General features: G+C 38.5%; 8 protein-coding genes across 9 annotated transcripts; 4 read left to right on the top strand and 4 right to left on the bottom strand.

The window, feature by feature from the left end:
* The first annotated feature begins 11112 nt into the window (after nt 1-11112).
* On the top strand, nt 11113-20536 carry LOC117299889 (cytochrome P450 2J6-like). Its single transcript, XM_033783482.1, has 3 exons — nt 11113-11692; nt 16504-17478; nt 18022-20536. The coding sequence occupies exons 1-3, from the start codon at nt 11272-11274 to the stop codon at nt 18198-18200; spliced, it is 1575 nt and encodes a 524-aa protein (XP_033639373.1). The 5' UTR covers nt 11113-11271; the 3' UTR covers nt 18201-20536.
* A 31989-nt stretch (nt 20537-52525) lies between these two features.
* Nucleotides 52526-101675, bottom strand: LOC117297416 (leucine-rich repeat-containing protein 57-like). The gene is made up of 5 exons (XM_033780450.1): nt 101473-101675; nt 85950-86085; nt 65675-65943; nt 56453-56638; nt 52526-55366 (listed from the first exon to the last, which is right to left on the bottom strand). Exons 1-5 carry the CDS (start codon nt 101554-101556, stop codon nt 55325-55327), a joined length of 717 nt encoding a protein of 238 aa, XP_033636341.1. The 5' UTR covers nt 101557-101675; the 3' UTR covers nt 52526-55324.
* A 60-nt stretch (nt 101676-101735) lies between these two features.
* On the top strand, nt 101736-106167 carry LOC117297538 (cancer-related nucleoside-triphosphatase homolog). Its single transcript, XM_033780634.1, has 6 exons — nt 101736-101813; nt 102914-103017; nt 103885-104050; nt 104503-104587; nt 104922-105125; nt 105762-106167. The coding sequence occupies exons 2-6, from the start codon at nt 102942-102944 to the stop codon at nt 105837-105839; spliced, it is 609 nt and encodes a 202-aa protein (XP_033636525.1). The 5' UTR covers nt 101736-101813; nt 102914-102941; the 3' UTR covers nt 105840-106167.
* An 874-nt stretch (nt 106168-107041) lies between these two features.
* On the bottom strand, nt 107042-124700 carry LOC117292601 (serine/threonine-protein phosphatase 5-like). The gene is made up of 11 exons (XM_033774716.1): nt 124550-124700; nt 121800-121969; nt 119257-119328; nt 117848-117995; nt 116777-116895; nt 115862-116026; nt 112896-113001; nt 111453-111683; nt 110677-110896; nt 109921-109999; nt 107042-109384 (listed from the first exon to the last, which is right to left on the bottom strand). The coding sequence occupies exons 1-11, from the start codon at nt 124689-124691 to the stop codon at nt 109328-109330; spliced, it is 1509 nt and encodes a 502-aa protein (XP_033630607.1). The 5' UTR covers nt 124692-124700; the 3' UTR covers nt 107042-109327.
* A 2188-nt stretch (nt 124701-126888) lies between these two features.
* Nucleotides 126889-136368, bottom strand: LOC117300900 (tryptophan--tRNA ligase, cytoplasmic-like). The gene is made up of 10 exons (XM_033784766.1): nt 136287-136368; nt 134430-134591; nt 133375-133483; nt 132344-132463; nt 131426-131608; nt 130094-130194; nt 129463-129575; nt 129106-129279; nt 128394-128534; nt 126889-127567 (listed from the first exon to the last, which is right to left on the bottom strand). Exons 2-10 carry the CDS (start codon nt 134581-134583, stop codon nt 127409-127411), a joined length of 1254 nt encoding a protein of 417 aa, XP_033640657.1. The 5' UTR covers nt 134584-134591; nt 136287-136368; the 3' UTR covers nt 126889-127408.
* A 21-nt stretch (nt 136369-136389) lies between these two features.
* Nucleotides 136390-145229, top strand: LOC117300886 (WD repeat-containing protein 25-like). Of its 2 annotated transcripts, none has more exons than XM_033784747.1 (6): nt 136390-136476; nt 137230-138298; nt 139228-139358; nt 140813-140983; nt 141898-142038; nt 144232-145229. In XM_033784747.1, exons 2-6 carry the CDS (start codon nt 137251-137253, stop codon nt 144451-144453), a joined length of 1713 nt encoding a protein of 570 aa, XP_033640638.1. In that variant the 5' UTR covers nt 136390-136476; nt 137230-137250; the 3' UTR covers nt 144454-145229. The 2 variants fall into 2 exon arrangements, with proteins under 2 accessions (XP_033640638.1, XP_033640645.1); XM_033784754.1 differs by having other exon boundaries at nt 143986-144294.
* A 7220-nt stretch (nt 145230-152449) lies between these two features.
* LOC117293710 lies at nt 152450-182532 on the bottom strand. Its single transcript, XM_033776129.1, has 6 exons — nt 182404-182532; nt 181485-181654; nt 164434-164500; nt 160778-160885; nt 156226-156312; nt 152450-154938 (listed from the first exon to the last, which is right to left on the bottom strand). The coding sequence occupies exons 1-6, from the start codon at nt 182530-182532 to the stop codon at nt 153442-153444; spliced, it is 2058 nt and encodes a 685-aa protein (XP_033632020.1). The 3' UTR covers nt 152450-153441.
* A 43958-nt stretch (nt 182533-226490) lies between these two features.
* LOC117293599 (protein argonaute-2-like) lies at nt 226491-227120 on the top strand. Its single transcript, XM_033775959.1, has one exon. The coding sequence runs from the start codon at nt 226491-226493 to the stop codon at nt 227118-227120; it is 630 nt and encodes a 209-aa protein (XP_033631850.1).
* Nucleotides 227121-246128: the final 19008 nt, after the last annotated feature.

Genomic DNA, 246128 nt, shown 5'->3' with positions numbered 1-246128 from the left:
CAAATTTAAATTGAAACAAAACCCCAAATCATTTTAGATACCGACCTCTTTGATCTTTCGGAGCTTTTCGGAAGATTCGTGAAAAGCCCTGTCATTAACCATGTTACATCATTAGTTTTATCATGGGAGCTTGATGCTGTCTAGTGCTGAATAGGCTTTGACAAGTAGCTGAATATGTAGATATAGAGCTCCGTTTTGTAAATTGTTTTGCAACATGGAGGTATAAGTACAAAGAAAACTTCCACAAAAACGTCAAAGTATTATATTGTTGACGCACAACACCACCGTCAACGGCGAAGTTCAGCCATAGTTTTTCAAAACCATGAGGTTGGGGACTAATGATTTTTTTGATCGAATAGCGACAAATTCAAAAGTGAAAAAGTATCAAAATTATGACGAACAAACACATTATTATAAACAAATGAAAAAGGCAGTGCCCTTGCAAACTTTTCGCTCAATAGCTGTTTAAGTAACATGCAAACTACAGATTTATATAGGTAATATTGTTTGTGAAATGGAAACACAAATTCATAGGTGGTAGAAGATTATGGCCTCCATGCCTGGGATTCGGTTGTTGCCCCTTTTGTGCAAACTTCTTCTGATATAGCGCCCTCTTTTGATACTACAGCCTTGATAATTTCACGTGAGTGGGACAGAATTCCCTGGGACACCCCCTACCACATGCAAAAAAACAATGTCTCAAAATATATTTTCGCATCTGCTTGAGATGATTTTTGTATAAGCTTACACACTGAAAAAAAATGATTGATTGTATTCATTATTTAGCAACATTGTTTAAAAAAAAAATGGTTTATTATAGATCATTATCCTGGTCGCATTTCATTATTGTCAACGTGCGCCTAGGCACTTCTATTCTTTCTGTCTTTCGACTAAAACAGGAGTTTGGACCTTTGTCACAACTTGTAAACAAGTTCTGCTGAGCGCACGTGCAACTATTGCCGTAGCTCCCTCCTCTTTACTAGTTAATGGTTGCGCAAGAAGCATCAAAGCTGCCATTAACCACGTCTCCCTCTGCGGAAAATGACTCACACGATGATCCCGAAATGTTGACAGACTCTCTCTGGAACCGTCATTTCTGAAATAGGATCCTCATTCTAATTACACAAGTTCGAGAGAAAACCCGGTTAATACGTTAGGCCTATGAGAATTCTTAAAAACTCTGTATTTGCAGCGAATTATTTAGAAATATTGAGTACATTTTCAACTTGACCGAATTGTTATTGAGAATTGATTGTGAAGTCAATATACCAGCGCATAAATAAAAATGCAATGTGCAAAAACAACTATTCATATCATAAGTTTCACTCGCAAGAAATATATATTTTGAATGGTCTAACTTACATACTTGAATTTGATTTGAATTTATAAAGGCACTGGTCACTATTGGTAATTTCTCAAAAGAAATGTCGGCATAAAAACGTACTTGGTAACGAGCATTGGAGAACTGCAACAAGTGTGTTTCTCCGTCTTTTTCTCTTGCAACGTCGATAACCATGAGTCAAAATGTTCACATATTTGCCATTAGGCATATTATGTAGGGATACACCAAGTGAGATTACTGATCTTTGACAATTACCAAAAAATTGATTTAATTTTAAACAGTGTGATTCACTCAACGCATTCTTGAAAGACACTGTATTGGTACTTTGTCAAAGAAAAAGTCTTCTCACTGCATAAAAATAAATAACAAACCTGTACAAAAAAAAAACACCATTTATTTTCAACGAAATTCCGGGTCAAACTGACCCACAAATTGGTCAAGCCCCCTGCACCCAGACTCCGGCTCAATTCTGACATGCTTTTTGTGAATCGTATATAAGAAATACAAACAAATTAAATAGCATATAATCATTTAACACGTAGTTAATCAATTTGCAGGACAACATTAGAAATCTAAGATGTTGATAATGTTCCCATCTAAATAGTGACGGGGTTAGAGTGTAGTTCTATCTGTTGAATCATGAAGGAGTGAACAAAAACCCGAGTTGATAATGTTTCCATCTAAATAGTGACGGGGTTAGAGTGTAGTTCATATCTGTTGAATCATAAAGGAGTAAACAAAAACCCGAGTTGATAATGTTTCCATCTAAATGACGGGATTAGAGTGTAGTTCTATCTGTTGAATCATAAAGGAGTAAACAAAAACCCGAGTTGATAATGTTTCCATCTAAATGACGGGGTTAGAGTGTAGTTCTATCTGTTGAATCATAAAGAAGTAAACAAAAACCCGAGTTTTGTTGTTTTTTAATTGAAGACAGCCGAGTATCATTGCATCCGTGGTTCAACGTGGTTTCCAATGTCAAGTTCGCGTTCAACAAACATCGTGTCATGACCACAAGCTCCTAGTGACTCACAAGGAATGAAGTTTCAATAATAAACTGGTCAGTCAAATTAATTTCTATCCTTTCGATCTCTGTAGACAGTCCCCTGAGGAAAGTTTGGAAGGAGCAGCAACTCATAGTGAACTGAGTAAAAGATTTGAAAAATAAGTAGGGGTATAGAAATGGTGTCGTCTTCCGCGGTGAACGAAAATAACGCAGGCGCCATCTAAGTTTACCTCGAGGATAAAAACAACAACCGTGAACCCACTTCCAATAGCCTTGGGTAAAAAACTAATAATACTTCATTCTTACGAAACTAAATGGTTCTGAGACCTTGGCAAGAACTGAAGAACGCTTCCGGTTTGTGTGTAGTGGGGGGGGGGGACCATGAGGGTATAGACCTAACTCAAGGGGTGCGGGTAGGATTGGGGACGAGGGACGGACCCTCATCACTCCGTACTTGTTCCGGTGTCAGATGCAATTGTGTCCGCCTTGCTATACTGTCCGCTCCGGACACTTTTGCATATGCAATCGTGTCCGGTCTGGGGCTTTGCAAAAACCGTCCGGCGGACATGTACATGACTGTACATCTGTACAATCATGTATGTGCGCGCCTGAGCGAGCGTGCATGCACTGAACCTATGATATGATTGCAGGGAATACCCAACGGCCGAACATTTCCCATGTAGCTTGTAAAAAAATGGCGAATGTATTCCGTATACCAAGGGCGTCTAATTTACTGCAAGGACGGTTTTGCACGGGGGCGGACACAACTGCATATGCAAATGTGTCCGGGCAGACACAATTGCATTATAAAGCAGCATCCGGGCGGGACACGATTGCATATGCAAAACCGTCCGGAGGATATTATTGCATATGCAATAATGTCCTCCGGATAGTATTGCATAGAGGACATAATTGCATGCGACACCGGCTGGGCTCACCGCTGAGGTTTTTTTAGGAACCGTGGTTACATGGCGGACGTTTCCCTTCTTCATGGGGGGCCCATAGTGACAATAATATCAAACTTGATCATTACACGACAGCCACTAAGGTATTGTATAAAATTTAAGATTTGAAAGGGTGTTTTCGTCAAAAATTAGCATCATTAAAAGAGTCTCGAATCATTTATTTATTTATTGAGAAGTAGAAAATAAATCGGCGGAAAAATAAACAAAAAATAAATAAATAAACAACTGCTCTGAATGTTGTTAGTAAAAAAAAAAAAAATCAACAACTGACGGGTCACGGTCAGACAAAAATTAAAAGGGGAAACTTGAGACAAACAAGTACAATAATATAAGCAAAGACAAGGTAGAACTCAGATGTTGTGTCCCATCCATGCATGCTGACCCGAAAACCGCTAACAGAATAGAAAGTTAACTCGGATTCTGCGTCAGTTTGACCCATTATGGGTCATTTGGACACATGCAGATTCCGGGTTAAGCCCGGTGCATACTTCCTGCGAATGCGACACGAATGTTGACGTCACAAGTTCGCAACGAATTATTCCCAGCAGTTCAACTTTGGGCAACTCACTTGCGAATATCGCTGCGAAAGGAGGGTTGTGACGTCAAATTCACGTCACTATCGCTTCGCATTCGCATTCGCAGGAAGTATGAACCGGGCTTTATACCATATAGCTAGGACCCAGCTATATGGTTATACTGACACAGAAATGGATCAGGTACCAGAGTCAATTATGACAAGAGAGTTTTATAGACTGGTAAAGTTGTGGCAGAATGAAGAAAATGCCAATCTAAAACACAAAGTGCACAAACTTTACGTTGAACTCTCGTAAACAATAAATTTTAATGCTACGATCATACAAATTAGCTGCGTGCATAGAGCAAGGACCAGCGTGTTTGTTCTGCATTCCACGGCTCATTTCCGCCACTATAAACACTTAGAATTAAACGCTGAAAATAGAAGAATATTATTCGACTTCCTTCTCTGTTCCAAGAAAATGCCAAAGTTCAATGGCCTATCCAGTAAGTTACTGGTAGCCCATGTCTTCAAAGAGTGAGTACACATCCCCATGGAGCAATGGTACACCAAAGAGAACCGGTACCCCCCAAACACTTAGGCTACGTAATGAAATAAACCGTTGTTTGGGAAAAAATGGCCAAAACATCGGTCATTAATGGCGAATATTGTATAGTAGCTGCGCTGTGGTAACACCATCGAGTGGCCCACTACAAAATACGGGGATTACGCAGCTTTCAGCTCTCGACATCGGTCTTGAAAGAACGTTTTTTTTTTAAGGAAATCGTATGTCATAAATTATGTCAATATCCGTAATTTTGTTGGAACTCGCGACAATAAAAGCCAAAAATAAATGCACCACAGCACATAGATTTGTATTTTTTTTGTATTTCTTTTTTTTGCGTATGTATAAACCAAGTGAGCATAGTGGAAGCCGCGTTCCCATTTAACTTCACAATACAAAATCAAAAATAGTTATTGGCGGTTTCGACTCAAGCAAAGTCTTTTTCGAGGGATAAGGAAGAATCTGCTAGCCTTCGAGAAAAACTCTGACATAGTAAAAGTAGGGTTGAAACGTCTGGCCATTAAAGCCATTGGACATTTTCGGTAAACAGTATTGTCCAAAGGCCCACACTTCAAGTATCACAACTTATATATAAAATAACAAACCTGTGAAAATTTAGGCTCAATTGGTCATCATAGTCGGGAGAAAATAACGGGAAACCCACCCTTGTTTCCGCACGGTTCGCCGTGTTACATGTGTTTACAATAAATCCGTAATTCTCGATATCGAGAATTGATAATTGTTTTAACGTTTTCTCAAAAAGTAAAACATTTCAATATTTCAAGAGAAGTCTTTCACCATTACCTTCTGTAAGCTCTGTAAGTTATTTGTAAATCTGTGAACTTTTTTTTTCTGTTCCAAAAGTGTATAATGGCTTTAACTATTTTATTTTTCATTTATACTGAGATTCTTTTGCTAAGCAGTTTGCAACATTTATAAATATTAAAGACACCGGACACTATTGGTAATTGTCAAAGACTAGCCTTCACAGTTGGTGTATCTCAACGTATGCATAAAATAACAAACCTGTGAAAATTTGAGCTCAATCGGTCATCGAAGTTGCGAGAGTAATAATGAAAGAAAAAACACCCATGTGACACGAAGTTGTGCACTTTCAGATGCTCGATTTCGAGACCTCAAATTCTAAATCTGATGTATCGAAATCAAATTCGTGAAAAATTTGTTGTACATTACTTCAGAGGAAGCCGTTTCTCACACAATGTTTCATACTATCAACAGCTCTCCATTACTCGTTACCAAGTATGGTTTTGTGCTATTAATTATTTTGAGTAATTACCAATAGTGTCCACTGCCTTTAGGCAGGGTCAATATTCAAATGACTGTAGCTCCTTTCTCATTGTCTAACCGTAAAGGGGCGAGTCTAACAGTTGGTAATTACTCAAAACATACGCACCTGCTGCCTGTTCGGATAAATGTATATACAATTTGAGAAAGATTGCACTCTGTGGACATTTGGTTTTAGATGAGGGGATCAAAACGATTGTCGATCTGAGAAACGTTTCTGCATGAAACGTTTCTCAGATTGTGTAATAAAGTTAAGGATATGTTCTTACATCCTGAACGAACATAACCATCAAGATGTTCGGCGATATCTCACAAACGCAACCGCATTTCAAAATGAAATGTTCACTGACAATAATGGTCTACATTCATATTGATTCGATATATAAAAACAACTGCAGTTACCGATGCAACAGTCTGCCAAGCCATCATGGTTTGACCTGACTTGGGAGGATGAAAATAACATCATTCGATGATACTTCCACCATCAAGTTGTTAATGTGAATATGAGCTCGTTTGAAAATAACAGGGAATCGAGTTTGACAATACCGGAGAATCTATAGTTTTATTACATATACCAAAGATATCAAGGCATTCGTAATGTGAGGTATTAGGTACAGGTGACCCCCCCCCCCACCCATTCTTAGCCACACACATACACCCCGCCCCCCACCATCCGGATCCGTCGAAAGTAGTTTATTTATGGCACGTTGTACGAAGGTCCATCCGTCGACCGGATCGTGACAGGTCTCCATGATTCATACATGTTGTTGTTGTTGTTGGGTTGTTGTCGCTTGTTATTGTTTAAAATAATGAATAGGCCTACCACTGTTTTGTTAGGGTTTTTTTTAAACGATGTTTTTTTTCAACAGTGTTTCACATTTTGTGAAAGGCACCCATATTGAGTCCAGATTCTTATTTCGTTCAAGTGAGGGAAAACACTAATGTAGCTGTCTTTTTGTAGAAGTAATTTATTGTTTCACTGCCTTTCTATACGTTCAATAGTAATTTAGAATGCATCGAAATCGTGAAACTAATGTTTAAATGTGTTTATTACCAAATTATTTATTTATACTAAACTAATTTCCCCCTTTTCTTTGTTTTATAGGCCCTATATATAAAATTAGTGGTACAACATCTGCTCCAACCGTAAAAAGGTCGTGGGTTCAAATCCCACTGAGTGACATGCCAATGGATTTTTTTAAAGAACTCGGGAAAGTACTGCAGTGTAGTGATAGGGAAAGATACGTATCACTCTAAAATTAATGGCAATACAAACCTTTGGTAAGAAGCCTACAGCAGCGTTTATAAAACGGCTTGATGTCACTTCTAAGTAAAAAGATAAATGTTTGTAAGCCCACAAATTTGAATCAGATAACGCTTCTAAGATGATTAATTCCTTAGGTCATTTATTCTTCCGACGTGGACTTTGTTTCGGATTTTCAAAAACGCTTTGTTATGTACAGCTAACAGGGTTGAACATTATTGAACGGTTCCAGAAAAAAATCGGCTTACTCTGACTTTCAAATAAATCTATATAAGGGTAACAAATTCTTTAACATTGATAAAAAAACATAAACACTTGAGATTGGAGGAAAAACACTTTCCTATAAGTAAATTAAAATGTTTGTTCCTTCCAAAAACTTCCGCCCGCTCCAGGCCCTTTCTCACCGGCACCGTAATGACGCGTCGCCACCCTCCTTCCCCCAGTCCGACGTGTTGATGACTACAGGGGACTATGGTGGCGGCAGACGGCGGGTCTTCACCGCGAATCCTCCGCTGCTGACAGACCGAGGTATCGAGGTGATTCACCGTCTATTCGTATTTGTCTCCGAAACCAAGTTCATTCCAAGAAATATCGCTTAAAAATATGAAAAATGTACACTCTGCTCTTAACATTTGTCCAATGGATAAAAAGCGGGGGTGGAGTTTAGTCAACGTCAAAGTCGTTTTATTTGTATGTCCAACGTGCATGTTCTTCTTTGTTTGTCATTTTCTCCTAATTGCTTTAAGTTAAAAAGCCCGATAGAGTTTTTTTAAGGGCATGTGCACCAATGCATCTTCTCCTTGGTAAAGGGCACCCAATATGAGGAAATTGTAAATTTATATTGGTCGAGCATTTCAGGGCACCAAGGCAATCGCCTTCGTTGTCTCCGTGAAGTATCAGGCTTTTCGGGGGATATTAATGTTCCCAATACAATACAGGATGTTTAGTTCGTTATGCTTACAAACCACATTTTGACTTTGAGGCAACATCGCTTTCAAAAGAACCTTCCCAATTATTTATGTAATTATAATACTGTATCTGGATACTTCCAAGGGAGCGATTGTCTCTGCATTATTGGGGAACATCCTCAGCGTTCATTGTTTTTTTAACCACAGGACCATTAGCATTTTCGAGACCATTTCACAGACAAGGGGGGGAGGGGGGTCGAGTAAAATAAAATATAAACATAAATATTACCCTAGAGAATAGAGAACAACAGGTTTGTTCTGAAAGTGTCAACTACTTATCCTGGTAGCAAGCCCCTCCCCTGTTTCATTTGGTGAAACAAAGGTGTTTTTCATTCACTAACCTCTTGCAACTTTGATGATCAATATTGAGTCAAAATGTTCACATAATTAGTCAATTTAGTATGTCAAATGTGTCCAGTACCTATATAAACAATGGCACTTTCAATGTTCCACCCAGTTAGATAAAGTTTCGAAAGTCCGGGTGATATTGAATTGTTTTGAGATGTCGAGATTTCTTTCGCAATGGGAAATGGTCAGTAACTTTAGCTGTCACATTTCGTCCGATCTGCCAAAATCAGAAGGACCGACGGTAAACCATGGGCCCTTTAGGCATAATAAGAACTCCCTTCCAAATGTATTTTCTATTGACACCGCACAGAGCCTTTCAACTTGTTTGTATCATCTAAACGAATGGAATTTTTGTGAATGCCTAAAAATTTAATTGAATAAAATAAGTTTGATAGAAAATTCGACACAATGAAATGACAAAATAAAATTGATGGCATTCAAAACGGAATACAAAAAGGCGGTTCAATCAGCGGTATTTTAAAATGCGTGATCTGGACAAAGACGCTTTAAAATTGGCAGGGAAAGCAAGTCACAATAAGTTTTGGTACAATCTATCTTCAAACAAAAAAGGAATTCTTAGATTATCTCTCTAACAGTTGAGTTCAATTCGGCACTTTAACAATACAAGTTCTGAAAGGAACTCTTTCGATTCGATTTTCACTCATCCATGACATGCAGAAGGCACGTTCGTGTTCTGAAACCACACCTGAACTTGTATTTACGGCAAATCAACGAGTAAAATTGATTAAAACTGGCATCCAGGAACTATCTGTATTGACGAAGTGTTAACCTCCCCTTCTGTGTAATCGACGGGAGGTCATGTGTGTTGCCGCACCAACAAACCACGAGCGTGCATCGAAAGGCGAGAAAAGGCACGCACGCCCTCCAGCGGTCGTCTGGTGTTAAGTTTTGGTGGCAGAGCAAAGGCAACCGCACTTCCCGTGTGTCATGTTTTTTGGTGAGTATTAAAACAAGCCCCCTTGGCAAACATAACCACTTAAACGAGAGAATCAAACCAACAACAAGTTGGGTGCACTTTTACGGCGGGAAAACACCAAGGCAAAACCAATATTCCTCAACCACTTTTTTGAAACTACAGGTAAAAAAAGAAAACAGTGCCTTTCGGCACTAAAAGTTTTCACAAAACTCAAAATAAAAAAAAACCCTCCAGAATACTGGTCCTTGCTCTTTAGACTGGCCCGGTAAGGGTCAGTCACCTGACCCAGTAAAAATTAGCTGACCCGGTAAGGGTAGAATTTACATGACTCCTCGTCTGGGTCGAAATAATTCTTCGTGAGGTTATCTTTAGTGCATCATCGCCTGACACATAGTTTTAACATAGCTTTATGAAACGTTTTTTTTCTTCTTACCGAAACATGTGTCGAGACAGCGTCTAGTGCAGGGGATGGCGCTTTTTGTACGTAGGCTTACTTAGTCAATCAATGTAAAGAAAAAACTTGACGATGTCTCAGGGCAGGAAACTATCATTCTATATTATTTACAGAATGATGACGACTGTTAAAGAAAGAACAAGGATGTTTGGATGTAACATCAAAGTTTTGTTCTACGTCACCCTTATTCACGAACTCAAATACCAGTTTGTTGTTATCTTAAGCGTCAAAGCTACGGAAAACTTGCCCTCCTCCCCCCCCCCCTCCCACACAAACAACACAACCTGACACCGCCGACACACAGTGAAATCCGTGGATATCCCTTTATACTCACAGCCAAAAATACTATTGAAATCATTCCTATTTTAAAATGGATGAATGGAGTTTGTTTTTTCCGTATGGATATCCGGGGTTTATTATGAGCTAGATACATCGCCGGTTTGAAATATCCCGTTTACTCATTCCGTACCCACGGCGGCCTGGCAGCCGGACGCAAGACCAGCCGGACGCAAGACCCCCCGCGTGCGGCGACGAGCGGCCCGTCTCGATTACCCCGCACGTACCGAACATAAAACACGAGCCTTACGGAAAGATATAAACACCACGAAGAAATATGCGGAAATTCTGTTCGCATATCCACACATTGGCAGTGTTGTTTACTGATGTTGATGTTGTTGTTGTCGTAGTTGCTGTTTTTTTTGACATCTTCCTTCCTATTCGTAATTTTCGCGGTTCCGTAAGATTGTCATAAAGATAAAGGATTAATCATTAATATTGGTCCATATAAAACATATACAAAATTGTCTTTACTGCTTTGGAAAGGTTAATGCCCTTCAAAAGTTCAAACCCCAGCTCCAAAAGTTCAAACCTTTCCATATTCCTGAAAGAACAGAAACATATTTTTAAAAAAGATCTTTTTGACTACTCTGGAAAATGTAATAATTATGGAAAATGTTTCGGTGCGCAGCATTTACGTGAAACATTGCAGAGCATGCACATTCTGTATACAGGTAGGTCTAGAATTACATGTGTTGCTACACAAGCGCATGTATCAAAATGTAGGCCTTTATACTCTACATAATGAGCATACAGTACATGTACATTTACATGGATGGTAATGCAAAATGTACATTATGAAATTGATGCATGGGGGACGTGACACTGTACTACCTGGGTTGCCAATGCATAATTCAACGAAACGTTAGTGACTTCGCACGTCACTTGAGATAACCGATCTTTGATTCGTCACAACGTGTTGCCATTGGCCAGCGACCAACAACGCCCACAATTCCATATAAGGAAACTAGGGTCAGTTTACAATTACAGGTTGTAAAAGGTGGCCGCGGCTCGTGTGTGTACCATGTACGCGTAACGTAAAAAAGTTTGATATAAATGCGATCCAATGTTGACAAGAGTTCAGTTGATAACTAGAGACACGTGCTTGGTGAGATGAGATTCATATTCTATTCTCACTTGACACTGATACACCAGTGAGCTTGAATACTGTCCAGCATCTTAACATCTTACTGAGGGAGTTAAGAATACACTGAAAGTACAAATCATTTTTTTTACTGTGTTCACAAACTCCGATTCAGCTGTTTGTATGTTATTTGAATCTATTGCTCGGCATTGCTGCTCTGTATTCCATTTCTTCGACCCATCATACCTGATCGCGATGGACGACAGCATCTCTGTGGGATTTCATACGCTTCTCCTCTTCGCAGTCACTTTCCTCCTTGTGCTGACCGCCGTACGACAGTACCGGAGGAGACCCAAGAATCTGCCTCCAGGCCCCTGGGGTCTGCCCATCATCGGCAGCCTCCTAAGTCTCGGCACGAATCCTCATCTCACCTTTCTCGAGATGACCAAAACGTACGGTAAAGTGTTCCGGATGAACTTGGCCGGACAACGAGTAGTGGTGGTCAACGGGTTCGAGGCGGTCCGGGAGGCACTGGTGAAGAACGCCTCAGCTTTCGCTGGTCGACCTAAGATGGCTCTGTTTCATGAACTCACAGAAGGGCAAGGTAAGAATAACCTTCAACTACATAAACAACCCTCATTATGCAAACTGTGCGCTGCTGTTTTCTACACGGGTCATTCACAAAATATTAAATGAAATTGGCTCATGCTACGTCTATTTTGCTAACATAACATATCTCTCCAGCTACGTAGTGTTGACTGGGGTTGTGGGCGTGTTTGTTTACTACAATGTATGTTAAGAAGGCCCACAGAATTATGATTGAAATTGGCTTTGGAACGCCGGCCCAATAAGTTTATGTTTTGCGTCGTTTTTCCCTTCTTATTACAAGACTTGCTGTAGTAAACTATATTGTTTTCTGATCAAGACTAAACGGAGCTCTAAAGTTGATCTTGATCGTGATTTTTGAGTTTTTAAGACGCAAAGGGCAGACCTATATGCGTATCGCAGTCCTCCTAGTATTATCAGACATTTTGTACTTGCTGACGCATGTGAGCACGTCGTGCATCTTCGTGTCAACCTTCGTATCAACCTTATGCACGGTCAATAATAAAACAATAGTAAACGCAATCAAGCGTAGTCTACAAACAAACTGTCACACTGCCGCCACGTGATATGGGCATATCGAATATATTTTCACCATACTCGTTTCTTGTGTGTAGGTTACTCATTAAGCAATCATTCTTTATTTATTGCATTGATTTGCTTACACAAACTGTTGTCAAGATAAGAAAACAACTCTTGTTTCTGGGAATTCGCAGAAGTCACGGCTTTATTCATGTTTGGAGTGGGCTTTCCTGTTGTTCACAAACATAAGATATCATTAAAACATGGGGGCTTTGATAAGAAATGTAGATATCGCAATCCTTTAAAAATAACTGGAAAAGATTGTCAATCATTTTTATTTTTTAAACCGAAACACGGATGTAAAATGTGTTATGCTTGTTGGTCGAATTCCAAAGTGCATGAGATGTCGAAATTACACAACCAAACACGTGTGTTTTCGGGTTGACACATTGATTGGCCTCGTTGCATTGGCTGAATAGTCCCAGTCCTAGTTTTAGCATTGCTCCATGGTTAGTAATCTTGGTCCACAGTGTTTACTTAGTGTATTGTTGTTTGTATTTACTCGCTTACTACTGTTACAACAAGAGCCGACGATGATCTATAGTTGACAATCGGCTAAGCAAACATGGGTGTCAATGGTCAGAAGATTAAAATGCCAACACTTCCGCTCTTCAACAAACAACTGTCTGACCTTAATTGTATCTTTTTTTAAAAGCCGGTTGGATTTTATGTTTCTTTCTCAGAAACAGGTCGTGTGCTAATTGTTATCTTATTTTAATTGTCTTGACGAATCACCAAGATGAAAGACAAACCGCTGATATTAATCCACCCTACTTTAAAAGTTGGAAAGAAATTTGTGGTAAATACGACTGGAGCCGCGTTTTATGGCTTTGCTTGTCTCTGGGTTCGATTTTGAGGGTGCCTTGCGGTGCAGTGTAAATCGAGATCTTGATATTGATTATACAACTGCACATCTTACAATGTTATAACAAGTGTTTTTGGACATGCCTGGGGTATAATGAACTATGAACCACACATCAATCTTAAAGGCACTGGACACATTTTGTAACGAATGTCAAAGACCAGGATTCTCACTTTGTGAGGGAGCCGTTTCTCACATTGTTTGATACTATCAAGAGCTCTCCTATAATATACATGTTTATGCTAACACATATTTTCAGTACTAACCATTAGTGTCCAGTGCCTTGAACTGCTTATGTCTCATGATTGTACTTAGCTTTTCCTCTTCTTCATTCTACTGCGCAGCAAACCACCAAATCGGTTGGGAAATGATTGCCCCCCATTGAAAACCAAAGGCAGCGGACACTATTGGTAATTACTTAAAATAATTATTAGCATAAAACATTACTTGGTGACAAGTATTGGGGTGAGGTTGATGGTATAAAACATTGTGAGAAACGGCTCCGAAGTGACATAGTTTTCGAGACAGAAGTAATTTTCCACGAATTTGATTTCGAGACCTCAGGTTTAGAATTTGAGGTCTCGAAATCAACCATCTAAACGCACACAACTTCGTGTGACAATGGTGTTTTTTTCTTTCATTATTATCTCGCAACTTCAACGACCAATTGAGCTAAAATGTTCACAGGTTATTTTATGCATATGTTGAGATACACCAAGTGAGAAGACTGGCATTTGACAATCACCAATAGTGTCCACTGTCTTTAACTGTTTTTAATGTGACTTTTTATACACACGGCTAAAATTCAAACTACCCTGTGAAATCAAATTAATTGTAAAATTCCTTTGCATATGAGTCGATCCAACCTATAAAACATGTAGATAATATCCCAATATAGAGAACTGCTCCAGTGCATTAAGTCATATCACGGTTACTCCCCAGTGGCGACGACTGCACTTCCAATCCAAGGGCATCTGCACTATTTTATAGATTCATAAAATCAGTTTTCCTTTCACTCCCGGCTGTCCTCTCCACGGCTCCACAATTCCTCCAAATCACAAGTGTCATATAAAGACATACAGAAAGAACTCGACCCCGGGCCAAAAAATCACTTACTTTGTAATTGTTCACGTTTGCCGCCAAAAAGGGTTCCTATCGTATGTCGACGTGTGACCATTGTGGAGCCCCATAACTGGGACCAATCTTCCAGCCATGATAGTGCGTGCCGAGGGAGCAGTTTCACGAGACAGGGGACAACTCTCAAATGGATTTGACCGGTGTCTTTTTCCCAATTTTCATATTTTAAAACCAGGGGCTATATTCTTGATGGTGCATGCCTGAGAATTCAAGTGCTTATTACGTGAGTCATAAGGCCACTGCATGACTTCACAGCTGCAAATGCAGGAATTTTTGTGCTAAAATTTGATCCATTTTTTTCGACACAGATTCAATTAGTTCATGGGTCCCCCTATGCTTTAATGCATGTTGCGATTGTATTTTCAATTTAAAGTTTGCACAAAATGGTAACCCTTGCAGTTGGAAGGCTGACCACTGCTAGTATTTAATAAATACATGTACTCTGCTTTGGTCGAAACGTCAGACCACTCGTTTTTTTTATTGAGTTGGTAGGCAGTTTGCAACAAATAAGTATCAATTTTCTGGCATTGAATACATACCTCAAAACGCAAATTTTGTATGATAGGCTCACAAGTGCCCTTTCTATATAAAATGCACTTTTTAGACGTATCCAGACAGACGGAGAACGTTTAATCAATTCCTCAGTTTCATTGTTCTCTTCAACTTACAATGTGACGATCAACCCTATAGTATATGCGGGATCATGCCTAGCCGCCTGTGACATCGCTGCGGTCAAACGGTTTACCGTTTTTCTCCCCCACCCGTTGGTTAACAGTTGACACACCTTGTTTCATTTACACGGACAATGACCAAATTAAGTACGAACAAACGCCACCAAAGTGCTTCATTGAAGCCCCCCCGGGACACGCTCCAAAAGATGGACAGCTTTTAAATCCTCAGATCAATACCTCGTCGGAAAATCCGGCGCCATTTTTTACTTCTTTTCACTGACCAGCCTCAGCGAGAATTCTCCCGCGTACAAGGGGTGAAAATGACCGGTGGTTTCTATTGTGTTTGCATTGAACCCTCACTGGTGAGGGTGCGTGCACTTTCCTGACTCCAACTTATCCGCTGTTTGCTAACAGTAAATCCGACAAGTAATTTGGGCACATTGTCTCGCACAATTGATCGGAAAATTGGGCTGCGATATTTATATAGAATCTACAGGTTACCAATTGTGTAAAGGAAGTTGCACTTCCAGAGGGGTCAGCTATAAATAAAATGCCTATACTGACCGTTGCCTACAAATAACGCATGGGTTACTGACAAACCCATTGTGCATGAATTTTTCTTTAAAATGTCGGCTGCGTACAGGAATTGTATATAACCAAAAAACTTATGACAGGATTTGAAATTTTAGAGACGTTGCCGATTCCAGGCAGAGGTCCGGCTCGTGACAAAATCGAACGACTGAAACAGTCGGTTTTCGACTTCTAGCGCGTCCAGACTGTTCCAGACTTCAAACTGTTCATGTCTTGTGAAATTCAATTGTTTGATTCGGCGCAGTTCTTTAGCGCGTTTTAGTTACTCACATTATAGTTATCATCGTACCAACATTTTCAGATTTTCCAGCATTTTAAGGTTTTAATTTGATAACGGCAATCACAGAAACTTCACCAGAAATAATAAATTGTAAAAACAGTCGGCTGCCCTACTATTATCAGAATTGCAAATGTATCATTCATAAGCCGTTATTGCGGTCGCTATTTCATTGTCCATCCGATGTCTACACTCCACAGCCATGGATCTGATTTAGTGGTCCACGCACGGGCAATTGCCCATCTATCAAAAGATTTCAATTATGCCCTTACCAAATAAAAGACCCCCTTGGAAACCCCACTTAAGTGGTTTGCAATGTTACTGACAATCGGAGTGTAAGTTATGCGATCAACCCTTTGAATGGCTCAGTTTTCAAGGGGTTATAATTATTTGTTGGGTTTAAGCCCTCCGGATGTCTCTCAATGGTCAGTAATCATATCATAGAGAAAGGACCTTTATATATGGTCATAATTAAACGAAATAGTGTTGAAACAAGAAATTTCCCACACAGCTAAGAAAACAAAATGAGAAGCAATAACAATGCAAAACGCACAAACAAACCACACACTAATACTTAGCAATATTTACACAAGCTTTATTGTTGTTGAAAACGTGGCCTGGAATATAATCATTAAAAAAAAAACCACAACATTGTGTCTTACGAGTTTGTGTCTTATTATTTGCCACTTCAGGAATTGTGACCTCGGATTATGGTCCAGTCTGGCGAGAGCAGCGACGCTTCACTCTTCAGACTCTCAGAAACTTTGGTTTTGGGAAGAGGAGCTTTGAGACCAAAATCACAGAGGAGATTCATCACATGCTGGCGGCCTTCCGAGAGAAGGGGAGCGAAGCCTTCCAAGCAGATCACATCCTTGAGATCAGTGCATCCAACGTGGTCAGCAGTCTCAACTTTGGTCGGAGGTTCGACTACAAAGATCCCCAATTTCAGCTCCTCGTGGACATGATTTACAGATTCTCTGAGATCGGCACCAACGCAGCCGCGGCAAACTTCTTCCCGTTTCTCATCAAGCTTCCTCTCCCAAACATCCGCGAGATGTTCCACATCAGCGACATTATTGAGAGCTTCTTGATGGGCATCATCAATCAGCACAAGGAGACCTATGACCCTAAAGCCAAGCGGGACTTCATAGATGCTTACCTTGGTGAGATCGCTCGTCGCCAGCAGGAGAGCCCCTCAGATGATGCCACCTCAGCATCCTTCACCGAGAAGTATCTCTACCACATCTTGAATGATCTCATCTTCGCAGGCACAGAGACAATGTCCTCCACACTCAGGTGGGCTCTTCTCTACATGATCGTCTTCCCAGATGTCCAGGAGAAGATTCAAGCAGAGTTAGACTCCGTACTCGAAAAGGACCAACTTCCAAGCATCGAAGACAGACAGAATCTGCCCTACACAGAAGCCACCTTGATGGAGGTACAGCGAATGGCCAACATCACAGCTCTACCATACCCACACAAAACAACAGAAGACACGGAGCTGTGTGGTTTCAGTATTCCCAAAGACACGCCCATCTACATCAATCTGTACTCGGTTCACATTGACCCCACCCAGTGGGTGGAGCCAGAGAAGTTCAGGCCAGAGAGGTTCTTGGGCGAGAATGGAAAAGTCCAGAACAGACCTGCACTTATGCCATTTTCAGCCGGTAAGTTTTTTGTTGTCTCTTGTCTGTCCATTTGTCCGTTGGTTGATTACCTATTATTGCAAGCAATCACAAAGAATCTGCACCGGACAACTTAGTAGAAATTGGTGATTCATCGATGATACAAGTTTCAGTTGATTTCATTACCTTGTATTACAGCAAAATTGAGCCTACAGTTTTGCAAATCCATAGAGTTGACTGTAATATATGACAGTACTGCATGCACTATGTGCATCTACCATTTCCACCATTTTCGGAGTCAATTGTTTAGTGTACACTAGCAGGTGGACATGGTAGGTGCATTTTTGTGCAGGGCCATTAGATTTCGGTTTCTTTGAGTAAAAGTTATAAATTGTTCAACTTGTAATAGTCTCAACAAAAAAAGAAAAATACAATTGTTTTTGTCTTCAACAAAACGCCTTAACTACACCTCATAAAAAAAGAAAACAAAAGATTAACAAATTCAGTTTTCCAAAAAAAAGAAGAAGCCCCACCACTCAATATTATCATTTTCTAAAATTCATTCAATTTGTCATCATTTCTCAGGTCGTCGTGCCTGTCCCGGGGAAAATCTTGCCAAGATGGAGTTATTCCTCTTCTTCTCCTCTATGCTTCATGCCTTCAAGATCAGCGCTGCTCCAGAGAATCCACAACCCAGCATTGAGAAACACTATGGGATCAGCCTGAATCCAAGCCCCTTCAAGATCTGCACCACACCCCGGTGATCACAAGCCATCCTGAGATCAGGGCCAAATTTCATGGCTCTGCTTACCGGCGAATTATGTGCTTACGATCACCATACTCCACTTACTTTTCAAGCGCCAAATTTCTGTGCTAGCTGTGTGGTGAGCAAAGAGCGCCTGGTAATGTCAAGTAGGCACGCACAAAAGTTGCCTGCTAACCAGTGAAATACGCTTGGTGTCAGCACGGAACTCCCTAAGCGCAGATTCTTCGCTTATGGTAAGCAGAGGAATGAAATTGGACTCTGGTCCACAACATGGCAGTCAGACATACATTTTAATTTTTATAACTTATTTTGTTTAGTAATATAATAATCACATGATATCTTTCAAAGTTTTGACCAAAGTCACATTTATACAGGACCAAATCATAACATTTTCTTTCGCAAAGAAAGAATTAAAATGTGGCAAAACATTATCAGCAAATTTTGGCAAGTCAAAGCTTAATAAGTACACACACAGGCCTGGAATTACCAGGGAGAACACCAAGGCCATGGCCCCTGGTCTTGACCTTCGTGCCACCTTGACAGTTTCCCATAGACTTTAAGCTTTGGCCAATGGAAGTGCCCTTAGCAAAATGAAAGTGGCCTTGTCCTTTAACAAAAATATGGAATTCCAGGCATGCTTGTAATGAGTGACTATACAATTGGCAGCAAATTTGAGGGGAAAAGACCAAAAGATCCGTCAGCTTTTTGCCAACTCTCAAGTAAAAAAGTATAGTGTGACTTCCCAACTCAAGACACATTTTTTAGCTCTCCGATTTTTATACAATGATTATTCTGCTACGAAATGTACTTTATAACAATTGTCTTCCATAATTCTTGTAGTCACCGAATTCAATAACATCAGCTTAGTTCATTAAAACCACAGTATTTTAATCTTAGTTGTATGGGTACATTTGCACATAATCAACAATAGGGTTTTGAAACAAATAATCCAGATAAAATGGTTAATAAATTAATTTATGTTTTGTAATAGTAGTTGTTCACATAATTATATGATCAACATTTTTAATACATTTTTGTTTCATTTTCAAAACGTCTTATTTAAAACTGACTCAGTTTCATATTTATATTGTACATATAAACTATTTTTCCATTTATATTTTAAAGCATTGTAATTGTTATCTTATTATTATTATCATTATTAAGTTATTTTCATTCGTGAAATGCTCAGATTGTACATGTTTTGTATTCAGATAGGTTTAAGGTCATCATCTAAAGTTAATAGACACTGGTACTAATCTCAGGAACAATATCTCAAGCCATAAAACCCCTTTTCTATGCACCGACTTCTTTCAAGCATAAATGTTTTCATTATGGTGATATGCATAATAAAGAAAACAAATATGGCTGATTTATTGACAACAATGTGATAGCTCAACATCAGAAAAACCGACCCAACTAGAATGTTGTGATGATTGGTCAGGTTGGCGGTCGAGCTGGTGTATTGGTGGTACATCTTTTCTCCCCTTCGGTCTCTGGGACCCTTGTTCGAATCCCTTAGGGTTCACTATCTGGATTGGTTTTCTGTAGGCCTTTCTACCTGATGTCGTGGGTTTCCCTGGAATACTGAGGTTTTCCTCCCACATCTAAAAATAAAACTTCCTTCTTTCTGGAGCTTCCTATTTTTTCTTCTACCAGTTGGATTCTTGGCTATGTACAGTGATTAAGTTTGCTTTCCTGAGAGTCCTTAGAATCAAAACGAGAACTAATGAATGAATGAACTGAAAGTGATACACACCCCAACCTGAAATATATATATAGTGTTGCACTTTTCATGTGCACTGTAAAAAGCATATACCTGTGAGAGTTGAACAAACTTTATGAACTTGTTTCTACATTGTTCTGGGTTTTAGGCACAGCAAATTATAATCTGAAACATTGACAGAATGTAGAGGCAGGACTTTGATGGAACAGAATGAAAGTGAACCAGTGATTTATTTTCCTGCAATCAATTAGTGAGATGTGAAAACTATAGGAACATTCAATCTTTGTGAATTGTTTTTGGAAATAACACCAATGTTGATACACCTTTCAGAAATATCTGATATGAATATGAATTCTATTGTATGAAAACAATGTACATATAATTATAACTATCTCTTGTATAGAATCGAATTACAAAACAGAAGTTAAATTTTTGGCTCAGATTTCAGCTTCTTGTTTGATTGAAGTTTGTATTCGTTTGTGGCGACATTCAATATACACAGTGTTTCAAGGTTGTTATTGTATTATAACAGACTGTAAGATTTTGTATTAAATGTATACTATCTATTGTGCCTTCAACAATGTAATAAATATTAAAAATGACAACTTCAATACTATTTGTCAATAAATCTGTATTAACGTGGTGTAATTGGAAAGCCTTTTTAAAGACAATCTACACAAGGGATTTTAGACAACAATGAAACAAATGCTTTTTTTGTAAGTTTACATTGGCCAGGCATAATAAGCATTGAAAACAGGTTGCACTCTTGGTGGTGCTGAATAATTTTTGGCTGATAAATTACATAAGTCATAGTTTTTTTGGCCAGTTTTTTTTCTTATCAGAACCACCCCAACTCAGTTAGAGATATCACCAGGTTACTGCAAACCTTACTACCAGTATATCAATCAAGAATTATGTATCAAACCCTTTGCATGAAATTAGGCTTCATTTTCAATCTCCTACGAGATGTAAAATTTTGTTTGAATGGGATCGAGATTCAGTACATGTATCAGGATGACAAGTTCTGACTTGTCTGTGATTAGTCTCATATAAGGAGATAAACCCTATTTGCATTTCCTACATCTAATTCAGCACTAAGACAGGTTACTTGGTTAGAAAGGATGACTGGGGACTAATAAAGCTAGTGGCAATCATGACATCATCAGTCCCTAGTCGCTGGTAACGCTGGTATCGACTGATCTAGACTTCATAGCAGTGGGATTACCGATTCCTCTGACGTGCTCCAACACACTTTTTTTCTCTCAGTTTGCAAACCCATTACCTGTCCCTCAGGCCAAGCGTGAGATCATCCGTCTGAAGCACCACTCCAATGCTATTATTAAACAACTCGATATAACGGAAGACCATTCATACCGAGCCAGGAACAAAAAAAGAGCCCCAAAGAGGAAATACTGTTCCCAGACACGGAAGGAATTAATATTGAAGTATCTACGAGAAAACATTAGTATTAATAGAGTGTACTGTTTATGGGCTAAATAGTACATATAGGTACAATACAAACATTGGATTCTTATCGGGACAAAAGTGCAAGCCTTGTTGCACTTGACATTTTGGATGTACATGTACTAATGTTATTCCGCACAAGATCCAAACATTGAATCTAAGGTTACACTGATTATTTTCAAAGGGTCTCGTAAAAGAGGTTACCAGGTCTCATATGAAATAAACATACACAACATGAATGACATCCTTTCAATTTGAACTTTTGGCTACGCCACTGTCATAATATTTAGATTTCATGGAGTTATGACAATCTGTGCGAACAAGAAGGTGATGAAACTGGTTGAGGGTATATGCAATCTTATTCCCCTAATCCCTGGGGGGGGGGGGTAACAACCCCCCACCCTTGCAGACATGAACATTCCTTGCCTTATTGTCACTGTTATTTGAGTTAATACAGCTTTTGTGAATTGTTGTCTGTCTCCCCCCCCCTCGAAGGCTTAACCACTCCCCCACTGGGGCTTACCCTCCAGATCCCTCAACCTTCTTAAAAATAGTGCATAACATTAAGACCTTAGACTAAAGAAAGGGGGGCGCGCCCACCCCCACATACATTCCTGTCTTTTCTTCTTTCAGAGCATGCAGCAAAGGGATCAAACAGTGATAAACAACTCATGACAAAACGGGAACATACTGAATGAATGACATCCAAGTTCTCATCTCCCAACCCCCCCCCCCTTCTCCACACCCTCCCACACATGACTGGTGACTATTCTTGGCTTCATTCCAGTGCCAGACAGACAGAAGTTTCTCACAAGACATCTTCAGCGACTCCTTTTTTACACAACAACTTCTGCCAAGCTCCAGGGGGCTCTGAAGGACAAGAGACGCTCCTTTGTGACAGATCCCGGAAAGATTTCCATAACGCCAATAATCCCCAATGACAACACCCATTCCATGGAGCCCTAGTGCAGAACCCATCAGTCAAAGTGCACTAATCAACCATTCAGTAGTGTCCAGTCATCCGATGTATGGAAGAACGAAGATGCTGATCTATTATTAATAAATACGTGGCTCTTTTAATTCAATTATTACACTGAAGACTCGGAAGTCTTGGTCGATTTTTGAAACCAGTGGAAAATGAAACCACTGGCTGAACAAAACAACTTTTTAAACGTAAGATTTTCTAATGAACAAATAGTTAGTGTATTATAATAAGTGTTCAATATACATCAGGGATAGTCCATGTACATGTGTATTTGGTTATGCTCCATGGTTTAACCCATACAAAATTGTGTGCAAAGCACTGTTTACTCAGTTCTAAGAAAAGTTAGTACATTTCTCACGTGAGGACACTATACAAACTTGGATGTACTCCACTTGCCAATACATGTTGTACTACCAAACTCAAAACTCCAATGCACTTTGTTTTGGGTCTGTGTAATTCTGATGAACTATAAAGTTTGTGGGAACTTTGAATGAGTGAATTCAACACTTACATCTGCTACAATGTGATCCTTATTTCATTACTTCCTTTTTATTTGATGTTTTATATGTTCTAATTGATTTTGCCCCTGAGTTTTTCCCCCTGGTGGGAACATTCAGCAGTGGCATAACCGAACACTTTTATAGGGGCAAGCAGTTGAAAAGACACAATTTGTTTGTTTGTTTATTTATTTATTTATTTGGGTTTTTAAAGTTTCATTTGGGGACTATTTCATGTATCTAACCACTTTATGTGTACATTTTTAACAATCTTATTTGTGGGTGCAGGAGGGATATAGTTTGCAAAAGTGGTTTCTCATAGTGGTTTCTCATATGTCTGAAGGTTGGTGTCAGTTCGCGAATGCTGCAGCCAGAAATTGTTTCTGTTGTTTCCTCCCTAGATATGAATGGATTTGAAACTCTTGTGAAAATACTGTGACAGCTTTTCACTGTTTTTCAGCGACTGTGTTCCGCTGAAACTTTCACTTGGACTTATATTGGATCTTTCTCTATACTTTTGCCTAGAAATCAGCATTGTGTTGAAAAAAACCAATCAATGTTGTTCTAAAAAGTATGGGAGGTGCAACAACTTACATTTTGTATTACTTTTGGGCTCTGATCATCTTTCGAAGAAAATATTATTTTGTTGATTGTATTTGCATTCTATGAACTCTTAAATCCTAGTTAGATCATCACATCTGTTGACCCCTTGCAAACGCATCTATTGACCCCTTGCAAAAAACAGAACGCACCTCTTCAAAATGCGAGTCTAAAATTTCTACTATTCTGGGGGTCAGTCACACTGCAGCGATACTCAAAAACGATAATGACTACATTCAAAATGCATGCCTTTGATTGGTGGAATAAGCGTGCGCGTATTCTGCATGGAGCAGTTCAACCAATAGAATGCATTCTCTTTGCGTCGTGAGCGTTATCGTTTTTGTTGCAGTGTGACTGGCCCTTTAGGTGCATTTTTACTCCTCTTTTTAGATGCCTGTAAGTGCACTGCGCTTCCTGAAATTGTCAATAGCGCAAGAGGCTCCAGAATACCATCAGAAGATCTTAGATGGTAATATGCAACATATAGAAGTGATTGTGAATTGATTATGTAACTGTCAAACATTTTGAAATAGATTGAACTGTCAACAAACCAAAATGGGGTATTATCAACAATGAGTCCATGCTGCATGGATAGATATTTATGTGTCATAACAGCTTGATGCTTATTCACAGATTTAACTAATAGCTTCTATCTCACATGGATTCCCCCTGTCTATTTTACCTGGAAGAAAAGAGTGCAACGGATTAAAGAGTATGGTCTCAATCTTAAGGGAACGTGGAGACTCCTGATACAGCCCTGACAAGGATGTTTCGCTTGGATTGATCGGTCCCTTTGAGAACAATTGCTGTATTGTTCCCAAATGTCTGGAGGACACCTCGGCACCTAGGCAAACTTTGATGTATTATTGATAACAGTTCAGGATGGTTATTTGAACTGACAGTTGGCAAGGGTTGTGGGAAGATGCCCAGCGAGAAGACAAGAGACGGTTACCAACACAGGGTGTTACAAGCGCAAACCACATTTAATGGGGGACAAATGAAGCATTATCTTCATTTCAATTTGCTTATTTAGTGCGGGGATCAGAATTGTTCCGGTGACACAAAAAACCTCATATCCTAGGCGGAGCAATAAGAGGCAATTGTGGTCACTAACATCTCAAATGTTTTGTTATTTGTCCACTTTGATACCCAAAGTGCCGTGATTTCCAACAGCGTCTTTTTATCAGTGAATCCTTACAATTTCACTGCCTCAAAGGAATCCTCAATCCCCCCTTAATTCCCAAACAAGGGCTGGCAACTTTATAAGTGTCATTATGGACACAAGTTTCTGTATCAACAACTCTTTACATGGGAGTGTTGTCCCTCATTCTGCAAGGTTACTTAATTTCCAGTGGGTGTTATGTGAGCTCAGTTCATGACCCCTGAGCCAAACTCACTTATTTAAGTTCAGAAGAAGAAGAAGATGCAGAAGATTCCACTCTCACAGAAACATATTTTGGGGATGAGCAAAGACTATAATTGACTAGAGCGGGATTTGAACCAACGACCTTCGGATTAACGTGCCAATGCTCTACCAACTTAGCTCTCTAGCCCTCTGTTAGCAGTCCCTATTTCGTCAACATCTTTGTTCCAATACACATTTTTTCCCTATGTGCACACTGTGAAAAAGATTCCACTCCCAGACAGAAACTTGTTTTGGGATTGAGCAAAGACTAATTGACTAGAGCAGGATTTGAACCAACGACCGCTGGATTACTGTGTCAATGATCTACTAACTTAGCTATCTAGTCCTATGTTGGCAGTCCCTTTTTTTTGTCAATATCTTTGTTTTGGTTCACACTTTTCCCCGTGTGCACACTGTAGAATAGATACAGGTGCGGATAGAGGGGTTGGTCTAGAACACTACCTGCTTTCAATAACATTTTATTTAAAAAAAAACAATTTTTAATGTGTTTTCTCCTTTTGTGAACTTTAAACTTGCAGATTGTAGCTCACGTATGGTGAACTGGTTAATGTCTAAGTCAAGCCTGGCTTACTGAACACCGGTTACTTTGCTGACACAAAAAAGAGATCCTTACTATTTTGAAATTTGAAACACACATTATGTCATAAACGTCCACGGGAAATTTCTGTAACTCAAATGAGCTATAAATCCAACATTGCCATGATTTTATATAATTGAACTGAAAAAAAAAAAAGATCCACCCATCCCACCTGCTCACTTTCTTAAGGACTCATCTATTGGAAAATGAGTGCCTTCAGAAATTTAAGAATTTACCTATAAAACTGCAATCTGCCAGAGTTCTTTGTTGTAACCCATTTATAACAAGATGGTGTTTAAAATAAACCTTCATGTTTCTCTTTCTGGATCACTACAATAAACGATGATGCAAATAAAGGAAACCTACTTATGACAGGAATTACTAACCTGTTTACTTCAGTGATGTTTGAAAATTCGAATGGTGATGTGGATCATAAGAACTAATAAAACTCTTTGGTTATCTTCATCAAGGACATTTAGTCACCATACTCAAGCCCATGCACCCTTCCAATAGCAGCTCACCACAGCATTAACACACCACCAGCACACACAGGCCCAGCCTGCAGACAACTCCCATGCATCACCTGTCAAAAGTAGCTTGGATTCTTCCTAGGGCCCAATTGTGTACCTCTCCAGCCCTTCCTAAACCTCAGCAGTCAAACATTCTCTCCAGCCCTTCTTAAACCTCAGCAGTCAAACATTCTCTCCAGCCCTTCTTAAACCTCAGCAGTCAAACATTCTTTCCAGCCCTTCTTAAACCTCAGCAGTCAAACATTCTCTCAATGGTGATCAGAGTTTACTTTTTGAAGTGTCAAGACCACACCTCTCCCAAAAGAGTTTTGCACTCGCAAGTTTACCAACTACAGTTTTTCCTACTTATTTTACTTATTTTGATGGGTATTAAATACTGAAGTGGAGTTTTTATCTTCAACCATACAGGGTGAAACAAATCTGTACAAATCAAATCACAAGAATGGTGTGATTACAATGCTAATTAAAGTCACAAAAATCGCTGTTGTCCACTTGTAATTCACACCTTAAGTTACGAGAAAACATTCCCTGGGATCATGGCAAAATAAAAACTTGTCATAATGTATTTCACACATGCTTTGATGATATTGAAGAAATGTTTGAGAAAAAGAGGTAACAATCATTGTTTAATGATTTCAAATGCGAGTGTTTTGTTGTCCGCAAACCAAGCTCTAGAGCTCAGTCAAGTGGACGGAATAGAGCCACAAATGCCAAACAAGTTTACCAAATGAAAAATAAATTTTATAAACAACCATCTCATCGACAAAAAATGCATTCGCAATAATGTTTTCATCACTAGTCTTTAAAGGTCACTATTTTAATTCCATCAAAATCAAATTTTTGAAATGTGCGCACCAATCAGGTGAAATTACTTTCAAAAGTGGGTTTTTATATCTAGCTAAAGTCATTGTATCCAACCAAAATTTGAAGTACCCAAATCCTTTAAACCAAACTCCACAATACAGCACCCCCCCCCCCCAAACAAATTCTGACCATGTTTTTCACTTTCTTGAATTACAAGTCCCTTGCACAACCTTTGTCATATTTCATGACAAACAAGAACAAAACACCCAAAGTTAAGCGACAAACACAGAATCACTAGTCTGCATTATATTCAGTGAGTCAACACCATCAACACACAGCCAAACAAAAGGCTCAAGCTTCCTCGAAAACACAAAGTCAGGGTGTAATTTTACACCCCATGTATCTAGCGACCAAAAAAGCGCACCTGGTGAAATTGCCTCCTTAGATACTAAACAGCCGGAAATAATAAACCGAAAGTTGTTGGAACCCTCAAACATGATTATCTCTGTATACTGTGAATGGTGACCTTTTGTTTTGATTTATTCCACAGTAGTCTTTTGGAATCACATGGCCCAGTTAACTGGCTGACCTAGATGTTCACCGAATTTAAGTGATGAAGGCCAGTGAGGTGGCAGGTTTTTATTGTTGTATTGTATGCTAATACTTACCTTTGTAATCACTCTTTTTACTCAAACTTTTGGTTTTATTGATTAATGGTCATTTTAAAAGAGAGGACAAATAAATACTGCCCTGGTTTCTCCCCCTTCCCCCTCCCCCAAGAAAAACTCCTCTATCCCAAGTAAACTTTAAACTAAAAACCTTTTTAACTTTTGTTATAATATATGTCAAATTTGCATCAGGGATAAAGAATATTAATTTTGGTTGTAACCCATACACCGATTTGTGTAAGCACTGTATTCTCAGTACTTTCACGAGTCCTGTTTACAAATATCACAGGCATTTTACTCGGGAGGGATTCAAACCCACAACCCCTGCAATTCTAAAGCAGTGTTTTACCAACTAGACTATCGAGATTGCCCGGTAGCTAGAGGCAGTTCGAATCCTATGTTTTGGCAGCGGGTACCGCACAGATAGATGTTATTTTTTTATGTTCCTAGTATATTTTTTATGTACATGACAAACATTTTGAGAAGATAGCACCGCCTAGCTGGAGTCTTTGAGTCCTAGCTACCAGCTGCATAAAAGCTTTTCATACCACTTCTCAGACTCCATGAACTGCACTAAGACAGCTATAATTAAAAAGATGAATGAAAATCACAACAGATTGGACAATGATGCAATCTTATTAAGCAATACTAGCACACTAAATGTATGAAACACAGTCAAACATGCAATTCATTGGCCATCACACATCCATTGTGTCCCCCTCCCCACACCCAAACAGTTCAGCCACTATGTTTCAGGTCCTAATGAATTCTTGGTCTTAATGAATGAAAGTATCTACTATAATGTATCAATCTTCCCTCATCTACATTCATCGTCTGTCAAAATGTCTTTACAAAAAATAACACTCCTCACATAATGCATTTATTTATCCAGTGGTAAGACATCTCAGGCTCTAGCAATGCAAAGTTCATGGGTTCGAATCCCACCCAGTGATTTGCCTGTGGATTTTGTTTTCTCTCAGAATTCAGTAAAGTATTGAGTATACAGTGCTTAAAAGCAGTGGATACTATTGGTAATTACTCAAAATAATTATTAGCATAAAACCTTACTTGGTAATGAGTAACGGGAAGAGGTTGACAGTATAAAAAAATGTGAGAAACGGCTCCCTCTGAAGTAACATAGTTTTCGAGAAAGAAGTAATTTTCCACACATTTGATTTCAAGACCTCAGATTTAGACTTTGAGGTCTCGAAATCAAGCATCAGAAAGCACACAACTTCGAGTGACAAGGGTGTTTTTTTCTTTCATTATTATCTCGCAACTACGATGACCAATTGAACTCAAATTTTCACAGGTTTGTTATTATTTGTGCATTATGTTTGGATACACCAAGTGAGAAGACTGGTCTTTGACAGTTACCAATGGTGTCCACTGTCTTTAAACATCGGTGTAACTATAACAAAAACACTGTAATATTTTTTCAGCAATCCTACTATTTGCCCTCTCTCCCACCCTGGATTTCTATGAAGTTAGACAATTCTTTGAATTGTTTACCACAGAAACATGAAAGTGTCATACACCCATCAATAATCACGGTGGTCACATGCTTTTGCCAAAATAAACAAGAATACAGTTGAATTGAATTGGAAGTGACAGGACAATGGGATTTTTCCTCCAGACACTCGAACTTCACCTTTAGTTTACTTATTAAATATATCTTTATTGGAATTATTTTATACATGGGGGTTAGGCAACGTGTTATATGTCCTAAACACATCTTCTAATTTGTACAGTTCATGTACATGTCAATGCAACAAAAACAACAAAAGCAGCAACAAAACTATGAAAAACTTGTGGTGTATTGATAAAAGTTTACATGTTGGTGTCTGTTCTTTATATAGATGGCATATCATGGCATATCATGGCCAAGCGATCAAGTGAACCAGACTCTGTTGTATCTGATCAGAAAAGCGTGGTTTGAGTCCCAGTCTTGACACTCGTGTCCTTTATAAGCAAGCTGCACTTAAAGACAGTGGACTCTAAATTGGTAATTGTCAAAGACCAGTCTTCTCACTTGGTGTATCTCAACATATGCATAAATTAACAATGCTGTGAAAATTTGAGCTCAAGTTGCGAGATAATAATGAAAGAAAAAACACACCCCTGTCACACAAAGTTGTGTGCTTTCAGATGCTTGTTTTCGAGACCTCAAATTCTAAACTTGAGGTCTCAAAATCAAATTCTTGGAAATATACTTCTTTCTCGAAAACTACATCACTTCAGAGGGAACTGTTTCTCACAATGTTTTATACTATCAACCTCTCCCCATTACTCGTTACCAAGTTATGCTAATAATTATTTTGTGTAATTACCAATAGTGTCCACTGCCTTTGGATGCTTTAACCATCATTGCATGCATTGCTTTGTCCTTCAGGTCCCATGCATTGTGTTTAATGCAGATAAAAGAACCCAGTTACACATGTTGTTAAACAAATGAATGCAACAATTTCCTTTTTGTAAATCAAAGGTATAGAATCTACACAATGGTTCCCTCTAGACCCCCCCCCAAACCCGCCCCCCCTCCTCCACCGAGGGGACTGGTTTGTCATCTTCCAATACTTTGAGGAAGTTAAGTTACCTACCAGTCCTCTGAGCATGTTGAATTTGTTTCCTATACACGTTGTACACAATATCGAAACTTGCCTCGCCCTCTCTGTTTCATATTGCTGATCCCAGGCAACAGAATGATACATTTTCCCCCAGGAACTCTCGATAATGTGCGATCAATTTTCAGTGGAGCGTTAACAGGTTGGCCCCCCTCCCCTCGCTTCCCTCCACAAACCTAAATTTAATCACTTTGACTTTGAGCAATAAAAAAAGGAAATTTTGCAGTCTCATCCTACCTTTTGCACATTGTACCGATTAAAGGTCCGCGTGTTGATTTATCTTAGAACTAATTACGCTTTTGTTGGACTCTGTTGATAGAAGCAGAAACCCTAAAACGTCGAACTGGAAGAAATCTTATTTTTTGCAAAATTAGTGAAATCAAAGACGTCAAATCCCTCTCTAGTAAATTTATCTTTATGCAACCCCAAGTTATTGAAATCATTTTGGAAACATAATTTTTAACCTTTTGAGGTAAGATCACCAGGTATGAGAATTATTTTTCAAAACATACAAACAAACAAACAAACAAACAAACAAACAAACAAACAAACAAACAAACAAACAAACAAACAAACAAACAAACAAACAAACAAACAAACAAACAAACAAACAAACAAACAAACAAACAAACAAACAAACAAACAAACAAACAAACAAACAAACAAACAAACAAACAAATAAACAAACAAACAATCAATTACAGACTTATTACATTTCTCAATTCTAAATTTCTGTATATGACTTTTGGCTAAAAGTGTTTTGTTCTGGCTTCACTTAAAAAATGTCAGTCTGGCCACAGATCATCCATAATCCAGGTAAGTAATTTCTACCTCCATGTTTCTACCCACCCAGTGAAATCCATCACAGTGGCATTTATTACTTAATCATTGGGTAGTAAAGTGCACATGACCTGTATTAAAGTAAAGTATCCTCTGAACTTGGCAGTAGAGTAGGGGGGGCACACACCCTCAAGCAAGTTCATCCTGATCAGCAAAAGGTAAACTAACACTTCTGATATTGAGCAATGACTTTTTAGATCCCATAACATCTTTGTTGTTTCCCCAGAGTGGCTCAACTTTAATTTCATCTTAAAGTGCATCTACCAGTGGTGCTGATGCTTTGCCTGCTGCTTAACAGCGATAGGCTACCAGCTAGAACACCACAGTTACCATTGCTGCCACTGGAACCCCGGTCATTTCTTGCTTACCAAAGAAATTTGCTACAAGCAGAATTGTTTTGCTTACCAGGTTTATGATACCTGTTCTTATTTTCAGAACCACAGCGAGAGCGTCTCCGCAAAGCCCGTTTCTAAACCCCCTTTAACATACCAAGGTCTCATTCAAATTAATGATTTAATCCTACATAATACCTTCTGCACATCCCTCCAACTGTGTCTATAAAAACTACATACAAAACTAACGAGCCCAGGTGAGTGTCATAATGAATTTACACAGTGATGAAAAACAGACATCTTGACTCGGACACGGAGGATAAGAAGACATAAAACCCACAGGTGACACTGCAAAACCATTAAGATGTGTTCTTGAAAGAAAAAAATAGTGCATCGACCCTCCTCAGCTGGCCAAACATAAACACGTATAATCCACTCTGAAAACCAGAAATCCTGTGTCATTTTCATATTAATAACTGTCATCTTTGATTTTCAATTTCACATTTAACTCGTTCTCCACTTGTTCAACGTCTTCAATCAACACTTGGTTACAATCTTGATGAAATCGGTTGATTATTGTTGCCGGATGTGCATTTTGAGGGTTTTTGTGTTTGTTTGTCTGTGTGTGTGTGTGTATGTGGAGTCTCTTTCAGCAGTTACGAGGAAGAAGGGGGATAAGATCTTGAGAAGCAATGTCATCATTTACCCCCCTAGCAGTCAAACGTTACTATTTATCACAGAATCCTGTACTCTACACAGTTTGATTCTAGTCTAGGATTTTAGACTTGAGTGAAAGGCTTGTGGACACATACAAGGAAGTTGATGTTAGAAATATGGGATTTGCATAGTGAGGTATCATTTAATAGGATATTTGGTTTGCAGTAGTAGAATATAAAGCAAGACAGGTTTTTCTTAAGAACAAAATCTAACCGGCAGGAAGATACACACATGGTGTTATCGCAAACCAAATTTGTATTGATATTAGCACACACAAAAAAAATAAAGAAACAAAATTATGTAAATACTTGCGCAGTCTGCTTTTTTAGTACAATATGCTTAATGTATGATAATGATTGATTCTTCAGTATTGGCAAATCCCACAACTAAAGCTGTCAAACTATCTTGCTGGCCACAGGTACATTTCTAAATTTAGCTAACACTCTCCCTATGTGTTATAAATATTGGCTCATATTGGCTCATCATAATGGCAGCATGGACCCTATGTACTCAAATCAGTTTAAATCCAAGATGGGGGAAAAGTACACTTCAACAAACTGTTTTCAAGAAGAAAGCAAGCTAGATAAAACATCATTTCTTCACAGAAGTAGCTCACAGGCTTTAAAAAACATCTCTTAATCTATTCTGATTTTTAAAGTTGCTTTGTTGGAAAACTTCACCTTTTCATATTCAGTCCTTATTTTCTGACAATTTCAAGCAGATATATTTCTAAGGCAGCACTGTGCCATATTAAATGGGGGTCACTAAAGAAGAGTGCAAGATGGTCATGGGATTACTTTGGCAGTATAATACTTAATTCTGTGACTTCGAGAAATGTCAATCCTCAGGTGGGGCATCTTTAGAACAGATCTATGGGAGGATGAGGCGACACTTGCATGCCTTGAAGGCTCCCAAAGGTACATCTCTCTTTGGTTAACCCCTCTATGGCATTTCAACTTCTCAAGAGTCACAGGAAATGGATGTCTAACATACTGCAGCATCATTTTTATAAGAAACTCATTTGCATTTGGCCGACTTAGTATGGTATGGAAAAAGATTTTGTTAAAGGGTTTTGATACCTTTTGTAGATCAAGTTGTTGGCCATGACATGAACCCATATAATCAGTCACTGTGAATGAAGATGTATACAAAATAATTACCCTGTAGAAGTTTTCAGGAGAGTCGTGTAAATCCATTGTACATGCTAACTTAAATTTCGGGAAATTGCTTTAATCATTCCTCAAAAACTACAGCACCTCAGCAAGTAATAAAGGAAGCTTCCTACCATCATGATCTGTGGACGTTTGTGTTTTTTTTTTCACACTTAAATAGTTCACTGTAATGGATGAAGAAACTTTTTACATTTGCAAAATATTCTCAAAAACACTTCAAACCCCAAATGAAACTCCCTTGAACAGAGAAGCAAATAGACCCATCTCCAAGACAGTCTTCATCTGAAGTCAATCTCAACCCCCCCCCCCAACCTTAAGTTCCTAGTGTTCCCCCCATAAATCGGCCACCTTGTTTTACTCAATCAGCAAAAGATCTAAGCATTTCCTCTGTATAGTCAAGTTTTTCCCCCTGTCTGCTAGCCTTGAACTGATTTGAGCTTTATCATCATGACTGACTGAGACCTAATAGGAACATGGTATAATACACCTACAGATCTTGCACACCCTGATTCTGCACTTTTCTCCAGTCCTATATCTTGTTTGTGATATTTAGGGGACAACTTTTTTTATTGAGCTCTTGGAGGCAGCAAATGTTTCTTGACAGATTTATTTGATAGAAATAATTGGCATGGAACCAGGCCCAATGAATATTTCCTCCATCATGGAGACAAGCTGTTTGTGCTAATTCTGGAGACTTTAATCACGGTTGCAGCCAATTTGTTTTTCATTCATTCAAACCAATGTGACCAAAGTGAGGCTGGAGGGAATACAGTCTGGCTCCTTTTAACAACTTGAAAATTCAAACTATTTGTGCCATTGTGTATACAGGGAATCTGACAAAGATGACTGCAGTGTGAGAGAGGCTCTATTACAACATTTGTTTGTGTTCAGAAAAGAAGTGTGCTAAGCAGCCTAAAGATTGCTTGGTTTAAACCTTTCAAGTTATGTGTTTCTTTGTTTCATATGAACTAATGGGGTTAAGGGCAAGTCAGAAAATAGATGTTTAACTATTTCTTTTTTTTCTCTCTCGAAATTGTGGGAGGTTGGGTCAAAAGAAAGAACTGAATATCAAATGTGCATTAAAATTGCGGCATTAAAATTGTATGAGCAATTTTACTTCTAAAATCTGAATAAAGTAGTACAAATCATAGCACATGACCCCAAAATAATTACCCATGTCAAAAAAAGTACAAATTCTCCTCCTAACCATTTTGTTACTTCTGAGGAAATCTGGACTCCATACCTACTCAAATTTTGATTTTGAGTGAAAGGATGGGGCTTAGAATTAATGCTTTCCTGACAGGAAAGCTTGCATCCGAATTGATTTGGCAGAAGTGCCAGAAGTACTCATTGCTTTCCATGTTTGAGACTCTCCTTGTAAGGTATCTAAGGAAGTCATTGGATGATCGGAGGCAAAGTTTTAAATAAGACATTACAGATTTCAGAATTAGATTTGGCTTGGTGATGCTTTTTTAAGCACATCTGTTCAGTTTTTTTGGAGCAATGTCTTTATGAGTGAGGAAACATCAACATTTTGGGGCGGGGGGGGGGGGGTGATTGGACCACTTTAAAAAACTACAGGTAGAGTCTGAAACTGCAAAGATTATGAAACACACACAGAAATTTGTTTTCAGGGAAATTTGCATCCGAATTGATTCAGCAGAAGTGCCAGAAGTACTCATTGCTTTTCCATATTTGATGCTCTCCATGGAAGGTATCTAAGGAAGTCTCAGGAGGATTGGAGGCAAAGTTTTAAATCAGACATTACAGGTTTGGGATTAGATTTGACTTGGTGATGCTTTATAAGCACATCTGTTCAGGTTTTTTTTGGAGCAATGTCTTCATCATCATTGAGGAAACATCATCATTTAGGGGGGGGGGTGTGATTGGACCACTTTAACAAACTACACGTAGTGTCTGAAAACCATGCAGATGCAATGCCAATCCAATACTGCAAATGAAACACATATAAATTTGTTTTAAGAGAGTTTGACCGTCTACTGTCGTACTGATCTCAAACTTGCATACAACTGTGAGACTGGTTCTTAAATCCATACTTTCTTCTATTTCTCAATTGTCAGACTTGGTTTGGTTCAGGATTTCCTGTTTTTGAAAATCTTAGAAAGACTGGTTCCTAAATCCACACTTTCTTCTATTTTCTTTTATTGTCAGACTTGGTTTGGTTAAGGATTTCCTGCTTTTGAAAATCTTATAAGTAACACAAAAAAGCAACATCTGACAAAGTCATGTGAAACAATTTTGTTCAGTCTTCTTTTATAAATGAAGTCTTTTGTATAAGTTTTGCATTGGAATTTGAAAGAAGGAAAAGAAACTAGTCCTGAACTGTATCTTAAAGCAATCTAGACCTTCGTTTTGTAAGACCTTGGCACTTAACTGCCACCAGGACACCACGTTTAAAGTACGAATTCACTTGTTTGTTGATGTAAAAATTAACAAAAGAAACACCGCTAGGCAGCAAAAGGCTTAAAGAATGAAAGTACAACCTCCATGTGTTAGGACAACATGTACAGATTTGTAATAATTTGTTGTACAAGTTTGACCTTGTTGAGTCTGATTGGGTTGTTGGCATTATAGCTTGTAAGTATTTAAACTACCAACTCAATACCACGACCCCGTGGCTATGATTTAGAAACATGTAAGCTGGCTTAACACTTTCCGTACCGCTTTTTCTCCCTTCTTCTTGTTTAAGATTTCTGATTAAGTGCTCGCAATATGAATTGAGCCTTCAAGAAAGGAAACATTGCTCAACTTTTGATGAGTCCCGGTCACGGGTTAAGTATGTGAGAATTTCTTTCCGTATCAGCCTAATTTTTTTTTTCTAATTTGGGGCTTTAATCTTGGTGGGTCCGTGCTCTTAATCTGCCCCCGAGAGTCAAGGACAAAATTGTTAATGTTATCAGCTGATCGTTCTTTGAAGAAGGAAAAAACTTGTAATTATCTTTTAGGTTAAAATTGCAAAAGAATTGGGGCTTTTAAGGTAGATTTGCTGGCCCGGAGGTGAAAACATGTAGAGTTATTGAAGGCTTTAAGTTCAAGGCACTATTAAACACTCAATCCTTTATTCACTGGAAAGCAGTTAATAAAATCTGTGTTTATCTTCCTCTTTTCAAATTAAATCTTGAGGAACGTGGAAAAAGTACTGAAGGTTTATGACAAGTTTTTGCATTTTCTGATTTAATCAGCCCTAGAGAAAGAAAAACCTCTGCGTGTGAGAACTAACTTAATCAGTCACAATTCAAATCAATTAAATTTACCACTAAGAAGGTCTATGATTCTTTTCTTGTTTTCATGTTGTAAGGACACTAATGTCATATCTGAAATATGTTGAAGTTTCACAAACTTTGCAAAAAAGACACTGATCTTGGTCCAATTTTGTAGCTCTGATAACCACCAAATTCTGAGTTTACAATCACTATTCTCCGTTAACTGTCCGCAAATTTATGCGCTAGCTGTGTAAGCAAAGAATGCCTAATAATGTGGAGTACGAATGCGCAAAAAAAGTGTCTAGATCCCAATTTCATATAGCTGTTGAGCCTAAATCTAATCATCAAATGTTAAGACATACTCATCAACAAACCAAACGAAATCTGTCAAGTCATTTCATAGCATTGAAACTATTAATTCATTTTAGGCAAACCTCCGAGCAGTTTGGGCAACAGATCTCACAAGTGAGTGACTCAAATATATGGTGTTGTTAAAGGCACTGGACACGTTTGGTAATTACTCTAAACAATATTGTTAACATAAAAACTTACTTGGTAGCAAGCAATGGAGAGCTGTTGATATTATAAAACATTGTGAGAAACGGCTCCCTCTGTAGTAACGTAGTTTTTGAGAAAGAGGTAGTTTCTCATTCAATAAAAGACTTCAGGCCTAAAGCCTTTTATTTGGCATCTGAAAGCACGCAAATTTGTGCTAAAAGGGTGTTTTTTCTTTTATTATCCTCTTGCCATTTTGATGACCAATTGAGCAAAAATTTTCACAGGTTGGTCATTTCATGCATATGTTAGGATACACCATGTGAAAATACTGGTCTTTGAAAATTAACAAACGTGTCCAGTGCCTTTAAGAGGCAGCTCGACTGGCGGGTTAACCACACTTAACAATCTCCAACCCTCTACAGTCGACTCTTGTTATAACATGAACACTTGGACAACCTTAACTACCTTTTTATAACAGGAATGTTGTGTAAGAGGACGGCACAACAAAGAAACACAAGGCAGAAATGAGATTCAGGACTTCAACATGTACTCTTTATAAGCTGAACCTTTAAAAAGCGCTATTCACACGACAGAAATTTATCAGGGGTCCCTTGCTTAATTTTAGCATGGTTGTAAAATGTAGCAAGTGTTTGACACGATTTTACTAGAGACCAATTGGACAGTACACAAATTGTTGTACTTTCACATGATGTACGTTTTGTAATATTGTTTAACCATGCTAAAACTTAGCAGCTAAATGGCTCTCATGTGAAAGGGACTTAAAACATTGCTCTTTATAACGAGGTTCGACTGTAGTTCAGTCAATCATGCCCAAGCGACTGCCCAAATGATAGTCTGTACTATCAGCTGGAGAAAATAAAAAATCATAAAGAGATAACAAGAGAAAGACCACCAGTACAAACACAAATGGTGTACGGACCAGGGGGACAAAAAATAATAATAACTTTTAAATATATTTGAAGGTTCAAAATCAGTTTATAATAGATGTTAAGTTTTTGTATTGAATAAAGAACATACCCCCGATGCAATTTTTCATCTAATAAACAATATAGACAATGTGACCTCTGACGTCACTCGAAAACCATAACATGATTCGCGCGCATACCGCCGGGCAAAACCTTTGTGTTTTGGCAGCCACCTAGAAAGTGTATGCAATCTTACCATGACTACGCGTCTTTTTGCCCGGGGAAACATGATGTGTACAGTGTTTTGTCAACAGAAGGTGGTTTGAATGTAAACATAGGTCACATCGTCTATAGTTTTTACCCTTTCACCGATGTGTATTAAGCACTGTATACTTCGTACTTTCCCTAAGGTCTGTGAAAAAACCACATACAATTCACTCAGGTGGGATTCAAACCCAGGACCTTTGCATTACTAGAGCATATGCGTAATGGTGTAAGGGTCAAAACAAAAACATATTCTTTATCTGATGCAAAACTTAACATCTATTAAACTTCAAATGTATCGACCGCAGAAAAAACCTGCTTGCATAAGATTCTTCCACAGGAAGCAACATTGAGAAAGGGTGCACTACAATACAATAAGATAGGGGCAAAACAGGTGACTTTACAATCTAACTTCTCTATTCTCTCGCCATACACAGCTTAAGACTAAGACGGAAATCATCTTGAAGGGACTGTAAAGAAAAGTCAATATTTCATCCGATAGTATCTCAAAAGATTTCACAACTGACTGAATTCAGCATATAAAGCAAGTACAGACATTGAAGATCACTCTTGATAAGTAAGACAGACAGCTAGGATTATTAAAGGCACTGCAGCCGATTTCACAAAGAGTTAGGACTAGTCCTAACTTAGGACTAGTTCTAGGAGATATACAAATTGCATGGATAGTCCTAAGTTAGGACGAGTAACTGGTCCTAACTAGAGATAAGACTAGTCTTAACTCTTTGTGAAATCCATTCCCTGGACACCTTTGGGAATTGTCAAAAAAACAGTATTCTCACTTGGTGTATTCCAATATAAAATGCATAAAATAACAAATCTGTGAAAATTTTTGACTCAATTGGTCATCAAAGTTGCAAGAGAATATTGAAAAAAAAAAACACCCTTGTTGCACAAATTTGTGTGCTTTCAGATGCCAATAAAAGGCTTCAGGCCTGAAGTCTTTAATTATTATTGAATGAGAAATTACCTCTTTCTCAAAAACTACATTACTTCAGAGGAAGCCGTTTCTCATAATGTTTACTATCCACAGCTCTCACTAAGCCTTTTTGAGATATGGCGGACACAATGCTACAACACTGTAAAGTTGTGGTAAATTTGTGCGTATTGATCATAAAATAGAACGTATGTTATTCAGTGAAGACGCGGCATTGACACGTAAACCTAATGACCACCAACATGGTGAGCGTGGCATCAGTCGCGGCGTGTGACGCGCGCGTATCACGTCAAAAAGGCTTATTGCTCATTACCAAGTTAGTTTGAGTAATTACCCAAAGTGTCCAGTGCCTTTAAAGAAGGTCCTCTCCATGAAATGTCCCATGATAGAAGACAGTTATATAAGTAGAAGGGGCAATTAATCTCATCTGGATGACAGCTTCATCCTCCTGTCTGATTATACTAGGATTAGTCAGAGGGATCAGTCTCTCAAACTAATCTCATTTTATAGAGAGGGTAACTATTGAAAACTTTCCCCAGGCCGGAAGTCAATAGAAAGTGGATGAGACGCCAGAACAATTCCGATTAATTGCTCATTCTTCAATGAAATTGACGGAGTGTGACATTAAGCCCTTTGGACTCCAAGAGGTCTAAAGAATTATGGATGAAGGAGAACAATAAACAAGAATCACCAGCAGCATTACATCATTGGTTACATAAGAAAATGATACTCTTTAAAGACACTGGACACTATTGGTAGTTGTCAAAGACTAGTCTTCACATCTGGGGTATCTCAACATGTATGCATAAAATAACAAACCTGTGAAAATTTGAGCTCAATTGTTCGTCGAAGTTACGAGATAACCATGACAGATTAAACACCCTTGTCACACGAAATTGTGTGCTTTCAGATGCTTGATTTCGAGACCTCAAATTCTAAATCTGAGGTTTCAAAATCAAATTTGAGGAAAACTACTTCTTTCTCAAAAACTACACTACTTCAGAGGGAGTGTTTCTCACAATGTTTAATACTTTCAATCTCTCCCATTACTCGTTACAAAGTAAGGTCTTATGCTAATAACTATTTTGAGTAAATACCAATAGTGTTCACTGCCTTTAAGCATCTGTTCTTCTTACTCTTTGCCGCAATAAGTGTGTAACGGAGTGGAATTTGGAGATAAAGATTTAAAACCATAAAACTTAGGCCAACTGGTAGGGCCTACATCAGAAAATAAAATACTTGCAAGTCAGAACTTAGTACATGCTGCTTACATGGTTAAAAAACAAAATTGTTTAGTAACACACATTTACAATAATTCTTGTGAAAACTGCTCTAACAGCAGGGTTGTAAATACTGAACAAACTATTAACTCAAACCACTGTTAACACGTTCAATGTCTTTTCTAACATGTTTCTTTAATTATTGTGTGTTGAACAGTAGAAAAAACCAACAGTGGTTTGACATTTTCAGAGCCAACACCCCTCCAAATGGTTGTAGCCGCAAGTTTACAATTACTTCTTAAGTCTATGTTACTTATGCAATTCACTATGACCATGAATTTCAAACCACTCATTTTACAAAAACCATCCAAAATGGAGGAAGGTGGATACAGAACAATTGAACACCTCCGATGTATAATGGTACTTCATGACCTGACATCACGCAGCTAAAAAGGCACAACTTTGAGCACATCATTGTAACTGTTGCTCTATAGTGTTTATGCAGGTGGTAAGTCAATGGTGGGCTTAAATTGTTAAACAAGTTCCTGTAAAGTGCCTGCACGCTTCACGATCACACGAGAGCTCGTTCAGAACACACAAGAGCTGTTTTAAAAAAAGAGGTTTTTGTACCTTGAGGGAAGATCAATGAGGTAAACAGTGGTGTTCACCTTCCAGCCCACAGGGAGAACACTCAAGGGCATCAATTTTTACAGCAACAAGAACATTGGATTTACAAACAACGTGGCTAGCGGGGAAAATTTATGGCTTCAGACTGGGACAGCTTGCCCTTGTTAATCGACCGTAAAATTTGACGACAGAATAATGAGTTGGTTAAGGTTGGACACAATAACATAACTTTTGAACAACTTACATTTTGTGTTTATCGTATGCAACTGGCCACTTAAAAATACATAGGCCTATAAAAGATGGTGATGTGATTTTTGTTACGTACGTGTGCTTTGTCTCCCACCATGGTGGATTCCTCCATGCTCCCACGTCCTGGAACTGGAACACTAATTATAACACTCTTGTTGTTTATTTTGCCGCTGGCAACCTTAAGCTTAACTTTATGTCAACCAAGGGTCAAATATTCTGTATATATAAACACTTGAGAGAGAAAAAATGCCATTTACGTCAAGATCTGTCCTAGATATTGAGGAAAATTACCAGCTCACCTAATGTGTCAAACACAGTCTTAAAGCGAAAACTCCTCTACCAAAGTATGATAGGATTGCAAAAGGTTGATATTTATAGATCTGGACAAAATACAAATATTTAGAGTGAGAGCTGCTAAGATTACTTGAAGTTTACATACTGAAATAATTTACAAGGTTTCCATAATAAACCTGTCTCATTTATGCATTCTTCTGCTATTTCTTCTGGAGTTAAATGCTTTTTGAATTTCAAAGTTTGTGCACGAGAGTTTTTACACGTCCAGCGGAGATTGCTTGAAACAATCAATCAAACACGATACCATTTATTATTTATAAACAAAATGATCACAAAATATGTCTGCTCTAGCTCACACCAAAGCGTTCTGATGGAAACGAGAAACAAAGCTATGCAAATCATCTGCACATCTGACAGCTAGATTACAAATTTGACTAAAAGGAATGCAAGAGGTCATAAATTTTTCACCATGCAGGGGGAGGGGGGATTTGTAAGACAGACATCCATTTCCAGAGTAGACACGTAAAATCTGGTAAAATTGAACTTGAATTTTTGAAAAATAACTCCTTTGAAAGATTTACCAGGTCAGGGTCCAACCACAGAGCAGGGACCAAATTCATTGAGCTGCTTTAAAGCACAACACGATTATGCTTACCAGAGTAAGGTTACCAGCCAAAACACCATGTCACATCTGAAATTCGTGACTGGTATCCTGCTTAGATTTGCTAAGCAAAGTTGTCTGCTTGAGTAGCTCTATGAAACTGGGCCCTCCTTATCCACAGTGGATAAAAAAGTGGATAAAAAAAAGGCGGGGATACAAATGGCAAGAGGGGGGGGGGGGTGGGACTAAGAAGGGGTGGAGGGGGGCTGAGAAGGAATAATTTATGTGCAACACTTGCTTCCTGTGGTAAGAGCAGTATTTCATTCAGAGCTTGCACAGATCTGTGAACCAATTCAACCCCACACAAGTCTTAGCCTAGTTTGTATCAAAGTGTGTATTCACCGTTCAAGACTTTTTATAAGGCTGGTAAACACTGAACATCTTTAAGAACAATATCTAACCAAAAAAAGTTAGCAAGTAACATATTGTATTTGTGATTCTGATGTGAAGCATATCTTTGATGGAAAAATCCAGGATATGCCTAAGCCACAATCATGGCCATTTCTTTTGTTACAAAAAACAGAATCAGAACTCCAAGATGTAACTTACTAACTACTTCTTCAAAATTTAACTACCAAACTAAAGCTGACTTCTTCAGTCATATAAAACTATTTTTGGGGGTTGAACAAAGAAAAAATGACTAGAGTGGGATTCGAACCAACGACCACCAGATTAACGTGCCAGCGCTCTACCAACTGAACTATCTAGCCCTATGTTGGCGGTCTCCCTATTTGGTCAATATCTTTGTTCTGGGGTGCCATATTAGCTTTCTCCAGAAGACGATCAGAGCATATTGATCCAAACGTCGAGCTGAAACCAACGGTTCTTTTCAGAACCACCCCAACTCATTAGAGAAAGTCATTACATGGTGTTATCGCAAACCTTTCTATAAAACTATTACAATTTTCTCTTCTCACAACTGTTTTATTTAGTTATAACTTCATAAAAAAAAAGCAATGCATATGCATAATTTTCATTCACCATCATGTACAGGCAAAAAAAAAGACCCATATTGGCAGAAGACTTACCAAGTAAATTTCAGTTGTTTACGTAGTTCTGAGCATGTCCACAGTACTGAGAACAGCCCCAAAAGCCCCCATTGACTCTATGATTGCTTGTTTCACAATGTGGTCTTTACCTCACTGTTTCCAGTTTCCTGACCTTATTATGGTTATCAATCCATGAGGACATAACAATCAAGTACTTTCCATTAGCGGCCATGATATTTGGTCCTTAAAAAGGTTTTATCAAGTAAAAGTGCTAAAAGTGAAGGCTTTATTTGACTTTTAAGGCTATTTATGTATAATTTTTCTGATTTTCCCCGAGTGAGCAACAAAACATTTGAATTCAGACTCAAGCCGAGGGGTCTAGGGTTAGGTCTGGTCTCTCCCTCTCGGCCAGAGGGGAGCCACCGGAGTCGAGGGGAGATTTTCCCATGAGCAACAACAATTTGAAATCAGACTCAAGTAGGAAGAATGTCTGCATTAGGGTACACTGAGAGCAAAGCGCAGGGCAAACGTGCAGGGCAAACGTGACAGCAAAGTGCTGTATCACAGCCGAGTGGTTAAGAGCATCGAATTCAAGTTCTGGTGCTAATTCACCGGAGTGTGGGTTCGAATCCTGGTCGTGACACTTGTGTCCTTGAGCAAGATACTTTACTATAATTGCTTCTCTTCACCCAGGGGTATAAATGGGTACCTGCGAGGGTAGAGGTTGATATTGTGAATGAAAAGCTTTCGGAGCGCCACGGCAGCTCGGGGCTGTATACTCTCTAATGGGAGCTGAGAAAGATTAAAGGAATGCTTATTGGCCCAATGACCAGGGGACTAATGTAAAGCGCATTGATACGATTTATTGTGAAATGCGCTATATAAGAATTTGTTATTATTATTATTATTATCATGATAACAAGGATTACAAGAGGGCTATGAAAAGTATTGATAATTTTACCTGTATAACTGCTCGATTGATTGATTGATTGAACCCTCATACTTAAGCGCATAAAAGGGGGGGGGGGGGTTACAATTTGTGAGTCTTCGCAGACCCCACCAGCACATCCGATTTCTCCAAACAGCATTACCCTATTTACCTGCGTGCCCAATTTACGGCATCCATGCAAATCATTTCTTCTTGTCTGTGCCGTGGCTAATAAAACTTTAACCAGATTGCAGGAATGGTGCTATCACAAGTCAAAATAAGCGTGTCTGAAAACATCCAATCTCCTTTGGCTGACTACGTCAATGGTCATGCTCACTTTAAAGCCTGGCAGGCAAAAAGCCTGGCAGGCAAGACCCTGTGACCAATTCAAGGTAAAACGCATTCAGGAACAGCTCTTAGCTGTGTGCATTGCAGACTCACTCGAAGATTCGTTCCATTGAGTTTTATTCATTACCCTTAACAATTGACCAATAACATTGCTTCGCCAACAACACTTCAGTGTTAAGTCATGTGTGAGAGTTTCCATTTAACAGTTGAACCCTGGTCTCCAAGAAACCGGATAAGAAAAAGAGGGCAATCAATTGATGTATCCCCCGTGTAATCAACAGATGAGAAGTTAAGAGGGTTTTCAAGTTCAAAAACAGAAGATGGAGAGATGAACTATGTACGTATAGGGGCATTGCTTGGCAACAGACAGCGCAGGATAGAGTAAAATGGAGAATTGGTGAAGAGGCTTTCCTCCTACAGTGGAGTGAAACAGGCTAGAAAGAAACATGGTTGGAGAGTTACAATATTCTGCTCTGTGCTTACACAAACTCACGACATAAGTGCATTGGGGCCAATTTCATAAATGCTTGTAACGCACTTAACAGATTACCAGCCAATAGACCGTTTATAATAACCTCTTTTTTTGCTATGAAAGTCGCCATCTTGTAGGGCAAACCGTATGTGCGTCCAAACGCGTACATCAACGAAGCACGCAGCACGCAGCATTCTTGGTTTGATTTCTACGGCACATGCACGCACACACACACGCACACGCACAGACGCCATCTTGTAGGGCAAATATTTGAACGGTGACGTCATATTCAATACAGTCTATACTTCATAAAGGTGAAGACTTTCAGAACAAGACAGGTTGATGTTGCCTATTATCTAGAGCCAAACCCTAAACCATGCTTAACCTGGTTTTGAAAAGTATTGGCAACAGTTTCCACACACATTATGTTTCAGAAAGAATTTTTCCCGAGACATTTGGTTCTGGCATTGGTACTGTTTTACAAAAAGTATGCTTTCTGAAGAAAACACATTAAAAAATTGTTCATTTTGGATTTTGGAGGATGTTGAAATGAAGTGATGTCATTAGTGATTTGTATCATGAATAAGCAGAGTTCAGTTATAAGGTCTGTCCGATATAAAATTGTCAGAAATAGGAAACAAACAAAAGAATTATGGTAAAACTTACTCTATGAATCACTTTAATTTTGTTATCACTTCGTACAACATGACTAATACTTGAAGCAAAACTGCTGATATGACCACACAGCTCAAAACCAGTCTCTACTTTTTACGATCAATGGAAATTGAGCTCATTGATGTTGACAGAGCGTTACGGTTAGTTAAACTCGGGTCCTGTAACGGTGGAAACACAAGAAACGTCAAATGTCTGCCTCCGGTAGTTGAAGAAGACAAATTTAGGAACCCAGTCATTGCCTGGGGGTATCTGGTCAAGCTATCAAGTGGGGATGAAAGAGTGAAAAGGAGGGGTAAGAAATAACTGACTATAGAAACCCATTTAAAAGTAGGGTACAGGTAAAGCAGGGTATGATGTGCGTAACGTTAAGGCCAGCTCTGTATATGCTTCGTTTTTTCGAAAGGGCAAGGGCACCAAGGCATTTTCTCCTTGGTAAAGGGCACCCTATGAGGAAATTGTAAATTTATACCGAAGCATTTCAAGTGCACCAAGGCATTGACCAGGGGGCATGTTAAGTGTCAGGCCTGTTATGAGGCTACCAATGCCCTGATAACTCCAAACTAACTGGCAGTTAAATACTGAGCAATTATTATTGTAGAATCATCTTCTCACAATGATATACATTTGCCACATTCTTTGTTGGGGGGGGGGGGGGGGGAAGGGAAATGAATTTGTGGCTTTGTTTAAGCTATATTTATTAAGCCACACATACAAAATTGTTTGATATAGCTGATTGATATTAACTTCAAGATTACAATAACAAAATTTGATTTGATTAATAAAACATGAAAACATTAGCCTCTCTGCTAATATGCATATTCAAACAAATTCTGACGCAAACCGTAGGCCTACCCCCAAAGGAGTTGAGTAGGGGGTCGAACCTCAGGTTAAGATCAACAGGTGATGATGGACATCATTCATAACAGGGTAGGAAGGAGGAAGACAAAAATGATAACTTAAAAATATGAAAGGAAATCTTGAAAGTAACACTTGCATTATTGACAAGGCCTGGAAACGGGCTGCATTATGGTTAGACAGGAGTCGAGTCCAGTGCTGGGGGCCATGTGTGACCTTTTTGGGGGATGAAAGAATCAAGGATGCACCCTTGATCTACATTTACTGCAGAGTATAGGTAAAGGGAAAAGCTGCAACAACCGTTAAAAACCGGGTGCAATCTTCCTGCGAATGCGATACAAATTTTTACGTCACAAATTCGTGACTTGTGAAACCAGCAAAACATCTGCTGTGAAAGCAGCAAAAATTCACTTCACATTCGCAGTCGCAGGAGGTTTGAACTGGGCTTAAAGCCATTGGACCCTTTGGAACAGTATTGTTCAAGGCTCACACTCCGTGTATCACAACTTCTATATAAAATAACAAACCTGTGAAAATTTAGGCTCAATCGGTCATCAGAGTCGGGAGAAAATAACGAGAAAACCCACCCTTGTATCCGCGCGTTTCGCCGTGTCATGACATGTGTTTAAAATAAATCCGTAATTCTCGCTAACGAGAATTGATATTGTTTTACTGTTTTCTCAAAAAGTAAAGCATTTCATGGAATAATATTTCAACAGAAGTCTTTCACCACTACCTTCTGTAAACCCTGTAAGTTATTTGTAAATCTGTGAACTTTTATTTGTTTTTGTGTACCGAAAGGGTCCAATGGCTTTAAGGGTAACAATAATAACTAGTTATTATATAGCGTATTTTACAATAAGGTTTCAACGCGCTTTACGTTGGTGTAATAACTAACTACAAATGTCACAGACTACCCCAACTGGTCCCAATTTCATGGCTCTGCTAACCGCCGAATTCCGCGCTTATGTTCATCATTCTCTGCTACCACTGCAAGCGCTGAATTTCTGTGCTAGCCTTGTAAAGCATAGAACATTGAGTATGCATGCACACGCACAACCAAATTTTCCGCCAACCCATAATTACGCTTGGCGTAAGCGCAGAATTCCCTGCTTCCACAAGCGCCAAGTATTTGCTTATGGTAAGTAGAGCCATGAAATTGGGGCCAGGTGACATTATGATCGATTGAGTGGGTGGGACCAGCTAGACAGGGAAACTCATAATCATCAAAACACTCTCTCACACTGGGTGGCAGTAGACTTCAATTAAAGGCACTGGACACTATTGGTAATTACTCAAAATAAATATTAGCATAAAAACTTACTTGGTAACAAGCAATGGAGAGCTGTTGATACTCTGAAGTAACATAGTTTTTGAGAAAGAGGTAATTTCTCGCTCAAATATTTTGAAGACTTCAGGCTTGAAATATATTTTTTAATCTTCTGAAAGTACACACATTTGAGCAACAAGGGTGTTTCTTCTTTCATTGTTCTCTTGCAACTTCGATGACCAATTGAGTCAAAATTTTCACAGATTTGTCATTTTATGCATATGTTGGGATACACCAAGTGAGAATACTGGTCTTTGAAAAATTACCAAACGTGTCCAGAGTATTTAGTGCAAAACACAGACAATGACCTTGATAATTAGCAGACTGTCAATGTACTATGATGAGGGTGGATGCAAATACAACCCACATGCAAAGATAGGAAATTGATCATTCATTAAGGGAACACGTTGCCTTGGATCGGACGAACTGGTCTATAAAAAGCGTTTGAAACCGTTTGTTATAAAATGTATATGGTTAGAAAGATGTTTTCAAAGTAGAATATAATGATCCACACAAGTATCACTCAAAATTGCACGGTTTTCTTTTTACGTCGCGAACTATCACGGTCGGCCATTTATGGGAGTCAAAATTTTGACTCCCATAAATGGCCGACCGTTTTATTGGACGAGGTAAACAGAAAACCACGCAATTTCGAGGCATATTTGTGTAGATCATTGTATTCTACTTTTACATCATCTTTCTAACCACATGCATTTTATAACATACGGTCACAAAACGCCTTTCAAAGACCAACTCGACCGATCCAAGGCAACCTGTTCCTTTAAATGCCACTGAAGCCACATTTACATTTCTTAAAATGGTTTTACAGCAAAAGTGTCTGCTGTAAAGTGGTTGGGTGTTTTAAACCACAAGTGCGACAAACTTATGTTTGCTTGTCAGGGAAAACAGCGGCTGGTTGAGTTATGACCAGGGAGGGGTACCTGTGACTGGGGACTAGTCTACATGCAATGTTAACCCATGTGATATTGACTAAATCAATGACTTAATATGGTGACTCCCAGACAGCTATAATCAATCCTTCAAAGCGTTTGCTTTCCTTTGATTTTTTGGCAGTATTTCAGGGCCTTCCAAATTGGTCGAAATTTTGTTAAAATATTGTATCAGAAAGTTTTTCGTAACTAGGCCAGCTAGGCTAGATTTCTCAAAGAGCTAATAAGACCAACATCCATCTTATATATGAAAACCAATAGTTTATTGCTACAAAATTTAGAGAGTTTTTGAACTAGAGAAGGATTTGAACCTTCGACCTACAGGCTTGACGTCCCGGTGCTCTCATGACAGCTATCTAGCCCTGTGTTGGATGTCACACAACTGTTAACTGCTGTAAAGCCAAGGATCAAGACCAGTTACAAGGTACAACCTGGGATGGTTAACGATGAAAACAATTCCAAGTTTGATGTTGATGTCCTTGAAACAAAACATTCAGAATTTTCAACAAAGTTTAGTGAAAATTTTGTTTTGGATGATCTTCAAGCCATGTCCCATTAGACTTTGTCTTTGCTGCAATGGGGAAAGTTACATTGACTGGCTTTGGTGTATTTGTACATTGCGTTCCCACTTGGACTTATTTTCTACGACGTATACATAGCGTTTATAACTTGGTTTACTGCGCTAATTGTTCCTATTGGACTTTTTAGCATCCCTGATAAGTTACTGTGGCTGCGCAGAAGTCTTCCGCGACCTCTTTCAGCCTGTTAGTTTTACATCACGGACACGGTAAGTTGACAGGGATGTCAGTCTACCATTCGTCCCCATTGAATTTAAATTTGTCAGTCTACAGAAAAATCGTGGTACTCTTAACAAAAGAAATCCAATGTCAACTTGAATCTAGTGTCTCCTCTTTTCACAAAAATAAACTGAAGTTGAACAGAGTACGGAGAATTATTTGAACATCAGGTTTGTGTCTCTGAGAGGTGTTACCAAATTCAATCAATTATGACTGAAATTTGTAGGTAACTCACACTTCCCTTTTCGCTTAACTTGTCTGGATGATACACAGTAATTTGAGTATAGAGGAACTGCATCTATGTGTTATGAGGTTCACCATACAGGTTCACAGTAAATTTATAGAGGCTTGTGAAGTAGACCACGGTTTTAGAGAACTTTGGCTTTACGATAATTCTCTTCTGCCTCTAGCTACCGGGCAATCTCAGTAGTCTAGTTGGTAAGACACTGCTCTAGAATTGCAAGGGTTGTGGGGTCGAATCCCACCCGAGTAACATGCCTGTGACATGCCTGTGATATTATTTTTTTTCACAGGACTCGGGAAAGTACTGAGTATACAGTGCTAACACACATCGGTGTGTGGATAAAAACTAAAAGTAATATTCTTTATCCCTGAAGCAAATTTAACATCTCTGATAACTTTTGTTAATCTAAAAGAGTGAAATGTTCATAATCTTGTCCGAGTGATGTCAGTTTTGCTCTTTTGAGAGTGAAAGTCAATTTGTGTCACTCTTTTTGAGTGAAACTGGAACGAACTTCACTCTAAATCAAGTTTAAAATACTTGTCTTTCACTTTAGAGAGAGCTGTCTGCCGAATGTCTCTTTGCAGGAGTGGTATATATATGCAGACAAATCAAGTGGTTTTTCACTCTTATACTTTAATCAAATATTCTGTGATTGAGTGGGTCACATGTAGTCTAGTGATCGCGCGCGCATGTTTTGCGGGAATAGCACCCGCGCAGGCACTGGTCTTTGAAAATAGTGCCTGGATACAGCTCCCTCTCTTGACTTGAACTGTGTACAGCAACTACAAAACTTCCTTTCTTTTCCAGATTTTTGTTCTTATTTCACATTTAAGACCGAGGTGTGTTATAAAACATAAATTGACTGGCATTCATTCGGTAACTGGTAACTAGTGTACGTCTTGGGCCTGTAAGTGACCAGAAGAGGGGCCTATTTCCCTCGGCCTTGGGAAGTCCTTCTTCAAGTCACTCAAATACCCTCAGGGGAATAGACGTATCTTACCTCATTGCCAGTCAATATGTGGTTACTATTGCTCTTTTAAAGACTCTGGACACTATTGGTAATTGTCAAAAACCAGTCTTCTCACTTGCTGTATCTCAAAATATGCATAAAATAACAAACTTGTGAAAATTTGAGCTCAATTGGTCGTCGAAGTTGCGAGATAATAATGAAAGAAAAAAACACCCTTGTCACACGAAGTTGTGTGCATTTAGATGGTTGATTTCGAGACATCAGATTCTAAATCTGAGGTCTCTAAATCAAATTCGTGGAAAATTTACTTCTTTCTCGAACACTATGTCACTTCGGAGGGAGCCGTTTCTCACAATGTTTTATACCACCAATCTCTCCCCATTACTCGTCACCAAGTAAGGTTTTATGCTAATCATTATTTTGAGTAATTACCAATAGTGTCCAATGCCTATGCAAAGTAAACATTCATAAATATTTTTACACCGAATTGATTATGATATCGTCACCAATTTCACGAAGGGCCAAAAACCTTAAAATTCGATAAAAAACTGATTTTGATTTTTTTGGTGGATTTGACTATTGTGATCGGGATCTAACTATTTACAAAGTTATAGGTCTCAAAATGGTGTAGTTTCTAATTACGCTAATTTGATGAATGACAAAAACCTCAAGAACCTGGAATTATGTTTTCACGAAGAGCCAAAAACCTTTTTGGAATTTTTTGTTATACCTTACCACGTTGATTGTAAAGCTGGCACAGTGCCAATCATGAGCGCGCCGGCTTTTGCGTTTTCACGACGAGCCAAAAACTTAAAAGGACAAAAAATAAGCACCTCCCGGAATTGCGTTTTCACGAAGTGCAGAAAAGTGTATTGCTCTAACACGTGTAATTATCCCTTGGCAAGGTGCCAAAAGTGGGTGCTCCGGCTTTTGCGTTTTCACGAACAGCCAAAAGGTTTATACACGACGTGCTGCACGCAGACCATGTTTTGTAACGTTTTCACGAAAAGAACATTTTGTTAATTAAATAATTACTCATTAATTAAACATGTTAGGGACAAAATTGAAACAGATTTGTATAATTTAGGATCTCTTCTTCCCTGACATGTAAAAAATTCCAAGATTAAATTTCGAATAGTCTACCAACTTGTAGTTTCAAAATTAGCTAAACTTAAAACGCGGTTTTCTCGAAACAGACATTTTTAGCGGCAGGGGACTTTTTAGCCCTTCGTGAATATGCTGACGATATGCAACCACATACTCATACTGAGATCTAAGCACACATTTATCCAAGCACACATTTTCATCTCTGATCATTGCAAAATTCTTGCAATATTTTATTCAGCAGAACGCAACCTCTTCCAATTACATCAATGCTAACATTAATCATTTTTCTCTGAGAACAACTAACCACAAAACAAAAAGTAGCATTAGTAGCTTTTTAATCTTACATTTTTTTATGTACAATATACATGAGTGATTAAATAAGAGTAGACATAATTTGCTAAATCCTTTTTAAATATTTCACGCACATCTCTCTGTCCAGCCTTGTATAAATAGATTTTTAAACTGACTTCAAAGGATTTGGGTACTTTTTGTAACACAAAACACAATGTCCACAGATATACGTTAAATTTACACCGTTTGAAGACAATGATAGTAGAAAGGTACCTTAAAATATGGTAGCTGAGGTGCAGTAGTTTTTGAGAAATGAGTAAAATAATGTCATGAAAGTACGTTTTTACATGCTAAAATAATTTTCGTCTCATGATCACTGAGACGAATTTTTTTTCATGACTTTGTTTTACCCATTTCAAAAAAAATAAAGCACCTCATCAAGTAATTTCTTTAGGGAAGCTTTCTACCATCATTATCTTCAAACTGTGTAAGTTTAATGAGAGTCTATGGACATTGTGTTTGTTGTCCTACAAGAAGTACATAGACCCTTTAAGGGTGGGTGAAAAAGGCAGGCACAATAAAAAGACAACAAATACAAAACAGGAACAAAATGCCTTCTGGCTTACTTTAAACATTCATTATACATAATGCAATCTTTGAAGTTAGAAAATGCCCTACAGTTTGTTTTGTTTTCAGTACAAATGTGCTTGATTCCCTTCAATTTTACTGTAAAATTACATTCACTTCCATAAGGATCAGAGTTACACACTTTGCCAAAGACGTCACCATCTTTCCAGGTCACAATCTTGGCATCCTCATTGTGCCATTACCCCTGAATTACCCCCGAATCTTCCATTACAACGTGTAACAACATAATAATACTTCAAAATAACCAAATGGAGGTCCCTATAACAAGGGCTGGAATTTGCATTTAATTTCTACTGTTTTTACAGTTGGCCTAAGTGGTGTGTAAATTAAAGCACGATTAAGTTTAGTCATGAATATAGCGTCGACTAATTTCAAGATGCTTTGTACTCAATGCAGACAATTTCTGTTTTATTTCTACATTACATAAATGCACAAATCCTTTTCCAGCTTCATGCATAAACATGCATAAACATGCATAGCATAGAAGCACAGGACAAGAGCACCATATCCCTTCAGTAAATTTCAGCGTAATTTGGAAAAAAGGTTGAACTCCCAAGTTGAGGTGTCATCAATATTCAAATATATCTCACTCCGTGGTGATGAAGATAATTAAGTCCCCCCCCCCCCGATTCACTAAGTGAAAGTAGAAGCCTGCCCCACCTCACCCTTCTCCCTTATATTTGGTGGTAAATAAATAGAAAGACAAGTTCTTATGTGAACGCTGTAGCCTCCAGGTTTTCCAAATCTACGGTTGCTCCAGCACTGTGACAGTTGATAAATAGAAGGACAAGTTCTTATCAGACCAAGGTAGCCTCCCAAAATTCACAGCAAACTAGAAAGTTCTTGTCTGAACTCCTTTAGCCTCCTTGGTTTTTCCAAACTATGGCTTTCCCAATATAGTTTGTTGATGAATCTGAACTAGTATTAGACAGTCTCAGACAGTTAATCAGCAGACCAAGGTAGTCTGGAGTTTTTATCAAATCTACGCCTCCGAAGTAGATAAACAGCAAATTAGAAAGTTATTGTCTGAACTAGTTTTAGACAGACTGATGATTTTCCCAGTCTACTCCACAGCAGTAGATAAATGGAGGGACAATGTCTTATCAGACCGAGGTAGTCTGGAGACATTCCAAATCTACTCCTCCGACGAAGATAAACAGCAAACCAGAATGTTCTTGTCTGAACCAGTTTTAGACAGTCTAATGGTTTTCCCACTCTACTCAAAATCAGTAGATAAATAGAAGGACAAGTTCCTATCACACAAAGGTAGTCTCCCAGTTTTCCAAATCTACCCCTCCGAAGAAGATAACGGCAAACTAGAAAGTTCTCATCTGAACTAGTTTTCAAGGCAGTCCAATGATTTTCCAACTCTACTCAAAAGCAGAAGATAAGCAGGACAAGCTCCTATACAAACAATTCTACCTAGCTAGTTGATATCATGTAAGACCAAACTGTTCCCATTCCATGGCAAAACAACTTGAGTTATTGAACATTTTTTTTTTTTCAGTGGACTTATCTTTCAATACAGATTTTTTATTTGAGTTCCCTGAAATATATTTTACATTATTTCTTAATTTTTGTTGATAATATTATAAGTTATCACACAAGCGCGAGTAGAACAAAATTGGAGGATTAGCGTGTACTTGAAGATAATAACCTATATAAGGAGTTGTCAAGATAAGATAATGTCATTATAAAAAGATGAATTTTTAAGCTAAGAAAGACTTTTTGTAATGAAAATTGCTCTGCCGTATAAACTTCTTGAACTTTTTTTTTAAAGATTTTAATTTCCTAATTAATTAAAATTACTTTAGAACAAGGAATACGAAGTTCAGATAAAGACAAGCATTACAGATAAGACTATGTTGAGACATCAGATTACATCACAAGATCTGGGCCCAGTTTCATAAAGCACAACGACTTGCTGAGCACAAAAAAACCTGTGCTCAGCAAAAAAGGGTTACCAGCCAGAATGCTGTACAGTTACCATTGCTGTTACTGGTACCCCGGTCATATGAGCAGTATTATCAGCTTAACAGCTTTATGAAATTGGGCCCTGGTGAATTTTTTCTATCCTTACAGGTCCAACGCTCCAACAAAGTGCAACCAAAACCGTGACGCAGATTTGTTTGCTCGATCCCAAAAAAAAACACATAACAGTCTCCTGGGAAATTAACCTCAGTTTACCCGGGACAGAAAAATGCATATTACACACACACATTCATCAGTTCGTCAATGAGGTCACTTTTTTCATAATTCCCTGACGCGGTAGGCAATATCAAATTCATAGTCTTGAAGTTTTTCAGATCCAGTTCGGATGGATATTTTCGTTTTCACTCATATGTATGCGTGCACAGTCAGTGAGCAAAATCCTTCAAACACGTTGCATATTCCAGGGTTGCAATCCTACAAACTCATCTCAGCAAAAAATCATCTTTTGGCACAGCAATGTACTTTGGCATAAAATCTGTCCGCGGCAACTGCGTCCATTTTGTCCGTTTATTTACCAGGTTTTATCATTGCAGCACTGTTGGGCCTTTACAATCACCAACAGACAAATTGTCCATAGAAGTTTGGAATCGACGAGGTAATCAGCGAGAAACTCTGTGAGAAATTCGGCGAGATTGCGGTATATTTCTCATCAAAACAGCTTTTTCTTAGCGGCCGTGTATCGTTCCATGTACTGAATTGAGTCAAGAGAATGAACAAAACTTTGTTATGTTCGTGATTCATGGTTAGAATATTACTACAAGTAGATTTTCTGTTTTGGCATAAGTAATTATTGGTTTCCTATTTATACAAAACATCCAAAGAAGTGGGAGCCGTATAAATGGTTCAATAAGCCTAGTGTACGTGGGCCTCTCAGAAAACACTCATGCAGTTAGCAAAAGACCTAGACCAAATATTTTTCACAAATAATTCAATTTAGGTTTAATGATTGCATACTCATATCTGTAAGCATCGAGGTCTAAAAACCTAGTTAAACAATAAATACACAGATGTGAGTTTACATGTGTTAATTTTAGACACCAGACCCCAGTTTCGTGGCTCTGCGTACCGCAGAAGTTACTGGGATAAAAAGGCACAGAATTCTATAGTTGGAAGTGCTTACTAAATACTACATAATTCTGTATTTACACAAAAAACCTGTAAACAAAAACACAAAAGCACAGAAAAATCTTTTTTAACAGAAACTGGTTACCAGCCAAAATTCCATTAAAGGAACACGTTGCCTTGGATCGGATGAGTTGGTCCTTGAAAAGCGTTTATAACCGTTTGTTATAAAATGCATATTATTACAAAAATATTTTAAAAGTAGAATATAATGATCCGCACAAGTGTCACTTGAAATTGCGTGGTTTTCCTTTTACCTCGTCGACTAACACGGTCGGCCATTTGTGGGAGTCAAATTTTTGACTCCCATAAATGGCTGACCGGGTTAGTTCGCAAAGTTAAAGGAAAACCACACATTTCGAGGCATGTCTGGTGGATCAATGTATTCTACTTTTAAAACATCTTTCCAACCATATGCATTTTATAACAAACGGTTACAAAACGCTTTTCAAAGACCAACTCGACCGATCCAAGGCAACGTGTTCTTTTAAGTATGCAACTGATGCAACTAGTGCATTAATTTTTGCCTAGATGGGAAAATCTCTTGGCCTTTGCAAGGTATGATAAGCACATAATAAAGTGGTAAGAAGTGTCATGAAACTGGGCCCTGGGGAATGAAAGAAACAAGAAACAAAATATCAATCTGTGATCTTACCTTTTCGTAGCCGGGAGCATCATGAAGTTGTTTCATATCAAAAAGATTCCCATCTGTGACCAACAGGGATATAGTTGAGTTTTCTAAGACCCTCTGAGTTAAAGCTGATATCTGAAGACAGTTTTCCTCCAAGCGTAAGACTTTAAGACGTGGACATTCTGATATAGTCTCAGAAATTGCGGAGAGCTGTAAAAAATAGTCAAAAGAAAATAAAGATTGTAGAGAAAAATGATTGGCTTAGACGTGATTTTCTGAATTTTATAACCGATTAATTTAACTATAATTTTATTTTAAAAAAAATTTAAATTATTGTGAAGCGAAGAATTCTCAGAAAAGTGAACTTAATCACTGTACTTAGCCAAGCACCACATAAAGAGAAAACAAGAAAGGAAGTTTCAGTTTTAGAAAACCCCAGAGAGTAATTCCAGGGAAAGCCCACACAATTACAATCAGCAATGTTATTTACCTTTTAAAAGAAAAATAAATTATCAGTACAGCCTTTTTTAACTAAAAGTAACCACAGATTTAATTTAAAAAAAATTAAACTTAAGACAAAATAACGACTTTTTAAAATTCATTGCTTCCTTCCCCAAACCTGAGCTCGGGAAAGTTTTACGCAAAAACAGTGATTCAGATTACTCACATAATTATGTTAAGATCTAATGACTCAGTAATATCAATTACACATCAATAGTTGACATTTTAGAAGAGAAGAGAAGAAAAAAAAAGTCAGCTCAATTGGTTGGAACGCTTCTGCGAAAAATTGAAACAAGTCATCGTCCACAAATCTCCACTGATGAATTATTCGTGGAATTGTGAGCTGAAACAAGAAACATTTGAGTAATTTCCCTGAAGTATGTCAACCAGAAAGATTTCAAGGGGTAATCTGATACTAGGGTTGTCAAGAAGGGCTCTAAAGGTAAAATTCAATTTCGTTATCCACTTCTTTAAAAATAGATAGAGTCCTGATGAAGATGAAAGCGAAAGTCTCCAAACCTTACGTTAAAGTGGTGCAAAATGCCACTTTGTTTGGTACCATGCAAGTGCAATTTTGTTGAAATCCCAAATCGTTCGATGATGTCACAATATCGAGCCCGCACAAGTACATGTACAAAACACCCTTAATAATCCAGACATGGGTAAGCAGCATTATGTAGCAATGTCTTTTAACTTAGGAACATCTAAACAGCAATGGGGACATAAAAAAAACGAGTCAAGTAATCCGAGTCTCTAGAGAACTCGTAGGTCTAACAATCCTCTGTCAAGCAATTCCGTCTACAAATGACAAGGCTTTCCCATAAGCAGAATATGGAAGGAAAAGGAGGTGCTTGAGTAATTGTTGAAAGAAACTGCGAGATTCATGATTTCCTGTGACTATAATAAACATGTAATGTGCCTCATTGGGGAAAATAGGGCTAGCGCAGCATGCCTTTCCCAACAGAAACTAAGTATCCGCTCTGCATTCACAGGACACCTTTGGTAATTGTCAAAGACCAATATTCTCACTTGGTGTACTCCAACATGCATAAAATAACAAGTCTGTGAAAAGATGAACTTAGTTAGTCATCGAAGTTGCAAGAGAATGATAAAAAAAGAAGAAAAAAAACCTTGTTTCACAAATTTGTGTGCTTTCAGATGCGTCTTTTAATATTTGAGTGAGAAATACTTTCTTTCTCAAAAACTAAGTTATTTTAGAGGGAGCCATTTCTCACGATGTTCTATACTATCAACAGCTCTCCAGTGGCGGCTATTTGGTGTGGAAAATAGCGCCCTCAGTTTGCCAAAGCTGGAGAACTGTGTTCAAACCCAATTAGGGGAATATCGTCACTGGTGTCAAGGGGTCATTATAATAGATAAGCCTTTTTTGACTCTTTCGACTGAAAAAAAACGCGCGGCGGGTGCATTTTTGACTCTAGTTGTTCATTACTAAATGCAAAATTTTAGAGTAAAATTGTTATTAACCGGTATCTACGATGTCTAGTCGGCCATAAAAAGGTAATAGTTGAAATATTGAGACCATCCTTTATTGGCTCTTTAATTACATATAAACTGAGCCAGTGGTGTAGCAATGCAAAAGTCTGATTAGTATTCTCTGATCATCTACAGAAGAAAGCAGGACGTCAGGACCTTCAGTATTGCACAATTTGAATATTCCCTTTCCAGCACTGGCGTAAACAGACATTCTCCTTTTTTTTTAAATCTCTTTTTTGGGAGTGAGGGTATGCGGGGGCAAAGATATAATTGTATTTATCTATTTTAGTTGTTTACTGATCTATTTTCAATTATTATTGTTGTTTTGTTTGTTGTTATTTGGGGGTGTTGTTGTTTTTTGTGGGGGGGGGTTCAAGTACATACAGTTAACCAAATGTTAGTGGGGGTTGAAAAGGGAAGTTGAACAGAAGAAGAACTTCAATTTGATAAGTATCCCAGAGAGTGAGGCAGCTCTCCTCTTGAGAATCTTGAACAATCTTGCCATCTTTGTATAGCCACACCACACCTACAAATTGATTGCCACTTCAATTCTACTCTCTAATCCATCAACACCCTCAAAGCTCCAAAATACACAAACCTCAAAAAATAAAAGAGAAAAAGAAGACTGTAAATTAACCCATGAGCGTGCGGAATTACATCAAACCTCCAGGTGAGCTAAAGTACAAGATGTAATTTGATTTCCTCCACGGAGCCTTGACCCTGTTTTCACAATCTGTCATTTTTTTTCTCTTTTGCAGCCTACACTTCTCGGGGATGTCACGTCGTCGTTGGTGGGTCCCTCTGGAGGAATCTCATCCTGTCCGGAATGGCAACATGAGAGGCATATGGAGAGAGTTTGCCGATGCCTGTGTTTAGGGAAGTGTTACCTGTATTGCAATGGCAACGTAATCTATTCTTTATACCTCAAAACAAAACAGAGCCTCACTAGGATGCTTCACGTAAACATTTCAACGACTTAACTTAGCAATAGGTTGCAACTATTTCCTTAGTAAACATCTCACAAGACACATGGGCAAAGAATGTAGTTTGTAACTACAACTAGCACAAATGTTTCACGTTATTGTACACTGCTGAAGCCAAAAGTTTGTTTCTGTTCATGTTCAGTTTTCTTTAAACTAAATTTTGCACATGCTTACCCCCTTACTAAAAGTAGAGGAAATAAAATAAAATGAGTTGTTGCAAACGATACCTGGACCTACGGTGTAAATGCAAAAAATAGTTTAATGGCCTGTCATTTTGACCCTCCCTTACAAAAAGTCCTATAGGAATCCTATAGGAAAAGTCCTATAGGATCCTATAGGACTTTTCCTATAGGATTCCTATAGGTTTTTCGTCACTTTCTATAGGATTTTTCTATAGGATTCCTATAGGATTCCTATAGGATTTCTGAGGGATTCCTATAGGATTTCTTTAGGATTCCAGTAAGAATCCTATAGGATTCTATAGGATTCCTATAGGATTTCTTTAGGATTCCTGTAAGAATCCTATAGGATTCTATAGAGTCCTATAGGATCCTATAAGATCTTATAGGCGTCCTATAGGACTTTTTTGTAAGGGCTCTAGCAGAGTCTTTGACGAAGTCTGACAGAAAAACCATCTTAAACTGATAAGCCGATTACAAGCCATCAAATGAAATTTCCAAACTGCACTTTACTTGTTGGGAAGTACAGGGTGTGGAGGCATCTGCTTGGACTCCGTTCTGTCTAGGTATGATGGAGTGAGTGGGAGGGGAGGCTTCCTACAGAAGCAGAAACAGCAACTCTCTCGTTAGTATGTCGTATATGATTACATCAGTACTGTACCTATTTGGAGATAAGCACTTCATCTGTGCAGATAACTTTTATAATGCCCCAATGATCCAAAAATGACAGAAGAATGATGTTAAGGTGGATACGATGTATAACTCTACCTCGTAATCCAGAGGTCATTGGTTCCAATCACACTCAAGTAAATATGTGTTTTTTTCAACCCAGAGTACCTAAAAATTACCCAGTCAGGTTTCCCTTGTGGTTGATAACTTGATACTTTTCTTTTACAGGCAGTGGACACTATTGGTAATTACTCAAAATAATTATTAGCATAAAACCTTACTTGGTAACGAGTAATGGGGAGAGGTTGATGGTATAACACATTGTGAGAATAGGCTCCCTCTGAAGTGCCATAGTTTTCGAGAAAGAAGTAATTTTCCACGAATTTGATTTCGAGACCTCAGATTTAGAACTTGAGGTCTCGAAATCAACCATCTAAACGCACACAACTTCGTGTGACAAGGGTGTTTTCTTCTTTCATTATTATCTCGCAACTTTGATGACCGATTGAGCTCAAATTTTTACAGGTTAGTTATTTTGTGCATATGTTTAGATACACCAACTGTGAAGGCTAGTCTTTGACAATTACCAATAGTGTCCACTGCCTTTAAAGCAATAAACCACAAGGTAAACTTACTGCATACATTTAAAAATAGTAATTTTGTGAAGAAGTATTTGCTGGAGCGGGATTCGCACCGGCAACCTCTGGATTAATGGCACTCTACCAACTGAGCTATCTAGCCCTTAAAAGTCTCCATATTTTGAAAATATCTCTGGTCAGGGTGCCAGTCAGAAGCCAATCAACCTATATGAATTTTGTACTGTCCTCTTTTTTTCTTCTTCTCTTATTTCCCCCTTTTTTTTGGGGGGGGGGGGGGCAACCACATGCCATTGCACCATTGAACTTCTGCTATAATCAAGCAGCTTAAAACATTAATTCAAGTGTACATTGTTTTTAGCAGACCCATTTGACATTGTCCATGAAGACCCTCTTCAGGCTTGCTCAGAGCGTTTCCTCTATTTTTGGTTTTCGCTAAACGGAAACACATTTTTCATGTATCTTGAGGTGATTATAAAAATCTGTCTTATACTTTTTAGAAGCATCCTCTCATAAAAGAATGTCTCGAAAAACAAAACATCTTCACTGGATTGTTAAGGTCTTCAAAACAGGTTTAGGTGGAAATGGACTCCACATTTGTTACAATTTGACATTGTATTTGATTGGTTTGGTGGAGAGCGCGTCACGTGGGTATGTATAAACCTTTGTTTATGACCGGTAAAAAGTGTTAATTCATGGGCGTGACACGCGAGCTTGCACCTGTTCTTATAAGACAGTTTCTTCATTCCTATTGGTCGAGAGCAACGGCTGAAACAGTTGTGCCACATCACGTGATCACTCCAAGTTGAGATACACCAAGTGAGAAGACTGGTCTTTGACAGTTACCAATAGTGTCCAGTGTCTTTAAGTGGGAGGGGCTTCATCTTCCAGATCAATATCAATGTAATGTTGCACCTTTCTATTTCTTATTTATACCAAAATATATATTTTTTTAAAGATCTCTTGGACTCCCCAACAGAATTTGCAACTAGCTCTTTTGCTTTTGCACAAACAATCAAAAATTGGCACTTGAAAAAGAAAAAGGATGAGGAAACCAGCTGATTCATGATCAGACTTCTGGCAATTCTTTCACCTGCAGCTTCTCAGGCTCGTATTGTTATAAGGCGGGCATACAACGCTACAAAATCTAAACAACCAGTTTGCAGAAATACACCCTCACTAGTAGCAGCACATTACTGTTAATAATATCAGCAAATGTGGTGTGTTTCCCATCACAAAATACGCCCTGACATCATTTGGCCTAATTCCTGACTAATTCTCGCTCTATACACAAACTCCCTTCTCATCTCACCCAGTGCCAGATACCTGTGGGTTGTCTGACAGTAATGTCTTTGCCAAAACAATTCATTTGGACTCGTTCCCCCCCCCCCCCTCGATCTTGGCCTCTGGCTCCCTTCACCTTGTTACGAGACCCTGGTAATTATTCTTCCAGAGTGATACCCATGGTATTAATTTACTTGGTAGTCCTGTGTCTTAGTTGCTTTTGTACTGTCAGATTCTGTCATTTATAGCAGAGGCAAAGCAGGTGCTGAGTTGTTTTAATAGGACAGGATAAAATGAGGACAGTGGGCTCCACTGTTTGTATATGTATTTCATACAATGGTGATTTTGACAATCAATATTTTTACTTGTGGCAAGTGGCTTCCATCAATTACAGTTTGGATAGAGTTACTTCTTTTAGATCACTTTAAAACCGCACACTTATACAGTAATCTTTGATGAAAGTCATCTTATAATTTAATAAGGGAATCAATGTGTGGTGAAGAGGTTTCCAACTAGTGGTTTAAACCCAACGAGGCCTGGTTCTTAATAATTTTACCGAGACGAAGTCAAATTTTCGCAGGTTTGTGTATACAGTGCTAAGACACATCGGTGTAAGAGTAAAAAACAAAGTTGATATTCATCTTATAATAACGGGTATGAAATTTGTTCATTGGGAAATGTAGGAACAAGGATTAGAGTACAAGAGCTGAACTACATGTACACATGGTGTAGGCTTTAAAGGCAGTGGACACTATTGGTAATTACTCAAAATAATTATTAGCATAAAAGCTTTCTGACGAGTAATGGGGAGAGGTTGAATGTATACAAATTTGTGAGAAACGGCTCCCTCTGAAGTAATGCAGTTTTCGAGAAAGAAGTTATTTTCCTTGAGTTTGATTTTGAGACCGCAGATTTAGAATTTGAGGTCTCAAAATCAAGCATCTGAAAATCACCCAACTTCAAGGGACAAGGGTGTTTTTTTTTCCCATTATTATCTCGCAACTTCGACAACCGATTGAGCTCAAATTTTCACAGGTTTGTTATTTTATGCACAGCACTGTTTATGCATAATGTTGAGATACACCAACTGTGAAGGCTAGTCTTTGACAATTACCAATAGTGTCTGGAGTCTTTAAGTAAAGGAAGAATATCATGCCTGTAATAATAAGCTGGCATTTACAGAGCGCCCTTTTCCATAAGTTGCAAAGCGCTAGGATGTGTCCGACACAAGTCAAATCTTATTTGCGAATCAAGTTTCAATGTGAACAACATTCAGCGGAATGTGCTCAGTTTATTGAATTAAGCAGAGAGGAGAAGGGTTAAATAACAAGATATTTGAATCGGGAAAAAGAAATCTTGGCTCAAACTTTTTTTTCTGATTAATTTGTTATAATTAAGATAAACAACAGGCCTAATAGTAGTCAAGGCTAGACGTGCAGCTGGATGGCTACATTATAAGGTAATTCTACATGGGAGTGGTAAAACATTGAACCATACAAGCTCTATGTTTAAACACAGCGTGCTATTTACACTAAGGGTTTAAGGAACTTTTATGCCAGATTTTTCACACTCTATCCTTTGGTTTTCCCCTGGTTTTGATGAACTCTTGACAAGTTGCCACAATTGTCATTACGCCATCTCCAAGGCCCAGTTTCATAGAGCTGCTTAACGGCCGTTTTTGTATTAATTGTGGTTTTGACCCATACACCGATGTGTGTTAGCACTGTATACTCAGTACTTCCCCGAGTCCTGTGAAAAAATATCACAGGCATGTTACTCGGGTGGGATTCGAACCCAGGACCCTTGCAATTCTAGAGCAGTGTCTTATCAACTAGACTACCGAGATTGCCCGGTAGCTAGAGGCATTTTGAGTCCTATGTTTTGGCAGCGGGTACCGCAACGATATAAGAGGTCATTTTTGTGCTTACTGCGCGAGTTTCCATTTCATAGAGGCGTAACCGTAAGCACATGAAAAAGGCGTGTTAACCTTTTGGTAGTTGCTGTGAGAAAATGAATGATGCAACAATGCAAATCCATTATGAACGTGCAAGCTGGACGCCTAATGTTCTTGCTATTATTTGTGAAATATGCTTGTTTAAAAGCAAGTTGTTCTGTTGTAGTTAGCAGAAATAATATGCTTACGGTTAAGCAGTGCTATGAAAATGGTCAGAGGTCAAAGCTGGTTCATGTTGGCTGCTACATACAAAAAATAGTTCTTGTATGAACTTCTTAACCAGAAAACAGAATTAGCTATTGCATACTGCTTACCAACCAAAAGGTCATTATACAGGCAAACAACAGTTAATGGCCTGCCCTCGATTTCACAAAGAGAGTTAAGAATCGTCTTATCTCAAGTTAGGACGAGTAACTCGTCCTAACTTAGGATTCATCTTAAGGTCTGCATGCTACAGTGCAGGGTTGGGACTCGTCCTAAGTCCTAAGATTAGTCTTAAGTTAGGAAGAGTTTTGTGAATTAGACGGCTGACATTTCAGCCCTAGAAGAGTCTTTCTCGAAGGCTAAACTACTTTAATCGATAAAGCTTTCAGACCGAACTTTAACAATGTTTTTTATCCTTACCAATCCTGTATGATACCTTTAAGTATAAATATGCTGTCATATGTCAGTTAATCAGCACACCAGTGACTATGAACATAAATATTTTGACACAATTTCTTAAAGTGAGGTTCTCATCAAAAACTGTTGCACACCCCTTGGCGTCTGACAGCAACGATGATTGAGGATTAAAGTATTTCCGAGTAAACCGCCAAATTTAGGATTGTCTTTTATTCCTTCTCGCCACAAAAATGTCCTCTACCCTGAAGCAGAGTACTAAGAGGTCAAGACAAAGAGGGTGAATTGCTTGTGATTTACAGATACTCAAATTCAAATCAAGTAGTCTAGTCAAGATTTCGTTTTATTGTCATCATTCAGTTTTTGTTTCTTTTTTTAGAAGTTAAAAGAAGGTCTCCTTTTACCTAAGTTTGGCTCGTCACTCCAGCAGGATATACGAGGGCCACTCAAGTCCATTTTTAAAATCCACACCTCGTCCAGATTTTGATCATGCTGCTCAAAAATCAAGCACTTTAGGCCAAGTAATAAGAACACATAGCAAAATTGACTAGAGTGGGATTTGAACCAAAGACCTCCAGAACCATGCCAGTGCTCTACTGCATGAGCTATCTAGCCCTATGTTGGCAGTCTCCCTATTTACCCAGTCAGTTTCCTTGTGGGTTTTTTACTTGATAGTTATGATGCCATAACAACAGGCTCTCATCCAGTGGTTAAACTTCAGAACAATTTTGACAATATTATATCCTTAAATAAGCCCAATCTCATGAATTTTGACTTAAAAAAAAAATTACAGCAACATCGTCACTGAGGTCTCATTGGTTGAGAATGTGCATGAGCTTTCCATTATTTGATATTACAGCATTGGAGCCGATGCAAGTGGGTTTGTTCATTTAAAGAAACCTGCTTATTTTCTCAATGAAAATGGTCCTTCATGTGAAAATGGTTCTCTATCTAAATAAACGCCTTACCTGATTCTGATTCATGTTCAGCTCTATCGTTTGAAGCTTCCCAACTCCGTCTGGAATGTTGTCGATTGAATTCCGGGAAAGATCCAAGAGGTCCAGGTGCCGGAGCTCGCAGACCTGCAGAGGGAATCGCTGCAGCTTGTTCCCGGAGAGGGTGAGAGTCTTTAAGGCAGATAACCTGGAGAGAGAAGCAGGGAGGGAGAGCAGCCTGTTGTGACTTAAGGAGAGGGTTTCTAGCTTCTTGAGTTTGCCGACGTCCTCGGGGAGAGATGCTGGAAAGATAAACCAAAGAAATTAGAAATGAAAATTAGAATAACTGTTTAAATATCATTCATTTCAAAAGAATCTTTAACTTAGTGAAATGGCTTACACAGATAATAAGATCAGGGCCCAATTTCATGGTTCTGCTTACCTTAAGCACAGAATCGGCACTTACGGAAGCAGGGAATTCGGTTACGGCAAGCCTATTTCATGGGTTAGCGGCGAATTTTGGTTTCTGCGCGTGCGTACTCCCTGTTACTAGGCATTCTAGGCTTACAAGGCCAGCGCAGAAATTCGGCACTTGCACGTTAGCGGGGAATCGCGATCGTAAGCGTAGAATTCGGCGGTAATCAACCACAAGGGAAACTAACTGTGTATTTTTTTTTATAATTTTGGGTTGAACAAGGATGAAACTGACTAGTGCAAGACTTAAACTCGTGACCTCCTGGTTAACATGCAACTGCGCTTTTTCAAAGAATTTTAGATTGACTGTAAGATAAACAAAACAATCTATAAAAATACTTCAAAAGAGACTGAATGGATGGAAGTCTCATGATCTAGCTGGCTTTCTTAATTTTCTCAATGACGATAGGAAAGTCATTGACACTACTAATTGAGCTATTAAATCTCACGTCAACAGTTTGGACCCTGGTCATTTCCTATGAGAGAAGGATTAGACCCTAGAGTATAGACTCATCCATTTGCAAACATCAGTGACCAAGTTGGTCTTGACCACATTGAGTTTGACATGTGTGCAGTTATGTTTCTTCAAATACTTTAGTTTTGAATTTAAAAATTCATCAAAGTCATTTTGGGGGGGAATAGTACATTTTAGCCATAAACATTTGTAACAAATCAACAAGGAAAATCCGAGAATACGTCTTGACCTCTGTTACTGGTTGATTAAACCAAGTTAAGACTGTTGCTCATCTGACGTTTATGTTGTCATTATACCTATGAGATGGTCACACACACTCTGGCATGAATGGCAAATGGATTTTGTCATAAAAATAACAGCTTCAACTAGTTCTCCTACAGACTAATTCTGCATGACCAAATGTGGATATTATCACACAGTGGTATTTAGAGCTGAATCAATACTGATTGCGTTTGATGCACTAATAAAGTAAGATTTGAAACTTTGCATGGTGGGAGTATAATTAGGAGATGTTTGCAGAAGCACCATGTGTAATACCTCTTTTGAGTAGTGTTGGTTCTTAAAAGAACCAGTGGTTGCATTCTTCTGAAGACGATCAGAGCATACTGATCGGAACAGTGAGTTGTCAACCACCAGTTATTTTCAGAACCAACACCACCTAAAAGAAATTTACACAAATTGCTACCACAAACATCACCTTAATATATTTAAGCAGGTCCTAGAGTGAACAGGTTTGCCCTTAATGGAAGATCTCCCCATAAGAAAGAACTTCAGGGGAGGACACCTACTGAGAATACTCTCTGAAAGACCATCAAAGCAGATCCATTACTCAAAACCCTCTCAAGGGTCAAGGAGACTAGGCTGGGCCTCAGCTTCAAGGATATACAATCACAAGCAGTCTGACACTGAGGGAACTGGACACAAAGTCATGGTCAACCCTGGCAACCCAGAGTGCCGGACTGGAGAGCAGCTGCCAAGAAATGGAAGCACTCATCGTTGCACTTTAAACGACTGACAGCATGATGTTGATGATGATGTGTGTTCGTGTGTGTGTTGCCATTCTAGCCTTTTCAGAAAAACTTGGTTAGAGTCGAAACTTGAGGCCGGAATTAACAATGTTTACGTTTATACCACAGGTAGTTTTTTGTTTTGTTTTAGGCTCACCTTTTTTTCTTCTATCTTTCAAGTATTGGAAGCACTCTTCGTCTACACTTTACGACTGAGGCTTTGCAGTAAAAGCTTGAGCTAGGGTCGAAACTTGAGGCCAGAATTATCAATGTTTACATTCATTCACAAGTCTTACATGTTCGTAAGCAGTTATTTAGTTCCCAATATTAGATCTTACCACAATCACTAAGAAATTATTTTGAAATGAATTAACTTAACATTTTCTGCAAACTCATTGTAAGTGACCATTCCCCATGAGTAAAAAAAAACAAAATTATTTTGTCAATTGCAAAGTTACTTGAAAACTTGCTGTACATGTACAAATAAAACTCACTGGATTCAACTGAACATGTATCTGGGTCACATCTCGCAGATAAAACCAAGTGCCTTAAGTATAGTTAATCTACAAGATACAAACTCTAAATGTACTCCTCAGATACATTGCGGCAAATGCAAAGACCCATTTTCCTTTTAGTGAACAGGCTTGATGCTTGATAAGAACACTCTCAGCAAGCCTCATCACTTTGGAGTCCAGATGGTCCTTGCTTCACGATAAGACAACAAACCTTTTCAAAGATCGAGATTCACATTTGACTGGAAGCGGCGCTATGTGGGGGTGACAGTTTATATTAAAAACTAGTATCATATTTTACTATACCTCATAAATATTCATGACCGAGAGTCGAGTTCTCATTGTTCCACACGTCCCAGGTGTTAATTTTGATAGTTACATGTACCAAGCGCGCACGTGAGTATTCACTTAAGTGGTAACTGCGCATGACAAGTAATAGCTCCCCAGGAGCTATTCTACTTGTCGTGTGCACTACCATTGTGTGGCGTCATCCCCGGGCGCTATTCTACTTGTCATGCACTTTACGATCGTGGTACTGTTTTACACACGCACGAACATTGCTCTAGCGACTACTACCGCATGAACAAACTTATCATGGTTGATTTTATTTCACAGTTTCCATTTGCCATTTTCAATAAAGCACATTTTCAGCACATTTTTCTATACATATGTAAATTACTGTTTTTCATAAGACAATCTCGCATAGTTATACAAATCAAGTACATGTCCTGCGTGTAAAAGGAAAATAGTTTTAAAACCAAGCGAATGCAAAAGCAAGATAATAATAACAGTTATTTTAAAGTCAAGAGCATCTTTGCACAAGAATGCCATAGTACACTATGATTGAAACCAGAGCTATACATCAAAGACGCCCCAACGAAACCTTGAAAAGAGTTCACAGGGTAACAAGAAACATTCGCATCAAGCGAGAAATGTAGTCATAAAGATACATGTACACTGTCACTAGTGTCAGTCATTCAATTTGCACAAGCTCTAACTCCAATCGAACTATCTACAAAAACAAACAGTATCTGAGAGTGCAACTTCGAGCCCAGAGTTCAGTGGAGTGATTGATGGCAGAGGCAAGGGGTTGGAACGCTTTTTTGGCAATCTGGGACAAAACACAGCGTGGTTATTAGCCTTTGAGGAGAGTTATCTGCCGCCTTTTGCTTCTAGTCATTAGAGGGACATCAAGAGGGAGGGGGGGGGGTTGATGTTTTAAAGCAATCATAAGTTTTATCTGGGTGTTTATATGAGTTGTCTGCTACGGACCAACGACATTGTTACATTTTAAAGACTAATACAACAACAATTTTTTAACAAAATTCCATCCACTTCAAAAAACATATAACAAAAACATGCCATGAAAAGTTTGTTAAATTGTTTTGTTTGAGAAAACTGCATACAGTTCTTTGCCAAGGCATTGAGAGGAAATAAGGTTTATTGATCTATCTATCTATAATTCTACAGATTTTTGTTTTCATGGAATTAGGTAGTTTGAGATTTAGACACTTTCCGTAACCCAATCTGACAGAATTTTCACAGACAAACAAAAATATACTGCATTTAATATCTATTTGCTTTCATAGCGAAGGCAAAGCAGCAGTAGGGTTGGCAGTGTTTGGCCCAAATATGCCAGAAAGCTCACGCACGGGGTGTAGAGGTGAACCACTATGCGAGTGGAAGGCATCACATGGGGGAGGGAGGGGGTGACGGGGAGGCTAATTCAATTTTTATAAGGGTGCTGGTGGTTCATGTCAATAGTTTAAGTGTGGTTGTAATTATTCTAAAATGAATGGCTATGGTTATAAACTCAATTACTGTATACAGAGTTACAACGTTTTTGAATTTGTTATTAATTTTGACAATGATGACGTGCTATTGGATTTGACACTTGAGCTTAATTACAGCTTCATTCAATAGTGTATAACCTAGTAGTAAGTACGTCAGGGCTTGAATTCTCAGGGGAAATCCAGTGAGAATAATAACAATAATTACAACATTTATAGAGTGCTAAATACACTGTTTCTAAGAGCTAAAACCAGATTGACAAAACAGATGGGTTTTAAGTTGAGATTTGAAAGTGTCCAATGAAGGAGCTGCTTGAATGTGGGTGGGTAGCTTGTTCCAAAGTGTTGGAGCTAGGACTGAAAAAGCATGATCGCCATAGCGTGTCATGGTGCGGGGTCCCGGGGAAAGCTGGAAATGAGCGAAGGCGTCGGGTAGCTGATGAAAGTGAAGAAGAACGAAGGGCTATTAGGTCTTGGAGACCAACTTTACACACAAGCAGAAGAATTTGGAAGTGGATGCGTTGGTAAATTGGAAGCCAATGAAGAGAGAGATCCAGAGACAACAATTTAACAAACTTTTACTGACTCGATGCTAAAAACACTGATCAGGGCCCAATTACTTTTCATGGCTCTTTTTACCACCAAATTATGTGATAATGATCACCATTCTCCGCTCACTGTGTAAGTGAAAAATGCCTAATAACGTGGAGTACACACACACACAAGCAAAAACTCTTTGAATTACGCTTGATGTAAGCACAAAATTCCCTGATTCCCATGATTCTTTGCTTACAGTAAGCAGAGCCATGAAATTGGGCCTAATTGGGCCAGAACTCTAGAATCTCTAATCAGTAAGCACATATTTCTTACAAGCAGTTTACGCATATTGGAAAAAAAACTGCAAATTCAATAATGCCCATCTGTGACCACCCAAACCACAGCCCCTTCTGTGTAACTCAATAGAACATGATGTAACCCTAACTCATCTATGACCAAACCATGACGTGAACGTGTTTATGAAATCTACACGGTGGGTTCATCATTGAGTGTGAATTTACCCTCTGGTCTTTTCATCTTCAATTACACTGGTTTATTACAAACAAACAGAACCTTAATTTCCACATCTTTGTTAAAGGTTGACCACAGAATTTAATTTTTCACTTAATTTCATTGAGATAGATAAATTGTACAAAAAGAATGTGAGATGTTCATTTATTTTCATTTTGGACTCTTGGTCATTTTGAAACAAAAGTGACAAATCTTAAATGATGATTTAATAATATTACATGTAATAACTAGTTTTTTTTATAGTGATTTATGTACGAGCATCTCAAATCACTTATCATTATCTATTTTCAGACAGGTTTTTGGGAAGTTTTTGAAATATGAGACAGATTTATGAAGCACTTTTTGGGGGAACAAAACAAGGTGCTGTGGCGCATTCAGCAGCCACTGCCAGAAACATCCGGGCAAACCTCTTCTCTTAGATATAAATGTAACTGGGTCTGTTATGCGCATAAAGTCAAACAACAAATTTTTATCAGAAAAAAAAGAAGAGCAAAGAAAAATGTAACAGTTGCAATGTCCCTTTAAAATGTCGCAGCCGCCTTTGAAAATTATTGCTGCCGTAAAACGCTTCATTGTCAGATGGCAAAAGAAGTGACAAGAAACAACCATTCCAGCGAGTCTGACTCAGATCATGGATCAATAGTCTCAGGCAATTAAATTTCAATTTGGGACTTGGATTTCAGCAGGATCAGTGGATCAGTGTTTACTTTTGGCTGCTCCTACTGTAACTTATACACAGGAGCTGTGAATCTTATTGACCGGGGCTTGTGTGTCAGAGGGGGGGATCGATGGCTTTGCTCACGGATACTGTTACCTTCCAACAATGCGCGCACGTGTCCTTAGTCACCTCATCACTGGTATTATTCAAAATATTAAAGGCACTGCAGCTGATTTCACAAAACACTAGGAGTTAGGACAAGTAACTCGTCCAAACTTAGGATGGGTTCACTGCGTCCTAGCGTCTATGGTTACGGAACTTAACTTTTCCTAAGTCCTAAAAGTTAGGAAGAGTTTGGTAAAGATATCAATGGCAGGACACTAAGCCTGGGTGACTAGTGCCACTAAGCCTGGGTGACTAGTGCCACTAAGCCTGGGTGACTAGTGCCACTAAGCCTGGGTGACTAGTGCCACTTAAGCCTGGGTGACTAGTGCACCTAGTAGTTGTGACTACCGTTTTTTCCCAACTACTCGGTTAATCGTGCAGCCACGACTATTACAAAAATAGTGGCTACTTCCTGCAAGGTGAACCAATTGTGTCGTTTTAACGACTATTTACAGCAACATATTTTACTTCCGAAACACAGTCAGACATCAGTGACACAATTCTTTCTGGGTGAATTTTACTATAATGCGCCTGGGGCAAACAATATGCCACAGTGCATCTTGGGAATAGACCGATCCATTAAGCTCTGCCCCATTGCGTATTGACCAAACACAACACAACGAATGTCAGACAAATAAGGTCCGACATGCATGCGCGTATGCTTGGCGCGCGCGACAGTTGTGCAGAAAGGCATTGGAGAGGCTCACGTGTTCTTGCTCACACATACGTGCGTCGTGGGCGGAGCCTACTGGATCGGTCTATTGAACATTAATAGTTGCAACTAGTGTCGAAGCTGCAACTATTTGAGGCACGGCTAATCAGGTAGTAAATTTCACTACCTGCCCATGGCTTGCAGTAGACTTGTTTAGTAATTGTCAAAGACCAGTATTCTCACTTGGTAGCACAACATGCATAAAGTAACAAACCTGTGAATATTTTGGGCTCAATTAGTCATGGAAGTTGCAAGAAAACATTTAAAGAAAAAAAAAATGTTTTTATGCTAACATATATTTTGAGTAATTACCAAACGTGTCCAAGTGCCTTTAAATAGGAAAGGCTCGCAGAGGAAACCAGTATCGCTTTTTATGTGGAAGATCTCCCCTATAGTTGGCGTGTGATCACCCGGTGCTTTTGGTATGAACTATAAAAATATCTGCTGGGTTTATGTACACGCACCTGGCTCACAGGGCCTCGGGAGAAGAAAGTAAGACTTTTGTTAACAGGTGGGCGGCGTTGTGGAAAAATAACTTAATTAATATTGACAATATAAAGCCCACCTTAACATTCCGTTAGTGCCTGTACACTAGTTGTTAATTTGTAAAAATAACATAATTGGCGCCTGTTCAAAAACAGGTGAAAGACAGTCTGAACCCCTACCCTCCTTTTCAGTGTAATTAGAACATTAAAGCAGGTATTTATGGACCTCTTGAGGGCAATAGGTCCAACCAATTGCCAACCCCTGAACCTGATCAAATTATAACATGTTCACCTCTAATTACAATGGTCAATTACCATTCAAGCCTCTGCTGATGACCAATGAAGGAACAATCATTTGACTGACTGGGATGTTTTCTTCTTCTGAAATTCAAGAACATATCCCCTTAGCCCCCGAAGGAGAATAACAATATCGGAAAGTTAATTAAACAGAATTCATAGGCCTAATGGCATCGTTTTAGTACATGAAAAACAAAACAAACATTATTAAAATTACCTTGAGAGGTCAGGAGGAAAAAAAACCGAAAAGACATTTAGTGATCGATACCACTCAAGGCATTGTGTAATTTGACAATTTTAATGAACATTGTACATTATCTTAAATGAGGATACAATGAGCAATGAGCAATCAATACGAGAGTGCACTCTCTATAATTTACCCAGGAGAAGTCAATCTAGACTGGTCCCCTAGAATAAAAACAGGCCACTGGTTTTACAGGCCTAATGATACAAATTGATACAATGATTTCATTGCATAAATTTAAAATTGTGCGGTGACGTAAGCTTTCCATATCAGTGCTGTGATTGGTCCAATGTGATTTAGTTTGTCAGCTTGCACTTCAGATTGTCTTCATGTAGCGTACGTATGTATGTATAATGCTGTGTACATCATGTAGTGTTGTTTTAATCACTCTGTAATGTGTACCTACCAGCATGGATCTAGTTTATGTTGCTCCATGGTAGGAGTGAACATGTGTAAATTGACTGCGAATCTCCTTAATATCAAAGTCTTAATATCAAAGTCTTATATAGCGCAGGTATCTACCAAACAAGGTACTCAAGGCGCTGAGTATTACAAACTTTCAGAAAGATGAATTTTGAGACCCAATTAGTTAGCACCTTATAAGGGTTTACAAGGTGCTACGGCGCATACAGCAGCCACAGCCAGGAACACCGGGGCAAACCCCTTCTCTTTTCGATAAGTGCACTGGGTTTTTTTACTTGCGTTACACAACACAGGGGACCAACGGCTTTATGTCCCATCCAAAGGACGAAGCAATGGTTATATGTCTTGCTTAAGGTCACAAGTGTCATGGCTTGGGATTCGAACCCACACTCTGCTGATCAGAAACACCAGAGTTTGAATTCGGTAATCTTAACCGCTCGGCCACGACACTTCCATGTGAAACTGAATGCGAGGTCAAAGGTACATCTGCAAACATCCCCGGTCTATGAGTTTTAATCTGAAAGCTCACTCATTAGAATAGTGTTGCTAAGCTGAATTAGATTACTACCAACAATTTCATACATTTACTGGTTCCAATCTCATTCTTTGCTCAGTAAAGATATTTGCTAAGCAGTATTTTCTGCTAAACAGCTTTATGAAATTGGGCCCCAGGTTTGTACATTAACTTGTGTGTGTGTGTAGTGCTTTTTTTTCAAGACTGAAGCAAGTTTTCTTATAGGCAAAAGGATTCAGATACCTTTGAACCTAGGCATTTATGCTTCCCCATTCTTGGTAGACTTGTGGACAAGTCATTAAATGTCTGTCCAGGTGATAGCTTCTGACTCTCTCCGTGATTCCTGCGACACTAGCGTATTCTCGCGAGACTGCTGGCCCCTGCGAGACTACTGCTCTCACGACTCTGGTCCCATTTAACAAGGGAGTAGTTGTCGGCAGCCAGCAGCTTCGCGAGAGCAGTGATCTCACGAGAGCAGTATTCGATCGCGGAAACCTGAATCATGACCCCACAACCACAAATCGATTATCTCACTGCGACAGACCATTGACGACTTGTCCAAAAGTCTATAGTCTTGGCAGTTCATGTATTCAATACACGTGCTAGCTACATTATGTATCACATGTGGCTTGAACTTCACTTCTTTAAACCATTGAGATCTGCTCTGGCCTCTCCCGAACAAAAACATAACATTTGGAGTTATCCCACGGTCTGCCTCTCCATCGCTTTGTACAAAATAGAGCGTCTAATTTGAAACAAATTTGATTAACGCACAACCGCCAGCGAGGCTTTCCACCACAAACGACTTAATATCGTTAATCTTTGAGAAATTCAGGATTAGAAACTTTCCACCAAAAGTACAGGCACCTACAAACGATACATAGCCCCAAGTGTCAGCAGTCAAAAGAAAAAAGCTAGTTACTAAAGAAATTTCTAAATATTGTTATATCTTAAAGGGATTATCCACCCTCTGCAGAGGATGTAATCCTCTTTTTTTTTTTAAATGCACTCAATTGTTGTTAAGAAGTCAAACCCAAGGGCTACAGAAAAAAAAGGTTAAATACTAAAGTGTAATAACTGTAATAACTGGGTAATAACGAAAGATATAAAAGTACATTCGCTTTAAAATGGTATCTTTGCGTGCTATAATTCAAATCTACAAATCCCTGTTCAGAACAATGGGAGCCTTTGTAAGCCCCTTTGTAAGCCCCTTTGTTACCCCTGGAGCTCAGCGGGATTGTTGTGTCCTGATGACGAGAACCCCATTGTAGGCAATAATTGCTTTTCTTGTGGCAGGAAAGTTCATGAAGCCTGATTTACGACACTAGTAACAAGTAAACAAAAAAATGAATAAATAAAAAGTACAGTGGGAGGCGGCACAGATCAACTTGGTCAATTCACTTGATCTTTAAGTATAATCAACTTCATTTTTAACATAAACCTATGTACAAGGGACACTGATGGTAATTTTAAACCATTTGGGGGTTGAAAAAAGAAAATATCGTACAATAATCCGTATCGACTAACCCCTTTGTTGCTATGAAAGTGGCCATTTTGTAGGGCAGGCCGTATGAACGTCTAAACACGTACATCAATGAAGTACGCAGCACGCACTATTCCCCGTTTGATTTCTTTGGCACACGTACACGCACACGCTCACAGACGCCCTGCTTCCGTAAGCGCTGATTCTTTGCTTACGGTAAGCAGAGCCATGAAATTGGGCCCTGCAGCCGATTTCACGAAAGGCTAGGATTAATCCTATCTCGACGAGTAACTCATCCTAACTTAGGATGGGCTCAATGCATCCTAACGTATGAATGCAGAACTTAACTTGTCCTATAAGTCCTAAAATTAATCCTAAGTAGGAAGAGTTTGGTGAAAGGGGGGGGGGGGGGGCACAAAAGAACAAGGACTTCCCATAATACAGAAGAATGGATATAGCCCTGAACGGTTATACATTATAATAGAAGACACCTATCGTGAAACAAACAAGGATGGAGGTCGGTAAACCAGACACTTTACGCAACAAATGTTGAGGCTACAATTGTTATCAAATCACATCCTGAAAGTGAGAGGAAAGATAAGTCCGTAGTACAATCAACTTGATGTACTTTAGGTCAGTCCGTTGGTACAATGGTCACTTGTCAGTCATGAGAAGGACTTTTGTAAAAGCCTATTTCTAACTTCCTGCTGTCCCCAAGGAACTCATCCTGCTGCTTTACCTAATAATATCTAACAGCATTGTTTTGTTATTTTTGTCAGCGGTGGTGAACAAATCTCTGAATTACCTCACAGTACCAAATCCTTATCAGGGCTTAAATTTTGTGGAAAATCCACAAAATCTCAGAATGTTTACAAGACCTGGGGGTCGTTATCACAAAGACAGTCCTAACTTAGTAAAATCAAAGTTAACAAACGATTGATGACATCACATTACTAGGGTCTGTGCATTTTAGCATACAGATAATTGTTTAGGTCATTCTGAATTTGTATTAAATTCATTCAAAACGGCATTGAATTTTGACCTTTTTACTGATGCAAAAAATTCTTTCAAATGTGCAGACTCAATTTGTTTCGATAGCCAATCCAATGCTTCAAGTTTCACTCTGAAGATGCAACAAATGATACCTTTTTTATTTAGTGCTCTTTAGGAGTCTAGTAATGTTTTCCCCACCTTCATGAGGGCTCTATCTATTGAAAAATCAGCACATCATAAAATTGAAGGCACTGGACGTTATTGGTAATAACTCAAAATATTTGTTGGCAAATTAACTTATTTTGTATAAAACAATGTGTGAAACAGCTTCCTCTGAAGGAACATATAATATTTGAGAAAAAGGTAAATTCTCACTCAAACATTTAAAGATTTCGAGCCTGAATGAATCTTTTTATAAGGCAGCACGAACGTGCACAAATTTATGCAACAGGGTGTTTAATCTTTCATTATTCTCTTGCAACTTCAACCACCATTTTAGTCAAAATTTTCACAGATTATTTTAATCCATGTTGGAACACTTGACAATTACCAAATCTGTCCAGTGCATTTGAGAAAGCATAGTTCAAATTGAAACATTTTTCTGCCTACTTATTCTGAACTCTGAAAATTAGCCAGGATCATTGTCACATAATACCTACCAGTTTACACCTAATACCTACATCAATCTAGAATTACCTTTCATTTCTACCACAACCACTATGTAGGAAATTACCATTTATAAGAATCACAGCTTGGGGTCCGAGGCAATTCAAAATTGAATTATCAAGTGAAAGTGTAAATGGTTTTATTTTTAAACCCGTCACCTTCCCTAAATAATTGCACACCCCGCTGATCGCACTGTTATAAAAAAAATATATAAAAAATTGCTAACAAAACTCAGCATTAAAACGATATGTCAATGGCTATTTGTCTTTTGGAATTGGCTGTTCGGGCTTCACAGCATGGTTGGTGCCATATCAAATCCCAAAGAGCATTCGGTAACACGTTACCAATTTTTTATTACAGCAGACACTCTAGAAAAGTAACTGGACGCTTTCTGTGTTTCATTCACTTTTTTTGTTTTGTCTGACGAGGACGACTGCCCGCCTGTATACTAATCCAAGTTCAAGGCTGCTGTGTGGCCGAACTCAAATCTGTACTTTTCTGCCTGAACGTGTCAAAATTACAATTAATGTTTCTTACAAAATGGAAAATAAGTGATCATCTGTCATTTAGGGACATTTTAATCCCGTCTGCATTCTAGCTCGTCTCCTTAGGGGATGATGGTGGAGATTGTGTAAACTGCATGGTACCTTTCATGAGCGCTGGACACTGTACTTTTAACGGCAGTAAATATGGTTACTTGATCATAGCAGTGTAAGATGAAGAAAGTAATGTTCTTTGTCAAAAAAACAAACTTGTTTAACGACAAAGCCTCCCTTCTCCACCTGCTCCCCTATTTGTGGAAGGTGTTCGCCCAAAAACATAAAAAAGCACAAAGCTTAGCTGTATAAAACTTCTCAGTTTCTCAGATATTTTGCTCAGAACTCCAATTCAATATATCTTGTTTTTTAAGATACTTGATTATCAAGTTTATGAATGCAACATCATCCTATACAATAGACAATATCCTCAATAAAAGTCGGTCTTTTTACATATATTTTTTAATGGGAAAAGCCAATCACAAGGCACTAACAGATTGGAATCCAAGAAAGACTTCAGGCCTGAAGCCTTTCTCAGGCATCTGAAAGCACACAAATGTGTGCAACAAGGGTGTTTTTTCTTTCTTTTTGACTGGTCTTTGACAACCAAAGGTGTCCAGTGCCTTTAACAATGTTTTACATTGCATCATGACAGTAGGATGAGATGGTGTTGCTGGTTACCGGTCGTTACACCTGTCCCCCCTGTGTAGGCATTTGTTGCACACCTGTTGAATCACCAGGTGTCTACCGATTCAGTCATGCCTTATGGATACACCTTCTGTCATAATTACATTGACTGGACCGGCTCTCTTAAACCATAGAGAAAGGACAACCAGTTAAGACTGGTTTGTCCCTGTATTATGTCCCCACTGTTTGAGGGAGGATGGGCAAAGTGGACAAACTTACATTTCGAAACAGAAAGTCAATTAAAGGCAAAGTATACCTTTGGTTTTTGGAACTATTTGATTGTTTTAATAAACAATGAAAATAATATGTGAAAATTTCACCTTAAATGGTGGCCGCGTTTTATAGATATCGCCGAAAATGCGTAGGGTAAATCCAAATGCAAGATGCAAGATTGATTTTAACTGTCATTTTCCAGAGTTTAAAAGAAGAAAAATCAAAGTCCACAAGTAAATCTATAAACTCCATTTACCAGGAGCTCCAGAATATGAAAAGGCAACTTTGTGAAGTCAATAGAAAATGCACTAATGACCCTATAGCCATATGGCGACTATTTTTTGTTTGATGTGTCATGCATGTCAAATCACTCACATCATACTTTAGCCTCATATCAGAAGGCAGGTTATTATCAAAGTAAATTAACAAGATTTCTCCATATTTGGTTTCAAATATAAAACAACCCCAAGCATTTCTCATACAGGACAGACCACGGCTTCTTGTGGTTGGGCATAGTTGTCCTTTTGATGCTAAACTTGTTCAACACCTTACTCATAAAAATGGTATTTCTTTGTACGCACTCAACACTGGCTGTTAAGTTTTCGTTGGGCTTTTTCCCCCTTGGTTTTTGTCTAAAATATGAATGGAATTTTTGTTGTCAAGCAAGATACGTTATTATGATAAGGACATACCAATGGAATGTGTTTTAACAAAGGAATAATTAGCTACATTGGGTTGGGTGCTCATTTCAATTATAGAAGGACCTAATAAGGATACAAAGTGATCGTCAACTTCAAACCACATTAGTCTTCCTGTGGTTGGTCTTATAGGTGAGACCAAATATTTACAAGACTTGACAGCTTTGCTATTTTCAAATATTTCTTGCGAATACTTTACACCCTTTTTTTGCACTTGCCAATTAATTAGATCAAACCACATTATGTTTGGGGCTGTTTAAACTGTTTCATGAAACGATTTCCACTATTGATACTAGTTAATATTATTGATATAATGGGGGTTTTTTTTAATTAAAAAAATAAGATATTGCCTAATTCCACAAGGCCACTTCAAGGTGAGGGCTACACAATTTATTTGGGCTGTCGTCCTAACTCAACTGCCACCAGGGGCATATTGCCACCTACATGTACTCCTGGGGGCTGAAACAGGGTTGCCCCCTTCACAGTCAGCAAGGATGTGGCCATGGGTATCATCCACTAGGAGCCACCTACTCCTGGGGGCTGAAACAGGGTTGCCCCCTTCACAGTCAGCAAGGATGTGGCCATGAGTATCAACCACATGCACTACTTTTCCAACTTTTTATGAAGCAATTATGGTTAGGTACCTTGCTCAAGGGCACAAGCCACAAGTATCATGACCGGGATTCGAACCCACACTCTGCTGCTGAACTCACAAGTCCAGTTAAAGTTTGTGTTTACTCTAAGTCTAGTCCCCAGCTTTTTCCCTATTATAAAGTGCATATTTATACAGACATCAGCCAGTCCGTTTGGAGAGAGTTTTTACTGGTCATCGGGCGTTTAAACTGTCATTTGGCCTGTGGGCTCGCTAACGGAAACTGCTGCTGTCACTATTTTGTACACTACATTTTATAATTAATTACGAGCTAAGTGCCAAGACCTTATCATTACAACAACACAAAGTGATGTAAAGCTTCCCAGTGTAACAGAGACATGGCCCTCACCCATCATGTACTAAAATAATGTTGAACTCTATTCAACACCTCATGATGCATTCATGTTTCCCATCATCCACCGTTCCCCAAATTGATCATGACGTTGAACATCTCCCATGTCTCCTACACGTACACTTTCTACAACAACCCTCAACGTTTACATCATCAGGTCTACTAAACACTGAGCCCTCCGGACTGATACTTCACGGAGGCAACGGAGGCGATTTCTTCCGTGCCCCATGGCCATTGCCTTGGTGCCCTTGAAATGATGCGGTAGAAATTTACAACTTGCTCTAGGTCATAGGGTGCCCTTTACCAATTAGAAGAAAATGCCTTGGTGCCCTTAACCTTTCAAAAACAAACCATCACAGGGCTGAACCCTGCTCTGTGTCCTTAAGGATGTAGGTGGGTGGCTATGTGTGTACATTCCCTGGGCGTTGGACTCAAGGTCTTGGCCAGGATTCAAGATGGAAGCACCCACTGAGAGATGCTGTGATAGGCCCCCAGGACTAACCTGGCTGGATGTCCCACTTCCCTGTTAGGTGATTTTGTAAGTCACCGGATATTAGTTGTTTCACTATTGGGGTTGTGTATGTTTGCTTCTTCTAGTTCCTATACAGGGGTGATCTATCCCAAATCTAATTCTAGAAGTCATTTGTGATGTGTTTTTGTCTTGAAGAAGGGCCGATTCTTAAAAATAACTACCTCATACTCCACTATAAATAAGTGTGTAAATCTTAAAGACCTTTGCCATGACCATCCAGATCAGCTTCTAGCCAAGGAGCAAGAAAATATTATTTAATCACCATAGTACAATCTCACCAGTTTAATAATAACTTTGGATACATCTGTTTCCAATTTACTTTGATTCTGTTTACTTTATAAATAAAAAGTTGCATCCCCTTAAAGGCCCTGTACACGTTTGGTAATTGTCAAAGACCACTGTTCTCACTTGGTGTAACCCATCAAAAGCATAAAATAACAAGCCTGTGAAAATCTGGGCTCAATCGGTCATCGTAGTTGCGAAGAAATGATGAAAGTAAGAACACCCTTGTTGGACAAATTGTTGTGGTTTCAGATAGGAATAAAAGACTTCTAGCTAGATGTCTTTTATTGTTTTAGTGAGAAATTACCTCTTTCTCAAAAACTACGTTACTTCAGAGGAAGCCGCTTCTCATAATGTTTTATGCTATCAACAGCTCTCCAATGTTTGTCACCAAGTCAGTTTTCAAGTTAATATTTGTTTTGAGTAATTACCAAATGGTACCATCCCTTTAAAATGTTTCCCCCTCCTGCTGCTGCTTCCCAGGTTGTTCCGTAAACTTGGGTGTGATTTCTGGCTAAAATTGGCTTCTGACTGGCACTCCCAAACACAGATTTTGACAAATAAGACCACCAACATTTAGTGTGAGATGACTCAGTCGGTAGGTCCGGCGGTAATAGGTTCAAACCCCGCTCCAGTCATTTTGTCTTAGTTCAACTCAAAATCACTTTGTATTTTCTGAGCATATTAGCCAAGCTGATCAGTCTTGTATACAAGATTTTCCTTGGTGCCCTGAACTAAGAGGATACTAATGTGCCCTTGGGCAACAAAGTTTTAGGTCTGAATGCTATAGATATAAAATGTCTTTATTAAATGTATGACAGGTTTGAAAGGGTTGCAATGTTGACTGTTTGCTATGAGTTATCACACAATGTTTCCATAAATGTGCTTACATATAAACTGATGATTTTTGACTATATATAATAATCATACACATCTCTCAGGTGCATGTAGTCTTTTACAGGCAGGCATGTTACTTTATGAAGGCAATTTCCTCCTTGCCCCTGGCCATTGCCTTGGTGCCCCTTTGAAATGTTTTAATTCACAAATTCCTCATATAGAGTTGCCCTTCACCAAGGAGAAACCTGGCCCTTTAAAAACAGAAGCATCGGGCCTACCCTGATATGGCAGATAACTAACGATTGTTTAAATGTGTTTTTTGGTTTTACCAAAAACCATTTGTAAAGCACCGTCCCTACTGCGTCCTGTGAAATAAAATCGACAGGCATATGTAACTCCCTGTTGCAAATTAAAATGTTTAAATGGTACTTTTGCATGCACACTGGGAGAAACTTTTTAATGCATTACAATTGCATGGCAGTTACATTCTTTGAACTTTGAAATTGCGAACTTTGAATGTTTTGTGCGTAGACCTGGAGCCTCAAATGAAGACATTTCAGAGTGTGTCCATTGATTGGCACACTTCCATGAATGTCTTTATTATCGTGATGGACTTGGCAAAGCTACTGAACTTTTTCTTGTGTGGATATTGCCCCTCTGGGGGCCATATTTCAAATTTGCACTTCATCCTATAAGTGCAAAGGAATCAGACTGTTAGGAATGAGCAGGAGCGCTCAGATGTTAACATGTTTTTAAACTGATTGAAGTGACAGAAACAGAACAGGATCACACAATGAATGAAGTTTATGAGGGTGTTTTTATTTTTTTATTTATTTTTTATTTTTAAAGAGAACATTTTAAGACCTGTGATGATATTTTCCTCTTATAAAATTGTTTTCTACTTGTATGTGAAAGAAGGGTGCACTTTTAGAGGTTTGTCCGTAATCAATATCAACCCCATGCATGCATGATGCACAGCGCACTTAGCCTTCAAGATGCCACTAAAGACTGTCCCCATTTAGGATTTACCCCCAAAATGATCAAAATTGTAGACTGGCATTTTACAAACAGAGGGCTGCACATGATAGTCAAATAAAAAATCACAAGAACATTGTTTTATATTAGGCACACTGACTGTTGATTAGGGGCCTATATCATTTTATTCTTAAAAGGGTCGTTACATACGACCAGCTTACAAGGTTAAACACCAAAAGTAAATAAAATAAAACATTCGATTTTAACTTAAGTCAACCAGCAAAATCAATATAAAAAAACCAAGATATAAAGATACCAAGAATTGGTACGCTTGGTCAAAAACCAAACTATGATCGGCGGAGGAGTCGTTAAGATATCTGCTCTAGAATGCAAGGGTCATGGGTTCGAATCCCACCCGGGTGGTAAGCCTGCGTCGGGGGGTGGGGGGGGGGGGGTCTGCAAGACCTAGGATGGAGTATTCAAGTGCGAAATCACACATCGTTGTAAGGTAAAACCACAAATATTATGTCAATGCTGAAAAACGAATTTTCAGCACCAACATAATTTCAAATTAATTCCAATAACTTTTTGAAGGCTAAGTGAATTTGTAACAAATAACTCATCATGTGCAACAATTTACTTGAAGTCAGCAACAAAACTTCTTACTTCCCACAAAGGTTATGATTTTTACCAAGGTTTCTTCAATTATACAAAACAGAAAGGTGTTGATCAAAAAATAATAGACAGCCCCCGTTTTGTTTGATCTTTAATTGATTAAATTTGATTTTTGCCAAGGACTCAATGTGATAATTTCTCCAGATGTCTTTACCATACAGTACTTTACGAAGGTTTAACCGTCCACAGCTGAGACCTGTCTTTTGTTTTGCTCACACTTTTGGAATGGACCGGTACCTACCCTCATGATGGATAACCAACAACCTGGCATTGAACTTATGGCAAAAGGGGACCAGCCAAACCCCAACAGGGAATAAAATCTTTCATGACTGAGGCATTGGAGAAAAAAATAATACGATATGACAGATGGAACGTCAATTGGTGGGAAATATGATTTGTAATTTGTACAAATCACTTATATGCACACTAAAAAAAACAGGTTGATTTTTGTATGTGTTTTTACCCTCCCCGTCTAAGGGAGGGACTCCCATGGGGGTATAAGTTGAATAATGGAGGTGTACGCTCACAAATCACTTTGCCTTCACTGCCCCTGTACTCAATCAAGGTACACATGTAGGGGTGTGTATAGCTGCCCGTCCCCACTGGACCCCGCATTGATCTCCCAATTCGAGAAAAGGGCTAACAAGACCCTGAAAGGGCGATCAAAGGGCAATCAACGAGAAACATGCTCCAGTGGGAGCGCGAGGGTGATCAGGATCTGACCGTGCGATTTTGATCCTCCTCAGGAGTAGGATTAAAGCGGGATCTGAATCGCCCTTGTGGATTAATGGGCAGTCAAAAGTCTAGTGGGAACGCAAAGGGCGATCAGACACTGCAATATGCTAGCAAAACAGTGTTCCTTTGAACCCACTTCTGTTCCCGAAAAGGGGGATCAATGCGCGATCATACTCAAGTGGGAACGCGACCGCGATTTCACACCTGCAACTAATCTTGTTGCGGAATACTAATATCGCAATTGTGGATCCAGTGGGAACGCGGTCCAAGTTGGATCAAAAAGGGGCTAGAATAAATAGGGAGTACACAATTTGTTCATGCAAACCATTTTAGGATAAAAGATAGCTAGATTTTCACTTTTGTATTATTTTTTTTATATATTTCTATTCAGTAAAGCACTTTCAGTCATGCAAGATTACAAATAGATTTCAAGGGATTAACATAAAACAACAAATTGTAAATCAAAAGATAGCTAGATTTGATCCAGAAAACACAGTACTCCGTGATGCCATTTTAAACTTCATGTAGATGGTCACATGCAAAATACAATGACAGAGAGTCAATCTGTAACCATGGCTACTATGTGATCAAATCGACTGATCTCCGATTCAAGACTTGAAAGTTAAAAAAATATTTGTCAAATAAACCTGTGTCTGCATCTGAGCTAGAAATCAGAAGTTGTGCTTGGTATTTAGGCTACTTGCTCAAACAACATTTTTAAAATAGTAATCTTGAAGGTACAGTTAGTGTCCTTTATCCTTTGCTACAGGTTTAATGACAATAATTGGGATAGGTCTATAAGTCTCACCTCCATGTCACAAAACCAGAGACTTTGTGAAAGCGGCAAATTGTCAAAGCAGTTACACGTCCATACTGTATATTTCTGCCTTTAAAGGTTGAGTAACAGATTATTTTTTAAAGTTAGCAAAAAAGATACCAATCTTTGACGTTTTATGTAAAGATTCTTTATATCTAAGTGTTGCTTTTTATGTTTGAACCAACAGGCTTATTTCATAGCAGAAGAATGACGGACACACATTTATGGTTATTGAAGTATAGGCTAGAAACAACCCAATTCCATTGAAGTACGAAAGCTGCATTGACAAAAAGCAGACAACAAACATTTTAACAACAAACCTAGTTCGCAACAAAGCTACAATCTACTTACTGAGTCTGTTGGCGTTCAAGTTGATACTCTTGAGCAGTTCAAACTGACCAATCAGGGCAGGCAGGGATGGGATCTTGTTTCCTGATAGGTCCAAGGTGCGTAAGTTCCGTATCAATCTCTGTAGCTCTGGCGGGAACTGAAACCAAAGATTAAAAAGAAATGACATTTGTGGACTTAAATTGCACTATTTTTCTTTATAAAACCATTGGTCGCAACTACCAGGGGCCAATTTCATAGCTCTGCTTATGCAACAAATTTGCATAAGCATGAAACTAGCTCGCTTATTTTTTACATGTTACTGGCAAAAATTTCATGCCATATATACATTGCTGCGACTGGTATTTAGCTGTTGTTTACTTAGCATAACAATTAAGTTGAGTCTTTGCTGGTAATCTGATTTTACTAAGCAAGGATTTTTTTGCTTTTTAAGCAAAATTTTGTGCTTAAGCAGCTCTATGAAATTGGGCCCAGGTGGAGTTTGGTCAATGAAATCAATGATAACCCAATCACTGTTGCTGGCAATCCTCAGGAAACCTTTAAAAGAGGGTGCTTGCTATGTGAATCAGAAATGCTGAGGTTAAACCCTACTTATCCTCCATAAGTGTTCTGGGTTCTTTAACATGCATTCCCAATCCTAGTACACGTTAACTACAGGTTACTGCTCATCTGAAAAACAAAGCCATTTGGTGGTGTCTTGTTTGAGGAAACAAGTTCCACAAAAGGGACTCGAACCCACACTCTGCTGATCTGCAACACTATGGCTCCAGTCTGGCATCGTCACCACTTGGCATCAACAAACCACTTGAAGAGTACTGGGGTGTGGGGTGTCGTGGCCTAGCGGATAAGAGCACCGATCTCAAGCTCTGGTGATTCTGTTCAGCAGAGTGTGGGTTCAAATCCCGGTCGTGACACTTAATTGTGTCCCTGAGCAAGACACTTCACTATAATTGCTTCTCTCCACCCAGGGGTAAATGGGTATCTGTAAGGGCAGAGATGGTTCTTGTGACTGATTTAGCCTAGCAGCGCATTTTTTGCACAATACCGTATACTCCCCAGGGAGCTGAGATGGTTTAAGGAATGATTTAAGGCCCAGTGACCAGGGGTAATAATGTTGAAGCGCCATGAGAATCACTGTTTGACGAACCTGAGCGCTATATAAGAAGCCATTATTATTACTGCAGGCCTATCATTTCATCTTTGAAAGGTCATCAAGGCCATTTTCATTATGCAAAGGGCACTTCCATTGGAAAAACTTTTGAAGGGGCACCAAGGCCAAGACCAGAGGCATCGAAGGTCATGACCTCTGTGGCCTGCGTGTAATTCCTGCGAAGGCCAGGTTGACCAAGATGCTATTGATGAGATTAGTGAGGTATAGAGAAGGGATTTGGAGACATTTTCATACAATGGTAAGAATCTTGAAATCGATGCGATGATGGACTGGGACTGGGACTGGAAGTCAATGAAGTTGATTGAGAAATGGGACAACATAACCACAAGAAGCTTGAATATTAAAGGAACACGTTGCCTTGGATCGGTCGAGTTGGTCTTTGAAAAGCGTTTGTAATCGTTTGTTACAAAATGCATATTATAAAGATGATTTAAATGTAGAATACAATGATCCACATAAATTGGCTTCGAAATTGTGTGGTTTTCCTTTTACTTTGCAAACTAACACAGTCGGCCATTTATGGGAGTAAAACATTTGACTCCCATAAATGGCCAACTGTGTTAGTCGACGAGGTAAAAGGAAAACCACGCAATTTCGAGTGATACTTGTGTGGATCATTATATTCTACTTTTAAAACATCTTTCCAATCATATGCATTTTATAACAAACGGTTACAAAGGCTTTTCAAAGACCAACTCGACCTGTCCAAGGCAATGTGTTCCTTTAACCTAGCTTATACCCATTGCAGGCAGCCTGGAATTACACAGTGCCCAAAGAGGCCAGCGCCTATGTTGCCCCTGGTCTTTGCTTTGCTGCTCCTTCACACACGTTTAACATAAAACTTAAGAATTTATCATGGAAGTGCCCTTTGCAAAACGAAATTGACCTTGCCCTCTCAAAGATGAAATTCCAGGCCTGCATTGAGGAGCACTTGATGGTGAGATTCATTGGAGCAGTGTTTAAGAGTCTCTAAAGAAAAATATGCAAGATTGTAAATCTGTGTTTTTCTACACAAAATATTTGTATGTATGTGTATAGGTCTATGAAGACAAAAACTCATAGTTTAATACTTCAGTGCTTGATTCCATTTTTTTTTTACACTATTGGTAATTGTCAAAGACCAGTCTTCTCACTTGGTGTATCTCAACATTTGCATAACAAAACAAACCTGTAAACATTTGAGCTTGATTGGTCGTTGGAGTGCGAGATAACCATGAAAGAAAAAAACACCCTTGTCACACGAAGTTGTGTGCTTTCAGATGCTTGATTTCAAGACTTCAAATTCTAAACTTGAGGTCTCGATATCAAATTCGTGGAAAAGTACTTCTTTCTCGAAAAATACGTCACTTCAGAGGGAGCCGTTCCTCACAATGTTTTATACTATCAACTTCTCCCCATTACTCGGTACCAAGCGAGGTTTAATATTGATAATTATTTTGAGCAGTTGCCAATAGTGTCCACTGCCTTTAAGTCTTTTTCACCAAAACATGGAACGGGAGAAATAGGGAAAGAAGAAAGCCCATACAGATACAGTTGCCAGGGACATCAGGGTGCTTCCAACTGACTCCTCAACTTAAAGGGTATATATAACTTTTGTAGGAAGAAAAAACACAATGTCCACAGATTTACACTAAACTTACACAGTTTGACGATAGTGATAGTAGAAAGCTTCCCTGACAATATTACGTGCTGAGGTGCTGTAGTTTTTTGGGAAATGAGTAAAACAATGTCATGAAAATAATTCTCATGAGACGAAAATTATTTTAATCATTTACAAACGTATTTTCATGACATTGTTTTACTCATTTCTCAAAAACTACAGCACCTCAGTAAGTAATATTTGAAGGGAAGCTTTCCACTATCATTATCTTCAAATCCTGTAAGTTTAGTGTAAATCTTTGGACATTTTGAAAATGTACCCAAATCCTTTAAAGAATGGGCAAATATCAACATGATTCCGACCTCGGTTGACTAGAAGAAAAGCGAGATTTCATTTGGACACGTCTCAAATTTTGCTTGGTTGTTATTTTCACAACACTTGATGTCCTAGAAAAAAACTCCCCATATAAATACAAAGGAGCTTGCCGCCAAGGAAATGCCCCTGTACTATTAAAGGTCATATCGCTAGTAAACAAGAATCAAATTCATAGGTAGTTTCAACCATGGAGCGAACAGCCTTGTCACTTGAAATTATTATTTTTGTTTGTAGTAATTCCTTCAGCACTCTGTCAGCTTATGCACACAACCTAGTACAAATATACACTTTTTGGAGGGAAAACTACTACAACCATAAAGGTATTGAGTTTCAGGTATTTCAATCAGCAAGTTGTGGGGCAGCTGAAATGGTGTTACTTGTCAGTAGACACTTCCAGGGGGATTATCCCAGGATGGAGACTTTATTTCCTGTGGTCATCACTCATACAGGTCATCATCAACAAGACAGGGAATAAGACCAGGAGTGAGGGGGGGGGGGGGGTACTCCTCCTTGTCTTGGCTACTATACTCCACCATCTTGCAGACAACAATCAAGATGCGATTTTTTACCAAAACATTTCCTTGAATTTGTTCGCCAAAACAGGCACTGCTGCAATTAGGCGGATTAAATCGTGTCACACGTGATTTAGCTCATGACTAGGGATAGAGTTAACGCATCAGTAGTGAGTACTCAGAGTGGGAGGGGGGCCTGTGGTTTTCCAAAAGCATGAGACTGATTGACACATGGTCTCACCACCTTACTAACTCACTCACCAATTTGTGGTTTATCAGGGAACAACCATGAGCAGTGATAAAACATCATGAAGTGGGAATTTATTGCTCCCTTATAAATCTATTTAAGGGTGGATAGAATTGCTAATTGGACGAATGATAAATGAAAGAATTTGTGACGCTTGGAAAATATGCAGAACTGGTGTTGAAAGATATGAGTGACCTTGGTTCAAGAACCAGATATAGGTCTGATATCAAACAGAAGTCCTCCCTTCAGGTTTGTCAATTTTTGTAACAAAAAATAAGAATAAAAAGTGAAAGGTAAGCAGGTCTGTAGTTAAATAAAAACACTTTCATTGGGGTTTTACATCTTTTTTGTACAGAGCCTCTGCAATTGCAAGCCTCCATGTCCCTGGTCACCAAGTACCCCCATGAAATGTTCAAAGAGAAAATTACAGCTGCCCTCAAAGAGAGAAAAACTGACTAGTCCCCGAGGAAAACTCAAGCCTGCGCAAGGCTATCTTTTTCCAAAAATATGTATCAAGATATATTTTTTATTAGGGTTGAACAATGAAAAATTAACTAGGGCGGGATTTGAACCAACACACTCCGGATTTATGTGCAGGCACTCTACCAACTGAACTATTCTATAGCCCTATGTTGGCGGTAATTGGGGGTCTCCCTATTTTGACAATATCTTTGTTCCAGGTGCCAGTCAGAAGCCACACAACCGTCAACTGTCGTGTATGTAGCCATACTCAAATTTACAATAAAATATGGGAATCAGCAGCCAGGGATCACCTTATTTCATCTTTATAAATCAAATAATAAACCAAAAGGTGGACTGACTCAGACTTGTTAAACAATTTTTGTTTGCATTTTCAAATGAATTTGATTCTAAGTCAGTGGGATTCTCTCCCTCAATATAATCTACACGAGTTTCAAAAAAAGATAACTATAAAAGAATAGAGACAATCATTTAAAAAAAACTTGTGACAACAAATCTTTTTGATACATCTCCATGCGGTATGTGGTATGTTGGATTTCAAAAGTTTTTACTGTCTCCTGTAGTTCTTCATAGCGTAATAGTTTGGTTGACCTCAATTCAGCACCCAACCACATCGCACACAAAGTATGAATTTTATACCTCGCCCCACGGACTGTGGTTAGCGTAAGTACACATAAATTGACACAATTGTTCAAGTTGGTGGAATTCCCTATCACAAAGCTGTCATAAACAAAGCAGGAGTGTCAATAGTGTAAACCGTACTAAACTGCGTTTTTGAGCCAATTGTGGTTGAGCAATTGGATCAGATAGAACCAAAGGGCTTGATGTAATGATGTTCACACGTGGTTGGCATTTTTATTATAAAGATATGGCGCAGTTCAGTAAATTTCTAAGAAAAAAAATAACTCTAGTGTTTTTTTAAAACCCACCTGGGTATTTCAGCATTTCTTTAACATTCATAACAACAAAAATTTCCTCATCTCTTTTTGTGCAAATAAAACTTTGTACTTTGTGTAACACATTTCACACATTGTTGAAATTTTTGTTCGAAAGATATAGAGCAGTTTTATAAGTTCCTTGGAAAAAACAACTGTAATGTTTGTTTTTTCAAAACCACCCCTTGTGTTTCAGTATGTCCTAATTTTATTGTCAACAACAACAATTTAAAATTTCCTCTCCTCCTTTTAAGCAAATAAAAAAAGGTAAACTTTGGACTTCACTGATGTAACAAGGTTCACTTCACACATATTTGACATTTTTCTTCCAAAGACGGTACAGTTCATTAAGTTTCTTGGGAAAAAATTACTGTAGTGTTTTTTTAAACCCACCTGGGTATTTCAGCATGTCTTTAACATTTATAACAACAACAAAAATGTCCTCATCTCTTTTTGTGCTAATAAAAAAGCAAACTTTGTTCTTGGTTTAACAAGTTTCAAACGTGGTTGAAATTTGTGTTCCAAAGATATGGTGCAGTTCAATAAGTTTCTTGGAAAAACAACTGTAGTGTTTTAAAGGTAGTGGACACAAGACACTATTGGTAATGGTAATTACTCAAAATAATTACAGCATAAAACCTCACTTGGTAACGAGTAATGTGGAGAAGTTGATTGTATAAAACATTGTGAGAAACGACTCCCTCTGAAGTCGACGTAGTTTTAGAGAAAGAAGTAATTTTCCACGAGTTTGATTTCGAGACCTCAAGTTTAGAACTTGAGGTCTCGAAATCAAGCATCTGAAAGCATACAACTTCGTGTGACAAGGGTGTTTTTTTAATTCATAGTTATCTCGCAACTCACAGGTTTGTTAATTTATATGTTGAGATACACCAAGTGAGAAGACTGGTCTTAGACAATTACCAATAGTGTCCATTGTCTTTAAGCCTACTTTGGTATTTCAGCAACATTCTTAGCAACAACTAAAACAAATAACAAAATTCCTCACCCCCTTTCGTGCAACTGCAAACACATGGTTGGAAATTTGAATTTTTTTTCTTCAAAAGATATGGTACAGTTCAATAAGTTTCTTTCTGTAGTGTATTATTTTAAGCCATTGGACACTTTCTGAACAGAACAAAAACTAAAAGTTCACAGATTTACAAATAACTTAAAGGGTTTACAGAAGGTAACGATGAAAGACTTCCCTTGAAATATTATTCCATGAAATGCTTTACTTTTTGAGAATACATTAAACCATTATCAATTCTCGATATCGAGAATAACAGATTTATTTTAAACACATGTCATGACACGGCGAAACGTGCGGAAACAAGGGTGGGTTTTCCCGTTACATTCTCCCGACTCCGATGACCGATTGAGCCTAAATTTTCACAGGTTTGATATTTTATATATATAAGTTGTGATACACGAAGTGTGGGCCTTTGGACAATACTGTTTACCGATGTTGTGCAATTGCTTTAAAACCCACATTCACAACAACAACAAAACAAACTCAATCCTCTCTTAAAAAAAAACCAGCATAACTTATTTCTCATCCCTGTCATAATTTAAATAGAACCCTCCCCCTCCCTCACTGCAACCATGCGCCATGCCAAAACCGCCCATTTCAAACTTGATAATCGCACTTGACTTGAAAAGCGCAGAGCGTGAAGTTACAAAGTCTACTTCAGAGTCAACAGCAACTGTGGATGACTTGCTGGAGACAGAGTCTATTTGTATGGTGGTCTGTGGTTTGACCACTTGTTGAACACCACCAATAGTAACGAAACAGTGTAAAGTATTGGCCGCCAATTATACTTTACCATGACTTTACTTGTCTGAGGTTCAACCAACTGATAACATTGTTAACATCTACCTCATTGATTGGCATTCCTCCAAGGCACTTCCAGCCATGGGGAAGTTTTATCTAATAGTATTTCAGTGTCTGTGGAATTTTAGGTGTTTTGTTTTACAACAGGTGGGCTGATAAGGCATAGCTGAAGTGTAAAGCAATCCTCCCTCATGATGTGGTGATAAGTGGTGTGATAATGGCATTGTTCAATAATTACAATTGTGTGTTGTGTGCAAGTGAGTCATCAAAAATACTTCAAAATATTTTGAAAATGAGGTTTTCACTGAAGGTGAAATACCTCCCCCCTGAACATTTCCTGTGGCTATTAATTTGTAAACACAAATTCAGTTTTTTTTATATATTTTTTTGTATGAGAGATTGCCACTTCAAGGTGATGGCTGGTTTGGGCTATCCACCAAATCAATTGTCACAAGGAGGAAAGTTGCCACCAACTCCTAGGGCTGAAACAGGGTTACCCCTTTCACAGTCCCTAAGGATGTAGGCATGGGTATCATCCATTTGGAGCCTGGCTGGTAGAGCAGAATGCACTACCTTCCCAATTTGTTACAAAGCAAGTGCCTTGCTCAAGGGTATCATCAGTGAGTTTACCAGGATTAGAACCCACACACTGCTGTTAAAACCACCAAATCTCTTGCCCTCTCTTGCCTTAATGTATTTTTAGGGTTTTAGGAGACATACGCCTTTTGGCGTCAGTTATTTTTTAAACTTTTATGCTCTCCTAGGCACCCCACTGTTGTTTTACTTTGTTTTCTTAAATATTTTTAATGTATGTACATGTGCTTGTAAATGTGATTGCCCGAATAAATATTATTATTATTATTATCTTTACCTATACTGCTTGGCCATGACAAGCCTGAGGAGTTATGTCACCACATAAATAGTGATCGAATATTTGTCTCTGTGAAGAGGCTGTAAATAATGTGAAAGTGGAACAAGTTTAAGTTTTCCTGCACAAAGCTCAACAAAATGAAAATTTTACAAATGATTATTTGCTTTTGGGTAAAAACTAAAAGCAAGAAGCGACCTTGTTATTAGAGAGTACAAAACAATAAATGTACACAGGTTCTCAAAAAGATACACGAGGATGGAACTAGTAATATCTTTAAAAAAAGTGTTTTGCATTTCAAACACTTTTTCTCTAAGTTTGACTTGCGACTTCCACCAATGTACTCTCATACCACAATGCTCAAATCAAAAGGTCACTAAACGAACTAGCACTTGACCAAAACCATAAGGACACGAAGGAAGTGGCAAGCAGGTATCAATAGCATGGGTGGACGCTGGTTATAGCTTTTTGATTCAATGCTGGCAAGATTGGACAAGAGAGGGGCAGAGAGGAGGGGGAGGAGGGAGGGATTAAAGGGTCTGTCCTTCCATCAGTTCCTGTCTAGTCTGAGAGAGACAGCGTGTCATGGGAACTTTAATCAATTCCTTCTGCGTACTTCAGGTGGCTACCTTGTGGTAAACTACTCTTTTGACTGTTAATTAATAATAGTCGGACCTGGGTGTATTTATAAACAACTTTTGACCATTGAAGTTAGTCATGGCATAATCTTAACTCTGGTTCTGACCTAGTGCAATTTTTGTATTTCCTTTAGTACATGTAAAGGGCACCTCTCCAGAGGAAAATAAGAAATAGTTGAGGAGCACAAAGGCGTTGGCTAGGGTAAAGAGGCAGCTACCTCTACTGCCTCCTAACATGATTAGGCATGAGGAAAATAAGAAATAGTTGAGGAGCACAAAGGTGTTGGCTAGGGTAAAGAGGCAGCTACCTCTACTGCCTCCTAACATGATTAGGCATGAGGAAAATAAGAAATAGTTGAGGAGCACAAAGGTGTTGGCTAGGGTAAAGAGGCAGCTACCTCTACTGCCTCCTAACATGATTAGGCATGAGGAAAATAAGAAATAGTTGAGGAGCACAAAGGTGTTGGCTAGGGTAAAGAGGCAGCTACCTCTACTGCCTCCTAACATGATTAGGCATGAGGAAAATAAGAAATAGTTGAGGAGCACAAAGGTGTTGGCTAGGGTATAGAGGCAGCTAGCACTACTACCTCTTTAACATGATGAGGCATGTAAGTGCACAGGCTCTCTCCTTAACACAAAAAGTGGGAAACAAAATAAAATCGCTTTCAATAACACCATCCCCCACATTGATGCTCATCATAATATGCATTCAATTCAATTTTCTTTTCCATTCTTGTATGTTGGTAAGTTGCTTACAAAATTAAACAAAATAAAATCGCTTTCAATAACACCATCCCCCACATTGATGCTCATCATAATATGCATTCAATTCAATTTCCTTTTACATTCTTGTATGTTGGTAAGTTGCTTACAAAATTAACCTAAGTCTGAGTTGGTCACATCATGGTACACAAAGAACAAACAAGTTTCAGTTTGACAATAAACATTTAAACAAACGGTAATTTCTTTTTTCAAACATTGAAATATTTTCTTCTCTCATAAGAATGACCACTGCACCTTCATCTATTTTTAACATCTTACATCTTAAAAGGGGATTTACAGGAAGTTGCTTTTCCAGAAGTAAGAAGTTTACCATCCCAAGGTTACGTTTATGTTCTGACTTAAAAAGCCTGAGCATTATTTTGCTAATCCACGTGTCGATTTCACAAAGGTAGTCCTAACTTAGGACTAGTCCTAAGCAATGCTAAGAGTTAGGACCAGTAACTCATCCTAACTTAGGACTGGTCCTATCTCTTAGCATTGCCTAGGACTAGTCCTAAGTTAGGACTACCATTGTGAAATCCACCCCTGCAATGCACTGGCACATTGCCAATGCCAAAACTCATATAATACCCTTCAGTATTGAAAGTACATGTATGCCTCCATTATCCAGGCTACCCCCAAACAACACAAATAAAAAGAAAAAAACAGGACTGCAGGGAGTAATTTGCAAAAAATGAAAACAACACGATGCTTTCTTAACAGGGGATAAAAACATCCACTTCCAACATCACAATAAATGTATCGCAACAACAAACATTGCAACGGTGGCCCGGAATCTGTTTTCATTTCTGTTCGTAAACAAAGTGAGCTAAAGATCTGATCCGGAGCCTGATCGAAGCACGATCCTTCAGAGACTCAGGGTGCCAATCCGTGATTGCCCACCATCATGGCTCCCTTCCAGTCATTATCTAGTATAGTGGTGTTGGTAAACCCTTCAAGGCAGAACATGCTGGGCTCCGGATCTCGGGTTGTTCAGAAGCAAAGTGGGTGGTTGGGATGTTTAGGAAGTGGAATTTAGTGGAAGGTGGCGCACAGGTGGGGATGCAAGGATATTGACAGAGGGATTCGGGTCAAACCTGACAAAACAACATCTTCTCTTCTTTTGTCATTGCTGGTGTTGTTAATTTCTATGCAGTGAGGTTCACAAAATTACAACAATGGATAAGAAAAGACATACAAAAGTAAGGGGGTTCGTCTTTATTCTCAGAAATAATACTGTATGAATTGCTGCTAATCATTGTTTTGTTCTAATCAGCATTGTTTTAGTGCTTCCCTTCTACGGATTTAATATGAGAAGTGTTCATACGGTGCACTAATTGCCCACGGTAGAGAGGCTGTCATACAAAACTGTGCTCTAATACTATTAGGGAAACTATACATTGCCCTACCAAAAGGAAAGTAACAGGCCTGGGCAAAATAGTAATACAAGAATGCCTTCAGTGAAGTGTTTTACAAAACCAGCCCTGGATGCACCTCACTCCATATGAATATCACAGTACAGATAAGAGAATAGGTCCAGCTTGAGCCAAGTAGAGTACAACTTGATTTGCTATAACACGGTAATAGTGAGTTATTTTGGTCGAGTTGCAAAGGGCACTTCCATTGGAAAATCTTAAAGTCTAAGGGAAACTTCCGAAGGGGCACCAAGACCAGGGGCCAACGGAGGCCATGTTCATGGCCGGCGTGTAATTCCAGGCCTGTAATGTGCTACAAAGAGGCATGTACATGGACGTGGCTCAGGGGTACTTTTACCTGATTGATCATGACACCTTGATACCTTGATGTTTGAACCACCTTTTAGAATGAGGCGTAACTATGATGGTACCAGGACAATTTATACATCCCTGCGTGATGTTCATAAGAAACACTTTTAATCTGTCAACGACCGCCATTGTTATTTACATTTCGTCATTGTTAATTATCTTTTTTTTCTTCAACTGTGCAAATTTTAATGCAATCATGTTGGAAGATGACACCGGATCGCTTTGAAAGAAGACGTTCATCTCTTGGTCCAGAGACAAGATAAGAAACTGGGTTTTGTTAACCTTCAGAGGCAAATGGAATCATCAATTTCGCCTCAGGTGCCCTTTGCCCCCTTAGTGGTTTACAAAACACCATTGACCCCCATCACAGCCGCAACATGGATGGTATTCATCTTATTTTAATAAAATAATAATGTAAGCTAAGCATTTAAGCAGAAAAGTGTTACAATGCTTGTAACTCCCCTATACATGCTCTAAGATGTCTCAACATTGAAACTGATCCTGTGAATTGCAGCATTACACAGGGTTTTCAAGAAATTGATGGTTTGCACATAACCTCACTCTGAAGTTTACATTAGTTTTCAATGTCCAAATACTATCAAAAGAGGGCAGCAAACATCAAAAAGCTTGTGTGAATTGGGAAACAGATGAGTTTTAAAGACAGAGGACATTATTGGTAATTGTCAAAGACTAGCCTTCACAGTTGGTGTATCTCCAGATAGGAAATAAAATAACAAACCTGTGAAAATTTGAGCTCAATCAATCATCGAACTTGCGAGATAATAATGAAGGAAGAAACACCCTTGTCACACAAAGTTCTGTGCGTTTTGATGGTTGATTTTGAGACCTCAAGTTCTAAATCTGAGGTCTCGAAATCAAATTCGTGGAAAACTAACTTCTTTCTTGAAAACTATGGCACTTCAGAGGGAGCCGTTTCTCACAATGTTTTACATGTATATCATCAACCTCTCCCCATTACTCATCACCAAGAAAGGTTTTATGCTAATAATTATTTTGAGTAATTACCAATAGTGTCCACTGCCTTTAATCTGAAAGTTCACTTTAATATAAAGTTTGTTAGGAGAAATATGTACAGCTGACAGTCTAACACTGTCAATGTTGAGGAAAGTGCCAATTGTATCTACTTTGCGATTGTAAAAGCTCTTAAAATTAAAGCAGCATCCAAAGCTTCGACCAGCATTCTGATCAAAAAGAAAACAGATAACCATCAATAAGGTAAGCTTTGATATTCTGAACTAGGCGTTTATCCCCCCCCCCCCCCATCCACGTCCAAGCAAGAAGCCCCTACCAAGAGAACGACATAAAGACACTAGTAACGGTACAAAAGAGAGCCACCAAACTGGTCCTAATTCCAGACACATGGAATAGACTCCCAAATTTTGTTGTAACAGCACCTAGTGTAAAATCCTTTGAGGCAAGACTAGACAAGATCTGGTCATCCTAACCCTTCAAATATGACATTGACTAACCAACCCCCACATGCATGCGCACAGGCAATGTTAACAGGAGGTTGTATGAAGATTTGATGAAAGAGGCCTGCAAAGGCCTACAATCAGAAGAGGACCTGTAAGTACCTGTAAGTAATCCTACGAGACAAACCCTACCAAGAAAGACAGGAAGAATTGAACCTGTACACCTAGAGGTTAGAAGAATGAATGGAGATCTGACAGAGGTCTTCAAGATTTATGGTGAACACTGGCCACCACTATGACACTGTTTGGGTTAACTTTACACCCAAACCAAACAGTATACTCCTGATTGTTCATCATACTTATCTCAAAAAGGCTAAATGCGAAGAAGTCTTCTCAACTGTTAGAAGAGAATGAAGAACTTATCTGACATTTTAAAGACTTTTTTAAGGTCTGTTAAAGGTCTGTTTTAAAACAAGAGCCTTTTGCATAAAGAGCCTAATGTCAAAAGGTGTGACTTGAAATTGTCTTTCACTATGCTTACAGGCCTGTATGCTTCGTTTTTAAAGGGCAATGGGCACCAAGGCATTTTCTCCTTGGTAAAGGGCACCCTTTGAGGAAATTGTAAATTTCTACTGAAGCATTTCAAGACGACCAAGGCAATGACCAGGGGGCATGGAGGCAATCGCCTTCGTTGCCTCCATGAAGTATCAGGTCTGTGCTTAAATTGAAAGTGCAATACCACAAAACTGAAGCCATGGTTTACAGATTCTCAAAAATATAACCTCTCCATTGACTAAAACTTATTTCTTTAAAATTGTTGTCGACATGTAATTGTCATTATAAGTAATAACTCAAAGATAGGTGTCTCTTTGTGAAACCCAAGTATAAGTGAGATGACACATAAATGCTTAACTGAATGTCGTGTTTTAACAACCACCGATATTAGTAACCGAAAAACATTTTGAGGATATGCAGGCCCTAGATGTAGTCCCAATGCATCAGGCATTTGTCATTTTAACCACGCAACATGTCACAATGCAGTGAGGGCGTTTGTCCAATCGCGCCTGGATCATTGCAATTCTCTGTTAAGTGGTCTCGGCCAGAAAGAACGCAGTCGACTTGTGTTAGTCCTTCCTGCTCACACTCATACCACTCCGTTGATACATTATCTCTACTGGCTTCCTGTACAAAATCTTATCACCTTTAAAAATATTCTACTTGCTTTCAAGTCACTCAACTCCAGGCTATATATTGCTGACTGTTTAGGGACGCCAAGTCCCACTTCGCACTACCCGTTCATCATCTGCCATATCATTCACCAGCCCAATAACTAAAAAGCAGGCTGGGGAGATGTCCTTTTTTTCATCAGCTCCAAAGCTCTAGAATGATCTGCCACAACATTTCAGGAACTTCATCTCCATTTCTCAGTTCAGAAAGAACTTAAACACTTTACCTATTCAACCATTAAGTTTCTTCTTTCTCATGCGCTTTGAATTTTGGAGAATAGGGGCTTTAGCAAATTCCTCATTGTTATTTTTATTAATGGAGTTAGTTATTGATTATGAGTGGTCTCTAAACTAATTGTTTCAGCAAATAGAAACATTCACTTTCTAATAACAACATGTGTTCAAGGCTCTGGACACTATTGGTAATTACTCAAAATAATTGTTAGCATAACAACTTACTTGGTAACGAGTAATGGAGAGCTGTTGATAGTATAAAATAGTATATTTTGAGACCTCAGAAGTAGATTTTGAGGTCTCGAAATCAAGCATCTGAAAGCACACAACTTCGTGTGACAAGGGTGTTTTTTCTTCCTCCCGGCTTCGACGACCAATTGAGTTCATTTTTTCACAGGGGTGTGCATATGTTTAGATACACCAAGTGACAATTACCAATAGTGTCCAGTGTCTTTAATCTTTTGCTTTTATTTCAAATTTATATACGCATTTTTCAGTCAACACCCTTTTCATCATTAAGTTAAGATGAAAAAGCAATTAAAAAATTTTTAAACAATGAACCAATGAAAATTTGTTTTGCAATGAACAATAAGAAAAAGATTTTTAATTTTGTAAGAGCGGGAAAATTTCTATATCTGACTGCCAATTTTTCATTTATTATGAAATAAAATATCTGATTTATTCCAATGAGATTTTAAGTAACAAAGAGTGAAAAGGTGGAAGTCAGATAGTTGCGATAACGTTAGTTGCGATAATCGTAACCCTCCATCCTCCCGACGGTCGGAGCCTCCGGTCTCCGACCGTCGGGAGGATGGAGGGTTACGATTATCGCAACTACGATAACGTAACCTTCATCCCTTCCGCCGTCGAGAGAAGGGTTACGTTATCGCAACTAGAAGTCAGACACAGCAATTTTTTCGTAACAGTTGACGAAACGAAGGAAAACGTTTTTTTTTTCTGGGGAATATAAAAAAATATAGGTCAGGTTCAATAAAATCATAATCATCTTGGGATAAATTTCCTCATCTTGGACTGGAGTTCACCCTTTCACTGGTTATTCATCTTTCCAAGAACTTTGGTTTTCTTTCCAAATGTCTTGACTAAAAATTTATGTGACACAGAACAGTTGAGTAAACAACTGGGAACTGATTCCAAGCATCCATTTTCCAAGTACTGATTGAAATATTTTGACAATGACATTAACACCTGCTGTGCTAGTGCTAGTATTTACAAAACCCTTTCCAACATGTTGTCACATCGAAGATGATTGATTTTAGATATAAGCTCTAGGGAGCGAGACTCATGCATTGTGTTTTTTTTTAACTTTCTTTACGACTTTAGTCATAAATAAAATGTTTCGTCTAGTCTTACACGCCCACACGGTATGTCGGAAATACACGGCATATCGCTGTTAATCAACGCATTCTTACCTCAGACAAGCTCATGTTTGCAAGTTGGCAAACGCCTGATTTTTCCGCTCTTTCGATGTGTGGCTTGATGGAATTTTGACCCATTGTGTCCCACTGATAAATTTATCAACTGCTCCAATTTCCAAATAGATGTTTCTGTCATGAAAAAGTGGGAAATGTCCTTTATTTCCTGCAACTCCGTAAATCCAGTTCGCGTTTGTTTATTATTTTTCGAAAGGTCATTCGCGGACAATAGCCCTGAGGTCATGCATGTCGGCACTTCCGCCACGTGTGTGCTTCAAAATCAAAACAACATCAACTGGTGATCTCGGTTGCGTTTGAAATCGTCTTTGACACAATGGGTAAAGTTGGGGGTTATTTTTCTTGGTTAAATGCTAAATCTGCCTCTCATGGATGGTTATGATTACTTTATTGCTATGCTTACATTTTTAACAAATGAATGAAGAGAAGAATTCAATTAGAAACTCGTGTGTGTGTGTGTGTGATGGGGGCTTCTAACATGTCTAATTTCTATTCTAATGGTTCTGATGTTCTATTTATTCTTATTCTTATTCTTGTTCTTTATTTGGCCAATAAACAATTACAAATACAAGCAGACAGTATGTCAAATAGATAATATAAGTACATGTACAAAAGTAAATACAAAGCAAGAAAAACAATAAGGGCACAGGAAATGATAAAACAACCCTAATGTGATGGCCAGGATCAACAAAAGTGTAATTAAACACTGTTGCTCGAAAGCCTGTTTTAAATCCAGTCACATAGGGAAGCAAACACACTATAAAAATACTCTCTTTGGAAAATAATAATAATTTGAAATATTATTCAAGGGAGTTGTGAACTTTTGTCTGACTCTGATATTGAGAATAAACAACAAATGAACATCAATACATTTATATGAAGAAAAAGGTCAGACTGGAGCCATATGTGGATGATTTTAGTAATATCTGATTTGGGGCTTTCCTGGCACATCTAAAAACTGAACATTTCTGTTCATTTTACTGGTGATTGTACTGTTGGATTACTCCTAGAACTATTTCGGTTTCCTCCGCTATCGTACGGGAGACGATAGCAGACGAAAACGAAAACGATCTAGGAGTACTGTTGGATGTGTCATGAAACAAAATAAAATCGTCCATCCTCCCAATGGTCGTAGAGGATGGAGGGTTACCGCATAGTTCTATAGGGGATTACGATCATCGCAACTACGGTTTTTCACTTTTTTAGTGACATTTTTGGACAAATTTACAACAAGTGTACTTGCCCTGTGTTGATGGGAGTTGTATTGGCATTTGGCAGGACCATGGACAAAATTAAGAGTCTCAATTTCTTTTAAGATGATCTAGGGCTATCTTATGTATCATAATTATTGTATTTAAACATTAACAGAAACAAAGGCAGTTTCAACTAAATTTTGTTTATATGTCAATTTCAATTTTAGGTTTTACAAAATAATTAAAACTAGATCGATGAGCACTGAATCTACTATGGCCACTTCATCATCAGTTCCTTGCATCCGTCATGTGTTTCTCACAGGTTCTCCAGGTAATTATAAGTGGGTTGTTTTGTAATATTTCATCTCATTTCATTTTTTCTGGTTTCTGAAGCCAACGACTCTCAGAAGAGCAAATGTAATCACTTTTTCTAGTCAAGAACCCAATCGGGAGAAGACAAAGAAAGAAGTTTCATTTTAGATGTGGGAGGGAACACCCTAGAAAAATATTTCAGGAAAAACCTACGCAGTCAGGTAGGAACACAGGCCTATATGCCCGTGTGATTGAAACCGGGCTCTAAGAGGTTGAAGACGACCTCTCCACCAACCTGACAAACCCATTATGTTGGCTCTTTAAAGAGCCTTCTGGAAAACAGCTCAACATTTTTCGAAGAACATGGACAGCTGAAGCATAATAACAACTTACAAGGTCTCTCTATAATGAAGATTTAGACTATCCAATGTTGTTCTGTGGACCCCTAAGCATGGGAGGAGGAAACCTGGTAGACCGGCAATAACCTACACTGACATTCTAAAAATGGACACGGGACTTGAATCAACAGATTTCAAGTCAGCAATGGGGGACAGGAAGACTTGGGGAACCACCGTATTGAGGACATCACTCGACTTAAGCAAAAAGCAAAGCAAACTTTTAAGATAAAGGGAGTTTCAATGCAACTCTTCCCGACAATGAAAGGGAATCAGCCATTTATTAGAATATTATTTGAGTTAATGAATCTCAATTTTTATAGTATTATTTGTCATTTTTTTTCACAATTGAACCTGAGTCTTCCATTTTCCATGCATCTGGTATATGAGTAAGTTTTTTAAATGGGGGGGGGGGGTCATTGGGGGATAAAGAAGAAGAACAGAAAAATGTATTTTAAAAGTAATTTGTTTATTGTCGCAATCTTGTGTAGGAGTTGGAAAGACCACATTGATTCGTAAGGCTGTAGAACAACTTCAACAGAGCTCTGCGACATTGCGAGGATTCTACACTGAGGAGGTGCGAGTTGGGGGTCGGAGGACTGGGTTTGATGTGGTTACATTGAGTGGAAAGAGAGGACCTCTGGCAAGGGCTGGAGGGTAAGTTTACACCAGTGCCTCCTGGATAGAAATCAGTAGCCTCTGCTTATTGCTGAGTACTGCCCTTGCAATCACCCATCTTCTCTTACTTTGTTATAACTCTTTGCACCATTTTGGGGGTCGGTTTTTCCGCGTGTAACTGTGGGCAGTGCGCATTTTTAGTGAAGCTCGTGCTTATTAAGGCGGGCTCTATATCTTCACATGCAATTTTACTCACAAATTGGGAATCCAAAATACTGGCAGACAGTAGCTGCGAAAGGTGTCAGTGCACTGAGTTCCACTTAATGTACCACTGTGCATTGTTATCTTTGGAAAACTTTTCTGAAATTCTAATGTTCGGAACAGAAAGACGAGCTGAAGGCTATAAAAGTACCATTCAATTTGTGGTTTCATTTTCAGAGTTTAACAATGTATTTCCTCAACACTAATATATATGCTTTGTCTTTATGCAGAGGGAGCAGAGGGCCAAGTGTGGGTCAATACACAGTGGATTTGAGCTCATTTGAAAGTCTTGCTTTTCCAGAACTGTCTGGCAAGGTTGGTCAAATTTTCCTCATCTTTTGTGAATTTAAAGGGACTTTATGTACTGGAGAAATAATCAGCAATAAATTGGTGTTTTTTAAGTGACTGGTTTGTACATCAGACATGAGCTAGGTCTGTAATGACCATATCCCTCTAATTCCTAGATCCAGTAACTGGGGTGATGTAGTCTTCTGTTTTAAACTTATACTTCGACATTGGTACTAGCACGCCAAGCAAACGTATGTGTTAAGACTTTGTTTCGGCAATTTGCAAAAAAAATAAATTCCTGAACATCCGCTTCTAAAAACACCCAAACAAACGCGACACTGGGCTTCTAAACAATTTTCAGGACCATGTTGTAGCTGCCACTTCCATGTTAGTCATCGATGAAATCGGAAAGATGGAGTTATTCAGCCAAACCTTTATCCAACTTGTGAGGAGACTTCTCAGCCAATCAAGCTGCCCGATACTTGGAACTATACCTGTGCCTAAAGGAAAACCTCTGGGATTGGTGGAGGAGATTCGGAGCAGAACAGATGTCAAAATATTTCTTGTAAGAAAAATGTTATTCCATGAACTCTGATCATTAATAGGAAGAAACTGTAAATTAATATAATAGTAAACTTGCAGGTACAACCTTAAGTAAATCTCTTTTGTGGGATGGTGGTTCTGAAAAAAAGCGGTGTGGTGTCACACTTTGCTTGTCTTCAGGAGAAGACTAGCAAAATACTGTTTGAAATGTCAAGACCACATTGCCTGTTTCAGATCCAACCATCCCACAAAAGATATTTACACATGGTTGTACCCTCAAGTTTACAATTTATTTTTAGTTTCTTCTTATGACACATCTTTATACAGACTGTTAATGTGTTTTACAGTGGCATGTTCACTGCAACACCTCTCTCATTCATCATTAAAGAAAGAAAATTGCATCACACTCTCATTGTGTCTTCTTGTATTTGACAAATGCTACAAAAGCCGTATCCGAATCAAGTGACTTCTGCTTCGGCTATGGATGTTGGCTGCGATGACAACAGCCATAGCCACCGCCAAAGCTATTAGTTTGGACACGCCCTTACCTGTAGGGAAAACAAGCGTAAATAAAAACTAATTATTGATTTCTCTGAGAAAGACTCTGCTAGGATCGAAACATCAGGCTACTAACAATTTTTTATTATTTCTCTTTTAGGTCACTAAAGAGAATCGAGGTGCTCTCCTTCCAGAAATAGTCCAAGCATTGATGCAAGCAAGAACCAATATCACATGACAAGTCACCTGACTAGTCATATGACAGTGTATGTTTGTACACTCCATAGCAGTCAAGGTTTCAGACCACTACCATCCAATTATGTACAGTGGATGCATGAAGCAGTTCAAATGAAGATAGGAGTTTTGGAGCCAACTCTGATTCAGTTTGGGAAATCGTCAAACTGCCCACTGCTGCTTACTTCTATGAGAACCAAAACAAAATTTGAAATTCCTTTATATTTAAAGGGGGAAGGAAGAGATCTGGGTTGGCTATTGGTGCGTTTGATTAGCTTTCCGGTGTGGCGGTTTCAACTTTCCGCCGTGTTCAGTTTTCCGAATGACCAAATACGGTAACATTACGTCATGCGATGCCTGCGCACAGCAAGCAAAAGTAGTCAATTTTTAGTGCTGTATTGAGTCATCCGTGTTACTCTCCGGTAGCTGTAGTCATGGCGGCGTCCACGAGTACAAACGAGCGGCGAACGCGTGGATCGTATGAGAGAATTTGGTGTGGCACAAGCAGTGTGACCTGCTTACAGCTGTACGCATGAATACGTGTAAAGATGGGGCAAGAGAATGTGACTAAACAGAAAAGAATCGTAATAATAAACAATTTGGGGTCACTGAGAGAACTACAGTACTCGCCAGGGTACTCGCGGCTGTATTTTTGTCTGGCTACGTCACCCGGAAAACTGAACACGCCGGAAAGCTTAAACCGTTCCAACGTGGTGAAATTTCCGGCTACGTCACCCGGAAAACTGAACACGGCGGAAGACTGAAACCGCCACACCGGGCGGACCTCGGTGTGCTCATCCGGGTGGCATATTTTTTTTGGTGACTATTGTGGGCAGATAATTACCCCTTGTTTGTCCTGGAAAAGTCACAATTTTTTTTCCCCAGGACGAACAAGTGCAGATAATTACCCACGTTCTTCCTGGAAAAAAAAAATACACACGATCACTCACCCTTCTCGTGGTGACGTTAGTGCACCTCGGGCCATACCCAAGTGTCCCCCAGATGAGCACACGGGGGTCGACCCGGGAAGCTAATCGAACGCACCCATTAATGTACCTTGTCTTTGTCAAAGCAGGAAGAAACTATTGATTGTAGAGTGTTGAGATGTGGAGGGGTTGTTATGAAAAGCGATTCATGTGTAAATAATGTATAATTAATCCATGCCTTCAAAGTGCATGGTAGAACACAACACAAGTATGGAAACAATTCACTTTTTACATAACTTAATTTATTGAATAAGTAGTAGTATAATATTGTCATCACATTTGATCAGTCGCCGCCAAACATTAAAGTGTCTAGTGTTTTTGAGTCGGTAAGTTTACAAATTACAAACATTGAACATTTTCTTTGTTATGACGAGCTCCCTCATTTTTTTTCACTTTTTTTTTAATAGAAAATAATACATAGTTTACAATGTTATCATTAACAACAATTCCGTGGGTCAAATTTTGAAATTGCAATTATTGATGAAAAAATAAAACAACTTTTTTTGTTAAATACATACACAGAGCAATATTTCACTTTAAAAAAAAGGTTTACCTGTAGTTGCATCAGCTGATATTACAATGTCATGTTACACGGTACAAAATATTATAATAAACATTTTGGGGATTTATATTAAAAATATTCTGTGAAAAGGAAGCAAGCTGCATCATTGGCTGGATGTGAAACTTTGCATGATTACCAACTAGACCACCGATAAAGAAAATAAATTTTGGTTTTACCCTGTGGTAGCACTGTATACTCGGTACTTTCCCCCGAGTTCTGTGATAAAACCACAGGCTAACACAGGAAGGATAAAACCAAAATAAATATTCTCTAACCCCCATACAAATTAAATCGTTGCAGTACCCCCCTGCTAAAACATAGGATTCGAACTGCCTCTAGCTACATGGGGCAAGTTCGGGCAGCGACCATTTGTCAACCACTAGTCAATATTCCATGGTTACCTATGCATGCAATACATCCTGGGTGCGAGGCAAAATCGCCCAAAGGTCAACAATTGCCAACTATAGTCCCTTGCTCAAACTTTCTCCTTGCAATCTTGTTTGGTCTAGTTGGTAAGACACTGCTCTAGAACTGCAAAGCTCATGGGTCCGAATCCAACTCGAGTCGTAGGCCTGTGATTTGTTTTCACAGAACTCAGGAAAGTACCAAGTATACACTGCTAACACACATTGGTGTATTAAAGATAAAACCAAAATTTATAGTAGCCTAGTTGCATCTTCAGTTTCAAACCAAGAGAGTACATTCAAGACAACTCCAGTCACATAAATTCTCTCCATGTCTTCTCCAACTCACTATGTATACAACACACTTTAGTGCATCCATACTTTTCATGAGAACCAAGACAGAACTTCAAATTTGTGTATATATTTATGTAGTTCCAACAGTGAGAGTGCCCTTTTGTAAAACTCCACTAGAACTTTCAATTTTCCTCATAGAAGCATCTTTTAAAACGGGGGAAAAATTGCTGTGCATCATCACGTTCAAGACGAAGACCAGTTGAAATAAGGTTTGTATAAATGCAGCTATAATTCAGCCTTGCACAAGAATTACATCAACTATCCATACATTTTTAACTGAACTGTGCCGTTTGTTACAGCCACTTGACTGTTGTGTTAGATGCATGTTCACTTGCCATCATGAGCAAAAGATTTTGTCATCGCTCACATGAGGGCTTTTCAGGATCAATAAATCGCTGGGACTTTATCCAATTAAGTCCAAAGCCATTAAGCCAAAGTAACCAGCTGTTACGAACAAGTAGCGCTGCACTCGCACATACAGAGCGACCTTCACGTGAAGTGATTACAGATCAATCTGAGCACTGTGTGAAACCACTGAACATAATAAAAATACAGGGGTGGTAATATTTTGTAAAATGGCTGCCAGTGAAGAGACGCTCTAGAAGGGAATAACTGCCAACCTGGTGAGGGAGAATGCTCAACTTGTCTTTCGACACATTCTTACTTTCAAAGGATCTTATACTGACCAGGAAGGATCCAAGTTCTCACTGGCTGACCTCTAACCTTTGACCTGTGTGTGACCACCACAATGAGCAAGTTCAAGGGAGCAAATTAACGTGACTACTGACCAGTAGCGTACATGCGCAGTGATGGTCTCACTCGTTTGAAAGCCTAGTCAACCACCGTTGCCTAGGTATAGTTAATGGCTCCCCTCTGCGCTTTATACATGTTAGCATGGAACATGCTATTTGGACCAGTGAAGAAAGCATGGTCATGAGACTGGTTCCAATTGATCGACCATAGTAGACAACAAAATGGTCGACCAGCCTGGGTTTGAGTCAAAATGGTCAACCTTTAATTAACCATGGTGCAAACCCGAACTTACTCTACGGGTAGCTGCTAGCCATTCTCTGTGAAGTCAACTGGTTGTTCTGTGAGAGGTTACTAAATGACCCCCCCCCCCCCATTGAGGGGTCAGGGGTCACTCCTTGACCTTTAACATTTCCACATTTTAGACAGTTCAGTACTACATGAATCCAAACATTGAGTTGGCGTATGCCATCGGCCGAACGTCAGGATGCGTCTGTTGGAACGAATATATATTGTAAATTTTAGTTTTGCAAAAGCTATTAGCATGTGGTAATAAGAATTTTAATGTTTAAAAGCGTGAAGAATTTGGAAAATGTAAACTTCTCTTGCCCAATTTGGTGTCATTTGCTTGCTTAGTGTAAGATACAATTTGGAAAAGCTGTTTTTTTTTACTCCTCAGAAAAACTGTCAACTCCGCTTTGAAATATTTTGGTATTTAAGTATCACCATTTAAACAAATTAGAAATAGTTAAGCTCGTTCCAGCCTACATGATGCTCTAATTACAATCAAATTTACATTTTTCAAAAGTACACAAAGACATGCTAAAAGGTCCTAATAAGAAATGATAACTAAATACTAAAACTAGGTTAACAAAAAAATTAATAAACAGATTATTTTTGTCTTCTGATTTTGTGAGCGTAGGTCAAATAAATAAACTGTCAGCATTTGAGCATGTACAGTGGAAGGTGTGTCTACCCATGCTCACACAAGTTGAACCCTGGATAAATCAAAACAAAATGGACACTTACAACAGCTTTGTAGGTGGTAAACTTTGGTTTTAGATCCGTTCCCATTGTGATGAAAGCACCTTTGTTTCCCATTGTGTCACTGAAACAGAAAAGACAAACAATTCCAGCATTTTACAACAAAAAATTACAATGAGTGACCCCAACCATCTTCTACACACCATCTGTTTGACAAACTTAACTGTAACCCCTTACAAAATTTAGTAGCAATCAAGTTACATTTAACAAACTGTTTTGTTTGGTGTTAGTCAATAATGTAAAGCAAGCGTTGATTAAAATAGATTTTCACAATTAAGCCCGGGTGTAAATTTGGCACTGAAGAAATACAGTCATATATTTGCGGTACAATAATGTGTTTCATAGTCTTATACAAGGTACTCAAGGCACTTGAACAAACAGAAACATTTCAAAACTTGTTTCTGAAAAAAGAAAATGATGGGAGTCATGAGACCAATTTTTGTTTCATTTCATTTCATCAATGGTTCATTATACAAATTTACAAATGGTGGCATCAGCCAAATTGCAAGTAAAATTACAATATCAGTATTTAAAAAAAAAAAATATAGAAAGCACAATTGCAATAGGAAAAAAATAATAAAACAAAAAATTTGAAATAATGTACAGAGAAAAATCTGTTGTCAAGCATAAAAGAAATACGTTAGAAAAGTATAATAAACAATTGTTAAAAGTTATGGACAATGTAAGACAGAACTGTTAGGGTTTTACAAGGCACATCCTAAATTCATCCCAGATACTTACCAGTAATTAGGAGCAGAGAACACTGTTATACATTTGCCGTCATGAGCGACTTCGTAGCCATCCGATTTGACCTCGTGACTTCGGATGATAAGGTCTAGGTCATTTGCTTCAAGAAACTTTTTCGTGATGTCGGGTCCGAATTGGATCCCGACTCCTCGTTTACTCGGTGCCCGCCCTTGCTGCGGCTGAGGGTCAGACCATAAAAGGTCGCACATTATGCCTGCAGTGAGAGATTAAAATAAAAAGTCATACATATTGTTTAAAGACTCTGGACACTATTGGTAATTGACAAAGACCAGTCTTCTCACTTGGTGTATATCAAAATATGCATAAAATAACAAACCTGTGAAAATTTGAACTCAATCGGTCGTCGAAGTTGCGAGATAATTATGAAAGAAAAAACACCCTTGACTCAAGAAGTTGTGTGCTTTCAGATGCTTAATTTCGAGACCTCCAAATCTAATTCTGAGGTCTCAAAATCAAATTAATGGAAAATTACTTCTTTCTCGAAAACAACATCAGCCATTTCTCACAATGTTTTATACTATCAACCTCTCCCCATTACTCGTTACCAAGATAAGGTTTTATGCTAATAATTATTTTGAGTAATTACCAATAGTGTCCACTGCCTTTAAAGTAGACACTTCAAATAGCCACATAAAGCAAATACCCACCGTAATACAATGTTTTTGCACCGAGCATTTTGTTGCAAAATCAAGGTACAGCGTTATTTGTGCACTTATGTTTGTACGAGAGGTAAAAATAAAACAGTTTACCCGAGTCTGGAGGCTGCCTGTTCCTTTCTACTTTCCTGATGTCGTCTAACGTCACGTTATCGTCGCTGAACAAACCACCATGCATGACCATGATCTTGTTGTTGATGACCTGAGCTAGTGGAAGCCAGTTATACACCTCTGTGAAGAGGTCTGCCATGTTGGCGGTGTACTTGGATTTCACCTCTCCGTAAAAACCGTACATCTGGTTCATCGTTTCACTCTCATGATTGCCTGCGAGGACAATTTCAGACAAAAAGTCAAGCAACACAAATGGATGAGAAGAAAGGATTTGGTAAGGGTTGGCGGTAGCACCTTTTGAGTAGTGTTGGTTCCGAGAAGAACAGATAGTTTCAGAACCAACACTACTCAAGAGAGATGTACACATGGTGCTACCGCCATGCAAAGTTTCAAATCCTACTTAAGAAAATATTCCATAATGATTTTTCAAACAGTTTGTCATTGTTCCATTTCCACAGTGACATATTCTTGCAAAATTAAAGGTACTTTTTGGGATTGGTTAGAGCTGACAAAATAGTTGCAGACAGTCAACCATTTACATGACAGGAGAAAATAGTGACAAACCATGTCTAGTTTTTTAGCTTATGAACCAACCAGGCTTAAATTTGGTTGAACAACCAAAACCAGATATTGAGCTTTTTGTATAGGTTTGAACACATCTTTAAACCTTGCAGTGGAATGTTCAGTTACACTGAAACAAACTGTTTTGTAAAAAGCCTTCATAAACCTTTCAGAAGCATGTAACTCCATATCACAACCCCTACTCCAATCCTTCAAATATCCCGTAAAGCAAAGCACACCCTTTTTCAACAAAACTTTGTTTGATAGCAAGTCGCACACATATATAAATTAAGTGTTTTAATAGGAAACATCTTAACTCTAACAAAATCCAACACCATATGGCAACTCAACACCCAAACTGTTGGACTCTGATTATGGTGGTATGCCCGAACTAAAGCATAATCAGTTTTCTAGTGCAGTCCTCGGTCCAACAGAATCAAATGAACAATGCGGTTGAAGTTTGATGGAGTAGGACGGTTGATCGAATGATTACCAAACGTATACATTGTGCCTTCCTTTTAACAATAAAATTAAACAATGTTTTTTTTGTTTTTTGTTAAATTACCAATCCTGGGGTGGATTTCACAAAGGTAGTCCTAACTTAGGACTAGTCCTAGGCAATGCTAAGAGATAGGACCAGTCCTAAGTTAGGATGAGTTACTGGTCCTAACTTAAGACTGGTCCTATCTCTTAGCATTGCTTAGGACTAGTCCTAAGTTAGGACTACCTTTGTGAAATCCACCCCTGTATAAACAGAGCTTTTTTTTTTTAGGTCATTATAAAAAAGGGCATTTTTTCAAACTTATCATTTAGTACAATATGGGTTGATGCATGTTGATGGATTTCCAGGGAGGCAGGACTTACCCCTTGATAAATGGAAGTGATCTGGATAGAGTAGCTTGAAACCAAACAATGTGAGGATGACTTCAACTGAAAAGGATCCCCTGTCTACAAAGTCACCGTTAAATAACTGACATTGAAGCGTTAAGGTCAACTCAAAGTTCAAACGTACACAGGTCAAAGGTTAACAAATGAGCCCAATTTCATAGAGCTGGTAAGCAGAAAACACTGGATAAATCTTTGCTAAGTGAAAAATGGGTTGGGCACCAGACCTAACAATGTTCAAAACGCGACTGAATATAACAATCAATATTTGTTGTCAACCAAGAAAGTTTCAAAGTATTTTAAAAACAGCTCATTAAAAGAATCCTTTTAAAGCCATTATACACTTGGCTCTATGAAGGCTTGGCTAAATTGACTGGAAAAAAATGTAATGCGACTGACCGTAATGCGACTGACCATGGTTTTGTCATATTAATACTTAAAAGTTCCAAGTTGCTGACCAATTATAAGTATCCAAGTATCCTGTTGGATACTCATGTATAAGAGTTGGGTGTTACATGTAGTAAAACTTTGCAAGTTTTTTAGTTTGAGGAAACTTTGAATTGTGACTAGTGTATTTAAGTTCTTTTTGTGTGATGTGACTAACCACTTTTAACGACCTTATACAAGCTTGGGCGGTTCCTTCGGTTACCCGGTTCTACCCGGTTCCAAATTGAAAACCGGACCGGCGGTTCCACTCTTCTGTGGAACCGGGTACCCGCTTTTGTCAGTTCCGATTTCAAAAGAACGAGTCCCAATTATAAAAGACTCTGTGGAGCCGATCCTGGGACGAACCGGCTCCAGAAATTGAGGCTTGATGTTGAAAACGGTGACCGCAGATACACTGTGCAAAGGCTTCAAGCCGACATGAGCATCAACTATCACATGTGGCTGCATTATTATACAACACACAGTGCACAGATGATGCATAGGCATATGCTGAGATATACAGAGTCCAAAGTCCAACCAGACAGCACGTTGTGATTGGCTGCCGATTATATCCATATTCATAAAAGCTTGTCCCATGCACAAAACACATGCACACAGTACTGTATGCGTGTACAGGCATGTACACTTCTATGTACAGAGACGGCACACTGCATGCACTACGGACGTACTGCACTACGGACATACTGCACACTACGGACGTACTGCACACTACGGACGTACTGCATTACGCACGTACTGCTGCCGGCTGGCTAAATCAAAGACTTGTATAAATGCATGGAGAATAGGTGCTCGGTGGCACGATGTCTGATTGACTTGGTGGGTATTCTGGTAATAATTTTTCTTTAAAAATAGATCGGCTCCAATTGTGTGTATGTGTGTGAGCTCCGGACCAATGTCTGATTAACTTGGTTATTTTCAGTTAAAATAGATCGGCTCAATGGTGTGTGTGTGAGCTCGGGACGAGCGGCTTATGTTTTATATAGAGTGGAACCGGGTATGTCTCAGAACCGAGCTTTTTTTTGGAACCGGAACCGAGTCCCAAATTTCTGGAACCGCCCAAGCTTAACCTTATAACATCCAGAGCACAAAAGCCACAACATTTATAATGTCATCACTTCAAAGCCTTGGGTGTCAAGTACAAATCAGTCTATAAACTTAGTGGAAATAATATCTCACATAGAGCTACCAGCACCAAGACCAAGAAATGATACAGAAAATTATAATTGCGACTGACCATGGAATTGCCCTAAAGGATGAGTGTTTCACCAGCATGGGAATGCAGTGAATACAATACAATACAATACAATACAATACAATACAATACAATACAATACAATACAATACAATACAATACAATACAATACAATACAATACACTACAACACAACACAACACAACACAACACAACACAACACAACACAACACAACACAACACAACACAACACAACACAACACAACACAACACAACACAACACAACACAACACAACACAACACAACACAACACAACACAACACAACACAACACAACACAACACAACACAACACAACACAACACAACACAACACAACACAACACAACACAACACAACACAACACAACACAACACAACACAACACAACACAACACAACACAACACAACACAACACAACACAACACAACACAACACAACACAACACAACACAACACAACACAACACAACACAACACAACACAACACAACACAACACAACACAACACAACACAACACAACACAACACAACACAACACAACACAACACAACACAACACAACACAACACAACACAACACAACACAACACAACACAACACAACACAACACAACACAACACAACACAACACAACACAACACAACACAACACAACACAACACAACACAACACAACACAACACAACACAACACAACACAACACAACACAACACAACACAACACAACACAACACAACACAACACAACACAATACAATACAATACAATACAATACAATACAAAACAATACAATACAAAACCATACAATACAATACAATACAATACAAAACCATACAATACAATACAATACAATACAAAACCATACAATACAATACAATACAATACAAAACCATACAATACAATACAATACAATACAATACAATACAATACAATACAATACAATACAATACAATACAATACAATACAATACAATACAATACAATACAATACAATACAATACAATACAATACAATACAATACAATACAATACAATACAATACAATACAATACAATACAATACAATTCAATGCAATGCAATACAATACAATGCAATGCAATACAATACAATACAATACAATACAAAAGGTTTTTATATAGCGCCATTTAATTTAGACAAACAATAGTAATGCAAATAATACAACGGATGAGCAATAAAGCAATAAACAGAGACTAAGGAAAAATATGTTTTTTATATAGATTAGCATAAAACCAGCAAATCAACTTGTTTCGGAAAGGATACATATGGATTGTCTTCTGAAGGAAGTCCATTAAGCTCGAAGATGTTTAAGAGATCGTAGAATTGCCCGTGGACGTCCCCGCATACTGTGAACTTACCTCCCTGTGGAATGGTGATGTCACATAACGACGGTAGCTTCCTAAACAATTCGTTGATTTGTACCAATATCTGAGAGAAAAAGGGAAAGTAATTTAAAGACAATTCAGAGAGATTCACCGAGGGTTGTAGTGGATGACACTTTGGAAAGTGGGAATTGACCAGTGTCAGCAAAATAAGTTTACACTGTCAAGAATTTATTTTTGTATAAATAAGCCAGACAGTTCTTTTCAGAAGGAGCATGCAAACAAGCAAAAATTCCCTGGTTACCGTGAAGTATGCTTTGCCGTGAAATTGGACCCTGCTCAAGAACGGCAAAGAAGGTGGGTTCAAATCCAACAGGAGAAATTTGCCTGTTGATTTTTGTTCACATAACTTGAGAACGTACTGAGCAAACAATGCTTACAGGGTCTACAAACTTTTTGTAGGACAAAAAACACGATGTCAACAGATTTATACTAAACTTACACCGTTTGAAGATAATGATGGTAGAAAGCTTCCCTGAAAATATTAGTTGCTGAGGTGCTGTAGTTGTTGAGAATTGAGTAAAATAATGTCATGAAAATGATTTTCGCATGTAAAAACGTATTTTCATGACATTGTTTTACTCATTTCTCAAAAACTACAGCACCTCAGCAACTAATATTTTAAGGTACGCTTTCTACTATCATTCTCTTTAAACGGTGTATCATGTAAATCTGTGGACATTGTGTTTTGTGTTACAAAAAGTACCCAAAATCCTTTAACACACACCAGTGTGTAAAGGTTAAAAACCTATTTGATTTGTTCAAACACTCGGGGAGTCACTCTACAGTTACCTACCGTGTATGCATATTTTCTGTGTAATTTCTCCTGTTTTTTCAGATGTTCTAGAAGCTCCACCATGAATTCCTTGGTTATGGTTGTTTCAAACGTCGGCCCCGTGTAATCCTCTTCTATGACTGAACGTAACAAGAACGAGATTCTTAGATTGAGAGACAAATGGGAAACATTTAAGCAACTTGGTTTCAGTTTAAAGGCACTGGACACGTTTGGTTATTTCTCAAAATATATATTGACATAAAAACTTTCTTGGTAATGGGCAACAGGGCAGAGAGTTGTTTGTGGAATGGGAGGAATATTATCGCAAGGTAAAATTTGGACTGTTCCATTTCACGAAGCGATAATATTCCTTCTATTCCACGAATTAAAGCCACTCAATATTTGTTTTATATAACTGACATATAGATCCTTGTCATTTGATGTATTTTAAAAGTATAACATTATGAAAAATCACACAAATTACTGACAACCAAAAATCATATAGCGCCGCGTAGCCGCAACAATGCACAAATCGGATCACAACCTTTTGCACAGGTGCTCCTTTGTTTTAACAGCGGCGCGGCGGCGATGTACAGCTCAAAAACATTGGGAACAAGGATGATCCTAACTGTTGAATGAGAAATGCTATTCCCCATGTGCGAATAGGTCTTTTTGATCGCCGGTGCGGATGGGAGTAATAGTGAATGTCACATGAAGTAAGTTCCACCAATCAAATGACAAGGATCTGTATGTCAGTTATATAATATAAAATATTGTGAGAAACGACTCTCTCTGAAGTAACATAGTTTTTGAGAAATTGAGGAAAGGTTAAATTCTCACTAAAATATTTGAATCTGATAAAGACTTCAAGCTTGAAGCCCTTTTTAGATTCACGTAAATCCGTTATACATGCTTTACAAGTAATTTATGTCGGACAAAAATAATTTTTGTGAAACTACAGCACCCCAGCAAGTAATACTTTCAGGTAAGCTTTCTATCATCAATTTGCCTTTTTGAGCACGAGATCCAAGGCAGTTTCTATTGTATATTTGTTCTTGATCTTGATCTCGTTACTACGCTTTGAAGTCTTACTCATATTCTCAATATCCAGGCTGTCCACGACGGACGTCTTAGCATCGTCCGTCCGTATTGCACGCTCAAAGGCTTGCCTCTTCACAATCTTGCTGCACTCTGTAAATTTTAATTTGGCGTCTTTATCGTTCGGCCTGTACTTTACAACCTGGTAAAAACACAAAATTATTATTTGTTTAGGTTAAAGGAACATAACAAAATTGGTTTTTGCTAACAAAACAGTTGCTGGCAGTGTAAGCACTTTATGTAATCCACAAAAACTGACAAACCAGTAGAAGTTTGAGATCGATTGAACAACTGGGTCACGAGAATAAAAATGAATAAAACGCTCACTGAGCGATAAACTCCATACGCGAAGTTAGATTATTTATTTCTCATCAAATATGACATTTCAGACAGATATATTATAAGGGATGTTTTCAACTATCATCATCATCATTACACTGTGTAAGTTTTATGTAAATCTGTGACCTTCACGATTTTTGTTTCTTACCAATTCTGTAACATTCCTTTAAATAATCACACTTACATGAAAAGTGTCATATGTAGTCCAATCTAAATGTAAAATTTTTCCCATGAGGGCTTAGCCAACTGGAAATAAACTGTCATTTTATATAATGTGATGCCATAAAAAAAAAACTATTGCAAATAAACAAATTGGGCTTCACGTGTCTCAAAATTCTTTTCCTTGATTAAAACTGCCAAACTTGAGCTACACAATGCAACTAGCAAACCCTTTCAGAGTTACAACTGTATGTAGAGAGAAACGATTTCATTTCAAACTCTTCAGTGTCATTTAACAAAGAATAATGGAATGTGAAGATCCAACCAGAGTAAATACAAATGATCATAAATTGACACCTTACATACACACAAAATTTATTCAAATTTACCCTGCCGCTTCCCAGGTTGTATCGTAAACTAGGGTGACTCCTTTGCACCCCAAACAAAGATATTGATAAAATAGGGAGACTCTAACATAGGGCTAGTTCAGTTGGTACAGTGACGGTGCCTCAGGGAATTCTGTCCGCCAGAGATTCGACCCCCCTAATGGGAAATTAACATGAACTGGAGGAGGATGATTCACAAGAGGGTGCTATCAGAAGTTTGTACACCGTTTGCCATATTGGGGGAACAAATCTCCGGGGGGGGGGGGTAATCCAGAGGTCAAGGGTTCAAATCCCGCTCAAGTCAATTAGTTCTTTCTTTCAACCCAAAAATAATATTTAAAACAAAATCACTAAATGACCAAGGATATTGGAGTTGAAGGCCTTCGGGCGTCAGTTTTTTGGTAAACTTGTTTAATTCCAGGCATATGTCCCTGGCTTTTGTTTTGTTTTGATTATGTTTGTATTTTGTATGTGTTTTTATGCCGAATAAATAATAGTAATAATAAAAGAAACACCTACTGTTTCATAATCCTTGACTGCCTTCTTGAATTTGCCAAGTGCCATGTTAGCTGTAGCTCGTCTGTAGTAACCCTATGGAGAAATGGTAACATACACATGTAATCCATGTAATCCAATGTAATCAACATTAAAGGCAGTGGACACTATTGGTAATTGCCAAAGACTAGCTTTCACAGTTGGCGTATCTCAACATATGCATAAAATAACAAACCTATGAAAATTTGAGCTCATATCGGTCATCGAACTTGCGAGATAATAATGAAAGAAAAAACACCCTTGTCACACGAAGTTGTGTGCGTTTAGTAGGTTGATTTCAAGACCTCAAGTTCTAAACCTGAGGTCTCGAAATCAAATTCACGGAAAATTAATGTTTTATACCATCAACCTCTCCCCATTACTCGTCACCAAGAAAGGTTTTATGCTAATAATTATTTTGAGTAATTACCAAAAGTGTCCACTGCCTTTAATCAATCTGGCCGTCTCTATCAACCCACAGCGTTCCTTTACCAATAAAGTCCACTGCCTTTAATCAATCTGGCCGTCTCTATCAACCCACAGCGTTCCTTTACCAATAAAGTCCACTGCCTTTAATCAATCTGGCCGTCTCTATCAACCCACAGCGTTCCTTTACCAATAAAGTCCACTGCCTTTAATCAATCTGGCCGTCTCTATCAACCCACAGCGTTCCTTTACCAATAAAGTCCACTGCCTTTAATCAATCTGGCCGTCTCTATCAACCCACAGCGTTCCTTTACCAATAAAGTCCACTGCCTTTAATCAATCTGGCCGTCTCTATCAACCCACAGCGTTCCTTTACCAATAAAGTCCACTGCCTTTAATCAATCTGGCCGTCTCTATCAACCCACAGCGTTCCTTTACCAATAAAGTCCACTGCCTTTAATCAATCTGGCCGTCTCTATCAACCCACAGCGTTCCTTTACCAATAAAGTCCACTGCCTTTAATCAATCTGGCCGTCTCTATCAACCCACAGCGTTCCTTTACCAATAAAGTCCACTGCCTTTAATCAATCTGGCCGTCTCTATCAACCCACAGCGTTCCTTTACCAATAAAGTCCACTGCCTTTAATCAATCTGGCCGTCTCTATCAACCCACAGCGTTCCTTTACCAATAAAGTCCACTGCCTTTAATCAATCTGGCCGTCTCTATCAACCCACAGCGTTCCTTTACCAATAAAGTCCACTGCCTTTAATCAATCTGGCCGTCTCTATCAACCCACAGCGTTCCTTTACCAATAAAGTCCACTGCCTTTAATCAATCTGGCCGTCTCTATCAACCCACAGCGTTCCTTTACCAATAAAGTCCACTGCCTTTAATCAATCTGGCCGTCTCTATCAACCCACAGCGTTCCTTTACCAATAAAGTCCACTGCCTTTGAAGTGTGCCAAAAGAAATGTTAGTTTCTTCAAAGAAGTGCCTTTCCCCAAGGAGATCACTTCTTGGTGCCTGCCCCCTTTCAAACACGACGCATTGGGCCTGTACATGAGGCACTATTCTTTGATTGGATGCTCAGGCTATTATATTACACTGGGGTGTCATGGCCGAGCGGATAAGAGCACCAAATTCTGGTGATTCTGTCCAGCGGAGTGTGGGTTCGAATCTCGGTCGTGACACTTGTGTCCCTGAGCAAGACACCTCACTATAATTGCTTCTATCCAGCCAGGGATAAATGGGTACCTGTGAGGGCAGAGTTGGTTATTGTGATTGATTAGCCTCGATTGCGCTACATATTTGGGCGGCACAGGCTGTATACTCCCCAGGGAGCTGAGATGGTTTAAGGAAGGATTTAAGGCCCAGTGACCAGGGGTAATAATGTTGAACATAAGCGCTATAATTAAGAAGACACTATTATTATTATTACACGTTTTCTGAATCTCCTGAATTTTCTGGGAAAACAAAATAGAAAATCAAGTTGGAAGAATTTTGTTCCTGTTTGCAGAAGTGCCCTTTACCTGGGAATATTGCATTTGCATTTGTGTTTTAACATTGAAATGCCTGAACCAGTGATAAGCAAAATTGTTACTTGGTAGGTTAAGACGCACATTGAAAACATTGTTTTCAACGTACGTAAATACTTTTATCCAGGACAACATTGGCGTACATTGAAAACGTAATAGTCTAGTTCAACGAACCCAAACTCTAGTGTTGTTAGAAGCAGAGTGTAGGTTCGCATCCTGGTCATAAAACTCGTGCCCTTGAGCAAATCACTTAACCATAATTGCTTTGTAAAAAGTTGGGAAGGTAGTGTATTCTGCTCTACCAGCCAGGCTCCTAGTGGATGATACCCATCATGCCTACATCCTTACCAGCTGTGAAGGGGGTAGCCCTGTTGCAGCCCAGGGGTATGTGGCACCCTGCCCTTGGTGGCTGTTGCTTTGGTTGACAGCTCAAATCAGTTGAGTAAGAGTAGCCTTCACCTTGAAGTGGCCATTTATCATTGTGATAATAGGCAACTTCTTTTAATATTTTTGTTAACCGGCACAATAAACCTTCTTTGGTTTTGATTTCTCACTTATCTTCTCACCTTGATGTAGGATCGATCAATAGCTAACGCTTCACTTGCATCTTCCAACGCCAAACCGAAGCATTCCGTCTTGAGGTACGCAAAGCTACGGTTGCCATAGTAAGCTGCCATTAACGGATTAGCCTCAATTGCTTGTGAGTAGTAGATAATAGCATTCTGGAAGTCTTGTGCTGTAAGTGCAAATATTTATAAAAACAAACGCTTTAGTTTCAGAAAGTTGGATGATGAAATACATTCAACAAAATGTTGGATTTCTTGACAATGAATGTTGAAAATTCGAATCTGAGTGGGGCGGAGCTTCAGCTGTTTGTGCACGTCACGGACTCCCCGCTGCATGTGGTGCATTCTGTATCCCTGCAACTGTGCAGCCGTAGTCTTGGTTCCAAGAGCATTGGTGTTGCGCAGTCACACAGAACCAACTAAACGCTCCGATCTATGCACGGCAAAAACTGTACACGCGGTGAGATGCGGAAATCAGAGATACAGAGCGCCCACAAACGTTTGTTTATTACAAGCGTGTACAATTTTGACATGCAAAGATCAACGTTGGTTGTGTGTGACCGCGCAACACCAATGGTCTTGGAACCAAGACTACGGCTGCAGTCGTTGACCCCGGTGACGTGCACACACAGCCGAAGCTCCGCCCCCCTCAGATTCGAATTTTCAACCTGGGAAATTTTTTACTCTTTCGCTCAGGGATCTGGTAAGTTTTTGTCCTTTTTCTTCAAATTATTTCCTCAATGGTGTTTTGAGTGATATGGTAGGATTCATTAGACATTGAGGATCAAGTACGTGTTCCTAGAATTTGTGTCATGATTTTCAAAAGTGGTAAAAATGGTGCAAATCTGCTGACTACCTGTCGAAATTGTACGTTTTTAACCATTTCGCCCTGCACAGATTGTGGAAGCTTCGTAACCCTCTGGCCTGGTGGCCGTTGGGAGGAGGGTTACGTTATCGCAACTATCTCATAACCCTCCGGTCTCTGGCCATCGGTAGGATGGAGGGTTACGATTATTGCAAATTTAGTACAGGGTTCTTAGTGCAGCAGCATCCACCAACGAGAAATGGAAAGAAAAAACAGGAAGAAGATTTAAGTTCCCCAGCGGAAGTTTCACTTTCAGGAGGAAAACCTACAAGTAGACCTTGATTTGAATTGAGCTGAAACTGAAAGATTTTTTGTAATTCGCAAATTATTAAAACAACTAGACAACAAACAAGTCAACGAAGTGTGCCTACCAGTGCAAAGTTGTGTGAGAAAAACTATTATGACATCAAATGAATTTGTGGACCCATGTATGACCATGCATCCAAAGACCATTGAATCGAAGATACAGTGCTAGGTCCAGGGACTTCATTCATCTTTGATGGCGATCAGATGGGTACCGGTCAACTCGGTCCCAAGCCAACTCGGTCCCAGTCAACTCGGTCCCAAGTCAACTCAGTCCCTAGTCAACTCGGTCCCAAGTCAACTCGGTCCCAAGTCAACTCGGTCCCAAGTCAACTTGGTCCCAAGTCAACTCAGTCGCAAGTCAACTCGGTCCCAAGTCAACTTGGTCCCAAGTCAACTCGGTCCCAAGTCAACTCGGTCCCAAGTCAACTCGGTCCCAAGTCAACTCGGTCCCAAGTCAACTCAGTCGCAAGTCAACTCGGTCCCAAGTCAACTTGGTCCCAAGTCAACTCGGTCCCAAGCCAACTCGGTCTCAAGTCAACTCGGTCCCAAGTCAACTCGGTCCCAAGTCAACTCGGTCCCAAGTCAACTCAGTGGCAAGTCAACTCGGTCCCAAGCCAACTCGGTCTCAAGTCAACTCGGTCCCAATCCAACTCGGTCCCAATCCAACTTGGTCCCAAGTCAACTCGGTCCCAAGTCAACTCGGTCCCAAGTCAACTTGGTCCCAATCCAACTCGGTCCCAAGTCAACTTTTATCCCAAGACAGGGAAGCTTGCACGGGCGGGAGGGAGGGCGGGGAGGGACCGCAACCCAAGTTATAGTTGAACAATATTATATTTGTTATTTTTTTTCGACCAAACACTAATTTCCTTAATAATAATGGTTTTAGTTTTTTAATTAGTAGGTTTTGGTTATTATTTGTTATTCTTATAATTATTAAAAAATAAAGAAAGAAAGAATTGTTTGTTCAAATTATAAAGAAAACTTTAAAGGAAATTAATGTTTGGTTAAACTAGTAAAAAAACTGTTGAAAGTTTTCTTTATAATTTAACCTGCATGGAGGTACAAATTCTACCTCCATGATTTAACCAAACATTAAGTTCCTTTCTTATAGGGCCTATTATTTAATTTTAAATGTAAGTTACTTGAAAAGAAATCAAAGAGGATTCAATTATTAAAGTTTGTCAATTAATGAATTGTTGAGAGCCATGCAGACTGGTTGAAAGCATAGAGACATTTTAAAGACATCAACAGCGTCTCTCTTTTGATATTTTGCTATTCGCGATAAACCTTATTGGTGCACACATCCCATTTCATGTACAAAATCAAAGGACATTAGGTTTTTTTCCAATTCAAAAAAAAACATACAATTACACATCCCGTCAACCATACTACCTTCATCATGACCATACGGACCGAGTTGACTTGGGACCGAGTTGACTGGGACTGAGTTGACTTGGGACCGAATTGACTCATAAGCAATCAGATTTGATAAGCTCGTCGTGTAATTTGTAAATAAACCGGTAAACGTTAACCGCACGGTCTAAAATTTCAATGAAACCCACTTTGCCGACGTACAAACCTTTAAAGAAATCATTTGCTTTATTCTTCAGCTCTTCTGCACTCGTCTTATCCTTCTCACTTATGATATCTTGGAGGGGCGTTTTCGTCTCAGAGTCGCCTTTCTCGGCACATCTCGTGTTCTCGTTCATGGTTTGCGCCATCTTGTTATTCGATAGATGGTTGCAAGACGTATGTATGTATGGTGCGCACATGTTTTATTCGAGTTATACGGGAACCAGTTTTGATGTTCTTTTTTTTTGCCAAGTGAGGGCGGTATTGCTTCTTTTACATAGAAATTTTCTATTTCTATGTTCTTTTACAACTTAAATTTCCTTCCTTTTGCAAACTTTTAATTTCAGTTTAATTTTCAAGTGTAATGTGATCCTTCTATAATTGTCAATCAATTTTACTTACAGTTAAAGACAGTGGACACTATTGGTAATTGTCAAAGACTAGTCTTCACAGTTGGTGTATCTCAACATATGCATAAAATAACAAACCTGTGAAAATTTGAGCTCAATTGGGCGTCGAAGTTGCGAGATAATAATGAAAGAAAAAAACACCCTTGTCACACGAAGTTGTGTGCTTTCTGATGCTTGATTTCGAGACCTCAAATTCTAAACTTGAGGTCTCAAAATAAAATTCGTGGAAAATTACTTCTTTCTCGAAAACTACGTCACTTCAGAGGGAGCTGTTTCTCACGACCTTTTTTACCATCTATCTCTCCCCATTACATGTAATCAAGAAAGATTTTATGATGATAAATAATAGTGTCCACTGCCTTTAAAATCTCTTACGCTCACATCTCTCCTACGATAAAGGATATGTGCAAGAAATGATACACCTTCCACAACCCGTTTTTGGCTTATTTTAGAAAACAATCACTCTTTAACAAGAAAAACACTAAAAAGTTTGAATACTTGTCAATGTAAAACCGCCTAGTGTACTTTGAATCATTCTTAACGCAAAACTTATTACTTCAAGACTAAAAATAAATTCTGAAACATTGAAACAGATTTTCCTTTTAAAATTTAATATTTTATTTTCAATATCATTTTAGTACATAACTTTGTCATGTTTATGTTGTCAGATGAGTACTCGCTCCCCCATTTTTTATTTCACAAAATTTTGTTTAACTTAATTTACAAACATCGAGCTGAGATAAAACATTTTTATTCACTTTTATTTAATTTCATAAAGCTGTTCGGGAGAAAATATTGCTTAGCAAGTTTTCTATATGCTAAGCAAAAAATGGGTGGGGCACCAGTCAAATCGGTGTAAACTTGATGGACTCTTGGCTGGTAACCAGTGTCCGCTAAGTAACATTTGTCCTTGCTTAGCAAGTTTACAAGCTTACAAGCTTTATGAAATTTGGCCCTGATGTAACACTTGGCTACATCTCTCTGGCAATGACTGCATGGTCTACAGGTATCGCCTAAAATGTGATTTGTAAACACATAACACATGGCCCAAACTGTCTTGGCTCAACCAAAATTTATTGTGGTTATGATGTCAGGGCCCAATTTCATAAACCCTGTAAGCATAAAAACTTGCTAAGCACAGGCAAATCTTACTTAGCAGAACCATCATACCAAACAACATTCCATAAAGTTGCAACTTGTACCCCATCATTTTCCACAAAGCAAAGAAATTTGCTAGGCAGTATATTTCTACTTAATATATAGCTTCATAAATTGGGCCAAGATGAGAATGTGGTCAATACTCCAATTCAGAACTTTCTAAAATTATTTGATCTAAATTTTATTTGAAAAATAAAAATAAAGAAAACAACTTGCTAACCTCATTTCCACAAAAGTACCTATTTTTTGTTTGTTTTAGAAATATGTTCAGTATTAAAAATTATCATGCATTATTTTCAGTTTTTGCATCACAATAACCACTCTCAGAAAAAACAAGTGATTTAGAAAAAAAGGAAAAAATGAGTATTTGTTTACGACAAGACAGCAACAGATTCATCATCATCTACTATAGGGCTCAATGTCATAGAGCTGCTTAAAAAAACAAAAAGTAGCTAAGCCCGACACAATTGTGCTTACCAGAATTAGGTCACCAGCCAAATACCATGAAACGTGTACAATTCGCAACAGGTTTCCTGCTCAATAATGCTCACTTAAGGAAAGCTTTAAGCATTGTTTTCTGCTTTACGCAGCTCTATGAAATTAGAGTGAGTTCTTACACAAACATGTGCTAAACTTTGCAATGTCAATATGGTGACAACAGTTTTTATCTTAAAGTACGCGCTTATCCTCCAATCAGATTGGCAGAATGGAGTGGTGATAAAAAGCTATATTGCACGGCTAATATCACTACCTGCGTCTTGTGTGTTTTATGTATCGCAACGTTGGATATGGGATGCAGAAGCGCTATATTTTGTCTGTATTCCACTCGCTCTTGTGTGATAACTTATATTGTGACTTTCACTTTTTCTTTTGGTTCATGTAAGTTGACAATAACAAATTCTTATATAGCGCTTTTCACAATAACCATATCGTTGCGCTTTACATTAGTGCCCATGTCATAGTAACCAGCCCGAGCTGCCATGGCGCTCCAATTGCTTTTTCAGACACAATATCAACCTCTACCCTCGCAGGTACCCATTTATACCCCTGGGTGAAGAGAAGCAACTATAGTAAAGTATCTTGTTCAAGGACACAAGTGTCACGACCGGGATTTAACATGACAATGATAAAACAGCTACAAGATGTGCTAAACTTTGTAATGTCAATATTAATGGTGACAACGTTTTTGTCTCTCATTTCGTAGGCAGTTGTCACATACATGGCAATGATAAAACACCTAAATATTTAAAATTTAAATATCCACAATTACAGTTCGCCTCCAACGAACACGTCCACGGTTAAAAGTCGTACTTTAGTTTCCGAGGTCTCATGAACTCTTTTAGGATATCGTCTGTGACCTGTTTCCGTCTGTCCTGGTGGTCAGCACAGACCTTCTGCAGTATTACGATTAGCTCTTTCTTCAGATCACCGGTGAGCAGCTGGCCACTGGTGTAGTCCTGCAATGACATAATCACAAAAAATGACAGGTCACACTAGTTGATTGTTGTTAGATAGGTTTGCCGTAACACCATGTGGACATCTCTATAACCATTGTTTTTTTTCAAAACCCAAACAATTGAAGAAACTGATATTCACATTCACATGGAAACATCTCTAAATTGTATACTTCAGCCATGAAAAGTTTCAAATCCTACTTGTTAGGTTGTCCAAAGTTTGGAACACTTTCCCCCTTTTTGGGTTTTGGTCCCCTCCTGCATGCTCCACCATCATTCATTAATTCCCCCTTGTTTACTTCTTTTTTTTTCTTTTAATTTTGGGTATAATTTTGTATGTATCCAAATGTGGCAATTTTTTCTCTCTTGTATTAATCTTTATGTGCCATCTCCCGGAGGTAAGTCTGAGCATACCATGGCAGATTATTGGCTGTGACACACGGCCGAGGTTCTGTGAATCACGGCGAGTGCCTACTCATATTTTCTAAACTTCAACACCAAATCCTGGTGCTACTTACGAGAACCGTTGTTGTCTTTCCTTTGTCAATTCAGTGTTTCATTGTGGCAACAATTTTTTCAGAGGAAAAACTACTCAAGAAGCTCCAAAAAAGTGCTGAAAAATAATACTGCAGGTTGTCATGGACAATTTTTCAAAGTACTTATGTAAAGTGGTTAAATCACAAGACTCATCTCGACAACCACAAAGAAATAAATTAAACACTTTCTCACCACCAAAACACAAGTCAAATACAAACTTGGCAACAACAACAAAAAGTACCTGAAAAGGTAAAAAAAACCAGATAATTCAACACAGAGCTGCCACACAAACCTTTCTGATCTGTTCCAACCGTTCGTCGTCCTCCATGAAAAATGTGAGGTACTGGTAAGCTATATCAATTTCACAGTTACCCCCTCTCTCACGGTGATCCTCTACAGAAGTTCCGCCCCCAGAGAAGGCATATTTGTTGATCTGTTGAAATAAGCATAAATCATGAAGTAATGATTGTTTTTGAAGTGGAAGGGAAATTACCAATACAATTTTGTGATAATTTTCCAATAGATAGCGTCCTCATATGTGAGTGGGGAAAAGGTTACAAGTCTCCAACTTCAAGTTAAACTGGTGTAGCTTGCCAGTGTACTTGATACCCTTCTAGTGCAACAATTTGTCAACATGCAAAACATCCGACGACATTATTCTGAGAAAAATAGGTCACTACATTTTTTTCCTGTCATAAATTGTTTTGGTCATTTCATCTTTAAATGCCAAATCCAGCACTAAATATTTTGAAGGAAACATAGAAAGAGAGCTATGAGCAAAACAAAAGCTTTTCAACATTTGGAAGTTCAATATTAAAGGAAACACAAATAAAGTTTGTATACCATTTTAAAGTACCAAGTGTTGAAAACAAAGATTGATGTAGTGTTTAATAACAACTTATTTTCAACACATTTGTTCCAATTTAGGCAATTATTGGTTGCCATATATTACAGTAAAAAAAACTACATGTATAATTGTTGTTTTTGTTTTGTTTTCCACTTACTTTTGTCTTGATTTGTTTGGCCGTGTCTGTCAGAAATATAGATGAGTTAGGCTCGCTGGCGCTCATCTTGGTCTTTGCTCCTTGCAGGGCAGGGAAGAATGTAGAATGAATAAGGGCAGGCTTGGGGTATCCTAGACGAGGCGCAACGTCACGTGTCATCCGGAAGTATGGATCCTATGGAGAATATGGAGGACAAAAATTTAGTTTTCATACATAGGTAAGATATGAGTATAAAGTGAGAATTTGGCTGCAAAGCAAGTTCTTTTGACCAAAGAGGTCACAACTTATATTGAGAATTGGCCCCACGCTTCAAACATTAACAAGATGCATACAGGAGTGACTGTATCCTTGACTTACTTGATCAATTGCACATGGGATGAGGCAGGGTATGTCTTTCTTACCACCAAAGATCTGTGGGAAGGAGGTTGAGAAGGAGGGAGCAGCCTGGATCGATGGAAAACTGATTTTACCTGTCAAATGTAAGCGCAACAACCGTAAACATCAAAACAGTTGGAAATTTTAAAGTAATAGGACCAGAAAAGCGAGCACTTATTTTAATGTAACACCATTTATTCCTAGCAGTGCCCGGTATTATTAATGGGGATCAGGTTGGCTCAGTGGTTTCTTTCCCAGCCCTTTAACCTCTGTTGACCCTGGTTCGAATCCCACCTCAGTCTTGCTTGTGGATTGGTTTTTCAGTGGTTTCCCCCTTTGGGGTTTTCCTCCCACATCTAAAACTTAAATATTCTTCTCATCTCCTATGTATCCTGTTATTGGCGATAATTGTGCTGTTGGATGTGCGATGAGGGGTTTTTCAAACACAATATCAACCTCTACCCTCACAGGTACCCATTCACATAAGAACCAATTATAGTGAAGTGGTTTGCTCAAGAAAATAAGAATCATGATCAGGATTCGAACCCACACTCTGACTTAACCACAAAACTTGAATTTGATGCTCTAAACCGTTCAGCCATGTAATACTTACCTATACAATCACTATCTGTGAAGCCAAATATCCCTTTGACTTGGTTGTATGTCACACACTTTTGGATCTTGATCATGTTCATGTAAAAAGCCGGGGAAGAACTACATAAAAGATGGACAAAAACAAAATACTCCTTTAATAAAGGCAGTGGACACTATTGGTAATTACTCAAAATAATTATTAGCATTAAACCTTACTTGGTAACAAGTAATGGGGGGAGGTTGATAGTATAAAACATTGTGAGAAACGGCTCCCTCTGAAGTAACATAGTTTTTGAGAAAGAAGTAATTTTCCACGAATTTGATTTAGAGACCTCAGAATTAGAATTTGAGGTCTCGAAATCAAGCATCTGAAAGCACACAAATTCGTGTGACAAGGGTGTTTTTTCCTTTCATTATTATCTTGCAACTTCGACGACCAACAGAGCTCAAATTTTCACAGGTTTGTTATTTGATGCATATGTTGAGATACATCAAGTGAGAAGACTGGTATTTGACAATTACCAATAGTGTCCAGTGTCTTTAAGATTCCTTACATTCCACCTCTAACTTAACTCATATGACCGCCATGCATTTTTAGTGCAATACTTCTATTATGGAACAGTCTCCCTATGGACATCAACACTTTGCCAAATGTGAACTCTTCCAAGATGAACCTGGAAGTGATGTTTAAAGCTTTGCGTGGTGTAGAAAATAAGAAGTGACTATCACTAGTAAACTTGTGATAGTACAACCCTTTAAAAGTGTAAAACTCTTTAAGGAGCGTTGGCTCTGAAAGCAGTCTGTGTGGTCCCGAAAGTTCTGTGCATAATTTTGAGGCCACACTGCCTGCTTTCAGAGCCTTCTCCCAAAAGAGATTTACATGGTTGCACCTGTGAGTTTGCTAGTTATAGTTACTTCTTAAGAGCCCTAAAATTGGTTTCACTTTCTATGTAGTATATTTTTTATCAAAGCGCCTTTGTACATAATTAGACGTTTATCACGGTGTGGCCATCTTGATTTTACTCCATTCCAACTCATCGTATCAAACTGAGGCTGGACGATATAATAGTCTGGTGCCATGTTTGCGCAATGAATGTTAGCATTCATCACTGTTACGGAAACAGGGAACATGACCAAGATGGTGACAGCGTGATAAAGGTCTATTCCTTTTGATGCCTGCGCTATTTAGATTGTCTTAATTGATTGACTAATTGATTGATTTATTGGTTTGGTGATTGATTGATTGATTGATTGAATGATTGATTGATGAATAAGAACTAAATCCTTAGTTGGAGTAATCCTTCCTCTACTGGACAGCTAACTCCAAGCCCTTCACAGTTCAGAAACTTACCCAATGTACTCCATATCTGAGAATATGAATGTCTTTTCAACATCAAAGCCGAGTGCAATAATATCTTTGGCATTTTCCTTGGCCAGACGAAACGCTTCCTCTGCTTTCAGATCCTTCCACAGAAACTTCTCGTCATCGGTGAGCTGGACCACCAGAGGGACATCGAAGACTTCCTGTAACCACCTGAGAGAAACGATGACAAGCTGTTTGGTTTATTCTACTTCTTATTTTAAATTTGCACCAAGCAGACAAAAAGAAAATCTAAAATCAGATAAAAGTTTCCATCCCTGGGAACATTTCCCGCTACAGCAGGGCCCAACTTCTAAGAGCTGTATAAAGGCAAAGTTATATACCTTTGGTTATACGAACTGTTCGATTGTTTTATTCATGTAAAAAAGTAAATGTATACAATAAAAATAACATGTAGAAAATATAATTTCAAAAAGTGTTTTTGAGATATTGCCTAGAGTCCAGGCAAGAAGAATTAACACTCATAGGAAAACACAATCTGTCTCAGATTCAAATTTTGGGGCATAAAAACTTAATCTTTTTACATAACCAAATTACTTCAAAGTGAAATGTTTCTCAAACTGCTTTATACTATCGAAAGATGCTGGAGGCTTCTAACCCAAAGTTTTTATTGCCATTAATTTCAAGAGTGATTGCCAAACATATACATTCCCTTTTAGCAGAAAATGGTGCTTAAAAATGTTCTGCTTAGCAAAGGAAGCAGGATACCAGTCACACATTGTACATGTGGAACAGTATATTGGCTAGTACCTGTATTCTGCTGGTAAGCATAATTTTGTTGTGCTTAGCTACCTTTGTGCTTAGTCTATGAAACTGGGCCCTGCTCTGTGAATTTGCCTCCTGATCTTGAACACATTCAAGAAAAAAATAGCAGCACTAAAAGCTTACTTTGTGAAGACGAATGGTATGAGATGGCCGGTATGCATTGATCCAGAAGATGGTCCTCGTCCAGTGTAGAGAAAGAACGGCTTCTTGGCTTCATAGCGGTCCAGTATCTTGTTTACTTCCCTGAATAAAACAACAATTAGTATACAGATTTATTTACTCATATATTTAATCTATTCCCTTATTTAACTGTTATATCTGTATATATATAATTGTAAAAAAGCTGGAGAAGCTCAGCTTTCTGGTTTAATGTTGTGTACAACTTATTTTTAAGGGAACATTACAGAATTGGTTTTGCTAGCAAAAAAGTTGCTGGCAGTGTAAGCACTTTATGTAATCCACCATACATAAACTGACTAACCTGTAGAAGTTTGTGATCGATCGGCCATCTGGGCCACAAGAAAATAGTGAAAACCGATTACAAATTTTGCATTGCATCGGTGCTAAGACAAAAATAGAGTAAAACGCTCACTGAGCGATAAACTCCAAACGCGAAATAAGATTATTTATTTCTCATCAAATATGACATTTCAGACAGAAAAATTTCAAGGGATGATTTCCACTATCATCATCATTAAACTGTGTAAGTTTTATGTAAATCTGTGATCTTCAGGATTTTTGTTTCAGACCAATGCGGTAACGTTCCTTTAAGTATTCATTTTTATGAGAGATCGCTTCATATCACATGGCCGGACGGCCAAATAAACTTCCACCAGGCGCATATACACACACTAACAAGTCCAAGAAAAATTTGACTCAATTGGTCATCGAAGTTGCAAAAACAAAATTGAAAGAAAAATCACCCTTGTTGCACAACTTTGTGTGCCTTCAGATGCATACTAAAAGGCTTCAGCTGAAGCCTTCCATTATTTGAGTGAGAACTTTCTCAAAAACTACGTTATTTCAGAGGGAGCCAATTCTCAGAATGTTTTATACTATCAACAGCTCTTCATTGCTCGTAACCAAGTAGGTTTTTATGCTGACAATCATTTTGAGTAATTACCAGTAGTGTCCAGATGATCTTACACACATACCTTTGAGAGAAGAATACGCCCCGCCTGAGTAAATGGTGTGGTGCATGACCTGTGACCTTCTCAAACCTGTCCAGTAATGCCTGGTCAATCTTTGTGCTTCCAAATCTCTCTGTTCAAAAAAAGATTGAAGTTTAATAAACAGTAAACATTCCTTAATTTTTCAAACAACCACTGCAAAAGGAACTATACAAAAATCTCCCAGACTAGAGCTTGCCAGTCAAAACATTGAGACCAATTAAAGGAACACGTTGCCTTGGATCGGTCGAGTTGGTCTTTGAAAAGCGTTTGTAATCGTTCGTTATAAGATTCATATGGTTAGAAAGATGTTTTAAACGTAGAATACAAAGATCCACACAAATCTGCCTTGAAATTGAGTGGTTTTCCTTTTAATTTGCAAACTAACACGGTCGGCCATTTATGGGAGTCAAAAATTCCATAAATGCCTGACCGTGTTGGTCGACAGGGTAAAAGGAAAACCACGCAATTTCTAGTGAACTGTGTGGATCATTATATTCTACTTTTAAAATATCTTTCTAACAATATGCATTTCGTAACAAACGGTTCAAACCCTTTCCAAAGACCAACTCGTCCGATCCAAGGCAACATTTTCTTTTAGAACTCACTCAGCGGTAGTGAAGTTAATAAGGAGAGGTCCACCTCAACCACCCACTAAAGTAACCCCGGCTGATTTTCTACCTTCAGCTCAGGTAGTAGTTAAAAAGGAGAACAGTTCTTTTCAGAACTGAGAAGTCAGTTCTTTTCCGAAAATCTACTCAGCAGTAGTAGAATATAAAGCAAGACAGTTTTCTAAAGAACAAAATCTAGCTAGTAGATACACACACATGGTATATTGATACCTCACCATGCAGTGCCTCATATCCCATACAAAGATCACTACACAAACAGAACACTTTCAACCAACCTTTAGGCGCATGGCACCAAGGGTGGATGCCCTTCTGTGTGCTCAGTTAAACAACCAAACGTACCAAAAACCACAGGTATGCTTTGCCTTTAAAAGAATATTAGACTAAACAGAATTTGAGTCTTGAACCTACTTATAAGTTTATCATAGTCAATGCCCTTTTCTGAAGACGTTGCTACTGTCCAAGGATCCACGATATCTTCCTCTGCAGCCGTAGCAGCCTCCTTGGCTGCTCCATCATTCAACTGCATTTCCTCCATCTTAGACTCTGTGGCGTTTTCAGCCATCACCAGTTCTTTATGAAAGCAAAGATATTGAACAATAAAGGTAGGATTATTGGGATCACTGTGGTCCAGTGGTTAGACTACAGAACTTGCAATCACAAGGTTGTGGGTTCGAATCCTACCAAGCTAATTGCTGATTTCACAATGACTAAATTAAGTGTTGGCCTCCAGTTACTGAATCACAATTTCTTGATTTGTGTAATTCATAATAATAGGCGTTTTAAAAAGGTATGAAAAAGATTTGCTCTTGCTAGCTTGGTGATCATAAACCCTTTGAGGGAAGATCATTAAGACAGACAGACAGACAGACAGACAATCTCCAGATTGTGCTGCTAATTTTTCAAAAGAAAGATTTGGGATGGGCACTCTTACAGTTCTCAAGTTATGATTATTTTGAACATTGGCTGCAAGGACAAAACCATAAAAGGTATGCATTGATGTTCATGTACAAAATGAACATACTAAGTGTAATGTGTAGTAATGTGTAGTACACATACATTAAAAACCATGTCACCCTGGTAATAAGTAGCCCAAAAGTCTTATTCATGAGCTTGTTTCTTACTTGTGATAGTAGGAGATACACCAATTGTCAAAGACTCATTGATAACGTTAATGTCAGGATTTTTTTTCAACTGTTGACAACTCGACTTAGGACCAAGACAAGTCGACGGATGGCCGTGACGGGGGCCTCAGCATGGGGTGCACACAGGGCCGGGAAAGGGAGGGGATGGGGTAAGGGTAGGGTTAGGGTTATGGTAAGGGTTGGGGTTAGAGTTGGGGTTAGGGTTAGAATTTACAGGAAATTTGTGTAAACATGTCAGCAACGGAGGTCCGTTCAACCGTCGACTTGTCTTGGCCATCCGTCGAGTTGTCTCAAAGTCGAGTTGTCTGAACCATCAAGTTGTCCGAACAGTCCAGCTGTCTCAACCGTCGACTTGTCTTGGCCATCCGTCGAGTTGTCTCAAAGTCGAGTTGTCTGAACCATCAAGTTGTCCGAACAGTCGAGCTGTCTCAACCGTCGAGTTGTCCGAACCGTCAAGTTGTCCGACGACGGACAAGTTGTCTGACATCCTGCAAATTCAGAGATCCCCTACTTGCTCCACTGGTACCCTGTATTCACAATTACCACTGTCCCAACTACAGTTAAAATGCTCCAACTTGAACACTCACAAGATGGGACCAATCTTCGACTCTTGCCGGCCGGCGCGTTACAGTTTTTACACATATTGTTACTAACTTTATATTACCAAGACTAAGAATCAGAATCAGATGGGTTAAAACACAATACAATTACAACGTATTGTTTAAATATTAAAATTAGGCTACAAATACAATACACTACATCATACATGGCAACAAATGTTTAAATTAAGTTTAAGATTAGGATAATCATGCAGTGGAAAATGCGGCAATGGAACTGGATAACTTTCCATGTTTCACTCATTTTTACAAAAAGGGAAGAACTCTCATTGAGGTAAATTAGATACTACACTATTTCATGTCGAATGAAAAAGTGGTGGCGCCATCATAACCATTCAAAATTTTTAACAAAATCAAAATGTTCATCAATTCAAGTAAACTTTCTTTCAAATTCAAAATCAAGTTCTTTTATTCTAGGATAACAATTTCCAACTGAACTACAGCCCTAGACCATGAGTCATCTCTATAAAACTATCACTAAATCATAATAGGAATGAAATTACTACCTTCAACAGATGTCACTTCGGTACTTTTATTCTATGCTGCACTTTCCTGCCTGTGCCATGTGTGTCACACAAACTTGCATCATCTTTAATAAGGGGCGCCCTCTTGTGTTGTAGTTTTGTATAATTTCAAGATGGCGGCGCCCGTGGTCAAACTTCAGAGAAAATAATGTGACTATTTTCTGTGTAATTGGTAAGTTTTCATCTCATCAGTGTAGATGACCAGACATGGTATGAAGCTCAGAGATCACCTGTGTCTGTCCTGAGGCTGGGCTATGGTGTGGGCCGGCCGGGTGGCTGGTAAAACTTTCTTAATCACAATCACATCACATCATCAGTCAGACAGATGTCAGATCAGTCACACAATGATAAATCACAGATACTGAGATTGTGATACTGAGAAAAATATATAAATGACCACCATAACCATTTGTTGACATTAAATTTACAACACTACATACACAATCACGCACTAGTTTATATACTATTAGTAAGTATTAATTTAGTCTGAAGCCTCTCAACTGTTGTTGTTGAAAACTTGAATGAATTTGTGAATTGTTATTAATATTATTATTGTCATGTATTAACTACACACAGAGTCAACAGGCCTGATGATAGTTAGCCCACCTTGTTGAGCTGTTAATGGCTAGATGATAGTGTAGTTGCGGTTTAACGATCTTGCAACCGTTGGCCGAGGGTTACGTCATTGCAGCTAGATGATAGGATACACCTATCTTCAATTTACACTTGTCTATTTCTAGGTATACGTATCTATATCTGTTCCAGGCAACATTAGCAATGAATTATAACTTATAGCACATAACCATGGATTCAAGAAGACTACAGTCGGGAAATTGAGGCCTTAAGTTAGGGTTGATAATTTGTTCGTTCCAGTAGCAATCCAAATTAAACTATCTCTTATTTTCTCTCTTTGAACTTTTCACAGATTTGTCAGAAGTTTGTCACAATGGATGCTCTCCAGGCATATCAAAGCTCAGACTCCGAAGATGAAGACGCACATCTCAAGAGAACTCTTTCAGACGGTGCGCCTAAATGTCAAAATTTAACGTCATCATCGACCTTGGGATCCATTCTTCCTAGACCAGATCTGAACTTCAGTACCTCAAGTTTGAAGCACGAGAGGATGACTGGGAAAGAAATGGTTATACATCCTGTTTTACCGTGGAGTAAGCCTGTTGAAAGAAGGGAAACTGTTACACGTAGGTTAGTTTCACAAACCCAGGGCGTGTCATTTGAAGAGAATGGACAGAGTGTTTCAGTTCGTCTTGACCCACTTCACACAAATAGAACTTCTAACAATAACCGTGTGTTTCACAATGGCAAACTTCTTCAGAAAACCAATAAACCGCATCCGTACCTTCATTCACAGCAGTTGGGTCCACTAGATCCGTTTGATGCTGAACATGGAGCTGCCCCATCTTATCCCTCCCTTCTCACATCTTCACGTCAATCAACACCTTTAGCTGTCTCGACGAAATCAGCATCGCAGACTAGCAGATCATCCTACCCACTAACATCCGATACTAAGATGTCTTTTAAGCGACCAGCAGTGCACGTAACTCAACCCTATATTCCTAAGAGGTTGCGCCAGTCTCACCAAAAATCTGTGGCCGGTGAGGGGAGTTGTTCATCTTCTTTGTCTTCACAGGGAAAGTCAAGAGAAAAAATGTATACAACATCGTCATTCATAGCTCATCAGATAGATAGAAAGTTAACGTCCAAACTTCCAAAAAGCAGAACGATACAATGCTGCTTGCACACTGGACCTGTAACTCACGTCCGTTGGTGTGCTCCTCAGTTCAGTCATCTGCTATTGTCCTCCTCGATGGATAAAACATTACGGATCTGGAATGGGATCGGCCAGGACGGGTGTTGCCTGCAGACGTTGAAATGCCATGGGGGTGCAATCAAGGATGCTCAGTGGGGGAGGGGAGGGTATACTGTGGTAAGCTGTGGATATGACAAGACAGCAAGGCTCTGTGATGTAGAGTCAGGTAGGATTCCAATGGTTTAAAGGGAAGGTACACGTTTGGTCATTGTCAAAGACCAGTCTTCTCACTTGGTGTATCCCATCATGTGCATAAAAAAACAAGCCTGTGAAAATTTGGGATCAATCGATCATCGAAGTTGCGAGAAAATGATGAAAGAAAAAACACCCTTGTCGGACGAATTTGTGTGCTTTCAGAGAGGAATAAAAGACTTCTAGCTAGAAGTCTTTTATTATTTTAGTGAGAAAAGACCTCTTTCTCAAAAACTACATTACTTGAGAGGGGGTCATTTCTCCAATGCTCATTATCAAGTCAGTTTTTAAGTTAATATTTGTTTTAAGTAATTACCAAACGTGTACCTTCCCTTTAATCTTGTCCATGTTTAGATCAAAGCCATCAGTCACCATAGAACTTTGAGACTTTGTTCGTGGGTTCACCTCTCTACGCATGGGCGTTTCCCACAAGTTATATTCAGCAGCCCTGCTAGCACACAGAGAAACACAAAGCGCGTAACGGCACTGAAAAGGAGACCCTTAAAATGCGTTTTTTTTTACATTACAAGCAGTAACCTGGCATGCGGCATATTCTTAGTTCCTTACACTGCATGCCGCAACACATGGCCCATGACAACGGAGAAAAAGGCCTGTATAACTAAGGATTTCTCTGTGTTTTTTGTGCATATCTTGTTAAAAGTTCTGAGCAGATTTTGTTCATTCATGGGTTATAACACATAATGGATCATCATCTATGCTAAAGATGCCTCAATGAAAAAAAAACAAAGGTTTTACAATGTGATTTTTAAACTTTACCTTCATGCATGAACACAATGAATGATATTGTGGAACTACATAACTAATCTTGTGTTATTCAGATTGCTAATTTAGTGGATAATATTACAAGTCTTTGAATTATTGTTTTGTCTGTTTTGCACTCAGGGAAGGAGCTTCAGGTCTTTGATCATTCATCGTACGCCACTTGCATCAAAACTAAACCAGACGATCCTGACGTCTTCATAACTGGCACATCTAACTCATCCATCTACTGTTGGGACATCAGAACTGGAAACGTAAATGGATTTGTCCCCTTTTGTTTTGTTTAAGCATTATTTGCTCTTTGCACTGATCAGTGTATGCGTGTACAGCCTTGACTTCATGCTTCATATGTATTGTATTATAATTCATCTGTTTATAAAAAGTCTCATTACATTACTGCAAGACACTTGCATTATTGCTGCGTCCTTTAGATGGTATGTACAGTCTTAGGTCTTATGTGTTGTTTAATGCTCACAAAAGAACCCAGTGCACTTAACGGAAAGAGGAGGCGCCACAGTACCTTGTAAAACCATTTCATAGTGCTACAAAGGAATAGGTCTCATACTTCAAAACATAGCCCCACATACCTTGCAGGAAAAAATACTGAGCGCTTTGTGACGCCCCGAGTGGTGTTATAAAGCGCTTTATAAGAACCCAGTAGTATTATTATTATTAATATTACTGTAACAATACAGATGTATTCACCATCTAAATAAATAGGAATTTTTGTTTTTTATTTCTGTCATCTCCTTTTCTCATTTAGAGGAAACTTTACCACTTTTCTGTGTTTTGCAATGTACTAATTCCTCACTTTGATTGTTCATTCATAAATACCCCAGACAGTTTCTGTACTCCTATTGGTGGAGAGCACGTCACGTGGGGGTATTTAAACGGTTGATAATGACCAGCTGGAGCTGTTTATAACCGGCTGGCTTCCCCGTGTCGGGCGCGCAAGATTATCACGCGGAACGCAATTCCTATAGCTATTAGTAACAGCGCGTAATCAATTTCTAAGCGCGCGCGCTGAATCTATTTCTAAGCGCGTACGCGTACACACAACCCACGAACAGATTCTTCACAAAGTTTTTGAGCAAAATATTTCAAACCTCGAATTTTCAATTGTCAAAGTGTCTATAATTGTATTTTTAAAACGTTTTTTTTAACAAAAGGGCATTTATGAATGGTGAATCGTTCTTAAACGTCCATTTAAAACCTTGCAGGGTCGTTGCCATGCGATCACATGGTGACGACCCTGCCAGGTTTTAAAGCCATTGGACACTTTCGGAACAGAAAAAAAAAAAAGTTCACAGATTAACAAATAACTTACAGGGTTTACAGAAGGTAATGGTGAAAGACTTCTCTTGAAATATTATTTCTTGTAATGCTTTACTTTTTGAGAAAACATTAAAACAATTATCAATTCTCGCATCAAGAATTACGGATTTATTTTAAACACATGTCATGACACGGCAAAACATGCGGATGCAAGGTGGTGTTTTCCGTTATTTTCTCCCGACTCCGATGACCAATTGAGCCTATATTTTCACAGGTTTGTTATTTTATATAAGTTGTGATACACGAAGTGTGGGCCTTTGGACAATACTGTTTACCGAAAGTGTCCAATGGCTTTAAAGAGCCGTTCAAGAACTTGTAGCTACCCTTTTATTCCCTTATTTAATGTTTAATTTCATGTCATTCCTTACTGCAGCAAGAACATGAATACAAAGGAAAGCTGGGTCAGATCTTAGATGTGGAGTTCCTCCCGGGCAGTGTAGAGTTTGCTTCGTCTTGTGACGTCGTGAGTCGTGATTCGGCCGACAAGACGATCATGGTGTGGGACCTTAGATCTACAGCTGTAGTATCCAACCAACTCTATCATGTAAGGATAAAGGGATGATATTGAAATTTCTTTTTTTTTAATAGATGTTAAATTTGCAACGAAGAGTAGTAATTTTGGTTTTTACCCTTTCACCAACATTGAAACTTCTTGTTTGCAGCTTCTTAAGAGTTTTAAAAGAAGTGCAAAATCAATGGATTGCATTGGGTGCAAGGGTTTTTGGTGTGTTCAGCTGGTATTATGTGGACCCCCCCCCCCCCCTGCTCCCCCACCATGGCTCGTTTGTTTAGATGATCTTCCCATCAAGGGAACATAGGGAACTCCAGCAGGGGTATATGAAGTCATTTCTCAAAAATTACAGCACTTCAGAATGTAAAATTTCCAGGGAGGCTTTCTACTATCATTACCTTCAAACTGTGTAGGTTTAAACGGTCTATGTACTTTTTCCTAACACAAAACACGATGTCCACAGATTTTTTATTAAACTTACAAAGTTTGAAGATTATGATAGTAGAAAGCTTCCCTTGAAATTTTACTTGCTGATGTGCTGTAGTTTTTGAGAAATGAGTAAAACAAATAATTTTCGTCTCGGTTTTAGCATGTAAAAATGTATTAACCAGTTATGCTATGGTTATGGTATAATATCATAACTGGTTAATGAGGTTTTACATACTAAAATAATTTTCGTCTTCCTGAGACGAAAATTATTGTGTGACTTGTTTTACTCATTTCTAAAAAACTACAGAACCTCAGTTCGCAATATTTGAAGGGAAGCTTTCCACTATCATTATCTTCAAACCCTGTAAGTTTAATGTAAATCTGTGGACATTTTGAAAAAGTACCCGAATCCTTCAATGTAAATCTGTGGGTTTTGTGTTAGGAAAAAGTACATAGACCCTTTAAAGTTATGTGTATAAGGAAATCAACTTGTATTCAATATTTGTTCTATCCTAAAGGAAAAATATACCTGTCCCTGTCTTCGACGACACCCCACCAAGAGTGTGTTTGCAGCTCAGTCTAATGCTAACTATGTAGCCTTGTTCTCAGCTATCAGACCCTACAAGCTCAATAAGTATAACAGATATGAAGGCCATCAGGTAAGGTAGTCATTCTTGGAAGATGTTCCTTTAAAGCCATTATACACTTTCGGAACAGAAGAAAAAATAAAAGTTCACAGACTTACAAATAACTTACAGGGTTTACAGAAGGTAATGGTGAAAGACTTCTCTTGGAATATTATTCCATGAAATGCTTTACTTTTTGAGAAAACATTAAAACAATTATCAATAGGAGACTTTCCAACGCTAGGCGGCAGCAGACATACCGGGTAAATTTCCATTGTTTACGTAGTTCTGAACATGCGCACAATTCTGAGAACAATGGATTTACCCGGTAAGTCTGCTGCCCTCTGTCGTCCCAGAAAGTCTCCCATTCGCGATAGCGAGAATTACGGATTTTTTTAAAACACATGTCATGACACGGCGAAACGTGCGGAAACAAGGGTGGGTTTTCCCGTTATTTTCTCGGCGACTCCGATGACCGGTTGAGCCTAAATGTTCACAGGTTTGTTATTTAATATATAAGTTGTGATACACGAAGTGTGGGCCTTTGGACAATACTGTTTCCCGGAAGTGTCCAATGGCTTTAACCCAGCCTCAAGGTCAAAATCAAAGTTGGGAGAAAGTAACAAGCCCTAACCTCACGTTAAAATGTTGCAAAATATCATTTGATAATCTTTCAGAACAAAGCAGTGTAAAATTCCACATAACCTTTCCTCTCTCGTCTTTTATACTTACCCTTTAAAGTGCATTTTTTGTCAAAATAAAAAAACATTTTATGACGATCGATTTCAAATATATATGGTCTGTACATTTTGTACAAAGAATATTTAGTTTCTTTATATTTAGATTCCTGAATGACAGCATTGCATTTGAACTGATGACTGGTGCAGAAATACCTCTTTTGAATGTACATACCAATTTGTTTTTCATATTCAATGACGTCATGTTTCAAATTTCACTATAAAAGTGTAAACAAAATTACAAACTACATTTTACACCATTTTACTGTGTGGTTAGAGACATATAACCTTTTCCCTACTTTAAAGCCATTGTACACTTTTGGTAAACAGTATTGTCCAAGTCCCACACTTCGTGTATCACAACTTATATATAAAATACCAAACCTGTGAAAATTTAGGCTCAATCGGTCAAATTTAGGCTCAATCGGGAGAAAATAACGGGAAAACCCACTCTTGTTTCCGCGCGTTTCGCCGTGTCATGAAATGTGTTTTAAAAAAATCCGTAATTCTCGCTATCGAGAATTGATATTGTTTTAATGTTTTCTAAAAAGTAAAGCATTTCAAGAGAAGTCTTTCACCATTTTTTTTTTTTTCTGTACCGAAAGTGTATAATGGCTTTAATGAAGACTCTATCTATTAGAAAATCAGTGCATCACAAAACTCATATTTGCTTTGGAGCACCTCTTTGAAGTAATAAAGTATAAATAAAATCCAATCCCAGATTGTTTCCCAGTGGCGGGAGAAACTCTGAAAGTTTGTTATCAATTCCTGACAAACAACCATATTGCATAGTAATCATCATCCACCCCCCTCCCCTCTCTCATCCCTGATTTGACTTCTCCTCCTCCCTGAGTCAATGTATATAAGAAGGAGTTGAAATAACCTATATACTACTTCCTATCAATTGATCAATGTCTACAGGCCTTCCTGAATCACCAGATCAAATCTTAGAGACGTGTCATTTGGGGGTTTCTTGACTTATATCTTCCTCCATTGTAATCAAACACGGTTAATTAATAGAGAGTCGCGTTGTGTACAGTGGGAATAGACAGGATACAATGACTAGGGAAGGTTTAATTATCTTGGAACCGGTAGCTTTGAATGCAAGGTGATGACATATCAAGATGTGGCACGAGCGGTTATTTCGATCAAGTTTTTTGTTTTTTTTACTCGGAGGTAGCAGGCAAAGAACGTCCCGAGATATCTATCGTTCTAGTTTTTGTGTTTGTATTGGAGAATATAGCTGGCTCTGAATTGATTATCGGCAACATCACTTCCAGGATAGGGTATTTCTATTTGATTGCTACCTGTAATCTTTTCCCATTAAGGTAAGCTCAAAGGTCACATTCAATGTTGTGATGTACCCGCACTCATCTCTTTGGTCTCACAAGATCAATAGTTATTGTTGTACTCAATTCTCAAAAACTGTTCAAGGCCTTATTTACAATCGAGTAATAGTTCTGTTTTTTTCCTTGTCATAATTTTTCAGCTGGAGGGGTACCACATTGGCTGCGATTTCTCTCCAGATGGCGCTCTTCTCGCGAGTGGCAGTTCTGACGGCATGGCGTATATTTACGATTTCCAAAGCACAGGAAAGCTGAAGACATTGCAATGTCATTCAGGACCTTGTACCGATGTTGCATGGCATCCAGTACTGCCTGGTGTCATGGCAACAGGTGGTTGGGATGGGAGAATCTGTGTTTGGCATTAAGGGTCAAGGGTCAATGTTTGATTTTAATGAGCACAGTGACATTCTAGTAGATTGTATGGTGAGTGAACACATTAAGGTTATAGCGTCCCATGTCAAGATGAATGCAGAAGGTGTTAATGCATTTCTAACATTATGCCAAATATGCTGTTTGCGAGTAAGATTTGGATAATGCCTGGTGTCCCAGGTTGTATCTTAAACTTGGGTGTGATCCCTGGCATGGGTACATGTAGGTTGAATGTCTTCTTACTGGAAAACCCCAAACAAAATTATCAACAACAAAGGGTGGCCACCAACATTGGGGCTAAATAGCACAGTTGGAAGAGAACCTGAACCTCAGTCAGAATTCAGCAAAAAGAGAAGTTTTTACTTGATACAGCAAGAGATTGGTTTATTCTGATTCCTCAATGTTTATTACATGTGCAATAAAAACATACAATGGATATTTTGTTTTAAAATTTTAACAATACATGGTGATCCTATGTTTACAAACTAGTACTTCACAACTTGTGCATTTTTCACAACGACAATTCTTTCTTGGGTGTTTTCTTAAAAGCTTTGCATTTTTCTTTTTTTTTCTGTACAATTCCTGTTATAAAAAACACACAGAAACATTCAACATACAACTCTTCGGTTGTTAGGACGAAATAAAATTGTCATGATTTCTGTGATTACATTGTTAATGCATTAATTGGATAGCATCTCACTCCATTTGAAAACTGCATTGATACACGATAGTACATCTTGAAAAACAAGTTAAAACTGCACAAACATGTTTACAGACATGTTGCAGCATTGGTTACAAAACTTTAACTTTACACATAATTAAAAGCCTACTTGATCTGTCTATCTATGATAATGTTGGGGTTGACTTGGCACATTATCTTTAAGGTGCTGGTGAACTAAGACCATGGCTCAAGCTTGGTCTTGGGCTTAGACTTAATTCAAGTCCCTTTCTCGTGCGAGGTCTCTAACACGCATGTAACTTGCCAGCATGCAGCCACAGTCCAGACTACCGGTGCGCCTGCCCTCACTGACACAATGTAGCTATTTCACGCGGAACAGGTTGCAGAGCACAAAACAATAGTTTTCAAACGATGAGGAAAGGTAGGACCTTGCACGAGACAGGGACTTAAGTCAAGTCTATCTTGGGCTAGGCTCCTTGGCCACCTGTTTGAAGCCATATAGGCATAGGAACACATGTTCTAACCAAGCCAAAGCCTGAGTTAAAACTGTGGATTCAAAAACAGCCTATGACTGCATCCATGGGTTAGACATAATGGATTATTTGCACCTCAGCCACACACTTCACATTCAAAACATTCGACCGCTTCAAACCATTTTCCTCAAAATGTTACATCCTGTCTACATGCACCAATTCTTATTTGTTACATTGGAATGATCAAGTAGTGTTGACAAATCAATAATGAACCATACCTTCAAAGATATATTGAGTATTTATTATAATGTAAGTACCACACTAAGTGCATTGAATTGTGAGTACAGATCTGCTATTTAGGCAGGAGACCATGGTGTCTTTCCATTTTAACAATTTTGATGGTGTAATATGTGTTATGTTTTCAAATACAGTTTTTGTACTGTGGGCCTCCATGGATAGCAGTGCTGGGTGCTGATCGGAGTTTACCTTCATTAAAGATGACGTAAATAAAATAGTCTTTTGTATTTATAACTGCTCATTTTTGTATGGATTTCATCAAAATGCGTTAGCATGTTTTGAAGCTCTTGGTAAATGAGGTTCATTGATAAAGAGTGGTCTTTATAGAATTGGGAGAAAAAAACACATTTGTTGTTATACATATTTTTCATTAATGACCTTTTGGCCATTCCAAGAATGAATATGAAATTAGTATAGCACTAAGCCTACAATAATCTAGTGGGAAAGATAACACAAATATTTTGAGGACTTGTGCCTAATGATGATACCAGCATGGACTTTGACACAGTCAAAGTATGTCATGAGAAAGATATTTGGCTATAGGGCCATCGCAGATATGAATTTGAAAAACAAATATCAGCAGAATAACAAAATAATGTTTAAACAAATTCAAATTGACTTACATTGCTTGTTATTTGTTTACACCATATAAAAACAATTCAAAGGAAATATCTGGGATGGCCCTATCGTCAAATATATTTTTAATGACAAACTCTGACTGTGCCAAATGACATGAAAGGCACAATTTCCCATCACCTACCTGCCGTACTCATGAGGAATAAGCTCAGAAAGACATTTATGAAATTGTGTGATAAACATCCTTCCCTTCATTACTAGTTCAAGGCTCTCTTTGCTCGACTTGATGCCAACAATAACGTGATTAAATTGACAGAGTTAATGATAAGACTGACCTTGCATTTGATTACAGTGTGTCATGATGGATCCTATCGATGCATGGTTTCCCCAACCACTAATCACAAAGTCTATGACAACGATTGCAAACAGATGGCTACCAGTCTCTGTCTAGTTTCAGAGCTTGTTTTGGGCAGTGTGCGTGATGCATATCGTGTGCTGAATACAAACAGTTCTGTGTTTTTTGTCAGATCTGTTTAAAGTTCTGTAGTACAAAATCTACGGCATGATGATGAATAAATTCACAAATAAAAATGTTTTTGTGTGTTATAAAGTAAAAAGAGTATTTCTCAAGATCAACTGATCGGGGATGACTTATGTTTCGATGATTGTGTCACACAGTTTTTCTATATTATTACGAATTATTTCCACGATTAGAATACGTCACAATGGTTTTGATTACATCAAGAAGTTCTCACATACATTGTTTTTTTTTCACAATTATTCATATGTTTGGCTCATATTTGAGCTGAATGTTTTGAATGAATACGGAATGAAAACGGAATGAAGGTGCATTGGAATGCAACACAGCGTGTTTTTGGGGTTTTGTTTTTCAAAAAATAGGGTTTGGTTGTTAGTACTTAACATTTATAATCACTGTAAAATTTAACCAGTATTCCATTTCCTAAATCACTGAATATAAAAAAAAACCTTACCAATGATTAAAGCTATAAAAATCTACAATGCAAATTATCCAGTACTTGATTTCTAGTCGACATTAAATAACAAATAATATAAATAATACGCTTAAGATTGACCTTTCTGACGATTCAAAATATATATACAAAATACAAACACTGATTAAGTAATACTTTTTGTTCTCTGATATGCAATCAAATTGGAGTATGCTTCAAATATAGTTTAAGGAAATAACGTGAAATTTGATGCCCAAAGTTTAGAAATGAGATAAAACAAACTGAAGTAACCATGCCTTGTGACTCTAAAGATAACCTCTCAATGTTTTTAGGATCACAGACCGTGCAATTTGAGCTGACATTGATCAGGTATGGCCTGGGGTCGATTTCACAAAGAGTAAGGACTAGTCCTAACTTAGGACTTGTCCTAGGAGATATTAAAAACTTTAGGCAAGTCCCAAGTTAGGACGAGTAACTTGTCCTAACTCAAGATAAGACTAGTCTTAACTCTTTGTGAAATCCACCTCATGATTGTAGATTGACAAACTTAAAATAGATTGGTTCAAATGGGTAAAGGATACATCAAACTAAATTTTTGCATGAAACAACTTTTAAAAGTGCTTTTGCCTTTAAAATTCTAACTTTAAACTCAGAGCTGAAATGTACAAATAATTGTCTAAAAATAATCGATCATAACAGAAATTTACATATACGTACGTCTCGAAAGCAAATCAAAAATATATCTAACATAAAAATAAATTTGAGTCACAAAAAAACCCAGGAATGATTTTACTTGAATTTTACAAAGACCAAAAGTGTACAAAATAAATGAATGGTAACAAGTCTTCAAACAATGGATGATATAAAGCAATGTGGAAAGTTCACGATAAGTAACAGTTACGTTCTTTTTGGCACTAGTGTAATAAGTATTGTACCAGGTATATTTTAGAGTAACAATCGCCGCGCACACACAATTTCAAAAGCACTTGTCACTGTAACTTATGACCCAGCATTTTTCTTGCAAACCCAATGATACATTTTTCTTTTCCTTGCTCAATTCTTTAACTACTGACCAGATCTACAATCCATAAACCATCAGCAGTTTCAGCACAACTGGGCCCAATTTCATGGCTCTGCCTACCGCTGAATTCTGCGCTTACGATCACCATTCCCCACTTCATGCAAGTGCCGAATCTATGCGCTAGCTGTGTAAAGTGTAGAATGCCTAGTAACTTGGAGTACGCACATGCACAAGCCAAAACTCCCTGCTTCCGCAAGCGCTGATTCTTTGCTTACAGTAAGCAGAGCTATGAAATTGGGCCCTGTTTACCAAGCACGGATAAATCTTGCTTAACCAAGACAGACTGCCAGCCAAACCAACACATTCTACCAGTATGTCTGTGACTGATTCCCTGCTGGTTCCAATTTGCGTAAACTATTTATAAAGCAACCTTTCTTTGACTTCTATACAATACAAGCCTAAAGGATTTGGGAATTGGTGAACTAGTGGGAAAGTGGCATTTGGGATACACCAAATCAGTTTTCTTATGTGACAAGTGCTATTCTGAACAACTGGGAATTTGTATTACCTCAGGAATAAGCTAAGAGTACAGAAACAACAAAAATATATAAACGCGTAAACAAACTGGTTTCATTCCCAGCTCATAGGTGCATTACAGCATCTGGTCCCAATTTCATAAAGCCTGTAAGCATAAAAACTGGCTAAGCACAGACAAATCTTGCTTAACAGAATAAAGTTACCACACCACATGTACCATCTGTGACTGGTATTTGGCTTGTTTTTGCTTAGCAAAGATGTATTCAGCAATGTCTTCTACTTAAGCAGCTCTATGCAATTGCCGCATTGTAAGCAACACATTGCTCAAAAATGGTCTGCTCAGAAAACAAATAAGCAGGCTACCAAGCACAGACTAATGGTGTTTTGGCTAGTAACCTTTTATATGGTAAGCACAATTTGGTTGTGCTTAGCTACTTAGATGAACAAAGTGACAATGTACAACTCCAGTTCAAGTATTACAAAATATTATCCTTCAACAAAAAACAGACATTAGTAAATAGCATATATTTCTTTTGCATTATTAAATACCACAATATTAAGTTACTTTAGTTGCTATAGTTTTATTTAGTCTATTTTTTTGTTAAGAAATACGTTTTAAATTTGTTATCTACACTAATGCTAACGTTATGTGATTTCTTCACCTAAGGCAAAACTGGAACAAGTATACAAGCATCTATACATGAATGCGTTGAAATGATCTTCACACTTGAATTTCAAATAACCAGCCATTACAATTGTGACTGCGTATGTTGACCTGTGACCTCGGGAAAAATTACTCGTGAAAAACCATTCACCTTTGAGATTTTGTTTTCAAACTCCTGTTTGATTGGTGCGAAGGATAGTGTTTGATCATAGAAATGTAACTTGTTGAATGCTTACCGGACTTCTCTGGTACATTCTATGCGCGCTGCTGCCATTGGCTGGTTCATTTTGTCACATGGTATCGTCACTTTAAGTCAAGAGCTGACATAGAGGGCGTGCATAGCAGACACATATGACATTTGATCTTAGTATTCTCTGGCATTCCTTCTCTATGGTACCCACACACTAGAAAAATCCCAATTTCACCCTAAAAAAGTGAAGTTTTTCCTGATTAGACATAATTATTATAAGCGCTTCCCTAAATACATCAAATTAGTGACACGTCACCTAACCTTAAAGACACTGGACACTATTAGTAATTGCCAAAGATATAGTCTTTAAAGTTGGTGTATCTCAACATATGCATAAAATAACAAACCTGTGAAAATTTGAGCTCAATCGGTCATCAGAGTTTAAAAAAACACCCTTGTCACACAAATGTTTCTCACAAATGTTTTATACTATCAACCTCTCCCCATTACTCATAATCTAGAAAGGTTTTATGATAATAATTATTTTGAGTAATTCCAATAGTGTCCAGTGTCTTTAACTTAGAAGTGAAAAACCATAAGCACATGTGCCATTAGCAAGCTTTGGTTTGCTTTGATTGGGCCACAAAATTAGGCAACCCAGATCTGATCAACTAAATAGTAATATGTGATAAGAAATCCCCTTTAATTCCTATATCTCATTAGATTTCATGACTGTATGATTCAGAATCATTTAATCAATCAAATTTCTGCCGTCATGGTGGGCGATGCATTACCGCAACCAATGAACACAGGTTCCAATACCTTTGTCTTGCAACAGTTTAGGTTTTTTGGGGGGTTTCTGTACAGTACACTTAATATACTTCATTAAGCAAACCTTTTTATCAATTAGCTATCCATTCCCATTCATTAAGCTGTCCTCTGCGTTAATTAAGTAACAATATCGTTAAATGCAACTGCCTTTAAAGCAACCCAATATATATATTGACATTAGTAAATTTCTGTACATACTAGCTATAAGTACATGTATATCTCAATACAACTGTAACCATAGTTTAAAACCATTCATGTTGACTCAATGAAACAAACTCAGTTTGATAAAAGCGATGATCACAATGACAATTTTAAACTGACATTGGTATCCTGCTTAGCAGAAACTTTGTTTTAAAAGCACTGTTTTCTCCTTAAGCAGCTAAAATTTGGCCCTGGATTGTACTCAACACGTTGCCCATGTTTGTCGACCAAGTAAATCAACTTTTAACTTGTGTACTTTTTATTGTGTTGGCTGATACAGGTTGTCATTTTTTTATTTTTTTTTATTTGTGCCCTTTCTGCCAAAGTTTCGACCCTAGCAGAGTCTTTCTCCGGGACTACTTTCGAAGTCACTTTCAAATATCAGGACAAGAACTACTTTGTGCAGTTTGCACTAGTTGATTCTATTATCTCAATGTTTTCTTATCCAAATCATCAGCTGGGATGGATTGGTCCCCCTACTTCACTATTATACTTTAGTTTCACAAAGGACTTCAAGGACTTCTCTTTCTTCTCCCATTCTTTAGCCCCCTTTTTTTTAGCAACGTCGCCATTGATTTTACAAATCAAAATCAAACAGAGAAAGTCCTTTGCCAACCATAGTCTCTGTGTCGATAGGTAGACACGCTCAAAGAAACAACTCTGGTGTTCAATAACTCAGGTTTGACGGGACCACAGAAAGGTTGGCTCAACTTCTGAAGTACTGAACCCATCAAACTCAAGGAGAGAAATGTTGATGCGGGTCAAAACCCAATTTCATACAGTTGCTTAAGCAGATATATTACTTAACAATTTACTTCTTAGCAAAATTGAGCAGGATACCAGTCACAAATGGTACAAGAAACATGGTGTTTTGGCTGGTAACCCTAATCTGGTAAGCACAATTTAGTTGTAGCTCTATAAAATTGGACTCGGGCTAGAATGGCTCAGCCCATGGTTACAGTGGCATTTCTAACTGACTATTCACAGTGCACATTGTGGCATTAACTCCCCAATAAACGCAACTTGCATTCAGACGTAAAACCTGATGAATAATTCATAGAATACTAAAAATACAAAAATTCAACTTATAGAATACACATTTTACATACAGTGCTTTGAAAGTCATTTACATGTACTTGCATAGTTTCTGATTTTAAGACACTAATGAATTGAAAGAAATAACGGTGGAACATTTCTACATGCTCTTAAAAGCAAACTAGACTTAGTAACTATGTTCGACAACGTACCTAACTAGAGATAGTTGCTTCGGATGTGATTACACACTCAGAAACTTGAACTTGGTGGTTTAAGTGTTGGGGGGAAATGGGATGATTGCCTCCCCCCCCCCCCACCCCGCCCCACTTTAACAGAAATCCCTATACTCCTATACTGATTCATTCTTGATAGCTGCATCAAATGTTTAAAAAATCTAGTAAAAAGAACCCACCAACATAGTACAAGAAGTGGATTTCAGAAAGGTCCTCGATCCTAAGTCCATGGGAAGCTTTTTCAATAAAACCCCAGCCCCACCCCCCCCCTAAGTTATCCAGTACCCCTCCCCTACCTAGAATAACCTTCACTTCTACAGCATCTATTTGAATTTATGAAGCTTTCCGTTAAAAACACAATTAAGTTTAAAATAGTACTTTCACAAAATCCTTTCATAGGATATTCTTGTAACTTAAAAAAACTCAGTAGAGCTTTATGCATTTTTAAGAAGAAAATTAAAATAGTTTTAAAAATATCAATTATTTTTTTCAGCCACATCGAACCAGCATTCTCACGCCTCGTTCCTAAAACGAACAACACCTGGAATGTTTCCATCTCATAAGAGAACTGTTTTGTTTGCTTTTTTTTTTCTGAGCACTCGCCGGAACACCCTGAAATCAATAACTCTTGATAAACTTATCTTTTTAAAAAAAAGTGATAAAAAAATAGGTAAAAAGTAAATCAACATACAGTTCAGCTTTGGTCGCAAATTCCAAGACCACAAAGCTACTTCTCAACAGCCGAAAAACAGACAAGTTTGTAATAAATCAACAGAATGGAGAAGTTTTATGCTTCAATCACTGGCCTCCAATTTTGGAAAACCCACTTTACTGGGGAATTATAAAAACTTGTTCACACGTGACTTAAAAAAACGTGCTTAATGGAATCACTCCAAAAAAAAACTCCGTCGTTGGACACAATATAACACTCGACTATTAGACACATTCTGTTTTTAGTATAAGTCTATGATCAATGACCTCAACCAGACAGTACTCTAGTCTGCTATTAACTAGTACTCTACTTCTGCTAAGCACAGACCAGAGCTGTTTGAAGCTGTTGGAGTGCTCAACTACACACAAATGACCATTTTGTTTTGTATTATTCATATTTTACGTCCTACAGAGATCTGTTCTATAAACATTGATTACACACAAATATTCAAGCTAGGTTTGAGCATACCATTGAGGTCACATCAAAAAACGAAGATTTTGAAAGCTCATTTGGAAGTAGAAATGATCTGAAAGTACGATTGGTAAGCTTTGTTGGTGAGGAGTATCAGACGCTGGTCTGCAAGAAGTGAGCATTACGATTTTTATTAGCTGGATCAGCGTTGTTGGAGTTGGAATTTGAGTTGGAGTTTGGAGTCGCATTGGGGTTGGGTTTAGGCGCAGTGGTCCTCGGCTGTTGGGATCCGGTGACTTGGCCAATGGGTTTTGACGCGCTTCCCACGAGCCTTGGCTTGGGGGGCGTCTTCTTTTTCAAGTTCTCGGCGTTAGTCTCGTTGACGTACATAGAGACTCGTTCCTTCTTCTCATCCATGCTTGGGTTATCTGGAAGTGAAGCTTGAATCTGATTCTGATTCGGAAAGGGATGAGCTTTTTGCATGGTACCGTTGGTGTGATCTGTGAGTATATTGGGTATGATCTTCCCTTCTTCAGTGGGCGTTCTGGCATTGCCGTTGGTCAGGCCAGTCCGCTGGTTTCGCTGCTGAGATTTGATGACGGCGGCTTTGCCTACTTTCTTGAACTCGGCATCGGTTGTGGGTGAACTCTCCGACAGGATGCTGTGGCTGTTGTACTTCTGATTCTGCTGGTGCTGGGGTTGTGTTGGACCACTCTGGACTCGTCTTGCAGGGCCAGTGGCTTTGACGGCCGGTGGCTTGGGAGTAGCTAGGGCTGCGTCGGCTTCAGTCAGGGAAGATCCTACACTACTAGGTGTGCCGGTATTACTCTCTTTACTAGCGCTGCTGCTATCTGACATATCATCCTGCATAGGGGAGCATGAATCCAATGGAGAGACTAGCGACAGGATATCGGCCGTCGAAGGAGTCTCTTCACGTTCGATCGAAGCGGCGCCTAGTGGTTTGACCATCGTCTCCGAGTTTGGTATATCGAGAAGCAAGTCAGCCAACGAGAGGTTCTCTAGAGAACGCTTGATGTTGAGTTCAGTGGAGGTTTCTTCCGGCACCGCGGTATCCAGTAAATCCAGCAACAGGTTCTCGTTTGTTTTCGTGGGTTGAGGTTTAGCCTGGAGAGGCTCCGAAAGATCTAGTAAGTTGAACATTTTGGGTTCTGGTTCCGGTATGGGTAGTATAGGTAGTAAGGGTTCGGGTTTGATTAACAATGGTTCGGGCTCGACGGGCGAACGATTCAAGTCGGCGCCGCACCTGATGCACAGCGGCTCCGACTGGTCCCCTGTACTTGTCGCGATGGTCTGCGTGCCCTTATCGTGTAGAATGACGGCGACTTCGTGTTTACTGCGGCTGCGTAGCGTTGGGACCAACTTCTCGACTTCCTTGCGCTCTTCTTCGTCTCTGAGTTGCATGGCTCTTGCGATGATGTTAGCGGGGACTGAGTCGTACACCCTGCCGGACAAGTGGCCGTTGGACGTGTCCGAACCCAGAAGGGGTTGGCTATTGTCGGGTCCCTTGTTTTGTACGGATGAGTGAGAGGTGATGTTGATACGTTGATTGCTGGAAGTGCCGCTGGGTCCACGGAAGGAGTTCATTTCACCCATGAGTTGATGAACGTAATATTGGAGATCGTGTGGAAGCTGAAATGATTGAAATGTTGACAATTAGTGAACACAATTCAACTGAGTGACACAACAAGGTAATGCCAGCAACTGCACCTCAACAAATCTGTCCCAAATCTTCTGCAGCGACTGCTTATACAAACCAAGTAGTTTAACTTCATGTACCTTTATAAATTTGACCATTGCTCATTGGTAATTATCAGAAAATGTAATATTCTGCTTCTTAAAGGAAGGTACTGGTATCCATTGTCCCAAGAATCATGACTGTAAAAAAACGCTGTCACTCTTTGAGGAAATGTTATTTGATTTTGATACAATAAGGTTACTTAAAAAAAATTACACTTGACTCTAGAGGAGGAATTTATATGAAATTTGACTGATAATTTGATAAGAAAATGTTTTCTGCAAAGCAGAATTTTCTTTTGTATATTGTGCTTCCAGCTTGGTATGTTGCGGCCGCTCTACAAAATAAGTCCGAGAATATCATTTGAACCTGTGTCCATCATTGTAAAATGGCACACAAAACATAGTACACACTTTGTGCAACCGGACATACACATGAAATAAGAAACCTGCAAAGTTGACGCTCAAGCGGTCATTGGCGTCACAAGATAAAAAGCGCTGTTTTCACTACGTGTAACATCAGATTTCGGACCAATAATAATTGTTCCACTCAATTAAAAAATAAACCTGCAACATTTCAAGCAATAATATTTCCTTTGAAGCGTGACATATATCTATTTTCAATCTTTCCAATGTTTTCTTACCCTTTAAAGCACTTGCAAGTTAACAATTACAGAAGCCCAGGATTACGCTGCCCATCCTGTCCAAACTGTCAGTTATTTTGACTGATTCGTGGTAAAAGTTCATGCAGTAATAATACTTTCGAAGTCTTATATAGCGCACGTATCTACCAAATAAGGTACTCAAGGCGCTGAGAATATATACAAACTTTCAGAAAGATAGGTTATTGCAGTAATGAATTCTGAGACCCAATTATGTAGCACCTTTTAAGGGTTTACAAGGTGCTACATGTACGGCGCATACAGCAGCCACAGCCAGGAACACTGGGGCGAACCCCTTCTCTTTTCGAGTGCACTGGCCGGGTTCTTTAACATGCGTTCCACAACACATGGGACCATCGGCTTAACGTCCCATCCGAAGGACAAAGCAATGGTTAAGTGTCTTGCTTAAGGACACAAGTGTCGATTCGAACCCACACTCTGCTGATCCGAAACACCAGAGTTTGAATTTGGTCAGCTAAGACACTTCCAACAATCACATTTTGTGTTTTTTGGGACGTACCTGGCTGACTTTGTGTTGCATATACGCTCCAGAGGGGGTGCATTGGAGAAGCTCAACAGCAAGCTGACAATCCTTCTTGTAGCGTGCCTAGTCAAATCAAAAAGAAATAGGTGTTACTTTACAAGTACAACTGAACCCGACCCTCTGAATAGTTAACCCGTTTACATTTGTTTCTTTTCTCTGTCTGCAATGGACAATAAATTAGAGCTTTTGAAGATATTAAAGACAAGTTAGTCGGAGGGCCAAAATGTCTGTTAATGTAACAATATTATAAGTTATCACACGCACGCTCGTGGAAATACGGAAAATATAGCGCGTCTGCGTCCCATATCCAACTCGGCCGAAGCAAACTTGGCGCGTGACATAGAACACACAAGACGCATGGTAGTGATATTGGCCGTGCAATATAGGTTTTTATCACCACTCCATTCTGCCAATCTGATTGGAGGATTAGCGCGTACTTGAAGATAATATACATTATGTTGGATGTCTTCTGACTGGCACCCCGAACTAAAATGTTGACCTAGTAGAGAGCCTACCACTATAGACCTTTATCACGCTGTCACCATCTTGGTCATGTTCCCTGTTTCCATAACACTAATGAATGCTAACATTCATTGCGCAAACACGACACCAGACTATTATTTTGTCGAGCCTCAACTTGGTAACAATGAGTTGGAATGGAGTAAAATCAAGATGGCCACACCGTGATAAAGGTCTATAGGGCTAGTAGCTCAGAGAGTCAGCATGTGAATCCGGAGGTGGCAGGTTCAAGCTCTGCTCTAGTCAAATGTGCTTTGTTCAACCCTAAATTATTGAAAAGTTACCCTTATAGTTTATTACTTGATAGTATTTTAAGTCCTGATCTGGTAATTCGTATTCTAAGTTTAACTCAAATATAGCGGTAAAATATGAAAATAAGGTCGAACTACAAGAATATATAAAAATCATCAAAATACACTATAATAGCAACCATTATGGTCCTGCCAAAACAAACCACAGAAAAATTGAATAGTGAACTAGAACAAATAAATGATCTTATGATAGACAAATCATTTAGAATAAATAAAGACAGATGGTAAATAGGTTATCAACATAATAATTATATGAAGAATGACAGATTTATCATTTCAGTAATGAAAGCATTTATAGAGTGCTCTCACACTAATGTAACAAAGAGCTTCACAACAAGGTAATCCACAACAAAAATAATTTGATATTTCGTACAAAATTCAGGAATGCAGCTGCAGTTTGTCACAAAATGTTGAAGTAAAGTGTCGAGGCACAGCAAGACGCTGTCCAGTGTTTTCTCAACATAAAATATGACATATTAAAAAAAAGTTAACCATTTCAATAATGAAGGCATTTACAGGGTGCTCTAACACAAATGTATCATCGAGTTTGACAACAAGCTAATCAAGGAAAACAGAATATGATATTTTGTAAAAGATTCTACGTCAGGCACACAGCTGCATTTTGTCAAAAAAATGAGGAAAATTGCCAAGACACAGCAAGACGCTGTCCAGTGTTTTTCCAATTAACTAGAGGCACAGCTGAGAAACCAAACTTGAGGAATCCAGCATTGACTGGCTGAAAAATCACTTCATGTTCAACTGGAGGCTTACTTCATATATTTTTTCCTTTAATGGAAAAACAACAACCAACAATAATGACAGGCTGAGTGGTTGAGTTGCACATAACCAACCCAGGTTTATTGGGTGTAATTGATACAAGTACCATACTCAACAGAACTTAAAAAGGTATTTACCAGACTTAAAAGTCAATATTTAAGCATAATTTCTTTCTGTTACAAATATTTCACCGTGTCGTAAGGTACTATTTATGAAAAGGAAAACACAAGATCACCAGACTTGTTTAGTTTTGAGGTTACTAGCCGCATGCTAAAATCACTGTCCTTCAAAGAAAACATCAGTTAATACGTTGAGGGACAGGTCAACTAGGGGTCATTTGTTATCTTTGCACCACACTTTGAAACAAAATCATGCTAATCAATTTGTCTTGAGCGCCTCCCGAAATGTTGACACGATCAAATAGAAATGCTTCCCGTTCCAGATAACACTACCTGAGGATTGGCCAGGCAAATGCAAATATCGGCCAGCCTATGGGAGGATGCTGTATTTCCATGGTGACAGCATGAAGCGAAAGGGGGGGGGGGTCTGATGCTGTGCGTATCGTGGTTAATAACTGCTTCCCTCGGGGCGGGATGGGGGGGGGACCACATATATTCGGGATATTTGCAGACGTGTGTCCTAGGTGATGCATCAGCTAATAACAACGACCAGAGTTATCGTTTGAATATTTACTATATTCCACAAATTTCCATCCATATTATTGTTCTGGGCAGACATCTTCACCCAGCCACCAGCGTGAGTGACATGAAGAGTGTTACTGCTCATGCAGAACAACAGTTGTGTTCAATTGTTCTGCACAAGACTGTTGTACCTCCAATTCAATAAGTAAAGAAAGAAAGGAACGTGCGTATTTATGATTCGCTACGTGGGAAATGTCAAACCCTGTCGACACCTTGAAGCAAGACTAGCAGTCTCAATTCCACTAACAATTTTCAGACGGCATTTATAGATATCTCCTGGAAGAAATTTAATTTGTAAGGATATTTTTATTGAAGTGGACCCTCTGGCAACCGCACAATTTTATTACAGAAACGTGCACTGATTTCAGACATTCGTAACTACAGAGGGAAAAAACAAATAGACAATTTGAGATCAGAACGGGGAAAAACATGTGAGGTTTCACAGACGTGTGATGCAGCTGTGCACGTATTAATGCCCACAATTGCGTCGCCTGCGATTGATGTGTTTTTTAATAGATGTCCAAATCTGCACAGGTGGCTATCGGTCGAGACCGCATGGGACTCGACTCTAGAAACCTACGAGTAGATTTAAATACAGGACTGTATGCAGGTGGGTGTGTTGTCGTGCGTGCCTACGAGGATGTGCGACACACACCCACATTCCCCGTACGGTTGGTACCCTCGTCTAACCCTCCTCAAGTGTGCGTCCCCCACCGTCAGATGCACGGTGTGAGATTTCTCCAGACAGCATAATTGAGAGCACAAATTGCTACATTAAACAGATTCAAACACGTTTGTTAACGCGTATACTCAGTATAAAAAAAAAAAACTGAATGTACGGCGGGAAAGGTGAATGCATCAAAGTGGGAGCCTTCTGCTTTCTCTTGCAGACGTTAACAGTCCCCAACGGAGTGCTCCATTTGAAACATCAATAAAAGTAATAGGATATTAGGTTCAGTTTATTGATGAAAATGTAGGCAGTGTAGATCAGCGGAGCACACAGGGAGGCCGGGGTAAATGGAAGAAAAATACGGACATCAAATAGCTACCGTAACCTCAAATCATCAATCAATGATTCAGGCCTGATGCTTCACAGAGGCAACAGAGACATTGGAGATGCCCCTGGTTATTGCCTTGGTGCCTCTTGAAGCATTCCAATATAAATTTACGATTCCCTTATAGAGGCGCTGTAGAAAGAAGAAAATGGCTTGGTGCTCTTGCCCTGTGGATGTACACTACACGTAAGAAAGCCACAGTGCTTCATATGTCAGAGCATAAACAATTGGATTTAGAGAGATTGTCAAGAATCCATCATTATTTTTGGAAGCTATGTTCGAGTGGTTCGAGATTCCAGCATACCACCGCGATCCGCAGCAAGCTTGCTGATAATATGCAATGCTGGATAGAAAAATCGCAGTCCAATCTACTATCGAGGGAATCTTTGCGTGTAGCTGAACAAGCACTACGGGGCAGAAGACGCAAGCGTTTTTCTAGCGCTAGCTGCGCACCTTGGTCAACAAAGAGTGTTGTTGGTGCCTTCTCGACTCCTCACCAGGTTGCCCAAGGGTTGTTGTCTTAAACGGGGGATCGACAGTTGACATAAGCCATGATGGTTACATGGGTTTGTAATAACACTCCAGCTTGATTAAGGGGGGGGATTCCAGTTTAGATTTAAAGAGTTTCCTAAAATTTCATACTGCTTTGTTGATTCAGTCATTTGGAAACATTTTTACTTAAATTTCAGATAGGAAAATAGGAAATATATATTCGAGAAGAAAATATATCTATTTAAGAAGAAAATATACAAACAAAAAGTAGAAAATAATAAAAAATAATAATGGGCATTTATAATGAGCTGGTATTCATCTTAAGATGCTCACGGCGCAGCGACAGACCAATAGAGGGCAGTGTTTATCCAGTCCTCATTAGGTGAGTCTTGAGGGAAGTTTTGAACAAAGCAAGAGAAAGTTTTATATGATCCAGTGAGTCATTCCTTAATGAAGGGGCAGCAGAACTAAATGATGTTTCACCCAATGATGGTTGAGGCCAGGGGTTTCCTTAAAAGACAACAGGACATTGAATGGGTTTCTTGGTAACGAACAGACAACCTCAGTGAGGCTAATAGGCTGCTACATTCTGAATCGGGCAAAAACAACTTCAGACTTTTTAAAAACCAATTTGCCTGCCACTGTCCGATCTCGATACCTATACTTCTCTTACATTTCTCTCTTCTTGCTTGTTGATCTCAAACTTGGTGTCCAGGAGTCTCTGGCTCAGCGTCAGAACCTCTCGATTCAGTGCTTGCTTCTCCTTCTCGTACGCTGCCGCCTACGAACAGAGCAAGGAAAAAAAGAACGCCAAGATTAGTTCCATGTTTGATTGCTTTTCATTAGTCACCAAGTAACCCGTAGAAATCTAACATAAACATTCAGGGGGGGGGGGGGGGGGTATGGAGCGTACCTTCGCAAGCGTAAAAATCTTGATTAATTTCCGAGGGGAAATTGTCTTTAGAGGAAACAGCATCCGCTTCCGAGATCAGATGATTTAGAAATCAAATGTATATTTTAATGTTAGATGTATGTGATGCATATGAAATCTGAAAAATATTCAACACAAAAACACTGTGGAGACCATAAGACAATAGTTTGACTTTCTGTTGTTTTTTAGGTTTATTTGTATGGTTTTGTTTTTGATTTTTAGATTTTTTATTTTATATTTTATTTAACTTATTTATTTCCTTCTTCTTCTTTTTTTTTTTTTGGGGGGGGGGTGTTATTTTGTTGTTTGTTTGTTGGTATAATCGTGGTATTAACATCCTTATTGGGGTGTTTTTATGTTGCTTATTTTGCGTTGCTTTGTTTTCCAGTTCTTCTTTTCTTGCTCATAGCTAGCAAATACTGACCTAGTAGATGACCTTTCCAACAACAACAAAATCTGGTGACCCCCAAAGTGGTATTGATCATAATGAAAAAAGTGATAAATTGTCTGGATATTTGTGATAATGAACAATGGTTTATCGGATCAGGTGGTAATACCTTTGGATATTGACCTGGCTTCATTCAGTAAAGGAGGTTTACCTTCAGTCACACAAACAATACCTAGAATTGTGGGATCACCATTTTGTTTTCAATCAACATCTCAATGTCATTCTGTTGGTACACTACCTAATATTTGTTTATGGTAACACAGTTCTTCAGGCTTGATATCTGGGTCCAACTTCATAGCGCTGCTAAGCACACAAATTTGCTTAGCATGAAATTTCTTCCTTGAAGGATTACCAACCATATTTCCATTTTTTGCATATTGCTTGTTACTTGTATTCAACTGTTGTTTGTTTATCCTCAAAACCACGTGGAAATTTGGTTGGTAATTTTGTTTTTATCGAGGCCAAAATTTCATGCTAAGCAAATTTTTGTGCTTAGCGGCGCTAGGAAATTGACCCCTTGTCCTTTGAAAAAGAGTAGGAACATTTTATTCAGTACAAGGCATGACCTACAAAAATGTACATGTACATATGGTGTTGAGTAAGCTTAAATTGACTTTTCAGGATATTTTATTCACAATTATTGTTTTTTCCCCCCAAAAGGCAAAAAAAAAATCGGAAATCAGACTAGTGTAGTAAGAATATCATTACTGGTGGTTCTTATAAAGCGCATAACACATTTATAGTATCAATGGGCTTTACAATAGTTTATTGGTTTGTTGTTTTTTTTTGTTTTTTTAATTGGCTATTTCTCCAAGCTTCTGCTTATCAAAACAGCCCATAGTTTTTTATTACACCTATCCTGCTTCCCGTGCTTATTTCATACTAATTTAAAGACAGTGGACACTATTGGTAATTGAAAATTTGAGCTCAATTGGTCGTCGAAGTTGCGAGATATGAATGAAACAAAGAACACCCTTGTCACATGAAGTTGTGTGCTTTCAGATGCTTGATTTCGACACCTCAAATTCTAAACTTGAGGTATCGAAATCAAATTCGTGGGAAAATTACTTCTTTCTCGAAAACCACGTCAGGGAGCCGTTTCTCACAATGTTTTATACTATCAACCTCTCCCAATTACTCGTTACCAAGTGAGGTTTTATGCTGATAGTTATTTTGAGTCATTACCAACAGTGTCCACTGCCTTTAAAATCTTGAAATTAAAAACTGCAGATAGGAGACAGTGCGTAAGATCAACATAAGAAGAATAGTAACATCTAAGAATAGTAACATTACTCTTTTCCCGATAGCCAAGGCCAAAAAAAACACCCACTTTGGATTTTGTTCAAATCAAATATACATTTATACATTTTCAAATATACACACATCAAAAATGATTTTGAAAACAAAATACAGAACGGAAGTAGAAGCACTCAACTTTGTTTTCATTTCTTGAATTTTTTTCCCCATTGAGTTCTTTTTCTCTCTCCCTTCTTTCAGGGGGGGGGGGGGGGGGGGTTGCACTCCCTGGTTTGGACATGCCCCACTTTGGCCTGGTATTGATCCTTTTTAGTCTGGCTTTCAAGTCATCTCAGACATGATGTGTACGTGGATGTAATGCTTAATGTATTGTCGCTGAGTGATGCAACATTTATGGCACAACCACCATCTTTGTTTTATGCCTTTTTTTACGAGAAAAAAAAAGACTTTTAAAATTTCAGCCATGTCCCCTCTACAGATACTGAACAAATGAAGCATCTATTACAGAATGGAGCCAAACTATTTTTGATAACCTTTCAAGCCTTGGATCTGTGTATTAGTTAGATTAAAAAGTAGGTCAAGGTAGGGCCACAGATAGGTAAGTACTCAACAAATGTACGACTATCAAAACTTACTTGGTAAAACCCACTGCAGCTGTTGATAGGATCAAATATTTTGGGAAAGGATTCCCTTTGAAGTAGGCCTAATATAATTGGATAATTTTTCAAACCAAAACATTCAAATCTGACAACTTATTCATGCATGAGTCGTTTCTAAGATTTCTGTGGGTTGGTGTCCAATCATGAATGCTGTGGCTAGAGATTGGGTTGGTACCCCGCGCTGTCGTCACCTAGCTAAAAGTGGATGGATTTAACATTCTTGTGAAAAGAGTAATATGGTGACAGTTTGTTGCTGTTTTCTCAACAAGTAGACACTTTATTCAGCTGGAATGTTCACATGTTACCATTATTGTATCATTCTTAATAATTTTGCCTTCAAACAGCATTGCGTTTCAAAAAACCAATCTACATGTATGACCCTACTTTTAAGAAGACTGTTCGTTGATTAAAGCTTATCGGTGGTAGCATGAGACATCAAGAACATTGCAACTGATGTGACCACAAGCTGTAACTGTTTCTTACTTGATGTTTGTTATTTTAAGCGATTTTAGTGTCAGACCTGATGCTATTATGAAAGGCTGTAAGGCAAATTGTAACCTTTCTGCCAAATTGAGTATTTTGTGTTGGTAAACTCAAAGAGCTTAAGACATGCTCACTTTACACATATTAAAGCAAAGTCAGTTGTTACATTGGTGAATGTGGTTCTTAAGAGATGTTAAATTTGCATCGGGGATGAAGAATATTAATATTTTTTTTTTTTACCCATACACCTATGTGTGTTAGCACTGTATACTCAGTACTTTCCCGGGTCCTGTGAAAAAATATCACAGGCATGTTACTAAGGTGGGATTCGAACCCACGACCCTTGCAATTCTAAAGCAGTGTCTTACCAACTAGACTACCGAGAATGCCCGGTAGCATGTGGTTCTTGTCAGAACCCAAGTACCCTTGTTTGTGTTGTGTTGTCATTTAGCCTTTGAGGGCGTGTCTGCTTGGGTCAAACACCAGGCAAGTAAAGCAACAACAAGAAACGCCACATTTAAGAAAAAAGCAGAGAACCAATCTTTACTTACAATGTCAAGAATCCGTTCTTCGAGATCGCTGTTTATCTCATGCAATTCTTGGTGGCTCTTCTCCAAACTGTAAAATCAAAAACAAAAGTTGAAGAACAATTATTAGAACAAATTAGAACAAATTAGAACAAATAATTTTTTGTTAATTATGTGTAACTTATGATATAAGAGCTGTCCAACCTACAACATTATCTAAGCAAGCTTTTAATAAAAAAAAACTAATACAACATGTAAAATAGTTGAATTTGAATCTTGCAATTTAACATGTTTTGTTACGATTTTGCACAAGATAATGCAAAGGACGCTTACTTCTTTTGCCCCACAATTAACAAAAGAATTAACATCAGATTCAACAAAACTTTTCTCCTAAATGACAAACACATACAGTACGGCAGTTATGTGATGGGATTGTGCTTGTCATGATACAGTATACAATTTGACACACAGACAGAGTATGTCATGAGACAGATATTTGGCTATAGGGCCATCGCAGGTAGTAGAACTTTTCAAAATTCTGTAATTTTTTCAAAATTCAAATCTTCAATTGCTCTATAGCCAAATATCTTTCTCATGACATACATGTACTCTGAATGTGCACCAAATTCCATGTTTATAAGGCACTTCCCCTCAAGTAGCTCCCATATCTGCCCAACTACACCCTTACCAAAATAAGCTTTAAGATTATCGTTCATGTATTTTTTTTTTATTGATCCCAAGCAAATCAATACATTTAACCTAAAATGTTGAGAGTTCATTCAATTTGATTTGCTCTATACAGCCAGTGTACCAATTGGCAATACCTGTGTGTGTGCAAACTGGGACAGAAGAAGAGAGAGAGTTTTGTTTGAGTTCATGCGACACTCGGCAGTAATTGTCTCATTTGCTACTCGCACACGTCGGGCAAATACAGAACCCATCATTGTGAAGCCTACACAACATGAGTCATAAAAATCTGCTTTGTTTTAAAGGCGCTAGAACTGATTTCACGAAACGCTAGGATTAGTCCTATCTCGAGTTAGGACGAGTAACTCATCCTAACTTAGGATGGGCTCAATGCGTCCTAACGTCTACGGAACTTAACTCATCCTAAGTCCAAAGATTAATCCTAAGTTAAGAAGAGTTGGGTGAAATCAACAGCTGGACACCTTTAATAATTGTCAAAGACCAGTATTCTCAATTGGTGTATCCCAACATATGCATAAAATAACTAATCTGTCAAAATTTAGTTAATTAGGTCATCAAAGTTGTAAGAGAATAGTGAAAGAAAAAACACCCTTGTTGCACAAATGTGTGTGCTTTCAGATGCCTAATAAACGGCTTCAAGCCGGAAGTCTTTGAATATTTCAGTGAGAAATTACCTCTTTCTCAAAAACTATGTTACTTCAGAGGGAGCCGATTCTCACAATATTTGTTGTACTATCAACATCTCTCCATTGCTCATTACCAAGTAAGTTTTTATGCTAGCAATTATTTTGAGTAATTACCAACAGTGTAGTGCCTTTAAAGGGAATGTGTACGTTCGGTAATCGCTCTTGAAAATAACGTAAATAAAAACTTTGGGTTAGAAGCCTACAGCAGCTTTCGACAATATAAAGCAGTTTGAGAAACATTTCAATCCAACGTAATGCGGTCAATGTAAATAGATATGATTTTCTTTTGTCCCAACATTTGAATCTGAGAGATTGCATAGTTCTATTAGGGATTGTTCTTCCCACGTGGATATATTCGCTCTGGATTTCCGGCAATATCTCAAAAGCGCGACCACCTTTTCAAACAAAACTTAAGCATGTTGGTTTTATTGCATTACACATCTTATTATATAGGATTAAAACAATTGCTGGGTTTTTTTTCTCAGTGAGACTAAAATTACTGTAGCATGTACAACATATTAACTCGACTCTCCTGAAAACATTGCTCTCTAATGTTCACTTTTCTTTTTCTAAAAAACCTGACGACTAATGACGCTGAAACTTCTACTAGGTAAACTATACATCTTCATTCACAGTGAGTAGGGATTCATGTCATGGCTAAAAACTATCTACAAAAGGTATCAAAACCCTTTAATAGAGATGTCTGGCAACGTGCATATATGTATCTTAATGCGACATAATTTATACAGGTTAAAGGCAGTGGACACTATTGGTAATTACTCAAAATAATTATTAGCAAAACACCTTACTTGGTGACAAGTAATGGGGAGAGGTTGATGGTATAAAACATTGTGAGAAACGGCTCCCTCTGAAGTGCCATAGTTTTCGAGAAAGAAGTAATTTTCCACAAATTTTATTTCGAGACCCTAGATTTAGAATTTGAGGTCTCGAAATCAACCATCTAAATGCACACGCTTCATGTGATTAGGGTGTTTTTTCTTGCATTATTATCTCGCAACTTCGACGACCAATTGAGCTCAAATTTTCACAGGTTTGTTACTTTATGCATATGTTGAGATACATGAACAGTGAGCAGACTGGTCTTTGACAATTACCAATAGTGTTCACTGCCTTTAATCAGGGTGTAGAACTTGAATGCTAAGAGCAAACCTCTCTTGTTGAAAGTGGATGAGATTCGCTTGCATCAACATGCACCTGTTGATTTCCACTTTGAACTGTCAAAGCCAACATACGTGTACTACGACCTTGCAATTTGTGAGTGCCATCGTGAAACACTGGGAAAACTGGCGACTGCAGTTGTTTAGTACAGGTTAGAATCAAGTGAGTTTGAAATCTTCCATTCATAGATACCCCAGACAGTTTGTCTACTCCTAATGGTGGAGAGCGCATCACGTGGGGGTGTTTAAACAGTTGATAATGACCAGTGTTTATAACCCGCTGGCTTCCGCGTGTCTGCGCGCAAGATTATCACACGGAATGCGCAATTCATAGCAAACAGCGCGTAATCTATTTCTAAGCGCGTATGCTATTTCTAAGCGCGCGCACATACACACAACCCACGCGCAACATACTCTTCATAAAGTTTTTTAAAAAAGATATTTCAAACCTCAAATTTTCAACTGTCAAAAGGGCTGTAATTGTATTTTTTTAATGTTTTTAACAAAAGGGCATTTATGAATGGGAATAAAAGAGTAGTGACTCAATTCAATTCAATTCAATTCACTTTATTATCCACAATGGGAAATTCATTTCGGCCTTTTAAACAACAATTTATACAAAATTACACGTCCGTTTTAAACCTTGCAGGGTCGTTGCTGTGCGATAAAGGCCCTTGGCTTTTATCGCACAGCAATTCGACCCTGCCGGCTTTAAACAGCGATGTAAGAACTCGTCGCTACCCTTTTACTCCCTTATTTTTATCATGGATGTTGAGAAGAAGACAAATGACAATTCTGCTGGTTTTGCCATACTCCTGGTACACATGCTGCGTAGCTTAATGTTTATTGTAATGGCCACATCAATGAATGTCAGAAGAATAATCATTTGCAACAAACAGTGGCATCCCCTTACCCACGAGATAAATAAAATGTATGATAAATGATTGATGGTTCAAAACATTCACAAGCCGCCCACCCCAACCCCCTGCCAATAACCCAACTTATGTCTCTGCCTACTGGCAACAGACGATGGAAAAAACACCTCACCACAAAACATGTACATGGATCATGTGTTGTTATGCCAGTTCTATAAGTGGTACATGTGGGGGCCCAATTCTGATCCCTCCTCCCTTCTGTTAATAATCATATACATGTACCTCAACTAAATAAACAATGTAACCTCCTCCCCTCCCCATTCCCTCTCTTCCATTTTCTACTGAAATAAAACAAGTCTGAAAACAACTAATTCAAATCCAAGCATGTCTTCACAGCGTTGATAATTGAAGAGGGCATATTCCCGGGCCGTTAAATCATGATAACTCAATCAGAGAGAGAGAGAGAGAGAGAGAGAGAGAGAGAGAGAGAGAGAGAGAGAGAGAGAGAGAGAGAGAGAGGGGGGGGGGGGCTTGTGGCCGATGCCTGGCAAGTGGCCAATGTGTCAGCCCATCTCACCGTCTCTGTCTGCTCAGATACACCCTAAAACTTCATGATGATGCGTTAAAGGCACTGGACACTATTAGTAGTTACTCAAAATAATGGTTAGCATTAAAACTTACTTGGTAACAAGCAATAGAGAGCTATTGATAGTATAAAACATTGTAAGAAACAGCTCCCTCTGATTTTTTTGAGAAAGAGGTAATTTCTCACTCAAATAATAAAAGACTTCAGGCTTGAAGCCTATTGTTAGGCATCTTAAAATCACACAAATTTGTGGAACAAGGGTGTTTTTTTTTTTCTTCTTTCATTATCCTCGTGCAACTTCGACGACCAATCGACTCCAAATTTTCACAGAGTTATGTTCTGCATATGTTGGGATACACCAAGTGAGAATGCACTGGTCCATGACAAAATAAATACCAAAGGTGTCCAGTGCCTTTAATGCGTTACAAGCTTGTAACCTTAATCCAATTATTCCGTGAGTCCGTTTTCTCTCTCTCTCTCTTTCCCCATGGGGTACTGGAGTTGATGCAGACAGGATCATTACAATCCAAATAACATTCGCTGAACATTAATGTGCTATGCCATGCTATGCCTTGAGATGAGCAAATACAAGCAACAGAGCTGTTAATGCGCCGTCTCACTACGTGTCATTTAGAGTCTCGGTGTTTTGGTTGTTGTTTTAATAGATGTGCTCACTGGGGTGGGGGGGGGGGGGGGGTTGTCATGTGAAAACTTTGATGAGAAGAGATTCCCGGAAAGTAAAAGGGAAGATTAAGTAGTAAAATGTTAAGGTAGTTTTTGACGAGCGCCCCCACAAGCTGAGATTTTAGGCGCACTATTTTCTCGCAGACAGCAAAGAGCTTGCTCATGGTATTCATCATAATCATGATCATCTATATCTCTTATCTAGCATGTGTCGTGTGAAGACTTGTGAAGACGTTGAAGGAAAGAAGATATTCTGGAGAATTAAAAGGGAAGATTGAGTAGTCAAAATGTTGAGGGAGATTTAAGCTGGCGCCCCCACAAACTGAGATTTAAGGGCATTTTTTTTTTGCAGACAGCATAGAGCTGGTTAATGATACTCATCATGATCATGGTCATGTTTATCTCTATCTAGCATGTGTCATGTGAGTCCTGTGAAGACTTTGATGAAAAGAGATCCTGTGGAAGTTAAAGGGAAAACTGTGTTCCCAAATATTGAGAGAGTTTGTGGCTGGCGCTTCAACAAACTGAGATTTAGGGGCACTGTGTTTTTTTGCAGCCAGCAAAGAGCAAGCTTGCTCATGGTTTTTATCATAATCTTGATCATGTCTATCTCTATCTAGCATGTGTCGTGTGAAGACTTCGGAAGACTATGATCGAAAGAAACTATTCTGAAGAATTTAAAGGGAAGATTGAGTAGTCAAATGTGTCATGATGTTTGTCATGATCGTGGTCATGTTAATCTCTATCTAGCATGTGTGGTGTGAATGTTCTTGTGAAGACTTTGATGAGAAGAGATTCCGGGGAGCTAAAACGGACGACTGAGTAGTAAAATATTGAGAGAGTTTGTGGTGGCCCCACAAACTGAGACTTAAGTGCAGTTTTCCGCAGACAGCATAGAGCTTGCTAATGATATTCATCATCATGATCATCTTCATCTTTATCTAGCATCGGCAGACGTCGAGAGCCCAGAACTCTGAAGAGTCAACCCACGGTTCAATATTCTCTTGTTAATGCTTCTCTTGTCAAATTCACGAGTAGTGCATTGTTTATTGCTTTCCAATATTGATTTCCTTACGGGTTTTGTTGCTTTATTGTCCTTTATTATGAGGTGTTTTGTCAATGTTGTGTTTGGTTGACGTACTATGTTAGCAAGGTACTTCCGTTGATGGCATTTGGTAAACTTGAATGTGTCCTCTATCTGACACGATGCTGTGTGTTTATATCCCCTTGTGGGAGTTTGTGGAGTTCCCTTCATTATTAAGACCGACAGACAGACAGCCAAGTGACTTATTTGCACCAGTGATGCCTTTAATGCGTTGCGCATGTGATATATAGGTCAATGAATGTGTCACCAAGTAGTGTCTGAAGTAGTTAATGTATGTTAAAAGTATTCCCCTCCATAAAGCGAATAGCGCCCTGCGAAATCGCTTCAACCACTCATCAATTTTCATTCTTGTAATCTATCGCTTTGGTCAAGAATTGACAGAATGTAAATCTCACTACAACACAACCAAGAGCAATGATCTGCAGCCGATTCACAAAACTGGCTTGTAAATTAAGCCATAAAGTGTGCACACTTAAAAGTTGCACAGCAGCGCTATATAGTACTTGCGGAATTGCATGGTGAGGTATCGTATCATTTCATTACATTTTCATTTCATTTATTCTAGTTGTGAAGGCAAGGACTCTCAGAAAAGCAAACTAATTGACGGTACTAGCCAAGAATCCAATGAAAAGAAGACAATAATAACCAGAAGAACAACTGCATTTCTAAAGCGCATCCAAAAGAAAGTCTGTAAGTGCTCACAGAAACAAAAGGAATATGAGAAGAGTCTTGAAATTTGAGATAGTGGTAGCTTGTTTAATGTGTAGAGGGAGATTGTTCCATAAATGAGGTGCAGCAAACTAAAATATTAAAAGACTTCAAGCTAGAAGTCTTTTATTCCTATCTGAAAGCACACAAATTCGTCTAGCGAGGGTGCGTTTTCTTTCATCATTTTCTCGCAACTTCGATGACCAATTGAGCCAAACTTTTCATAGGCTTTGTTATTTTTTGCTTATGATGGAATACACCAAGTGAGAACACTGGTCTTTGACAATTACCAAGCGTGTACAGTGCCTTTAAGAAGAAGGCGAGTAAAGATACCACTTTGCCAACATGTCCACCCCAATGTGTATTAATGTTTGCTTTTTACTTTCTTTAGTTAAATTTCACAGAACTTGTCTTCGCAGCAAACCTTACCCTACAAATGTGCCGTTTGAGTGCCATTCACAGAATTTACCGTTTACTTTGTGCCCCTCAAAAAATATCTGTGATCTGAATGCAGCGCATTCTCCATGAAATTAAGATGTTAGGCTTTCTTCCATTGAGTGTGTACACATTGTGCCTGCAAGAGATCCAGGCTCTGCGGCTCTTTTGTAAACAAGTGAGGTCACATATGTCACATGGTCTATTTGAAAACACTTAACTATCCTTGCTTTCCGTAGAGAGCATCCGGGCAGGTCTACTTTTGCCTAGGGTCTCTAAAGGCACAGACAAATTTAACAATAAAACATGGACTCAGGCAGTCAAAAACTGAGTGTGACATTACGCCACTTGCTTAAAACCCTGACTTCCGCCACTTTCAGCCTTTCAGTCGTGGCGTAAGTTTCATTTGGAATCAATCATTTGTGGTACGACTTAGCAGCCATTCAGGATAATCAATGGTTAAAACCTGCTTTTCTTTTGAAATTGTGGGTGGGTGGGTCAAAAGAGATAACCCAAAATAAAAATTCATTGTACAACTAAAATAAGAGGGGGAGAAAAAAAGGGAGATTTATTTTCAGAGGAAAAATACAAAGTGGTCTCTTGAAGATCAGTTGTCAGATCTATGGTGTCCATTGTTATTTAATCAACCTTGTTTCAAAACCTGACCTCCACAGTTTCTGCAATATTGCAAAACATTTCCTCAGCTACAAAGTTGTTTGCTGGATGCCAGGAAAAGCTATTGAAAAATCCTGAACTACAAAGCACAGCATTGATCTCAAATATCTGCTTCGTTATTACTTTGAGCTTCATTGTACAGGGTAAAATAGTCTTTTCATGTTAAAAAAAAATAAAAATTGAGGTAGGTGGCTAAAAAAAAAAATCAAAATCAAATATTGATGTTGCAAAAGAAGATTTTGCTGCTGCGTAAAGTGTCGCTAGATCAGTTACGGGTTCCTGTTTCTATGATGTATGATGTGACAAAAGATGTCAGTGAGTGAAACAATTTCCTTTAGTTAAGAATCACTTCAATTCCCTCATTATGAAAAAATGCAATGTACACATACAAGTCTGCGCTGCACGTCCATGAATGCAAACAATGTAACACAGACATCCGTTTTGACATTTCATTCATATGTACAAAACTATCATAAGGCTAAGGTAATCCATAGCTCGACTCCTAGATCTGACATATCCTGTTAGTTCTGCCAAGTAAATTACAGCAATTCAAATATTGACACAAGTTTCAAATCAACCCTCACTTGTAATATCTCCACCCCCCCCCCTCCTTCCCCCTCTCTCTCTTTCCATCGTCCTTTGCATTTTCCTTCCTTCCATGCAAACACCTTATGCCAAGTGTAAAAAAAACAACAACAAAAACAGTTTATCGTCTAGGTTTTTTTCCAAAAAGAGGAGGATGAGGGCGTTTTTACTTTTTCATTTTATTTTAGTTTTTCACAGGTGGCCGCCAAGCATTTTAATTCAAACTGGCCACCAATTCTTTAGTTTAAAAATTACCACTTACTTTATGTAGTTACAAGCTCTTAAACGGTAAATAAGTTTAATGAGAAATACACCGAAAATTTGTCTTTTTGACGATTAACTGGTGTTTTATTTTTTTTTTTTTTTTGGCCTTATGCACACTATACTCAGAGCTACGTGGCTCAGCCAGGACTATGGTAGTAATTGAAAGAAAAACACAACGTCCTGAGTGGGTTCCTTGTCATCGTCTCCCTCGTTTCATTTGCATACAATCCCTTTCTTATTTTGGTTTGTCTCGGCCATAGTTCATTGTTATGACAAAGCTATCCTCCAGAGCATTAGAAAAAACAGCTGACAGGGTACCGGGTAGTCAGTGGAGAGTCTTATGCAAAGCTAAAATTTCAATGTTCCTAGTCCAGTCCAGTCCGGTACAGACGACGCTTAAATACATACACCATTAAACATGAGCATTTCTATACAGGCCTCGGGTAACAGGTAAACAAGTTTGGACATATGTGTAGAGTGGATACTGTGAAGAGCATATCTTCAGGTAATAAGCTGACTTGGTTGTTTTTCTTTCTTTTCTTGGTAGTTTGATAAAAGACCGGCTGTCGATAACACCAAACTCTTCCTATCTTAGGATTATAGTCTTAGGACTTAGGACAAGATAAATTCCATATCCAAAGACATTAGGACACATTGAACCCATCCTAAGTTAGGACGGGTTATTCGTCCTAACTCGAGATAGGATTAGTCCTAGCGTTTTGGAAATCGGCTGCAGGGCCCAAGCATATCTTGCTTTAACAGAAACTGGTTACCAGCCAAAACTCAATAAAAGTTTACATCGTTGCAACTGGTGCCTCACTCAATTTTTGCTTAGGAAAGAAGTTTGCTAATTCGTCCAGGGGACTTCATTGAGGCTTGGAGGGCAACTTATCCAGTTCTTCTTATTCGCAAATAGAAATACTGTAAAGCTAACTTTTGTGTTTGAAGAGTTTAGAGTAGGTATAAAATTACGTTCTTGTGAGCAATCCAAACCAGACTGCTTGCTAAAATGTAAACTCTGTTAATCATTACGAAGGGAGGGTGGTAAACATTTATTCTGTGCTCAACACTAACAGACTCATACCAAGCCGAGACACCCACGTACAATGTACATATATATCAGCAGTAACAGATCTAGACTGTAGATCCAGTTTCCTCGTCGTCACAGATAAATAAAAAAAACTTCCCGATGCAAACTTAATAATCTCCCACTCATCTTCCTAAACACAGACAAGGTCAAGTTTTCTTTTCTAAAAATTCTCCAATCGTTTCTCGCCCATCAGGAGACCTCCATTCATCTTGTCCATTTGGCAATGGCTGCCCCAGATTCAACGGGGTAAATTGTGTAAATGTTTTCAACTTCTCAATGTTCATTGTACTTGTAAAATACATTAATGTATTGGTCAGAGACAGAGTGGGAGATCTGCGTACTGGCATGGGAAGAAAGCAAAAGAAAAATCAATGGATTGAGTCTTGTTTGCCTTGACCTAAATCTTGCTGTCCTTATTGGATTGCAGAGATTCCTTGAGCAGTACAATGTTAGCATAGTGCAAAACAAAAAACTTACTACAATAATTAAACAAACAAAAATCAACCTAGTTTTAAAATTTGATTACAATAGACAATCAGTGTATACTTTGGACAGGCACCTGGATATTTTAATAGCCTTTGATCATGAGACAACAATTATTTTAGCATGTAAAAACGTGTTTTCATGACATTGTTTTACTAATTTCTCAAAAAAACCACATCACCTCAGCAACTCACATTTTAAGGTAAGCTTTCTACTATCATTATCTTCAAACGGTGTAAGTTTAATGTAAATCTGTGGACATTGTGTTTTGTGTTACAAAAAGTACACAAATCCTTTAAAGCTATTGGACACTTTCGGTAAACAGGACTGTCCAAAGGCCCACACTTCGTGTATCACAACTTATATATAAAATAACAAACCTGTGAAAATTTAGGCTCAATCAGTCATCGGAGTCGGGAGAAAATAACGAGAAAACCCAAGCTTGTTTCCGCACGTTTCGCCATGTCTTGACATGTGTTTAAAATAAATCCGTAATTCTCGACATCGAGAATTGATAATTGTTTTAATGTTTTCTCAAAAAGTAATCATGGAATAATATTTTAAGAGAACTCTTTCACCATTACCTTCTGTAAACACTGCAAGTTATTTGGAAATCTGTGAACTTTTTTTTTTTTTTTTTCTTTCTTTTTTTTCTGTTCCGAAAGTGTATAATGGCTTTAAGGAGTCTGGGTTAAGTACATTAAGCCTGCTAGGTCCTAACAGGCCTGACACAATTTGTCAAAGTAGTCTTCATAATCTGCCCAACTGACGGGAGTGGGTGAATGATTTGCTCAGCTCTAGTTGGAACACTGCACCCTTGAGTGTGAAAATAAAAATGTTGAAACATTTCATGAAACAGTTTGCCCCCGGCACCGTAATGTAGCGCATCCTTTGGAATGGTATCCACTTACAGTACAAGCCTTCAACTAGATTCAAGAACTAATGCAGTGTACTTTTAAAGGCACTGGATACTATCGGTAATTAATCAAAATAAATTGTTAGCATCAAAACTTACTTGGTAACGAGTAATGGAGAGCTGTTGATAGTATACAACAGTGTGAGAAATGGCTCCCTCTGAAGTAACGTAGTTTTTGTGAAAGAGGTAAATTCTTACTCAAATAATAAAAGATGTCAGCTGAAGCCTTTTATTAGGCATCTGAAAGCACAAATTTGTGCAACAAGGGGGTTTCTCTTCCATCATTCTCTTGCAACTTCTATGACCAATTGAGTGAACATTTTCATAGATTTGTTATTTGAGGCATAATGTTGGGACACACCAAGTGATGGTCTTTGACAATTACAAATCATTTCACAAGTAGTTCAATATGAAAAACTAAAGGCTAGTCCTATGTTAGGACGAGTAGCTCGTTCTAACTCAAGATAAGACTAGTCTTAACTCTTTGTGAAATCCACCCCTGTTCCTTTAAACACAGTGTACAAAAATAAGACACTAATTGGTAATTGTCAAAGACTAGTCTTCCCACTAGGTGTATCTGCATAAAATATGCATAAAATAACAAACCTGTGAAAATTAGAGCTCAATTGGTCAGCAAAGTTGCGGGATAATAATGAAAGAAAAAACACCTTTGTCACACGAAGTTGTGTGCTTTCAGATGCTCGATTTCGAGTCCTCAAATTCTAAATCTGAGGTCTCAAAATCCAATTCGTGGAAAATTACTTCTTTCTCGAAAACTAAGTTACTTCAGAGGGAGCCACTTCTCACAATGTTTTATACTATCAACCTCTCCCCATTACTCATTACCATTCAAGGTTTTATGCTAATAATTATTTTGAGTAATTACCAAAAGTGTCCACTGCCTTTAAGTTGGATATTTCACATTCGGTTGAACTGTCTGTCTGCCTTGCAAAGTGTAACCCAGCGGGTCAGAAGAAAGGAAATTAGGAAGAGAGACATAATGCCTAGCCATTCACTTCGTGCCGCAGATTCACATTATTGTAAAACCAAACATAATGTGATCATCTCCAAATTCAAACTTCTTCCTCTCACTCTCTCTCTCCTCCTGCTCTACTTTGCCGGGAGCAACTAGTGGTGTCTCATTGCTTGACACCACCAAGCACAGCGATGACGATGTTCCTTTCATGGAAAAATGAGCTCTCGGCAAACCCATTCCAAAAACAGGTCTCTACGATTCCGATTACCGACCGGTTAAGGCCAGGTGCAGGGAGATTCAAGCGGAAGGGAAATATACGCCTCCGTGACCAGGGAATTCTTATAAATGTATCCACTCTCTAAAAAAGACGCGGAGGACTCTGAAGAAACATCTCGCCGAGAAATAGGATGGAGGGGTGGGCGTAGGGGGGGGGGGGGGGTTCATAATGTAATTGTAGGAATCAATAACCACGCACGTCAATACTTCTTTAACTCTCCCTCAAGCAAATCCTGTGAACAATTCTTCTTTCGTCTATTTAGAAGTAAAACGAGAGAAACCATTTGAGAATGTGGGTTCACAATCTTGATGAACGATATTAAGAATTGAATAAAAAACTTGTAGCTAAATGTTAAACAGCTACTAATATTCCACTTGCATTTTTAGTAAATTATAAAATAAATACAAAGATCTGTTTTGGATAAGGACCTAACATTCATTCATTCATTCATTCATAATTGGTTTATTATTTTAAAAACAAATTCCCATGGCGACCGGATTATTAACATAATCAATAACAAAAAAATGACAACGACAAAATGACTAATGTGAAGGTCTTAAGACACCTCCATACTGTGGCTAGCTGTGTACATATGTGCTGCAGTACAATTACATCTAACGATCAATAGTTGGTATTGAATGGGTTTCATCACACAACCAGCTATCATTATTAAGATCTGTCAGTTCATTTGGTAATCAACATAATTATTGGTTTTTCTCAATTCAAACGAGGTCACCACATAGCTGCGCACTGCAGTGGCCATTGACTCACATCTGGATTGAAGACATGTATTCAAAAACGGGAAAACCAGGGGAAAAGAAATGATTTAACAATTAAAATGTTAACAAATGATGGAAGTGCGGACCAATTTGCCTGAGAAACCTTTTGAAAAAATTTAAGATGTGCTTGATCAAAATAAATCTAACTAATTTGACTAACTACATGTATCCTTAGAGGTTTTTTTAAAGTCCTTATTTTGTCTTAAGTGGGAAATTTTCCTCCTTGTAATCGTATTAAATTTGGTCAGAAAAACTAGCCTACCCCTTCTATTTTTGGACTTATACTCTTGCAAAATATTTATGTTACCTTTATTTATCTTTATGTTTTGTATTTTTGTATGGCCTATATTGGTGGCCCAATCTACATCATCACGACCAAAGTCCTTTGCGTTATGTCAGCCCTAGGGTTTCCTCTTTGAGGGGGCAAGACCATTTTCATTTTACGAAGGGCACTTCCTTTAAAAAATCATAAAGTCAATAAAAAACTTTTGAAGGGGCACTAAGGCCAAGACCAAGACCAGGGGCAGACCTGGGCCCAATTTTATAGAGCTGCTAAGCACAACAATTTGCTAAGCATGGAATTTCTACCACAATAAAAACAGAATTACCAACCAAATTTCCACATAATTTTCAGGATGACCAAACAAATGGAAATTTGGTTGGTAATCCTGTTTTTATCAAGGAAGAAATTTCATGCTAAGCAAATTTTTGTGCTGAGCAGCGGCCCTGCTTGAAATTCCAAGCCTGTAATGTAGTTAGCTCACTGTAGAATGTTCAATGAAGCACCGTTATGTTCAAATGTGAAAATTTCAATCGGAAACTTTTGAAGGGGCACCAGGGGCAGGCCTGCTTTTTAAATTCTATGCCTGAGTGTAATTTATTTAACTAACTCTATTCTACACATGCGTAGCACTTTTTATGTATGTACAAGTACAGAATTTCTAGACATTTGGATACATTCCCTTCACCAGTGGCGATTCAAGCTGTCAGGTTGCGTGATCACTAGTATCCAAATGCCATTACACTATTGTCATGTCATCGGACAGCCAGGGGGGTACTGAATTTAAGGGTTTACACGATGACGTTCAGCGAAGAGTTCATCCTCCAATGATCTCTGGATAGATTGTTCACACGTCCGAATCGAATGCATGTATGCACAGCATGCCTCGCACAATACGCATCATAATATTCAGAAAAGTAGGTACTCCAAAGAAAAGAAAAAACCCTCTCATCTTTAAAGGCACTGGACACTATTGGTAATTACTCAAAATAATTATAAGCGTAAAAACTTAACAGCAACGGAGAGCTGTTGATAGTATAAAACATTGTGAGAAACGGCTCCCTCTGAAGTAACGTAGTTTTTGATAATAAAAAATAATAAAAGCCTTTAGCTGAAGCTTTTTATTATGCATCTGAAAGCACACAAAGTTGTGCGAAAAGGGTGTTTTTTTTCTCTTGCAACTTCGATAACCAGATAAGCCCAAATGTTCACAGATTTGTTATTTTATGCATACATTGAGATAATTACCACAAATGTCCAGTGCCTTTAAAGAGTTAATGGGAAGGTACACGCTTGGTAGTTACTCAAAACAATTATTAACTTAAAAACTGACTTTGTAACGAGCATTGGAGAGTTCGATGACGGATTGAGCCCAAATTTTCACAGGCTTGTTATTTTATATTTTATGCTTATGAATGATGGGATACACCAAGTGAGAAGACTGGTCTTTGACAATTACCAATCATGTCCAGTGCCTTTAAAGAGTTAATGCAGATCATGAGCTCAGTGGCCAGAGCCCTTGACAGGAATCTCTGGACCTAATGGTCATCCATTACAGTCATTTCATGGCTGCAATAATTGTAATCCAAGAAGCCCCAAGTCACGTTCTCTCAGATTCATCAATCACAATGTCATGATGATAACTTTATTTCTACTTTGTGGTGAGTTTGTCTTCTGGGAGCTAAGTTGGACACTGAAAATGTGACATTTAGAGAAAAGCAATGAGCCGTGCATGCAATCAGCGCCCTTAGTTACAAGCACACAGTGAATGCCAGCTACAATGATATAAATACAGCCAACGTTTCTTTTAAAATCGCCTTGTAACAACAAACAACTTGAAAGTTTTTTTTACACAAAGTCAGAGACCTCAGTTATTTTATGCATATGTTGTGATTAAAGACAAAATACCAGGTTAACTATGATCATTCCCACTTGACGTCACATGGTGTCTGCCATATTCATATACGTTATCATTCTTTGAGTCCAATACACTTGACCACTCAGCCACACCACGCCACTAGGCCCCTATAGGAATCAAGATTTTCTCTCTTTAAACATGATTTGAATACATTATTCGTAAATTTAAACTGGGGCGGCTTGTTTATCGTATTTTATTGAAGTATTAGCCTAGAGTCGTTTTCCTAACTCAAAACCCTTAATGCTATGCCCACATTGTGTTTTTTACCATTCAATCTACCATTCAATCTGCTTGTGGATACTGGTTTCTACATACACCCATTGAGGAAGGAATAACCAGCTCCCCCATACACATTGCTTTATGCACCCAGTCCCAGAACACATTGGTTTTAAACTATTCAAGCAGCGAAGGTCAACAAAGTAATCATTATTACATGCAAGAATGGCTTAATTTGTATGCAAGAACGGCATTATTTATGCGAGAATGAGAAAATTCATATGCAAGAACGGCATCATTTATATGACAATTATTATTTTATTTTTTTTTCATGCAAGTTTGAACTCCATTTTGAATCGTTGCAAACCCTTTTTAGTTCCAGCATTTAAAAAAAACTCACTCCATCTGGAGTGCCTTAGCGTTGAGAGGGTCCAGCGCGACAGAAACAAGATCTGGTGGTCTATTCCTCCGAGAATAGCGGACAGGTCAATCCCACGTCCAGCCCAGTTATGGTAATGACGTCCTTGAGGCAGACACTTAACCATAATTTAACTCTCTTCCCCCATGTGTATTATCTGAGAGCCTTCCAAGGCCGAGATTGCATTGTGTTTGATTAAACTCTTAGTGCTCATTAGATGCTTGACGTGGTGTGCTCCCCGGGGAGTCAAGAAAGTTCAGGGAAGAATTTTTTCTGACGCAATATTATGTGGTATTAATAACAAGCATCATGCGGTGAGACGCATCATCCAACGTGTGTTATTGTTACTATGTGGTGTGTCACGGCTGAGTGGAAGTTCTGGTGTTTCTGTTCAGCAAAGTGTGGGTTCGAGTCCCGGTCTTGACACTTGTGTCTTTAAGCAAGAAACTTAACCATTATTGCTACGCCCTTAGAATGGGACGGAAAGCCGTTGGTCCTGTGTGTTGTGTAATGCGCGCTAACAAAAACATGCACTTATCGAAACGATAAGGGGTTCACCCCGATGTTCTTGGTTAGGTCGCCCAGTAGTTCCCGTCTTGATTGGCTGGATGTTGCACCACAGCACCTTGTAACCAATAACATGTTCTTGGTTAGGTCGCCCAGTAGTTCCCGTCTTGATTGGCTGCATGTTGCACCACAGCACCTTGTAACCAACTACATGCTGCTATAAAGGAATTGGTATCATACTTAAAGGAACGTTACAGAATTGGTAAGAAACACAAATCATGAAGATCACAGATTTACATAAAACTTACACGGTCTAATGATTATGATAGTTGAAAACATCCCTTGAAATATTTCTGTCTGAAATGTCATATTTGATGAGAAATAAATAATCTAACTTCGCGTTTTGAGTTTATCGCCCAGTGAGCGTTTTATTCATTTTTACTTTGGCATCGATGCAATACAAAATTTGTAATCGGTTTTTCAATATTTTCTCGTGACCTAAGATGGCTGATCGATCTCAAACTTCTACAGGTTTGTCAGTTATATGTATATGTAGCTCCACAATACCTCGCAAACAAATGCTGAATGCTGAAGCACTTTGAGCGTCACTGAGTGACAGATACGAGTGCTATACAAGAAGCCACTATTATTATATTACTATTCAACTCGGCGACATCATGCACCGGGAAACAAACTCTTATATGGAGACAAGAATAACAAACTTACGCATTGTATCTTTGCTGAGCTAGGCGCAGCTCTTCTCTGCACTCGTCCAGTTCATTCTCAGTGTAGAGGGTGCTCTGAAGAAACTCGCTCTCCATTAGCGTGATGCGTTGTTTACTCTCCTCCACTCGCTGCCTCAACATGAAATACTGCTCCTTGCTGCAGCCACATACCTGAAGGAAAACACACACAAAGAGAAAATAGAGACTATCACGACATGTTTATGTTAAGGTTGTTTGTTCATCCTCAGTTCTTAAAAGGCTTGGGTACCAAACCTTCCACAATGTCTGCAGATATACAAGAAGATAATGATGGTAGAAAGCTTCCCTTAAAATATTACTAACTGAGGTGCTGTCAATTTTTAGAAATTACTAAAACAATGTCGCATCTGAGGTAAGAGACTTGTAATGTTCATGGCGGTCATTAACACTCTGTTCAAAAATAAGTGCATCAACAGAATGAATTGAACCTTGAAGTCCCTCTACAAACATCTGCGTCCTAAAAATAATTCACCCAAATGAACCATGTTTGGATATCATACGCCTTCCTTTTTTTTTCAATAAAAAAGCCTGTTCCAAGCACTTTGCACTTGGAACGCAAAGATGTGTGTATTTCAATTGCTCCTTTCACACAGCACTTAACTGCTGATTAAATCACACAAGGATCCCCCGTACACAAACATGATACACTATGCTTGGTTACCAATTATATATCTAACATGAAGAGCAGTCTCCGGTCCACAATGCAACCTGTTCAACCAAACAAGACACCCTAGACATTGATCATGTTGATTATCATCAAAACCAATCTTGGCTCGTCTTTTCTTCGGGAATTCTTCTTCAGAATTCTTCTTCAGAGTGCAAAAATGCACAATGGCTGGAGGGAAGGGTTGGTTTCGGTTACATCTCCCTATACAATTTACAGCAGACAGCAGAGAATGATGGCATCGCATATATGCGATGATACAGCCATGGAATATCTTGACGATACTGCTATCATCATTGCAGAGAGTTCTCTCTCTCTCTCTCTCTCTCTCTCTCTCTCGATACATTAGCGAAGATGAAACAGGGTTCTCGATTTACAAACAATGAGATCAAGAGGTTTTCCCTGTGCAACTCTAGTTCAGGATGAACAATGAAGTGATCTGATAACACCACAAAGGGTTATCAGCAATATGTACCTTGGAAAAGGTGTGTTTTATTATGGGTGTCAATTTCATGTCAACTTCAATGCACATAAATCAACAAAAGCTGAAGGGTAAAAGCAGAATTGATACACAGAGAGCATTATAAATTAGCACATACAGGGAGCACACATTCTAGTTGTTGCATCCCTGTGGAGACATCTTCATATATTTCTGTCCTTAGTCCCTATAGTTAAGAACCTCCAAATGACTTTGCACACACAATTCCCTGTAGAGCACCCCAGTCTTTAGAATTACCCTATAGGCCTATAGATCCTTCACGTTCACATTTATGTTTGTTCTCTGTCTCCATAATAAGGTACTCATAAATACCTCAGACAGTTTCGCTATTTCCTATTGGTGGAGAGCGCGTCACGTGGGTGTGTATAAACCTTTGTTGAAACATGGGCGTGACATGCACGCTTGCACCTGTGCTTATAAGACAGTTTCTTCATTCCTACTGGTCGAGAGCAATGGCCGGGACAGTTGTGCCACATCACGCGATACCCGCAACGCGCACAGCATTTCCTTATAAGAGAACCATCAAGAACCAGGCCTCGTTGGGCTTAAACCACTAGTTGAAAACCTCTTCACCACACATTGATTCCCTTAGTGAATTATGAAATCTCTTTTGCAACAGCATATGATGCTACAGCATAAAACACACACACATAATGCATTTTTGACTCACATGCATTAAACTAACACTCATTATGCCCTGGCTGGCCTTTTTTACTTTTGCTTACTCGGTAAATTCATAAGAATTTGTAACACTATTTGTTTTGACCCTTACACCGATGTGTGCGAGCAGTGTACATGTATACTGTGAGTTCTGTGAACAAAAGTTACAGTTATATTACTCGCGTGGGAATCGAACCCACAACCTTTACAATTCTAGAGCAGTTTCTTACTAACTCGACCAACGAGATTGCCCGGTAGCTAAAGGCAGCTCGAGTCCTATGTTTTAGCAGCAGGTACTGCGACAGTTTAATAGATGTTCGACTTATATCTGGGATAAATATTTTTATTTGGTTTATACATTTACACCATTATGTGTAAGAACTGCATACTCAGTACTTTCCAGAGTTCTTTGGGGGAAAAAAATTCACAGGTAATTTTTTTTTTTTGTAAAGAAGGAAAAAAAGACATTTATGGCCACCTTCGACCAAATATGTACGCTAACATGACCGCTCTTCAAAATCTTGCATCTGTTAGTTTTCTGTCAAGCTACAGACTCATTTTCATTTTTTTTTTTTTTTTTGAGCTCAGGAAATTCTACTCGCGCAGACACACAACCAGAGAACTAAAAAACTGCATTTTGTTTTCAGAGAACAAATCAAAAATTGATTTGAGGTCTTCGTTTCAGCTGGCGAGACTGACAGACCAGATTGAAGAGACAGATATCATCGCCGACGACGAGAGGCAAATTTGTTTTTATAGCCTAGAAGCGCACAAAGGGGAAAAACAAATCATGATAACGCACCATGTGTACACAGCTTATTTGTTTGAGCATCTGCCATTATTTCATAGAGCTGCTTTAGAGCAAAAATAAGTAGCAAAGCACAACAAAGTGATGCTCCTCTTGGGTTTCAACTGTGGCGTAATCACTTCATGGAAACGCAAACTAGCGTAATGATAATTAGTAAAAACTATTACAAGTTAAAATGTAGGTCCTGGAACATACTAAAAATGATAATAGTAACAAATTTATCACTAATTTGTGTAAACAAAAACATTGTGACTTTTAACCCATACATCAGTTGCTGGTGCGACCTATGGCTCGGTTGTTGGTTCGAATCCTGAGTTTGTTTTCTGATTATCCAACCCAAACTTGGGTCCTGTGTGAACTCGAAGCTTCTGACCGACGTTTCTTCTTAAAGTGGTCTCACTTTCCGAAACTCATGAAGTCCAAGCTCATTAAAAAAAAACTTGTTTTGCTCTAGGGTTGCGAGCAGGGCAAGCGTACAAAGCATGGTAACTAAAACCACTGAAAAGGAATTGGAAATGCAGACTGATACATATCTTCAGAGTTTGTCAATCAGATTGTCTCCATGGTTGTTTTCGCCGTCGGGTACTGTTGACGGAAATTGATTTGTATGAAAGGATTCTGATGTAATTTGTCAATTTGTATGCAATACTCGCCAAAAACACACATTATGAATGATTTGCTTTAAAAATAATTGTTAGCATAAAACACACTTGGTAACAAGCAAGGGAGAGGTTGACAGTATAAAACATTGTGAGCAACAGCTCCCTCTGAAGTAAAATAGTTTTTGAGAAAGAAGTAATTTTCCACTAAAATATTTGAATTTGATTTTGAGACCTCAGAATTAGATTTTGAGGTCCCGAAAGCAAGCATCTGAAAGCACACTCCTTCGTGTGACAAGGGTGCTTTTGACAAGGTTTGTTTTTTTGTGCATATATGTTAAGATACACCAAGCTGGAAGACTGGTCTTTGACAATTACCAAAGGTGTCCAGTATCTTTGTAAATCTTATTTATCTCATACCACCAAACAACACACAATCCGCACACTGCCTTACAATGAAATTACATACAAAAAAACGCAAGCGAGTCCACGTGCATGTAATTTTCCAGATACTTGGTTCACTCAAATAGAAATACTTAAATAAGTATACTCTTCAAACCCCCCTAAATATAGGCAGTAAAATCTCCAGCCGGTGCCTACATGTCTGATATCACTCTCATATTCAGTTCCATACTTCATCAATCCCTTCTCAACAGAGGCGTCCTTCTAAACTACTTGAAAATCGGACTAGAATGACCATCCAGTAGACAGCCTGTCACTGAACGTTCTCCGTTCATCAGCCGTTTTACCCTCTGCTTACACTGCTCTTCATTCACCATTTTCCTCCACTCCTTTTTTTTTTCTTCTTATATTCAGAGAGAGGAATTCTCCGGCTGACGTGGCATAATTAAGGGCCTCTTTCTTCTCTGATGAAGACAAGGGCTATAAATAAAGAGGCTTGTTTACACTTTAAATTTCATCCGAGTTACACCATGCATAAGTATAATTACTTCATGAAAGGAGCCAATACTGGCACCACAGGTTTATTTTATTTGTATCCACCTGTGTATAGATTTCTTGTACATGGCCACTATCACTGAGGTCATATAATGGAAAGGTGTATGCCTGTACGTAATGCGCACAGCTCTCAGCCAATGATAGTTCTTCATTGACCTCAGTGAGGGCGCTGTTTGGGCTCGCGGGGGCATATGTTATTAAGGGTTATATACACTTTTTCGAGAACACAAAATTTTAATTGTATTTATGACCAAATTGCTAAGGGCGTTTTTTTTTTTTCTTCCAAGATTTTTGTAGACATACAACTTAGAGAGAATATTTGATTTAATGAAAAATGTATTTGTTTTTTTTTGTGTCTATAAGAACATGCACAAAATCCCCACCAAAAGCATAACCATGTTTTTGTTGCTTTCATAAGAACGTTGTGATGGTGTTTTTAGAAAAATATAAGATGGGAATTAATTGATTATTTTCCAAAACGATGACATACCTTTCCTTTAATTTGTCACAATTTTCAAATACTGATTGGACAGATTGAAGTGACATAGATGTACAAACATTGATCTCTATGTCAAGGAATTTGTTTTACAAAAGTGACACTTCAAACTTGAAAATAAAACTTTTACAAGATCTACAGTTCCACAAGCCAAACTGCAAGTTCAACAACAAAAATTATATAATGTCATTTACAAAACAGCAAGCCAGATGTCATGATAGACAAGTTGATTGATGTAGGCAAAATATTCTACCCATCCAGCTCAGAATACATCACAAAACTCAAAATTACTGTTTTCCATTTCTATGTGTAATGGAAGACTCCAGCGCTGGATTGGATTTTTCAGCAGCAAATCCATCAGAATATCTTGTTTCTTCTAGCGTCTATATAGACTAAATCCACATCTCATCATCAGAGAACGCTCTTCCGAAAAACTACCACTCTCAAATAGACGAACATGGCACATGGCATGTCTGATTTTAATAACATACACGATTTCAGCGATTTGTTTTGACGGTACGTCTATTTGCACTAGATGTCGAGACTCTACTTTATAACCATAGGTCACTTCTCATTCCGTATTCCAAGCCCATCTCCAACAGGAATAAACACAGGCACAGGTGTGAAAAGAAACAACTGACCAAACGGTACTTTCTAAAAATACAATAACCACCCCCACACTATGTATGTGGGCTGTGCATATAGGTTTCTGGTTAATGAAGGGATGGTTCTGAATATAAAACCAGCCCTCTAGGGGTGGTGATAAATATTCATGCAGAGTTTTTGCTTTGTCTACAAGGAATTTCTAGTAAAACTGAGAGACCATTGATCAGATGAACTCATCACGTAAAGTTAACCCCCAGGAATCCGATGGGGGTATACGTGTAATCCCCGCCTGTGTTTACTATGTGCAGTTAAAGCCTCTACTCGGGGTCAGAGAGGTCGCAATGCATGTTTCCATGCCGCCGACGGACGGACGCAAGTAGGTATAGTCTGGTCGAAACTGGTTCAATATCAGGGGGCCTACCACAGGTCATGCATTTAGAGGCTGATGCAAAACAAGAAGACGGCATGGGATTTCCAGCATTGGAACTATGAAGAGATGTTCCTAATATTTCTATTTTCTTAAAGAAAGCAATATTGACTTGCACATGGATAGCCAGCCAAATATTTTATTTCTTTAGTCTCTTCATCTATATTACACATTCAACAGCTTTTAAAAGTGTCATTTATCAAGATGAATAGGAGATGTATCATGTATAGATGTAGGAGAGAATCCCACAACCCCTCACCCACCACAACCCTCACCCACCACAACCCTAACCCACCACAACCGTAACCCACCACAACCCTAACCCACCACAACCCTAACCCACCACACCCCTAACCCACCACAACCCTAACCCACCACAACCCTAACCCACCACAACCCTAACCCACCACAACCGTAACCCACCACAACCCTAACCCACCACACCCCTAACCCACCACAACCCTAACCCACCACAACCCTTACCCACCACAACCCTAACCCACCACAACTCTAACTCACCACGCCCCTAACATACCTCAATCCTAACCCACAACACCCCTAACCCACTCAACCCTAACCAACCACAGCCCCAACCCACCACAACCCTTACCAACTCCAACCTTTGCAAACCACGACCAATCCATTGCAACCCTAACCCAGCACACCCCTAATTTTCCCAACCCTAGCCCTCTGCAACCCTAACCCACTGCAGCCCTTACCCACTGCAACCCTAACCCACAACACCCCTAACCCACTCAACCCTAACCAACCACAGCCCCAACCCACCACAACCCTTACCAACTCCAACCTTTGCAAACCACGACCAATCCACTGCAACCCTAACCCAGCACACCCCTAATTATCCTAACCCTAGCCCACTGCAGCCCTTACCCACTGCAACCCTAACCCACTACAACCCTAACCCTGACAACCCTAAATCACCACAAACCTAACCCATCCCAACCCTAACCTACAGCAACCCTAACCCATCCCAACCCTAACCTACAGCAACCCTAACCCACTGCAACCCTAACCCACAGCAACCCTAAACCATTGCAGCCCTAACCCACTGCAACCCTAACCCACAGCAACCCTAAACCATTGCAGCCCTAACCCACTGCAACCCTAACCCACAGCAACTTTAACCATAGATATCTTTCTCTGTGTCCTAACCCACCACAACCCTAACCCACCACAACCCTAACCCACCATCATTTCTTCCACAGACACACATGCACTCAATTAACATCATTTTACACAGTCAAATATCTTCAGCAAACCTGTGTGGGTTTTTAAAGGATATTTTTGAACGATGATGCATCATGTGATCTCTAAAGAGAAGGGGGAATTCAAGGATGTTAGTTCTTAGTGAGCGTAGGTTTTACGATGGCTCTTTATGGGTAACTAATTCTTCATAATGCAGTATGGGATTAACTTGAATAATTTACCCCAAGGTTTACTTCTATCATAATAACCAACCACTAGCACATTAACTATTACTTGTTTTTTTATGAACTGGAGAAAACAGGCCTTCCTTTATAATGTCACTTAATTCCTCGAGACAACATGTTTTTTAAAGGCTTTTCCAAATACAATTTCTAATGCACTTGGATTTTGTTCTTTAAAAAGACCTTCCTAATCATTACTTATTTATCCCCTAATTTACATTTAGGCCTAAGTCAATGTTTTTACAAGTATAACCCGCACAGTAAAAAAGATCTCATATTTACTAGACAGCATTTCAAAAACCTTAAATTGAGAACAGGCCACCTTTAAAAGCAGTGTATTCTTTAAAGGCAGTGGACACTATTGGTAATTGCTCAAAATAATTATTAGCATAAAACTTTACTTGGCTCTGAAGTGCCATAGTTTTCGAGAAAGAAGTAATTTTCCACGAATTTGATTTTGAGACCTCAGATTTAGAACTTGCGGTCTCGAAATCAACCATCTAAATGCACACAACTTCGTGTGACAAGGGTGTTTTTTCCTTTCATTATTATCTCGCAAGTTCGATGACCGATTGAGCTCAAATTTTCACAAGTTGTTATTTTATGCATATGTTGAGATACACCAACTGTGAAGGCTAGCCTTTGACAATTACCAATAGTGTCCACTGCCTTTAAATGCACGATTCTATAGATGTCAGTTTTATAAAACAGCATACAGACAATGTAATGAGATTTACAATCCCAACCTATTGATCTGTACTGTTTTTATGTTTGCAGCTTAGGAAGTCCACCTCAACCACCAAACCTCTATCTCAACTCTCTTGAGAAGTCCAGACGTTCCCTTCACTAACCACCCTCATCAATTCAAGATGATAACTGCTTTCCACAAATAAATGTATGGAAAATGATGTAAATATCTTTCAAACAGAAAGACTTATAAGGTGGAAACAAAAGGACATTCACTATTCTTGACATTTATACCCTCGGTCCTTTTGGTTGTTAAGCTGATTCTAAATATCGCTAAAAAACAACAAAATATAACCATAAATCCAACACTTTTGGGTAACTTGAGGTATAATTCTACCTCAAGATTCTTCAGAAGTATGGACAGTAATTTACCAGAAACTTCTTTGAAATCCTACACACATCATGTTAATTCCACTGTGGGGGTCGTCGGCAATTATTGTCCACTGCTTCATGCCGAGTGACTAGAGTTGATAAACCTCTTACGAACCATCACTCTGAAACAAGACTGTATCAGACAGATTGATTGACCTGATTCAAGATGAGGAAAGAGGTCCCAATGCCCAAGATGCTTCATCATCTGTGGCCACTCCTCTCACTTTCTTCATAAGTTCCTGTCACTATCTTTCTCTGATCTTCCTCTGTCTTTGTCTGCCCCCTCTCTCTCTCTCTGTCTTAATAACCGATTGCTTCTCCCTGGATGAATTTCTCCAGGATTTATACACGATGAATGTTATCGGCTCCAGCAGCTTTCTTCTTTAAGCAGGAAAGTACCGGGTTAAAGTATTTTCTTATGACCTTCCGTAGGTCAGAATTCAATCTCTGAAATCAGAAGTAATCTTCGGCTCTTATGGAAGTAGGGAATTCCATGCTTCTGTCTAGCGTACTTTACATATTAAAACAGCGTTTTAAAAAAACAGTGTAAAATGCCATGATATCAATCCAGTGCAATTTTTGTAAAGATCCTAAACCATCCAAAGACATGAAATTTCTGCAACAGGTTATTTAAATAAGTAACAAACTTTTTTATTATTATAATAAGTTCACCCCAAACATGGCTTAGAGCTCTTGGCGAGGGGCTACAAAACGAAAATCTCGAAGATGAAAATACTTAGGACAGGTAAAGGTATGAATTGATATTCCTCTTAAAATTGTATGGTTTATGATGGAAGAAAACATGCATCTGGCAAGGAGTTCCAAAGAGACAAAGCTGACGGAATGGCACTTTGTGCTGCATCTCAGTAAAGCAAGAAAAGATGGGAGGGAAGAAGCACAGAGGCTTTTCTCATGCTTAAACATCCTTAGAGGAGGAACCTGGGGTCGATTTCACAAAGAGTCCTAACTTAGGACTAGTCCTAGGAGATATACAAATTGCATGGATAGTCCTAACAGTAACTGGTCCTAACTCGAGATAAGACTAGTCCTAACGCTTTGTGAAATCCACCCCAGGTCATACAAACTGGTGAGGCATTCACTATGAAAATATCTGTAGAAAATAGAGAGGCTGGCTACAGACCTACAATGGGAAAGAGGTTGTTATGTTGATCACATCCCTTCACCAACAAGATTAAACACTACGCCTACACTCCATCTAATAAAGACAAATGACAGGCAGAAGCTCTGGCCCAAATGTGACAACAGTACTCCATTAGGGGAAGTATAGTTGTCTTATACAGATAGAGAGGCATCAGGGCCCAATTTCATAGAGCTGCTTAGCATACAAGTTTGCTTAGCATGAAATTGCTTCCTTGATAAAAACAGGATTACCAACCGTATTTCCACGTGATTTTCAGGATAAGCAAACAACAGTTGAATACCAGTAACAAGCAATATGCAACAAATGGAAATTTGGTTGGTAATCCTGTTTTTATCAAGGAAGAAATTTCATGCTAAGCAAATTTTTGTGCTTAGCAGCTCTATGAAATTGGGCCCAGGAGGTAAGAACGTCCCAGCTCGATAAAGAAATGCCCGAAACATACCTCTCCCAAAAAACTCAACAAACTAGTTCATGGATAATATCGTACAAAGAATTTAAGGTTTTGGATATACACTTAAAAATATGGAAATAATCATACCGCTGTGTTGAGTTTGGAAACTGAATGCTAACAAAAATAACAGACATGGTGTCCTTTTCACAAAGATAGTTTTAACTTAGGACTCTTTTCAGGAGTTATTAAAAACTTAGGCTAGTCCAAGACTCGTCGTAACTCTTTGAGAAATCCACCCCAGGCCCCAATTTCATGTCTCAGCTCAATGTGGAATTCTGCGCTTTGCACGTAGAATCGTGCTCTTTACAAGGCTTCAGAATGAGAGCCATGGTGTAATCAGAGACTTTTGGTGACACTAGGAAGGTGGCAGCAAACAAGGTAAATCCAATGTTCTATGAAGTAACGCATGCTCAGAACTACGTAAACAATGGAACGTTTCTGGTAAGTCTGCTGCCACCTAGCATTCCAAAGTCTCCCCTTGGCTAATGTTCTTCCAATTGGCCCGTTTTAAAGACAAAGTAAAAGCAAAGACAATTGTTAGATTCAAAAGGTTCTCCTCCACCTGTATACAGTCTGATACAAAAATCTGGACAATTCAATAATGAATCTGTGCATTTCATCCACATCATCCTTGCTGCTGTCAATAAGTCCTTCACATTTTCTTATCTTTTCATCTCAGCTTTGTCCTTACTCTATGATCCAATCAAGGGCCACATAACAGACCCTCCCTAACTGTCACACTTATACAGGTTAGAGAGCATAGTCACACCATTAAGAGCAAGGTTCTTAAGTCAGTTAATGGGGGAAAGTGGGTTATCAAGTTACAGAAAAGGTTCAACATTGATTATCAGCTGATTCCTCAAACCATCTTGTGTTCATGTTGAGTATTTCAAAACTAAGCTGTTGAAAGTTATCTGAAAAAGGTACAATTTGCTGACAAAAATTAACCACAGGTATGTTATACAGTCAACTCTTGTATAAGTAGCTTTTCTCTCCACTTATTTATTTTATTTTGTCGTCTTCAGTTAGCCTGGTTTAACATTCTTTGTGTTTTTGTCGTCAGCATTTTGTATTGTCATTATGTAATTGTCTTGCCCTTGTTTGTTCTTCGATATTTATTTGTTTGTTTGTTTGTTTGTTTGTTTGTTTGTTTGTGTGTTTTCTTTTCTGTATAAAGGCTGTTGTCTACAAGCCACAGCTTATCTAACAGCCTCATGCTCTCGCTCCTGTCTTGTACATAGTTAATTCCTAGTTATTAATTTATTATTTGCTTTTAGATTATATTGTTTTTCTGTTTAATTTAATACACTTTAGATTTGTTAAATTTCTATGTACTGTTTAATTCTCTCAATTGTTTGTTTTTTTCAACAAGAGTATGGAATAAACGTTTGTTGAATTGAATAGAATAAGTCAATTCAGTTCAAGAATACATTTATTTCCATACTCTCATTTAAGGATACCGACAGTTACATGTATTACGGAGTAAAGCAAACATTTCTTTAAGTAAGAGTAAACATGAATAAATAAATAGAGTACGGGGCTGTTTTGGTAAGCATAAGCTTGTAAAAAAAACCAGCCAGACAGACAAGAAAACAAGACAACCAGAAAATCAGACAAAAGGACAGATGAACATAATACATGACACAACAAGTTCGTAATAAAAGTGACAAGATGGCAGAACAGTTATAACAAGAGCGCTGGGACTAACCAAATGACCTCTTTCTAACAGCAAGAGTGCTATAAAGACAGCAAAATAAAGAAACACAAAGCAGAAATGAGATTCAGGACTTTTGGGATGTACTCTTCATAAGCAGAACCTCTTTAAAACAGTGTTCTTTATAACGAGGGTTGACTTAATATCAGGATCATTGTTATAAGGGGACGGCAAAACAAAGCCGCACAAAGCAGAAATAAGATTCAGACGTCGGTGTGTTCTCTTTAGAAGCAGAAACAATGCTCTTTATAATGGGGGTTGACTTACATTAATTTCAACTAACAGGATTGCATTCAAGTCAAAACTACTCTAGGTACAATCTTAACCCCTGAAAAACAAAAGGCGCCAGCTTAATAAAGGACCCCATTCACAGTTACTACAGTCCTACTTGTCAAGTCAAATATAAGTATCCAGTCACTTATGCCTTAAAAACAATTCAATCAGTCGTCAAGTTGGGAAAAAAATACATCTTTAATGTATGTATTTATGTTTCGTTCTCGCGGGGTCTGATATAAAATGTTTGCACACAAACTTAAATTCCGTTCGCGTACCGCGACAACAAAACTAAAAGCGCATATTACTAGATGCAAAATAGCTGGGAGCCAAAATGTGCATTTGCTCTTGCCTGCTTGCTCTCTGTACACGACGATAGATTGAGAGAAGACTCCATTAGTGATACGAAGCGTGCATCAATTCTCAGTGAACTTGGCAGCAGCTGCAGTGGTTGAATTGAAGGGATCTTATTATCTCCAGGAAAAGCCCATGATTTTTGCACGTAAGGCGACCAAAACACGTACATTACGCTAAGTAGAATGATTCCACTTAAGCCTGCGTGGGATGAGTATACATTCTAAAAACCAATGTCGCCTTCTTGTGGCAATTCTTAATGTGAGGTTCAATTTCTACCTACCCTAGGTACCTTAAGGCCTTTTCACACGAGGAAATTAAGCAGGGGGTCCTTGGTCTTAGGAACACAACGTTGTTTAATCCACATCGTGTGAAAGGAACCTCTGCTTAAATAGGCACGGGTCCCTGGTCTTTTTAAGACCAAGGTCCAGACCTCCGTCTTGAAAACACAACGTTGTGAAAATTATACCACGATCGCCCGTGTGTTCTGTGTGAATGAACATTGCTTGCGTAACGAAGGACCCTGGTGTGGCTGGAGCTACCACGCATGCGCGCAAGGAGAAACACATAGTGCAAGAAAATCGAGATGTTCGACCCCTGTTGTGCGATAACGTTAAACCTTTGAGCATGTTTATGAGAACGTGTGTGCACGACTCCTTCAAGAGAGCAAGTTTTCAATGTTTAGCATGAGATCGTTGAGACATGTTTTGAAAAGTTCACTCTCGAAAATCAATTTGATTTTCCCTGAAATTCCATCATAGTTCTAGGAGTAGGCCTACGTAGCATTCGTTCGATAAGTTTCATGATCGAGCATAGAACGACATATTTATATAAAAAAAATACAGTGTGCAACAAGCCAGATTTATGACAACATTCATCGGTAAGAATCTGCACTCCCCAGTTTATAATCGATTGTTACATTTTCTGTTTGGAATTGGTGGTCGGAGCATGAGTGAATGGTTCGAGCAACTCAACTACACGTTCATTCTTCGTCCAAAACAAAAATCTTTTTTAGGGGCCGCCGATTCACGACAGTGCAGAAAAATGAATGGTACATACGTTGGCGATGCGGATATCAGTGAAATGGCGATGAACAATGTTGACCTTTAGCACCACAAAAGACGAATGTTCTGAGACACGGGACGTTGGTTTCTGCGCCGTGTGAAAGGTCCTGTTTGAGTTTGACTAACGTCCTTGGTCAAGACAACTGGCACCGGGGACCAAGGACCCTACTTTGACTTTGTCGTGTGAAAAGGGCTTTAGGTTCTCTCTTCTGAACTTGGAAATTAAGTGTAATAAAAAAAAACAGCGGTGTCAGGCATGATTTGTATTTTATTATACAATTGTTGCACGCTGTGATGGGGTCCATGGTGTTTTGTACACCCGAGGGGGGAAATGGAACCCGAGGCGAAGATGAACCACATCCATCTCTTCAAATGTCTTATTTATTTTCAGCTTAAACTGTTCTGCTATCTTGTCGCTTTTTTTACAAATTCGTTGTGTCATGTATTATGTCCGTTTGTCTGTCTGTCTGGTTGTCTTGTTTTCTTGTCTGTCTGGCTGGTTTTTTTTACAAGCTCATGCTTACCAAAACGACCCGTACTCTATTTATTTATTCATGTTTACTCTTACTTAAACATATGTTTTGCTTTACTCCGTAACACATCTAACTGTTGTTATTCTTTATGAGAGTATGGAAATAAATGTATTCTTGAATTGAATTGAATTGAGGGGTTGGCTTGCTCTGAAGGAAGGAAGTTGATGGATGAGGTACACTGTACTATTGCATCTCAGGCCTGTATGCTTCGTTTTTGAAAGGGCAAGGACACCAAGACAGTTTTTCCTTGGTAAAGGGCACCCATATAACGAAATTGTACATTTTCTACTGTAGCATTTCATGAGGCACCAGGGCAATGCATGGAGGCAATCGCTGTCGTTACCTTCGTGAAGTACCAAGGCCTGGTTATAATATATACACTTACATCTGGTGATTGCTGAACACCTGTATAGTTAGTTTTTGAAAGGGCAAAGACACCAAGGCATTTTCTCCTTGGTTAAGGGCAACCTAGATGAGGAAGTTGTAAATTTCTACTGAAGCATTTCAAGGGGCACAAGACAATGACCAGGGGGCATGGAGGCAATCACTAATCCCCATTGAAGTATCAGGCCTGAACGACACTTGCATATTGTACAACAAGTAATAGCGAACTATAAAGAACACATCAGCAACCCAAAAAAAGTACAGTTAAATTCCTCTTGCATGACCACCGCATAATCCAAGGTGAGAAAAGACGACTATAATTTTTTTTTTAAACATACCCATGTTAAAAACTGTTGGACTGTGGGAGCAGCCAATTTATTCAGGTTGGTTCACTGGAACTCTCGCTCAATCCTCATAAAAAAGGTCTCGTCTCGGGACAATCATTGCAATGGGGTGTGACATCACCCCAGTGTAATCAAAACAGAGTTATGCAAAACGAGTTTCTCTCTCCCCGGCAGAAGATGCGATTAGTTCATTTCCACAGGTGCAAAACCACAAGAAGCCAAACACATATTTTTTCCCCGCTGAATTAGCCTTAGAGAGAGACCTGACCGTATGATCAAATATTCTGTCGTCTGGTAAACGGGATGGTTGTATATGGCCCAGTGTCATAAAAGCTGTTAAGAAGAAATTATTGCTTAGCTACTTTATTTTGAAAACCAGACAAAAGTATTTGTTTTAAAGATCACAATAAACTAAACAGTATAATGTATGTTTTCAGCTCACCCTACATAGTACGATGAGAGAAGAATGCACTGCACTACTAGGCAATTGCCTCCATGCCCCTGATCATTGCCTTAGTGCCCCATGAAATGTTCCCACAGAAATTCCTTTTACTAAGTAAAAACGAAATTTGCTACGTCACAGAAACCAGTCGAATTTGAATATTAATCGCCCAGCAGTGTGCCACTTACACTGCTGTCATTTTGATTGTCTCTGGACGTAAGTGTCCGCTGACAGCTTAAGAGGGTTTTAAATCAGACAGCTGATTACATACAAGAAATTTCAACCCAAATTTGCATCTCTCAAACTGACAGTTACATGTAAATCCAGTGTTTCTACGTATGTCGCCATGGCGATGACGGCCAACTGAGGGTTCTGACCAAAGATGATATCTCCAATCGCCGTGACAACTTCTTCACTTCAGCGCTCACACCATTACAAAAACTACTTGATTAGTACTTGAAAGCTTTTTCTGAAATTTATAGAGGCCCAGTTCATCCTGACGTTCTTGTTTGCCGTAATGAAAGATAAAATATTCCATATTTGGCAAATGCAGATCGTCTTTTAAAAGTCCCCATTATGTGTGGGGGTTTTTTTTCTTCAAAGGAATTGGCTCTTTTTGTTTAAACTGAAGTTTGCTGCATATCAACTGGGGCCCCCTTTCAATATCGACTGGGCCCCACTTTCGTAGATCTGCCTAATATATGAACACAAAAAAATACAATATGGCAACCAGATTTAAGATTACTGGTCAATATAACATGAACCATTTTCAACTGATATCCAAATACGTTTCTGCCATCTATATTTCTTCCTCCGAATCAACAACAATTTTCTTTCCCTCAAAATATTCTTCTAAGTAAGTATATATAAATAAAAAAATATTAAAAACATTGATCGTCTGCTCAGGGACAGGTGATATTCCAGAGAGGTCATTAAAATTTGAGATCCCGCTAAAAACATAAGAAAAAAAATGGGAAAAAAATCAGCTGCTAGCGAACCCGGCGGCAATTTTCCACATGTGGGAATAATACTGAGTGCCGTACAAAATAATAAAATTGGCACATTACTCGTGGGAGTGCCATCACTGCACTTTTCTTGAAAAACATATTTTGTAAAATGAGATTAAAAATTTTCGGCAAGAATAGCTTTTGCAGCACTTGCTATTTATACGCAAACAATGATGCAAATCTGCAGTAACCTTAAGGAAAAACTTGTTCATCTTGACATTTTCATCTCTGCAATTGAAGGGACCAAAGAGTATGCCAAGGACACGACACAGTGATGTATGTAAATTCGGTGCATTTTCTTTTTAGTTTTGTTGCAATCTTGTTTGATTCTATCGCTTTTGTTTTTTATTTTGTACTTAATCCTTTTTCTAAAACAGAAATGAATTCCTTTCAAAGTAAAACAAGTTTAACATGTATTGACTTAATCCCTGGCATGTCTTGATAAATTCAACTAACATGAAATCATTTTTGGGTTGGACAAAAAAATAAATTTACAAGTGTAGGATTTAAACTTGCAACCTCTTGATTCTTATGCACGCACTCAACCAACTGAGTTATCTGGCTCTAATGTTTGCAACATCCTTATTTAAAGGCAGTAGACACTATTGGTAATTACACAAAATATTTATTAGCACAAAACCTTACTTGGCAACGAGTAATGGGGAGAGGTTGGTAGTATAAATCATTGTGAGAATCGGCTCCCTCTGAAGTTGAGTACTTTTCGAAATAGAAGTAATTTTCCACGAATTTGATTTTGTGACCTCAGGTTTAGAATTTGAGGTCTCGAAATCAAGCATCTGAACGCACACAACTTCGTGTGACAAGGGGTGTTTTCTTTCATCATTTTCTCGCAACTTTGATTAACCAATTGAGCCCAAATTTTCACAGGCTTGTTTTTTTTATGGTTGTGATGGGATACACCAAATAAGAAGACTGGTCTTTGACAATTACCAAACGTGTACCTTCCCTTTAATATCATCATACTCCATGAACAAAGGGTTACTCTGCGAACTACTCCACATCCATCAGAAAATTTAACACATGTTTTAAGTGGGTCCCCTTTCTATTTCTGTATTGTGCCAAGAAGTTCAACCACTTACAATGTTCCAATTTAACTTCATTAATGACAACAAATTATTTAGTTATTATTTTACATATAAAATTGTTCACAAAACATTTTTTTTTTCCCCCCAAAGAAATTGAGAACTTGAACTTCCAACATCGGGAGAAAAGATAACTTCTTTTTTTTCACCAGTAAAATCAAATGAAATACACGTATATAAATAATTTAGAGGTATAATTTAGAAGTTTTCCCGGCTTACCAAAAGTGTCTGCCAGCTTCAAATTGACAAAACCAATTCAACTCATCCAGACTGAGCATAATTGGCAATATATTTCAGCAATTAAATGAGCCACTCGTAATAAGTACAAATCCACAGTCCCCAAGGTCAGTTCACAAAAAAGCCTGGGGAATAGAATACATTCATTTTTAATAATAATCCTTGGCGCGTAAAAAAGAAACCGCGTAGGATATGCCACTGCCTAAATTGAGCCCTACACTCCTCCTAGTGCTAGCGATACCCCCCCCCCCCCCCCCCCCCCCCCCCCCCCCCCCCCGCATATAAAAAAGGCACAGCAAATTTATAATTGACATTTAAATAATGCAGTGATTTCTGGCGTGTTGGAAGTAAAAGATGAGACCAAAAGACATTTCAGTGTATAATTTAAGAACTCTCTGCGGTGCAGGAGTGATGTGCCAATGCACTGTTAATAAAAATTACAAAAACTTACTAAAAAAATTACTAAACACACACAAAATTGTATGCATCAGTGCATATTTGCCATTTCAATTATGGTGCCGAAAGTGCAAAAAGGGTTAAAGCCATAACAGACAAAAAAAAGGGTTCCCATGGTAACAAATTGAAGTAATTTATTTAAATTACCATTAAGTACATGTCACCAGATTCCCTTTCAGTTTGAACAACTTTTTTTCAATAGGTACTTCAGGGTTTTTTATTGGCAGTTCTATGCTCTTATGTCTACTCCACCTGAACGAAGGCCATCCCTCTTAAATGATATCATTATGGGTGCGCCATCAGCAATGCAATGTGCCAATTTCTACATGTACATTGTTTCTTAAGTCCTCCCCACACTTCACCAATCCATCAAATTCCATCAGCAATCCAGCAGAACCTGACTTACAGTTTTTATATGGCATTATGTTCTTAGTTTAAAGCACTGGTTATTCGGCAGTATAACACATTTAAAGAGTGTGCACAACATTGGTCCAAGACTGAAGATTTCAAATGTGGTGTGCAAAGATTTGCGCCCACCCTGCATGATAAAAAGATGATCAAAGTGGACAAATTTGCTTGAAATATTTCTATTTGATATGATATTGTTTTCAATAAATGAGTAAAACTATCAGTTTTGATCAAAATCTTGATGTTTGAAAAAAAAAATAGATAAAATGATGCAATTTTGTTCCCAGTTATTTTATTTTGACTCTGATGCCCTGAGCGTAAGTTTTCACAAGTTTGTTATATTTCATGTAATTTATCGCTGGTGTTCACATACAATATAAATACTGGCCATTAACAATAGTATATAAGGCTGGTTTGTGCTTCCAGTGAATGCAAGGCAATTGGTTATGTCACAAATTCATAATGAACAATTCGGAACAGTTTGCCCTGTGCTCAACTCTTCCGAAAACATTCACAGTAAAAACAGAGCTGTGACGTCAACATTCGCATCACATTTGCATTCACATGAAGAATGAACCGAGCCTGAGCAATATTGAACTCGAACCTTGGCTGATAATGAATTTTGATGCGCTATGGATTTGAGCTTTACGTTCAATAACTTGCCAGTTGGATATTGATGCTTGGCTTGCTTGCATGGAACGTCAATAAAGATGGATTTTACTAATTACCCACAGGGTTGCTTATTGCTTACTTACTGTCTAGGGAGAATGAAAACAGGCCATTTGTATAGACGTTCCAAACGCCTTTGAGTATTTGGTAATTCTCAACCGTATATTTTTTTTCAAGCACTACCCCCCCCCCTCCATAAAAAATATAAACCCTTAAAACAAGACAACATTATTTTCAATGTAAAATGAAAATTACACCATGACAACAAGGGCGAAAATGCAAATTTTATATATTTTTTTTTTTAAACCAGCCATCAAAATGTGTTTCCAAAAAATGTTACACCATTTTGAAGTCCGCTTCCCAACATGTACCATACCCCATACCCCTTTAAACGATTAGTCATATGGTTGCTTCTAATTTCAAGCAAACTCAGTGGAGATGACTCCCTAAATACTCCAGGACACAAACCAACCCCCATCCTAACAACTAACACCAATCCGTATACCAGGACAACAACAGTAGAGAAGAATATTTTGTATAACTTTTTAAAACCAGCCACCGACATGTGTTTCCAGCAAATGTTAAAGCATTCTGAAGTCTGATTCCCAGCAGACCGTACCCCTTTAACGATTAGTCATATGGTTGCTTCTAATTTCAAGCAAACTCAGTGCAGATGATTCTCTGATTACTCCAGGACACAAACACCAATCCTAACACCCCCCCCCCCCCCACCAAACCAACCATGTCCATAAATTGAGAGTGGCAAGCCGATAGCTGGTTCACTGCTCCGACCTTAGATTAGATTTCAAACAAGTGGCGATGACTACGATGCAACAGATTATCCGGATGGACGCTCAGAAACGAAGGAGAAAAAAGAGACGACCGCGGAGGGATGACGACAAGGCTTGGTAATCAAGAGTAAATTCACATCCGCAAAAACAGTTTGCGTGTTATTGTAGAGTGACAGGGCCAGTTTTTTTAAGTGTCTGACGTGTTTGAATTTAAGGAGGACACTATAAGTCATGATTTAAAAAGAAAATGAAGGGAGAGTGAGTGTAATTTCTACATGTAATGTATACATGTATCCAGCCTTTCTTTGCGTCTGCATTGAGGACGTTAAGGATGTTATTTCTTCTTTTATAATAGGAGTATGAAAAACAAGTGCTGTATACAGAGTTGAAATACTAATGTATAAATTTCGGGCAGTTGTTTATTTTCATGTATCAAATAAACCACTTTCTGTTGTGCTGAAGCTTGTTAGCATAAAAAGTGATTAATACAAAGAAATCAAGAACATGTTAGTAGGAATACAAAAGTTGTTTTCGTCTAGCAAAAAAAAGGTTTTTACAAGGAGAAAATTTGTTCATAGAAATGCAGAATTTTTTTCAATCAGTTGCTGATGGCCAAGACCCTCTTCTTCGTCATTAAACTTCCTGGCAGGTTGATTTTTTTCTTTTAAAAGAAAAACAATCAACCAAAAATGTGAAATAGTTTTACGTGTGAAAGGGCGGACTGAGAACACGTACAGCGAATGGTCACTTTAATTCGTCAAACTAGAGCTTCTAAAGATTGGTTCGAAAAAAAAGATAAAAAGAGAAAGAGAAGGAACCAAGCATCCTGCAGCAGCCAAATCGTCATGGAAATTGCACATCGATGATGACTCATCCAGCATGACTGGAGGATGTAACGGCCAGGTGGAATTGCCTCTGTCTCGGAGCAACAAGGAGATTGCCTGGGAACGAAGAAAACAGGGAGGACGAAACGAAGGAATAGATGCAGGAGAGGAAACTCAAGAGCACTCTGGACATCCGTTGGGAAGGAGGGCTGAGGTCACGCCGGGAAGTGATGGAATGTCATCGTCGTCTGTGTCCCCCCCCCCCCCCATACATTTTAATCAACTTGGCCGAGTTTATTGGTTTTTCCTTTTTTTTTTTCATTTGTGAAAGGTGATGACTTAGGATCTTGAAAGCTGGTTGACTGACGATTGAATTGATTAAAAAAAAAACACGGGATATATGACACCAGGTGTTATTGTTAGATACGGGTGATAAGTTTATTTATTGTCTTATTTAAACTTCCCGTCGGAATATATCAATCCGAGAAAGCCCCCACCAAAACTCAGTGATTTCACTGCCATATTTGTGTATCATAGGCCCACTTTATTTCAAAAAGGTACATGTACATGTGGTTTGAATTCTTTTTAGCCCTAAAAAAGACACTGATGACACCAATGGCGATTGTGGCACATCACCCCAATCTATGCCACACCTTCTACGATGCCCAGCCCTTGAGGAGCAGTGTTGCCTTGAAGACCCGATGACAGCAAACGAGAAGGCTGGGAGATACGCCCAATTAATTCTGGCAAAACATTTGAAGAGTAGATGATGGACTCATAAGAATAAGAAGACACCCTTCTTTTTTTTTAACACGAAAATAATTAGACCCCAACACCCACATTGCAGTAAAGTCGGCAGCGTGACAAACAAGCAGAGGCATTTATTATCCATCCACACTGAACAAAGGAACCTGAAGGTTGATATGCTTTTACTGGGTCAAGCCCTAAGCCAACCTGTGACTAGAAAGGCAATTTTCATCCATGATCTATTTACTCGTACATGTAACCTTCTCCTTGTAATTATACAAACACAATACAAGGATGAGAGTCACTGCTGTCAAAAAAAGTTTGGAGCTGGGATCCAGATCTTAGGAGTTATGTCGAAATGATGGCACTTCCACCTTTTTAACCCCTGGAGTTATAGATTCCTAAGAGCTTACGGGGACAGTATCATTCGTGCTAGAAAAGTCGATCAAAGAGCATGCCTTAGTTAATTTGGAGAAAAAAACAGTAATTTTTGTGTACCAGGTAGACTTTTAAGAATCTGAATTCAGATTAAAAGTCTGAAATTTAGCATCCCTGCTAAATCCCTATTGATGAAACTGTGCTAATGAATCGTCATCTAATAGCAATTACTGCCATTTAGAACACAACACCCACGTGAAAAAAATGCATTCTGTCCATTAGATTGCAGTTGGGTCTCTGTAGCCATGAGTATCCAGCAGCAAGCCTGGGAGCCATTTGACAAATTGATGAAGAGGTTGTCATTAGAAGCGAACAATCAACAGTTGGCAATGAATGAGTCAACGTTAGTCAGAGTGTGTTCCATGAGGTGAATCAAATGAGGCATAGTAGTCTGGATACTATACACGTACACTGTCCGTAGAATGCAGGAATAAACAGAGAGACCATTTTGACAAACTGACAGAGTAGCAGAATCGTGAAAAATTATTAACGATAACCCCTGGGCATTCGGGGCCACCAGTCAATGTTAACCTAAAGGGTCTTTGTACTTTTTGTAGGACAAAAACACAATGTCCTCAGAATTACACCAAACTTACACAGTTTAAAGATAATGATAGTAGAAAGCTTACATGAAAATATTACTTGCTGAGGTGCTGTAGTTTTTAAGAAATGAGTAAAACAATGACATAAAAATAATTTTTGTCTCAGTGATCATGAGACAAAAATTATTTTAGCATGTAAAAACGTATTTTCATGACATTGTTTCACTCATTTCTCAAACACTACAGCACCTCAGCAACTAATATTTTAAGGTATGCTTTCTACTATCGTTATCTTCAAACGGTGTAAGTTTAATGATAATCTGTGGACATTGTGTTTTGTGTTACAAAAAGTATCCAAATCCTTTAACTAAACTCAACACCTAAATGTTTGGTGAGAGGTATGTAGGTACTCTGAATGACCAGTAGTGAATTGAGAGTCTGATTTGGAAGGATGTTGGGTTTAGGTATGACAATGGGCGAAACAGAGTATAACCTTTATGTCCGATATAACAAAGGGTCATTCAGACCAATCAATGTTTATAAAGAAGAAAATAAAACTCATTTTTTAACCATCAATTTGGCGAAAGAAATCAAATGATACAACTTCTGGTTGAGATTTTCATCAAAGTAGCGATTTACAGAATAAATGTCAGGGAAACAGGACTTGTTCACTGTCTTGATGTCTAGACATAGATAATCTTAAGAAATTTGACAGCAAAAAAGAAAGAAAGAGAAAACACTCAAGAAACCATCAAATGGGTTATGAGGACAGCATCATGCACATTCATCCATGGCCAAGGTTCTGTCAATTTTTTATGGATTTTTGGGGTGAAAATAAAGACCATTTTATTGTTTTGCGTTTGTTTGTTGTTCATCGAAATAATGTCTTTGTACAAAAAGTAACAGTCCACCAACATGATGAGCGGCACATCTATTTTCTTCCCTTTTTAAAACTTCCGCCTAATGAAATGTAATGGGGGGGGGGTGGGAATTAAACGGAAGTATTTCGAAAGCAGAAGACCTACATACATAATGCATTGTGGAATGTCACCTTGCTCTACGGATACTCAATGCTTTTTCGTTGTCAAGGTTTTTAAAATATGAAACTGTTTGGCTGGCAACCAGTAAGCTTTAAAGAGTCATTTCTTGTAGACTGTTGGTAGCATAAAAACCAAAATAGTAAAACATTGTAATATGATGTACCGTAGTTTTTGAGAAAGAGATAATTTCTCACTCAACTAATAAAAGACTTCAGGCCTGAAGCCTTTTTTAAGCATCTGAAAGCACACAAATTTGTGCAACAAGGGTGTTTTTTCTTTCAAAATTCTCTCGCAACTTTGATGATAAATTCAGTCAAAATTTTCACAGATTCGTTATTTTATGTACATGTTCCCATACCTTTAATGTGCAAAACAGTCCATTGAGATGCTATTTGAAAAGGAACGTTTTAACTCTAGACTGCATGGTTTGATAATGGGTCACATTTTTAAACGAGTCTCCTTTCAAATAAAAGCGCAATGGTGATGGAAAGCCTGGGCGGACCAAGTCTTAACTAACCTAACGACATTGATGGAGAGAGAGGGACACTCTCCTTTATAAGACAGTGATGAGGCTCATGATTGGCCGTCAGTATGACGCACTCCGTCAGAGTAGACGTTTGGTAATGGGGTATTGGATGGACAGGAGGATACCCACCCCCCCGAGGGCAGCTTCCTGACCTGCCGAAGGCAAGAAAGATTAGCTCGGCAACATTCACAGGGATTTTATTTGCCAGGGTTTATTTCATCGTTGTGGATAATCAGACTGAAAACGTGCAGCTATGGCCAATATCGCACAGAGACCATTTTCTCGACTCGTGGCTGTATACTCCCCAAGGAGCTGAGATGGTTTAAGGAATGAATTAAATGGCCCATTGACCGGGGGTAATGATGTTGGAGCACTTTGAGAACCCTTCGGGTTCGAAAAGCACAATTATTATTATTATTTTTAATATTATTATGATGATTATTAACTGGAACTCATGCTCAAAGACATCTGTGTGTACCGGCAATATTGACCTCTAGTGGACAAATAGTCCGTTCGTCAAAACAAGAAGGCTAATTCCTTCTTGCCTATTTTTATCTCCTACTCTAGTAGCAAAATATTAACTACATTGAAGCATGTAATTTAAAGCCTCCTTTGTTTTAAGATGGCCTCACCAAGTGCAGATTACGCGTACATGTTTTATACATGTATCCAGCTCATGAAATTCTGTACGATTACAATGTACATTTTTTATAAGCATATTACAATAATTATAATACTGGACATTCTAAAGACTCTGTCCACAGAACACAGTGTGCTCTGACTCATATGCCGAGGTGCCTTCCCACATGCATCTCAAGCGTGCTTAAATATACTTTGCGTTAAAAGATTCATGCATTTACATATATATACACGTAAATTTACACATTGCTGCGCAAGGATACAGAAACTCTTCTTGGTTCGTATGACTCAGGTACAAGCAGGACCTGAAGAGATTCCCCTACATCACAGGAGCTTGTCAGAATGGTTTGTTGCATGGCAACTGGCATGGTTCATTTACCCTTTTATTGTAATAAGTGTTCAATGGATCATGTAAAACACATTATGATTTAAAATGTCGTTTAACACATGCAGTATTTAACATGGTCATTATTCATCGAGCAGGTACAGACACATTAAGCTGCCCCCTGACAACACGCGTACAGGAAATCTGAAAACGATCAGAATGCTTGCTTGCTTGCCGTTGGCAAATTGTCCACAACACTGGCATGGTACAGCTCGTTCCTTGTAAATTACACATGAAAATTCACTTGTATAATGTGCTATTGACCCCTTGCACGCGCGTCACACGCGGCGACTGATCCGCGCTCACCATGTTGGTGGGGCAAGTTAGGTTTACGTGTATTAATGCCGAGTCGCCTAAAACGCGCACTTTCACTGCATAAGGCACATCAAAGAGTTATATATAAAAATGTACAGTGAAATTGCCCACCAGTATGGCGCATTCAAGATTTTTGTGATGATGACGTCAGGTGAAAGGGGTCAATAAGTATAACCATAACCCTGCGTGATGAAAATAAGGAGACAACCAGGCCCCAGTTTCATGGCTCTGCTTCAAAGAATCAACATTACAGAAGCAGGGCATTCCATGCCAATGTCAAGTGTATTTCCAGGCTTAGCAGGGAGTTTTGGCTTGTGCGCACTCCTTGTTACAAGGCATTTTTTGCTTATACACCTAGCGCAGAAAATCAATGCTTGCACAGTAAGCGGAGAATGGTGACCATAAGTATAGAATTCGGTGGAAAGCAATACAAGTTGATACTTGTTTTTGACAAAATGCTAAATTCCCCCCGCCCCAAAAATAAATAAAACTACTAAAAACACCTTACATCAATCACTAAGCACATCCCACAGGAAATATCACCATCAAATATCAACCTAATAATGCACCTCATTTACAAGTGTGCAAATTTTTACCAGGAACGCATCAACTCATAATTGATCCCGAGGATCGCCACCCGCAGCAGTAATAAAAAAAAACGGTCCCCAGTTTATTACAATTGACTTGGAATGAGTCATCCAGGATCAGAGTTCAGTCGTCGGTCGATTATATCCTCAAACAATGAAGTAATAGCGCAGAATAAACTATCCCTGTGGAGCACCGTTCTAAACCTGCTTGTGTCTTGTATGTATACTCAGGCTTTGATTATTCATAGTTTTGTATCTTCCCCCCGAAGATGCCCGACTGATAGGTAAAAATAACACGGGCGATTGAATGACAGTCTCGAATAGCATGCATGTAAATCCTCTGTAGAGACATAGCGTTGCGGACACCAATTAAAGTCAGAAAACATCAAAAGGCTGCATGCATGCAAAGTGTTTTTAACCAGGGGCAAATTACGGTAAAGGCTTGGAATTACACGGAGGTCACGCAGGCCAAATTGGCCTCAGTTGCCCCTGGTCTTGGCCTTTTTGCCCTATCAGAAGCTTACCATAGACATTAACCAATTTTCAATGGAAGTGCACTTTTTGCAAAATTAAAATGGCCGTGCCATCTAAAAGATGAAACTCCGGGCCTGTGCTTACCACAGAATTCTGTGCTTACAGCACCCTGTTAAGCATGGTTCTACAGACAGTAAGCGCAGAATTCTGCAATATCAGCAGAGTCATTCTTTGCAACTCTCTCCCTGTCACCCTCCATTCTCAGCTGAACCCATTCAAGCTACATTTACATGTAGCTCCTTCCAATAAGAAAGTCCTTCAAATAATGAATGCATTTCACATAATGTAACCTCAAATTTGTCTGGATTTTCCATTGCTGCTTTTTGAAATGGAAAAGTCCTGATTTCACCTCATAATATTGTTCTGCGAGTGACAATGTACTCATTATGCAACCAATCTGTATATATAAAAAAAACAAATCAGGCGTGTAGTCCCCCCCCCTTTCCCAATTCCCTCTGATAATGAATTGCAGACAAATGCCTCGATACTTCAAAATCAACCAAGAGAAATGTTTTGTAGGATCCCTGCACGCTCAATCCTTCAACATCACCCAATATTATCTTTGAAATTAATATTCATCTATTTGAATAATTATTAATGTATTTTGTATCATCACCGAAATCATGACACAAAAACTGAAAAAATCATAACTGCCCTTTTGAGCACCTTTAAACTAATCAGATATAAATCTACATAGCCTTGGTGTTCACACTGCATGTGATAAATTCCCTGCGCAATATTAAGACTTAACACTGCAATTATCATTGAGGCATGACACCGTAGTTGATTAATTTATGAACGAGCCGTGTCATTTATGGATATAATTAATTGCGGGCAGATCGGATAGCAGCAGAGTTCCAAGCTGTTGATTCCTATCGATATGAAGAAACCCGGGAATGCAGGGATTAACAGTTTGCCATGTGCATTTGTTTTTGGCGGGAAACTACGGACGGTCGAACTTTTGGTACTATCAGTTGGTCAAAATTGTCAAATATACACACACAAATTGATACAACCCGAGTAAAATTGAGTCTGCTTTTTTCTTAACACTGAGAAAGCTAAATATGCATAGATCAATCATTCAAAACTTAATTTTATCATTCAGAAATACCCTAAGTCTCAGGGTTTAATTTATTATTTAGCGTAACAATTTATCTACTTAATGTCAACAAAATATTACCGGGGGGGGGGGGGGGGGGGGGGGGGTTGGAGTCAAATCATAAAATCTGTAAATTCTTGAACACATCACACAACAAATGTAGTTCAACGTCTGCCATTTATCGGTTAAACAAATAATACAAAATGTTTTTGCTGACCCTTTTACTTTATGGCCCAGTTGCATCCAATTAAAAATCATGTCTGAACACCTCTTCTACAAATCCCAGACCATCGCACCATCTTTTCAAGAAGAAGAATTTGTGAGTAGTGATTATATGGATATGGCATTACCAGTACTGCAGGATTCAATAATAAGCCCAAAGTAAGTGATTTATGATTCAAAGGTCTAGTGTATGCAAATCATTCTAGACCCCAATCTACTCAAGTGCATGATGGAAGTCACTTAATAAAATGGCTTCTCGCTCAAGATGATACACGCCAATTAATCAAACAACACTCGACAGCGTTGTTTTTTGTTTGGATGGTGAAAGAGGGGAGGGGAAACTTGGAAATTAAGACAAGAGCTTTGGTATTGATTACCCTAAACCACTTGAGATGTTCAAATTAAAGGAACACAATGCCTTGGATCGGACGAGTTGGTCTTTGAAAAGCGTTTAAAACTGTTTGATATGAAATGCATGGTAAGGAAAATATTTTAAAAGTAGAATATAATGATCCATACAAGTATCACTTGAAATAGCAGTTTCCCTTTTACGTCCTAACTAACACGATCAACCATTTAATGGGGTTAACATTTTTAACTCCACAAAATGGCTGACCGCATTTCTTCGTGATGTAAAAGGAAAACCGTACAATTTCGAGGCATGTTTGTGTGGATCATCTACTTTTAAATTATCTGTATTACCATTTGCATGTTCATAAAAATTGGCTTCAAACGCTATTCAAAGACCAACTCGACCGATCCAAGGCAACGTGTCTCCTTTAACTCCGAACTGCAACCAGCACCATCACCAACACACTAAAATGTACCTAACATTCAGGATGGATAAAAATGTGAAAACGATGTGCACACAACCAATATTCCTGTTTGCTCCCCGTTTCAAGTGAAATTTGTTCTGACTCTATCAGCAAACAGACAACAAAAATAACATTCAGCTCGGCAAGGGTGGTGTGCTAAGTGCCTATAAGACATTATTTCTCTGTGTGTTGGGCTCTTAGACTAGAAGGGGGTTAATCTGAGAAGGGTTTGAGTGAAAGACCAATATACAGACCAAAAATACCAGCGTCTGGAGAGTGTACACGAATAAAGAGGGGGGGGAGGCAGTTTTACAAAACTGCTCCTCTAGACAGATTTTGTCAGGGGTTTCACTTTTTTTTACTTGAATATTATTTCTTAAAAAAGAATTGGACAAAGTTGACCTGATAGACTGTGCAAGTCTCGCGTATCTAAAATAAAATTTTAACAACTGTTTATAAAAAGAAAATTAGCCTAAAAAATTAAAATTATATTAGTTTACACTTAATTTAAACTCCCAAAATAATACGCATATATAGACTGACTAATTCCACCATTAGTTTAAGAAAACACAAGTAGCTCTCTGATGATGGCTCTTGTTGAAACCACTGATTTGGCTTGAGCTCTAGCTTAGGCTTTGCCTTGCATTCCGGCTAAGGCTATGGCTTGAGGTCAGGTTTTCTCAATGATCTTTAAAAATGTACACTTGGGACAGTACGGGACTTCAAGGCAGACTGTGCCAAGCCTGAATCACATAAAGCTCAGGCTTTCTCAATGATCTTTAAAAGTGTACACTTAGGACAGCATGGGATTTTAAGGCAGACGTTGCCTAGGCCTGAATCACATCAGCTACGGTTTCAAAAACGGCCTAGCCTATGTCTAGCATTGGCAACAATTATTCTCACTGATTGGTACAGAGAGGCAAGACACTCACAGTGAGAACAAATGTAGGTAATATTATACAACACTGAAAAGAATAAGCTAACTGTGTAGTCAGGCATGAGTAATGTGCCGCACACATTATTTAGGTATGGACCAATGCTCAGAATTACATCTCGAGTCTTCCTCACACTCCTTTCCTTTTTTTCCTTTTTTTGTATCTGCGTGTGATTTCACTCTATTTCAAGGTGATAAATCAAGAAAAACAAATTTCAGTATTGTGGTTTCTCAATGTGTAAAAAGCATATGTGGTTTTTCTCATCATTCTGTCATCTCCAACTAGCTTCAATGTTTGTTTGCGCACAAACACTAATTGCATTATTTCCTATAGGCTGCACACTGACAATCCTGGCCGTAAGGGCTCACCACTGTGGATGCTCCCAGTGAGTAGAGCGCAATGAACAGACTTATATAAGCACAACTGCAATATGAGAGTTTCTTCTTTTGTGGAAGTTTCTATAGGAAATTTGTGTTTGTACGACTGGTAATGCGATCTAATAACAAACATGGACGTACATGATTTATTGCTGCATGGCTGAATCCTGCATTCTAGACTTTCTGTAAAGGGATTTGTAGTCCATGGAAATCTTGTTAAAATATGTATTTTAAACCATATTGACCTTTTTCATATGTAAATGTTCATTACAAGTACGCACTCATCAAATTATCTGCGCCGATGATATAAAGTTGTTAGGCAGTGGACACTATTGGTAATTACTCAAAATAATTATTGGCATAAAACCTTTCTTCGTGACGAGTAATGGGGAGAGGTTGATGGTATAAAACATTGTGAGAAACGGCTCCCTCTGAAGTGCCACAGTTTTCGAGAAAGAAGTAATTTTCCACGAATTTGATTTTGAGAACTCAGATTTAGAACTTGAGGTCTCGAAATCAAGCATCTTAACGCACACAACTTCGTGTGACAACCTGGGTTATTTTTCTTTCATTGTTGTCTCGAAACTTCAATGACCGATTGAGCTCAAATTTTCACACGTTTTTTTTTTATGCATATGTTGAGATACACCAACTGTGGAAGCTAGTCTTTGACAATTACCAATAGTGTCCACCGCCTTAAATGTTTTTTTTTTTTTTGTTTTTTTACTTTTTATTTTATTCGAGTGCAATGTCTGTATTGGGATAAAGAATAACAAAGTGCAGTTTCAGGCTACACAAGTCTAGTGACTGCACTATTCTACAGATTCTGATTGGCTCGCTATAAAGCACTTACACCTGGAAGGACTATTTTATGCTTCATATTCACTGGTACATGTGTACATGGCCCATTTTCAATATGGCAGTTTAGCAGAGAATACTGCTTTGCAAATCTCTTTGCTAAGCAACAAATGAGTGGGGCACCATGTGCAACAATGTAAACTTGATGGAATGTTTGCTGGTAACCTGTCTCTGTGCTAAGCACTTTTATGTGCTTATACATGTAGGCTTTATTTGACTTACATGTAAGACCAGGATGCAAATAATAAACATAATAATAGTAACAAGTTCTTATATAGCACATTTTACTATAATACATCAATGCACTCATATAAGATCCCTGGGGTCAATTTACAAAGAGTCAGGACTAGTTCTAACTTAGGACTAGTCCTTGGAAAAAAATGTATGGCTAGTCCTTAGTTAGAACAAGTAACTCGTTTTAACTCGAGATAAGACTAGTCTTAATTCTTTGTTAGATCCACCCCTGGTCACTGAACCAATAACATTCCTGTTGTCAAATTGCTGTTCACTATATTCAGCGTGCTGAAAACATGCTCAGTCTAAATACTGTGCTATACTGAACTCTGCTATGACTAACTCACTAAACAAAAAACATTTACGTCTGTTTGTATGGCCTTCTTTTAGACACCCAGACTTCAAAACATACACTGTACAGCATGTACCTTACAAATGTACGCATTTTTATGTGTGTGTGTGTGTGTGTGTTTGGGCAGGTGACAATGCACTGATGGACATTTCACACGACACCTACAATAAGATGCATTGATAACGGCTGTACATTGTACCCCATTAAGGTAAGTAAAATACAGACAGAATGTAGAGATGTATGCATATGTCAAGTGCTAATGAGCACTTTGAATACTGGTTATTATTTATTTACATTGCGTTAATTTCATATGAATTAATTCCGCAGTTTAACAGCATCTAACTAATAGACCTTTTTGACAAACAGCATAGCATACTGCATTCGTTTATGCTAACGAAATAATTGACCGGGTACAAGTTATGATTTTTTGACAAACAAACAGTTTAAGGACAACAGTTTGTCCCACCCAGTGCCATCCACAGTATCAACAGTAGATTTATCAGATAATTTTTATTTTATTTTATTGTTTTGATTGTGCCACCTATAGGCTCTCGATGATTTTTATTAATTTTTGTCAGCCAACATCAATAAATAAACTACAAAGGAAAACTGACCAGGTAAATTTTTAACTACTAAGTTTTTGGATGACATTTAAATATATAAGAAAGAGCAGGATTTTTTCTGAGGGCAAAAACAGAAATCAGAAATCACATCAAAGTAGGAACAATCTCTAATCATTCTCGAAGAATGCTACTGATGTAAAAACTAAAGTTCCACAAACCATGCACAAACATAACACAGGTAAATATACAGACAAAATTGACCAGTTTGGAACCCACAGTTGCAGCTTCAAAGTACATGTAGACTGCGTATTGTGTCTCCTACAATATGCCAGATGATGTTCAGGGTCCGATCGGGGAGAAGATATGGGGAAAAAACGACCAACTAATGAAATTATAATCTGTGCACCGAAGGCGTTAAAGCAATCATCTCCCCTTGTTTCCTCACTTACACCAGCACTTTCATAGTATTCTTAGCTACCCCATTGCCAAAATTTAAAATCACATAACCTGATTTTATTTCTAGTTATACCTTCCTGCAACACAAGTCACTTATCTACATGCCTTACCCACATACATAATACAAAAAAACAAATTGGCAAGTAAACAAAATTATAAAATTAATTTCAAGGAATTGGGTTAAAGATGCCAAGTATTGTTTATTGAGATTCAGAACAGGTCATGTGGAAAGTGAACCTGTCTGGAGAGTACACCCACTAAAGAGGGAGAAAACAGAGCGTCGGCCAAAATTAATATTTTGTAAGTCCTTTGGAGATATTCCGTAATAGACAGATTTGAGAGCCCAAGAAAAAGGGATAAGTAGTGTTTAATTGTGACCTGGGGGTTGTTGACTTCCAGCTTGAGGTATGTTGGGTGACATAGGCCCTGAAAAAGATGGTCCTATTTCTCGAGAGGGACATTTTCTAGACTGATGTGCGAACGTTTGGAAAATTACACCAGTGTAGGATTTTTCATTTTTTTATTTGGAGGGAGAATAACTTGATGGTCCCTGGGACTCCTCATATCAAATTGAGCAGAGAATACCAATTCATAATTCATTGAGTCATTTTCCCCTTTGCTGTAAAAAGCTGTGAGACTTCTAAGTATATTTTCATGTTTAGTATTTTTCACAATATGCTAAGGGAGTTTATTTTAGTGGGTGGGTGGGGAGCACCGTGCGCCAACCTACATGCCGGAATGAAACAAAAATTAAGTTAATGGCATGTTCTAGATCCAGTTAGGTTTGCGGTAACACCATGCACTGATAATCCCTAATTGAGTTGGGGTGGTTCTGAAAAGAACCGTAAGTTTCAACTCAAGGCATGTTGTTGTCATTAAACCCTCGAGAAAGACTCTGCTAGGGTCGTAGCGTCAGGCCATACTAATTTTCGTGTCCACAACAGATCCTTTTGGTTGATGAGCAGTTTGCAACGGCTAATTTTATTTTCTCATTTACATTCAAGAAAACTAAATAGGCTGTTGCAAATGGCTTACCAAAATAACCCATGGTACTATAAATGCAACAAAATAGTTAATGTCCTGACATTACGTCCCAAGCAGAGTCTTCTCTGAAAAGGAAAAACACTCTGCTAAGATCGAAATGTAAGGCCACTAACTATTTTTTAATTGCAAGACTTTGACTTGTAAGGGATACCACTCTTAAATAATGTATACCTTTCTAACCACCTCTGCACTGCCTGTAGACAGCTCTACATGTATTTGACATTTAATGTTTAAATAATTCCCATTAATTTAAACACCACAAATCCACCCTAGACATAAATTCATTATTCAATATTCCCTGAAGCAAGCAAACACATCATGCAACCATCTGAAAACTCAACATACATAGACCATGCTCTCCTGGGCATCCAACTGTTGTTTAAAGTTAAGTTTTCAAATATATTTACTGTTTGTACATTATACTTTTTGCTAAAAAAAAATTTTGTTAAAACTTCCACAATAAGTCAAAAAGTTCTTTAAAATGACAGCAGAACAAGTTTTCAAATGCACTTAGCCCTTTCTTCACATCAAAAGTTGATACAAATCAGAGAGTGCAATCTCCATAAGATATAACATTTCGTGTTTTCTTGCACTGACCGTTGTACAAATCATTCCTGCAGGAAAACTAGGCTCTGTGTTTCTTTCCTAACCAATGTGATGACGCAGGTTACATTGTCTCAAATGTCTTTATATTGGATGGCTGCACAAACATTTGTATAATCAGTATTTTATTGTTAAATAATTCATAACCTTTTAATCAGGGTAATCCATCTAGCTCAGCTGACAATCTCGGGCTCTCGTGTAAAATATTTATACATGAATAAAACAAAAAGACAAGCATCAAAACCGCATGAAATAAAACTGAAGCCTAACAATTTCAAAGATTTATAAAGATGAATAAGTTTTTGAAATTTATAAAGGTATTGGGGTTTCTCCCAAGTGGTTTTTGAAAACTGTGGGGCATTCTGGTCAGAAAATTGTGGATGATATTAAAAGCAGGCTGAATAAATCCCTACTGTGGAATCTGGAAGATTCTAATTCTGTTCAGGTTTCTCTTGACGATTAAGGTGAAGTTTTGTGGGATTTTTTATTTTTTTTTATTAATAAATAAAAACAAACTATCATTACTTGTTGGCATTTTTCGCATATCACCATAATTTGCAATAAGTTTCTGTTAACATTATTGATAAATTCATCAATATTTTCAATAAATTTCCGAACATACATGTAACATGTAACAGTGTCACTAGTCCGCCAGCCTTTTCATTCTACATATTGAGCAGGGATGCTTACTTTAAAGGGTGGCTGCAGTGTTGTTTTTTTATTCATTTAAACGATTTAACATGACTTTTTAAACCTGAAATATTTTTTATTAAATGCGCAAGTGTTTTAAAAATGGTTTTCAAGAGATTAGGGGAACCCACCCCGCCCCTAAAAGGGAGCCTTCATTTGCATAAACGTGACGTCATGTAACCGAGCCGTCGGGCCCCCTGGCTGTGTGCATATAGAGACGTGTGCATTGTGTGGCCTGGTACCTAGGCGCGTGTAGTTAGGGACCAGACTCTTTTTGCCGACGATATGTTTGAATTCCCGACGTGACGTCGATGGTCGGGGGCGGAAACAATCCACAAAAGGGGGGGCATGACTTATTCGCTAATTACGCAAGTCAGATATGTCAGGAATAAACAAAACACATTTTATTGATGTTCACTACATATATCAGAAATAAATGACAGCACAATTAACTGTTTTATATTAATTCACTGCAGCATCCCTTTAAGAGAATTGTGACTAGTCCTCAGGTATTTCATTTAAAATTCGGCCAGCGGACAACTGTTAAAGGGATTGACACTATTGGTAATTGTCAAAGACCAGTGTTCTCACTTGGTGTATCTCAACATATGCATAAAATAACAAACCTGAGAAAATTGACACTATTGGTAATTGTCAAAGACCAGTGTTCTCACTTGGTGTATCTCAACATATGCATAAAATAACAAACCTGAGAAAAATAGAGCTCTATTGGTCATCAGAGTTGGGAGAAAATGATGAAAGAAAAAACACTCTTGTTGGACAAATATTTGTGCTTTCAGATAGAAATAAAAGACTTCTAGCTAGAAGTCTTGATTATTTTAGTGAGAAATGACCTCTACTTCAAAATCTATGCTACTTCAGAGGGAGCCGTTTCTCACAATGTTTTATACTATCTACAGCTCTCCATTGCTTGTTTACCAAGTAAGTTTTTAAGTTAATATTTGTTTTGAGTAATTACCAAACGTGTACCTTCCTTTAAGGGAGAATTCGTGTCACTCTTCATGGCCTATCTCCTGCCTATATATCTGATCTTCTCCATAAATTCCTGTTCATCCTCTTCGTTCTGCTGGACAATCCCTACTGGCGCACACTAGCTTTCCCACTATATCCTTTGGTCAAAGAGCTTTCCACTTCATTGCACCTTCCTAATGGAGTGACGAGACTTACCACTTCATATTCGCCAAGCTGACTCTCTTCAGATTTTTAAGGACCTTTAAAAAGACTCATTTGTTTGAATCTATACTTTTGTATTGTATTTTATATTTTGTTTCATTGTTTTATGTTTTGCACTGAGGCATAGAGTCTCCTGCACTATGCTTTTGACAAATGTCTTGTGGTTTTATACCTTATATTATTGTAACATCACACTGTTTAGCCATTAAGATTGATGTGCATTTTAAGATGACTCTAAGCTTTTTGTGAAATCAAGCCCAGATCCATTAGTATTATTTGGTATCAACTTACAATGCAACCACCACTTTGAAACAATATTAAAGGCAAAGTATACTTCATTTGAGTTTTGGAGCCATTCGATTGTTTCAATCCTATGAAATACATATGAACAATAAAACTAAACTATGAAAATTCATTTCCAAAGTTGGTAGCAATTTTGAGATATCGCCGAATATGGTTATGTCCACGCAGAAAGATTAATCCGTAACAGGAACACACAGAAACGTTTCATTCAGAAATGTGTGTCGGATCGAAATATTTTAGAATCCCTCTCTAAAACCATACATGTACTTCTTGGAAGGGAATTGTTTCTGTTTTACATTAATTATCAACAGCTGCAGTGCTTCAAACCAAGCAGGTTTTGGTGGCCATTAATTTTGGAGTAATTACCAAAGGTACACAATGTATACCCTCCCTTTTAAGAACAGTGTGTTGTCGGGATAACTAACCCAAGACATTCCATGAATAGAATAGTACAAAACCCAAGACATTCTATGAATAGTACTTTACGACGAAGCATTATTGGTTATTTTTGACAGAACATTACCTTCAAGTTAATATATTTTAAAAGAGAAACCCTGCAATGAGTTTACCCCTAAACCAACCACAATCAAATCACTTCATGTAAATACCTTCATATATTGGATTAAAATTTGTTGAATAAATTTACAGACTCGGGCGTTTTATTAATTTTTATTTATATACTTTTGAGGGAGAATATCTTGGGGATATATTTTTTGGCAGGAAGTCTCCAGAGCGACAAGCTCCACAGTAATATTGCTAATCCCTGATGATACCTCTCGCTCTACCTCTGGGATGTAATTTAACCTCCTTTAATGAATGTCTCAGGACGGACAAGCCCTTTTCTTGGGCTTCCTTTGTCAACGGTGCGGACAAGCAGGTGGTCTTAGAGAATTGAGATTACTCCAAGGGCCCCGTGAATGTATTCTTTACTCCGCTTCCGATATCGTGACTATTTACATTTGTCTTTAATTTCTTCCCCTAGCTCTATGCCAGCAATTAAGGTATCTGCACTGTTTAATTTATAGAGTGCGGAAGAATCTTTTTCAACTTCATCAAAAATATTTTGAAGGATAATTCAGCGGGTTCGAGAACATAAACATTTCTCTGAAATTTTCACCGGAGCGTTCTCACTAATTATGCTTCTCAATATAAAGTATGATTCCTTGCTGATTGAATATTTCTTGTTTACGTCAATATGCTTTTCTTGTCGGTGCGAGTCACACATGATCTGACCTGTCCTGCGGGCATGCGGTGTACACGTTGTACTGTGTGCAGACGACAGGCCCCGGTTTTCTATTGACGTGCACATTCCGCTGATTGATTTCTACCGTTGGGGCAAAGGGGCATTTTTTCTCTCTGTTCTTTGTTGGGGTGTTGTAAGACTCTCTATGAAGTAGAACTGTGCTGGGATTCATTACAAGGGGACGGAAGCCGAGACATCTGAGATTGCATTCAATAGATCATGTACCACATACATGTATGGCTAATGTAGGGGGGTCTGCCACAAGTGTTCTGTGAATACTTTTGAACACTTTACTGTATGTGAATCATGCTCAATGTATGTATGTGTGTTACAAAAAATGAGAAAATTATCATTTATAAATGAAAATTTTCTTATAAATGTATATCAAATTTACAAAAGCTGAACAACAAACCAGACACATGCCTGTATTTTGAGAAAACACTTCTCCAAGCGTCTGATTAAACTGAAGCTCACAAAAAAAAAACATTCATCAATGCCTGCTTTATTCTCATATAGTTGGAGCTGCATACAGGTCCGTGCTTGCTTCTTTTATGAACCATACAATTGCGCCAATCTTTTTCGAGGTGACTGATGGCTTACTTGAAATGAAGAAACAACTCTGAATCTTGTCTGTGCACAGTTCCTCAAATGTACTCTCCAAAACAAAGAGACATTGACTGATGATGACGCTGATTGTACTTTACTCTTTCCATATGGCTGACTCCTCGTCATCCTTTTCTTTTTTCTTCGTGCCCAGCCGGAGCACAATCAGTGTCCCATCAACTGCCATCCATATTGATCGAGACTACACTAAAGTAACCCTACAACAGTACACATTGAGGGTGACTCCTTCCATAATGTCCAGTCTGCTCATCCATAATGAAACTGGGAAAAAGGTACGAACTACAATTTACATTTACACTGCTGAACAACTTTATTCAGATGGCCAGCCCAATCTGACGGCAGACAGTGACGATGCCAGTTGCAGAGTCTGATGCAATAATGCATACGTGTATGTATTTAAATTCGGCTTTGGGAAATCATCAAATTGAAACCGCGTCTCAAAATTGTAGGACAGATTATCCTGTCTGGAGTTTTCCCATAAAATACAAATTTAATTTTGAAAACTAGATAAAATATAAACAGATACATTAAAATGATTATCACAAATTATGTATTATGTATTTGGTACAACTTTCACTAACCCTTTTCGTATACACAAACCCAAGGGAAGCTGAAACTTAATAACATTTCCACCGCAAAAACACAGGTTCGGAATTAAAAAAAGCAGAAGGAACAAATATATTTAGCAAATTCACGAGACGGTTCTAAACCGCACGTCGCCCATCAGGTGTGTTTTTACAGGCAAGGCGGTGCAGTGCAATATAAGTTGATTTTCCCCAACTGTATCAATCTTGGTTTGTCTACAGTTGCCGCTGCCGCCTTGTTTGATTTTACTTTTTTTTTTTCAACAGCTGAGCAGCAAAACAAGCTCACACGATTTATAAGAAAAAATTCAGGTTCATGCTGGCGGTAATTTCTTACTCAGAACAAGCGCAAACATAAGATTTTTTATTTTGTCATCTTGTCGGATACTTTGTCTCTGGCATTTGAATCCAAACTTCTTCTTTTTTTTTCTTTTTTCCCATTTCCTTTTTTTTTTTTTTTTTTTTTTTTAGCGAAGTCATACAACCCCGTTTAGTCATATTCACATCACAATTTACAATACAAAACATTATCAAAACATAGTGGCAAAGAGACAAAATGAGTCAAGGGATGAAAGGAAATTTATAGTTATTGAAACCGGAACAAGGAGTTGTTAAAATTACATGGGATCGGAACCTGTATACAAAACAAAAACAAAGCAAAACACACAGAACTATGACAACAATAAGGTAGCAACAGCTGACATTAAAACCACAAACTTCTCAGTAAATGTAAGACTGTCATTGTTTCCACTTCAAATATTAACTCAAAAATGTATTTCCGTTTATCATGATTTAAAAATGCCACACTGAACTAAATCAAAAGTCCGATCCACTAAGCTCTGCCCTATTGCGTATTGACCAATCACAACGCAACGAAGGTCCGACACTAAGGTCCAACATGCGTGCGCGTATGCTTGGCGCGCGAGGCAGAGTTGTGCAGAAAGGCATTGGAGAGCCCCACGTGTTCTTGCTCACACGTGCTTCGTGGGCGGAGCCTACTGGATCGGTCTAATTGTGTGGAAATCTTTCATAATTTTTGTATCCAAAAGGAACCCTTTAAAAGCTTGGTTCATACTTCCTGCGAATATGAATGCAAATTTTGACACCATAGCTCTCTTTTTGCTGCTAACTGTTGCAAATTATTCGTTGCAAATTTGGGACGGCAAAATTCGTACGGAAGTATGAAGCAGGCTTTACTCAGCCAACTGGGATTTTTATATCCATCACAATAGGTTAAGACAATGAAAATTAACTGTCAACCTTTATGATACATTAACCGACAAAACTAAAAAGCCAACTTGTTGTTTACACAGTTTGTTAAGTTACAAGCTACAATGTAAAGCGAAGGTTAGACAATAGGCACCAGCTGGGAATAACAAGAAGAAGCCATGCACTATTGATTACAATCAAAAGGCCACGATGGTTTCTCAAATTATCTTCTGGGAATCAAAATACAGATACGGTGGCGGCATGGTTTAATTTTTATCCCAAAACCTGCATATTAAACCGACTCATCCATGACCAAAAATTCCATGTGAGATGGCGAGTTTGGAACACCAAGATAAACATCAAACTCTTCTCTTGCCAAATCAGGCTCTCAGAGTGTTTCCGCTTACTAAAAAAAAGAGGGGAAAATGTGCGGCTAAAAAAACGCAGGATTGAGCATCAGCTGACACATCAGGAACCTGTTCATAAATTCAAAGTGGCAGACGATGCCCTGAAATTGAACAGGTTTGGACGACGGAGCGAAGGCAAGGGGGGATATATTGATTGGACGTCCGGGGCTCGATATACATCACGCTGGCTAACTGGTGCCACAGTGTTGTCTGCTTCCTCGCTCTCGGGGAATAATAAATAAGATGGGGGGTTTCTAAAATCGAATGTAAGGTCAATTTCTTGGGAATCCATGGGCAAGTAAACAATTCTGGATGTGTACATCTGTCTCTACACACTGTCATACAATCGTAGAAATTCATCATGAATAAGAGAAAATTAACTCTCTTTTTGTTTATAAATCGATCAAAAGTACTTAAAACTTGGCATAATGATCAATGGGAAAGTAATGTTTCTGTTACTCATTAGATCTTAATTTTTTTCCTTTTGATCGTTTTAGAAAGTCACAAATTTCAGTCAAAACAAACACAATTAAAAATTTGTAGAACTTAAACTTGGCATTTTTGGTTTAGAAAAAATGTACAACACATCACAACAGAGTTTTTTTTGACACATAATGCCAATAACCCAACATCAAACAACTATGTATCTGTAATGTACAATGTTCATACATGTACATGTGCCAATGCTAGTATGTTTAGTAATCCTTGCCGTTTTGACAAAATGTGTTGTACAAATTGAAACTAATTTGAGATCAATCTTGCAAATTTAAAATAGTTGGAGACGGACATGATTCTAACACCTTAACAATGTTCATACATGTACATGTGCCAATGCTAGTATGTTTATCTGTACATAATCCTTGCCGTTTTGACAAAATGTGTTGTACAAATTGAAACTAATTTGAGATCAATCTTGCAAATTTAAAATAGTTGAAGACGGACATAGCTATACATGACTGTATGCTGGTAACGTCCCAGCCTTAGCCCCGGTAAAGCATAATCCCCTCCCCACAGCAGCCAAGAGCCAACTGTTACGAAAACAACAAACTGAACGCAATGTTCGGTCATCTATAAAAATGACAAGTTTGCTTTCACAAGAAAGTCAGCCAGCACGAGGCACTTCACTCGCTGAATCAAATCATTTTTCAAATCAATCAATCGCCCTGAAGGAATCCCTTGTACAAAGAATGCTCTCTGAATTCAACAAAATCTTTGTGGACAGTGGTCATTTCCTTTTGCCTCTCCCCCCCCCACTTCTTTTTCTTAAAAAAAACACATCCGTAAGTCTTGAGGATAGCAGTCAATTCATGCAAGACTTGGCAGAAGAAAAAGGGAAGAAAAAGGGAGGGAGATTTTTGTTGAGGAATTTGACAGCCACCCACTAAATGCCAATGACTTCCTGATAGCCTGGAGTAATGAAGGCTGAGTATCCATAGAGAATAGATATTGCATATTATGTACCTGTTTCCAAAAACATCACACACACATTTTTACTGACAATTTGGGAACCCATTACTTTTACCCAGGACTAATACTTCATGGAGGTATTGAAGACGATTGCCTCCATGCCCATGCCTTGGTGCCCTGAAAATTTACGCAAAGGGTGCCCTTTACCAAGGAAAAACTGCCTTTGTGCCCTTGCCCTTTCAAAAACGAAGCATGCAGGTCTGTTACCAATTAATGTACCATACTTGGACAAAACAGAAGAGACTTCACACAAAACAGCTTCAAAAAATTTCTGAATCCATCTTTTATGCTAATGGCACTTTTCATTAGAACTTTAAAAACAAATGAATGTTTGTTGCTTGTGCATGAATTGCTTCCACTGAACAATTTGGTGAAGTCATTCTTAAACATGAGCAAGGAGACCGTAAAAATTTACAGAGCTCTAATTAGTTGGGATTAATCCATTCTCATGAAGTCCATGGATCTATTTTACAGAATAAAAGTTGACTTATTTGAGACAAATTTTCTCACAAAGATGACTTCCTACTGGACCTTAGAAGTCAACCTTCCGTGATTTCTCACTAAAAGGACTGACTGAATCTAAATCTAAGTGATTTGGAGGTTGCTATGGCCGAAAAACCACGGTATTACTCTCCTAAGTTTGACGTCGCAGCTAATGGCTGTTACCTAGCCGTGGCCAAAATCGCTTCATTCGGACACGGCCTTAGATGATTTCAACTTCTTAGTGTTCAAGCCATCTTGATGAGATAAAGTCATCATTTATCACAGGCTAAGTCACTGGTAAGTCGACTTACTCAGACTTAATAAAATATTTCACTATCTGGATAAGTGGTATGGCACTAATGGAGCTCCATATAAATTTGACTGGCATGTGAATTAAATTAATGAAACCAAAGTGGGCAGAAGCTACAGGAACTTTGCTCCAGGCCTGATACTTCATGGAGGCAACAAAGGCGACTGCCTCTGTGCCCCCTGGTCATTGCCTTGGTGTCATTGACAGCACAAACCAAGCAGAAAATGCCTTGGTGCCATTGCCCTTTCAAAAACGAAGGATACAGGCCGATTGCTCGAGTCTATATTAGAAGAAGCCATGCAGGCCTCGTAAGGTGGCACAACCGTGGCTTAAAATTAACATTGGACAGCATGGCCGAGGCCATCGTTTTTAGCATCAGGCCACTAAACTCAAGACAAGACAAGTGCGGCAGTCTTGTGTTTAGATTCAAATTTTGACCTTCAGTCTGATAACAATCTTTCAATTCTGTTGAGTCTTGAAGAATACTTGCTTATAATGAATACAAATGAGATCAATCTTCTGTTAGTGTTTGTTTGAAATTAAAACAGTTCAGATGTCAAAACCTGTGGGAGAATTTTGTGCTTCTTGTCTTGACAGACAAATTCTGGTCCAGTAAACATTTTGAGCTACAAGACCCCGGGTCTTGTTGATTATCCGCTCAAATTCAAGCCCTGACACCCCATGATTTTGGAGTGGCTCATTATAGAAAGACCTATTAGGTCAAAAGTAACAACTAAATTGTTTACACCATTTTAAGAGCTGCATAGAGAAGGGAAGTACACCATTGTAGTACACCATTTGTGAAGAGTAAACCAAACATTTCAATTTTCCTGAAATGCTTTCACATGAAGTGGTAATGTTTTTAGAGTTCTTTCAAAACCATGAAAAGCGGTTGATATTTTGTGATGTGCGTGTTCATACGGTGCTCGTTGTGATCGCTGCAGCAAACACCAGAAAGGTTAATTTGTGGGGGTGTTCATAATTATATGCAATTTCCTGGGCTTTGAAAGTACTTGTCAAATTGAAATATTTCTCTGGGGGATTGTTGATGGTATGAACTTGATAATCAGTGAGCTTACAGATAAGGGGAAGTTTGCAGTAACACCATGTGAAAATCTCTCTTTGAGTAGTTTTGGTTCTGAAAAGAAAAGAATGTGGTTGACAACTCAACGTTTCGATCAGTGTGCTCTGATTCTTGTCAGGAGGATGGCAATGATCAGAGCATACTGATTGAAACATTGAGCTGTCAACAACAGGTTCTTTTCAGAACAATCACTTCTCAAAGATGGACTTACACATGGTGTTACCACAAACCTTACCTAACTATAATCCAGCTTACAAAAAAGAATCAGCCCCGCCCCTCTTACAGTTTCTGTTAAACACACAACTGCATGTTTTTTTTCTCCGCGTTGAATTTCCTTTAACTTCATACCGTGTAACATGTGTTTATCGGTCAAGACCGCTAAATTAATTTTGATGCACTATGTGTTTGTACATATGAAAGTTTGATATTGCCAGCGACGCTTGCTTTCACATGCAGGGCTATCGAGGTGTCTCTCCGATGCGACCTGGCGCAGACTGAATCAATGAAGAGTAAATACTAGATTTACAAGGTGGAATTTGAAAGGTGCCGGGCATGACAAACGTGTAGAGACAAGTATGGTTTAAAGGGAGGGTATAGCGCTGCAACTAAGGGGGAGTGGGGCACCTGATGATTGTGTAAATTTGCTTAGCAGAAAAGCGTTGCTTAGCTTAAACCGGTTGTAAGCTGAAATTCTTTGTGGAGTTAGTGGAGTATGTTGTTTGCTGCCAATTTGTGGTATTTTCTTTTTAAGTACTTCGTTATTTTTTTAATTATTTTTTTTAAAGCAGTCAAGATTAATAAATTTGTGAAATTGTATAGGAATATGGTCAGATATTTTGCTAATTTCAACTGCTTCAATTTGAAGAAAACAGCTATTAAAATATGAATACCTGGCCGTATCTTTAATATACAGTACATAAATAGCTAACCGCAAATTAAGTCTTAACCCAAATTGAGTTTGCTCTCAAGGGAGCAAACTCAATTTGGGTTACGGCTTATCATGCTAAACCACAAATCAAATTCATGAAATGTAGCTTTTTAATTGTGTTTTCCGCATGAATAACTTGGATGTGTAAGGGAGGACAGTGCATATGTACATGTACAATGTAAAAAGAGAGATTCGTTTCAAAAGTGAAACATACTTTGTTTTTGATGGATCGAGCAGTTTTATATAGGATTTTCTTTTAAAGATAAATAGCCTAGAGATTTAGGTCCATTGAAGATTGGCCTAAACCTTCAAAGTATCAATGTTCAATTTGTCTGCTCACAACTAGATATATGAGGTCGTATAAGCGGTTTGTAGGCCTATGGATTTCATAAAATTGATTGTGCATATTTTGGAGCTACTCGCAAATGGAGTTTATTGATCAAGAGTGGTCTCTCCAGTAATTGTTTGGCAAAGAGAATGTTTTTCCCTTCTAATTTATACGGCATTTTCATTTGATGCTCTTTTGATTGTTGGTTTGGACATTGAGTTTACGATTGCCCTTTTAACAGTCAGTAAAATCTAATAGTTCTATTTCTTACAATGTGTACGCACATTAGGGCTTAAGTTTTACAATGGGCCACAGGCATGAGGCCAGCAGGGCCACAGGCACGAGGCCAGCGGGGCCACAGGCACGAGGCCAGCAGGGCCACAGACACGAGGCCAGCAGGGCCACGGGCACGAGGCCAGCAGGGCGACAGGCACGCGGCCAGCAGGGCCACAGGCACGAGGCCAGCAGGGCCACAGGCACAAGGCCAGCAGGGCCACAGGCACGAGGCCAGCAGGGCCACAGGCACGAGACCAGCAGGGCCACAGGCACAAGGCCAGCAGGGCCACAGGCACGCGGCCAGCAGGGCCACAGGCACAAGGCCAGCAGGGCCACAGGCACGAGGCCAGCAGGGCCACAGGCACAAGGCCAGCAGGGCCACAGGCACGAGGCCAGCAGGGCCACAGGCACAAGGCCAGCAGGGCCACGGGGACGAGGCCAGCAGGGCCACGGGCACGAGGCCAGCAGGGCCACAGGCACGAGGCCAGCAGGGCCACAGGCACGAGGCCAGCAGGGCCACAGGCACGAGGCCAGCAGGGCCACAGGCACGAGGCCAGCAGGGCCACGGGTACGAGGCCAGCAGGGCCACAGGCACGAGGCCAGCAGGGCCACAGGCACGAGGCCAGCAGGGCCACAGGCACGAGGCCAGCAGTTTTAGTATCAGGCCAGTAAACGCATGGCCAGACAAGTTAGACAGCCTTGTGTTTTTTCAATCAATAAATATCTTTCAAACAAAAACATTGTTGAAACATTGACTCTTTCAACTCTACCGAGTAATGATATACTATATACCCATAAAGGCAAATGAGATTTAAATCGTCTCATACATGTTTTAGTGCCTAATAAAATAAAACCATTTAAATCATGTTAATATGTGTCAGGGAGGTGGGTTTTGTTTTTTGTTTGCTTTTCCTTCGTTTTTGATGCTGGTCTTGTAAAAACTGTTTTTGTCTCGTAATTTTTTTGTTGAGCAACAGCCCCACCCCAATCCACGCCCATTATATAGGTTCCTTCAGATTGCTATGAAGAAAACCTGAAAAAAATTAACCACAATTCACAATATGAAATGCCACATTGTCAGCTGCATATTGTGTACGTGCAGGTGGCAAAAATAATGACAGGAGTCTCTTTAACTAATTCACTCGAATAAAAATCAATGAGAAGATACTCATCAAACATTTATTGAAAACACAGCATAAGAATGGTCACCAACAAAATCATACTGTATTTATTCTATTTGTTTAGTCAATTTGATTTTGTTGTTCCTCTTACTTTTAAAGACACTGGACACTACTGGTAATTGCCAAAGACCGGTCTTCTCACTTGCTGTATCTCAACATATGCATAAAATAACACACCTGTGAAAATTTGAACTCAATCGGGCGTCGAAGTTGCGAGATAAAAATGAAAGAAAAAACACCCTTGTCACTCGATACTGTGTGCCTTTTGGATGCTTGATTTCGAGACATCAAGTTCTAAATCTGAGGTCTCGAAATCAAATTCGTGGAAAATTACTTCTTTCTCGAAAAGTACTCCACTTCAAAGGGAGCCGTTTCTCACAATGTTTTATACCATCAACCTCTCCCCATTACTCATCACCAAGTAAGGTTTTATGCTAATAATTATTTTGAGTAATTACCAATAGTGTCCACCGCCTTTAACCAACCCCGTTTCCCCCCCCCCAACAAATCATGTACAATGGTAGTGAAGATATGAGCATGCACCCATGTAGCATCCCTAAATAAAATGCCTTGAATTTCGGGAGGGGGGGGATAGTCCACACAACCGCAGGACTTGTAGCTCAAAAAGTTTTCTGGACCAGAAGGATCAGAATTAAAGTAAGAGGTGAAAAAAAGGAATTGCACAGCTTCGCATTTGAGCTGTTTTAATTTAAGACAAACACTAAGAGAAGATTAATCTCATTTGTTTTCCATATGGGCAAGTATTCTTCAAGACTCGACAGAATTTAACGATTGTTAGCAGACTGAAGGTCAACATTTAAAATAAAACACAAGACCGCGCAGGCACGTTAATCCAAGGTTACAGGTTCATGTCCTACTCCAGTCAATTTTTCTTCGCTCAACCCAAAACTTAGAGAGAAAAAACTTTCAAAAAATCAACAGAATTCCACGGCATCAATAACAACAACCTGTGGACCATGGTGAAATCAATGTCTAGAGCCTCATGCTTCATGCTTTCTGGATTATGCAGTTTAGCTGCAAAACCATAAAGACAAACATGGCAGATGAGATTCTGATGATGTTGGAATGGTTATTGGTTAGTGTACCAACCAGGCGTGACTGTTATGAAAGGTCATGGCAATTTCTCCCAAGGGCACCTCCATGAGGGAAATATAAGTTTCTACTGGAACATTTCAAGGGGCACCAAGGCATTGACCAATGGGGCATGGAGGCAATTGCCTCTGTTACCTACGTTACGTAAAGAAAACCCATGACACATTTTGTTTGAATTTTTTTTTTTTGACATTTATATGGCTTTAATCAATGTGAAAGTGTCTGTCTCATACTGGAACATTTCGATGGGCACCAAGGCAATTTCGAGGGGCTCCACGGTTGGAGGCAATGCCTCTTTTCTGTTGCCTACATGTATGTAAAGAAAGGTCATGACATGTTTTGTTTAAATGAAAGCCACTAAAAAATATTATTGACATTTATATGGCTGTAATCAATTTGAAAATGTCTGTCTCATTATATGTTACCGGGACAAAGTCCAATAAACTTTTGCGTCATCACACACCAGTGACATACTTGTATCACTCATACAAACACAAATGATAGACTTTGAAACTGTACAGGTACTGTACACCAATTTGCATAAATGCAATCTGGTAGCAAATATAAGGCTGCATTTATTATCTCCAATTGTGTATTTCCACAGAATTTGCACATCAGATAAAGACAAGACGACCTATGACCATACATAGGATACGATGTCAGGGTGAGAGTCATTAGTACCGTAACCAAAAATCTGAGTGAAGTAATCCAATTTTAGGAGTTGGAATGATGGCATTTCCACCGTTCTGATAACCCATCATGTTTCAGGGAGATTTCAGGGAGCTTTTTTGGAACAGTATCCTCAGCACTAGAGATGGAGAACAAACCGCCATGATTTCTTTATACTGAGAAACCAAAATCTACTTTCTTGCATCAAGCAGACATAACAAAAAAGTCAGAATCCAGACTAAGTTCATTATTTTTGTTCCATTTGATCTTCAGGTTATCTTCAACCTGCACTTCCCACTAAACATACATGTATGTCTAACTCGTAGAGTCTTAGACAATATGTACTACTTGTTGGCCTCACCTCATAATAATTCTGTCGTACAACTTTTTTTATATAGACCTTTATCCAGCTGCCACCACTTTGATCAATTTCCCTGCGTCCAATAACAGTACACAATGCTAGTATTTATTGCAACGTAAAGAAACCAGATTTAGTTTTTTCTTCTAGCCTCGGTTTGGTTACATTGGTTCAGAGTGGAGATTATCAAAATGGCCACACCTGATGAAGGTTGCCAAAAAAAGGAAGGACATCGCATGGAATGCAAAACTTTTTACAGTGTTTTCCAGTTGAACAGCTTTTGTTTGTAAAACTTGATTGCCCCGACGTTTGCAACAGAGCTCAATTTCATAGAGCTACAATGTAAGCGGCAAATACCACTCACATTTCTGCTAAGCACAAAATAATTAGCAGAAAATCAGTCACAAATGGTACACATGGAATAGCAATTGGCTGGTAACTAACTTCTGGTGAGCAAATTTTTTAGCTGCTAACGAAGCTCCGTACGAAACTGGGCACAAAAATTAAAGCGTATGACTTACCGAGCAGTGATCGTGATCCACGCTACCCTCACTATCTCCCATGATGCCCAGTTATTCAAATCCTGCAAGTAACCAAGACAACACAATGAAATCAATCAATCAATTTGAGCGTAAATAAAGAAAGGCAACCAGCATTGGTAAAATGTCACAGACCTTCATCTTGAAGGAGTTTGAGTGCAATCACTTTCCTCAGCACTCTTCAATCTTGTCCGAGAGTGCAGAAAAAAACACTGCTTAGAATTTTAAGTGGATTTTAATAAATCTAGGCAACAATTTAATTATTCACAGCTGGAAATTAACCACTGATGTGGCATGTATTTGCTTAGAATATTTTACAGAAAAAAAACAATCCGCCGATTTGAACCTGCAAAGTGGTACGAGCATTTGAATAACTTATCAGACTGATGTTGGGAAGTATAACTCCAAGGAGTACCAGAGACCTCTCCTCAATAATTGCAGGAGAGCAGTTTCTGGCTCTCCTTGCATTGAAACGAAGTGACTATTGTCACTACTTTAGCCTAAATTTGACCTAACATATTTTCATAAAATACCCTTTAAAAACCTGCTAAATTTTAAGCTAATTCAGCCAATGATAAGCGATTGTTAATTAAAAACATAAAATGAATTCTTCTCGGGATCCAGGCAACATCTCACGTCCATCAGTTGTTAGTTATACTTTTGTGCATTGTCCCTGGCATATATGCAGAAACAAATTCTTTCTTTTTTTTGGCCAAAATTTGTTGGAAGCAAAAACCAGGCCGTGCAACTTTGAAGACAATTGAAAACCTTTGAAAGGGAACTAAGACGAAGACCAGGGCAACACAGGCCATGACTCCTTTGGCCTTCATGTAATTCCAGGCCTGCAAATACTTTCCAGTTTAGCAGCTCCATAAAAATGTTTCCCCTTGTCAGTTTGACTCCCTCTCAAAATAAAAACTAGAATCTTGAGGCTCCAGTCAAAGGAAAGTTAATCTTGAAGAAGGCCTACATAACAAGTTTTCATATTCGGGTTGGCTAGGAAGATCGGCTGGCTTACAAAACAATCCTAAATGGCACAGGTGATTCCAAAGCTCGCCCGACATCTACAGCAGGCAAGCTTTATTAAACTGGTACTCATGTGGAAAATGCCTGCCATTACAGCTACATGTTGAATGAATTAATGCAACACCCAAGTGCAAGGATTTAATCAGATACCGGTACTTCATATCCACTGACAATGTTCCCAACGCTTCTGTGTTGTGTAGACGTTCGGTAAAGTGTGGCAATCAGCTGGACTCACTTTCAGCAACAGCTGAACCTTGACAACAAATTTATTTTCATCATCCACAAAAAAAAAGCACCTGAAAATGGAAGACCTTGCTCAACTCTCCAGAGAAAAATTGTCCAACCTTCAGTTTACATCCTTTATTAAAAAGGTTTGTCCTTGTTTGCACTTTTTTCAACAACAACAAAATTACACACTTTATCATTTGGAGACGGTTCAAGATTGTCCTATATTAAAGAGGCAAATGTGTCTTGGTTAAGACTAAGAGCATTACTGAACGAAATGTCATCAAATCACGCGGGGGGGGGGGCACTATGTGGATTAGATTTTCAGACTTCAATCCCTACCTGACAGTGACTGCGTGGGTTTTCCCTGGAATAATTCTCTTGGGTTTTCCTCCCAAATCTGAAACTAAAATTTCTCTTCGTTTTTTATAAGCCAGCAACATAGGAAACAAAGGGCTCCAGACTACAGTTATTAGGTTAACTTTTTTATTTCCAGGCATGTGTTGCTGGCTTTATTGTATGTTCTAGTGTCATTTTCATTATTGTCTTGCTCTGTATTGTTTGATTGTATTGTTAACTGAATACTGACTTAATAATAATAATAATAATAATAATAATAATAATAATAATAATCTTTTCTCCATTGGATTCTTGGCTATAGAACAGTAATTAAGTTCGCTTTGCGCAGAGTCCTTGGCTTCGCAACCAGAATAAATGAAATGAAAAATGAAATGACCGTCCATAGATGTTTTCTAAATTGCTCTGTGAACTTAAGGGTAAACACGTTTAGTAACGAGAGAGTAGGTTCCATCATGGTCCCATCCGACCCAAGGCCTCAACACCCGTCCTCCTGCAGCCCAGGGCTGGTTAAATTTACTGTCAGCCAAACACTGCAGGAAATTGACATGGCTGGCCAAAAAGGTGATATTTCATCGCTCTTGCAACTGGCTAAAAGTAAGTATCTTCGGGGAAGAGGAACTTGCGAAAACGAGGAGAGTATGCAAGTCCACATGGATAGAATGTAAAATGAACTAATTGTTATCAAATGATGTGACGTGAGAGTTGTACTGCAGTTACACAAGTAAAAGAGATCTCTGAAAACATGATTTCATAAGAAGCGTCTGGAATTCAAATAATGAAACAATCCATAAATTATCATTTACTTAATTTTATTTTGATCTAAATGCAGCTGTGAGTTATTTTGAATTTTAAACAAAACTTGTACAGTTTCAGTGAATACGAACACTTAAAGGATTATAATTTTGCGACTGTTAGTTTGGAACCCAATTCTGACACACTCATCTCCCATGGACACACAACTGCTATGAGCAACAGTTAGTCACCATTCAGTGTTTTAACGATGATGTATATAGTGACCTTGATACATAAATGTATTAACTGACCAACCATCTGAATAAAAAGATTTGTAGAGCATTGAGGCTTTCGGCAGACTCATCTCTTCTGTTGCCTTCCAAACTTAGTCATCTTACTCTCTCTCTCTCCTTCTTTCCCCCTCTTACTCATCAGGGTCATAAATGTGGATTGTTTTAAGAATTCTTAAGGCCGAGTCATAAGTTAAGGGCTTTCATAAGTTGCAAACAAAAAAACTGATGCCAATCTCACACAAACATATTGCATTTGTGAAGAAACAAGGCGTTCAAAAGTGTGATACAAGTTTAACTATAAAATTGTATAAAAAACATCTTTATGGTTCAATGTTTTTGAACTACGTCATCACGTAACGTCCAACCGAACACCGTGTTTTTGTAATTAACAAAAAACTCTATGTCTAGTTTCCTCGTGTTCTTCTTTCCCTGCGAACTTTCTCCAGCAATTTTAAACAAAAGTAAAGCTTGTACAAACTTAAAACTTACTATGTACATAGGCAATAGTGAGTAGATGAAACCGCCACTTTTTGGGAATGATGACGTCATTGATGACGTCATGGCAAGGTTTTTAAAGTTGAAAAAACGACATTTGCTTTTCGCTGTATCTCAACGAATATGAATGCTACGATGTTCATACTTTGGCATCGGATAGATAAAGACTTGGACAACATTTGAAAAGTTAACGCCAAAATCGTATGACCTTAACTTCCGGTCGTTACCCTGGGTCAAAGTTCTCCTCCGCATTATTTCATCAAAAAACTACTTTTGAGCTTTAAAACAAAAGTAAAGCTTGTACAAACTTAAAACTTACTTTGTACATGGGCACTAGTGCGTAGATGAAACCGCCACTTTTGAGGATTGATGACGTCATTGATGACGTCATGGCAAGGTTTTTAATGTTGAAAAATTACAATTTGCTTGTTGCTGTATCTCAACGAATATTAAAGCTATGATGTTCATATTTCAGCATCGGAAAGATAAAGACTTGGACAACATTTGAAAAGTTAATGCCAAAATCGTACGACCTTAACTTCCGGGTCGTTACCCTGGGTCAAAGTTCGCCTTCGTGTTTTTTTCATCAAAAAAACAACTTTTGAGCTTATCTACGGCATAAAGGCCGGTTTATAGTCGGTCGCGCGATGGTCACGCGACGGAAGACTTGCGCGCAATCCTAAGACTGAGGCCTAAAAACCATGTCTTTTTATGATCGCACGTCAAGATTTCCGACTCCCGACCATCGCGCGACTGACAATAACTCGGCCTTAACTCAAGATTGAGATCGATTTGAACCTTGAAACTCAACAGATAGTTGAACCTTAGTGTTTTTAAGACAACACAGGCCTAATTACGTCATAATGACGTCATCAGGTATTAAATAACAATAAAACAACGTTTAAAATGTGTAAAAATCATATGGCGTGAACGTTTTTGGGGGAATCCCAAAAGCGCTCTTGTCTGCCAACAAAAGAGGGCGCTGTTGATTATCAAATCTGTGTACATCATCCCGTGCAGGGATAGCTAAATTTTTAAAGGGTTTCCATAAATTGCAAATTAAAACCTAAAGCAAATCTCACACAAACATATTGCATTTGTGAAAAAAAAAGGAGTTGTTAAAAACTGTGATACATGTTTAACTATAAAAATTAACGACACGTTGTAGAAAAAGTCATCTTTATGGTTCAATGTTTTTGAACTACGTCATCACGTAACGTCCAAGTAAAAGAGATCTCTGAAAACTTGATTTCATAAGAAGCGTCTGGAATTCAAATAATGAAACAATCCATAAATTATCATTTACTTAATTTTATTTTGATCTAAATGCAGCTGTGAGTTATTTTGAATTTTAAACAAAACTTGTACAGTTTCAGTGAATACGAACACTTAAAGGATTATAATTTTGCGACTGTTAGTTTGGAACCCAATTCTGACACACTCATCTCCCATGGACACACAACTGCTATGAGCAACAGTTAGTCACCATTCAGTGTTTTAACGATGATGTATATAGTGACCTTGATACATAAATGTATTAACTGACCAACCATCTGAATAAAAAGATTTGTAGAGCATTGAGGCTTTCGGCAGACTCATCTCTTCTGTTGCCTTCCAAACTTAGTCATCTTACTCTCTCTCTCTCCTTCTTTCCCCCTCTTACTCATCAGGGTCATAAATGTGGATTGTTTTAAGAATTCTTAAGGCCGAGTCATAAGTTAAGGGCTTTCATAAGTTGCAAACAAAAAAACTGATGCCAATCTCACACAAACATATTGCATTTGTGAAGAAACAAGGCGTTCAAAAGTGTGATACAAGTTTAACTATAAAATTGTATAAAAAACATCTTTATGGTTCAATGTTTTTGAACTACGTCATCACGTAACGTCCAACCGAACACCGTGTTTTTGTAATTAACAAAAAACTCTATGTCTAGTTTCCTCGTGTTCTTCTTTCCCTGCGAACTTTCTCCAGCAATTTTAAACAAAAGTAAAGCTTGTACAAACTTAAAACTTACTATGTACATAGGCAATAGTGAGTAGATGAAACCGCCACTTTTTGGGAATGATGACGTCATTGATGACGTCATGGCAAGGTTTTTAAAGTTGAAAAAACGACATTTGCTTTTCGCTGTATCTCAACGAATATGAATGCTACGATGTTCATACTTTGGCATCGGATAGATAAAGACTTGGACAACATTTGAAAAGTTAACGCCAAAATCGTATGACCTTAACTTCCGGTCGTTACCCTGGGTCAAAGTTCTCCTCCGCATTATTTCATCAAAAAACTACTTTTGAGCTTTAAAACAAAAGTAAAGCTTGTACAAACTTAAAACTTACTTTGTACATGGGCACTAGTGCGTAGATGAAACCGCCACTTTTGAGGATTGATGACGTCATTGATGACGTCATGGCAAGGTTTTTAATGTTGAAAAATTACAATTTGCTTGTTGCTGTATCTCAACGAATATTAAAGCTATGATGTTCATATTTCAGCATCGGAAAGATAAAGACTTGGACAACATTTGAAAAGTTAATGCCAAAATCGTACGACCTTAACTTCCGGGTCGTTACCCTGGGTCAAAGTTCGCCTTCGTGTTTTTTTCATCAAAAAAACAACTTTTGAGCTTATCTACGGCATAAAGGCCGGTTTATAGTCGGTCGCGCGATGGTCACGCGACGGAAGACTTGCGCGCAATCCTAAGACTGAGGCCTAAAAACCATGTCTTTTTATGATCGCACGTCAAGATTTCCGACTCCCGACCATCGCGCGACTGACAATAACTCGGCCTTAACTCAAGATTGAGATCGATTTGAACCTTGAAACTCAACAGATAGTTGAACCTTAGTGTTTTTAAGACAACACAGGCCTAATTACGTCATAATGACGTCATCAGGTATTAAATAACAATAAAACAACGTTTAAAATGTGTAAAAATCATATGGCGTGAACGTTTTTGGGGGAATCCCAAAAGCGCTCTTGTCTGCCAACAAAAGAGGGCGCTGTTGATTATCAAATCTGTGTACATCATCCCGTGCAGGGATAGCTAAATTTTTAAAGGGTTTCCATAAATTGCAAATTAAAACCTAAAGCAAATCTCACACAAACATATTGCATTTGTGAAGAAAAAAGGAGTTGTTAAAAACTGTGATACAAGTTTAACTATAAAATTAACGACACGTTGTAGAAAAAGTCATCTTTATGGTTCAATGTTTTTGAACTACGTCATCACGTAACGTCCAACCGAACACCGTGTTTTTGTAATTAACGAAAATTCTATGTCTAGTTATTCTAGAAGTTCTTTATACCTCTTTGTTCAATAGACAATCTTTATAATAACGCATTAGTGTTAATTTTGCAACAATATGGAAAAGGAGTTGAATGAATCAAACCACTGCATAAAAACCAACCTTTTTTTGTTTGTTTTTTTTACGCCTCATTCTGTACTACCCATTGAATTTTTCTCATGTGACAGACAGAGGTCCAAAAATGATGCATCGGACAATTGGTATTTTGATCTTTTGAAGTAGGACCATTTCACAATTTGACTTTGTAATTCATCAGACTGTGTCTACGATCTGACAGAGAGAGAAGCACAGGGCAGTATTTGATGGTGTAACAGAAAGCAGGTTAATAAGAAACGAACTGCATAGGGAATGCTCTTTCAACACGCTGACATCAGAAATAGAAAAAAAATATCTGGGTTACCCGGAGGTGTGTGACCCGTCCTGTTTAATCAACATGTATACGTGAATGCACATTTTTTCAAATAAAACAAAACTGTATACACATTACTATACAGTAGACAGCATAACTCAAGCCCATGTGGGAAATTGCCTGCACATTTTTCCATGTATTAAAAGTCGGGTCATAGATTGGTTTTTGGAATGTATTGCTGATTTATAGGCAAAATCATCAAGAAAGGTACAATAAAGTCAACCAGTAAAAGTTTCACCTTAAAGGATTTTGGTACCTTTTGTAGAGAACTTTTTGGCAATGACATGAATCCCTACTCACTGTGAATGATGTATGATGATATAGTTTACCTGTAGAAGTAAGCTTGGGCGATATCGATTTATTTTAAATCACGATATATCGCCGGCAATATATTGCGATATTCGATTAATTAAATTTGACATCATCAGTCTTCAAACTCCCAGTGAAAGTTGTAGAAGAAACCTGTGGTTGTGCAAGATGTCTCAGCTAGGAAATACATCGCAATATTGCGATACTTAATCGATATCGCGATATATCGCGATATAGGCCTATCGATATTTCGATTAAAACCAAAATGATCCGATATCGAAATCGTTTCCAAATTAGTATCGCGATATTCGATAATATCGTGGTATCGCCCAAGCTTATGTAGAAGTCTCAGCTTCATTAGTCGTAAAGTTTTGGGCGAAAAACAGTGAAAATCACAGAGCAAGGTTTTCAGGAGAGTCGCATCGCGTAAATCCGTTGTACATGCTAAAATAATTTTCGTCTCACTAAAACAAAAATTTGAGTTCCTGAAATCAATTACCATACTCATTTCTCAAAAGCTCAAGAACCTCAGCAGGTAACATTTTAGGGGAACCTTTCAACCATACTTATCTTAAAAACCAAGTAATACTTGTAGTGAAAACAGCCAAAAATTCCAAGGTATTTTCATCAAAAATGTTGAACCATCACTAGATTCTGGTCTCGTAAAATAAATTATTGTCCAATAAATATTGAAGCCTACAACTTGTAGGCTACAAGCCCTGTGATCTTGTAGATTTCCCCCAAAATTTGAGCTCTTTGCAGTCCAGGTTCTACAAAATGCTTGGCTCTAACTTCACCATTGACCGCAGGCCCGACCGAAGCCAGTGATTTTAGTATCATTAAGGCCGAGTTATAGACGGTCACGCGATGGTCGGGCGTCGGAAATCTGGACGCGCGATCATAAAAAGACACGGTTTTTAGGCCTCAGTCTTAGGATTGCGCGCAAGATTTCCGTCGCGCGACCATCGCGCGACCGACTATAAACCGGCCTTTAGGGCTAGTAAAGACTTGACTGGACATGTCCAGTAGTCTGCTATATTCCGATCAAAACCACTGCGTAGTATTTTTATTAATGTTCAAATCTTCTGTATAAAAAACATTTTCTATTTTAAGCTGTGCTCTGATACATGTTGTAGCTTTTCTCATTTGTTATACCATTTCCATGTAAAATAAATTAGTAAAAAATAATGCTGTCTTGTGAACCCCCCGCCCCCTTCCATCCTCCCACCCTTAAAAGTTGAATGCTGATTCAATGATGAACATTGATAATGAAGTAGGAAAAAACATACACAAGGCCGTCCATTAGGTTTTTTTTACACATCTCACTTAACGAACATACATTACAAAGCTCCTACATAGTGTACATCAGTTTGGACCACAGCTGACAAAATTGCGCAGGCCGACTTTTTCACACTGATCATGAATGTGATTGTGACATGTTGCAAATATTAATAAAGCAATCCTAGGAAGAAGACAAGTAACAGATTTAAATATTGACAGACTATTTAATTACTAAACAATTTTTACTAGATAATGTATGCAGGGCTAGTTTTAAATTTGAGCCCTGTCAGGCTTCTTGGATATTCATTTGATGTACATGTATACATATCCAGACAGTACTCCAGTGAGCTCAAACTTTTGTAGTCAAAAACGGAGACTTGACAAAAATAATACTTGAACATGCATTTCCGATTATGGGATTTGTATATGACGATATGCAACCATAAAACAAGATTGTATTCAAATTTGGTTTCATCAAAGACTACCACTTCACTGCAATGAATTATTCTGAATGTCAATTGTACAATGCATACCCTCAGGGTACTTCAACTGACAGCATTTGTGATACTGCATTTCGGACCATATTTCAAGTCTGAATTTAATGGGGGGTTTTATTCCTAAATGCTAATTATTGTACACCACCACAAGTGGAACACTAGAGGCTTTGTTTAGTCAAGAAACATTGGGACAAAGGGCATAGATATGAAAAACCTGAAATCAAAAAAATCTCTAACGATACCACAGGATTTAACTGTTATTTATTTTACACTAACAGGCTTTGGAATTTCATCTTTGAGAGGGCAAGGCAATTTTCATTTTGCAAAAGAAACTTCCACTGGAAAATATTATAGAAAAGTTTTAAAGGGGAACCAAGGCCAACCCAAGACCAGGGCTGCCCTCCCTTTGCAAAACAGCCTAACCCAACAAATTTTCTCGGTAAATTGAGGCAGATTTTTCAATTTCAAAGTTTCAAAAGGCATTACCGTGTTCTATCTCGACCTCATTTCATTCCATTGTATTGCAAAACATCTTATAAATCTCTGCACTTGGTTTTCGCAAAATGTAAATTTTCTCAAGTTGGGCCGTTTTGCCTCGGAAGGGCGGAGGGCCAACAGATACCATGGCCTCCATGGACGGCATGTAATTCCAGGCCCGCTTGCCTCGGAAGGGCGGAGGGCCAACAGATACCATGGCCTCCATGGACGGCATGTAATTCCAGGCCCGCACTGATGCAGCAACTCTTTGAATTTTTTTGTAGTAAAAGGTAAAATGCACAGTCATGCAATACAGTCATGTATTTGTGCTTCTCAGTAAATCTTGAGCAATAAACACATTTCTACATTGTCTTATGACGAAGCAAGGTGTTACCAGCTCGATCAGGGAGAAACAATTTGCCTCCCAGGTGCAATGAATGTGATACCTATTGCCCTTCCCCTCCAATAAACACAGAGGAACCGGGCTTATTATTCATGTGTGAAAAATTAAACTAGGCCATGTTTCATCTTGGCTGATTTTTACTGGAATTCATACAAGATTGTCTGGGAAAAACATCCATTGAGAGAGAAGTATGTTGGACACAAGTCTGTGATTAATCAATGTGTTGGGCTGCTTTCTTTATTTTACAAAACTAAATCATACAATGGTTTTCACAATCACATTTTTTTTATTTTCAGCTTAGTAGTTTATCCCTTGGTTCTTTGGTAATTGTATGACCCAAATTTCACCCCAAAAAATGTTTTTCTCTGAACCAAAGAGATAATATTGTTTCAAAATTAAAAAACTATAACTTTCGCAATATGCAGAATTTTAACAAATTAATTGCTGTTACGTTGCTGTTGCGCATAAATCTTGAGATAATGTCAGGATTCTGACAATAATTCATTTTGTTTTGTTTTAATTTACTACCACTTATTCAATAGCAGATCATTTCAAACATTCAGTACACTAGAAGAAAGCTGAATAACTTTCTAAAATCTACAAATAAGATTTTTTAAATTTCAATCTATATTTTGGGGATAAAATTCTGCAAACAAAATCGAACCTAACATCTTTAACTCTGTTATTCTTGTTTCTAATGGTTTCTCCATACATCTTGGAGCGGTTTGTCTTTTGTCTGGTTAGTGAACTTGATACCTTCATTACGGAGAGACCGATTTCACAAAGCAAACTTTGGATGAGCAGAGTTAGGTTACTAGACAAATTGGAACTGTATATCCAAGTATTTTGATACAGAATATTTTAGACTGGTTACCCCATCAGCCCCAACATTTGTTCAACAAGGAAATTGTCTTCAAACTACCAGCTATGTTTATTTACAGCTCCATGCAAAGACCAAGTAGGGCACATGTTTCAAAAACAGTTTTAAAAGCCATCTAGAAAAGGCATCTTTATTATATGGCCATTTTGTATGCCTTTTTTGTTCTTTTGTCTATTTACTGCATGCACTGACTGTTCTTTCTGTGATGGAGAAATAAGTTGTATGAATGGATGAATGAATGTAAGATCGCTTTTCTTGACCAATTTGTTTCATTGTCAAATATAGGATTTACCATTGTTTTTTGTACCTTGTTTGTGACTTAATATATTCGGGTGTGTACTTAAATTTTTCAGTGACTTTTATTCTACAGGTTAGTCAGCTTTTCCACTTACGAGTCCAAAGTTCATATTATATATGGATGTTTTCTAACACTGAACTACCCAGCCCGACTACTTGAAGTGAATTCTGACTGGTCCTCCGGAGGCAATTTGTCAGTGGACCTCTATAGGAGAACGCTGGTATTGTACCTCAATACTTTGGGTACTGGCTGGTCTAGTTTTAATGTGCTTACTTACTATCAAATAACAAAACAAAATGGAAACTGACTGGGTAATTTTTTTTAAAATGATTTTTACTAACCTACGTAGTAACAACTGCGTCATCTCAAAATATGTTCTAAAACATTGCCTGGGTTTTCCTTGCTGTGTTATTACTCTTACTTTTTGTTTCAATAGCTATTCTCTATGACAAAATTTAGTTTGTCTTAATTGTAAGGCACATCATAATTTTTCATATGGAAAAATATGCAGTATTGAAAGTAACTTCATTATTATTATCATCATTTAAGAAATGGATGCATGATGGAAAACACTTTTGTTTTTAATGTATTCCTCTCCCCTTTATGTATGCAGTTTCAACAAACCCAATCCATGTTTTAAAGGCAGTGGACACTGTTGGTAATTACTAAAAATAACTATTATCAAAAAAACACTTAGTAACGAGTAATGGGGAGAGGTTGATAGTATAAAACATTGTGAGAAACAGCTCCCTCTGAAGTGACGTAGTTTTTCGAGAAAGAAGTCATTTTCCACGAATTTGATTTTGAGACCTCAAGTTTAGAATTTGAGGTCTCGAAATCAAGCATCTGAAAGCACACAACTTCATGTGACAAGGGTGTTTTTTTCTTTCATAGTTATCTCTCAACTCTGACGACCAATCAAGCTCAAATTTTCAGAGCTTTGTTATTTTATGCATGTAAAATGTTGAGATACACCAAGTGGGAAGACTGTTCTTTGACAATTACCAATAGTGTCCACTGTCTTTAAAAACCATTGGGTTCTACCATGGTTCTACCTTTCTACTTCCATACCTTTCTACTTCCATTCTACCATGGAGCAATGATTCTACCTCCATGATTCTACCATGGAGATAGGAGATAGGATTGGTTCTACAAGCGTGAATTCCCATACCCCAAATAAACAGATTATTGTAAGTCCAAAGCAATGCACCAAATGCCAACCTTCACCCACTAGAAAAAAGCACCTCTTTGTTGGCCCATGGAGGTAGACTACCTCCATGGTTGGCCCCACTTGGTACCCATTCAGGGAAACCTATTGTCCCCAGCTCCACTTCCTGGGTTGATAACAATGGCATCGGGTACAATGGGTGAGCAAAACCAATTTGAAGTTCCAGTTGAATTGAGTGAGAGTCATACCAGTGTAGAACACTATGGTATTCATATTTATTGTAGGCATGAAATAGAATGTGTTGGTTGGTAATGAACATAACTGTGTACCCAGGATTAAGTGACAAGCCAGTGCCTCAGTACCATTTAGCTTGTTATTTTACTGGTCTCGGGAATCGGGTAAAATGGTGTAGAAAACCAAATTGATGTTTGAATTGAATCGAGTCATACGTGTAGCAGGGTAGAATACTAACACTGAACAAGCCAGCAGGACCACTTGGAGATTCATAATAACATCTTTTATACTTCATATTTGTCCAAATGAAAAATTATCAACAGCCTTACAAGTTACAATAAAACAAACTAAACTTTGTTACTAGATAGAAAAGACATAAAAAGTAAGTACGCTCCTCAGATTTTGTAACTTGCATTTGGCCAGCAGACCAGTGTTAAGGACGAACGCTGGTAACAAACATTTGAACCATGTTAAAAACTCATTTACTTTTATGCTGAGCTAAATTATTATAATTTGTGTTAATTCCTTTACTGTCTGGCGCTTTGTTACTTTTGTAAAAGGCGCTCTATAAATATTATTCATAAATACCTCAGACAGTTTCGTACTCCTATTGGTGGAGAGCGCGTCGCGTGGGGTGTTTAAACCAGATAAAGACCAGTGTTTATAACCGTTTGTGAGCGGATACTCCGCGCTAGTCTTGATGCAAAGACGTTTCTAGTTATGGGCGATGCAGGTGCTGTCGGTGAATTGGTTGCGCTGTGTGTGAAAGGAAAACCAGAACGTGTTGCACCAAGACTATGCGCGCATGCGCACGAACGGAACCGGAAACTGTCGGAAAAAGGCATGCAAAACACAGTACATGTAAATACCATAGAGGTAGAAAAAAACAGAGCTCAAGCACGTAGGAAACCATGTGGAAACGGATAAGTTTTACAGAGTTTCTTACTTTAATTACCTTTTAACCAAAAAGGTACTTATGAATGGGAATAAAAGGGTAGCTACTAGTTCTTTCACGGCCATTTAAAACCTTGCAGAGTCGAATTGCCGTGTGATAAAGGTCCTCGCCGCCATGAAAGAACTAGTGGCTACCCTTTTATTCCCTTATTTATTATTGTTATTAAATAATAAAGTGTTCAATATTCAATTGAACCCAAACCAACTGACACAAACGTTTTGTGCCTACTAAATTTTGCGCTAAACATTTGTTTATTATTGATATTCCATGAGAGCATACAAATCAATACGTGTGACAGGACTATCTGGATGATGGTTATTGACCGAAGAAGATTTTTAAAGTGAATGACTCACAGTCTACAAGGCTACATGGGTTCTTGGTTTTAGTGACTAACCAAAAATTTGACTTTGCTTGGATGATAAATGGTGACAAAATACTCATTAACTCCATTGACTACAAAAACTACTTTGTTTTCTTTCTGATCTCTTATTAGGTCTAAATGTACGAGTTACAAATCTATTTCTTCTTTTCAAAGACTTGTTTAAAAAACTTGTACTTGTCCAACAATATTTTTACTTTGCTTGGATGGTGAATAGTGACACAATACTCATTAACTCGGACTACAAATCTACTTTGTTTTTTCTTTTCTCTCAGTCAGTAGGCCTAAGTACGGGTTAAAAATCCATTTCTTCTTTTCAAAGAATCATCTGAAAAACTTGTAAATGGGTTCTTGGTTTAAGTGACTTAATTTAACCAATAATTTTACTTTGCTTGGATGATAAATAAAGACAAAATACTCATAAACTCAGACCTACAAAATCTTCTTTGTTTTCTCTCTTTTCTTCCAGTGTATGTCATGTACATTATACAAGTTAAAAATCTTCTCTTTTTTTCCTGTAAAAGAATCATCTAAAAAACATGAACAATTCCACATTGGTTCTTGGCTAGTAACTCGCCAATTTTGTAACTTTGCTTGGATTATAAATAGTGACAAAATACTCATAAACTCAGGAATTTACCAAATCTACTCTTTCTATTTTCTATTTTCTCAAAATATGTTATTTAGAACAAAATCGTGAAAACTTATTTTATAAGTACAGTTTAGTTTTTGTTTTGGATCATGAAAGATGAATTTGAGAATGCACTAGACTTTTGATAAAACAAGCAGAAGGTGCCTAAATTAAACTAAATTTGGGTGTGTGTGGTGCGATTTATACATTACCTTTATTAATTTCTAGTAGAACAAAATTGTTTTCAGTATAAGTTATAAATATTAGCAATGTTTTTCTCTAATTAAACACAAAAATGTCCAGTTGCACAGCACTGTGCAACATTTTTTGTTTAATCGATCAAGGGGAGATGGTTTGGTAAGAATGGATACTGTCCCAACTTGTAATATAATATAATGCCCAAAATCATTAACTAATTATTGGATTGGCTTTAATATCATGGTTTTCATCACAATGTAATTGATTAAGCCTATACTGGACTTTTGGGTTGATTTTTTGTTTTTCACTTTTCAGTTGTCTAATATATTATTTAATTTTTGAAGTTCATATAAGAGCTTTCTTGATATTTGTAGAGAGCAGCAGAAAATAAGGTAGGTTTTCATGGTGAACAAGGGGCTGTACCCTTTTTTCTAGGAGGCACTTCTGGTTCTGGTTTTAAAAAAAACCAGAACAAAAAATTAAAAAGTACTTTATCGCCTTACATTTCAAATGCATGGTTTCTTTTATTTTAATTCTATATATTATTATTATTATTATTATTATTATTTTAGGGGGGTACATTTTTCTGCAAAGAATTCTAATTTTATTCTTGATACCAAATCAAAATAGCATTGAATTTGACCTTTTGACTCCATCAAATGCACTAAATACTATGAGGAATGTAGACCAATGACACCATGTTTCAAATTTCAACCCGTTGAAAGATGTTTAAATAAAATGACATTGTTCACCACTTTAACATGAGGTTAGTTTAGAAACTAAACTTGCACATAATTTTCCAAACAAAATATGATGGGGTCTATTATTATTTTAAAATGAGAACTAAATTCGACCTTGTTCTGGAGCCCCTCTTAAAAGATTGTTATGTTTGGGGAAAAGGCAAAATTAGAAATGGGGCAAAGTTTTACACTTTTTTGGGACAGTCATGAAAATTTGCAAATTTAAGTGATAGACAAAGACTAGACACCTGGACACACACATGACAGACACAGTGAAACAGACAATAATGTGACACAGCTGACAAAACAAGGCGACCACTGTCACTGACAGTTTGTCCCTATCAAAATCATCACAAAAGATGTAGAAACTGGCATTAAAAAAACAATTGTTTTTCAATAAGAGAACAGTCACTGTTTGATCAGTTTCTTAAGATTATATCAATTTATAATAGTAATACATGAACACAACAACACGTTAGTCCCTAGAGTTACGACACCCATCCCA

The sequence above is a fragment of the Asterias rubens genome, chromosome 1, assembly GCF_902459465.1.
Source record: "Asterias rubens chromosome 1, eAstRub1.3, whole genome shotgun sequence".
Lineage (NCBI taxonomy): Eukaryota > Metazoa > Echinodermata > Asteroidea > Forcipulatida > Asteriidae > Asterias > Asterias rubens.
Note: the sequence above shows the minus strand (reverse complement) of the source record. Positions and strands in the feature narration are given on the sequence as shown.

Bases quoted from the DNA above. Each gene is read 5' to 3' on its own strand.
- LOC117299889 (XM_033783482.1), top strand. From the start codon at position 11,272: ATGTTATTTGAATCTATTGCTCGGCATTGCTGCTCTGTATTCCATTTC. The intron at 11,693-16,503 runs GTAAGAATAACC...TTGCCACTTCAG, and splicing joins TGAACTCACAGAAGGGCAAG to GAATTGTGACCTCGGATTAT. The intron at 17,479-18,021 runs GTAAGTTTTTTG...ATCATTTCTCAG, and splicing joins ACTTATGCCATTTTCAGCCG to GTCGTCGTGCCTGTCCCGGG.
- LOC117297416 (XM_033780450.1), bottom strand. From the start codon at position 101,556: ATGGGTCAAAATTCCATCAAGCCACACATCGAAAGAGCGGAAAAATCA. The intron at 86,086-101,472 runs GTAAGAATGCGT...CTTTGGTTTCAG, and splicing joins CAAACATGAGCTTGTCTGAG to TTCCCGCCAGAGCTACAGAG. The intron at 56,639-65,674 runs GTAAGGCGTTTA...TATTTTTTACAG, and splicing joins TGAACATGAATCAGAATCAG to CTCTCCGCAATTTCTGAGAC.
- LOC117297538 (XM_033780634.1), top strand. From the start codon at position 102,942: ATGAGCACTGAATCTACTATGGCCACTTCATCATCAGTTCCTTGCATC. The intron at 103,018-103,884 runs GTAATTATAAGT...AATCTTGTGTAG, and splicing joins GTTTCTCACAGGTTCTCCAG to GAGTTGGAAAGACCACATTG. The intron at 105,126-105,761 runs GTAAGAAAAATG...TTTCTCTTTTAG, and splicing joins CAGATGTCAAAATATTTCTT to GTCACTAAAGAGAATCGAGG.
- LOC117292601 (XM_033774716.1), bottom strand. From the start codon at position 124,691: ATGGCGCAAACCATGAACGAGAACACGAGATGTGCCGAGAAAGGCGAC. The intron at 117,996-119,256 runs GTAGGTGTTTCT...TGTTTTTACCAG, and splicing joins CAGTCAAGGATTATGAAACA to GTTGTAAAGTACAGGCCGAA. The intron at 110,000-110,676 runs GTAAGTATCTGG...TTTCTGTTTCAG, and splicing joins TTCTCTGCTCCTAATTACTG to TGACACAATGGGAAACAAAG.
- LOC117300900 (XM_033784766.1), bottom strand. From the start codon at position 134,583: ATGGCTGAAAACGCCACAGAGTCTAAGATGGAGGAAATGCAGTTGAAT. The intron at 130,195-131,425 runs GTAAGTTTCTGA...TCTTTTATGTAG, and splicing joins TCAGATATGGAGTACATTGG to TTCTTCCCCGGCTTTTTACA. The intron at 127,568-128,393 runs GTTTGTGTGGCA...ATGTCATTGCAG, and splicing joins GGTTGGAACAGATCAGAAAG to GACTACACCAGTGGCCAGCT.
- LOC117300886 (XM_033784747.1), top strand. From the start codon at position 137,251: ATGGATGCTCTCCAGGCATATCAAAGCTCAGACTCCGAAGATGAAGAC. The intron at 140,984-141,897 runs GTAAGGATAAAG...TCTATCCTAAAG, and splicing joins TATCCAACCAACTCTATCAT to GAAAAATATACCTGTCCCTG. The intron at 142,039-144,231 runs GTAAGGTAGTCA...ATAATTTTTCAG, and splicing joins ACAGATATGAAGGCCATCAG to CTGGAGGGGTACCACATTGG.
- LOC117293710 (XM_033776129.1), bottom strand. From the start codon at position 182,532: ATGTATCGAGAGAGAGAGAGAGAGAGAGAGAGAGAGAGAACTCTCTGC. The intron at 160,886-164,433 runs GTAAGTAAAGAT...CTCTGTTCGTAG, and splicing joins AAGAACGGATTCTTGACATT to GCGGCAGCGTACGAGAAGGA. The intron at 156,313-160,777 runs GTAAGAGAAGTA...TGATTTGACTAG, and splicing joins ACAAGCAAGAAGAGAGAAAT to GCACGCTACAAGAAGGATTG.
- LOC117293599 (XM_033775959.1), top strand. From the start codon at position 226,491: ATGGGCCACAGGCATGAGGCCAGCAGGGCCACAGGCACGAGGCCAGCG.